General features: G+C 44.4%; 3 protein-coding genes and 2 pseudogenes across 11 annotated transcripts; 3 read left to right on the forward strand and 2 right to left on the reverse strand.

Annotated features, from left to right (window-relative positions):
* Positions 1-36,157: 36,157 nt before the first annotated feature.
* On the reverse strand, positions 36,158-141,760 carry Enthd1 (ENTH domain containing 1). 7 transcript variants are annotated; one of them, XM_090328762.1, is made up of 8 exons: positions 141,653-141,760; positions 136,133-136,621; positions 122,243-122,485; positions 104,505-104,626; positions 96,267-96,390; positions 57,765-58,160; positions 42,970-43,490; positions 36,158-36,318 (listed from the first exon to the last, which is right to left on the reverse strand). In XM_090328762.1, exons 2-8 carry the CDS (start codon positions 136,479-136,481, stop codon positions 36,268-36,270), a joined length of 1,806 nt encoding a protein of 601 aa, XP_090184888.1. In that variant the 5' UTR covers positions 136,482-136,621; positions 141,653-141,760; the 3' UTR covers positions 36,158-36,267. The 7 variants fall into 7 exon arrangements, with proteins under 7 accessions (XP_090184888.1, XP_090184889.1, XP_090184890.1 ...); XM_090328763.1 differs by lacking the exon at positions 36,158-36,318 and adding an exon at positions 41,239-41,291; XM_090328764.1 differs by lacking the exon at positions 36,158-36,318 and adding an exon at positions 42,291-42,549.
* LOC150067581 (small ribosomal subunit protein eS27 pseudogene) lies at positions 50,555-50,901 on the reverse strand (annotated as a pseudogene).
* On the forward strand, positions 141,474-144,689 carry LOC150067582 (nuclear ubiquitous casein and cyclin-dependent kinase substrate 1-like; annotated as a pseudogene).
* Grap2 (GRB2 related adaptor protein 2) lies at positions 141,858-217,036 on the forward strand. Of its 3 annotated transcripts, none has more exons than XM_090328769.1 (8): positions 141,858-142,201; positions 198,842-198,933; positions 205,724-205,815; positions 208,406-208,525; positions 213,042-213,210; positions 214,961-215,173; positions 216,271-216,393; positions 216,742-217,036. In XM_090328769.1, exons 2-8 carry the CDS (start codon positions 198,856-198,858, stop codon positions 216,919-216,921), a joined length of 975 nt encoding a protein of 324 aa, XP_090184895.1. In that variant the 5' UTR covers positions 141,858-142,201; positions 198,842-198,855; the 3' UTR covers positions 216,922-217,036. The 3 variants fall into 3 exon arrangements, with proteins under 3 accessions (XP_090184895.1, XP_090184894.1, XP_090184893.1); XM_090328768.1 differs by lacking the exon at positions 141,858-142,201 and adding an exon at positions 152,059-152,299; XM_090328767.1 differs by lacking the exon at positions 141,858-142,201 and adding an exon at positions 185,019-185,173.
* A 16,812-nt stretch (positions 217,037-233,848) lies between these two features.
* Sack1f (scaffolding CK1 anchoring protein F) lies at positions 233,849-264,630 on the forward strand. The gene is made up of 5 exons (XM_090358067.1): positions 233,849-234,373; positions 255,458-255,625; positions 256,064-256,185; positions 257,171-257,847; positions 264,346-264,630. The coding sequence occupies exons 1-5, from the start codon at positions 233,897-233,899 to the stop codon at positions 264,393-264,395; spliced, it is 1,494 nt and encodes a 497-aa protein (XP_090214193.1). The 5' UTR covers positions 233,849-233,896; the 3' UTR covers positions 264,396-264,630.
* The last annotated feature ends 2,281 nt before the right edge of the window (positions 264,631-266,911 follow it).

Consider the following 266,911-nt stretch of genomic DNA (forward strand, 5'->3'; position numbering starts at 1 on the left):
AACAAAAATAGAATGTATTGAATCCCTGACTTCACAGAATTCTTGCTTAGGTCCCACTAGGTTCTCAAGAGTGAGCAGATGTAGTCATGAATCTTTGCCTTTGTCCGAGCCTTCCCCTGGGCCCTGTGTGCAAACCCTGACTTCACAGCAGTGGGTGCTGCGGCCTGCTGGCACACCATGGGGCTGCGTGGACAGAATCTGAAATTTTCTCAGCTGGCACGGGACCCTTAGAGTTGGGCACTGCAGGGAAAGAAGGAGGAAACGGATGGCAGGAACAACGTGGCTTTGTTGGAAAGGAATAGGGCGCAGGGGGTCAGTATGCTGTTTGCCATTTGAGCTGGTCTGAGCCCTGTGGGCTTCCTGGGGACAGGCTCGGAGACTGTCCAGCTTTAGCCTGAACTGTGACCCCAGAATGAACAGGGCATGGTGCCTAGGTGAAGGGAGAGGCAGAGTGAGGACTGGGGGGGTCGGGGTACAGAACAGGGCCTCCTAGAGGCAGAGTTCTGCCAGGGACAGGTTTCCTGAAGTCCCAAATGCCTGCCCTGGGCATTGGCCTTGTTCTTGTGCCAGGGGACCAGCGAAGCACTGACAGTGGGTAAAGCTTGGGCAAATGGCCTCTCCTTTCTTCCCAATCCAATGGCCTCAGCCCACACGTGTCCATCACCAAAGCACAAACTCACCCCAGTGCATTTGGGCCTGGCAGTGGGGAGGATGAGGGCCCAGGTGCCAATACCCTACGTTGTTTGCGTGCTGGTGGTAGGCGGGGACTGCAGCATCCCAGACAGGGACCTGAAGTCAACTGGGATGGTGGCCTGCTCTGGCCTCTTGCTCACCCCTGCCCTGCCCTCTACTCCAGGCAGCCCCCACCCCACCCCGGAGGAAGACAAAGTGTGCACAGTATCATCCTGCCTCCCCCACTCCCTTTGGGGCCTACTGCTTCCAGGGTTCCCCCCAGCCCCTTGTGCTGCGCTGTGTAAGGGCTTGGGGTCTTAGAATCCGCTCTTTAGCCCAGACACACATATCTTTTTGTCTTTGTGCAATAATTAGTGTTCCTGGCAGAGCTAGGGCCAAGCTGGGCCTAGGGGAGGAAACAGAAGCCACCTCCTCCAGGAAGCCCCCGGCCTGGCTCTGCCGCTGTGACAATAGCATCCCCAGTCACTGTATAGTTTCTATGACGTGAACAAACTCCCTTCCTAGCTGCTGACAGCGCTGGCCCCCAATGGCCTGGCACAGAGAAATCCGGCAGCAGCCACCGCCAGCCAGCGTTGTTTTGAATAAAATCCTTGAAGCTGATTTAGGAATCTCTGTGTATTTCTGCTCTTCTTCCCTTCTAGGGGTGGGAGTCAAGCTGAGGCTTTCCCCAGGGAGAGATGGGCCATGCTGTCCCTCCTTCAGGCTGAGGTTTGTGGGGCCTGGTGTCTGGCAGGGATCTAGACAGGCCCTGGCGGAGGAGGGATGGGCGGAGGAGGAGACAGCGCCTGGCCCCCCGGGCTCTGAGGACGGCTAAGATCTAGGATGAGAGGGTCATGTGGAAAGAAGAATCTACTCACCTCCCATTTCCTGCATTTTATTACTGGTCTCATCCAGGCTCTTGGTTTCAAAGGACAAAACTCAAGTCAAAAAAGAAAAAGATGGAGAGAGAAAGAAGATGGGAAAGAAACGAAAGGAGGAAATAGTTTCGTGGTGCAAATTTTCTTTTTAAAAGTCCAGAAATAGGGGCCGGGAGTTTGGCCTAGTGGTAGAGTGCTTGCCTAGCATGCATGAAGACCCGGGTTCAATTCCTCGGTACCACATACATAGAAAAAAAGCCAGAAGTGGTGCTGAGGCTCAAGTGGTAGAGCTCTAGCCTTGAGAAAGTCCAAGGACAGTGCTCAGGCCCTGAGCTCAAGCCCAGGACTGGCAAAAAAAAAAAAAAGTTCAGAAATAGCTGGGTGCTGGCGGCTCACGCCTGTAATCCTAGCTACTCAGGAGACTGAGACCTGAGGATCGCAAGTCAAAATCAGCCCAGAGGGGAAAGCTCACGAGACTCTTATCTCCAGTACACTCAGAAAAGCAGAACTGGAGCGGCGGTGCAAGTGGTAGAGCACCAGCCTTGAGTACAAAGACTCAGTGATAGCACCCAGGCCCCAGAGGTCAAACTTCAGGACCAGTAACAAAAACTAAAAAAGAAAAAATGAGGCTAGAAATAGTTATCTTTAGGTGGAACTGGCTCAAGGGACCCCGTTGTGGCCTTAGGACACAGAGTCTATACCTCTTGGTTCTGTCACTGCTTCCCTCCCGTGGCAGAGGCCGGCTGCCCCAGGCTCGGGCCTGCCCATCACCTTTGGTGAATAAGGGCTTCTTTCCAGGCCATCTGCCCAGCCTCGCCAGGCTGGCTGGAGCGCATGCGTGGTGCTGGCCAGCGGAGCCACGAGCTCACTCTGGAATCCCCTCCACCACAGAGCAGGAAAGAGAAAAGGCCAGGCAGCCACGAGTGCTGGGAGGAGAGAAGGACCGAAGGGTCCCCCATGAGAGGGGACGGCGCAGCGGGGGTGTCTCATCTCTTCAGCTAGAGGCGGGGATCTGACACAGTCACTTGGACTGGTGGCCTGGGACAGCAGGAGGAGACTAGTCGGTGTCTGGAGGGCCCAGGCAGACACGAGCATTCTCTGGGCACCTCTGGGCCCATTGTGTGGCGTCTTGTTTCCCAGAGACACCAGACACAGGGCCCTCAGGCAGGGGAGACTGAAATGACAGATATTGCTTCCAACATGGCACCTCTCTCAGGCTCTACTCACTATGGAGATGGGGTGATCAGAGGCCACCCTGCTCTACCCCTGACCACACTCCATAGCACCCCCCCACTTCTCTACCCCCCTCTGGGTCTGCTCACCTGCTTTCTGAGTCTGCTCTGCGTTTTTGCCTGTGGCTATTGTAGGTCTTGGAAACAGAACTTGGCAGAGCCATCTGGGGCCTGCCTGGCACCCAGCCTGGGGGGAGGGGCAAGCTGAGACTGGGGCGCATGCGCCCAGCTGACGGCAGCAGTCCCTAAACACGCCACTCTCTCAGTTCATGGCTGGCGTCTGGCTTCTCTGAAGGCCTTTTACACCATAGGTGCAGGGATGGGAGCCGAAATGTGCAGGTGCATGTGGTTGTATGTGTGCAAGCACGTGTGTGCAGTGTGGGTGTGTATGCATGGTATGCATGTGTGCGCTCACAAGTGCCCTCATGCTGCCAGTCTCTGAGTGGACCTGGCCCCAACTCCTACGTCCTTGGTCTCCTAAGAGCCATCTTGCTGGCATGGGCTGGTGACATGCCTCACCCACTCCTGGACATCTGCCTGTGGCCAAACTACATCTCTGGGGAGTGTCCTCTCCTGTCGCCTGTCACCACTGCCTGCTCAGGTCTCATCACCCTGGAGGGCACTGGATTGTCTCACACCTGGTCCACTCCTCTCAGAGCCAGGGCCAGGACTTCCCCAGGCTCTCAGACCAGCTCATGGCCCTAAGATGATAGCCACCCCTCTCCCCTCTCCATTCCAAGCAGCCCTCCTTGAAGCTCCTCTCTCCTCTCTGCTCCTCTTTCCCTAGAATTACCCGTCCCAGCTTCAGGGGCCTTGAAAATGAGCATGCGTCACCTGCTTTGTGGTCTGACCATGCCGAGATGACTGGTGGGAATTTCCTTTCAAGTGCATTTTCCCCCTAAAGCTGAAAGCTCCAAGTGCAGTTTGTTTCTATGCCTTCGAGGCCAATGGTAGGCAAAGTGGGCAGTCTACAGGAAGGGCCAAGATGGGTGGATGGATGGATGAGAAAGTGGACGTATGCGTGGATGCATGTATGGATGATGAATAAATGGGAGGCAGCTGGGCGCAGTGGCTCATGCCTGCAATCCCAGCTGCTCAGGAGGCTGCAATCTGAGGATGGTGGTTTGAAGCCTTCTTGGGCAGAAAAGTCCTGGTGGGACTCTTATCCCCAATAAATGACTCCAAAGAGCCAGAAGGGGCACTGTGGCTCAGGTGGTGGGGCGCCAGTCTCGAGCACAAAGGGACCCAGGGATAGCACACAGGCTCTGAGTTTGAGCCTTAGGTTCGGCAATAAACAAACAAATAAATGGGTGGCTGGATAAGTAGATGGGTGGGTGGAAGGATAAGGGATGGAGAGATGGATGGATGGATGGATGGATGGATGGATGAATGGATGGATGGATGGATGCTTGGTGGATGAGTGAATGGGTGGATGGATGGATGGATGGATGAGTAGCTAGATGGGTGAATTGTTAGAGAAAAGGAGAGGTAACAGAACAGTCAGGGCACGGCCGGGGCTGTCGGGCTGGAGAAGAATCACACTGCAAGGCAGCATCAGTGCTCCTGGCCAGGCAACAGCACCGCTCAGGCTGGAGTAGAGGCCCGCTGGCCAGTGGGAGTGCTGAAATAGGTTACAGGCCAGGTGCCGGGTGGAACCAGACATGGGTGGGGGGTGAAGGGTAGATGCAGACGCTGGCAAACCTGATGGGAGATGGCGGGACCCCTGCATCGCCCCAGGGAGGCCCTTCTTTTGCCCCGTGGTTTCCACTTCTCACTCTTCTTCCCCAACCTCTTGGACGGTTTCTCAACCGGGTCCCCCTCAGACTGTTCCAGCTCGGGGACAGTGGCTGTGGCTCCTCGCTCTTCCTTGCCCAGAGCTGGGGCAACAGCCTCAGCAGATGCCAGCTGGACGGTTGTGACTGGGAACCGGAGTTTGAAACTGTCTCTCTCCTTTCTCTACCTAAGGAAACAGGCCCGGGAAGGGCCTGGCACTGCTGGAGTCACACAGCCGAACAGAAGCTGGGAGGGCATCCCACTTGCTGAGATCTGAGGATTGAGGTTCAAAGCCAGCCAGGCAGGAAGGTCCACGAACGACCAATGAACCACCAAAAGCTGGAAGTAGAGCTGGGGTTCAACCAATAGATACAGGCCTTGCCCGGAGTCCAAGCCCTAGTACACACACACACACACACACACACACACACACACACACACACACACACTCACACACACTCACATACACACATACACACTCACACACATACACACACACTCACACATACACATACACACACATACACACACATACACACTCACACATACACACTAACACACACATACACACTAACACACACATACACACTCACACACACTCACACATACACACACATACACACACTCATTTACTCACACATACACACTCACACACACATACACACACATACACTCACACACATACACTCACACACACACATACACACATACACACTCACACACATACACATACACACACATACACACACATACACACTCACACATACACACACATACACACTCACAGTCACACACATACACATTCATACACACACACTCACACACATACACACACACTCATTTACTCACACATACACACTCATACACACTTACACATACACACATACATATACACACATGCATACACACACTCACACATACACACACACTCACACACACATACACACACTCACACACATACACATACACACACACTCACACACATACACACATACACACTCACACATACTCACACACACATACACACTCACAGTCACACACATACACACTCATACACACACACACTCACACACATACACACACACTCTCACACACACTCACATACACACACACACTCACAAACACACACACTCACAGTCACACACATACACACACACACTCACACACAAGCAAATAGCTGCCAAAAGGACAAACTGGCTACACACAACAACTCAGGAACATTTCAAGAGCGTGAAGAACTTCAGGCATCAGCGCTTTTTATTTCCACTGGAACTCATGAATTTGAACCAAAGAAACATGGCTATGTCAGGCATTAATCTACGCAGCGTTATGCAAACCCACCTTTGTGGCTGGAATGAGAATCAGAGTCAGGCTCGGCGGAGGCGTTCTGGGAGGGAGGCATGCTCAGGGTGTCTGGAGCTGTGACCTCAGGCTGCCGTTGCTATGGTAACAGGCCTACGGTGGGACTGTGTGGAGGGGGGAGGTTCGGCCTGTGGGAGGGGGCAGCTGTGGTCAGCTGTGGCCTTGGAGGAGAGGATGGAGGGAGGGACAGTCGCAGGTGCAGTGTCTGGGGAGGGGAGCAGAAATAAGCTTAGAGGCCCCCCTGCATTTCTGCATCCCCCTCACCCCTGCCTCCTGGAGGGAGGCAGCTCTGTCGCCTTTCAGTGGATACTAGTGGAGTGTCTGCTGGAGGACAGCCTTGGCACGGGGGACAGAGCAGCGACTGGTCTCTGTGCTGGCAGACCAAGGGAGGCATGTGGGAGAGAAGACAGGAGCCAGGTCTCAGGCCCGTGGAGAGGACAGAGCAGAGGAAAGGACAGGAATGTGGGGATGGGGGAGGCTGGAAGGCCTAATTCTGGATTCCTGCAGGACTAGGGGTGGCAGGACCCCTTCCAGGCCAGGGCAGAGCAATTAAAGTTCGCTCTCAGGAGAAGCCCAGGGTGGCCTCACTGGTGAAGTGCTTGCCTAGCTTGTAGGAGGCCCTGGATTCCCTGCCTAGCACTACAAAAACAAATGAACGAAAACAACCGAGCCTTCCAGGAAAACCACAGATGATGCAATTTCATTTGCTGTCCACCACAAGTCAGGATTAGCAGGCCAGCTGCTTCCTCTCACAGCAGCGATGACCCCCAGTGGCGGCAGCGGCCCCACCCTGCCCACTTGCCCTACGCCCCTCCAAGCTGCTTTTGCAACCCCAATCCCTTTTCCTCACCTCCTTCCCACCCCTCTGGGGGAGAAGCCATCTGATCGCTGCCACCCCACAGTTCAGTGGTTCCCAGGCCCCTGGTGAAGCCTGCAGGGCCCTGGGGCACTGGGTCTCCACACCACTGATGACTCTGCGGCCACCCTGACCTTCTCCATTCTCCCCCCGACCTTCTGCATCCTCCCTAACCTTCTCCATCCTTCCTGGCCTTCTCCATCTTCCCTGACCTCCATCTTCCCTGTACTCCTCCCACGTTGCCAGTTCTCTGCTTTTAGCTTTCAACTTCGAGAAACCTCAAGTCTCAAGACCCTTCTCTGCAACCCCAGTTAATGTGCTAATGCTCAGCTCCTCCCCTTGAAAAGATGTAGTCATGTATCTTTTTTTATTGGACTAAAATATATATGACATAGATTTGCCATCATAACCACTTTAAAGTACATTTCTATTGATATAATTATATATATATATTTCTTCCCACCATCTATGTATCTGCTGGTCAGGGCCTGGGCGCCACCCCTGAGCTTTCTTTCTTCTTCTTTTTTTTTTTTCTCTAGGTTAGAGCTCTATCACTTGAGCCACACCTCTGTGTCTAGCATTTGACTGGCTTTGAATGGTGATCCACATATCTCAGCTTCCTTAGTAGCTAGGATTATAGGCATGAGCCATTGTTGCTTGGCTTAAAACCTTTTTGTCTTCTCAAATGGAAACTCTGCACCCTTAAATACGACCTCTCCTTTTCCCTGCTCTGCGCCCTGGCGACCCACACCCCTTCCGATTTCCCTGTGGATTCTGGGGAGGGGGCTCCTGTGGTGGCATTTGTTCCTGGGTGGCAGGTTTACTTCCGCTTGCACTCTGCCTCCCAGGTCCATCCTGGTGAGTCTGTGGATGGCGGCGTGTGCTGTTTGGTGCGGGGAGCTTGGTGGGGTGCACGGAGGGTGGGTGGATGGGCTCAGTCTTTGTTCTCACTTCTTTCCTCTGCGTGCCCGAGTGTCAAGGACAAATCTCTGCCAAGTCTGTGGGGGCTGCAGGCTGTTCCCCACAGTTAGTGCTGACATGGGCTGTATGTAGATCGCATGTTTTCCTCTCTCTTCCCCTGCCCCCCTCCCCTCTAGCTCTCTCTTGTCTCCGGGTCTCAGGGGAGTTTTCTGTCTTTCACTGTGTCAAGACTTTCTTTTATTTCCAAAAGTTCAAAGGAGAACTTGAAGAGAAGCAAGAAGCGGGAGAGGGGCTGCTGGCTGGGGATGAGTGGGGAGAAGCTGCCTGGGGGTCTTCTGTTGTGCGGGGGGTGGGAGGAAGCCAGGCATTCAACTGCCAGAGCCACAGGGCCGAGCGTTGCCTAGAGCTCAGCCACGGCACGGATGGCACCGGCTGGCCCGGGGTCTCTGATTAGGAATATGGTGTGGGCTCGCTCTGAGGGGACAGCCAGGTCACGGAGTGCTCCTGAGGAGCAGGAAGTGGAGGTTAGCAACCTGTTCCCAGCAGGCTGGAGTCCAACCCAGCCCGGCTCGCAGGCCAGCAGCCCCTCCTGCAGCCTGCTCCTGCTCCTGCTCCTCGGGGCCTCCTTAACTTCAGGGCCAGGCTGTAGCGACTGAGGATGAGGTGGCACAGGCCGCTGAGAGGCACAGACATCTGGTTCACTCTACTGTCGTCATGGTGGCTTTGCTGTCTCTCATCCATCCCATCCCAGGAGCTGCTCTGTGTGCCATTCAAGGTCTCTGGGCCTCCCTCTGTCTCTGTCTCCTCCTCTGTCTTCTTTTCTGCCTTTATCTACCATGATCACCAAAGCCCCTTTGGCCACCAGGGCACTGTAAGCAGACATCTCACTCACAGCCTAGGTGTGGGGAGGGCGTCACCTCCACGCACGCGCGCACGCAGGCACGCACGCACGCACGCACACACACACACACACACACACACACACACACACACATACAGGCACGCATGGGAGCGTTCTATGCCCTTCTCATTCAAACTCGCTGTCAGTGCTTCTGCAGAAGCTCAGGCTCTGGAGACCCAGTTCCAGTCCTGCCATTTGCTCCTTGAGTGACTATGGCCTACGAGGGTCCTCACTGGGCAAATTAGGGGCCATTAGCTACGCTGCTGCTGCAAGTGGGAGACTGCTCCCACTGGATGGGCACCCCGTTCCGCACACTGCCAGACGATGCACCTCAGGACAGAGTGACGTGGACCTAGGCTTGTGACTGCGGTCACCTCCACATGGCCGGGTGGGCGTTTGGAAAGGGGGCCCAATGGCTTTGCCCTCAGCGGGGGATGGGTGACGTGTAGACTCAGGTAACTCAGGTTTCTTCAGTGGCTGCTGCCCTGGCTAGAGCCAGTGTGACATGGCCTGTGATAGAATGTCATTTGTAAGCACAGGTGACAAAGCACTCCGCTTCCTTCCTCGTTTTCCTCTTATCCCCACCTGCTCTAGCCATTCTGGGAGCTCTTCCTGTGGAGAAGGCCATGTGGCATGGAGTTGGAAAATGGCTCCTTCCAGAAGCATCCATCTAAGGGCTGAGGCCCCCCATCCAGAGGCGCTCAGGGGAGCTGCTTGTGTCCATAGCCTTGGGAGCAGCTGGGAGCAAGACTTCCTGGGGAGCCTCAAGATGAACCTGCAGCCCGAGGACCTGGCCACTCAGTCCCGACGCCTGCTGCTGACCAGAGGCTGCGCAAGAATTGCTACTCTTCCTACTTCTCCTGAACAGTCACTGGAAGCTGCTAAATGTGAGGTGGTTTGTTACACAGCCACAAACTGATGCAGATACATCTGTTTTGTGCTATGAAATCATGTCCTTTACCATGGGAAATTGCAGAACAGGAAAAATTAATATGCAGTACAACAAAACCCCACAAACCCCAAAGCTTGGAGGAAACTTCTTAAGCTGATAAGGAGACACAGTCTTTGTTTTGTCCTTTATTTCTACTTCCACAGATGTGAGCACCTGTCAGATTTCACCAAGTGACTTTCAAGATGCGTGCATCTCATTGCCTGTAAATTTTGTATCAGAAACAATATCCGCCGAAGCGTTTGGGAAAGTGTATGGATGTCTTCAATTTACTTTGAAATGCATAAAAAGTAAGATGGATTGATAGGTGGGTAGAGAGATGGCTGGATGAATAGACATAATAAAGCAAGTGTAATTTAATGAAAATGGCAGATTTGTAGGCAGTGGGCAGGTGAATGTTTCCTAACGAGTCTTTCAACTTTGCTATGTTTGGAAATTTCGTAATAAAATGTTGGAAACATTTATCTAGCAAATATTCATCCAATGTTTAATGGGGGAAAATATGAATGGCATTATGGTCTGGATAATCCTTTTAATCAAGGTTATTATGTGTCAAGTGTCTGATGAGGATTTCATCCCATGGCTATCCCTCAAAGATGCAGTGATGGTGCCCAATTTTTACATGGGGAAACTGAGGCCCAGGGGATCAGTCAATCTAGGCTATGTAGAAAGCAAGCCGCAGCAGAGCAGAGGCTCCTTCGGGTCTGAGTGCTCAGAGGTGATGAGCTGTGTCAACCTGGGCTGTCAGGTTCTTCTGGGCCTCAGTTTCCTCATCTTTGAAGAACGTAGCCAAACTTGTGGGTGGGCACTGTGAGGTGGTGTCACCTCTGTCCCCAGCCACTTCGGGGTGTGTGACAGAATAAGAGTGAGAGTGAAAAACCTTGAGAAACCTCCCAGCCAGGCAGGGCATGAGAGGCAGCAGCCCCTTTAGAGGCCAGCCTCAAAAGGGAGGGCACAGGCAAAGGGGTGGTGCCTCCCCTGCCTCTGGGCCACAGTTCCCGCTATTTGCCAACATCACAGCTCAGAGCTTGAGCAGGTGAGCCCCCCAAGTGTGGCCCCGGGCACCTGATTTCACCTACCTCCCACTGCCTCCTCCCAGGCAGTGCACAGATATTTCAGGAAGTGCTTGGAGAGGAAGGGGAGCGAAGCCTTCCAGAACGTGTGCGGTGTCACTCTGTTGTACAAGGCTTGTCCTGAGCTGGTGGAAGCAATCTCAGCACCATGGCTTCTTCTCTCCCTGCTTCTTGCAGCGGCTCCTGTCACCCCGCCCCCCAATGCCCGAGCTGGCCTCACCTGTGCTGACCCCTAGCTGCCTGCTTTCCCAGGCCTTGTGTTCCTGCTTGGTTCCAGAGGGAGTTGGCTGTCCCAATCCCGTAGCTTCCCTTTGGGGACTCACCAGAGTTGGCAGGATATCCACAGTCTGAATCCCCCAGCCAGTCTCAGTCAGGTCCAGCTGCTGTAACAACACACATGGGGCTGGGGGAGGGTAATAAACAGCAGGAGTTTTTCCTGTGGCAGCTATGCTGCATGGCAGACTCAATTATTGGTGAGCACACTCTTCCCAGCTCGCAGACAGCGCTGCTTTCCGTGTCCTCACACACCCTCTTCTCTGTGCCCTTGAGGAAAGTCAGAGCTGTGACCTCTCTGATTCTTTTGGTCTGAGACAAGGACTCAAATTCAGCACCTGATGCTTTCCACCACTGGATGGTGCTCTACCAACTGAGCCTCCAAGCACCCTCCTTCCTCTCCTAGGAAGGAGTCAGCCTCAGGACCTCATGTCAACTCCATCAGCTCCCACAAGGCGGGACCGCATCATCACACCACGCATGTGGGCCAGGACAAGGCTGGACTCCAGGACTGACTCTCAGAAGATTGGTTTGGCCAAAGAGGGGCTGGGCACAGCGTGGTCAGCACAGCTGTGTGTCAGTGGGCATTCTCCACAGAAAAAGCACGCATGCCTGCTAGGTGCCACCTGAGCGCCACCATTTCAGCCAACCTGGGACCATATATATGACGGTGCCATCTAGGTTTGTCTAGGTCTATGCCGGGATGATCAAATCGTGGCTCGTCATCAGAGCAGGCCCTTGTCATTAAGCTACTCATGATTTTGAGGGCAAGGGAAGGAATTGGCTCATGGAATTATCCATAGGACAGGCAGAGCAGGGGTCAGACAAGGCTTCCTCATTACAGATTTGGTACAATTCCCATCCTGGCACCTCCTACCATCAAGGGTTTTCTCCTTTGCATTCGGGAAACTCGCCAAAGATGAAAACATTTCCAGAATGCATCTACAGAAACGCTAGCTTAGTGTCTGGTCAAACAACTGGGCCTCGTAGTCCAGCCAGAGTGCCACAGAATTAATTGTCCCAGCTGGGTTCAAGTCCCAGCTCCAGCATTTTCTAGAGCGAGCCCCCTTGAATGCCTGTGGGTTCTCGCCAGCTGGAGGCTGTGACACTTTCCTACTTGGCTGCGGTGAGGGGCAGAGGAGGGCATGGGTGCCAGGTCCTAGCTGGGCATCCTTCCACTTATCTGTCATCACAGCTGGAATGTCAACAGCTGCCGGAAGACCTCCCCAGTGATCGGGGTTTGATGGACTCTTGATGTGTTTGTACAAAGGGCTGTGCCCTGCCGGGCAAGCTGGCATTAAGAGCTGTGGAAACAAGGGTTTCCACAGACTCAGGGCTCTGAGCCCATCCTCAGAGCAAGTCCCGTGCCCGGCCCGGAGCTGCCGAGCTGCCCTTGAATCCCCAGCTCCCCTTCCATGGTGCAGTGGCTCAAGACTGTAATCCTAGCTACCTGGGAAGCAGAAATTGGGGGGAGGGCTGTGTTTATGAGACTCTGCTGACCAGGGATGGGGGAAGCACAGAGACTGGGTCACAGCCCAGACTAATGCAGCCCTAAACAAGGTCCTATCTCGTGTGTGTGTATGTGTGTGTGTGTGTGTGTGTGTGTGTGTGTGTGTGTGTCCAGATTCTGAACTATCAAGAAACATATGGTTCCTATGTTTATCCAAATACATGAGCTTGGGTGCTATCCTTTAGCTTTTGTGCTCAAGGCTAGCACTTTACCACTGGAGCCACAGTTCCATTTTCTCAATATTTTTTTGCTTGGTATATCTGGTGTTGAATCTATACTGAGTCTAAGGGTGTTTCTTCACTGTTCTTGCCTGCTCAGTGTTCTGTAAGCCTCTGCCACATGGATGATTTTTTTTTTTTCTTGAGGTTAGGAGATTTTCCTGCTATTATCTTCTATTTAATAAAACATGATACAGTCTATTTAAGGCTCCCCATGACTTCAGTTTGTATTTTTCTCATTCACCTATGCCTCTGATTCATAAGTTTAATCTTTGGCTGGAACCCAAGATCTCGTATCTTCTAAGGCTTCATATCTTCTGAGTACTTTTTCAATGTCTTTGACTGATCTATTCCCTATGTTTTATCTTAATTTGATGCACCATTTTCAACTTCTTCTATTTTGTTTGCTAGGTTTCTGACTGAGGTTTTAGTTTTTTTTTCTTTTCTTTTTCCTTTTTTGTCTGTGGAGCCTGAACTCTGGGTCTGGGTGCTGTCCCTAGACTCTTCAGCTCAAGGCTATCGCTGTACCTCTTTGAGTCACAGCACTACTTCCTGTTGTCTGGCAGTTATTTGGAAATAAGAGTCTCACAAACTTTCCTGCCTGGGCTGGCTTTGAACCTTGATCCTCAGATCTCAGCTTCCTCAGTGGCTAGAATTACAGGCACGAACCACCAGCACTCAGCTTGACTGAGGTTTGGGTTTTTTGGGTTTTTTTTGCCAGTCCTGAGCTTGAGCTCAGGGCCTGAGCACTGTTCTTGGACCTTCTCAAGGCTAGAGCTCTACCACTTGAGCCTCAGCACCACTCCTGGCTTTTTTCTATGTATGTGGTACTGAGGAATCGAACCCGGGGTCTTCGTGCATGCTAGGCAAGCACTCTACCACTAGGCCAAACTCCCAGCCCTTGACTGAGGTTTTTAATTAGAACTGTTGAGCTATTTCCAGGATTTCAATTATATATATATATATATATATATTTTCCTCTTTCATATCCTGCACTTTTTTCCTTCATTTAGCTGTTTGTGTTCCTCGTTTTGTTTGTATTCTTTTATTGTTTATTTGAATCCTCTTTGAATTTGTTCAGCTGTTTAAACATCACCTTCTTTATTGATCATTCATTCTTGTTATTGTTTTGCTGAAATCATTACATGAGCTTCTTTCTGCTTCATTATTGCTTTAGTCTTTCGTTCTGGAATTGCTGGCTTTTGAGGGAGACATGTTGCCTTGTTCGTAAGTTTTGTGATCTTTTTTTGGCTGACATTTGTATATCCGGGGTTCTCAATCTCTTACTCTTTTTAGTTGGTGACTTCTTTTTTTTTTTTTTTTTTTTTTTGTGGGTCATGGGCCTTGAACTCATCCTGGGCGCTGTCCCTGAGCTCTTCAGCTCAAGGCTACCACCCTACTCTTGAGCCAAGCTCCACTTCCCATTTTCTAGAGGTTAATTGGAGATAAAGAGTCTCAGGTCCTTTTGTGCCCTGGCTGGCTTTGAACCTTGATCCTTAGATCAAGCCTCCAGAGTAGCTAGGATAACAGGCATGAGCCACTGTGCCTGGCAGTTGGTGACTCCTTGTAGGTGACTCAATATTGAGCAGCATCTGGACTGAGGTGGGTTTTCCTGTTACTAGATTGGAATGCTGTCAAATAGTCCATTTTGATGCTTGAGACATTGTGTGAAGAACTAGTCTCGAGTGAAGAGGCTTGGCTGCCTAACAGCACTGCGGATGGTGAACCACAGCCTCCTGAGTGGCAGTCCGTCATGAAGGTTAGCCAAAGGTGTCTTTTTGTGCCCTAGGAAGATCTTAGCTCCCCAGGGTGCTGACAGGGCGCCGAGATTATGGGGATAGATAACCTTAACAAGCAGTGGCGAATCCCCCATGGGCACAGTTACCAACAGAGTTGAGTGAGGAAGTAGAAAAGTCTAGCTGGTGCTGCACTGAGGTAGGGAGGGGGAGATCAAACTAAGAGAACTGAACAAGTATGCATACACAAACAGCCCCCCCCTCCTCCCCGCCAAACCACAGTGCCCAAAAAAAGAAGGAGGAGGGGGAGGAAGAAAGAAAACAACTCAAGCAGAATTCAGAACAATTAAAAGAGCTGGGAAGAATGACGATGTTTGGATAATGTGGCTATCCCATAGGAGTGCAGGTAGCGAGGTTGGGGACTGGGGTAGAAGGAAACAGAGTGAGCAAACAAGGCCACTGGCAGATAGAAGGAGCGTATAATGGGGAAGGTCCATAGAAAGCGAATGAAAATGTAGTCTAAAATTGAGTGCTGAGAGGCAAGTGTTGCAGATTTATGTATTCTGGCTTAAGGGAAAAGGGAGACACAAAATGAAAAAGTAAATGGGAGTGATTAAATGTTAAAGAGTAAAAAATGACCTATCTCAGGTGTACATTATAAAAAAAAGAAAACACACTTAAAATGAGTACAAAAGCAAAGCAGTGCAATTGAATCTGTAACAAAAGCATATAGATTTATACATCATGTAATATGGATGTTTCAGTTATTCTTGGTATATAGGAACATATCGTGCAAGCATCTCCACAGAATGCTGGAAGCTATGGATGTGATGTGATTTAGATCTGGGAAAACTGTTCCCCTGGGCAGTGAGCTTGGAAATCCATATACAGTCTGCGCAAAGGTTTGCTGCTTACTGTCTTCCTTGAGTCTGTTAACTGAAAGGAGGGAGGGTGGCCCCTCAGAGAGGCCACACCCACATTCCCCTCTGCTGCACTTGTGTTGTTTTCTGGTCTTCCAGGCCTCCCCCGTTGTTCATCTGTCCCAAGGATTAGCTGGCTGTAAGCTGTTTTCAGCCAGCCAGTGTAAGCTCTGTGGTCAGGCTGTTGACCAGTGGGGGTTAATACATTTTCTGAGCAGGCCCTGCAGGATGGAGTTGCTGGGGGTGCCGAGGGCCTGTGTTTGTCAACACTCTCTTGTAAATTGTCCTCTCAGTCATCTGGGTGTATTATCTCCAGAGACTAGGCTTTTTGTTTTGTTTTATTATTGTTTTTGTATTCTGAATCAAACAGGAGTTATCCAATGAAGTTGAGAAGGAAGTCACTTCTCTCTCTCTCTATGTCCCCCTCTGATGGCTGTTGGCTACCTGGACTCTGGCTGGGAATGCACAGATGGAGCGTCTCTGTCACCAATCCCCTGCCTTCCTTGTGTGTTTCTAAGAACCTGGCTGGCCCAGGCAGCTATATGTTGAGGAATGACTCCCACATCTTGGAAGCTCTGCCTTAAGTAGGAGGCCCGCTCCTAAGATGGCACCAAGCAGGAGGTCGGCCATAAGATGGCATGTCTTCACTATTGTCTAGCTGGAGAAGTCACTCATCCACCCAATCCTTGTCCAGGGGGGTTTGATGTTTGCAGGAGGTGTGGGTCTGTCTCTCTGCTGGGTCTGGAGTCCTGTCTGGGAGGTCACCTGGCTTCCTGTACAATGGGGGCTCCCGGCGGGGGAGGTGGGGTCAGGCTGGAGCTGTTGACTTCTTCTGCTGATGTCTTTCTGTCCCGTCACACCTTCCAGCTGCCTCCTCATTCCCAGTGGTTCTTGGCACTGAGCCTCAATTTGGTTTTTTTTCTGATATAGATGATTTTTATTTGATGCTCTGACTATCTTGATTCGTGGAGTCTGACGAAGGAAGTCTCAACTCTGCCATGTTTTTCTGCCTCTTCTAGTAAAGAACTTCTGAGAGGAGGGTCTCACCTATACACCCTGCAAACTCATGGCCAGTGAAGGACTGTAAGCACAGTCCCAGAGCTATAGGATATAGGAAGGGAGCAATTCTGTATCAGCAGTATGTCCTCCTCTTCAACTTCAGTGGGCTTTGTGACCCAGCACCCACCTCCCGATAAATACCCTTGCCATTCTGAAACTGCACCAAGATTCTGCGTGTAGCACTAAACTGTAAGATCACAAATGATGTTGATTCTGGCGACATGGCGGACCCAGTGGTAGCAAAGGGATGCTGGAGTAGGCACACGTGGGTTCCAGCAGTTTCTCCTGCTTGCATGGCATCCAACATGATGGACAGCTCTCATTTAACCAGGACTGAAGATCCAGGTATGTCTCTCTTGTGGCCCCACCACAGGCAGACTGCATGGCAGGGCTCGAGGTGGTAGCCCCCACGTTCTCCATGTCTTGCTGAATGAGATGTGGTCAACCATCTACTCAGAAAATGCCTGAAAATGTGGGGTGTCACACATATCTTTCCTTTTTCCATTTTTCTTTTTTTTGTTGGTGGGGAAACACGAACCCTGGACTGGGTTCTGGCCCTGAGCTCTTCAGCTCAAGGCTACCTACCACCCTACTCCTTTAGCCAGAGCGCCACTTCCAGTGTTCTGGTGGTTAATCGGAGATAAGAATCTCATGGTCTTTCCTTCCCGGACTGGCTTTGAATCACAATTCTCAGAGCTCAGCCTCCTGAGTAGCAAGGACGACAGGCATCCGCCACCAGCGACCAGATCGTCTATTTCTTTATTCAATGAAGAGCTAAGTTTACAAGAAAGTAAGGGACTTTTTTGAGGACCAGATCTGAGCAGGAACAAAAACTGCCATCTGGATCTGAAGGCATTAAGCAGTGACCGCAGTCTCCCTTGGGTTTAGTACAGGGAAAAAAGTTAATAGTCTTATCCCAAGCTCTCAAGGATTAGGAGCATGAAGGGGGCCCTTATCTAAAGTCAGACCTTTCCAAGGCTTTCTGTCATGGCAGAGTGGTTGTAAAGAACTAAATCCTTGGCCAAGCAAGTTAACCTGGACACCCATTCACCTCGAACCTCTGCAGTGAATGAGGATGAAAAGCTTCTGTTCTGAGGTTGTGCCAATGCAGGCTGGCTTTATGAGGGACTGGGGCCCAAATTCATAAGCTGAGTGGTGCAGGAAATTAACCCAAAGTGGTGCCGTGTTGGTGGACCTGCTCCAGATCAACACACCCTCATCCCTCCTTTCGGTTCCACAGGACACCATGGCCTGGAGCTGTGAAGCAGGGGAAGAAATGAGCTCCAACAGTCCTGATCAGCAGGCCAAGGCAAATGCCAAGCTCTCAGGTGGCTGAGTGGTTAGGAATACAGCAAAGTTAGACAATGTTAAGCTTGAGAACACGGACAAGGAAACTCAGGCTCTGCAAGAAGTCCCAAAAGGTGATAGCAGAAAGTCAAAATCCAGTGACAGGCTGGGCACTACTCCCCAGGTAGCTAATGGACCAGGAGATGGAGCTGAGGCAATTTCCAGAATGTAGGATTCAGGAGAGGGACACATCACCCAGGAAAATACAAGACAGACGTTAAGAGGAGACGGCTGAAATGAGAAGAAATCACTCACATCTGTTAGGAGATCCTGAAGCCGAAGAGAGTCATTACTCAAAGTGATAATTACTGAGGAGTTTCCAGAATTGTTAAAAGATCGGGATTTCAGGCAGCCCAATAAAGCTGAAGCCAGAGCGGGAAACATACTTAGATTTACCCAAGCCGCAAAGAGAACATTTTTCAAAGAAGCCATCGGAGCCAGGAGCAGGTGATGCACACCTGTAATCCTAGCTTCTCAGGAGGCTAAGATCTGAGGATCATGACTCGAAGCCAGCCTGGGCAGAAAAGATCATGATATTCTGATGTCCAATTAACCATCACAAAGTCAGGAGTGGAGGTATGGCTCCGTAGTAGAGCAAAAAATAATTCAGGGAAAGTGCCCAGGCCCAGAGTTCACGTCCCAGGACCGGCACCTCCTCCCCTACATCAACCTGCTCTCTTCTGCTTTCTTTGGAGTTTGCTCCACAGTTTAGCAGCCTTCTAAGCACCCGCTAATGCCAGCCTGAGCTGGCGTCTGGCTGGACTTAGCACACTCTGTTTTGGACAATCAGGGTTCCCATGAGCGTTTTCTACAGATGGGGTCATAGGTCTTGGGGGGCTTCTTGGAGCTCTCATTCCCTCAGATCCTTCCTCATCCTGCTCTCCCCTTCACCTCACACTGCTCAGGGATTGGCCCAGGGAACTGACCAAGTCCTTCTTTGTGCTGGGGGGAAGGCCTTGCTCATGGGAGAGTTAGGGGCTGCAGTGGGTGGCTAGACCTACAGGAGCAGCTGGGGGCCCTGCCCGGTGGTGGCAGACAGACTGGGGGGGGTGATGCTGGGGTGTTCGGGGAATGGCTGACCCTCTAAGAAGGAGGTGGAATCTGGGGGCTGCTCTGAGGATTCTGGAGTCTGAGGAAGCAGTGGAGGTGGGGCCAGGGCACCTGGGATGGTGATTTATGAGTGCAGATTAAGAAGACTGATGACCTGTCCTGTAGCCAATAAATGAATCCTGTTGTAAACCTTTGAAGGGCACCGAGGAGGAGGAGGAGAAGGAGAAGGAGGAGGAGGAGGAGGAATAAGCTTGGTAAAGAGCAGTTCAGGAGCATAATGAGGAATAATGGGTTGAAGCTGAGCTGAATACGAGGGACAAGATCTTGTTATTGAAGCCTGTTCAGGCTGGAAGATGGTAGGCTGGCAGGATGCGGGCCTGCCGTCTTGAATCATGGACTCTGACAGCCAGGCGTGGGAGGCCCACGGAGGAGGCGGAGTGGATTCAGCCCAAGTCCATTTGTCTGCGGCTACAACTGACTTTGTAATTACCCTCCTCCCTGTGGGCCGCCTAATCCTCAGATGGATGGAGCCCAGCCTAGGGCCCCCATGTCCAGCAGCAGTTAGGAGGTGATGGAGGAAGAGCACCCATGTGGCTTAGGACGGACTCAGCTCTCAGTGACTGTCCTCAGTCTGAGCCTGTAAGATGGGCCAGGAAGGCAGTGTTCACTTGGGGTGTGTGTGTGTGTGCGTGTGTGTGCGTGTGTGGACATCACACCCCAGGTTTGGAGTGGGCTGCGGGGGGGAGTTGAAGACAGGCTATCTCGTTCCTATCAGGTGGAAGCCTGGTGGGGAAAGTTCCAGAAGACTGGGAGAGCTGGCCTGGCTACCTGCTACCTTCACAAAAGCCTCTTGTGAGCCGCCCGAGTTTGGAGCTCCTTCCAGCCACCATGAGTGGGCAGCTTGAACTTTTCCAAATGGATGAGAGCCAGCTCGGGTTCCCCCAGGTACAGATGCCTCCCCACGCAGGCTGCATCCATGCACTGAGTAATTGGGTGACGTGTGCCAAGGTGAGTGGCTGCCTTGAGGAAGCTGTGTGACTCTGCTGTGACTCAGCGCCCAGCCTGGGTGGCTCAGCCTGCTGGATGCCCTCTCTGGGGAGCATGGGCTGCAGAGGCCAGTACAGCTGCCCACCCCCCATCTTGAGCCCCCTGAGAGGCACAAGTGGGCTCCCCTTTGCGGAAGGAAAGGCCACAGCGGGGCAGGTAGGCCTTGCCCACATGGTTGTTTGAACCCCGGTGGATGTGAGCAGGGGCCCACTCAGTTTTTTGTTTTTAGTTTTTTGGTGTCCGTCCTGGGGGTGGAACTTACGGCCTGGGCACTGTCTCTGAGTTTTTGTGCTCAAGGCTAGAGCTCTATCAGTTGAGCCATAGCTCCACTTCAGGCTTACTGGAAGTTAACTGGAGATGAGAGACCCACAGACTTTTCTGCAAAGGCTGGCTTCAACCATGAATCATCCTTAGATCTCAGACTTCTAAGCAGCTGGGATTACAGGTGCAAGCCACCAGTACCCGCAAAAGTACCCATTCTTATATTTACAGCCTCTGCTGTTTCCCAAATCTCATGAGCCTGGGGTTAGCGGACACATTTAGGAAAGAGGATGAGGTGAACACTGAAAAACTCAGGCCTGGGTCAGTATCTGCTTTGCGGTCAGTTAGGCCATCTTGAGTGAATTGCTTCATTGTACCAGCCTCTCCCAGCCGAAGGAAGTAGATGGTTACCTGCATGGGCGGGGGTTGAGTCCTAATAGGATCCACCCAGCCTGGTCCTTAAGAGCGGCCACTTAAGGGCAGTCACTTAAATGCAATCACTGAAGGGCATTTGGGGCATCTGAGGGGTGGAGACCAAGTGCTATCCTTACTAGATACAGTCCCAGACACTTGCTCTGTCTCCTTGGCCAGTTCAGAGTGGCTGTCATGGAGCTGACTGCCCAGAAGCTCTAGGCTCTGCACCCATCCTTCCGCTCCTCACTGACACCCACTGTCACCCCACTTCTCCCCAGCTTCACTGTGCTATTGGCGTCTTTCTTGCTTGCAAGGAGCAGCATCCGTATCATCAACTGTTTATGTTTTTTTAAATCCCCCCTCCCCACACCATGGAATGCACAGGGACAGAAGAAGCACAAGTGCCAACCCAGCCCCTACCAGGTCCCCGGTGAGCAGTCCCGGCACTGCATTCCTGGGGTGACCCTCTGGCTCCCCCAGAGTTCTAAACAGATCTGGGGATAAAGCGCTGGGAAGCAGAGCTGGATACAGATTTCTATTTGGAGAGGTGCTGGGGGAGGTGGAAACAAAACCCCAGGGAGGAAGGCGTGCTCCACGCCCAAATAAGATTTCTCATTAGTTTGAAAGATGGACCAGGTTTGTAATGGAGAAAATGGATCGCGTTCTGATTAAGTAGTTGGAGACGTGGAGGTGTGCTACAGCCAACTTCCAACTCAAAAGACACTCGGCCCAGTGCTGGTGGTATTCGATTTTCTAGCAACATCCATCATCAAAACTCAGCAAACAGCCTGCAGGTAAGGCTGTCCACCCTCCCGGCCTTGCCAAAGGAGAGTGCGAAGAGGATGCTGGTAGAGAGAATGGCTCTGCTGCTGTGTCTGGGCCCTGGGTTAGTTGATCATCTTTACTTTTTTATTTTTACTTTTGTAGGTCAAGAGGCTTGAACTCAAGGCTTGGGCACTATCCCTGAGCTTTCACTCAAGGATAGCACTCTACCACTTAGAGCTGCATCTCCACTTCTGGTTTTCTGGAAGGAAACTAGAGATGAGAGTCTCACAGATGGTCCTGCCTGGGTTGGCTTTGAAGGGTGATACTTAGATCTTAACCTCCTGGGTAGTTAGGATTATAGGTGTGAGCCACAGGCACCTGGCCATATTTATTTATTTACTAACTTACTTCTTTTTGTGCTGCTCCTTGGGCTTGAACTCACGGCCTGGGTACTGAGTTTATTTGTTTAAGTCCAGTGCTCTACCACTTGAACCACAGTTCTACTTCCAGCTTTTTTTTTTTTTGAGTAGTTAATTGGCGATAAGCGTCTGTGGCTTTGAACGGGGATCCTCAGATCGGGGTAGCTGGGATCGCAGCCTGAGCCTCTGGCACCAGCTGGCTGATGATTTTGTGTCTCAAGGCCGCAGTGTCTGGGCTATTGGGTGGGTCTTAGAATTCGGTGTGTAGAGGAGTGTGCAAGATGGACTGGCTCTCCCAGCAGCCCCTTACCTTCTGGTGTTGGCTGCCCAGCTGAGCCATGGAGGCTGCTTCTCACCAGTGTCCTGGCGTGGCACTGGGCTCAGGTGACCCCATGCTCAAACCTCCCCTGCAGGTTTCGTTGGAGCTCAGTCAGACCATGTTAAACAAGATCTGCCAGAGCAATTCAGCTCCGAGGAGGGCAGTCATTTCTCAGCCCAGATGCATTTCTTCCTGGAGAAAGATCTTGAAACACCTAATAAACAAGGTATAAAAGCCACTCAGATCCTTCAAGTGCAGCCTCTGCAGTGACACACCAGCTATATAAAAGTGATCAGGGCCATTTATTCTGTCTTTGGAACATAAAAAACAAGTTCCTAGGGCTGAGGCTGTAATATGTTAATGGCATTTCTGTATCCCGGAGCTGACAAGCCAACACCCTACCTCCCACAACCCGGCCTCTGGGGACAGCTTGTAGCCACCATTAGGCAAGTTCAACAGGCTCTTAAGTTAATGATGGAGGTTTATAGCTCCAGGGGTTTCTTAGTCCCTGGGGCTCTCCTTGTGGACCCCAGTCCCTCCCTAGCTTCTTGCCCTTGACTGCCACCACTAAATCAAGTGCTACCACAGGCTAGCTCCCTCTCCATCCCCCCGCCCCCAGACAGCCCCAAGGCTCTGAACCAAGGCCTCAGGTCCTGAGAACTTTGCCACTTGAATGTCTCTGCAGACCTGTCAAGGATCTAAGTGCAAGTGAACCCAGACCCCCCTGCTCCCAGAGCTTTCAGAAGATGTGGTCCATCTCTACCCTCTGTGCACTTACTTGTCCAGGAATCACTCTGCTTGCCAAGGTCCCTGGGCAGCCTGCTTGGAAGATGCTTTTGTGGGCCCTGTGAATTAAAAGTCCCCCAACTTTGTATCTGAGCACTTTGATCAGAGCTTTTCTCTGCCGCAGTCAATGCTGAATCACCAAGAAAGAGCACATCTAGCGAGGAGCAGCTCGCGTGGAAGGCACTCGGCCCTCCCCACCCCCACTTACAGAAAACAGCCCTGAACTGGGGAGGCCACCTTACCCCTGCTCCGGTGATAATCCAATGGTCACACACACCTCCAGGACTTCTCCAAGGACCAAGACTCAGCTAAGGGGCAACCCAGCCACACCTATGTCCTGGGACTGTGTTCACTACGCTCGCCTTTCTCACCCTGCCCCAAGTCCCCCCTACCCAACCTGAACATGGCGGAAGGTGACCTGGAGCGCTGTCTTCCCACGGCTGCCATGCCATGAAGCTCCTTTCTCTGCCTTTTCCCAGATCACTTTGTTTGGCACGTGGAGCTGAGTGGCCAGACCTGACTTGAGACTCCTGGGGTCCACAAACCTGGTTTTACACTGTTTCTTGCCCTAAGCCTCTAAGCCTGGTTTAGGAGGCTCATCTCAGCATCTCCACCTTCTGAAGTCATCCTCGAGTGGCCAAGTCTCCCTACCTCATGTAAGCTCATTTCCTGTTAGAATCTGTCCCCAGTGGTCTGTCTCCCCAGAATTCTAGCTCTCCCCAAGCTCCAGCCCACAACATTGTCTTCCCTGGTTCCCATCAACAGACCCCTGTGCATGAAGCTGTCACTGGAACATTTTCCCCAAACCCCAGCCAGGGCTCCTGAAGGAATGCGGCCAGTCTGGAGGGCTCTGTGCGGGGAGGGGGGGAGCTGTCTTGTGGTCTGATCCTTCCATGCTCTGAGGGCATGGAAACAGGTTAAGCTCCAGGACAGAGGGCCTCTGCTACAGCTCCTGGAGCATGTCTGCCCCCAAAACACAGGCTGCCATCATCCTTGCTGTCTGGAGGCATGGCGGGGGGTGGGAAAGCAGATGTTAGCGCCCCCCCCAGCTTCCCACAGCTGCCTTTGAGTTCACCTTCTCCATTCCCTGGTGGCTGCCTCTCTGGTGGCAATGACATGGCCCTTGACTCGCTTCCTGGCTCCCCACTGCCTAAAGAGCAAGCCTGAGCTCCCACTTCAGCATCCTCCAGGGGCTGGCAGGCATCTTCCTGCTTTCCAGAATGTTCCTGCCCTCCACAGCGGGGCCTTCGTGGGCTGGCAGGCTATCACCTCCTCCCGGACTGTCTGGCCTGTCCCTGAGGACCAGCCAGCAGTGTCCTCCCGGCAGAATGGGCCCCATCCCAGCTAGGCACTGCTGTCCAGAACAGTCTGTGTGTGACAGCTGTGTGGCCCTGTCTCTAGTCTGTCCCCAGGGATACAGCTGACCCTCCTTGTCTTGTCTTCAGTGCCTGCCCAGGCCTGGCACCCAGCAAAGGCACTTGGGAAATGTCTGTGGTTTATTTATATCTGGTAATCCAGGATGGAGCACGGGGTAGGGAGACATTTTGTCCCGGGCTTTGAGAAGGGGACCCACACCCACTGTAGTGGCAACAGAGAGGCTGTGGATGTCACAAGTCCCTACCTGGGAGAGGCGGGAGTTCCAGGGGGCTGCATTGTCTTCCTCCTTCTGGTAGAGGAACAGAGGACTTCACGGGATCACGTCCCCTTCCCCTGCCTGGAATCAACTTCACAAGAGGGCCAAATGTTCCTCTTCCGTGGGACAGGCGTGGTGTACTTTCGATAGCTTGAGGTCACAAGTTCAGTCCCCAGTACTGACAAAAACAAATGAGAGTTAAGGGGCTGGGAGTGTAGCCTAGTGGTAAAGTGCTTGCTTCCCATGCATGAAGACCAGGGTTTGATTCCTTAGGAAAAAAAAAGCTGGAAGTGGTGCTGAGGCTCAAGTGGTAGAGCTCTAGCCCTGAGAAAGTCTAAGGACAGTGCTTAGGCCCTGAGCTCAAGCCCAGGACTGGCAAAAAAGAAAAAAAAAGAGAGAGAGAGAGAGAGAGCTAAGATGGTCACATTTATGTTATGTGTAGTTTACCACAACTTTAAGAACTAGATGACAGCCACTTTGGGAATGACAAATGAAGGGATAGAAATGTGCACCTCATTCCCAGCAAAAGAGCAATGAATGTGTGTATGTGTGTGCGTGCGCGTGTGTGTGTGTGTGCTTCCTTTATGGTGATGACAGCATCAACAGAGAGGCACAGGGAGGATTTGAACGGACTTGGCCGGCCCTGGAGACTGCTGTTTGTCTGGCCTCTGGGGTCGGAGTCCTTCTCGTAGGAGAAAAGCTGATATTGCTTGTAACATTTGGAAAGGTCAGAACTGCCTGGAAGAGCAGCCTGCTGCCTAAACGCATGATAAAAGCGAATTTAAAAATTAATTATCAGGCCTCTCCTGGTGGCCCCGATGTCAGTGTACGCCGGGGGCCTTTCAACCGACTGCCACGATTCCCAAGGGCCACCTTAGCTGTGCGTTCTGCCATTGTCCAGGACAACAATACACTTGCAATGAAGAGTGTTCAGCCAAACACAAAGGAGAAGACGCCTTTCTGATTCTGAGACCGGAAGGGAATAAAGGGGCTACTTAGCTGAGGGCAGGGAAGAGCAATGCATCACGGGAGCCTGGGGACCCCTCTCGCCAGGCCTCCTGCCACCTCACTGTGGAACTTTCTGAACTATATGAAAACCTCTGCGTGCAGAACCACCTGACTGGGTATAGCATTAACTAGACAGGGAAGATGGGTATGCAGAGCGCCACAGAGCCAACTGTTCTGATGTTCTCTGACCCCCATTCTCCCAGCCACTCTGAGGACAGTGCCCTTGCTTGCCCAGGTTGTCTGAGGTAACAGGCATAGCCCCATGCATCCAGCTATGTCCTTTCCATTCCACAGTGTGCCTGCCTCCTACCGAGGGGCTAAAGACTAGTATTTGATCCTAAGTTTACATCTAGGAGGCTTTGGGGGCAGTGCTAGTTTCATTCATTCATCTTGAGAATGGAAATCATTTCTGTATCTGTCATTATGGCTGGGTGTTGCTGCAGTGATGAGCAGAAGCACGTGACGCCCAGTCTGTGGGACTTCATGCCTCCTCCCCCAGAGTGCAGATAACACCAGGGCAGTGGATGTGTGATCTATTACAGGAAGACTTCATCTGCATGTTTTAAGGGACATGGAACAAAATGGGCTCTCTGTCTTATGCCAGGAAGGAGGAGCAGCAGATATCTTTGGTGATAGCTTCCTGCCTACTTGAGAGAATGGCGCTTGACACTCTTTGACATCTGCAGAAGGCCTGATGTTTTGCAGTTAATGCAAAACACTAATGCAAAATATGAATGCGTTATTATTGCTGTTGCTTCAGATGTTAATAATACATGCAGTTTTTCCCAGCACTCCAAGAATCAGCTGAAGTTGTGGGAGTGTCTCTTCCCCCCCAGGAGCAGAGGAGTGGGGTACAGACCCCACCTTGTGGCCTGAGGAGGGGAGTACAGACCCCACACTGTGGCCAGGCTGGCTGCATGTGACTTCTGGTATATGGACTAGCATTTCATTTTTTTCTCCCTCTGCTGAATTTTCTATCATTATCCAATTCCAAAGGCACAGAAGCATCAGAATGTTAATAGACTTGGGCCCCAGGGCCTGATTGAGAGCATTACGATGCTCAGGCACGGATAGGGACATGAGCACCGAGGGCTGTGAGCCACTACAGGAGGGATTCTGGGAAATCACTCAGTGGTGGGAACCCATTGAAAACAAAGACGAACTATCCCCCAAAGTTCCCAAGCATCTGTCATGCCCATGACACACACATTAACCTCCCTCCCTCCCTCTCCCTCCCTCCCTCCCTTTCTCTCTCCTTCTCTCCTTTTCTCCTCTCTCTTTCCTTCTTTGTGTCTGTAAGACTCCATCTTTCTCAGTTCTAACTCCTTTCTCTTCTTTCATAGAAATTCTGAGAATTCACCTTTGGCTTCAAGCAGACTTTATTTTTTTCTTTTTCTTCCTGGTCCTAGGGCTTGAATTCAGAGCTCTGAGTTCTTTTGCCCAAGGCTAGCACTTTACCACTTTGAGCCACTTCTGGTGGTTAACTGAAGAGCCTCACAGACTTTCCTGCCCAGGTTGGCTTTGAACTGTGATCCTCAGATCTCAGCCTGAGTAGCTAGGATGACAGGCGTGAGCCACCACACCCGGCTCAGGCAGACTTCTTACTGGCTGTGTGGTCTTGGGCTACTCCTTCACCTCTCTGAGCCCAGCTCCTTCACAGTGACTTGCCACAGGCTGAGTGTGTGATTCACACACTCCTCCTTGGTAGGACAAACTTGGGCTTGTGCCCCCCAACCCCAGGGCTTCTGCCTCTTCAGCCTTCTGTGTACCTCCACCTGGGGATCTGAAGTCGGTTGCTGGGCCGGCCCCTTCCTCATCCCCAGCCTGCTTCTAGAAACCTCCTTCCGTTGGAACTAGCAGCAGGGGCCCACGCCGGCCTCACCCCAGGTTCAGGACACTTTCTAGTTCATCTCTTTGGGCCCTGGCCCTGCCTGGCTCTGGCCCTGGCTTGCCTGGCCCTCCTTCTGCCAAGGTCTGTGGATGTGGGAGACTGAGAGAAAGCACTTGTGTCCTGCAAGCTGACCTGGCCCTTCCCAGCTGGACACCATTGGGCAGGCTTAGAGGCAGACCCTCAGCAGGCAGGTTGGGACAGGACTACATCATTCATTCATTCATTCATTCATTCATTCATTCATCCAGTCTCCCAGGAAGAACCCCATGGCCATTTTCTCCTTGGCTCTAAGGACTGGCCTCTACCAGTCGTCAGTTCCCAGAAGGCTGGAACCCTGACCCATAACTGGCTCAACACCTCCCTGTAGAGTCCTTGATATCAGATGAAATCACTCACTCCAAGGCCTTGCTGATGGTGGGAAAGAAAGCCCTGGCCACTGGGCGATGTGGCCAGTGGGGACTAGAGTCTAGATATCAAAGCCCAGCCATGCCCAGTTTTCCCTGCCAGTCAGCAGCTCAGGACCTGCTCAGAAATGTACAAGACAGGACTGAGCCGTGATGACAGCACCCACCAGCCCTGTTTCCACACTCTGAGTCCACCTCACACCGACACGGTCACCCCAGGGTCCCTTGTGCGTTTCCTCTGAGGAGCCAGGGGGTTTCATAGCTCCAGCTACTTAGGCTCTCGGATCTTGTGATACTCGGCCCCAAGGCTTGCAGATGGCTACTGTCCGCAAGCCTCAACTCCTGCCCAGGGTGGCTTTCCTGGTCCTGCTTCATGGAGATCTCTCAGTAGGCAGGTGTGGCAGAAGCATGCACACTGAGGGTGCACTCCACTGTGTGTGGGATGTGGGGCCTAGGTCACCCTAGCATCCAGGCCAGGGTCAGTGGCTGTCCGGGTCTGGAGGCTGAGCTGACGGGCTGACGCATCCTGGGCAGTGTGGGCTGGCTTGTATAGATAAGCTCGCTTATGTGCACGGGTGATGACTCTCTCCAGGTGGTCAGGAGGCAGCCACCAGGAAATGCAAAGAAAACCCAGCCATCATTGTGGAAACCTGTAACATGCCGGGGAGGGATATGGATGAAGAGAAGTGTCTAGAAGACAATGAAAACCAAGGAGATGGGGGTATCAAGGTTCAAGAAGTAATGTACTCACTAGCTGACAAATGTAACTGTAACCCCTCTATACATCACCCTGACAATAAAATAAAATAAAATTTAAAAGAAAGAAGGAAAACCAAGGCAAAGGAAACCAAGCCAGAGCCACGAATGCCATCTCTGGGACAAGGTGGTTCAATTCTGTTGGTTCTTTAGCAGAAGGTCTCTTCACCTCTGCCACGGTCAAGACCTGTGCCAGTTCCTCTGAGCCTCAGCCTGAAAGAAAACTAGAGTAGAAAAGAGACTGGGTGCTTCACTTCTGCATCAGGACACCATGCCTGATTGGCCTTCTGAGTTGTCTCAGGGCCTTTGTACATGCCATCTTTTTCTGCTCAGGATGTTGTTTCCTTGTATATTTCCATGACTAACTTCTCATCATAGAATCTTAGTTCAAAGTCACCTCTTGAGAGGGAGCTTTCTCCTTTAGTCCTACTCGCTCTCTTCTTTCATTTTATTCTCTTCTCAACTACTGCTGTCTGAAATTCTTATTTCACTGTTTATTGTCTGTGTTCCCCCTCCTAGTCTGCAATGGGAGATCCATGGGCACTGAGACCTTGTTTATCTCACTCTGCATTCAATTCCAAAAGCCTGGATAGAATGACCTGGCACTCATGAAGAAAGTTTCACAAGCATCTCTTTCTCTCTTTCTCTTTCCTTCTTTCTTTCTTTCTTTCCTTCTTTCCTTCCTTCCTTCCTTCTTTCCTTCCTTCCTTCTTTTTTTTTCTTGCCAGTCCTGGGCTTAGGCTCAGGGCCTGAGCACTGTCCTTGGGCTTTCTCAAGGCTAGAGCTCTACCACTTGAGCCACAGCATCACTTCTGGCTTTTTTCTATGTATGTGGTACCAAAAATCAAAGCCTGGTCTTCATGCATGCTAGGCAAGCACTCTACCACTAGGCCAAACTCCTGGCTCCTTTTCTTTTATTTTGAGACAGTGTTTCCCTTGCCCTGTGTCCCAGGCCAGCCACAAACATCCCTTGAACACCAGCTCTATGCCAGACATGGTGCTAGACTCTGTAGAGTCATCAGTTTACTATGATGCAGGATGCAGGCTCTGTCATGAAGTCTGTCTCTCTCTCCTCCGCTCTCCCCTCTCCTGTGCCTGCCTGCCTGCCTTGTCTGTCTGTCTCAGTGCTGGGACCGCCAAGGCCTTACACACGCTAAGCATGTGCTTTAGCACTTTATTAGATTTGTCTGCAGAGGAAAACGCAGTGTGTGTCATTATTACACGTGGCTCCGGACATCTGTGTGAGGATTTGGTCTGTTTCTCCCGTGGATGAGGGGGGACTACTGTACCCATCCTAAGAGGTGCCGGGTTCCTAGCCCCCAGTGTCTCACCATGCGGCCTTCTTTGGAAGGAGGGTTTTTAGACTGTAATAAAGCTCAGTTATCCGGGTTTGCACTGTCACTGACATTCTACACAAAGGAGACACTGGGAGCTGAGACTGTCATGCCCCGGAGCGGGAAAGAGGCACGGGGCACACATCCACAGCCTGCACAGCCAGGTTGCTGGCAGCTACTGGGTGTGGGGCCACGGAACATTCTCTCCACAGCCTCAGCCGGATCTGGTCCTGCCCACATCCCCTCCCTTGAGCCTGGGGTTCCGACTTCCGGAACTTCAAGGCCAATACATGTCTGCGATTTCGAGCCACTGCATTCACAGGACTAGTTCTATGGTAGGGGCCTCCGTCTCCTCTCTGCTACTGGGGGGATTGTATCTGCCCTCCGTTTAGAGAGGCCATTTTCTCAGCCAAGTGGAAGTCCTGTAGGAATCAGCTCACACCCCACGTGAAGCATTACCGACACTTCTGGAGACATTCGTTTTCCCATAGGAGGGCCCCTGGCTTCACCCTCAGGGAGACGGGGACGCTTCTGCACTCATCTCCTCACATGCTGCCCAGGGGAGCCGTCCACACTGTGTAGACAGAGACACCTGCACCAGTCCAGCCGTGTCTGCTCCACCCAGCTACGGAAGACAAGAGCGAGAAGCTGCAGGGAAGGACGCAAGCCCATGCCCAGTCCTGCTCCAGGAATTGTTAAAATTTCAAATGTCCAAGAACATTTCACAAGTGAATTGACAGTTAACAGTCACACATCTGTTTCTTTCATCTCGAGGGCTTGGAGAACTCTGCCATGAGCTCTAATGCTAATAGTGGGACCACTCCATGGTATGTCAGACACACAAGGCAGTCACCATTAACACGACTCTCCTTCAGCTGTCTGGAAAACCAGCGCCAGCCCCCCCCACGAACCCCCGCTGCCACTGTCACACCTCCACTCCTCTGAAGCAGTGGTACACAATTGCTTCCAGCAGTGTCTTCCTTTTCAAGGGATGAGTGGGGATTGATGGGCCACACGAAAGCATTCATTTCCCTGTATGAGAGATGGTGTTTCTGTTAGTGTCTTCACTAAAGCTGATCTATAAGATGAAGAATACAGAAGACAGTTTTCAGGGCAGGGACTCGATGTTGAGTCTACGGCAGATGTGGTATCTGGATGCTTCTGTGGAGACGAACCCCCCTACCCCCGCCGCCTCCATCCATCCAAAATTCATTCTCTGAAATCCCAACCCCCACTGTAATAGTACTAAGGAGTTAACTTTCCATCACTGTAACAAAACACCAGAGGCAACTAGCTGTAGGAAGAAAAGTTATTTTGCCTCATGGTCCTGAAAGTTTCTGTCCAAGATCAAGTTTTGGGGCATCAGTCAAGGCAGGAACATGTGGCAGAGAAAACTGTGTCCTTCCTGAGGCAGGAAGAGGGGCAGAAGGCAGAGACGAAGAGCATACAGTCCCACGCAGCACCCATCCCTCGTGACCTAAGTTCCGCCTACCAGGCCCCAGGTCCCAATAGGATCACTGACTTTATTAGTCAAGGTTTTCTGTGCCAGAGGAGCCTCCAGATAGGAAGACCCACTCTACACAGAAAAATGACCTGTTTTTATGCTTGGGTTTGAGTGGACAGCGCTGTAGAAATGTGATCTGACAAAAAATAAGAAGAGACCAGGAGCGGGGAGGGTGCATGAAGGCCTGGCAGTTGGCATTCTTCCTAACTCTCCAGGTACGGGGCAGCTCCCTCACCAACAGAAGGGGGGGCAGGCCAGGGAATCCCCCAAGGCACCTTCATGGCCAGGCAGGGGAAGGGCAGAGCACCGTTTCTAGGTACAGGAATTGTGGTTGCTACAAACTGCTTTGTAGGGACAAGAGAGGTGGGGGCCAAGAGGACAGCTGTGGCTAGAGAGATATTTTGTCTCTGAGGACTTTCAAGTGCCATGCTTTGGGGTACGATTTTCTGATACCCCCTATTTCTCTGCTATGTAAGAATACAATAAGAAGTATTCCGGAACTGTGAGAAACCCCATTTCTCTGCTATCTATGAATATAATAAGTATTCCAGAACGGTGGGAAATCCCTTTCTGAGTAAGTCAGCCAGCCTGAAATACTTTGTTATAGCAGCTCAAATGGACTAAGACACCGGTAGCCTCAGAAATAGTGAGGGAGGCACCAGCCTTGCTCCTCACAGCTGTGAGACCTCAAGCCAGTGGCCTAGCCTGTCTGAGCTGTGAGACTACACTGAGATTTGTCCCAGGGCTCCTGCCAAGGGCAAGAAGTACAGCCCCAGGGAACAACCGCAAAAACACAGTGCAAGGCTTTGGAGGTGAACAACCAAAGCGCAGCTGACTTGTGGGATGCATTTCCCCTTGTAGCTTCCTAAAATACCGCCAAAAGGAGCCCATGGATGAGTGTTAGAGGCTGACATCCACCCTCATGGCAGGGACAAGAGCCCCAGCCACACACCAGGGCTTGCCCCAGCGGGGAGCAGGGCTAGTGAAGGTAGTGAGTGCACCATCCCCTCCTCACAGCATTGACCATGTAAACGCAAACGAGGGTTCAGAGAAGTGTAGCAGGGGTTCCTGCAGAGAGAGTAAGTGGGGTACAGACAGATTGGCTGGCCTGAGATAGAGCCCTACACTGGGGACACACAAGGGTCTGGATGGGCTCAGCCAACGAGGCTCCTGAAAGGCAGGAGCCTTTGGATTTCCTATCTGTGGATTTTGCTGGGGGCCCTGTGCTTCTCTGTGATGTCCCCCAGGCTGGAGGGGGTGCCCCCTGGGGTCCATCCCTGTCTGCCTGCCATCTTGAGCAGCCTCCTGGCCCCGTGTGACCAGCAGCCACTGGGCAGCCACACAGGGATGTCCCTCATGACCTGAGGTCCCCTCCCAGAGGAGGCTGCCTGCCACATCTGTCCTTGACTCACAGCTCTGACCTTGTGAGCTGGACAGAGAGGCTGAGCTGGGCTCCCGGTCAGCTCCTCCTGCTCTCTGGCTCTCTCTCTCCTGAGGACAAAGCTCAGCCTGGCCTCTCGCTGTTCAGGGATCTGGGTTTGTTTTCTTCCCTCACAGTGGTTTTCTTTGTCCATGGAGTTTGTGCTTTTCAAGCTGCGTGTCGATTCTCACACTTGGCTTAGCCTGTGACTGTTTCTAGCTCACTTCTTGCTCTGGGCTTTGGCTCGGAGGTGGGGTGAATGTCTGCTCTTTTGAGGCTGGGGTCCTTACCGGGGACTCCACTTCTCCCTCCCCGTGGCTGTGGAAGGACAGGGAATGTCCTACCAACAGCACTTGAAGGAGGAAATGAACTGTCCCCACTCTATTTTTTTCCCTTTTGAAATGATTTATTTTTTGTGCTGGTCTTGGGATTTGAACTCAGGGCCTGGGCATGGTCCCTGAGCTTGGCTTGTTTGCTCAAGGCTAGCACTCTCATCTCTTAAGCCACAGCTCTACTTCCAGCTTTTTGGTAGTTAACTGGAGATAAGAGTCTCACATGCTTTCCTGCCTGGACTGGGTTTGAACTGTGATCCTCAGATCTCAGTTTCCTGGACAGCTGGGATCACAGTTGTGAACCACCGGCACTTCCCCACTCTATTTTTTTTAAAGCAAGTAGAACACACCCTGCTTTATGTAACTGGATTCCTTCAGTCTGTTGGCTATTTCAAGGCTGTCCTGTGTGTTTTTCAAGAACACATCACACGCTCCAGAGCCCAGCCCAGCAGAGCGGGCTCTGGCTGCCACGAGGAACCAGGGCAGGCAGTCCCCAATTAAAATCAAACCGTGTATGTGTGTGTGTGTAGCCCCATGACATTCCCTGGGCTTAATTAGGTGGGAAAGAGAGAAATTGGGACAGGCTCTTCATTTCCAAACAGTTCTCAAAACACTCTCCCCCTCCTCCCCCCTTTCCCCCCCACCCTCTTGATTTGGGTCTCACATGAAGGGAGGGCGGGCAACTGAGGAAGTAGAAGTGCAGAGCCAGCCATGCTCAGGGCCAGCAAGGAAGGTAAATGCAGCACAGGGACAGCCTGCCTGGAAGGGGAGGTGATAAGAGGGGTGTGTGGAAGGCAGTTCTGGCTACTCCTGGGGCTGCGGGCCTGGCGATGTGGCCCTCGTCTCCTGGAGGCAGGGAGGGTGCCATGCAAGGCCTGTCAGGGTTAAGGGCAAGGGCTGGCTCGGAGCCTCCGGCAGTTTGCAAGACAGTTCTCATCCTGTGTCTTGAGGGTAACTCTGTGGCATCTTCCTGAGAGCTGCTGAGAGGGTCAGAGAGGGCTAGGGACGTGGTTAGTGTTTAAGGATCTCACAACCCTTTTTCACACTACAGAATCCTAGCTTGCTGGGCACATTTCCTGTCAACTTTCCCCTTTGCTCTCTCCACCCCTACTGCTGGCTGCTTACCTGGAGCCATGCTACTGGTGCAGACTCGTGGCCCTGGGCAGGGTGTAGAGCATGGAAGGAGTTAGATGTGAAGCTCAGGGATGACCAGGCGCATGGAAGAGATGGGAGAAGAAGGTGACATGGAGGGGCAGAGCAGGCAGCAGAGCTCCAACCCCTCCCCCCCCCGGCTTCCCCTCTGTGGGAAAGAGCAAAACCCATGGCAGATTCCAGAGCTGCAGTGCCACCGTCAAACCCGCAGGAAGACGACGAGCCCTTGATTTGTTGTGGGACTTAAAACCCCCAAAAAATGTGTGGTGAATGTAAGCCACTGCCCAATAGCAAAACTGGGGTGCAGTTTCTCACCCAGCCCTCCCCTCCAACTGAGCAAGTCTGGGGGGTCTCCCCAGTGCACAGGGTGGGCTCTCACCTGTAACCCTTGCTTTACTACTTAGCGGCTGGATGCCCTCTTGAAGACAGCACGAAGCTCAGAGCAGGGGATCTAGCTGTCCTCTAGCCATCTTCTCTAGTCCCAGAGACAGCCTGCGGGTCCTCCAAGCACCAGCCAGCACCTGCGGCTCTGCTCAATGCCTCCTATGTGCGCCCTCTTTTGGAGTGAGGTACCCACGGACCTGGCTGGCTCCTGAGTGGCTGTCAGCCATGACAGCTGTAATCCCAGGCTGAGTGCTGGCTGTGCTGGTTGCTTCCAGGCAGCCTCACCTCACAGACCCGGATGGTGGCTCCTTCAAGTCTGCCCGTACGTTCCCAAACCGAACCCTGGAGAGTCACCTGGGTGGGGGAGATGCCAGGCCTCACCAGGGCTGGGCTGGCACCGTGTTGATAGAGCCATGTTCTGTCCTTCACGTAAGAACCCAGCCTGGAGACGGGCAGGGATTTTAACACGTCATTCTCCAGTTCATGTTGAATGCCTCGCACAGACAGGCTGTACATGGCGAGGGCACCGTGCTTACGAGTGGCACACGGTCCTTTCTAATGGGAGGGGCTCACTGGTCCTTGAAATCAGAAGCCCCCACAGATCCCATCATGGTGACAACAGCAGACATGACCAGTGCAGCTCTGTCCCTTCACCCGGGAGGCCCTGCCTGTTCCCTCTGTGAACCTACTGTTCTTATTCTAAAGGCGCTGACTGTCCCAGCTGCTTATAGTTGAGCCTTCCGGACTAGAGAAGGCATTCCCCGCGCTAACTACTCTAGAGAAGGCATTCCCCATGCCAGCTAGACTAGAGAAGGCATTCCCCGCGCTAACTACTCTAGAGAAGGCATTCCCCATGCCAGCTGGACTAGAGAAGGCATTCCCCGCGCTAACTACTCTAGAGAAGGCATTCCCCATGCCAGCTGGACTAGAGAAGGCATTCCCCGCGCTAACTAGACTCCAGCTCTGCCATGTGGGGTCCCATCCCGCTGGACTCAAGAGAGAAGCCTTTGTGAACAATAATCGGCATCGCAACTTTAAAATGCAGACTGGGAACCAAGTATGGTGATTCACATCTGTAACCCCAGCTACTGGGGAGGTTACAGGTAGAAGAACTGACACCCAAGGCCAGCCCAGGACAAAACAAAACAAAAATATGATCTGGAAGACAGAGTTGGTGTGTGTGTCTGTACATGTGTGCATGCTGTGTGTGTGCGCGTGTGTGTTTCAAGTAGTAGAGATCCAGTCTAACAAGAACAAGGCCCCTAGTTCTATTGCTTGCTTCTTGCTGGTTAATTGGAGATGAGTCTCACGGACTTTTCTACCAAGCTGGCTTTGAACCAAGATCCTCAGATCTCAGCTTCCTGAGTTGCTAGGATTATAGTTCTAAGCTAGGAGCAGTCCACTTGGCTAATTCTATTTTGATTGATACATTAGAAATAGTACATGTTTAATAATTATTAATCTTGCTAAGTGATAAGTTGAGGTTTCTGATTTGCTAACCATAGCTTTTACCACTTTTGTGATGTGCTGAGAGCTTTCCAGTTAAATAATTGAACTATTCGATATAGGAATGTTAATGATTTATTAGATTTCTCACTGCATAATTTGAAACCTTGAAATGGACTCAGTGGAATCGTTTCCCAAAGTGCGTGGGTGTGGCCTGCCAGCCGGTTTCTGTCACATTGACACAGCAGTCCGGTTACTATCTTTAGCTTTGCAGTTCAAGTTCTGGACTACCTCCTCCTCCATCTAGAGGATTCTAGGAGAGAAATATGTAATATACAGTACAGGAGACGAGTTCTCAACCACAGCATAACTGAATACACAGATTGGGATGTTTTATAATGGAATTTTACTATTTGAATAGCTGCAAATGCCTGAAGTCATATGTCTGCAATAATTACCATATCTTTGAGAACTTTCTGCACCATCAGTGAGAAAACAGAATTCAAAATTACCAAACAAAATCATCTTGAAAACTGAATTTTTTCTGAGCTCATTTACTCTCCTAAGCCTGCCTGCTGATACAAGGTGGCACATCTATTCTGGCATAACAATAATGTGCGTGGCCTCCTCAAATTACTTGGTGTTCTGCAAGAAATAAAAATCTCTCAATTCCCATCTCAGAATCCTTTTTTTTTTTAAAGTCATACCTCAGAAACCACTGTAGGAAGCATAAAGTAAAGCCTGCTAAGAATAGTCTTCAGAATATCGACGGTGCAATGGATTTTGGAGCTGTGTTAGGTGCTGCCCTTCTCTCTAAAATGAGTACACATGAGGGAAGGGGCTCTGGTGGCCTTTGGGGGACACCACTGTCACAACAAGGTCATCTGCGGAGAACATCAGACCTAGTTTTCAAGAATCTTTTTAAATGTCTCTCTCTTAAAACTCAATTTGTGAGTGAATTTTTAAAATGCTTTCATCTCCAAATTCCTATGGCATTTAGTTTTCAACAGGATCCATTTACTTGTCCTTTTCTTTTATGGAGTCTGTAAAGGCCACCTAACTGTCCCTGCAGTGTCTGTGTGACGTAGGAGGCTGGAGCGCTCCGGTTCCTGGTGTACATTCAGACTTCCCTGTTCCCTGGCTCCCACTAGCCCGCTTTCCTCTCTGCTCCGGCTCCTTGCTTCTCCCAAATGTCCTGGCTTGGCTCCCTCCTGATCATCTCTGGGGATTTCATGTGGCCCCTCCCTTGCACCCGCCCCAGGCAGCATTCCATGATTCCACTCAGCTGACTGGAGCGCTTTACCAGGTTTTGCCCCACTAACCTGTGTCCCCCACATCCAGAGGTGCTAGGCATGGCACCACAGTGACCCGCTCCTCACTCTGCCTTGCCAAGGAGTGGCAGTGGAGACAGGACACATTTATCTTGTTCATCCCTGGGCTCCAGATGTCTGGAAAATTGCTTTCTCAAAAAGGGTGTTTCATAAATATTTTAAAAATGAGCACGAGTAATTTGACAGTAAGTAAGCAGTGAAATGTTTTTATAACTGCCTTACAATAGGATCCTTAAGTTCAAACTAAACTACTTATGAGAATAACATCCAAGGAAGTATTTTATACCTGAACTAATTGCGAAGTCAGTCAGAATATACCCATTCTTTTTTTTTTTTTTTTTTTGCCAGTCCTGGGCTTGAGCTCAGGGCCTGAGCGCTGTCCTTGGACTTTCTCAAGACTAGAGCTCTACCACTTGAGCCTCAGCACCACTTCCGGCTTTTTCTATATATGTGGTACCAAGGAATCGAACCCGGGTCTTTGTGCATGCTAGGCAAGCACTTTAACCACTAGGCCAAATTCCAGGCCCAGAATATACCCACTCTTAATTTAAGCCAAGTTTGTTCTACTCATTTAATAGAGTTGGCTAAATAGAAACTCAAATAAGTACTTTTAATTACACTAATTAACAAATGATTGCATTAAAACATATGAGCTATATAAAACCTAGCTAAAATCTAAACTGACTACGTGTGCTTGGTCACCAAAAGAGTGAGGTGCTTCCCCAAAGGGGTAGTTTTTGTCACCCTCATAATGTGTGGGGTCTGTGAATGTCCCAGATTTCAGACACAGCACTTTTGGGGGAGGTGGAGGACTGGGGGGAAGAGATGTGTCGGGGATTAACTTTTCATTCTCTATTCTTAGTGATGTGCGACTAAGAAGTTTAAGGCCAAAAGGAAAAAGAAGACACAGTGTTCTTTGCCACCTCAGAACCTGCTGGGGACTTTTCAGATGAAGCTGGCCAGCAGAGGATGTCTTATCCTCCATTAGCACTGCTTTCATTCAGGAAGGACTCTATTTGCCTAACATGTCATCTGTACATTTATTGCACTAACCTGATGATTCAGAATGCAGGTCAAAGTCAGTTCCTTAAACTTTCCCCAAATTCCTGAGGCCAAATCCTAGTGTCCTCAAAACCAGACTTGTACTTTTTTTTTTTTTTGGCCAGTCTTAGGGTTGAACTCAGGGCCTGAGCACTGGTCCTTGGGCTTTCCTCTAGGCTAGCGCTCTACCACTTGAGCCACAGCACCACTTCCAGCTTTTCTATGTATGTGGTACTGAGGAATCAAACCTGAGTCTTAGTGCATGCAAGGCAAGCACTTTACCACTAGGCTAAACTCCTGGCCCCCAGACTTGTACATTTTTAGAGACAATATGATTATCTGTCCAGTGCCTTAAAACTAGAACCAGGGCTTGGGAATGTAGCTTAGTGGTAGTGTTTGCTTAGTATTCATGAAGCCCTGGGTTTGATTCCTTAGTACCATACACACAGAAAAGCTGGAAGTGGTACTGTGGCTCAAATGGTAGAGTGCTAGCCTTGAGCAAAAAGTGAAGAGCAAGTTCTTAAGTCGTTCTTTCAAGACTCATGACCAACATGTAATCAGACTAAGAAATGTAACATCATGAGCAGAAGAGATAATAGACAGCAAAAAATAGACCAACGAAGACTTGTGTTTGTTTATCAAAGGGTATAGTATGCTTAAAAATTAGGAAATATAGTTCAACTCCTTTTCGTGACAGGAATTAAAGCATGTCTTGAGCTAAAAATGGTGCAGCCACCTTGAAAAGGAATCTGGTAGTTCTCCAAAAAGTTAAATATGAGTTACTTTCTGAATATATTGTAAACAGTGTGCAGAAATGTAACAATGAAATCTTCCCCCATAGCAGTGTAAGCTAATAAAAAAGGCAAAAGATGCTACTTTCTGACCCAGAAATTCCACTCCTAGGAAGAAAGAGGTTGCATGTTCATATAAATGTCTATAACAAGGTTACTACTCCTCACAGGAAAAAGTGTGAAAAACCCAATGCCCATCAGCTGGTAGACAGATAATGGCAGTGTGTATCTATATGATGAATGGTACACAGCCATCAAAGGAAATGAAGTTATACAATATGATGTGTGCTAGCTAGCGTTATTATACGGAATAAAAGACACCAGACTTGGGCCAGGAGTAAGGACTAGTGGTAGAGATCTTGCCTACCTTGCATGAAGCCCTGACTTCAATTCCTCAGTATCACATACATAGAAAAAGCCAGAAGTGATGCTGTGGCTCAAGTGGTAAAGAGCTAGTGTTGAGAAAGCTAAAAGACAGTGCTCAGGCCCTGACTCCAAGCCCCAGCACTGGCAAAAAATAAAACAAAAGAAAAGAAAAAAAAAAGAAAAGGCAGCAGACATAAAAAGTCACTTACATGATACATTGTGGAGACAGTGACTTTGTGGAGGGGGTGGGGATGAATATGATAACAGATATGGGGTGTCTTTTTGTGGTTAAGGATAATGCTCTAGAATTAGTGATGACGCCTGCTCAATCTTGTGAATGAATCTACTACTCACCAAATTGTATCTCTTAAAAGGGATTTCATAGTATGTGATTTGTATCTCAATTTTTTAAAATCCTGGTGGGATGCAGCTATATAAAAGAAAATATGGCTCACACCTGTAATCCTACCTACTCAGGAAGCTGAGATCTGAGGATCTCGGTTCAGAGCCAGGCTGAGCACAAAATGTCCATGAGATTCTTATCTCATTAACCACCAGAAAACCAGAAGTGGCACTATGGCTCAAGTGGTAGAGCACTAGCATTTCACCGAAGAGCTTAGGGACAGCACCCAGGTCCAGAGTTCAAGCCCCACAACTGACAAAAAGAATAGTTTACTACATTCATTCAAAGTTACATATTTTTTTTCCTTTTCCTTCCCTCCTTTCTTTTTTTTTTTTTTTTTTTTTTTTTTTGTTGACTGTGGGGCTTGAACTCTGGGCCTGGGAGCTTGTCCCTGAGCTCTTCAGCTCAAGGCTAGTGCTCTACTACTTGAGCCACAGTGCCACTCCCAATTGTCTGGTGGTTAATTGGAGATGAGAGTCTCATGGACTTTCACGCATTGGCTGGCTTTGAACCTTGATCCTCAGATGTCAGTCTCCTGAGTAGCTAGGATTACAGGTGTGAGCCATTAGAGCCCAGTAGCAAACTATTCTTGATAGAATAATCTCTAGTTTACTTGCTAGTCTTACCAGCAAGAATTCTTTACTGATTTACTATGTTAATTCTCAGTTATCTTAGTACAGATGTTTGAAAGTATCTGCAGAAAATTCACCTACGTAAATCAATATAGATTTTAAAAGTGCCATGTAGAATTTTAGAAAGAAAAACCAGAATAACAAAAACCTTCTAGGATTAAACAGTAAACTAGACACAGTTGAAAGGAGAATTAGGTAACTGGGATGTAGACCATTTGGCATAAATTCATGTGCTATGTTGATGCATTTGGTGGTGAAATATGATGTCTGCAACTTGCTTTCCAATAACTGGGCATATGTATATCCTGCATGTGTACCTCTACTTCAGTTTAGACCACTCAGACTCAGCTTTTATACCAAGACAGTTAAGCTTAACATGTCTTCTTGGTTATTTAACAGACATTTGAGATTTCATAAACCCAAAGTGAACTCAAAATTTTCTCTACAGCCCAGTGAATTGTGTGTGTGTGTTCAGAATGTGTATGGGCATAGGCATGCTTAGCACAGGAGTAGAAATAAAACTAACGCAGACAATTAAAAACTGGTGACATAGGTGAGGGACATTCGGACGTTTAATGCTCGCTGTGTCCTTGGCTTCTCGAAGCCACACACTGCCCTTGGCTCCTGCCTAGCGTCCTGGTCTCTGCAGTTGTAACAGCCAAGGGCGCAGCCTCCAGTTTCAATCATACTCACTTCTTTGGTGATTTTATTTGGCCCTGTAACTTTAAGTAACAACAAAACACATCCAACCTGCACTCCAGTTTAGATCTTTCAAACTCAGTGTTCCAAATCCAGATACTTAAGCTTAACTAACACATCTTCTAGGTTATTTAACAGACATGAGATTTAACAACCCAAAGTGAACTCAACATTTTTTCTACCCGCAGCCTTCCTCAGGCCAGTAAATTTCAGAGATCTGAATGCCAATCACTCAGCCTAGGCCCTTGAATTGATTCATCCTTGACTCAGTTTCATTTCTTTCGCTCATACTTTGTTCTGGCCACCAGTGAGTCCCTGTCCCATCACACCTCTACCATGCCCACCCCATTTGAGCCACTCTCCATGAATATAACCTGAAGCAGCTTTCTAAGTGGGTTACCTGCTTGCCTCCCTCCCTGCCTTGCTCCATTCCCCAGACTCACCATGCGTGGTAGTATGCCATTTCGTGCCCTAAAACCCGCCATATTTTTTGTCTCACAGTGAGGACCCAATGCAGTAGGGTGTTCTTCAAGGCCTACCTTGCCCAGAACCTGGCTCTGGTCCCCGCATCTTATCCCTGTCTTCATATCTACTACTGACACCACTGCTTCACCCTGTACTCCTCAGAGTGCACTGCCTGGGATGCTCTGCCAAGTATCCTGTTGTGGTTTCCTGGTCTTTGCACTTGGTTCCAGATACCTCTCACCTCAGCTGGAAACTCCTGCTTCAGTTGTGCAGCAGAAGGACCCGGGAACTAGTATGTTTTAAAATGTTCCACTGTCCTTCGAAACAATCAGGGATTATCCTAGCTTCCAGTTCCCTACTGTTGATGGGAGCGTGCAGCCTGCCACACCACTGCTCTCTCAAGCAACAGCAATAAAGACCCAGGCTGCAGCTCAGGCGGAGTGCTGGCCTAGACTGCAAGGCCGCTTGCATCACCAGCACTGCACCAATGTAAGGAATCACTGGTCTGTAATCACCAAATTAGAGCATTTTGTCTATAAATAATGGAAGCATTTCTATTTCCAAGCTGTTTTAATGAATTAAAAGATATACAGAAGATGGAAAAATATCAAATTTGTTTTCTGAAAGAAAAAAAAGAAGGCAGCTGACTTGACTTGGCAATGTACAGTAACAATGGAAATGCCTGTCCCATGTCCTACTTGCTTCAACTTAACTCGCAACACTGTGTGCCCTGAAAAGGCTTCTTGCCTTTGGTTTGTAGTCCCGAAACATGCAAGGGAGTATGTGAAACACCTAGGCTCCTGGGTCTTCAGTGGCCTGTGGGGACAAAGCCTTCTGACTGCTGGCTATCAAGAGCTCTCAAATGCTTCTTTGCAGTGTGAAGTCAACAACTTTCATTAAGTGCTTAGACCCCTTTGAGGTCAAGTACAGAACCTGGAAGAATGAACTTCTCTTGTTTCAAATAAACTAATTACCTAATCTGAAATTATCAAAAGTGATTGAAAAACGTAACACTACCCAAATGAATCTGTTGATCTGAAACCTGACGAGGAACAGTGAAACCATGGCCTTTGTTTCTTCCATAGTAAGGAGAAGCTATGAATGTGAACTTGTGGGCCCACACGAGTTCTATGAAAATGGCCACTACTGTGACTAGGTTTGATCTAAGCTCCCCTCGGAAGACTGAGGGTCCTGGGAAGACTTGCTGGCCTGCGGGCTGTAGCCACCCATGCTTACCAGATGGCTGCTGATGACATTGAGCTCTTGTATCACCATTCTCAGATCCTCATGGAGCCTCACCACCGCGCTTTTCACCTCCCCCAGCAGAGCTCCGATGGAGTTGCTTGCACTGGGCCCCGTAGGCAAGCCCTGGCTTGTCTGAAAACTAAAAGAAGACATGGAAGGGATGTGATCTGCAGCAGGGGTGGAAAACGCAACCCAACTGCGGCTGGGAACCTGGCTGGTCTGCACTTTAACAGAGTTGGAATCATCTGGAAGAATTTCCTGCAGATTGAGGCTGTCATCTTCCTTCTCCTCAGAAGACCCTGGGCTCCTGGGAGTGAGATGGTGGTAAGACCCGACTGCTTCATCTCCATGCTTAAAGGAGGCAGAAGATGACCTCGGATGAGACACAGTCCAGAAGGAAGGCCTGGCCAAAACCGGTGGCAAGCAATGGGCAGATTTCCCTGGAGGGGCTGAATCTGGAGACGACGCGGATAAAGTAGAAAAGGAGGATGTCCCCTCAGAGGTAGTTGAAACTAAAATGCATAAATCAGAAAGAAAGATTTATGTAACACAGAAGTGAGAGTAATAGCTAGAATAATTTTATAATCTAAATGCCTATGTGGAGGGAAGGTCTCAATATAAACTACTTAGAATTTTAAATGTTAAATATTCATAATAAGCATTGGAAAAAAAAAACCCGAAGCAGGAAACAGAGAAAATCTACAGATGTATTACGTATCAATAGTACCATGAAAGTAACCTAAAACAGAATTATCAATATTCATCTTGTCTTCCAAGTCCTGCCCAATATATTTTTATATCACTGTAAACTTTATCAGAGAGAGAAAAGTGTAAACCCCTCCTACTGACAGCCAGGGCTTGGAGTTGGTATTAAAAGTAGGAAGTCTGATGAGCTATAACTGAGTCTTTTGCCTCCTCTACCCTCAGGAATAATGGCAAACAGCTAACTGCAAGTACTCAACAGTGAGTGAAATTAAGCTTTTTTCCTTTTGTGGTCCAACACAGTTACTACTGACATCCATGCTACCTGATAATCACATTTTAGCATATAATAGAATGATTTTTCTTACCAAGAAATTATAGTTTGCACTCTACTTTGAAGCTTAGTGATTGTTTAAATAAAGAATTCCAGACTAGAAATCCTTTTCTTTGAAGGCCATATTTAATTGGTCCTCTTGTTTCAAGTTGTTGGAACCATTCTAATCATAATTTATTGTCTTCCATCTGCTTTGTCTTTGAAGCATTAGGTAATTTTGATACTGTGCCCTGAGGACTGTTTTTATTTACTGAAGTCATATGAGAGTAGGACCTTGAATCAGACAAAAACTTTACTTCAGCTTCATAACATTTTCTTGGTTTGTTCTTTCTACATATTTTCTCCTTGGTTTTTTTTTTTTTTGCCAGTCCTGGGGCTTGAACTCAGCGCCTAGCACTCTCCTTGGGCTTTCTTAAGGCTAGAGCTCTACCCCCCTGAGCCACAGCACCATTTCCATCTTTTTCTATGTATGTGGTACCAAGGAGTCGAATCCTGGATCTTCACGCATGCTAGGTAAGCACCCTACCACTAGGCCAAACTCCTGTCCCCTCCAGTTCTTTTTTATTTTTTCCTTAAGGTAGGGTCTTGTTCCTGGCATGGGTACACCAGGTCAGAGATCTGCCTATTTTAGGCTTCTCATCATTTCTAGGTATGACAGTCACATACCACCAAGCCCAGATCTTGGTTGAGAAGGTGTGTCTTGAACTTTTCTGCCTGAGCTGGGCTTGGAAGAATCACAGCCTCCCAAGTAGCTAGGCATATAAGCTGTAATCATCAGTGCTTCCTTTCTTTTTAAGTCTGATTTCTTGTTCACAAGAGGTCCTGAACTAGTCTTTTAATTTTCCTACTTTTGCTCTCACATTTTCCCTACCTTTGTCTCTTTGCTCTCCTTGGAGATTTGGTCAACTTTAGCTTCCAACCCTACCGGTGACTTTTTCATTTTGCCATTATGTTTTTTACTCTCCAAGAGCTTTTTTGTTGTTGTTGTGCTCTGAAATTCTTGTAATATCCTGTTCTTGTTTTATGGATATGCTGTTATCTTCTTATGTCTTTATGGATATTATAGAGAGATTTGGGGCTGAGATGTAGCTCAGCAGAAATATGCTTGACTAGCAAGTATAACACCCTACATTTGATCCCTAGTACTAAAAAAGAAGACAAAAAAATAGTTTGAGATTCTTTTTAAAAAATGCTTTTCTTTCCATGCTTTATTTCCTTGTGTTACTTTGCTTTTGTCTCCCTGTTGCATGTGAGGAGCTTTCCAGGGGTCTGGCACTCTATACTTGCTACGACTGAGGAGCTGTGCAAGTGAGGGTGGGCTGAGTATCTTCCATGAGGCAGGTGTGGGACTAGGGAACATGGTTTTCTTGTCTCCTGCTATGGGGGTTACGGCTGGTTGTGGTGAGCTGTGATGTTTGGTTTGCATCTGATCGCAGTACCCACAACCTCCACTATCTGTCTTTCCCTTCAGAGACCTCCAGTCTCTCCAGAAAGCAAACTCTCTCATCTCACTAGTTTGTGGTTATGAGTAGCTGATCAGGGTAATTTCTCACCTCTTGGCAAGATGTAGTCTAAGGACTTAACTGCTTTTTGAATAGCTGATTTCAAATTCTATCTGCCATGGCCCGATATAGTTTATCCCACAGGTTCACAGCTGGAAGCCTGGTTGCCAGTGTGGCTGTGATGAGATGCTAAAACCTTTCAGAAAGAGGTGCTTAGGTCACTGGAGGTGCTGCCTTTGAAAGGGATTAATGGAGTTCTCATAGGACCCAGTTGTTGAAAAAGAGCAAGGTCCCCGAATCCCTCTCTGGTTTTGTGTCTCATCATGTGGTCTTTTCCCTCTGGCCTTCTTCCTCCCATGATGCCATTCCCTTGTGAGGCTGCAGCCCAGGGGGCTCACTGTATTCAGGCAGCTGCTGGTGCTGTGCTCTTAGGCACTGAAAAACCATGAGCTAAACAAGTCTCCTTAATGACCAAGTATTTGGCTACAAGTATTTTGTTACAGCAATAGACTACATTAATATTGCACCAGATCTGGAATAGTGTTTAGTTGTTGATGTTACTGTTTAGGGAACAGTAATTGGGTTTGAACTCAGGGTTTCATACCAGGTAGATACTCTACCACTTGATCCATGCCTCTAGCCCTTATTGCTCTCATTTTTTTTTGCCAGTCGTGGGGCTTGAACTCAGGGCCTGAGCACTGTCCCTGGGCTTTCTCAAAGCTAGAACTCTACCATTTGAGCCACAGCACCACTTCCAGCTTTTTTCTATGTATATGGTATGGAGGAATTGAACCCCAGGCCTTCGTGCATGCTAGGTAAGCACTCTACCACTAGGCCAAACTCCCTGCCCCTGCTCTGATTATTTTTGAGACAGGATTTTTTTTTGACTGAGTTGGCCTGTACCACATCCTCCTATTTATATTTCTTGCTATAGCTGGGATGATAGGTGTATACTACCATGTACAGCTTTTCTGTTGAGACGGAGTCTCTGGAACATTTCTGCCACAGTGGCTTGTAACTTCAGTCTTCCTGATGACCAGGTGTGAGGCAATGGCATCTTGCCCATAGAGGAGGATTCATAAACATTGTTTTAAGTGTGAGACAGTGAAATCTCAAAGAGACTAGAACTCTTTCCCAAGGCTAAAAAAGAGGCAGTGAAGAGATTTAGATTTCACTACCTGATATCAGTGCACCTGATCTTAACCACTACATTACACTTTCATGTTATTCTTCTATCTTTGAATTCTTTTTACTTTATCACAGAATTATGTTAGATTCTGGGTATAAATTTTAGAAGGTAAGCAAGAAAGGACGGTGCGGGGACTTGACTTCTCCTCCACAGAAGTGGCTCTTGACAGTGGCTCTGGAGATAGTCACAAAACCTTAGTAAGAATGCCTGCATATTCTCTCGCGGTGCACGAGTTAGAACTGTGATCAGCTCACGAAAGTTATAAGATAGGTTGCAGCCCAACTGCCAAGAGGGCCTTAGCAGGCCTGGTGCTCCCTCCACCACGGAGGGTGCCTCCTTGGCGAGTGGGAGTGTCCAGATGTGAGGTGCTCACACTCAGGGGATGATTCTGGCAGGGGTGTTCCAGGTATGAGGCAGCAGAGTTGATGATGAGAGTCTAAGATTTTAGGCCCTCAAACATATTTTCCAAGGTCTATTCTAGAAGTAGAAGAATTTCAGTTGCACTGGTCAGAAAGGAGGACAGAATAGGTCACCTTCAAGTAGGTCAAGGGGAAATAATACTGGAGTCCAATATGAACACAGCACAGTCATCTATACAAAGAGGACACAGCGATACTATTCTCACTCACCAAGGTGACTAATGCCACTGGCATTTAACTTATACTAGTGGTGTGCAAAGTGTGGTGGCAGCATTACTTGGGAACTTGCTGAATGCAGTTCTTGGGCCCCACTGAAGATCTACTGACTCAGAACCTCCGAACTGGACCCAGAGGACAGATTAAACAGGCTTCAGGTGTTTCTGATGTGTGCAGAAGCTGGAGACCACTGGCTTCCTGCCCTGTGTCCACCTTTCTCTGGCTTTGGGACTAGGGCTTCTCAGGCAAGTTCTCCAGCTTTGGTTCACAGAACACGTGATGTTGTAGCTGTGGGAAGCCACTCTTCTCTAATTGCCACACACCAATTTGCTTTTGTTTCCAAACATTCAACAGCTGCACTGTACACTTCACAGGGCTCTTGAGGGAGTGGCTCTGCTGCCCATCCGGTTCTCCTCCTCTGGCTCTCCACAGAATTGATGTGGGTATCTTGTTAGCATTCATCCTCACATGGCCTACTCAACAGAGCTGGCATACATTAGATACTGCCAAGTAAGATGCAGTAAGTGGTTGTATTTTACACTTTTACTCTGTAAAACATTCAGGCCAAGTGTGGAGCCTCTTTGAAACCAGCACTGATAAAACAATTCCAAATGATGTTGGTTATCTTTAACTGATTATACACATAACTAATAGAGGCCCAGCTTATTATGGTATTATAGTTTTCAACTTAAAAAGGCATTTAGAACTGTGTTGTGGAAACAAAACAATGAATACATTTTTGGAATATTAAAAAAAACCTTAGTAGCTACAGATGTTAACTATGTTTTGAAAGAAACATATCCTTTAATGGTTAAGCAGAAAGATTTTTTTCATTCCCTAATTCATTTCCTTCAGCATTTATAGTTGATATACAATAACCGTCAAGAGAAGTCTCCATACAAGTTATTCTAATTTTGTTCTGTGGTTTAAAACCACAGGATATTACATAAATTCTCATAGCAGAATTATTTAGGATTTCAAAAGGTGGGAACAACACTGATATCTATTGATTGGTAAGCGGATAAATAAAAGCTGTAAATCTGTAAAATGAAATAGCATTCAGGCATGAAAATGATAAAGGATTGATACATGTTGTGGTAGAGATGAATGTTGACAGCATTATGGTAAGTGAAAGAAGCCAACCAAAGAGCCACATATACAATTGCATTTAAGTGAAATGTTCAAGACAGGCAAAATACAGAAGCAGAAAACAGACTAGGGCTTGCCAACAATTAGGGGAGGGAGAATGGGGAGAGCTTGTTACTGATGAGTACAAGACTTTCAGGGGTGGTAAATTGTTCCAGAATTACTGGTAATGGCTGTGAAATTCTGAGAATGTACTCGAATCTTCTAAATTATAGACTTTGAAAGAATTATTTGTGGTATGTGAATTAGATTTCAAGTTTTAAAAAGTATAGCATATGACAATTTATTTTCAATGTCATCATAAATAAGCTAGATGAGTTACACAGGATAAGGAAATCTAAATCACTTTGTGTTACATTTTTGCTGGGAATACTGGACTACTGGATTGAAGATAAGCTTTCTCACTTACCTACCAAGTATAAACTTGATTTGCTTTATTTAACCTCAAAGTGGTGTCTCCCTGCAGAGGCATCAGCAAGGAGTGACAGGGTCCCAGTACTAAGACCAGGGGCCTTCCTAACTCCTGGGGGGAGGAGGGGCTGCTGAAGCTCCAGTCACTGTGCTTGCATAGGACCTCTAAATCTGCCCTGCCAGTAGCTAAGAATTAGCCATGATACTTTTTCCAATCAAGTTTCTGCCAGTTTCCTCATTAAAAAAAAGTGAAATGGCTAGTTGTTCTGGCTCTGAGTCTCAAAGACACAAAGAGAATGGGAATGGCTAACAGGTCGTGTGTGTGTGAGGGGTGGGGGGGGATTTGGTCTCTGTCTCTGGTAAAGGTGAAAAAAAGGATAGCTCGTGCCAGAATAATGAGATAAGAGACAAAGGAGGAGGCAGTGGGAGCCCATCAGTAGACTGGAGACCTGGCTTCTCCTCTTCCAGTGCAGTGGGCACACACGTTACAGCTGTGACTCAGGAGAATACAACAAAAACTGCTTGTCATGTGTGTGGTTTCTAGGTGTCTACCCACTCCTTGTTTTCCTTTTTGGTGCGCATTATGAGATAGTCAATGACTTAAAATAGTTTAAGCCACAAATGGATAACTTAGGTGGAGGAGAGTGATGGGCCATTATTCCAGGACATGGGGTATCATGGTCACATGGATACAGAATGCCCCTCCCCAGCCGTACTTGGTAAAGATGTGAAGTCCATGGAGGGATGTCACCTTTCTATCTGAGGTCCACTACACTACACACTTGCCATCATTTAAAAATTTGTCCAGTTCATTTCCTCCCAAGAGATAATGTCAGCTCCAGACCGTTCATCTATAAGCACATGCTTCTTTAAAAATCCAGAAAACAAAAACTTTCTCTATTCTTCATCATCCCAAAGTGACAGTCCAGGGAGAGTAGCCATCATGCTAGTTGGTCACCTCCTGAATTCCCTCAACACAATGGTTTCAGCTGCCTGAATGAGCAGTCATTGGGGCCACTCTGCCCTGCAGCCATGGCTCCCAAGGTCCCTGTTGGTTTTCTCTTCCTAGCTCTCCATACTCTAGACCTGCATACGCCAGCCTACTATGCACAGGCTCTGCCTCCTTTTATATTAAGTTTAGATCAAGATTGGTTTCATGTCAATCATTTTTTCACTATAGGCAGGCTGCCATGCATCTGCCTTACATGTGCTGCAGGGGCCAGGACCAGATAGACAGTAAACATTTGCAGGCTCTGCCACATCCTCTGCCCTCAGTTCTGCTGCTGCTGCACCAAGGCAGCCAGAGACCCTCAGAAACCAATCAGCATGGCTGAATTCCACTCCATATCCTTCACCAACACAGGCCAGATGTGACCCAAAGCTATAGCATGCCACCCTGCCCCGATCCTAAGCAGTTTAAATCTCTACCATTATTGCACCAGTAGCCAAGCTGCTCAGCCTTGAGCAGAACTGAGAGTTCTGAGTCAGGTATGGAACTCCGACTCTCTTGGGTCACAGTCTCATTAGCATCCTCTCCCTTTTTCCACAGTGGCTGTTCCATTCTCTTCCTATCTCCTACCACTCCAAACCCCCTGGCCCAGCATGTTTCTTAAAAGAAAGTTAAGCACTAAGGGCTCACTAAAGGCATTCCATTTTTTTAAATCCAAAATGTGTTTATTGGGATGTTTTCCCACTCATCTTGGTTCACCAGGTGCTTTGAGTGCTGCTTCCTTCTGAAGGAACATCCTTCTGTAAGCTTTGCTTTTTCTCCTGTAGGCTGGCAGAGGACAGTAGAGCAACCAACACACAAAACTGCTGTTTGTGCATGGTGATTTTATAGCATCCTGGGCATTTCACATCCATGAAGCAGGAATTAGGGCTCAGCACCAGATGCTTTTTCTTGTGTTTCCTCTTCTCCTCTTCAGGAGAGGGATGAAGGAGATCCTTTATGAGAGAGGCATGGTCTTGGGAGGAGTCACCCAATTTTAAAACCAATAGTAACATAAGCTCTTACCCAGCTTTGATGTTTGTACTCTGCAAATTGTGTCTTTCCTCCTTTCTGGCTCTCCTCAGCCTTTTGGTTGTGCTCCACCAGGCCACTTGGCTACCTCCCTCTAACTCCTTTCCTGTGGATCTCTGGTCCTCTACACAGCTTTGAAAATTTTCCAGCTTTTGGTTTCACCCACAAAGGAACCAGAGCACCTACAGAGTACCTCAGAGCAAAATGGCAGCCCTTAACAAGACTAGGACGAGAGGGGTGGCTCCTGTGGTAAAAGAGCACAGGACCTTAGCTCAAACTCCAACACTGCCAGGAGAAAAAAAATACAGTCTTCCAGTCTGTGAGTATAATATATCTCCCATTTGGTCTTTAATTGCTTCCACAAATGTTTCATAGTGCAGAGATCTTGAAAGTCTTTTGTTAAGTAGTGTTTCAAATGGTTGTGCTATTTTAACTTCAACTTCTACTTGTTCATTATTGGTAAGAAGTTACACTCTTGTTTCTCTTTCTTTTTGAGGCAATATCTTGCTACTATTTAGGGCCAGGAGGACCCCAAACAATCCTCCTGCCTCTTCCTCTGAGTCTATGGTTGTGCATGTGCACTGCCACAGCTAGCTCTATATTTCCATTTTTAAAGTATGATCAAAGGGACCAGGCACGGTGTCTCAAGCCTATAATCCTTGAAAGACACTTGGGAGACAGTGATAGTAGGAGCATGATTTGAGACCAGCCTGGACAAAAACAGTAGTGAGATGCTATCTCAAAAACAGCCAGGTGTAATTCCAGAAACATAGGAGGATAGAGTCAGAAGCCAGCCCAACTTTTACAAAGAATACCCTGGGACCTTATCTGAAACGTACCTAATGAAGAGCTGAGAATGTGGGTTAGTGGTAGCCTGGCATACATGAAGCCCCCGGTTCGATTCCTTATTACTACATAAACAGAAAAGGCCAGAAGTGGTTCTGTGGCTCAAGTGGCAGAATGCTAGCCTTGTGCAAAAGAAGTTCAGAGACAGTGAAAAATGTCTAATGCAAAAAGTACTAGAGGTATGGCTCAAGAGGTACAATACTTGCCTAATAAGCATAAGACCCTGAATTCAAATTCCAGTACCACCAGCAATCAATAAAATTATGATTAAATATGTACATTTAACTTATGAATTATTGTCAATGCTGTACTACTTCATTTAAAACACAGATATCGTTTAGTGGTTTAATCCATGAACTTTCCTTCTTTGTTATTTTGTCATATTACATCTATATTTGCTTTAAATCCCTAAATATACGATTTGTGCCTTAGTTTTATGTATTATTTAATAAGAGAAAAAATACAGTAATTCAGATTGCCTACATAGTTATCATTTCCAGTTCTCACCATGTTTTCTTAGATTCAAGTTACTATCTGGTATAATTTCCTATTGGTCTGAAAATATTTTTCCACTGCTTTTTACGGTATAGATTTCTTGATCATTCACCTTTATTCATTTAAATATTTCTTGGTTGGCTTCATTTAAAATTTTTCTAAATTCAGAATTCTAGGTCTATAGGTTTTATCTTTTAGCACTTCTAATATGATTTTGTTGTCTTCTATTATACACTGCTCATGGCAAGAAGTCAGGCACATATAGTTTGCTCTTTGTATGTAATACAACCATTCACAAAATCTCTACCTTCAAAATTGTATCTCTGGAATTCAAGGGTTCAACTACAATGTGTGCCCAGATATAAATAATTTTGTTTATTCTGCTTGAGCATTTTGGATCTGAAAGCTTACTTTTTCCCCATAAACTTAGAGACATTTTGACCATCATCTTTTCAAAGGCTTTTTCTGTTCATATGTATTTTTCTAGGCTTCTGAAAGTCCTATTACTTCAGTGTCAGACTATTAGTCTCCCAAAAGACTTCGCAACTATTTGAAAAAAAAATCTCTTCCTTACCATTTTTTATATAATTCCTATCAACATATTTTCAGATTTCCTTATCTCCTTTTTTTCATTTTCAATCTGCTGTAAGAACCCCCAATGAAAATTTCATTTTTTATTTTTCATCTCCAGAAGTTCCATTTAGTTCTTGGGAAAAATATACTTTTGGGGGAGGCGGGGGGGTTGGTCATGGAGCTTGAACTCTGGGCCTGGGCCTTGTCCATGAGTTCTTCAGCTCAAGGTTAGCATTCTACCACTTGTGCCATAGAGCCGCTTCCAGTTTTTTGGTGGTTAACTGGAGATAAGAGTCTCATGGACTTCAGTGCCCAGGCTGGCTTTGAATCACCATCCTCAGATCTCCATCTCCTGAGTAGTATGAGCCACCAGTGACCGGCTAGAAAATAATTTTTACCTGCTGAAATTTTCCTCTTTGTTGTATATGTATGTATATATGCATACATATTTTAATATATGTAACAAACATATGTATGTCTATTTGTTTTTATGACACAGGAGTTCACTATGTAGCCTAGGCTGGCCTTGAATTTGCTATCTTCCTGCCTTACCCTCCCTGGTACTAGAATTATAGACATTTATTCATTCCAAGTCTAGTGAAATCCTTGAATCTATTTCTATTAGTTGGTCTATGAACTTCTATGTTAATTGTAATACCTCAGTCATTTACAAATCTATTTAGCTGACTTATATCTCCATTGTCACCCTCCAGTTCATTTTTTGCTGTATTTAGTATGGTGCTGTATATTAGGTTCAAAAAGGTACAGTGAGTCAACAAAGAGATAGCTCAACATCAGCACAGATTTATTGGGGAGGAAACCTGTGGAGGGGAGACTACAGCCAAAGCTAAAGACTCACTCTAGTTTATGGGCTAGCACTTTTTTTTGGAGGGGGGGAGGTCATGGGGCTTGAACTCTGTGCTTGGGTGTTGTCCATGAGCTCTTCAGCTACCGCTTGAGCCGCAGCCCCACTTTCTGTTTTCTAGTGATTAATTAAAGAGTCTCATGGTCTTTAATTCCCTGGGCTGGCTTTGAACCTGGATCCTCAGATCTCAGCCTCCTGAGTAGCTAGGGTTACAGGTGTGAGCCATCTTGCATCTGCAGGGCTGGGCTAGCACTTTTTATAGTGGATCTGGGAATGCTGGAATTGTTTGGTGAGGATTGGTACAAAAGTAACAATTGGACAAAGACAACATGCAAAAAGGATCACAGCTGGAGGTGGGGAGGATGGGGGAATCTCTCTGCCCTAATAGACTTACAACTGCAGTTAAATTCTGGCTCCTTGTCAGTCAAATGATTTCAGCTAGACAAGGATGCAGAGGATAGGGTGGGGAATGGTTGTGAATGGAAGCCCTGGAAGCACTGGTTTGGGGTCTCAAGGTAAGGGCATGTGGCTATTCAGACTTTACATTGCGTTTATGCCTGGGCCACCATCCTCCTACCTGCAGACTCCTGAATAGCTGGGACTACTGGAACACACCCAGCTTTATTGACTGGGAGTATATCATGAACTTTATGACCAGGTTGGTCTCAATCAATGATCTTTCTAATTTCTACTTCTTGAGTAGTGGGATTATAGATATAAGCCATTGTAGTTTAGTTATGTTTTCCTGTTCCTCAAAAGATCTAGTGATAATTTATCCTGTACTTTGAAGTCTATATTGTAGAGTCTCAATTTTGTGATTCCTCTGAAGAGTGATTACTGTTTTAACAAGAGGACAATTGTGTGGACTTTCCAAATCATTAGCCTTGAAGTGAGCAGAAGCTGAAGTGGTCTCAGTTCTTTTGGCTTCTGGGAGTATTTACTTAGGAGTGGGGAAAGGGGTTAGACTCTCTGGGTTTTCCCACATGTGTCTCCCAATGACTTGGGCAGAGTTTATTTGTCATTATGGGTTTAATTCACCTTTCTGAGTCTTCTTCCCTTTTAGGATTGTCTTCCTAACTCTCCAGCTTCCCTGTGAGCACCAAACCTTTTTCTTTTTGACACTGTAGGGCATTCAGGCTGAAGGTCTTCATTTCAGACTGTCTACAATTTTCACTTGAGTTATTGTAAAAAACCTAAATACTAGTAATATGATAAGATTCTTCTTTCTTTCCTCCTCCTGACCTTCTTATTAGGACTTAAGCTCAGGGCCTGGGCTCTGTCCTGAGCTTTTTTTTTTTACTCAAGGATAATATTTTACCACGCAAGCCATAGCTTCCCCTTTTGCCTATTTGCTGGTTAAAGAGAGATAAGAGTCTCAGGGACTTCACTGCCTGGGCAGGCTTTGAATCATAATCCTTAGATTTCAGTCTCCTGAGTGGTTTGGAATAATAGACATGAGTCAGTGACACCGTTTTACCTGTGTTCTTGATCATATTAACCACAATTATTTCAAAGTATCTATCTTATAACTTTAGAGTCTAGATTATCTGTGGATTCATTATCTGATTCTCTTCCCCACCCTACATTTCTAGCTATTAGTTCATTTCCTGATATATTTTTTGTTGAATGCTAAAATTTCTTATAAAAAGTGATGGATGCTCTCATAAAAAGATTTACTTTTTTTCTAGATAGCATATACTTTGAGGTGAAGCTAGGTTGCAGCATTTGTGAGAGATGCAGTATTTCTGGTTCATTCTTAGTCCCACATTGTAGTTTTGATTTTTGTATGTAGCCTACTAGATGTCCTAATTATAAACATGGACCATTTATTGGGACACTCCAATCTGTCTTTTTGCAAACTCCAAAGCACCACAAGATTATCAGGAATCTGTGCTTAGCTTGGTTTCTTAGAAGCTGTTTCACATTCAATCCTTGGTGTAACAACATCTAGAATATAAGCAGACTCCAAGAGGCTTATACAAAGCTCAGGATTTCTTCTCTGTGATTCCTTGTCCTCTAGAACAGTGACTCAGTCCCTAACACTTCAAAAGTTTCAAACTTCAATCTGTCTCCTACGTACACTGAGACTTTGCATCCCAGTGGCTGGAAAAACTTAGGCCTCCGATTCAAGAGTGGAAATGAAAAGTGGGGCTCATTTCAACATACTTTTTCTTGGTACTTGGCCCATTATTATTGTTTTTTATCTTGCCTATAACAATTTAAACCAGTTTTTTTAAAAAACAACTTACTAGCAGTTATCTTAGAGGGACCTCTTGTTGAAATTTTAAAAACTTGCTGAATTTTATAATTGTACTTTGTACAGTCAGTGACTAGAATGTATTATATATATATAGGTATATAAAGTATTTTTATGCACATATTTACCTACAAAATTTACAGAAAATAAAACAAAGCAGAATTTGTAGAATACCCTCTTAAGACTTCTTAGGAGGAGAGGGTTTTATTGCTGCAGTAGAATTTATTTTTAATTTGAGAAGGAAATGAACAAAAGTGCAGCCTACCAGAGCACAGCCATGAATAGAAGCCTTCTCAGCCACCATGACAGTGCAACTGGTCTCAGTAGAAATTTCATTTGGTAATAAAACTAAGAGGTTCTACTATCTTTAGGCTATTCAGTACCCAAAAGTTCACCAAAGAACAGGGAGAGAATCTGTATTATTCTTTGCCCTTTCTAACTAACCTCAACATAGTGGTTTCCATATGTAATTATAATTTGTGTTTGGGGAAATTTAAGAGATTTATATTGAAAATTTTGATTTTATATGAATTGGTAAGCATTATCATACAGCAGAACTAATAAAACTACTACTTGGACTTTGAAAAAATTCATGAGCAAACAACTTATTCTTTTTTACTAATAAGCTTTAAGGAAGGATACATGATTATAATGTAAGAGTGAATAATTGACAGCTAACCACATGGAATCCCAATACTTTGTCCTTTATCACAATCTAAACAATATTGCATTGTTCTTAATAATTTTTTTGTTTATTGAAACAGGTCTTACTATGTATCCCAGACTGGCCTCAAACTTGTGATCCTCTGCCTCAGTCTCCTGACTACTGAGACTGCATGTGTGCCACCATGCCCAACCTTCTTCATGGTGCAGCGGTTGATGCGGTAGCTTCAAATCCTAGCTAATGGCAGCGTTCAAGGCTAGCTTGGACAAAAAGTTCATGAGAGTCTACTGCAATCAATAAAAATTTAGAGGTGGCTGGGAGTTTGGCCTAGTGGTTAAAGTGCTTGCCTAGCATGCATGAAGACCCGGGTTCGATTCCTCGGTACCACATACATAGAAAAAAGCCAGAAGTGGTGCTGAGGCTCAAGTGGTAGAGCTCTAGCCTTGAGAAAGTCCAAGGACAGTGCTCAGGCCCTGAGCTTAAGCCCAGGACTGGCAATAAATAAATAAATAAATAAAATAAAACATATATTAAAAAAAAATTTAGAGGTATGTCTACATAAGCTCCTGGTAAGTATAAATGCAAGGACTGAGGTCCAAGCTAGCCTGGGCATAACCATAAGACCCTACTGGAGAGATAACTAAAGTAAAAAGGGCTGGAGTGAGGAAGGCATGGCTAACATTGTCTAGTAGGCATAAGGCTCTGAGTTCAAACTCCAGTACTACCTTCCCCGCACCAAAGTCTACTTGCATGAGGATACCAACATACATAATTTTTTTTCTTTCTTTTTTTTTTGTTGGTTATGGGGCTTAAACTCTGGGCCTGGCGCTGTCCTGGAGTTCTTCAGCTCAAGGCTACTGTCCTACCCTTGAGCCACAGCCCCTCACTTCCCGTTTTCTAGTGCTAAATTGGAGAGTCTCACAGACTTTAGTGCATAGGCTGGCTGTGAACCTCAATTTTCAGATCTCAGCCTCCTGAGTAGCTAGGATTATAGGTGTGAGCCACCATGCCTGGCTATGGTATATATACTTTAGTACCACAGATGAGGAGTGAAAAAAAGGATACAGAAATTAGCTAACAGTAAAAGAAGAATGCTTCTAACCGTGTGATTCTACTTGTTAGGATGTCTAGGTTTGGGGAAACTCACCACATGTGGCCACGGTCCCGAGGGGCTCCTCCTCCACCTGCACAGCGCTGACTTGTGCTGGTTTGTGAAGGTCCTTGCTCATCTCCACCTCCTTGACTAGGCTAAATGTTTTGAAAGAGGGAGAGGCATAAAGTGTCTCTACAGAAGACTGGTTATAGAAAGTAGAATTTGACTTTGATGTCCTTAAACTGGGGTTGATGACCTCTTCTTTACTTGATGCCCAGAATGTGGGTAAAGTTGTGAGTGTTTCAAAACTTTGTGTGGCTGTCTGATTTTCCTGAAGTGTCCTCAAGGAATTTACTGTTAGAGTATCTGTAATGACATTGTCTGATCTCTTGTCCAAATTCACATTTGTCTGCAACGACTGGTTTTTTTCAGAGGAAGCAGGCGCAACATCTGTAAATTAACAAGAAATAAGCCTGAAAATAATCTACTTCAAATCCACTGCTGGTTTAATAAATAGGTTTTTAGTCCCATAACAGAATTTCTATTTCGTCCTTTTCCTTCTTACTATGCTCCCACCAGTCTATTTAGAGCACACCCACACGATAATTGAGCCCTTAGTCATTTGGTGGCTGCCTTCTCCTTCTTTCCTCACTAACACAACAAGGCAAGGCAAGCTCCAAATAACTCATCTCTAAATATTCCTCCCTTCACCCACTTATCTGTCTCTGAAACCACCATATTTTTAGTATCTTCAAGCTTTCATCTTTACAAGATAAACTTGAGAAATATGCCACATCATACTGGTCTATCTTTGTAGAACCTTAGCTACAAAACCATCTTTTTCTCCTGGAATGGAAAATGTCTTCCTCCCTTTGGTGTCTAAAGGAGGCACATTAAAAGAGACTCTGTATTTAGATAGCAGTATAGTCTTAATAAATCCTTTGTCCACGTGGAAGAAATGAAACACAGTGATTCTGACAATTACTAAATGTAAGGGACTTGAACTGAGGTCCTCACAATCTTGGTTCAGTTTTTTTTTTTATTTTTTTATGAGCTCAGGGTCTGAGCACTGTCCTTGGGCTTTCTCGAGGCTAGAACTCTACCACTGGAGCCACAGCACCACTTCTGGCTTTTTCTAGTTATGTGGTACTGAGGAATTGAACTCAGGTCTTCGTGCATGTTAGGCAAGTACTCTACCACTCGGCAAAACTCCCAGCCCCTTGTTCAGTTTTTTTACTCACAGCTGTACTCTACCACCTGAGTCATACCTCTAGTTCAGGCGTTTTGCTGGCTAAATGGAGATGAAAATCTCTTGGATTGTTCTTCCTGGTCTATATTTTAACTGTGATCCTCAGATATGAGCCTCTTGAGTAACTAGCTAAAATTTAAGTTCTATCAGACACTAACACCACTGTGTACCTAGAACAGAGCCTGAAACAAACTGGACACATGATATATATATATAAATATATATATATATATATATAATAAACAAAAGGGACTGAAGAAGTGTTAGGTGCAATTTAAGGTGAACCTGAGCTAGGAAGAGCTACTGGATCTATGAATATGGGCCTGGTCTGAATTTTTAGATGCAAATTATTATCAGCAATTGCTAGGGATTGCCCTTGAAGTTTCATTGTGACTTGCATATGAAAAGAAAGAAAATTATTTTTAAGAGATTGAGCTCATAAAACTAGGTGAAAAAGTCAGAGGAAGATTACATTATTTGAAGCTCCCACAAGAGAAGAGGCTGCAAGAGTATAGTTATGTATTTGCTCTAAGTGATAACATATCACAATGTACAGTCCATAATGTATAAATAATGCTCTCATCACCACTTCAGCTCTAGTTAAAGAAAAATGCATTTTCCTTTCTAGTCTCTACTTTTCCCTTCCTACTTTTATCCGCAGCTGAAGACTAGGAAAAAAAAAAAACCTGCTGGCATATACTAACAATTAAACAGCTCAAGAAATTTTCATTGCTATCCCCACCAGGGATTCTATTCTTCTCCACTACTCTTCCCAGAAGGAGCCTAGGCTTCCCTGGAACATGCAATCTCCTGTCTTAGATTTCATGTCCATTTTTTTTCCCATTAGCACCAGGCTTTGAACTTGGCATCTTCATCTTGTTGGTTGAGACAGAAAGGTCTCAGTAAATTTTTGGAGTAGCTGAAATTATAGGCATGAATCACCACAGTTCATCGCTGGCTCTTTTCTTTCCTTGCCCCATCCTACTATTGTCTATCTTACTATGTCCTGTTTAAAGTTTATTGAGAAACTATAACTCCTTAATTCATTAGTCTTACCCTCTACCTAGTAATTGTCACCTTAAGGTGACCTTAGTAGGAGTGTCTTCCTGTCCCAGAACCTAAACGTGCTAATCTTAGAAGAGGTACTCAATCTAAGTTTTTTGAGCAAAAGGAAAAATAGACACAAAAATTAAAGAAAATATAAGTCCTTATATTTGTAATCCGAAAGACTTAAAGATTAAAGGAAACAAAACACTGATATAAGAAAATGGCTTCTTCTAAAATACTCCCAATTTTTATATTTCGTTGTTAAAAGGTTTCATTAATTATGGTAATATTTTCTTAGCTAGACATTGATGGCTCAGTCCTGTAAGCCTCGCTACTCAAGAGGCTATGATCTGAGGAACATAGTTTAATGCCAGCCCATTCAGGAAAGTCTGTGAGATTCTTCAATTAATCACCAAAAATCCAGAAGTAGAGTTGTAGCTCATGTGGTAGAGTGCTAGCCTTGAGCAAAATACTCAAGACAGCACCGAGGCCCCGAATTCAAGCCCCAGGACTGGCATGCACATAAACAAACACACCTAATATATTCCTAATAAGAAACTTTACCCATAATATTCAAAAGTTCATATGTGTATCATTGTATGCGCATAAAAGCATTCCTTAAATGTGAACTTCAAATATTTTACACTTTTTTTAACATGGAAAAAATCTTTTTTTGTTTTATGTGTAACAAAGTCATCTTAAAATTTAGCAATATGTAATAAAATAAAATTCAGAATGACAATGATGTTCTAATAAAAATTCTGTAAGAACGTACAATCTAAGTTATTTTCACTGCTATTTTAAATTGAGCAAAACCTCCCAGATACAATGGTACATAACTGTAATCCCAGATACTTGAGAGATAATGTAGATAGGTCACTGTCTAAGGTTGGTTCCAGCAAAAGCTTGCCATGCTACCTGAAAACAAACTGAAAGAAGACATGTGATAGAGTACTTGGTAAGGCTCTGAGTTCAATCTCTAGTGTCACCAAAACAATGCTGCTCCTACTAGTAAAATGGAATAAAACCTTAAAAGGTAATGATGCAAACTAGATTAAAATCATTCTATTCTATTACCCTTCTTTCCACTTATTTTATTTTTTTGTCAGTTGTGGGGCTGAACTCTGGGCATGAGCGCTGTCCTTAAACTCTTCAGCTCAAGGCTACAGCTTTACCCCTGGAGCCACAGCACCATTTCTGGTTTTCTGGTGATTAACTGGCGATAAGAGTCTCACAGTCTTTAGTGCCTGGGCTGGCTTTGAACCGCAATCCTCAGATCTCAGCCTGAGTAGCTAGGATTACAGGTATGAGCCATCGAGCCTGGGTCTGTTATCCTTCTTTTCAGTATTCTAGGAAGGATAAACTGCAATCAGTTATTTGCTTAGAGGTTTGCTAAAAATGACAACTTCATAAGTGAGTCAAATAGTATGGCCTAAAAGAATTCTGATGATAAATAAAAATGATCTTAACACATTATCTCAAAGAGAAAAATGTTTAAACAGAAATCTTAAGAGTCCTGAAGAATCCAGAAACAAGATGTACTGGATTTCTCTACTGTCAGCCTCATTTCCATCCCAGCTCATTTCTGTGCAACATGCCAAGTAAATTCTTCTCAGTTCAATCATTAGTTATTTATATTTATATTCAAAAGTCCTTCAAAACTCCATGACAGTAACAAAGTCTAAGTTCCTTGGGTTTTAAAAGCTCTCCACTGCTTATCTGTGGCTTAGCAGGAGATAACCCACAGCCAGGCTCTTTCTTCCCATGCATCCCCTTTGCTTCTCTCTGCTAATGCAGGAGCTCTCATCTCCATGATGACTGATGGCTCAGTCTGTATACAACTGCAACAGCCTTCCCTTTTCCATCTATTTAAATCCTACCACTCTCACAAGGCCTATCTCAAGTAATTACTAATTCTAGAAGCTACTCTCCTTAGCCTACCACTCTCCGAAATAAGAAAGTGCTTATTTGTGTAAAGTCATGGTTTATACTTAATCAAACACTAGACAGCGTTGATTGCCTCTCATATTAACTTCCCACATTCTGACTTTATAGCTTCGATGTTTTTGCACATCTTGCATTGGAGGAATGCAAATGCTTCTTAAATTCACTAGTTCTAAAATGTACAAATTCTCTACATATACTTTTGTGTGTGCATATGCCATTCCTGGGGCCTAGGCACTGTCCCCGAGCATTTGCTCAAGGCTAGCACCCTATAACTTGAGCTACAACTCAGTTTCTAGACTTTTAGTGGTTAATTGGAGAGAATCCCACAGACTTTCCTGCCTAGGCTGGCTTCAGTCTCAGCCTCCTAACTATCTAGGATTATAGCATGAGGGTCAGCCTTGAGCCAAAAAGGAAAATGTCAGTATCCAGGCCCTGAGTTCAAGTTCTGGTACTGACCAGAGAAAAAAAAAGGGGAAAGACCTGATAAATAAAGAGCTACAAAGAAAACTATACTGATGACCATCAGGGTCAAATTGCTGATAACCAACCAACTAACCAAGCAAGCAAAGCAATTTTGAAAGTACCTAAAAAAAAGAAGACATTCTACAAACAAGGGAAGAATGATATGAATAATAGGTAACTTCCTTTTTTTTTTTTTTGCCAGTCCTAGGTTTGAGCTCAGGGCCTGAACACTGTCCTTGGGCTTTCTCAAGGCTAGAGCTCTACCACTTGGGCCTCAGCACCACTTACGGCTTTTTTCTGCATATGTGGTACTGAAGAATCAAACCTGGGTCTTCGTGCATGCTAGGCCAGAACTCTACCACTAGGCCAAACTCCCGGCCCCAACAGGTAACTTCTTTAAGCAATGAAGACCAGAAAACGGTAGAATAGCATTTTTAAAAAGAATGTCATTAAAAGGGATTCAAATAGGGAAAAAAGGAGTCAAATTATCCCTATTTCTAGATGGCATGATCTGTTATGTAAAGGACCCGAGAGACTCCATCCTTAAGCTTCTAGAGCTAATCAATAACTTTGGCAAAGCAGAATGACACAAAAACAACTCACAAAAATCAGTAGCCTTTTTGTATACCAATAAGATATAATCAAGAGGAAAATCTTGAAAACAACCCCATTTGTAGTAGCCTCAAAAACTAAACATAGAGCCGGGCGTGGAGGCTCATGACTGTAATCCTAGCTACTCAGGAGGCTGAGATCTGAGGATCACGGCTCAAAGCCATCCTGGGCACAAAAATCTGTGAGAGTCTCATCTTCAATTAACCACCAGAAAACCAGAAGTGGTGCTGTGGCTCAAGGGATATGGTGGAAGCTTTGAGCTGAAGAGCTCAGGGACAGTGCCCAGGCCAAGGGGTAGGGCAGTAGCCTTGAGTTGAAGAGCTCAGGGACAACACCCAGGCCTAGAGTTCAAGCTCCACGACCTCCCCCTATCCCCGCCCCCCTCCAAAAAAGCTCCACTAAAAATAGAAATAAACCTAACCAAGGAGTCAAAAGACTTCTATAGTGAAGAAAGAAATTGAAAACACCACCAGGAAATGGAAAGATCTCCCATGTTCATGGATAGGCAGAAGTAATATTGTGAAAATGGCCATGGTGAAAGATGACATACAAATTCAGTGCAATCCTCATCAAAATCCCAATGACATTCTTTACTGAGATACAGAAACCAATCTAACAAAGACCTCAAATAGCCAAAGTGATTTTAGGCAAAAAAAAGAAAGAAAGAAAGGAAAGCAATGTTGGTGTTATCATAATACTAGACCTCAAGTTCTGCTACAGACCTATAATAAAAAAATAGTTTAGTGATGGCACAAAAACAGGTACCTAAATCAATGGAACAGACAAGAAAACTCAGAAATAAAGACATATGCTAACAGATATCTGACAGCTGACAAGAGAACCAAAAATGTATGGTGGATGGAGAAAAGATAGCCTCTTCAATAAATGGTGTTGGGAAAACTGGACTTCCACATGTAGAAAATGAAAACTGGATCCCTGTTTGTCACTATGTACCAATACCAAAGTAGATTAGGGACCTCAATGTCAAACCTAAAATTTAAAACGACTGAATCATGGAGTAGGTGAAACATTAGAATTTATAGGCATAGGCAGAAAACTTTTTAACAAGCAAACAGAAGAGAGACTTGACGAACAGGATTACATAAAAATAAAATGTTTATGCACAGCAAAAAACAGTTACCAAACTAGAAAGACAACTAATAGACTAATATCCAAAATATAAGGACCTTAAAAAATTATTCCCACCAAACATAATTAAACCAATAAATAAATTGGCAAAGGAGCTAAGGAGAGACCTCTAAGAAAAAGAAGAATGATAAATGAACACATTGGGAAATGTTCAACATCCCTGGCCATAAAGGAAATACGAATCAAAAAAATTTTGGGGGGCAGGAGTGTGGCCTACTGGTAGAGTGCTTGTCTAGCATGCACAAAGACTTGGGTTCAATTCCTCAATTCACATTCATAGGGGAAAAAAAAGCTGGAAGTGATGCCGTGGCTCTAGTGGTAGAACACTTAGCTTTGAGAAAGCCCAAGGACAGTGTTCAGGCCTTGAGTTCAAGCCCCAGGACTGGAAAACAAAAAACAAACAAACAAAAAACTTTGAAGCCAGGAGTTGTAGCTCATGCTTGCTGGGGTCCTTCGTCCTCAGTCCCTCTCGACTAGTAGGAGGGATGGGGAAAAACACACCCCGACCAGGACGAGCTGCGAGAGGAAAGGGCCCACTGTCCTCCCGCACTCAGCCTTCCTTCCCCAGAGCATGAACAGAGACGCCACGCAGCTTCATCAAGGCAGGAAAATCTCTCTCCCCAATAAACCCCCCTCCTGAGGCAGTCCCTCCAGCTAATATACCCTCACTCTAGGTCCCAGCAGAGAGTGATAAACAAGAACACATCGGTAACCAATGGTAATCAAGTCTTGCATCCTGCCTCTTGCGTCTTGCCTTGTCTCAGCAGAAAGTTATTAGACACGGGGTTACTCGGCCCCCAACACATGATTATAATCCTATCTACTTGAGGCTGACATCTGAGGATTGTGGTTCAAAGCCAGTCTGGGCCTGAAAGTCTGTGAGACTCTTACCACTTTGAAATTCCATTTTGCCCTGTTAAATTGGCCAACATTGAGAATTTAAATAAATATTGGCAGGGATGTGGGGAAACAGGAACCGCATTACTGGTAGGAATAGAAACTAGTACAACTACTCTGGAAGGCGATTTGGAGGCTCCTCAAAAAACTAAACAGGCTGGGAGTTTGGCCTAGTGGTTAAAGTGCTTGCCTAGCATGCATGAAGACCTGGGTTCGATTCCTCGGTACCACATACATAGAAAAAAGCCGGAAGAGGTGCTGAGGCTCAAATGGTAGAGCTCTAGCTTTGAGAAAGTCCAAGGACAGTGCTCAAGCCCTGAGCTCAGGCCCAGGCCTGGCCAAACAACAACAACAACAAAAAAAACCAAAAAGAAAAACCAACTAAACATAGAACTACCCTGTGACTGACTCAGCCACACCACTCTACATGGAACATTTAGAGTCAGGACACAGTAAAGATACTTGCACATCCATGTTCACTGCTAACTATTCACAATAGCTTTATGGAAACAGCTCAGATGCCCTACAATAGATGAATAGATAAAAAAATTTGGTACATATATACAATAGGATTTTACTCATCCATTAGAAAAATATTATGTCATCTGCAGGGAAGTGGGATGGACTGAGAACAAACTCATGTTAAGTGAGGTAAGCCAAGCTTAGAGAGACAAATGGTGAATGTTGTCTCTCATATGTGGAAGCTAGGTCTAAAATACAACTGGACATGATAAATTTATACAGGACTTTAGGCATTCACACACAGTCAGACTAAAAGAGAATACACTTAGGAGAAGAACCCAAAGTAGTAACTCCTCTGAACACTTAAAATACTATGAAAATGAATATCAGGAAATGTAAACACAGCTGTTTGTTATTGTTTTCTTTTTGGGTTCTTTTTGTTTTGGGGGGACCAAAGAGGGGTGAAGAAAAGGAAGGGTGAAAGGTGAACAAAGGCAGTCATGGTACTCAATATACGTCATAAGGAAAATGAACTTATTATATAACTTGTGGGCAGGGATTGGAACGGGAAACTGGGGAAAAGTGAAGTAAGGAGTGACATTGTTGAAAACTTACCTGACATAAAACAGTAACCCCTCTGTATAACATCTTAATAATAACAATAGAATTATATTTAAAAAATGCAATGTTAGGGAAAATGAGAGAACAATGGAAGGGATAACATATTGATCAAAATGCATTGTACTTATAACCTGACTTCTAAAAGTGAAACCCCTCTGTACAACTACTGAATAAAAGTAAATGTTTTTTAAATGCAATGTAAAAGAAATAATTGTCAATGAAGAATGCAGAATTCTATATCTAGCAATATCCTTCAACATTGGAGGCAAAATAAAAATAATATAAAGCAAGCAAGTGAAAGAATGAATTGTCAGCAAGCCTTTATAACAAGAACTGTTAAGGGAAGTAATTCAGGTTGAAGAGAATTATAACAGATGGAGAGATGAATCTTTTTAGACTAAAAATGCCATAAATGGAAATATATGCAGATAAATATGTAACTGTTTAAAAAACTATGATGCCATGTGTGGAGTGTTTTAACAAATGTAAATATAATTTATATGTCAACTACAGCAGGAGTGATGGGATGGTAAGTAGGCCTATATGTTCCAACACTTTTGTATTTTAGGTTAAGTGGTGACACAAATTAACTCTAAATAGTCTGTGATGGGCTAGGAGTGTGGCTCGACAGTAGGGTGCTTACTCAACATCCATGAAACCCGGGGTTTAATTCCTCAGTACCACATACACAGAAAAAGCCAGAAGTGGTACTGTGGGTCAAGTGGTGTAGCCTTGAGCACAGACAGGCTCAGGGACAGAGCTCAAGCCCTGAGTTCAAGCCCCAGGACAAGCTTAAAAATACATAGTTTAATCCTAGAGAACTGATTAAAATTCATCCAAAGACACAGAACTAAGAAGGCTGCGAATACACAAAATGAGACTCTACAAAATATTGAATTAGCCCAAAAGAAGGCAGGCAGGCAGAAAGAGAGGAACAAGAGGGACCCCACAGAAAGAAACAATAAAATATTATACCTGAAGCCACCATTTCAGTAATTACAGAAAGTGACATTAAATTGTATGCTGTCAGATTAAATAAAAAAAGAACAAATGATATGTTGCATTCAAGAGATATATTTTAAAAAGAGAATCATCAGGGGCCGGGAGTTTGGCCTAGTGGTTAAAGTGCTTGCCTAGCATTCATGAAGACCCAGGTTCGATTCCTCGATACCACATACATAGAAAAAAGCCAGAAGTGGTGCTGAGGCTCAAGTGGTAGAGCTCTAGCCTTGAGAAAGTCCAAGGACAGTGCTCAGGCCCTGAGCTCAAGCCCAGGACTGGCAAAAAAAAAAAAAAAAAAAAAAAAAAGAATCATCAATAAGTTGAAAGTAAAAAAAAAACTCAAAAATAAAATCAAATAATAAGCATAAAGCAAATGGCTGTACCACTCTCAAATTAAGAATATGAATTTCAAGGGGCCAGGAGTTTGGCCTAGTGGTAGAGTGCCTGCCTAGCCTGTACGAAGACCTGGGCTCAATTCCTTGGTACCACATACATAGAAAATGCCAGAAATGGTGCTGTGGCTAAAGTGGTAGAGTGCTAGCCTTGAGGAAAGCCCAAAGACAGTGCTCAGGCCCTGAGTTCAAGCTCCAGGACTGGCAAAAAAAAAAAAAAAAGAAAGGAAAGGAAAGGAAAAGAAAATGGATTTCAAGGTAAGAGGTATTATCTTAAAAGACAACACAAAAGGGATAAAAGATATAAAGGGTCATTTCATTATGACTAAAAGCCATTCATGTATTGTCTAATTACAAAGCTTCAAAACACAAAGCAAATCTGACAGAATTGAAGAAAGAACTAGAGAAATCTAACTCATAGCTGGAGACTTTAACACCTTTTCTCAACAAATGATGAAATAAATGGACAGTGTTATCAGTAGGGACCTGTAAGAATTAAACAAGTTCATAAACTTGATCTAATGGACACTTGTAATGATCAAACATGGAAAATCTAATATGCTAACTTATACAAGTTATACAATTTATACAACAGGTCTTCAAAGATTTTGGGTTTTTTTTTTTTTTTTGTCAGTCTTGGGGCTTGAACTCTGGGCCTGGGAGTTATACTTGAGCTCTTCAGCTCAAGGCTACCACTCTACCCCTTGAGCCACAGAGCCACTTCCAGTTTTCTAGTGGTTAATTGGAGATAAGAGCCTCACAGTCTTTAGGGTGTTTAGTGCCCAGGCTAAGGTCTCAGCTCCTGAGTATCTAGGATTACAGGCGTGAGCCACCGCATCAGGCTTCACAACATTTTTTTTTGTAGTGATCAAATCTAGAGCTTTGCACATTTGGTAAGCAGTCTATCACTTGATACATTCTCACTCCTCAAAAGCTTCATAAGTTTGAATTTTGTTTGAAATTCTCTTCCCTCCCCTTCTGATTTCCACCTTTCAGGCTGGCATCCCTTATGATGGTATTCATTTTCAAGTATCTGTGGTTTTGCGTGTGCTGTTCCCTAGAACACTCTTCTTTACCCTTCTTTTACATCAAAACCAATTGCCCGATTCAAGCACTGCTATGCTTTTGAAACCTTTTTTTCAAAATTATCATGCTAAAATGTGTCCTTGTTTTCTTCACTATTGCATAATAGATGTAATGTGAATACTCACTTTTTCCCACTGATTTCATTATTTCAAATATTATTCACTCATTTGGCAAACTTTTTAAGTAAGTGGATGTGGTAAATTATTCTGGGCTCTGGGAACACAGTGGTGAATGAATCTGTTGCTAGTAACTTCTTATAATTCTTGTTTACATACCTTGTCATCTTAGTATACTCAAACTGTACAAATCTTGTTCAATTTGTTCAATCCACAGGTGACTAGCAGAGTATTTGATGGTCAATTGATATATGTTTGACAAGTGAATAATTATCTGGATAATCCAGTCATTAAAAAGAACTGCAGAAAAATGACCAATCAGAGGATGTCCTAACTCAGTCCCTTTGTGACACTTCCAGACAATGAATGACTCATTTAGGATCATACACTAATTAAGAAGGCAGAACATGGCCGGGAGTTTGGCCTAGTGGTAGAGGGCTTGCCTAGTGTGCACGAAGACCCGGATTCGATTCCTCGGTACCACATGCATAGAAAAAAGCTGGAAGTGGTGCTGAGGCTCAAGTGGTAGAGCACTAGCCTTGAGAAAGTCCAAGGACAGTGCTCAGGCCCTGAGCTCAAGCCCAGGACTGGCAAAAATAAAAAAAAAAAAGGCAGAACAATGACTAAATTCCCTGTCCACTGAATGATAATAAAGAATGTTCCTTTTATTAGGGAAATAAGAGAAACAACAACAAAAAGTACAGAAGGCCACTTGTGCCAAGTTCTCTTCTAATACCTTGGTGTGTGAATGTGTCTACAACTGTTACTGCATTTGTCCCTTTTGCTTTCAGAAATACAGAACAGCGAGTGGGTATCAAGCTGAGAACATACACAGGTGCCCTATATATCTGATCTGTTTACTACCTGTAGGAAGAGGAGTTGGGGACAGATGTTTTCCTGAACATATAAAGAATGGACAGCATTCATGAAGCATTTGAGGGGATCTTATAGAGAACAGTAGTGACTAGTTCATTTTTCTGTTTGAAAACAAACATGTGAATGTCCACTCTGTAAACGTCAGAAAAACTGTTACAGGAGGGCTTCCCAACCTTTTCAGAAGGAGGATTTTTAATGAATTCCACTGAAAAAGCAGGGAGGACTACACAATGAAGTAATTTGGTTGGCTTGCTTTATCTGGTTTCTCATTTTCTTTCAATTTAAACCTGAATGTCAGAGCTTTGTTCTCAAGTATCTATCCAGCTGACTCCTTGACAAGAAGCTCAGTATTAAATCATGAGACTGTACCAGCTACCTTTTATACCTGCCAATATGCTTGATTAATGCAAAACAGGACCTTGAAACACTGGTGCTATTAAAGCAGGTTTGATTACTCTTGATAGTTATCAGTGGATAACTATCATTTTCTCTGTGTAAAACATCAGGCTGCAGATTTAAATGCTACCATAAAAATGCTTGAAAGGAAGAAAAACCCAGCAAAGTAACCTTATGCCTTGAACTTAAGACAAAAAAGAGTATCTATGCTGTTGTTAATGGTGCTGAGGCTTTTTTTTTTTTTTGCAGAGATGTAGATGATGATGAATGTGTTGAAAGAGGACTTCAGGTTTGGTTTTGAGTGGAGACTGCCTACAGAAAAGAGCATTCCACTGGAACCCCTTTTCTTTTTTCAGTGATTCTACTACTTCGTTCCAGGTATATAATCAGTGTATATATTGTGTATTTGTTACTATGAGTCTAATAATGGTGCTCCACGCCACTGGAGTTATTGCTTTGCTCCATTTTTCCTGTAGGTATGACACATAGGATCCAATTACAGCTATAAAGCAGAGAGCTGGCAAGCATGACAAAAGACAGACGTCAAAATACATCTTTCTGTAGTTTAAAAAAATGTGTGACAGGAGCTTTTAAGCAATTAAGTTAATCACAGGAAATAGGATTTGAAGATAATAATGAGGTCACTTTGCTAAGAGGCCATGTTATAAATTATTAGTGTGGAGGAATGATTTAAATTTAACATGTTGGTTTAAGACAAGATGCCAGGTTAAAATGGATACTGAATGTGAAACTGTATATTTCAAAATAATCTTCTTTTTTTTTCTGGTTGGTCAAGGGGCTTGAACCTGGGCCCTGAGTGCTGTCCTGAGCTCTTTTGCTTAAGGCTAGTATGCTCTACCACTTTGAGCTACAATGCCACTTCTGGGTTTTTTTGGTGGTGTAGTGGAGATAAGAGTCTCACAGACTTTCCTGCCCAGGCTGGCTTCGAGTGGCAATCCTCAGATCCCAGCCTCTTAAGTAGCTAAGGTCGTAGGTATGAGCCACCAAAGTTTGGCTTAATGTATTTTTTTTTTTTTGCCAGTCCTGGGCCTGAGCTCAGGGTCTGAGCGCTGTTTTGGACTTTCTCAAGGCTAGAGCTCTTCCACTTGTACCTCAGCACCACTTCCAGCTTTTTGCTATGTATGTGGTACTGAGGAGTTGAACCCGGGTCTTCGTGCATGCTAGGCAAGCACTCTACCACTAGGCCAAACTCCCGGTCCCTGGCTTAATGTATTTTTTATGGTATATACATGAAAGTTTAAAGAACCCTAAGTTAGAATAGCCATAACATCCCCATGGTCTGTGTCAAAAGAAAGTGTATTTATTCACACAGTTGTAGGTTCTAAGATTTTTCAGTTCCTCCTATACCTACCTGTAGAAGCTGGCCTCTGGCACCATGAGTCTCCCTGCTCTAGGAGAACACTGCCCTCCAAGCCTAGAGAGACATGCAGGTGCATGAAAGCACCTATGATAAGGCTGTAAATCCATTCTCAAAATAACAGTGAAATATTGACTATGGAAGAGTTAAAGCTAAAGTGAGCAGAGACTCAAGTCGGACAATATTTAAATAGATGAAAGGTTTGGAATGGTCCCTGGCCCACAGTACACACTATATTGATACTAAAAATTGTTTTTAGGAAACAGGCTGAAAAGGTCAATTACAGGAGGTCTCACTAGGGCCCTGACTGGAGGCAGATGGGAAACTGAACAAACCAGGTGGTCTCTCCAGGCCCCAGAAGTAAAATGAAGAACTACAATTCTTCAACATTGTACAGACCAATAACAAACTTTTCTACTTTAACCCAGTGAATACTGTAATACCACAACCAACTTTTAAATACCATTTAAGTCAAATGAAGCGGTTTCTCATGAAGCATGACTGTTCTATTATTCAAAATTAGAAGTCACCCACTAAAATATTAAATATTGTTCCACAGATTATATTCCTTTATAAACACCTTACTCAGTGTCAAAGATAACACTTACCATTGTCTTCCTCTGGATAAGGACAGTTGTATGGTCGTCATTCATCAGCTCTTCATTTGTATTTTTCTTATGTCCTCTAGTATCATAATCTACCTGTTGCTGCTTATTCTTTTTATTCCAGTGCATCCCAAATTTAAAACATTCTGAGATGGTCTGTGTACTATGCCATTCTTCCTTTTCCCTGCCTCCTTTGTTCTAGGGTTAGAAGCCACACCTCAAGCTCTCACTCAGTTTTCTTGTTCATGGTTAGCCTTCTACCATTTAAACTATGCCTCCAACCCAGAATTGTATACTATATATTCTTCTCAATAACACCAAAGTCAGAAGAATTAGGTTAGAAAAGCCTGTGGACACTGAAATTATTATACAAAGAGCATTAAAAAAATTACAGGTTGGGGCCGGGAGTTTGGCCTAGTGGTTGAAGTGCTTGCCTAGCATGCATGAAGACCCAGGTTCGATTCCTCGGTACCACATACATAGAAAAAAGCCGGAAGTGGTGCTGAGGCTCAAGTGGTAGAGCTCTAGCCTTGAGAAAGTCCAAGGACAGTGCTCAGGCCCTGAGCTCAAGCCCAGGACTGGCAAAGAAAAAAAATTACAGGTAGACTTCATGTATAAAGAAATAAAATCTTTCCAGGCACTGGTGGCTCATGCATGACATTCTAGCTACTCAGGGGCTGAGATCTGAGGATTGCAGTTTGAAGCCAGCCCAGGCACAAAAGTTTGTGAGAGTCTTATCTCCAATAAACTACTCAGAAAAATTCAGAAATGGTGCTGTGGCTCAAGTGGTAAAGCACTAGCCTTGAGCACAAAGAGGCACTGGGACAGGGCTTCAGGGCAAAAAATCTGAAAGATGAGAGAAGAAAAAAAATATCAAACCAAAGCCAAGCAGATGGCATAAAAATCCAAGTAGAATCTCTAAAAATGAAAAATAAAACAACTAAAATTTTAAACAAAGTTGGTAGACAGCAGAAACTTGGGAACTAGAAGACTGAAGCAGAGAAATTGCTCAGAGACTCAGCACAGAGAAGAAAGAGAGAGAGAGAGAGGAGAGAAAGAGGAGAGAGAGAGGAGAGAGGGAGGAGAGAGGGAGGAGAGAGGGAGGGAGGGAGAGGGAGGGAGAGGGAGGGAGAGCGAGGGAGAGGGAGGGAGAGGGAGGGAGAGGGAGGGAGAGAGAGGGGAGAGAGAGGGGAGAGAGAGGGGAGAGAGAGGGGAGAGAGAGGGAGAGAGGGAGAGGGAGAGAGAGAGAGAGAGAGAGAGAGAGAGAGAGAGAGAGAGAGAGAGAGAGAGAGAGAGAGAGAGAGAGAGAGAGAGAGAAGAAGAGAAGAAGAGAGGAGGGAGAGGAGCGTGAGCGCAGATCACAGCTAATTGGAGTTCCAGCTCTCTTTTAGCCTCATTACATGCTCTAGGACATCATGTGTCGTACCTTTGCTTCTTTCCTTCCCTCACTCTGAGGTCTGCCTTCATTTGCTTAGGAAGCAAGTTTTCCCCCACCTACTCATACAGAGAGCAGCACTCTACTGTGTTAGACAGAGGGAGAATGAAATGAAGGAGTTTATGTGTTTGCCTCTTCCTCACCTGCCCACTGCAGTTGTTAGGTACTTTTGGATGTTCCTGCTTTTTTGGTTACTGTGGCTTTCTGAAGGTAGGAGCCCAAGGCTGGCTTTTGTGGGATGAATGTCAGTCCTTTACTGCTTCCTAAGGACCTGCAAATGTTCTCTCATAGGAGACATCGAGGCTCAGTTCCACGTCAACTCTCCCTACCTCCTGACTTTCCACCTTGGTATCTAGCATTTGGGGACTGGCTAATGGAGGAAGTTCACCACTGTACCCTCTTACTCCAGGAGACATCTAAACCCCACAGGGGCCCACTAGCCCTTTGGATCTTTTTCACTTCTTCATCTCTCAGAGACAATCCCAAGCTTCTACTGTTCTCAAGCACCTTTGTTTACTCACTTATCTCAGCTCTCACTTTCAGTAGGCAACTTTTCCCCAGGTAATGAGAGGTTTACAAGCTGATCAGCTACAACTCCTTCACCTGCTTATGACTATTCTTTACCCTTCCTTTGGTCTCCGGTCTGTCAAGCTTACTGAGGCTCCCACCAGGTTAGTTCTCTTCCCTGCCTTCAATTTCCTTTTTATTGGCTGAGCTTACAGAGGTACTCAGACATCTTTCAAGTCACTCTTCTCCATCTTTATCAAGGTGTGATCAATAGACAAGAATTCTATATATTTATGGTGTACAATATGATATTTTGATATAGGCAATAATTATAATTATATGCATTATTAAATGAAGCTAATTAGCCTATTCATTGCTTCATATACTAATTATTTTAGTCAATTTTCAAGATATAGTGCCCAAATTGCTAGAGACATGGCTCAAGTGGTTAAGCACCTGTCTGGAAAACCTAAGGCCCTGAGTTCAATCTCCCTCCGGTACCACAGGAAAAAAAAACCCCCAGACCTAGTCTCTTAGTATATTATAATACATTATTATTATAGTCACCATACTGGATCTCCAGCACTCATTCATTCTAACCGTAATACTTTTATACTTTGCCCCACGCCCCAAGCCTACCATTTAGAAGCCACCCTTCTATTCTGTCTGTGAATTCAACTTCCTTATAATCTATGTGTTAGTGGATCCTACAGTATTTTTGTGCCTGGCTTATTCTATTTAATATAATGTCTGACCGGTTCATCCATGTTGCATATAACAAGGTTTCTTTTTTATGAAGCTGTATAGTATTCCACTATTTGTATATACTGTGCTTTCTTTATCCGTTCATGTATCAACACACATGTTCCAGTCAATCCTGTGTCTATTATGAATGATGCTATGAAGCACGGGAACTGATGTCTCTTCAACATCTTCATCTCATTTCCTTTGAACAGATACAAGTGAGACTGCTAGATCATATGGGAGTTCCGTTTGTAATTTTTTAGAATAATTCCTTCCACTTTCATCTCTGCCTTCTTGTTGCATTTCCTCTTTTTCTTGCTCTGTCATGCAGATATTGATACAGTATTTTTTCCATCATTTCCTTTTTTGCTTTTCAGTTACTCAAATACTTGTATTTTGGCTTCTGTTCCTACCTCTCACTGAAGCTGCCCTCTGTGAGGCCGCTATTGGCCCCTTAAATGCTAAACCTATTGGAAAATTTTCACTCCTATGCTTTGGGACATCTCTGTGGCAATCTGAGATTGATTAGCCTTTTCCCCTCTGAACCCTCATTCAAATACTCATTTATTAAAAAGATATTTATTAGGAAGTATCCCATACACTAAGTACTAAAAATACCACAGTGAACAAAAAGACAAAAGTCTTTGTCCTCTGAAAGCTTATATAGTGGGGGGAGAAGAAATGAATAATTAAACAAGAATTTATATTTAGCAAGTCAGACAGAGATAAATCGTATGGAGGAAAATAAGATCATTACGGGCAGAAGGGAGTCAGGGAATGAACAAGTTGCTATTTCAAATAGAGTGACCAGAGAGGCTTTTCTGTGTAGGTGATATTTGAGCCCAAAGAAGTGAGAGAGAAAATCACATGGATAGTAGAGGGAAGAGTGTTCCAGGAAGGAAAGACAGGCTGTGGTACCCACAGGGTGCTTGGCTCATTCCAGAAACGTCAAGGGTCTAATACAGTTGTGGCAGGGTGAGAGAGCAGGAGAAAGGGTTAAGGAAAAAAGGGTTCAGATGGTGAAGAGAGAAGCAAAGGCATAAGATAAAGGGCCACTGCAATAATCAACAGAAGGAATAATGGTGACAGTGACGGGAGTGATGTGGCTCTAAACATATTTTCTACTTGGAAGGTGAAAATAAGGAAGTGAGTAAGGATGATTCAGGTTTGTGTGGGATACTTTTCTAGTCCAGTCAGCTATTGGTGATGCTGTCATCTCAGATCTCTGGTGTCTCTCTAGAGGTCTCTCCAAGAAGCCCTACTGGACAAGACCTAACATGACGCACCAGGAGTGAGAACTACAACACCACAGCAGCTCCTTTCCCACATCTCACCACCTGCTTCCTCGCCAGACTCTTCTTCTCCATTGTACTTTCCCTTCCATCATATCAACCTCCTGTAATGGTTATAAAATCTTTCATTTTTCCTCTTTTTGTGTGTGGGTTGAAGATAAATATGTTTTCATCCATTCTCTTAAAAAAATCTCCACATGAGAATAGGATATATCTAAAAAAGCAAAAGGCAAATAGGAAAAGTCCCATTTTTAACATTCTTATGCATATATACAGCCTGATAGAGTGTAAGGTTTAGAATCCTGGAATCTAACTTACCCCTCTCCTCCAGTCACATGCTATTGCCACCTATCATGTAGTTGTTTTTCTAATATTAGAAATTAGATATTAATCTGTTACTTTGGGTTTTAATTACCTTAAGCCTTAAGCTAACGTAAGTCACAAATTGTGCTAAGGATAGATCTCCTCTTCCTTAATTCTCCATCACACACAGCCAGCTGTCTTAACAACCCTACAGCCTGCCCTTTCTGCCTACTGCATACAGGGAAGATTATTTTTTGTTCTAGAGTATTAGTGTTTGGTATACTCCAGCAGTCTTTCTTCTCATATGGTTCCTTTCTCTTCTGCCCAAATGTACCTAGAGATCTGGCTTGCCATTTTCCCATAGTGTGGTACCAAGAACTTTTAAGGACATTTCCCATATTTTATCACTTTCTTTCTTGCACATACTGATGGCCACTGCTTCAAAGCAGTGCATCCTACTTTCTGAGGCATAATTGCTATAATACAGATTCTATCTGTCTCAATTTACCTAGTGCTTGCCAATTTTTGGCTCATCCTTCCTTCCTACATCCCAAATCTTCTTGCTAGAATCCTTTCCTTCTTGAAATACAAATTCCTTTAATAGGGGTCTGTGGTGATTAACTCAGGTTTTTTCATTTGAATTCTTATATTGAAAGGTCTTTATTTTACTCTATTTTTAAATACCTGACATTTTAGGATCTCTGCCTTTGAACTTCTACACAGCTGTGAGAAGTCTAGGCAAGATTCTTTGATCAATACTCGGCCTTTTAGTCTCTGCCTTTTAGTCTTTTACAGGCTTATCATATATGTGAGCTTACAGCTTTTCAACTTGTTTCTCCTACTTGGAGTATACTGTGCCTTCTGTACCTTTGAATTCATATCTTTTGTCAATTCTGGGAGCAAATATTGCCTGTTTTTTTACATATATTCTTGACTTCGGGAATTCTGTTGACTACATTAAATCATTTATCATTTGTATGTCTTAATATTTAATATTTTACTTATTCTAGGCCTCTTTGTTGCATTCTGGAGAATTCTTTCAGATACATACACCATCTCACTAATTCTCACTTCAGTTTTATCTTAACTATTGTTTAACCCACCCATATTCACCAAGGCTTTTTTTAGTTTTATTTTTCTTTCTATAGTTTATTGGTTATATTCCAAATCTGTCTAGTCATATGTCCCCTATTGATTCCTTATTTTTTCCAAACATTTCATACCAAGCTGCTTAATATTCTGTAATCAATAATTTAAAATCTGAAATCTTTAGAGACTAAATCCATAGCTTACTTGTAGAGATTCTCACATTTTCCTTTATCTTTTCTGTAGTCACTGTCACATATGTTGGGCTAAGGGTTAGACTAAGAGATCTGGGTGTAGAGGGTCCTCCAAAGAGGATCTAGGTATATTCTGGGAGAGGGACTGCTGACCTAGAGCTATGTTGGCTCCCTGCAGAGCTCTAACTTAAGCCAGAAGTTTGAGACTAAGGGTCTGCTCATACTACTGGCCAAAAGCTTCGTTCTCAACTGTGATGCTGGCTGCCTTTTGAGAAAACTGTCTTTTGATTCATTTATGTTCCTACCCTGCTCCAGCTAGGTTTTAGTGCTCAGGTTTATTTCCCTCCTGTTTTACCCTGGGAAATTTTCTTTAGCCTCCACAAACACAATGATCAATATTTTGATCCAGATTTTTTTATTCAGAATGATCAATATTTTGACCCAGTATTTTTTATCCAGAATCTACATTTGCTTATTTGTTTGCTTGAATAACAGGAGTTTCTGCTGGGTAACTAGTCTGCTCTGCGGATAGAAATGTGAGAAATCAGGCTGACTGTTCTGAAGCAGAAGTGACATGATGGCCGCCAGGGGCAAGGCTCAAATGGGGAGATCACTAGCCAAGGTACTGTAACAGCCCAGGCAGGACGGAGAGAGAGATCATTTAAATAATCATCATCCGAGATTTGTCACAATTCAATGATTGAAAATTTTCTTAGCAATCAAGCATTTACAAGTTCATATACAGTAAGAGACAAGGGCAAAAAGTCAACCAATCAATTTCTCCCAGAATGTTAGTAAGAGGCTGGATGTGTTTGGTGAGGACTGATACTTATTTCAATTTTATGAGATGTACAGCATCCATATACCATTGTCCAATAATTACAGCTAAAACATTTTAATTTTTGCCAGTCCCAGCTTGAGCTCAGGGCCTGAGCACTGACCTTGAGCTTGCTCCTTTTGGAATTTTAACAACATTCTCTAGTGTATTAAATTTAGATCATAGGGATTCACTGAATAGGATTCTATTTCAACAAAGCATCAGGAATACCGCACATTCTGTCTCTTTATCCTTAGGTCATCCTCAAACTTCTTTTCTCTCTGTTTTCAATTGATTTTCACTTTCCAATTCACTCAAAATCCAATCCAACAAGGATTGAGACTAGAGAGGGATTAGGCATTCCTGTTATTTGCTAGCCATTGTTCTTGGCATGAACACTCAGCAGTAAACAAAACAGTCAACAAAATTCCTCCCTCAAAAGTTGATTTTATTTTGAGTGAAGAGGATTTACAGGTTTCCAGGTGGTGAGCAACATTTCAGCCTTCCCTGATCCTTTCACCTGACTGTAAAGCAGAATGGAAGCGGGAGAGAAGAAATGGCAATGAAAGGATCTAGGGAAGAGTACCTCTAAATCAGCAATCCAGAGATTCTACCATGTGAGATGGGGGAGAAACTAGTAGTTCCATGAGTGGGAAGTAGCTCAGAGGACAAATGCAGACTTACTCGAGGAAAGGAAACCCTAAAGCTGACCTATTGTCCCTATGTCTTGGGTATGCCCAGAAACATTTCCATATTTTAGAATACTAAGTAACACCAGTTTTAGATATCCAGAGTTTTGCCTAAGGGTTGGGGGCTGCTAAAAGACTACATGTACTCCCCAAGCTTAGAAGAAATAAAGGCAGCAGGTGACAGCTGCCATTTTGAATCTTAAACTCCCATTTCCTGCACAAGCAGCAGGAAATGACTTCCTCCCTCATTTAAATTGTTATGCTAAAATAAACACCTTCTAAAACTTTTTATATTTTTTATTGTAATTAATAAAAGGGTTACATGATATTTGCCAGATAGAAGGTGCATTAATTCACATATATTGATACCCTTTCACATGTCTTGGTCCCCATTACCCTCCCCTCCACCCCCACTTTCTAAAACTTTTACCTTGTGAGACTCTCTTTTTTATGAGACATCTTGAAATGCATTTCATGCATCTATCTCAAGAACCTGTGGCTGACTGGGAAGATGAGGCAAGCCTGACCATTCTTTGGTAACACTAAGACAATGATGGATACGGGACAAGACGGATAATTCAAGAACAATAGCATCACTTTTCAATCAGCCAAAGACCATGTAACAAGATGCCAACAATCAACAACTTGGTATTTTTCTCATTCCCAAAGTGGTGATACCAAGCAAATCTCTTAAACTTTAATACCATCATCAAGTTAAGGAAGAAGGGGGAATCCTGGATTGGATAAGTTGATGATGGAAAAGACTAAAAAGTAGAATAACCAAGGTTATATTTTCTGCTAGAAGGAAATTTAACACTGTTTTGAACCAGACAGAAATATAGCTAGACATTTTGGAACACAAGAGATTGATATGGCAGGAAAGCTGGCATGGAATCTTGGCCCATACATCTTACAGATGGCAGGGTAAGCTGATAAACCAAAACCTACCTAACAAGGAAATGGGGGTAAGGAACTACAAAAAATGAGGAAGTACGAAGGATAGCAACCCAAGATAGTGGAGATAGGCTCAACTGCTGCCTTTCCCGAGATATGCCTATACCACATGCTCTATCCTATTTCCCTTCTAATAAATTTTTCTATCATCTATGTTCTCATCTTGCCTGAATTCTCCTCTTGCCAGATGTAAAGATGGAGATTGTTTAGCTGCTCTAAACCTTCTGGGAACATATTTGGTGTGTTGGCTGGGTAGTTAGGGATTAAGTATGTCTGTTTTTAGACTTGGACTCATTGAATGGTTACAAGATCATGGCTTGAAAATACTATGTCTATAGCATAAGCCCAAACAAATACCTTCTCTGCCTTTGAGGTTTCTTCTAATTCCCCACTGTCTCTTGTCTCTCTACCTCTAACTCATTCCTCAGCAGCTCACCAGCAGTCTGCCTCTTGCTTGCAGTCCTCCAAAACCTACTGACTTGAGAGACCCAACAGAAGGAAAAGTGATGTTGAGTGTCTGGGCCCCATGTCACAGATTATTCTGAGAGGATTTACACATGAGCAACATTTCAGCCTTCCCCTGTCCCTACCACCAGACTGCAGAGCAGGATGGATGCAGTACAGTAGAAATGGCAATGAAAGGACCTAGGGAGAGCACCTCTAAGTCAGCAATCTAGAGTTCCTACCATGTGAGATGGGGGAGAAACTAGTAGTTCCTGGGTGTAGGAAAGTAGCTGAGAAAAGGATCACGCATTAAGATGCTTGAAAGAAAAAGCTAAGCAAACAACACTGGACCTACACCAAGGCCAAGGGTCGAAGGAAACTATCCATGTGCTTGGGACACTTTCAAACAGACTTCGCCCTTTAGTTAACATAATGATCAGGTGTCAACAGGAATGGGGAAGTCTTGAAATTTCAAAAGGTGACTCTGTAGTTGGTAGTGAGCTCTAAGTACTCCTACTGCACTGCTAGCTGTTCTTTAAAAATGGTGGCGAGGGCCAGGAATTTGATCTTGTGGTAGAGTGCTTGCCTAGCATGCATGAAGAGCTGGGTTTGATTCCTCGGTACCACATTCATAGACAAAAGCCGGAAGTGGTGCTGTGGCTCAAGTGGTAGAGCTCTAGCCTTGAGAAAGCTTAAGGATAGTGCTTAGGCCCTGAGTTCAAGCCCAGGACTGGCAAAAACAAACAAAAAGCAACAAAACAAAAAAAAAAAAAACTGTGGTCTTTTTGTGGGTCATGGGGCTTGAACTCTGGGCCTGGGCCCTCTCCCTGAGCTCTTCAACTCAAGGCTATTGCCTTACCCCTGAGCCACAGTCCCACTTCCCATTTTCTAGAGATTAATTGGAGATAAGAGTCTCGTGTTCTTTAGTGCCCAGGGTGACTTTGAACCGCTATCCTCAGATCTTGGCCTCCAGAGTAGCTAGGGTTATAGGCGTGAGCCACTGTGCCTGGCTCAAGTGTCTTTTTGAAGACACTTGCAGAACCTGCACCTTTTTTAGGAGGTACTGTACACCCTAAGAGCCCTGTCGTCACCTTGTCAGGGAAGGCTTCCTGGGTGAAGTGACATCTCGGCTGAACCTGAGGATGGGTAGGAATCAGACAAATGAATAGGAATGGAAGGTGGGAATGAGGGAGTGTGAGAGAACACGGATGGTACTTGGGAAAAGCTTAGATCTAGTAGGGAAAACCTCCAGGTGAGCAGAGGCCAATACAAGGTAGAGTGTATTTGACTGCCTTTTTTTTTTTTTGGCCAGTCCTGAGGCTCATACTTAAAGCCTGGGCACTGTTCTAGGACACTTTTTGCTCAAGGCTAGAGCTCTGCCACTTAAGCCACAGTGCCACACTTTTCTGTGTATGTGGTACTGAGGAATCAAGCCCAAGGTTTCGTGCATGTTAGGTGGGCAAGCACTAGGCTATGCTCCTGGCCTTTTTTTTTTTTTTTCCAATTCTGGCTTGAGCTCAGGGCTGGGCAAGTACTCTACCATTAGGCCAAACTCTTGGCTCTTGACTGCTCTTCTTAACTAGCTTATTTCCATCCTTTCTTCGGAATGCCTTCATTATCTTCCTAAAGGAAGGAGCTGTTGCCTGAAGGACTCTCCATTGTTTGGGGGATATAATGGATATTCTTCCACATGGCTTACCAGGGAAACTTCTTGGAAAGCTTTGGGTTTGTCTCTTATCCTGGCCTATACCAAAGCCAGGACAATTCCTCACTGTGCATCCTATCCTGGTTTGATCCAATATATGGCCACTTTTATCACAAGACCTTGCTCACTTCTGGCTTCATGTGGCATCCCCTCCTACCATCTACATAGACCTAAGATGGGATTAAATGTGTTTTTCTGGCTGTGGTTTTCACCCACTGTTTATTTCTGAGGGAGGCTCTTTGCTCATCACTTTGGTTTGTTCACTAAACCAAAATAGTGTCAAGAGCTGTTTTTCAAATTGTGCATTATAAAGTTAATTTTGTGGATCACATACAAGGTTTTAAAATGTTTTAAAAACAAAACTGACTAAAAGTGATCAGAGTACATTGTCAATAGTTTCATGAAACTGATAAACTTACTTCAGGACTGTGTGTATGCATGTGTGCCTCTTTCCAGCTCTGAGACCTTGGGCAAGTTATTTAAACACTGGTTATTTAAACACTGGTTATTCCCTGTCTATCTCATACATGAGTGACCAGCATACATAGTCAGTGCTGGCTACTGTTCTTATCATCACCTCTCACTCCAGTTCCAATCTGGACAGCACCTTCTCCTGAAAGCCTCCCTGATTGCCTATTGTGACACCCCCTTTGTCCCCTCAGACCTAACTGTGCCTGTTCCATCCCATGACACTGGTAGCTATGGGAAAGCAGAGAGCTTGTTAATCGCTGGATATCTAGAAGCTGTTAAAATGCCTGGCATACAGTAGATATTTGGTAAATTGGATGCACAATCTACTCTCCTGGGCCTAAGCATATACAGCTGTTTATTTCATTCAAATAAAAAGTCAACTTAGAACTTATATATCTGAGTAATCACAATCATTTTAATAAAGAACTTGTCCATTTAGTTTTTTTATTCTCTTAACCTGAACTGTCAAAGCGTATGTAAGACATTTTTATAACATATACACTCATTAGTAAAACAGGAAATGTTTAAGTGGGATCATTTCTTGACCTAAAATTGATATATAGTTCAAAAGTCAATTTCTACAGTATTTCTCCCCCTCTTCTTCTTCTGGAGGATTTACTAGGAATTGAATTCATGGACTCACACTTGATAGTCAAACATTCTTCCACAACTCAGCATTTCTTTTAATCACCACAATGATGAAAAAAGTTGATCGTTACATGATAAAAGTTGGCCTGTGTGTGTGTGTGTGTGTGCTTGTGCAAAAGAGAGAGAGGGAGGGAGGGGTACGGAGGGAGGGGGGTACGGAGGGAGGGAGGGTACAGAGGGAGGGAGGGTACAGAGGGAGGGAGGGTACAGAGGGAGGGAGGGTACAGAGGGAGGGAGGGAGGGAAAGTGTGTCCTGGATTTGAATTCAGGGCCTGGGCTCTGTACCTTAGCTCTCACTTGAACCACAGCTCCACTTTTGGCTTTTCTGATGCTTAATTGTAGATAGAATCTCATAAACTTTCCTGTCTGGGCTGGTTTCAAACTGTGATCCTCGGTTCTCAGCCCCCGGGTATCTAGAATTACAGGTGGGAGCCACCAGCACTTGGCTAAACGTAGCCTTTTAATCAAATTCTGTTACAGATGGTTGTGGCTTTGTTCAGCCTATTCATTCGCTTCATAGTATATGGGGCCTGGTGCTAGTGGCTCATACCTGTAATCCTAACTACACAGGAGGCTGAGATATGAGGATTGCCGTTTGAAGCCAGCCTGGACAGGAAAGGCTGTGAGACTCTTATGTCCAATAAACTACTAGGAAAAAGCCTGAAGTGATGCTGTGGCTCAAGTGGTAGAGCAAAAGAAGGCAGCACCTAGGCCTGAGTTCAAGCTCCAGGAGCAGCAAAAAACAAAAAAAAAATCTCTATAGGTAACACATGAAAACCATAGGCAACTGCTTACTGCCATGTACACTATGATAGAGGTGGTCAAGTTCCGTGTCTTCCAATCAACATACAAGCTTTACAATATACCAGATGTTGAAAAGTGCTAGAGAGAAAACAAGCAGAAAGTAGAAGTGTGTGTTGATATTTAATAAAAATGTGCAAAAAGCCTCCTGAGTATAATCTCTCAGCAGACTGAATGAGAAAGTGTATGTGAATAGGATTTGAGGAAAAGGCATCTCTCCTACATTCTAGAAGCTCTGAATGCCATGAGAGGAGACTGCTGCTGCTACTATACACAATAGCCTCCTAACTGCCCCAAGGGACACTCCGGTCACTGGGGTGTCAACGAAGCAGAGTGGAACAGTGGCCCAGCATCACTGAGGTAATGTCACTCTCTATAGTATCTGTCATGGATAGGTTGGAAATGATCACAGGGATGAGACAACGCAATCACCCTGAGCTGGGTAGGAATATTGGGATTTCAGAGTAGCAACTGCTACATTATTGCATTTAATTCTGGGAGAGGCAGTAACTTCTCTTATTTTCAGGAATGTGGGGAGATGTTTAATAACCCATAATCTCTAGGAAGTAGAAGGACAGCTTCCTAAGTGCTTCCTAACATATACAGGTGGGAAATTAACCAGTGTCATCACAGAACATTCAAGGCCTCTTGTCAATTAAGTTCAGCAAGACAGAACCTCATGATTCCCTTTGAGGAAGAGTCTTATAATGCAGCCATATAGTTCATATGGATATTCCTGAGATAGCTAACATCACAACAGACAATAGAGAGAGGGGGGAGGATGGGGGGAGAGAGAGGGGGAGAGAGAGAGGGGGGGGGGAAGAGAGGGAAACTGTGGGCCTCTTGGAGTTTGAGGACACTCTCCTGAGCTTTGGAATTGCTCTCACCAGTTACTGCCCAATTTGAGTGAGGATCAAAGAAAAGGCTGGTCATACTACTGGATAAGGTGTCATGACCCTCAAACCATATGACCTAGCAGAGCCTAAGGAACTGCAAGTACCAAGGCAGACAGCTGTTCATGGAAGCCCATAATGATTCTCGGCAGGAAGATTTACAAAGCTGACCCTGGAACACTGGAGTAAGGTCATGTCTTCTTTATGCTTACTGTCCACTTGAAAAGCAACTCTTGGTTTTCTACTGGGCCCTGATGAAGGCTGAATGCCTGGCCACAGGGCAACAAGTGACCGTGTCCTCTTAAGCAATGGGTATCATCTGGTATGTGAAGTACACAACTAGAGATAACTGGCATCATTCCACTGTCAGATTAAATGAGCATGTAAGAGCCAAGTGAAGCCAGTTCAGGTGGTTCAGACCCAATGGTATCTGCTCCCACTCCTTCACAACTCCTCCTTCAGTGTCTACGTACTGATGCATGGAGAACTTTCTAGTACAGTTATGAGGGATATGGACAAGACTGGTTGATAAGTGAGTCTGAAAGTATGTCCATACTACCTACAAGTGCTAAACTACTGTCCCACTCACAAGTACTAGCTGGCCATTGACAGGCCATCATCATAGCTTGGGTATCTTTCCCTTCACAACATACCATGTGTAGTTCTAACAGAAACATTACAAAAGAGTAACTCTAACTACTGTTTGATGTAAAGATGGTCATATAAATGGCGGATTCATACGCTTATTTACATGATAGAGATTGGAGAATTGTGGTTTAGGCCAGCCTGGGCAAAAAGAATGACTGGGTGCAATGGGGGCACATTTGTCATTCCAGCTATAGGGGAAGCACAGGCAATGGCTGGCATAATGGCATATGGCTTGTCATCCTCAGTGACACAGGGAAGTACAAATGGAAGATTGCTGAATTGGATATAAAAATGTAAAAGTCTACCTTGAAAAGCAGTAAAGCACCTCCCTAGCAAAAAGCACAAAGCTCTGAATTCAAGCCTCAATATGGCCCCCTAATTTATATAAGGCACAAAAATACAAATTATCAAGAATCAGATTCCATCTTATTAAAATTCAGAACTTCTGGTATTTAAAAAGTCCCATGAGTGAAAAGACTAGTTATGAAGTGGAAAAATACATATGAGAAAGAATGCTTAGCCTCTTGCATAAAGATCTCCTGTGGGTAAGATAAACAACCAAACAGAAAAATATCCAAAAGACAGAGAAATTTCACAGGTGAGGAAACATGAAGGAGTCATACCTATTAAATGTTTCAAAACATTAAAATATATCCAATTTCATTGTCAAAAAATACATTTTAGAATAAATGAGATGCTAATTCTAGATTGGCAACAATATGTATGGATTAGTTGGTGAGGTTGTGGAGCAGCCAGAACTTTGGAAAATGATTCAGTATCACCTAGTAAATCTAAAGGTACTTATATCTAACCATACAGCAATTCTGCTTTAAATACATATTCTAGAGAAGTTCTTGTCCACAAGGACCAAGACCTCTGTACAAGCTACACAAGTTTATAAACAGCCTTATTTGCTGCTTATAAAATATAAAAATATGACACTATGTATTCTGCAGCATAGGATGCAAATACAGTACAATATGCAGTGAAACAAATGACAGACCTGAACACAAAGATGACTTGTAAGAATACTAAGTGATAAAATATCATAAAAATAAATTCAGAATAACTATTACACACAGTTTAAGAGTCTGTGAAACTAAAAACAAAACACTGTTTACAACATAAAGATATAAAGAAAAAAGAAAAGCACAAAATTCAAGAGAGTGGCCTCTGTGGGTAAAAGGAAGGGTAGGCTGAGTGAGACAGACACAGAGTGTGGTGCCCAGTGAGGAAGTACAGGCTGCTCTTCATTTTGGAAGAAACCAGCAAATTGCTGTGTGCCTAAGGAGGCAGGGACTCAAATAGCAGAACTGAAGGTGTGGGACAGAATAATTTTCTTACTTTGTTTTTGCTGTAGGCATAAGTTCCCAAAGTCAGAACATGCAACTCAGAACCATCTGTTGACAAGATAAGTTAATGAACCAAATAGAATTTGCAAACAGAAAATTCAGAATAATGTAGTTTGGACTCTGCATCAACTCATTGAAACAAAAGCCATATAACGAATGATTGCTCTCCTTAATGTACTATGTTATCTCTCATCTCCTTTGCTGTCCCTTGGGTATCTCATATTGTTACAGTATCTCACTTTGTTATCTGATATATTGAATTGATTTGTATTTGGTTATTTGAAATTTGATAGGGAAGGGGGGAAAACCAAGACAGGGGGTGGGGTGGGGGGGGAGGGTAATGGGTACCAAGACATGTGAAAGGGTATCAATGTATGTGAATTAATGCACCTCCTATCTGGCAAATATCATGTAACCCTTTTATTAATTACAATAAAAATATAAAAGGGAGAAATGGTGTTATTTCATAGTTGTTTATGTAATATTTAAAATGCAAAAATAATCAAAGTGGCCATGAACTGTTAAGTAAATATATTAATTTGGTGATATACTATTGTAATAGGTGCAAAAAATTAAAAAAAAAGGATCAATGAAACAGAATAGCTATTAAACAGATACTATTAGTACAGTTAAAAGCCATTTCAAATAGAAAAACTGATTAGCCCATAAGCATTCTGTCTCCACCTACAATCATCTTGAAACACTTGAATCCAGATGGACTAAATAACTCAATTAAACTGTAATATGTGTAAATATGTATTATGAATTTCCTACATGGAAAGTCATTTTTTTTTTGTGGGTCATGGGGCTTGAACTTAGCCTGAGTGCTAGCCTTGAGCTGAAGAGCTCAGGGACACCAACCTACCCTTGAGCCAAGCCCCACTTCCCATTTTCTAGATTCTAATTGGAGATAAGAATCCCAGGTCCTTTAGTGCTCAGGCTAGCATTGAACTTTGATCCTTAATTTCAGCCTCCTGAGTAGCTAGGATTACAGGCATGAGCCACCGCACCCAGCAGAAAGTCATCTTTTAAAGTACATATTCATGGCACGAAGGAAAAGAATGATACAGAAAAATCAAACTTCAATGAAGACAACATTAAGAAAACTGGAAAACAATTCACAACCTAAAATATTTTATTTGCAACACAAATTACAGAAAAGGTCAGTAACATATACATGTAGACATTTATGTATAAAATGCTTGGGCTGGGAGTTTGGCCTAGTGGTAGAGTGCTTGCCTAGCATGCACGAAGACCTGGGTTTGATTACTCTGTACCACATACATAGAAAAAAGCTGGAAGTGGTGCTGTGGCTCAAGTAGTAGAACTCTAGCTTGAGAAAAACCCAGGACAATGCTTATTAGGCCCTGAGCTCAAGCCCAGGATTGGGGGGAAAAAAAAAAAAGCTACAAAATTGACTTAAATGAGAAGACAACACAAAAGAAAAACAGGTTAATTATATAAATGAACAATCCACAGAAGAGGGGACAGAAATAAAATGTTGGAATATTCAAGTTCTGCCTACTATATGATGCAACTTCTATATGAGTGATACAAATAAAATGGCCTGCCAGGTATTGGTGGCTTTTGCCTGATCCTAGCTATTTAGGGGGCTGAGATCTGAGGATCACAGTTCAAAGCCAGGCATGAAAGTCAGTGAGACTCATCTCCAGGTAACCTTCAGAAAATTGAAAGTGATACTGTGGCTTAAAGTGGTAGAGTGCGGGCCGAGCATTTGGCCTAGTGGTAGAGTGCTTGCCTAGCATGCATGAAGACCCGGGTTCGATTCCTCGGTACCACATACATAGAAAAAAAGCCGGACTTGGTGCTGAGGCTCAAGTGGTAGAGCTCTAGCCTTGAGAAAGTCCAAGGACAGTGCTCAGGCCCTGAGTCCAAGCCCAGGACTGGCAAAAAAAAAAAAAAAGTGGTAGAGTGCTAGCCTTGAGCTGAAGAGCTCAGGGGCAGCACCCAGAGTTCAAGACCAATGTCTGACAAAATAAAATGGCGTGAGGCAAGACCAGTGGCTCATATATGTAGTCCTAGCTACTCAAAAAGCTGAGTTCTAAGGATCAGGGTTTGAAGCCCCCCTGAACAAGAGAGAGTCCTATCTCCAATTAACTACTAAAAAGTTGAAAATAGAGCTGTGGCTCAAAATGATAAAGCATCAAGCCTTGGGCCAAAAAGCTCAGGCACAGTGCCTAGGCCTGGAGTTAAAGCCCTATGACCAGGCATAGTGGTTGAGTGCTTGCCTACCATACATAAAGACCCTAGTTCAATTCCTCTGTACCACATACATAGAAAAAAAGCCAGAAGTGGTGCTATGGCTCAAGAGGTAGAACTCTAGCCTTGAGAAAGTCCAAGGACAGTGTGACAGTGTTCAGGCCCTGAGCCTAAGCCAAGGACTGCAAAAAAAAAAAAAAAAAAAAGGGGGGGGGGTCTTGAAAACAGCAAGTGCTAGGGTGTGAATGAACAGGTATTATATTTTGAGACACTATTTGGCAGCATTAACTAAAATGAAAATGGGCATATATTATGGTCCAAAGACTTCATTTAAAAAATATTCTAAAGAAATAGTCACATATGTGTACAAGGTTATTCACCAAAATAATATTTATAATGGAAAATACACAACAGCAAAATATCAAGAGGAATAAACTAATATCAGGAATTTTTAAGGAAAAAGATAAATCTCTAAATATTGACATATTCTAAAGGATAGTCAATTGATATTCTAAACTTCAGTTTAAGCTTCAGGAAAATATAGAATTTTTAAAACAAAATTAAGTCAATTCTATATACTTTTAAATACACATTTACATTTGCATGGAAATGCCGAGGAAAGCCTAGAAAACAAGAACCAAAGTACTAATAACCTTGTGGGGACAGAAGTATTTTGGGGTAAAGGACAGTGGGGACAGGTAGCTTTACCCAGACTGAATTTTCAAAATAAGAGTATATTCACTTATGAACTTACATAACTAAAGTAAATATAACTTATAAAATGATTATGACCTAATAATTCTAAAACAGAGGTATGGAACAAATCCTGTGCAACATTGTGAAAACAAACTGGCTTGTGTTATAAGCAGTAGTGACATTTTCTCTGGGCCTTGCTGTTCGGACAGGATTTTATCAGGCAATTTATAATTTGGAGGAAAGCTGTAGCAGATTACATTTTTCCAAAGATGACTAATAACATACTCCCTACCCAATGTGCTTTTCTTTCAATTGACATTGACACTCCTCTGTGGAGAGAGGGGTGTCTGTATGCCCTCTCCCTTGCTCCCTCTCCTTGCTTGGAGCAGCACAGTATGACTTTTGAGATTATTCAGTTTCTAATGGGCCTTTGCTTCCACAGAATGCTCACCCAGGGAACCCAGCCACCAAGCTGTGAGGAAGCTCAAAGAAGTCAGAGTGGAAAGACCACACAAATAGACTCATGTGGAGAGGAACTGAGGCCTCTGAACAGCCAGCAGCAACTGCCAGACACTTAAGGATGCAAGTTCTCAAGGACTCCTGCCCAGACTTTATATTCCCCAGCTGAGGCCCAGACAGACATGTGGAACAGAGACCAACCATCCCCACTGTGCCTTGTCCTGATTCCGAGAGTTCAAGAACATAATAAATGGTTATTTTACACTGCTAAGTTTTAGGGCAATATGTCATATTGCCAGAACCAAGTGACCAGAACAAAGGCATTCCAAAGAGAAGAAACAATAGATGTAATAAATGTCATAAAGCAATAGAACTGCATACAACTGCAGTGTTGAGTGGTACAGATTGAAAGATTGGCTTGAGACCAACTAAAAGTTTTACATTATGATAAAGAAATCAGACTTCTGATTAGCAGTGAAGAACTGTTGATTCATTGGTCTGTCTCTCTTCTCCCCCCCCTCACCCCCACCCCCCAGACTCCCAGCAGAGTGTGAACTCAAGACCTTACACTTGTTTAGATTGCTCCCTTGGCTGGCTAGTTTAAGTCACACCCTGACTTTTGCTGGTTACTTTGAAGCTGTAGTACATGGGCTTTTCTGCCCAGGTTGCCTTTGAATCTGTTTTTTTGAATCTCAGCTTTTTGATTAGCCAGGATTACAGGCTTAAGCCACCAGTGCCTGGCTCTGTTGAATGTTTTGAAACAGGGAAGAGAAATGCTAAAATCTACATTTTAGCAAAGCATTTTTTAAAAAAAGTCGGAGGACTGGAGAAAAAAACAGGAACAAGGTTCCTAATTAAGATGGGCCTAAGCCCAGTAAATAGTGAAATCATACTGCAATGTGTTTTATGATTTTTTTCTCCTCTTTAGGGTTGCCTCCAATGTTCACTTTTAGTTTCATTTGTTTTAAAAAGTTAAAAGGGAAAATATGCTCACACAAAAACCTGCCCCTGATATTTATAAGCAGCTTTATTCAAAATTGCCAACATTTGAAGCACCCAGATGTCCTGCACTAGGTATTGGATGAACCGTAGTCCATCCTAATCAGCACTCAAAAGAAATGAGCTATCAAGCCATGAAGAGACAGAAGAACTTTCAATGCATTCTACCAAGTGGAAGAAGCCAACCTAAAAAGACTACAGATTATGATTCCAACTCTAACATTCTGGAAGAGAAAAAACTGTGGAGACAGTAAGATCAGTAGTTGTCAGGGGCTTGGGGATGCGTGGAATGAACAGGTACTACACAGAGGATTATTGAGAGTGAAACTACTCTGTACAATGGTGCACACAAATATCATGTGTGAAACCCACAGAATGAATACACAACACCAAGAGTAGCCCTAACATAAACTAAGGACTTCAGAATGATGACCGTGTCTACATAGGTCCATCAGTTGTAACAAATGTGCCCTTTTGGTATGGAAAATTGATATGGAGAAGTCTATGCATGTGTGGAGATGGGGAATATGCAAACGCTATACATTCTACCCAATTTAAGTGTGAATCTAAAACTGCTCTCAAAGTCCATTTAATAGGTGTTGGAAGGGAAAAGTGTTAGGCAAAGTTAGAATATAAAAAGACTTTTCCTTGCTGCTCTTCTTCTAAGCTTCTGGATTTGGGATCTGTTGACTTTAAGAATACCAAACAATTTGTCTAAAATTTATAATCATTTATAACTATTCATGTGAATATCATAGTATACAAATATCACTATGACCCCCAGATCTTGTGTCTTATTATGTTCAGGAGCCCGGGAGTTTGGCCTAGTGGTAGAGTGCATGCACAAAGACTCGGGTTCGATTCCTCGATACCACATATATAGAAAAAGCCAGAAATGGTGCGGTGGCTCAAGTGGCAGAGTGCTAGCCTTGAGAAAAAAGTCCAAGGACAGTGCTCAGGCCCTGAGTTCAAGCTCCAGGACTGGCAAATATATATATATATATATATGTTCAGTATTCTTGTATATTGGCTTTATAAGAAATGATACATATGAATGTGAGTTTGTAAAATAAAGTAAATCTATATTAATGTAATACAGCTTTTATATTTTGGATACTGAGGATCTATACAAGGGGAAATTTTGAGATGTGTGATCCAGTAAGAGGCAGAAGACTGAACTCACCATGAGGCCACCCCTGTGATGCACACCAAGGCAAAGAAGACAAACTGCTTATTCCTACCTTGTCAAGAGACCTTCCACCACCCCATGTGCTGAGGAGACTGAGAGGAAGAAAGTATTGCACGAAAAATACCGACTGGATGACTTCAGTCTGCTGACAATCAGATCCTAGAGGACTGGACTAGCTGTATGGTCTAGCTATACTGGAGGCCAGATTTGAATAATTTAATACTTTGTCTTTCTCTAATATCAGTTATTCAAGAGATAACTAATTTGAAGGATAGGTGTTGGGGTCCTTCGTCCCCGGTCCCTCTCGACTAGGAGGAGGGATGGGGAAAAACACACCCCGACCAGGACGAGCTGTGAGAGGAAAGGGCCCACTGTCCTCCCGCACTCAGCCTTCCTTCCCTGGAGCACGAACAGAGACACCACGCAGCTTCATCAAGGCAGGAAAATCTGTCTCTCCAATAAACCCCCCTCCTGAGGAAGTCCCTCCAGAGAGTGAAACAATAACACATTTGTAACCAATGGTAATCAAGTCTTGCGTCCTGCCTCTTGAGCCTTGCCTTGTCTCAGCAGAATGTAATTAGACATGGGGTTACTCAGCCCCCAACATCTCCCCCGTCTTTAGAAAAAAGACAAAACCTAGGATATATGGGGCTACCACCATATCAGATCGACTGTGCCTGTCTTAGGTGTCTCCAAGCTCGCTAGTTTACCCATCATGGGATCACCAAGTCCTTTTTACTTGGCTCCTGTCTTAGGTTCATAGGCTAACAGCTGGGACTTTCCCGTCTGTGACTACCAGCCGTCTAATTTAAGCAAACCAGACTTGATGGGATGCACCTATTTGCATGGGAGCAGATGCCTGCCGTATTAGCATTCACTTTCTGCGTTGACTTTGTAGGCAAGCAATATGGAAGCAATATAGACATATTACAATTATAGCACATAAAAATAAATCCAAACCAATCAATCCTGCTCATCTTTGATCAAGTCCCAAAATAGTCTTAACCAATCACCCGAAGTTAGAATATTAACATGTGTCATTTGTGCACATAATTCCAGTCCTCACATGTTGATTAATGGATTATTCAAAGCATTCTCTGTAGGAACCGCAGTGGCAAAGGCAATATTCCCGGCAGTAACAACAGCTACAGATGTGGCAATGGCCACCACCATGGCCAGGAAAATACCAAAGTCTTTTTTACTGATGAGTGGGAAAGCATTCTCCTCCGCCTGTACAGGCGCTGGTATATACTGAGGGGCTCTGACTACAACAGCCAGAGAAAACAGGGAAACATTCCAACATTAAAAGAACATTATTAATAGAGATTGAAACCAATAGAAAAAACAAGGACTAAAGGACTATCACACAAGCCATAGGGAATAGCAGGGCAATGGAAGAATTAGTCCAACATTAAGAAAACAACATTACTAATAATTAGATTGAAACCAAGAGAAAAAAAGACTATCACAGGAGCCATAGGGAATAGCAGGGCAATGGAAGAATTAGAAGAGTCTTCCAATCCCCCTGCCCCTTTTTGTTTTAAACTACTGTCCTATGTCACCTTCCAAAAATGACTCTGGTCCCTTCATTTTAAGGGGGTTATGGATGAAGATCCATTTTCTGTAACTTCAAGTTGACTCAGGGGCATTGTCTCTATATTTTGCCAGGGACTCTAAAAAGCTTTAGCCTGTTTTCAACTATGAGCAGCTGCTCCCTATTTTGCAATTCTGCACCAGAGCACAGGCTTTCTAAATCACTACCACTTCTCTTTCTCAAGTATTTTTCCAAGCATCTCTGCACTTTTCACCTGTTCTTAAACTGTTTACTCCCGTATAAGTTGCCTCATAGTTTAGACTTAGATTTACCCAATTGCCTTTGTTTTTCAAGTATGAATATCTATTTAGCATGCTACTCGCGCAAAACTAATATCAGTCGTTCTGGTTTGAACCTATTTTGGTTCTATTCTAAAATCCCTTATTCCAGTTCTTTTTCTTATCGCCTCGCCCTTATACCTCTCTTGCCAGAGACTCCCGCGAGATTCCTCAGTGACTCCCTACTGGTTGAAGTGACCTGCGCTTCGGAGGTGGATTGGGAATCATTATTAAAATCTTTTACTGTTAAAACACCTAGCTGCTTCTGTGTTTGCCTCTCTGCTTTGACACAGCTGCACCTTCTTTGCCTTTTTTTCTCCTTAGCTTTGGGAGGAGTTTTTGGTTTTTCTTTTCCTCAATTTTCTATCTTTTTTTATGGGTTTTTCTTATCTTTTGCTTCTTTAGTTTGTATTTTCAGTCTTTGAGTTTTTCTTCTTTGACTTTTGTAGGTAGTTGCTTCCCTTTCTCTTGTTTACCACTTTTTCTCTTTCTCTTTGCCCCTCTTTCTCCTTGTCCTCCTGTTTTCTTTTTCTCTGTGAGCAATTTCAGCCAGCATTTTCCCTTCGGGTTTCCTTGGCCTTTCAGTCCCTCCTTTTTCTTTGTGCCTTTCAGGTTTCTCTGGTTCTTCTTTAACTTTTGTAGGTAGTTGCTTCCCTTTCTCCTATTTACCACCTTTTCTTTTTTCTTTTTCTTTGTCTTCCTCCCTGTCTTTTTCTTTTTCTCTGTGAGCAATTTCAGCCTGCATTTTCCCTTCAGGTTTCCCTGGCCTTTCAGTCTTTCCTTTTTCTTTTTCTTTGTGCCTTTCAGGTTTCTGTTTTTTTCAGTCTTTCCTCCATCTCTCACTTGGCTCAACTCGCTGTCATGTCCCATTTCGTGCCCCACGTTGGGCGCCAGTATGTCGGGGTCTTTCATCCCCGGTCCCTCTCGACTAGGAGGAGGGATGGGGGAAAAACACGCCCCGACCAGGACGAGCTGCGAGACGAAAGGGCCCACTGTCCTCCCGCACTCAGCCTTCCTTCCCCAGAGCATGAACAGAGACGCCACGCATCTTCACCAAGGCAGGAAAATCTCTCTCTCCAATAAACCACCTCCTGAGGCAGTCCCTCCAGCTAATATACCCTCACTCTAGGTCCCAGCAGAGAGTGATAAACAAGAACACATCTGTAACCAATGGTAATCAAGTCTTGCGCCCTGCCTCTTGCGCTTTGCCTTGTCTCAGCAGAAAGTTATTAGACACGGGGTTACTCGGCCCCCGACAATAGGTATTAGGTAACTGCCTTTTTGCATATTTGCTTAAAAAGATAGCATATTGAAACTATGAAAAATAAGTTAATAAAAACAAGGGGCTAAAATTATTATTATATTATTATTATTATTGCCAGTCCTGGGTTTAGACTCAGGGCCTGAGCACTGTCCTTGGGTTTTATTTTTCTTAAGGCTAGAGCTCTACCACTTGAGTCACAGCATCACTTCTGGCTTTTTTTTTTCTATGTATGTGGTACCAAACCTGGGTGCATGCTGGGCAAGCACTCTACCACTAGGCCAAACTCTCAACCCCCCCAAATTAATTTTTTATTTTTAAAATGCACTGCAGAATATTTAAGGCTTGTAGTTAATTTTGAAACAAAATGAAAAAGGAAAGGGTGAGAAAAAATACGGAAACAAATGAAAAAACAATTATAGGGCACTGTGTGGACAGAATTTATCATGCTGGTATTTCATTGTCCACATTAAATAAGAGTTAGCTGTTGCTACAGTGAACAAAATAAAATCTACTATTTGTATATTTCCTTCTTAGTGCTTCTTAATCATGTAAACTTCCCGTCCCTTAGCCAAATTACCTGAATCCCAGAGGTTACCAACTTCTGCCTCTCCTTCAGACAACCTTATAGTTGAAGAGATGATACAAGGAGGTACTTCTGGCAAAACTGGCTTAGGGTCCTCATCATAAAACAGCATCAGATCCTGACACAAAACAGGAAATAACCCAAAAGATGAAAAAAATAGAACTACATCTCTTCTGGGATACTGACATTGACTCAGTCAAGACAGAACACGTCCATCACAGTCACATGACTCCTTCTTGGGTCTCTCTTATAATAACCACACCCATCTCCTACTGCTTCTAGAAGTCTTTTCCTAATAATTGGGTCTTTGTTTCTGTAATTGTGACATTTAAAATATTATAAAAATGGAAGCATACAGTATGCAACCTTTTGGGATTTATGTTTTTTACACTTAGCATAACTCCTAGACTTTCATACATTTTATTGTGTATGTCAATTTGTTTCTCCCTTTTCACAGCTGCAGAAAATCCATGGCATGGATGTTTCAATCATTTAAGGGTAGTTAAGTGGCTTATTACATTTGGCTATTAGAAATAAAACTGCTAAACATTTGTATACAGTTTTTAATAATTTGTATATGGGTTTTAATAGGATATAATGTTTCCTTTCAGTAGGATAATGACTAGGAAGGTAATTTCTGAACCATATGGGAGTTTCAGGTTCTATTTTATAAGAAGCTACTTAACTGTTTTTCAGAGTAGCTGTTCTATTTTGTGTTCTTGCTAGTAATATGAGTGTGCTAATTTTTTCACATCCTCACCAGCACTTGATGCTGCCACTATTTTTACTTCTTTTTTTTTTTGCCAGTCCTGGGCCTTGAACTCAGGGCCTGTACACTGTCCTTGGCTTTCTCAAGGCTAGAGCTCTACCACTTGAGCCACAGCACCACTTCCGGCTTTTTTCTATGTACGTGGTACCGAGGAATGGAACTAGGGTCTTTGTACATGGTAGGCAAGCACTCTATCACTAGGCCAAACTCCCAGCCCCCAGTATTTTTATTTTTTATGTGCTTATTTATATCTGTATTTTCTAAAATGACTGTGCATATCATTTATCCCCTTTTAACTTTCATTTGCTGAGTTTTTAAATCAGTACTGAATTTTGTCACATGCTTCACTGCATCAACAGATCATGTTATGATTTTTCTCCTTTCGTTTGTTGATATCAGGAATTACATGAGTTTATGTTGGTATACTGCCAATTCAACTCAAGTCTGTTGGATTATGATGATATCATCTATCTAACATTTATACCTCCTTTTTCCTTGCTATTAATCTTAGTCATCAAGGATATAAAAAACAGTACTGATAAAGTATCACGGCTGGGAGTGTGGCTTCGTGCTAGCATGCTCGCCTAGCACGCATGAAACTCTGGGTTAGATTCCTCAGAACCACATACACAGAAGAAGCTGGAAGTGGCGCTGTGGCTCAAGTGGCAGAGCATTAGCCTTGAGCAAAAAGTGTCTAAGGACAGTGCCGATGCCCTGAGTTCAAGTCCCAGGACTGGCAAAAAATAAAAAATAATAAAATAATATTATACTCAGAAATCTCCAGAGTCAAAATACCAACATCATGGGACTGGGAGTGAAGCCCAGTGGTAAAGTGCTTACCTAGCACATACAAGGCCCTGGGTTCGATTCCTCAGTACCCCATACACAGAAAAAGCTGGAAGTAGTGCTATGGCTCAAGTGGTAGAGCATTAGCCTTGAGAAAGCTCAAGAACAGTGTCAAGGCATGGAGTTCATTCCCCAGGACTGGGGGGGGAGGCAGACAACTAACCAACATCAGAGAGAAAAAAATAACTAAATAAGTATATGCAGGGTAAACTTATTTAATCTTATTTTGCATTTTCAGGGATTATATTTTTAATTATGTAGGGATGTTTACAACAATGAAGCTATTCTGTATAAAACCACTACAGTGGTACATTGGTGTCATTACACATTTTTTTTCCCTTGGTTGGTTGTGGGGCTTGAACTCTGGGCCTGGGCTTTGTCCCTGAGCTCTTTAGCTCAAGGCTACTACCGTACCTCTTGAGCCATAGCGCCACTTCTGGTTTTCTAGTAGTTAATTGGAGTCTCACAGCCAGCCTGGGCTGGCTTTGAACCGAGATCCTCATATCTCAGCCTCCTGAGTAGCTAGGATTACAAGTATGATCCTAGCCACTGTATCCGTCTGTGTCATTACACATTTACCCAAACCTACAAATGTTATAATACCAAGGGTGACACTTAATGCAAACCACAGACTTGGAGGGTTCACAAAACTAAAGGTTCATTCTGATAGAGGATTCTGATGGTGAAGGAAGCTGCGAATGTGGGGGAAACAGCTTCTGCTCAATTTTGCTCTAAACTTAAAATGTCATTTTTTCCGTAAAAGGCCAAGGTGATTTTTATATAGTATTAGAGTAAGAAAAATCTTTATAAGAATACTTAAATCCAGAAGCAATAAAGGAAACACAAGTAAATTTGACTACATGAAAATTAAAGACTTTTATAAGGCAAAAAAGTCATAAAGCCATAAGTTAAATGGAGCAGGGTGTCAGTGGTTCATGCCTGTAATCCTAGCTACTCAGGAGGTGAGATCTGAGGATCACAGTTTGAAACCAGCCTAGGCAGGAAAGTTCATGAAACTCTTATCTCCACTAAATCAGAAAAAAAATGGAAGTGGCACTTCCAGTAGTAGAGAGCTAGTACTCAGCCCCAGAGTGCAAGCCCCAGGACTGGCAAAAAAAAAAAAAAAACTTAAATGGAAAACCGAAAATGAATAGATTAACAAAAACAGATAATGAGATAATTCTTCACTAGACAACCAGGTCTTATAAACTGACAGGAAAACAGGTTGGGGATGTAGCTTAGCCCAGTGGTAGAATGCTTTTTTTCATAAGTGAGACCTTGGGTTAAATCTCAAGCACCAAAAGAATTTTTTTTTTTTGTGGGTCCTGGGGCTTGAACTCTGAGCCTAGGCGCTGTCCAGGCTCTTCAGCTCAAGGCTACTGCCCTACCCCTGGAGCCACAGCCCCTTCCCACCCCCACCCCCATTTTTAGTGATTAATTGGAGATAAGGGTCTCCTGTTCTTTAGTGGCTTTGAAACACTATCCTCAGACCTTAGCTTCCTGAGTAGCTAGATTACAGGCATGAGCCACCAGGCCTGGCTAAGAATTTTTTTTTATGATAAAAAATGAGAGAAAAGCAAGCACTGGTGGCTGGCTGCAATCCTAGCTACTTGGAAGGCTAAGATTGGTAGAGTCACTATCAAGGCCAGTCCAGGCAGAAAAGTTAATGAGATCCCTTCTCAACTGGGAATTGGTTGTGGTAGCATACATCTGTTATCCTAGCTACTATGGGAAGTATAAAATAGGTTAAGTCATAGCTCAAGCATGTGCCTGACCAACAAGTAAGACCCTATCTAAAAACTAGTGCAAAAAAGGGATAGGGTATATAGTTCAGAGGTAGAATGCCTACCTTGTAAGCACAAGGCTTTAAGTTCAAACCCCAGTACTAAGAATAGAGTTAACAAAAGAAAACATAAATGCTCAATAATAAGCACATCAAAAGTTGTTGACTTTTACACATAATTCTATTAATATGCAATATTTTCAACCCTTTTTTCTGTCAAAATGGGACAAAACACAAATCTGGAAAGCAAGAAGAGGAGACATAGGTTGTAGATATAAATTGGTGCAACTTTCAGGATGGTAATTTGGCAGTATCTTTCACAACTAAAAATAAGTACTGCATAAACTTTCAGTAATTCTATGTCCAGGACAGCATTATGAAAAAAGTACATATAAAGGTTTTAATGGGAACATTGCTTTTCATAAATAAAATCATAGCCAGGTGTAGTGGCTCACGCCTCTAGTCTTAGCTACTCAGGAGGCTGAGATCTGAGGATTAAGATTCAAAGCCAGCCCAGGCACAAAAGGACCTGAGACTCTTATCTCTAATTAACCTTGAGAGAAAATGGGGAGTATGGCTTGGCTGAAGGGTAGGGTGGTAGCCTTGAGCTGAAGAGCTCAGGGACAGCGCGCAGGCCCAGAGTTCAAGCCCTATGACAAAGAAAGAAAAAGAAAGAAAGAAAAAGAAAGAAAGAAAGAAAGAAAGAGAGAGAAAGAGAGATAAAGAGAGAAAGAAAGAATGAAAGAGAGAAAGAGAGAAAGAAAGGAAGGAAGAAAGGAAGAAAGGAAGAAAGAAAAGAGGAAGAAAGAACCTTGAGATGATTATCAATAGGGAATGATTAAATAAAGATTAATTTATACCTCAAAATACAGCATATCTCTATGAACTGGTATAGAAATATGCTAATAATATATAACTTAGTGAAAGAACCCTATTTTGGAACAGCATACAATAAATGATTACATTTAGTATGCTGAAAGATAAATTCATTAATTTTGAGCAGGCTACCACAATATATATTGAATGATTCCCTTTAGGTTAAAAAAAAACAAAAACACATTAACATAAGTTTCCCCAAAATTTATTTTAAAACAATGCTAGCTGGTAGATGCTTGGGAGAGGAAAACCAGGACTAGAGTAACAAGAAAAAATTTTGTTTTTCATTCTTTGACCTTTTACATTGTTTACATTTGTACTAAGAATTTTTTAATTTAAAAAGAAACAGTAAAACTACAAACATGAAAACACAAAGAACTTTTACACATAAAGCAATGATGCAGCAAAAATCCAGAATGATGAATACACATAATTGGAGGAAACTTAATTTCCATTTCTCTAACAACTTTCATGAATTCTAATTTTTGCAAATATAATAAACAGCATGGAAATAAACCAGAGGATAAAAATGTACATTCTTCATGTAGGAAAATATAACAAGTAGAAGTGGTAGAAGATAAACATTTATCACCTATCACTATAATTCAGTAACTCACAACTAGACTGAAGGTTTTAGTCAACCATAATTTTGTGAGAACCACTTCACAGCATCCCTATTGGTTGCTATGGGAACAACTGAGGCCAAAAAAAATTCACAATCTCATTATTCAATCTCCTCTAGCAAGAAAGGGAGGGCTTTTTAGGGTGGTGAAAAGCTAAAAATAACCTTATTAGCAAATTTAATAAATATTCTGGACAATATGAAAGAGAAAACAGACCTATGCATGTCATAAGTATAGAGGCTTTTCTTAGTTTTGAAAGCATCACTTCAGAAGCACAGTTCCACTTTTGAAAGCTCTATTCTGTTTCAAATGTTGTTCACTGCTTTTAAGATGGTTTTTCTTCCATATGTGGAGAGAATAAAGATGTTTCTACTTAAATTTTTAAAGGATATTTTTAAACACTCTCATTCTGCCTAAGCAATCAACAACAAAATTTATTTCTTGTTCTGTAGTAGGAACATGAAAATGTTAATGTAGATGCAATTAATTTGCAACCACAATCAGCTGTTCAACTTGCTAGGTTGTATCTTCTGCTATAGGAGCAGACTAGTAAAGACAGCATATTAGATTACATCCCTTGCTCTTGCAGTAATAGGAGACTATGAGCTATTGCTATGGTACGGTCAGGCATGCTTTAAAAGGAAAAGCTAGCTTCTAAACTTCTTCTGAGAAAAGGGCACCATGTTTTTTTCTGACATAAGATATGAAATGGTATAAATCAGTGGGTGTAAAAACAACAATATGAGTTTTAAAACTGATAAAAAAAAAAAACCCTAGATAGCTTATGTCTGGCTCTCAAGCACACAGGAGATTCCAGTCTATTTTCCACTTAAAAGCTATCATCAGTAATAGACAGATCTCAAATTTAAAAGTCATTTTATGTTAATGCCTTCTAAGATAATCTATTTTCAATCTGTGAGCTATTATGCAATTAAACAACAGTGAAATTTCAATGTTAATGTGCATTTCTGAGCTGATAGAAAAGCAGCAAATCAGATATCCAATTGTGTTGGTATTTAGGGTTGACAACAGAAGGTCAAGAAACAATTCCAACCTCCTTGGGGCTGGGAGTTTAGCCCCGAGGAGTTGTTGCCTAGCATGCACGAAGATCCAGGTTCGAATCCTTGGTACCACATATATAGAAAAAAGCTGGAAGTGGTGCTGTGACTCAAGTGGTAGAGCTCTAGTCTTGAGGAAAGCCCAAGGACAGTGCTCAGGTCCTGAGTTCAAGCCCAGGACTGGCCAAAAAAAAAAAAAAAAGAATTCCAACCTCCTTCACAGTAACTATAGCAGAACCATTACACAAAGTACTCTATGCAGAATACCACAAACAGTGTCACGGGAAAGAAAAGTTAATATGTAGTGCCTGCTAGTAATTTACTTCCTCATTTACAAAAATTTGTCATCTAAAGATTCATAATGAGTAACACTAAAAGTCTCTTCTCTCAAGAAGCTTTCCTTCTTGTGGGAGAAATATACAGTAAACAAAAACAAGAGAACAAGAATTTCATGTTAATTATAAGGGTATAATTTCTGGTCAAAACAATTAAATATCTTTATAACTAAACATGTAAAGAGAAAGGTATGGTCATAACCAAGCCAAGATTAACATCTTTACAGATGACTGCATGAACAGAAACACATTAATGGCTAAAACTATGGAATATTAGAGCTCTGAATCCAGAAAAAAGCAGAGAAAATCAGGAATTTAACTTTGGTGGGATAAATACAGATTGAAAGTATCTGTTGGCAGCTGCAGGGTTGAGTATGGGGCTCAGTGCTTGAAATTATGTTCAATCACTAGAATCCCCTGTTCATAAAGAAAGTGGAACTAACTTGTCAGTCACAGCTTGGGGCAGTGGCTTCTAAAAGCAATATACGGAGGTAGGCAAGAGGACACCAACTTCTCTAGCAGCTAAACCACAGTATCCCTTGTCTGGGGCCAGATGTGCAATATCTCTGAGGTCAAGAAAAAAAGGGAGCCTCAAGATGCCAGTACAAGTCTGTAGAGTGTACAGGCAGTCCTGGTAGTCAGGAGCAAGTAAGTAAACCTGACAGGTAGGCAGGGGTAAAAGCACACTAGAAAGTATACACATCAACAATAAGCCCTGCAAAACAAGCTAACAATCCAATATCTCAAAACAAAGAAAACAGAGTTCACTCTTATGGCATGAAATAACCCCCCAAAAGTACTGAAACTCAGAGTCCTTTAAAAACAATTAATGGATATGAAGCAGAAAATATGCAAAACAATGAAAAAGTAGTATTTGAAGAATGATATTACAGAATTGAAGACAGAACTGGCCATTTGGCAGTACAAACAAGAACAAGTAAGTATATGGAAAAAGAAAAGAAAAAAGTAGGTCTATGTCTGAGAAGGTCAGGGGACATTGAAGAAAGAATAAGGCAGGTCTGGTTTTGGGATCTCCCTCCCTCAGGAGGACTTCAAGTCAGGACATCAAAATGAGGGAAAAAAGAGAACAGCCCAGGAAACAGAACTGATACACTTGTGTAATAGGGAGGGAGGTGCTATTGGCTTTATTCCTGCCCCCCCAAAAAGGTGGTTTGAAGAAAATAAAGAAGTTGTCATTGCTTCTCCAGTTCATCCCCAGAATAAAGGATATCCAGGAATCTATATTATTTTTACAATTGCCTGTGAGTCTACAGTTATTTTATTTAAAAAGTGTAAATAGAGAAAGATGAGTAAGTCAATGAATATAGCCTATCCACGTACAAATACAGTGCAGTTCTAGAGCATGCAAAAACCTGAATACTTAGAAAAATATAATTTTGTTAAATTAGCATAAAAAACAATTTCTTAGAGACTTAAAAAAAAGAAAACATAAATCGGGGCCAGGAGTTTGGCCTAGTGGTAGAGTGCTTGCCTAGCATGCACGAAGACCAGGTTTGATTCCTCTATACCACATACATAGAAAAAAGCCAGAAACAGTGCTGAGGCTCAAGTGGCCTTGAGAAAAAGAACCCAAGGACAGTGCTCAGGCCCTGAGTCCAAGCACAGAACTGGCAAAAAAAAAAAAAAGATAAATCATACAGGAAAACTTCAATAATTTGACCTGTATAACAAAAAATACCAAAAAGCAATGCAGAAAGATAAGCAAAGCTTCTCTTAGAACAAACACATAAAGCTGAGAGAGGCTATCTTCCAATAAGGAAGGCAAGAAGGCAGCCTGGTAGACATAATAATCTTACCCCAGTGAAGGGTCAGATTTCTAAACTACAGAGCTGTAAGGTAACCTACAGAGCTATCCTGCCTAACAGCACAACATTCTTGGTAAGTTGCTACCACAGCTGAAGGAAACCTGGGTAATGCCCACCTCTGTTGACTTCCAAGCCTTCTTCTTGAATGGCTGAGGTTCCTTGGACAGTGGGGCTTCAGCAGCTAACTGGAGGTCCTGGCACTGCTCTGGAGGCATTCCCATCTTGGAAGCATTTTCTGCTAACAACAAAAAGCCAACATTCAACTCTGGCACAATTCATGTTTTACATTAGTTCATAATTTTAGAATTAACCAACTCTCAAGATTCATTTTGTCTACCAATGATTGGTATTATTAATCATTGTCACTGTACAATAAAAGGCTCATGCCTGGAATCCTAGCTACTCAGAAAACTGAGATCTGATGGTTACAGTTCCAAACCAGCCCAAAAAGGAGAGTTCGTGAGCTTCTCATCTCTAATTAACTTGGAAAGTAGAGGAGTGGCTCAAGTGGTAGAATGCTATCTTTGAGTAACAAAGCTCAGGGACAAATCCCAGGCCCTGAGGTCAAGCCCCAGGACTGGTACGTATGCATATACACGAATACGTGCGCGCACACACAAACACACACTACAATCTCATTTCCATAACTCTTTCCCAAATCAACAATCTCTTATAGCCTTATTATTTGAAACATTTATAATAGTAGGTATAATATGTAACATGTAACAGAAAATAGAATTAGGAAATGTGAAGATTATTGAAAGGAAATTTCATCAGTATAAGAATGACAACTATAATTAGAAATTCTAATTTGTATACAAGGAATTTTGTTACTGCTTTGTGAATTTCATGTACTCTACAAGACATCAACCAGAAATGTGTAGATTATTTGATAAACAAGTAACTTTTAACACAACTTAAACATTTTAAACGTAAGGATGGGGATATAGTTCAGCGGTAGAGTGTTTGCCTAGCATGCATGAACCCCTGGGTTCCATTTCTCAGTACCATATAAACAGAAAAAGCTGGAAGTGGTGCTGTAGCTAAAGTGGTAGAGCTCCAGCCTTGAACACAGAGAGGCACAGGGATGGAGCCTAGGGCCTAGGTTCAAGCCCTAGGACTGGCCAAAAAAATTTTTTTAACATAAAGAATACACCATTAAAACTAAATATTTCAGTTTACATAATCTTACTATCAGACTCAATAGCCTTTGCCTCTCTGTGTAATACCTTTACCTCTGTGTTATTTACCACGTATTAGTACTAATTCTGAAGCTGGGTTTGTAGCTAAGTGATAGAGCACTTTCCTAACATTCATAAGGCCCTCAGTTCATCCACATGTTGCAATGAAAAAATAAAGTCTAAATTGTTGGTGCCAGTGCTATCTCAGAATATTATCATTTACAATAAGAAGGAAGTATTAGAAAGCTGTATTTACACTAGTACATACAAACTATTGTAAATATTTTCTAGGGACCATGTGGGCTCACATTCTCATGATTGTGTGTGTGTGTGGGGGGGGGTTCTTTAGGTTTGAACTCAGGCCTGGGCACTGCCCTGAGACTTTACATTCAAGTCTACCACTCTACCATTTTGAGTCACAGAGCCACTTCCAGTTTTCTGGTTGTTAAATGGAGATAAGAGTTTCACAGGACTTTCCTTCCCAGGACTGGCTTTGAACCACCATTTTCAGAGCTTGGCCTCCTGAGAGGCTAGGATTATAGGTCTGAGCCACAGGCACAGGGCCCACTTTCGGCATTTTGGTGGCTAATTGGAGATAAAAGTCTCATGAACCTTCCTGAGTGGGCTGGTTTTGAGCCATGACCCTCAGATCTCAGCTTCCTAACTAGCTAGGATTATAGGTTTACCCCACTGGCACCCAGCTCAGATCCTTTTAGGAGACTGATGCACTACCTACTGTGCTAAGGAGGCATCTCTCAGATCCTGTTAAAGGAATAAATTTCCAGATCTACAATGTCTGCCTGCAATTATTCCTTCCAGAAACTCACCTACCTTTGAGTGTGACTACACAGAGGTACAAGCCAATTCATAACCAATTTTCTCCCACTTCACAAAAAAATACCATATCCATTTTTTTATTATAGTGTATCTTCCCAAACATAAGAACTTCTAAGTCATCAAACAATAGTTTAAAACAATGGTTAAAAAGATTCCTTTAGGCACAAAACTCCCACAATACCCTTTCTCACATATCTGGTGCATACCAGAATATTTGTTTTTCAGCTCTTACGTATTATAGTATGGGGCAGTAGGATAGGTAATAAATTTCACATAATATCCTTGTGCTTGTCATCTTCTATCATTAAAGGATGCATCATTCCTAAAAGAGAATCCTCTGAGAGTAAAGCAATGAAAAGTGGGGTAGGATTCCATGTTATCAGTGAAATTGACTCCTGATCGGGTCCTAGCCTCAGCCAGTCACCTTAAGGAAAGAATTCAGAAATAAGAAAGTTAATCAAAACATTACTTTGTGTAAATAAGTAAGATATTTTCTAGGGAAAATACTTTAAATCTTATGTGGCTAGGTTTTTTATTTTTATTTTTTGCAGGGGTGGAGTGGGAAGTAATACTAGGATTTCAGATCAGGGTCTTATGTTTGCTAGACAGGCACTGCTTTAGAAATAAAAATTGGCTTTGTCAAGTAAGTTATACGGCAAATATTTTTCAAAAATGGAATTAACTAATTTGTAGTTTTGAACAGTAGATGGGAACATATCTAATGTATATGCTATAATAAAATAATTTTCAAAAAAGTTATTGTGTTGACAGATATAAGGAAATCAATATTTTTATTTTCTCCACAGCTGCTGACTATATTAGGTTAAACTATAACAAGTTTAATTGTTATCTGATACAATTTAGTAAAGGTTTTTTGGTATCATTCCCAGACATTGAGAAAGCAAATTACTTCTAATGACTGTTTTAACAAATCTTTTTCAAAGTAATGTGGTTCTAATTCTTTGCTTCAATAATACTGAAGATTTAACAGTCAAAAAGAGATGAAAAGTATTTTGTAATGAATCACTATGTAACTATTGGCATATTACTTGGAAGAAATTAATAGAATTGATTGACAGTCCTATAATAAAGCTCTCTATAGTCCCAACTGTAATTTTATATGAATTAATTTTTATAGCATTTACACCCATGAAAATGTAAAACAGAAACAGAATTGGCTTATATTTAACAATATGCAATATGTACATGTGGGCAAATGAACAGGCCTATGTATTCATAAAAACACGCAGTTCCAATAAAATTACATTCTTGATGTTTGGCAAGTATTTATGAAAATGTATATGAAGCTATGTAGTTTTGATAAGTTATGTATCAACAGTAACTGTGTGAGAAGTCAGTCTTGCTGGGCATGCTGACACACAACTATAACCCCAGATTTGTAAAGTAAAAGCTAGCCTGGAGTACACAGCAAGTTCAATACCAGCTTGGGCTTCATAGACTAAAAGTCAATCTGTAAGGAATAATTTTACCTATAATATATTTGATATGAAAAATTCCTTAAAGTATAAAATACCATATATAAGGATAAAGTTCTGAGAAGGAGATGGAATAAAATACTATTTCATGAAGAAAATGGAATGATGTGGTATTTTCAGCAGCTAAACACCATAATGTGTTTTTTTTCCAAATAGACAGCAGCTGTTTTCCCCATGATATTTACACCCCTTTACATACATGTGAAAGACTGATATGATTTCTTTGGTTTGCTTTGGTGTGCAGGGGATCAAACCTAGAGTTTTCCCCATGCTGGGCAAGTGTTCCAAACTACATCCTCTTTTAAAGGGTCTAAATTGCTATGGCTGGTCTCAAACTTGTGATCCTCTTGCCTCACCCTCCTAACTGCTGAGATTATAGGTGTGAACCACAACACCCCATTTATTTACTTTTCTTCTATCTCTTATGTCAATATTTATAATATTTCAGAATTATTGTCTCTTGAAGCTATTCTTCTAAAATTCTACATGCCAATCTAAAAATGTGTAGGAAGTGCATGATTTTTCAAAATCACTTTGGGGTTATATGAAAAAAGGTACTTTGAAAAGTTATGGAATGAGACATGGTATCTGCCTTCTAATACCATGTACAGTCTGACCAAGGAGATATGTCTAGCATATAGACTTAAAGGAAACAATGAGACAAGAATTATACATTGATCTTTCTTGAATTAGCTAATTGTAAGAAGAACCTCAAAAAGGATAATGAGGAAAGGCTTTGAAGGATGGCTAGAATTCTAATAAATGTAAATGAAGCCAAATAACTCTAAGCAGAAGGAACTATACAAGCAAAAGGAGCAAGTATGGTAGATGCCAGGCATACTGAAGAAAAAATGAGGACTTTTCATTTATATTTGTAGCTTTTCATTTTGTTGCAATCACACATGAAAATGAATAAAAGGGCTTATTTGGACTTGGAAATTTTATAATTAATACTGGCAAGCAGTGGTGATTTGAGAACTCACATCATCTGTCTACTTTACTTGGATTAAATCAGAAACTGCATTATCATTACTTCAGCCTTCACCATCCAAATTATCTTTGAAATAACATAGATTTAGGCTCTAGACATTAGTGAAATAGGTTAATAAAAACTTGAGAAAGCCAATTATGAAGACAATTGTGAGAAACAAGGAGGAATAGCAAGAACTATGGAAGAAAAAATATTTTGCATGCTTGGGGATGCACTTTGGCCTAAAATAACTTATGAGAAAAGTAGTCAGGTAAGTCAGGTAGGAGAAAAGAAGTCAGAATACAAAAAGTGGAAATTCCTTTTCTTTTTTTTTTTAGTATTAGCAGAACACTACAAGTAAGATGTATTTAAATAGATTAGGTGATTATACAATTTTTATTTCTAGATTTTTACAAGGAAAGTAGAAGGAGAGAAAAGATTTAGATCTTCAATGGAATCATTATTATTCATCAACTGAGACTGAAATCACAGACAAATGAGGGTGAGTAGGTGAAAGAGAAGTATCAGAGACATGGTAAAGATGTCTCTAATAAAGGAAATGACACTGTGGAGTCACTCTGAGATGAGGGCTAGGATATCACAGTTGTAAAGTACTTGGCATCTAGAAAAGCTGTAGACTCGGTTCAGTCTGTACTGATATCTCGGAGCAGAACCGGTGAGCCCTGTGATAGTTCTTAGATCAGATATCAAACTGTCAGTCAATCAGACTAACAATATAACAGTATATTTGGAATCCAAATACTCCATAAATAGTACAAATTTTCCAGCTGTTAAATTTTCAGTTCTAATGAGCATTATTCCTATGGATCAACAGTATCATTTCAGGTATAATTTAAGTAAATTATTAATTTTAATGAAAGTTACTTTTTCAGAGTATGATGGTCCATGCTGTAGTCTCAGTTACCTGGGAGGCTAAGCAGGAGAATCCATTAAACCCAAGAACTGGAGGCTACACTGAGAAACACAGTGAGACTGTCTCAATGTGTGTGTGTTATTGTTGTTGTTTTTGCCAGTCCGTGGGCTTGAACTCAGGGGCTGGGCAGTGTCCTTGGGTTTTCTCAAGGCTAGTGCATTACCACTTGAGCCACAGCACCACTTCCACCTTTTTCTATATATGTTGTACTGTGGAATTGAACCTGAGTCTTTGGCTAGGCGAGCACTCTACTACTAGATCACTCTCCCAGACTGTGTTTTTTGTTTTTTGTTTCTTAAATGAAAGGCAATATGTTCTGTCATAGAAAATATTCTGTGGGCTAATGAAGAGCTGATAAAAATAAAAGTAAAGCTTCATGGTAATTCTCTAACTTTTAGAGAATCATGATTTTAGAAACCTGATTACAATTTCATTAATTGAAACATAATTACAGTTAAGCATCTTCAAGCAATTGTTATTTCTCTTGGTATTTTTTTAGGCTTTTTTTAATTTAACAGAAAAGTTGCAATAGCACCAATAAATCCTACATAATCACTAACCAGAATCAACAACTGTTAACATTTTGCTGCAATTGCCTATTTTCTATTTCTTCCCTATTAGTGTTTATATATTATTATTGCCCTATATTTTAGGACTAGAGAAAAGCTATCTCCGCAGGAAACAGACTCGAATTCCTATTTCTATGTGGGGGTTCATGAGGAAGTATTTTGAGATAGCATCTGTGAAACATAAAGGAAATATAGTAGGCTGCCATGAGGCTGCAAGAGAAAGATTCCTTTCTGGGGCTGACACCTGAATCGCTCTTCATGGTTACTACCCTGAAGCAATAGAACCCTACCATGTTCAGAAGTCATTAGGTATATACTCCCCTGAGAAGGGGGCATGACCTTGAGCAAACATCCTTTCTTCAGCTCTAGGGAATTTCCAGCAAGTCTTTGGCTGCCACCCCTATAATCACAGAGGAAGGAGAACTTTGACCTCAGAGCAAAGTTCTAGGAGGGACTCCACAACACCCATTACCCACATACCTCTGTGTCTGCTCTGTTTCTAGACAGTTCTGAGGTGCTTCAGGAGGACAGAAAACAGTGTACAAAAATTACTATATATTTTTGAAAAGTGAAAGTTGAGTTAGTGGAGGAATAAAATGATAAAAAAAAAAGAAGTTAGGAAAAGTTGGGTGCCAATTGTTCATGCCTGTAATTCTAGCTAGTCTGGAAGCTAAGATCTGAGGAACATGGTTCAAAGCCAGCCCAGGCAGGAAAGTCTATGAGACTTTTATCTCCAACTGACCACCAAAAAGAAAAACAAACCCACAAAACTCTTATCTCCAATAAACTAAGGAAAACTCAGAAAAGGCTAGAAGTGGTGCTGTGGCCAAGTGGTAGAGCAGTAGCCGCCTTGAACACAAAAAGGCTCAGGGACAATATGAGTTCAAGCACCAGGACTGGCCAAAAAAAATCTTATCACCCAATACTGAGTGAAATATTTCCTTTCCTCTCTCTCACTTTCCTTCCTCCCCACCCTTCCCCTGCTTCCCTTTCTGTCCACCTCCCTATATTAACTCTTTACTCTCTTCTTTTCTGTACAAAGTATGAAAATAAGAAATAGCCCAGCAACTATAGAAAAAAAATGGTCTCAGATATAAGACTAGGAAAACAAACCCACTAAGGACCACTTACAAGGTATATATATATCCTGTTTCACAGAGATGAAATTGAAGCACCAGGGTTTAAGTAACAGGGCCAAGATCTCTCAAGTCATCAAAATCCAAAGTGAGGCTGTATGGCTCCAGAACCTGAGCTCACAACTGTTGCTCTCCACTGCTTCCAAAATAGGTGCCTACTTAGAGCTGCCTAAACTTTAGCAAGTTGTATAGAAATGGACTGACAACTGAGCAAATATGTTCCAGTGGAATAAAAGGAAGAGAGATGGAAAAGCTTATATGTAAAAACAAACTAGCTCAACAAACAGAAAAACAGTATCTTACAACATAGCACTCAATGATTTTTTATTATTGTAAAATCTGCTCTTAAAATTCACGTTCTCGTTTGCTGCTATCATAGAACAATAGAGGCTGAAGTTTTAGAAAACGTTTCTTGGCCTTACATGCTTCCTCCTCTAATCTGGAAAATGTTTTCCACTTTTCCTTATTTTTCTTTTTTCTTTTTTTTTGCCAGTCCTGGGCTTGAACTCAGGGCCTGAGCCCTGTCCTTGGACTTTCTCAAGGCTAGAGCTCTACCACTTGAGCCTCAGCACCACTTCCGGCTTTTTTCTATGTATGTGGTACTGAGGAATCGAACCTGGGTCTTCGTGCATGCCAGGCAAGCACTCTACCACTAGGCCAAACTCCCAGCCTCCTTATTTTTCTTTTAAGCTCTCCATTTTTCATTGACTTGAGAATTCTTTCTATTGTCTTTGTTTTTGTTCTTTCCTTTTTGGTACTAGTGGTAGAACCTGAGACATTGCACTTGGGAGATAAGCACTTTGCCAGCCCCTCTTATATTCTGGATACTATCTATTGGAAATTTTCCCCTATTCTTGTGAGGGTTTTTTTTTCCCCACTTTCTACATGAGTATTTTGATCTCAAAGTGTACTACAAAAAAATCTACTAAAAAAGACTAATCAAAACAGATGGTACTGGTAATAAAAATCAGACAAATAGACCAGTGCAAAAGGACAGACAAAGGAACCAAGAACACATAGTGGAGAAAGAAGTCTTTTCAATAAATGGTCTTACGGAAATGCTATAAATCTGTAGTCTTATTTACTTGGCATGCAAAATCACCTCAAAATAGACTAAAGGCTAACTACTAAAACTATAGAAGAAAATTTAAAGAGGAAAAATTAGTTGACAGTGATCTAGGAAAAGATTTTTTAAATCCCCAATGCACAGGTAACAAAAGAAAAATTTATGTTTAATATAGTTTTATTACCATAAACTTAGTGGCTTTAAACAACACCCACTTATGAATTCATAGTTCTGTAAAGTAGAAGTTCAGATTGACTTGGTTCTGTTTCTGGGTCACATGAAGACAAGATCAATGGGTTGGCCAAGCTAGACTGTTATCACATTAAAAGTAAAACCTTTTTGTTATGTTCTTACAAAATCTTTTCTTATCCCAATGTAACATAGATAGCCTCTTAAATTTTCTTATAAGCATTTTGTTTTATCTTTAAGTCCTTAATTAATCTAGAAATTTTATTTTTGTGCATGTTATGAGGAAGAGAACTAACTTCATTTTTTTTCAGTATGGATAAATAACTGTCACAGTACTATTTTAAGTCATCATTCTCCCACCAATCTGAAATACCACCTATGTCCTTTAGTGATTTCTCAGTTGCACAGCTGTTTTGGAGACACTAGATTCGTTCCACTGGTCTATGCATCTATCCTGAGTATCACACTGTAATCATCATAATTTTCAATTTATTTCTTAGAAACTCAAGTCCTTCAGCTTATTCTTTTTCAGCAATGCTTTGACTTGTGTATTTATTTGAGACAGGGTATCAAGGCCTAGGCTGGCCTTGAACCTGAACTCTCAAATCTTCTTGCCTCAAAGTGCTGCAATTTCTTTTTAAGTGCTATAATTACAGGTATATATCACCATACCCAGTTGTTCTTGACTAGTCCTGAACTTCCAAATAAATTTTACTAGCAGCCTGTAAAATTCAATTTAAAAAATCCTGTTTGGATTTTAATTGTAATTGCATTGAATCAGTATTTCTCATTGAGGAGCAATTTTTGTTCCCAGGAGACATTTGGCCATGTCTTCAAGACAGTTTTTGATTGACAACAGGCAGAGATGTTTTCTAATAGCATCCAGTGGGGAGAAGCCAAGGATAATTCTAAGCATCCTATAACACATAGCCCTCTCAACAAAGAACTGTCTGGCTCAAACAAAAAGAGTATCAAGACTGGACTGGGAAACCTACTATTAACTATACAATTTGGAGAGAACACGTTCACATTTTAATTTGTTTAACATGGAATATCTTTCCATTTATATAGGTCTTCTTTAATTCATTTTATTAAGGAATTGCAATCTTCAGTGTATGAATAACATAGATTTTTATGACTTATTCCTAAAGTGATTTTTAATAATAAATGGTATATTTTTAAAATAATTGTATTTGCTGCTTATGAATGATATATAGAACATAAATCATATATTTTGATGTTACAGCCAGTCATCTTTAAAAAAAGACACTTATTTTCTAATGTCTGTATACCTTTCCAAGATCCTATCTGCAAATGTTTGTTTTTTTCCATTCAATAATTATGCTTTCACTTTCTGTTACTTGTTTTATGCAAAGGTTACATTTAGGCTTCCAGTACCAAACTAATTTAGCAAGAATGGAAATAATTTTATCCTATTTGATTCTAAAAGAGACACTTCCATATTCAAATGTATAAAAAATTAGCATCTTTGTCATCAAACTTAATTACAGTACATTTTAAAAATGTGATATGCATGATCCAGATTTCTTGAACTGTAAAGACTTTCATTATATCATATTTAATTATAAAATACTTTTAAATTTTTTATTACTAATTAATACTTGACAGGTATGCTTTTTTGCTCTATGCTCTTTGAAGTTATTTTTGGACTTATTTATATTTAGATATGTTCTACCTTCCTGGGGTAATGAACATTTTATTATATTGATATTCTACTTAAGCTTACTATGGCTTTCCTTTCATTACCCTCTTCTATCTTCCTCTGTCAATTTACTTTTAACTTTAATGTGGACTTTACTACAGCATATAGCTGAACTTCTTTTTCCCTAATTGTATCATTTCTGACTTGTAACAGATAAATTTAACCTGTTAAATAATATATTAATATATCTGAATTTAGTCCAATCATCTTACTTTTATCCTTTTTTTTTTTTGTCGGTCATGGAGCTTGAACTTGGCCTGGGCACTGTCCCTGAGCTCTTCAGCTCAAGGCCACCACCCTACCCCTGGGCCTGGGTGTTGTCCCTTAGCTCTTCAGCCCAAGGCTACCACCATATCCTTGAGCCAAGCCTCACTTCCTGTTTTCTAGGGGTTAGTGAGTCTCAGGTCCTTTTGTACCTGGGCTGGCTTTGAACCTTGATCCTCAGATCTCAGTCTCCTGAGTAGTGAGGATTACATGTGTGAGTCACTGTGCTGGCTTTCTTTCTTTCTTTTTCTTTCTTTTTTTTTTTGAGACAAACTCTTGTTCTCAGCTCAGGTTGGCTTGAAGCTTGTACTACTGCCTCCACTTCCTGAGTGCTGAGAGTATGAGCTGCACTCGTACATCTAGGATCATTTTACTATTACGTTTTCATTTACCCAACTACATGCTTCTTACTATGTAATTTTCCCCCCATCTTATCCACTTGTTGGTATTAATGCACTGTTTCTCTTAATTTAGAGTCCTTGAAAGTTTATCAAGTGTGTTTGTCTTTAATAATGTTCTTAATCTCTCAAAAAAGTACAAGGGCTCTGAGAATAAAGAAGCCTGTGACCTGTCCGTCATGACATATACACAGCAGCTACCCACTGAGTAGTTTTTTTTAACTCGAAGATTGAGCACTGTTGTTTTGTAGAAAACTTTTTTATTTTGTATACTGTTACCACTTACTCATCATTTGCTCTTTTCTAATCAAGCTTCTCCATGTTTTCTCCCTCTTCTCCCTCTTCCCTCTCTTGTACCAATCCTGGGGTTTGAACTCAGGGCTTGGGCACTGTCCCTGACTTTTTGTCCTTAGGAACAGTGCTCTACCATGTGAGCCACCAGTTCCACTTCCAGATTTTTGGTGGTTAATTGTAAATGCGAGTCTCACTGGTTTGGCTCTGAACACCAGTCCTCAGATCTCAGCCTCCTGAGTAGCTAGGATTATAGGGTGTGACCTACAAGTGCCTGGCTTTTCCTTTTGAACTTTTATTATTTTTAATTGTATTTGGTCAAAAATCATGTTACACATGGGTTTATAGTATAAACCCATGTATAAGGCAAGTTTGTTGTACATTTAACACAGGTCACAGTATTCTATCTTTAACATAGCTGAGGTTGCACTACACAAATTACTACTAAGGAATTCACTGTGGAAGATCAGATAGATAATGGACACAAGGAAAAGCCTGTCTATGACTCATACAGCTCAGAGGTGCTGAGTTGTGACTGCTTTTTGCCACTTCCCATCTTGTCGTCAAGCAGCAATTATCCTTCTGCTCCTCTCTTCCTTCAAAATCAAAATCATCCAAATGAAAACCACCCAGAATTAAAACTTAGAGAAAACATCCAGGAATAGGGGGGAAAGAAAGAGAAAAAAAGTGGTGATGTGTAAAACCTACATTAAAGCACCTTTTTTCCCTTGCTAATTTACTGCAGAAAAGCTAGGCGCAGCTGTTTCAGCTCTAGATCCTAATGCCTGAGAATCAGATCTCTAGCAGTGCATTCAATTTTACATTTCCTGTAACCAAATAACTTACAGACATCTTTAAATTTCTTCTTGATGGAAATTTACCTGTGTGATACCACCACTTGCCTTTTATTTTCTCTAACTCAAATGTTGGAGTAATTTTCAATTTCTCCCTTTTCTTTTCCAATCCATCATCTACTCACCTCTACTGCCTCTCTATATGTTGTACTATCTTTAAACATGACTACCCTTTGGAGATCTTGTGCTGGCCTGAAACAACTAACTCTCACAAAGCCCTACTTCAACTTACACTTTCATTTCAAGCAGTAAGAATTATCTTCTACCAACAGCTGTCTTCAGTAATAAAAAAGCTAAGTTTTGTGACTATGCTAAACATCCTTCTGTTCTTCAAAGTCTACAATGGTTCCTAGTTGTGAGCTCTATCAAACTGAAGTTTCCAAATACTTTCTATTATCAGTTCTTTGTTAATTGCTTTGAAAACTCTCAATTACTTCCTCATATGTGTGTGTGTATGTGTGTGTGTGTATACACATAATTTTTACTCCTTTTACTCAAACAGATATTATGTTGAACTGGTATTTTGTTTGTTAGAGATTATCCTACTTTTTTTTTTTTTGCCAGTCCTGGAGCTTTTACTCTGGGCCTAGGCATTGTTCTGAGCTTTTGTGCTCAAGGGTAATGCTCTACCACATGAGCCACAACTCTCTTTCCAGTTAATGGACATAGGAGTTTCATAGACTTGGCTGCCTGAGCTAGCTTCAAACTATGATGCTCAGATCTCAGCCTTCTGAGTAGCTAAGATTATAGGTGTGAGACACCTGCACTTTGGCTTTTTTTTTTCTTTTTCTGCTCATGCTAATTCTTTAATTCAGGGCTACTGTCCCTTAAGCTTTTTCAAGTGGTAGGCTACAGCTCTACCACTTGAGCCACAACTCCATTTCTGTATTTTTGGTAGTTAAGTGGAGATAAGAATCTCATGGACGGGGGAGGGAAATGGGTACCAAAACATGTGAAAGGGTATCAAGGTATGTGAATTAATGCACCTTCTATCTGGCAGATATCATGTAACCCTTTTACTAATTACAATTAAAAAAAAGAAAAAAAAAGAATCTCATGGACTTTCCTACCTGGGCTGGCTTCAAATCCTCATTCTCAGGTCTCAGCCTTTTATGTATCTAGAATTACAGGCATGAGCCATTGGCACCCAGCCCCTTCTTTCGTTCTTTTCTTTTCTTTTTTTTTTGGTGTGTCATGGGGCCTGGGTGCTGCCCCGGAGCTCTTCAGATCAAGGCTACCACCCTACCCCTGGGCCTGAACATCATCCCTGAGCTCTTGAGCTCAAGGCCACCTCCCCTCAGCCACAGCCCCATTTCCGGTTTTCTAGTGATTAATTGGGGTAAGAGTCTCAGGTTCTTTATTGCCCAGACTGGCTTTGAACCTGGATCCTCAGATATTAGCCTTCTGAGTAGCTAGGATTACAGGCGTGAGGCAACATGCCTGGCTCCTTCTTTCTTAATAGAAATCTTTACCTTTCATCTGGTCACACAGCCAGCCAAGAGTGTCCATGTAACTAATTACTAAGCAATATATAAATCAAATGTTATATGTAACTTTTACCAAGTGTCTTAAGAAAAGACAATCATATTTTCAGCCTTGACTCATTCCTCTTGGTTAGAATACAGATGGGATGGCTGCATGGGAGCTGTTATAAATCACGGAGTGAATACAAACCATAAAGTGGATGTTAAATGTCGTTTGGTATTGCAAGAAGACAAGAAGAGAAAATATCATTCCTAGAATACCTGTTCTGTGTTGTTTTAGAAGAGAGAGATAAACTAGTATTTTTATGGCTTCTATTATTACATTCTAATTCTAACTGATCTAAGTTTTCATTTGTTACTTCTCTTGCCCCATTAAGCATACCTCTGTACAATTTGTTTTCGATTCCGTTTTCCTCTCAAACTATCAGGGTTTTGTCCTTTAAAATACAGCGTTAGCAATAAAGAATGAAATTACATCATTTGTAAGAAAACATATGGAACTGGAAATCATCATTTTGAATGAGATAAGCCATGCTCTAAAGATAAATATTTCATGTTTTCTCCTGTAAATGGAATCTAAATAAGAAAAACAGGGAGGAAGAGATTATAAGAGGGTGAGGAGGAACCAAGAGGAAAGGAGAGTGGAAAAGGAGAAAGTGAAAGGAATGAATATGGTGGACATACATACTATATCCATAGACACATATACACGTGCACACTCACACACTCACACACACACCAACAGCATAATAAAACTCAATAGAAACTGTTAAAAAGGAGAAGGGAAGAAGAGGATGGGTTAGAAAAGAGTAATAGAGGTAAGATGAATTTGATCAAACTATATTACATGCATGCATGTAAATATGAAATCCTTTGTACAATTAATATATGCTAATTAAACATTTAAATACGGCTTCATATTCACACACACACACATAGTAATGGTAAGCACTGCTAGATTTACTTAATACAATTACTCTTTTTTGAACACAAACCTAGACAACTCTAATTCTAGTATGCATGTGCTAAAACATAGTGGGTAAATGATACAAAAATAATCTAACATATTTTAACACATTTACAACAGCTTTTCCATACAAACATTCACTACTTATTTTAAGTAGCACTTCCTATAAATTCAATAAAATGAAAACTCTCTTGGAACATTTTATTGAAACAGATGCAAAAGCACACAGCGTACTTCAAGATGTCAGTTTAAAAAAAGCATAAATATACCATGTTGTTTATAATGACTAGAGTAATACCTGGAAGACAGTAAGTAGTACTCAATACACGTATGCATTATTAAATAAATTGTAACAATAGTTGTGAGTACTCTTCAAGATAAGGTCTCTCACTGTGTAGCTGGTCTCACAGTTTTCCTGCCTTTGCCGCCTAAGTGCTACAGTCACAGGCATAGGATACCACTCCCAGCTTCATGATTTAAAAAAAAAAAAAAGAAAGAAAGTCATTTTAGAGCTCAGCATAGTCATTAAATGTGTCAAAATTTTGGTGGATATAATTTTGGATTAATAATTTAACAAAATTGGGCTGGGAGTTTGGCCTAGTGGTAGAATGCTTGCCTAGCAAGCACGAAGACCCAGGTTCAATTCCTCAGTATCACATACATAGAAAATGCTGGAAATGGTGCTGTGACTCAAATGGTAGAACTCAGGCCTTAAGAAAGCCCAAGGACAGTGCTCAGGCCCTGACTTCAAGCCCCAGGACTGACAAAAAAAATCATAATGTATGGCTAAAAAGCAACAAAATAGAATTTCTTGCATGACTCATAAAAATGATTCTGAGATGAGTTGCTTTTTCTTTTTCTTTTGGCTGGTTGCGGGGTCTGGGGGCTGATTCTGAGCTCTACAGCACAAGGCTACTGCCCTGCCTCTGGAGCCACAGCACTTCTGGTTTTCTAGTGGTTCTTTGGAAATAAGAGTCTCACAGACTTCAGTGCCCAGGCTGGCTCTGAACCTCAATCCTCAGATCTCAGCCTCCTGAGTAGCCAGGATCACTGGCATGAGCCACCCCATTGGCAAAGAGATGAGTTACTTCTGTAATGATCTGGGGACGCATTCCTGAAGCTGATAATTACTTCTGTTGTGTCTGCTCCAGAGTGAGAGTATTTGTTCATCTCTTCCTCTGCCTGCTGTGCACAGATTTGGCCCTCATTGCATCAGTAAAGAGAGGAGTCCTCCCTTTACTAACTGGCCTAAAATAATGCCATTCTTGTCCTTCCTCCTAATCCTGTTTTCCCTTCCCTTAAAAGATGTGTTCTTAGGTGACATATTTTACATTTATTTTGCTTCTGTGTTTTCAATGCTGAAGATTGAATCTAAGGCCTTGTGCACGCTAAGCTGTTAGCTTCTTGACAAAAGAAACCCTGCTTCACTCACTGAAAAAGCAGGCTCCAAATTCCTAATTCAACAATTATATATCTATAGAGAGTAAGACAAGAAATGCAAAAAGAACAAGAAAGGTAGCAGATAAGGAGTAAAAGAAGCAAAGAAACTGGTGAGTCATAGTTATTTTATTCTACTTTTAAGGTCAGTCTCATCTTTATAGATTTCTATGAGGATATTTCAGAAAGGATCAATGTTTCTTCTGGAGAGTTATTTCCAAAGGAAGGGGTAATCTCTTTTTCCTTCCTTCCTTCCTTCCTTCCTTCCTTCCTTCCTTCCTTCCTTCCTTTCTTTTTAAACAAACCAGGTTATACTACTTTTAGAAGCATTTGGGAGGTATTTACTATTATCATTTCAAGGGCCATTGTATGTCACCTTTCCATCTCCCCAACTGACAAGAACAAATTGAGAGACCATTTACAAACTCTCAACTGAATCTGAGAAGTATGATTTTTAGGTGCATTGGCCTCTGCTAGTATTACTATTAACATTTAAAAATTTTCCACACCTAACTGACATTTGGAATTAGCAATTTGTATTGAACAGCTATAGCTCTTTCATAGTCTTGCTTTATAATTATCTTAGTTTGCTTGGGCTACTAATAACAAGGGTGAATGGGGGCTTTATAAGCAACTAAAATGAATTTCTTATAGTCCTACAAGTTTGAAGTAAGGGTGTTTGTATAACCAGGTTTGGGGAGGACCCTCTCCCTGGTTGCTGACTTCTTTTTTATTTTTATTTTTTGCCAGTCCTGGGCTTGAGCTCAGGGCCTGAGCACTGTCCTTGGACTTTCTCAAGGCTAGAGCTCTACCACTTGAGCCTCAGCACCACTTCCAGCTTTTCTCTATGTATGTGGTACCGAGGAATCGAACCCGGGTCTTCATGCATGCTAGGCAAGCACTTTAACCACTAGGCCAAACTCCCGGCCCCTAAATTTTTTTTTTTTTTTGCCAGTCCTGGGCTTGGACTCAGGGCCTGAGCACTGTCCTTGGGTTCTTCTTCTCAAGTTTAGAGTTCTACCACTTGAGCCTCAGCACCATTTCTGGCTTTTTTCTATGTATGTGGTACCGAGGAATCGAACCCAGGTCTTCGTGCATGCTAGGCAAGCACTCTACCACTAGGCTAAACTCCCAGCCCTGCTGACTTCTTATGTCTTCACACTGACCTACTCTTCTCACAGGGCCTCTACCTCAAAATATCATCACTAGAATTCAACATATGAATTTGGGGGTTATATAAACCTTTAGTCCATAGCCATACATTCACAAATAATTAGGGAGCAAGTCCCTGAAAAGTTCTATTACTATATACTGCTAATTTCTATTACAATATTAAGAATAAATACCTTTCTTAAAAAGTTCAGTAGTCCAGATTTAAAGTTTTACACAAAGTAAAGGATCACAAAGTAGAATCCTATGGAGAATATTTAGAGCACTTTTTAGAATTTTGAGGTACATTTGAGGAAATTCCAACTTTTGCTTTGTAGGATCAAATAGTGCCCGTATACAAATTCCCTTTGTCTTAAGAAATGAGTAAAACAACATTGAATCATGATGCCAAGTGGAGTAATCACTAGTTAATTCGTGTGTGTGCATACATGTGTGCCTGCATGCTGGCCCTAGCATCTCAACTCAAGATCTGGGAACTGTCCCTGAGCTTTTTTTCCCTTCAAGGCTAGCCCTGTCCTACTTGAGCCACAGCTCGACTTGCAGTTTTTTTGTGGTTAAATGGAGATAAGAGTCTCATGGACTTGCCTGCCTGTGCTGGCTTCCAGTCTTCACCCCAGATCACAGCTTCCTGAGTAACTAGAGTTATATATATGAGCCACTGGTGACCAACTAGTTTAATATTTTTAAGTGAAAAGAACATCTTACTTGAATCCAAGGTGGTCATAAAATTTTCTACTGATATTCTTTCTAACCTTTGTCTTAATATGAAACCTAACAATATTGCTAAAATTGTATTGGTAACTTAGCACTAAAGTCTAACACCTTTTATTTTAACTGTTCTTAAGTGATATCTATTATAGTCAGATATTATATGTTTACTGTACGTACTTTTATTGTGTAGCCTGGACACCTTAAGAAGCTCATGCTCTTTCTCTGAAGCTGCGGTTTCTGGTGTAGGGAGGGAAGCACATGCTGTTGGTGAGTTACCTGTACCAAGTAATCTTTTAGGGAATGCCACAGAATAGGAGGTGCGCCGTCTTGTCCGACATGCCACCTCCCTCTCATTGTACAGCAGCTGGTCATCCATCAGCAATGTTATGACTTGCTTACACTTCTGTCGAATATAATGTCCTGAATAAAAAAGTTGAATTTGCTTAGAAAAAGAAACACAAGGCTATAATTTTTTATTCTAAATAAAGAAAAGTGAAACCGCACAAAGTGAAAAAGTTCTAACAAAAAACAGGTGATATATTTCATATACCTAAGAAAATCAATCATACATATATGGCAAATTCATATGATATGTTGGCATTACATTTTTCATATTAAATACATTAGATTTTCCTTTTAAAAGCTAGTCATATGGCACAAATAAATCCAAATACATATGGGCATGCACAGAAGAGAAATGAATTAGAAATAGTGCTGACTTTAGATGTATGAGCTAAGGATTTAAAATAATATGCACAATGCATTCAAATCTGTAAAGCAGGGGAGAAAATAAACCAGTACAGGGGGCCGGGAGTTTGGCCTAGTGGTTAAAGTGCTTGCCTAGCATGCATGAAGACCCGGGTTCGATTCCTTGGTACCACATATATAGAAAAAAGCCGGAAGTGGTGCTGAGGCTCAAGTGGTAGAGCTCTAGCCTTGAGAAAGTCCAAGGACAGTGCTCAGGCCCTGAGCTCAAGCCCAGGACTGGCAAAAAAAAAAAAAAAAAAAAACAGTACATAGTAGGACAAAGTACTATGATTTGAATATGTACCCTCCAACACCGGTAGGTCTAACAGATGATTAGGCCATGATGTGAATAGCATCTAGGCCTTTAGAAAAGAGGTTTCAAGCCAGCAGTCTCTTTCTTGCCCTCTGTCCACCCCACAAGGAGACACAGTGGCCCTCCTCTTCAAGGATACAGCATCAAAGCACCATCTTGGAAGCAGAGAGCAGCCCTCACCAACAACCAAAGCTGATGGGGACTTGAAGCTGAACTATTCAGCCCCCAGAACTATGAGAAAAGCAACAATGTAACAAAAATAGGAAGAAAAACCATCCAGAAATGAGCATCCCACCCACTTCCACCCACTGCCCTAGCTCTGCTCTACTGCCATCAAGAGGCTCACTACATACCTAGCTATTCTAAAGCATCAAAGCCAAAAAGAAGAAAATCCAAGATCCAACAAGACTGCTTTGAGAGTAAGATAAACAATAATAGTAAGATGACATTTATTTACTTCAAATTAATATGCTTTTGAAAAGAAAAGAAGGACATAGTATTAGAACAAAGAGGCACAACTGCTTTGTGTTAAGTGAGGAAAACATGGATTGGGATGATAGAAAACAGGTTCTCTGAAGTAAGCAATGAAACCACACAATACATCAATATCCAAAGATACTATATAAAACACATCAAGATGAAAAGGTAAGTTGAGGTACAGGTAAAAATGAAAATAAAAGCCAGGCACAGTGGCTCACACCTGTAATCCTAGCTACTCGGGAGGCTGAGATCTGAGGATCATAGTTCAAAGCCAGCCCAGGAACTAAAGTCCGTGAGACTCTTATCTCCAATTAACTACCAGAAAAGCAAAAGTGGGGCTGAGGCTCAAAGGGTAAGCCTTCAGCTGAAGAGCTCAGGGACAGTGCCCAGGCCCAGAGTTCAAAGCCCCACGACTGACCCCCCCGAAAAAAAGCTATATGTTATTTTAATTAGGCATTTTTTAGTTATAAGTGACAGAAATTTAATTTGAATTCAGTAAGGCAAAAGTCATGGAAACCCAGTATTATAACTGAGCCTAAAATATAATGAAAACAGGAAACTTTTGAACTCTTATATTTCCTTTTCCCATTTTGTTCCTTTCTGTAAAATGCCTTCCTTGGATGTGGGGTTACATGTGATTGTGAGGATTTGAACTTAAGGTGTCAAGCTTGCTAGGCAGGTGCTCTCCCACATAAACTACGACCCCAGCCCTAACATCTTCATTTGCTCTCCATGCAGTGGCTTTTCCATCTAGATGTGAACGTAGATACATACAGTTCCAGGTTCACACATCACAACTTCAGATTCACACTTCATGTCCAGCAACCCAAGAAGTTTTCTTCTTACTTGCAATATAAAGAATCTGGGAGAATGAATCTGATTGGACAAGCACGTGACAACCATTATGCCAGTCACTATGGCCAAGGGTAGAATGATACAGCATACAACTCACATTAGAAAAATAATCAATTCTCCTCCCCCCAAAAAAGAAAAATAAACAATTCCCAATTCACATTGGCAGGACCAATGTGAGAGAAAAAAGATCAAGTCCTTCTAAACCCAAGAAAAACATCTAGAAGGTACCAAAACTAGAATAGCTTTGTAAAAGATCAATGAATAGGCGAGAAGTTTGGTCTAGTGGTAGAGTGCTTGCCTAGCCTGCACAAAGACCTGGGTTCAATTCCTTGGTACCACATACACAGAAAAAAGCCAGAAGTAGTGCTGTGGCTCAAGTGATAGAACGCTAGCCTTGGGGAAGCCTAAGCACAGTGGTCAGGCTCTGAGTTCAAGCCCCAGGAATGGCAAAATAATAATAATAATAATAATAATTAAAATAAAAAGATCAATGATGCTGGGCACAGTGGCTCACTCCTGTCATTCTAGCTACTCAGGAGGCTAAGGTCTGAGGATCCAGGTTGCAAGGCAGCCCAGGCACTAAAGACTATGAGACTCTTTCTCTAATTAACCACTAGAAAACAGGAAGTAGCACTGTGGCTCCAGGGGTAGGGCAGTAGCCTTGAGCTGAAGAGCTCAGGAACAGCACCCAGGCCCAGAGTTCAAGACCCTTGACCACAAAAACGAAACAAAACAAAACAATGAACAAGGACAATGATTTCTGCAGTCATTAAATCGTTTCTTGAACACCTAAGTTTTAGGAAATATTCTAAGTACTAGCAACATAAAGAAAAAGAGACAAGGCCTCATACTTGTGGTACTTTTAATAGGCAGAATATGCAATTAGACATAAGCAAAGCATTTCTTGTTTTTGTTTTTGTTTCTGTTTTGGTCAGTCATGTGGCTTGAACTCTGGTCATGGGTGTTGTCCCTAAGCTCTTGACAACTCAAGGCTACCCTCTTACCCCTTGAGCCACAATGCCACTTTCAAAGCAAAGCATTTCAAATGAAACTAAATGCTCCAAAGAAAGTAGCTAAAGGTGTGATTGCTAAACATTAATTTGGGGTGTGGCCACACAGTCTTACTGAGGAAGCAATATAGCTGAATGTTGAACAGCCATTTGAAGACAAAAGGACAGAATGCACCAGGCAATGGAACAGCTCCTTTTTTTTTTTTTCTTGCTCAGAAAAGCCTTCCACAGACAGTTAGTAATCCCCTCCCACTGTGTCCTACCCACACACCTGGGCCTCAGATGTGGTTGGGCCCTGCTTTCAGATATGCTCATCAAACCTTACACTTGTCCTTTATAGTACTTTCACAGTTTGCAATTGCCAATTTGATAACTGTCCTTTCCCCATTCGACTAGAACATCTATGGAGGCTAGAGCTATATTTATCAGACACTTAAAAAAAAGTTTGTGAGCCAGGTATGGTTGCTCATAACTGTAACCTTAGCTACTCAGGGGCTGAGATCAAGAGGGTCACAGATGAAGGCAAGCCTGGGCAAAAAGTCCACAAGACGTCATCTTAACAGAAAGGGGTGGGAACAGCAATATTCAACTGTCATCACAATTATGCGAGACGCATAAATACTAAGATTGCATCAGGCCAGGTTAGGCAAAAAAAAAAAGAAAAAAAAACCTTTCATAAAAACAACCAAAAAGAAAAAGGCTGGAGATACATTTGAGCGTTAGAACTCCTAGTAAAGCATAAGGCCCAGAGTTCAAATCTCATACAGAAAAAGTTTGTGAAATGAACATGCATACAGAGGTAATATCTATCAAATGATGAGGAAGAGTCTATGTGAGTTTATAATATCATACAGATATTTGGAAAAAGGCAAATTCAAAAGTCCTGGGCACTGAGATGCCCCATCAGAAAGATATATCCTATAAGATATCCTAGAAAAGCATGTATTAGCCTTCAAATAATATTTATAAAATATCTTAAACTAGGCGCCAGTGGCTCATGCCTATAATCCTAGCTATTCAGGAGATTGAGATCTAAAGATCACAGTTTCAAGCCAGCCTATAACACTCTTATTTCCAACTAACCACCAGAAAACCAGAAGTGGAATTGTGGCTCAAAGTAGTAGAACACTAGCCTTGAGCAAAATAGCTCAGACACAGTGCCCAGGCCTGAAGTTCAAGCCCCATGCCGCCCCCCCCCCCCCCCGCCCCTGCCCCACTAAAAAAATAGAAAGAAAATCTTAATACTTCTGGCATATTCTTTATGGACTTACAATCCTACCAATATCTACTCTTCTTTCTATATTCATTTGATAGTGAATTTATCTCCATTCTAAGTTGAAATTCAGTTGCCTGAGTCTACCAATTCTCCCCACTAAGTATCTTCTAAATATAATCTCTCAGGCTGGGAATGTGGCTTAGTGGTAGAGTGTTTGTCTAATATGCATGAGGCCTTGGGTTCAATTCCTTGGTACCACATAAACAAAAAATAAAAATAAACAAAATTAAATCCAATCTCTCTTCTACATTTTCTTTAGTTCAGACTCTGGATCTAATATTATCACCTATGCCATCCTGAGTTTCTTACTTACCTTACTCTGTCTTCCAAGCTACCCTTCATTCCTCCAGAGAGAAGTATAAAAAAATATCTGATCAAGTTATTTCCAAGTTTAAAAACTTTCAGTGAGGGGTCAGGAGTTTGGCCTAGTAGTAGAGTGCATGCACAAAGACCAAAGTTCAATTCCTCAGTACCACATCCATAGAAAAAGCTGGAAGTGGTGCTGTGGCTCAAGTGGTAGGATTCTGACTTTGAGAAAACCCAAGGAGAGTGCTCAGGCCCTCAGCTCAAGCCAGGACTGTTCCTGCCCCCCCCCCCCAAAAAGCCCTTCAGTCAGAGTTTAGGAGTGTGGCTCAGTAGCAGTGTTTACATAACACAAACAAGGTCCTAAATTCTACCCACTGTGCCAAAGAATAAAACAAAATCTTTTAGACAAATATCCACACAAAACAAATACTACCAGTCTTTAAAACAAGGTTTTTTCAAACCCACAAAAAAGAAGTATAAAATAAATAAGAAAGCTTATCTAAGGATAAAGACACAGGAGTGCTGGGCTCTTGATCTGGCTGTGAGTTCAACCCTTTAGGTGTGAGGGATCCACAGCCGGCCTCACTGTTAGGGGTTTGTGTTTATGAGAGAAGGCTTAGAAGAAAACAATAGGGAGGAAAAAGGGTAGCTAACTACTACACAGGTTATAACATATTTTGAGGTGTGGGTCTAGAGGCAGAAGGACCTTCATATAGCCTTAAGGCAGGGGACTACACACACCAAGCCATTTGCCCAGTCCCTGGATCTATGACACCCTTCAAGGCCTGAGCTCCAAGCCATCTTTGTAAGATTGGTTCTAGACACTTGAAGATAGAGGGAACAAAAGAAACCAAGAGAAAAAGTGAACATGGGTAGCTTCCAAGAAGAATTTCTTATGCAAAACAAACCCGAAATTATGTGGAAAATACACTTTTTTTTTTTGCTGTTCCTGGGGCTTGAACTCTGGGCCCAAGCACTGTCCTTTGGCTTTCTCAAGGCTAGAGCTCTACTATTTGAGCCACAGCACCACTACCAGCTTTTTTCTGTGTATGTGGCACCAAGGAATCAAATGCAGGTCTTTGTGCATGCTAGGTAAGCACTCCACTAGGCCAAACTTGCGGCCTGAAAATACACTTTTAAAAAATGACTTATAAATATAACCAATCAACAATTAAAATTTAATGTTCACTTCAAATTAAATACAGGAACTTTATAGAATCAATATTTATAAAATAGTTTAGATCCTCTAACAAAAGTTTTTAAGGGCCGGGAGGTTGGCCTAGTGATAGAGTGCCTGCCCAGCATGCACGAAGACCCAGGTTCGATTCCTCGGTACCACATACATAGAAAAAGGCTGGAAGTGGTGCTGTGGCTCAAGTGGCAGAGTGCTAGCCTTGAGAAAAGCCCAAGAACAGTGCTCAGGCCCTGAGCTCAAGCCCAGGACTGGCAAAAAAAAAAAAAGTTTTTAAATAAATGATTGACAAATACAGGACTCATCTATAATAAAGGATTATGAAATTATGAAATGATTAAATTAATGATTAAATGACAAATTAAGGAGCAAGATACAACTGGTTCACACTTGTAATCCTAGCTACTCAGGAAGCTGAGACTGATGACTGCAGTTCAATGCCAGCCCACATGAGACTTCATCTCCAAAATGGCAGCAAAAAGCTGCACTGGAGGCATGGCAGTAGTTACAGAGCATCAACTAAGCACGCAAGCAGAGCAAGCAAAACCCAGTACTGGGGTAACAATGTTCAAGAAGTAATGTACTCACTACCTTACGATATAGCTATAACCCCTCTATACATCACTCTGATAATAAAATTTAAAAACCCAGTACTACCAAAAATAAACAAAAAATCTAGAAGTATATGATTTAACCAATTACAAATTTTAGATATAAAACTACAGTCATTAAGAATTTAAAACAATGTGCATATTACAAAATTAAGAAAACTGAGGGAAGGGAGTAGGAGAAAATGATGAAGGGGTGACACTGATCAAGATGAATATTACTCATAAACTTCTCTGTTGAATGGCAATGCTTCTGTACAATTACTTAAAGATAATAAAAATGTATTTTTTGTCAGTCACGGAGCTTGAACTCTGGACCTGGGCACTGTCCCTGAACTCTTTAGCTCAAGGATACAACTCCATCTCTGAGCCACAGGGCCACTTCCAGTTTTCTGGAAGTGGTTAATTGGAGATAAGAGTCTCACAGACTTCAGTGCCAGGGCTGGCTTTGAACCGTGATCCTCAGAACTCAGCCTCCTGAGTAGCTAGGATTACAGGCATGAGCCACCATGCCCAGCTAATAAAAATACATTTTAAAAAAGAATTAAAAGAAAAACAACCAAAATAGCTACAACATACAAGACTCAGACTGAAATAACTGAAGAGAGAATTTGTGGTTATAGAAGACTATAAGGAATTCTCCCAAAATACAGCAGAGAGAGGCAGCAAGATTAAAAATAATTGAAAGCCAGAGGGCAGATTACAAGGCCCAGTAGTCACCTAGAAATTTCAAAAGAAGTTAAAGTAATAGAAAAAATACTTGAGTCAAACACTGAGAATTTTATAGAAAATATGAGTCCTTGCATAAAAATCGTATCTAACCAGTACTGTTGGCATTTGTAATTCTAGGAGGTGGGAGGTTAGGACAGGAGGATTGAGAGTTTAAAACCAGCCTGATCCAAACAAAATCTTACACTTGTCTTACAAAATCAAACACTGAAGATGTAGCTTCTTCTATAACACACCAAAGATACAGAACATATAATACATACTGCTGGTGATTCTGGAGATACAACATGGACAAAGCAGACAAAATGTCCCTGCTTTATGAGATTTAAACATTATACAAAAAAAAGAGATCGACAATAAACAAGACAGTACATGCTGTAATGGAGTCAAATGATGAAGAAAAGTGAAACAAAGAACATGGCTAGGATATGTCAGTGCAGAAGAAGTTGGGGTTACTTCTTTTGATAAATACTGTCAACATATAAGGTCTAACAGGATTTTCTGATTGGGGGAGCTAAAAGATGAAGGAAGCCATGCAAATTTCCAGAGAGTGACACTCAGGCAAAGGGAACAAAGATTGTGAGGACCACTGAAAAATCTGGAAAAGATCTCTTAGGACATCCTGAATCTAGAGTAGGTTCCAGACTCTGATAACTTGGATCACTACAATTTCTCTTCCATTAATTTCTTAGTAGACTTCACATTCTACCTTTTTTCTTTTTGGGTCTTAAAAATAATCTTTTTTGGGGAAGAAGGGGCAGGTCCTGAGTTCTGTCCCTGAGCTTTTATGCTCAAAGCTAGTGCTCTCTCAAGTCCCACAACTGACCAAAAAGAAAAGCTAGTGCTCTATTATGTGACCCAAGGCTCCACTTCCAGGTTGTTTTTTGTTTGCTTGTTTTTGTTTTTTTTTTAATCATTAGTTGGAGATAAGAGTCTCAAAAACTTTTCTGCCCAGAATGGATTTGAACCACAATCCTCAGATGCCTGCTTTTTGAATAGCTAGGATGACAAGCATGAGGCATGAGCCACTGACACCTGGCTTCTCACAAAAGTCTTTTTTGATTATTGTAGTGGGGCTTGAACTCGGCCTAGGAGTTGTCCCTGTGCCTCTTTTATGCTCAAGGCTAGCGTTCTACCACTTGCGCCACAGTGCTGAGATGAGTTTCCTGGGACTTTTCTGCCCAGGTTGGCTTTGAACTGAGATCTTTAAATATCAGCATCTTGAATAGCAAGGATTATAGGTATGAGCCACCAGCACCTGGCTCTCAAGTCATTTTTACCCAGTAACTATTCAGTGACCATATTCCTTTCTTTAGGTCTCTCTTCTATAACTTTTGTTTGATGAAAAGTTATCTTTTTTTCTTTTTTTTTGCCAGTCCTGGGCTTGAGCTCAGGGCCTGAGCACTGTCCTTGGACTTTCTCAAGACTAGATACCACTTGAGCCTCAGCACTTCCGGCTTTTTTCTATGTATGTGGTACCGAGGAATCGAACCCGGGTCTTCATGCATGCTAGGCAAGCACTTTAACCACGAGGCCAAACTCCTGGCCCAAAAGTTATCTTTTTTTTTCTGGTTCTAGGGGCTTGAACTCAGGACCTGGGTGCTGTCCCAAAGCCTCTTTGTGTTCAAGGCTAGTACTCTACCGCTTGAGATACAGATCTGAGATCTCAGCCTCCTGAGCAATTTAAAATTACAGGCTTGAGCCATGGGCACCAGGCAAAAGTTATTTATTATCTACTATGTGCCAAGGTCTGCTGGATAAAAGATTAACATAGTACATCTTTCCTCAGAATCTAGTCAAAGAGATATATCTAATTTATGTAATAAATATTACTATAAAAAGTGCCACACTGATCCTAAAAATAAAATATTGCAATTAGTTCTGTCCAGTGAGAGAAAGAGTTGGAAATGCAGAGGAAAGATCTCTGATAGCATCTGAAGACTAAGTAGGATTTCAACAAATACCAAAGAAAGAACATTCCAAGGAAAAGAAATATTAAAGTATAAGCACATAGCTGTGTAAGCAAACAATACATTCATTAGGATGGTTTCTGGATATAACGTATTACATTGTAGAATGATGAAATAAGAGTAGAAAGGTAAGAGGGAAGCTTGCAAGTGGTTTCCAAACTATTTTGACTATATACCCCATCAGTAACACTTTCTTAGGACATACATCTATCCTCAATACAGGTACATTTAAATATAACTTATGTCAATCAGTGAAATTATATTCATTAATATGTACTAATTTAATGAATTATACCAATGCTGCAACTAGACCTTTTACAATCAACAATGCAATATACCCTTGTTGATTTATCAATTCTAGTTTGCTCTCTTGGTTCTAACAGTCATCAAGAGTACTCATGAAGTATACAGTTGTGTACTTATGTTTTTGGTCCTAAGCTGAATTGTTAGGGAATCTGAAAGTCCTTTATGATAATGAATTTAAACATATCTATATGTATTATGCTTGCATATATAAAGGCATAATAAATGCATAAACAAGTTTGTATATTTATATGCTGTATAGTTACACATTTTCCTATTTTACCTCCCAAAGTAGCTCAGAAGTTATTTACATCAGGGGTTGGTCTCTCTATAAAATCATCAGCATTCTGGGGCTGGGAGTTTGGCCCAGTGGTAGAGTGCTTGCCTAGCAAGCATGAAGCCCTGGATTCGATTCCTCAGTACCACATACAAGAAAAAGCCAGAAGTGGTGCTGTGGCTCAAGTGGTTGAGTGCTAGCCTTGAGAAAGCCCAAGGACAGTGCCCAGGCCCTGAGTTCAAGCCCCAGGACTGGCAAAAAAAAATCATCAGAAATAAATATTCTGTAGATTGCAAGGAAAATATGCCTTTTTAAAAACCCACTCTTCTTCAAACATGCAAATTTTAATTAGTACTTTACTTTTAAAAATTTAATTTAATCTTCATAAAAGCTAATGCCTTTATAATGTCCAGATGAAGCAGTAGAGTATAATCAAAACTCATGAAACATTTTCCAGTTTTATCATTAAGCCTCAAACCTGACCTAAAATAGTTAAAATATAGTATGTACAGTTAACAAATACGATTTATGCTATTATTTTATTTGACCATAAATCATTTTTTTTGCCAGTCCTGGGCTTGAGCTCAGGGCCTGAGCACTGTCCTTGGACTTTCTCAAGGCTAGAGCTCTACCACCTGAGCCTCAGCACCACTTCTGGCTTTTTTCCATGTACATGGTACTGAGGAACTGAACCCGGGTCTTTGTGCATGCTAGGCGAGCACTCTACCACTAGGCCAAACTCCAGGCCCCTTTTTTAAGTTCTGATGCTAGCTACAACATGGAGGACATTATAATAGCGAGTGAAATAATTCACATACAAAAGAACAAAGACTATATGATCCATCAATATAAAGTACCTGGAATGGATAAATTTACAGAAACAAAAAGCAGGTTAGGGGTTTGGTGAATTGGGAATGGGAAGACATTACTTAATGGTCACAGTGTTTCTGTTTAGCCTGGTTTTAAAAAAGATTTAGAATAGTCATGATGTGGCACAACATTATGAATGTAATTAATGCCACTGTGTTGTATACTAAAAAAGACAAATGTCACACACGCACACAAGTGCGCACACATGCACACGCACACGCACACGCACACACACACACACACACACACACACACAGATATGCACTTGTTTTTTTTGTTTTGCCAGTCCTAGGCTTGAACTCCAGGAGTAGGCACTGTCCCTGAGCTTTTTTTTTTTTTTTTTGCTCAAGGCTAGCATTCTACCACTTGCGCCACTTCCGGCTTTTTCTGTTTATGTGATACTGAGGAACTGAACCCAGGTTTTCATGCATGTTAGGCAAGCACTCTACCACTAAGACACATTCTCCTAGCCCAATATATACACATTTTAATACCATACTTAATATACCAAAACACATATAATCATGCGTCTTAAATGGATGATTTGTATGCATGGGAATTATATTTCAGTAAAGCTGTTTTTATGAAAAAGGAAAGAAAACAATGAGCTCTTAAGTTATGAAATGACATGAAGGGATCTTAAGAGAATGTTGCCAAGTGAAAGAACTAAATATGCCTTATGAGCCAACTTTATGATACCTGGAAAAGGCAAAACTGTAAAACCAGGAGTCTCCAGGGATGCGGGGGAGAGATCAACAAATGGACCACACGGTCCATTACCAATAACAGGAGAAACCATGTGTGGGTTGGGAGGAGTTTGTAGAAATTCTGCACCTTCTGCATAATTTTTCTGTAAACCTAAACCTCCCTTATAAAAGATTTTTTTTTTTTGCCTGTCTTGGGCTTGGGCTCAGGGCCTGAGCGCTGTCCTCGGTCTTTCTCAAGGCTAGAGCTCTACCACTTGACCCTCAGCATCACTTCCAGCTTTTTTCTATGTATGTGGTACCGATGAATCGAACCCAGGTCTTCGTGCATGCTAGGCAAGCACTCTACCACTAGGCCAAACTCCTGACCCGAAAAGATCTATTTTTTAAATGCTATCACAGAGATTGTACTAAATTTTAACCTCTTCTAGTGATTCATTTAACTATTGACTTTAAACACAAATTAAACTCTTGTATTAAAGTGCTGATTCTTTCACAACAGCAGACTCTCAAGCACTGAATCATCTCCGTATTCTATATCTTTTCTTTCCACCAGCTCTTCTACCCTTGACAGAATGATTTTATGACCTAAATTTCTATACTCATGTAACCATTCCTAGATAGCTAGTGTTTGATAGTTCTAGAGTCTTTGGGATCATTATTTATGACTAAAATTCCAACTCTAATTATGAACTATAGAGACATTATGCCAATGTGTCATGCTTCTTTATTTACTTTATTCATTTTCTTGAATGGGTCATTTTGCAGGAACCTAAGTGTGTTAAGCACTGTGTGTGTGTGCATGCACACGTGTGTGCATGCTGATACCAGAGCTTCAACTGAGGACCTTGTTTGTGCTCTCATTTAACTTTTTTGCTCACAGTTGGGCACTCTACCATTTGAACCATGCCTCTAGTATATTTTTTGATGGTTGATAAAAGACGTCTCATTGGCTTTCCAACTCAGTCTGGCTTCAAACCAAGATCCTCAGATTTCAACTTCTGAGTTGCTGCAATTACAAATGTGAACCACCAATACTCAAACATCCTTTTGAAAACAAATATATTAGCCAAATATAATGGTACATGCCAGTAATCACAGATCTTTAGGAGGCAGAAGAATTGAGTTAGTCCAGCCCAAACTAACAAAACCTTAAATCAAAAATAAAGGGCTGGGCATGGTGGCACATTCCTGGCAGACCAAATGTTTGGAAAGTGGAGATAAAAGGATTATGGTTTGAGGCCTACCCAGGTAAAACATTAGTAAAACCATCTCAAAAAAAAAAACAATAAACAAGCAATAAAGCCAAGAGCTGGTGGCTCACACTTGTAATCCTAGCTAATCCCCAGAGGCTGAGATCTGAGAACAGTGGTGCAAAGCCAGCCTGACAGGAAAAGTCTGTGAGACTTATCTTCAATTAATTATCAAAAGGCCAAAAGAGCTGTGGCTCAAGTGGTAGCCCTGAGCAACAAAGCTCAAGGACATTGTTCAGGCCCTGAGTTCAAGCCCCAGAACTGGCCTAAGCATACACACACACACACACACACACACACACACACACACACACACACACACACACAGCGCAAGGAATAGTGATTAATTTGGTCCCAGCTTCTCAGGAAACAGAAATAGAAGGATCTGAGGTTGGTCTGGGCATACATGAAAGACCAAGGAAGAAAAATAAGGAAGATGACTAGAAGCAGTAAATTTGATCAAAGTAAATTATAGCATTGTACAAATAGCACTATGAAATCCTTTTGTATAACTAAATGACAAAATTGCCTTTAAAAAAAGCACAAGATGTTCTTAATGTACTATGTTATTTCTCTTCTCTTTTTTTTGCCCTTTGGTTAATCTCATACTGTTACTGTACTTGACTTTGTTACCTGGTATATTGCATATACGTTTATTTGTTTATTTGAAATAGGAAAGGGAAGGGGAAAAACAAGATGACTGGGAAGGGGTGGGGGGAGATAAATGGGGACAAAAACATGAGAAGGGGTATCAATGTATAAGAAGTAATATACTTACCACCTGGCAAATGTAACTGTAACCCCTCTCTCTATACATTACCCTGACAATAAAAAAAAAGCAGAAGACTGTATCTGATATAAAAGGACTGAAGAAGTGGGTTAATGTACAATCCCCCATAAGAAAACAACCAAATAAATCATTTTTTTAAAAAAAGGAATACAAGTCTCTGGGTTCAATCCTCTGTACTACAAAAACAAACAAAAAAGACAATCATATTTTTCTACAATATGACTTAAGAGTAAACACAGAGGATTAAGCTAGAATCTTAACTATGCCAGAGGAAAGGGATCTGTTTCATTTAGGAGCAATCTTTTCCCCAGATCCCCGTTTTAGCTGAACCACCCTAACCTCCTGGTCCTCAATGACACACTGTACAATTTCTTTAACTGTTACCTTGGTCTTTTCCAGCTTCATCTATGTGTTGAAAATCTTTTAACATTTGAAGATTACAGAAGCCCTCTCTGCAATGCTGAATAACTTTCTTTGATCCATTCTTGATGAGATAATCCATTAGGGTAAGAGATTTATACACATGGCGCCAGTTCTTTCCATGGTCACTGAGTCTCTGCCACAGCATATTCATAATCTCTGAGAGTGAAATTGTGTTGAAAGTCAAGTCACTGATAGCTAACATCAGAGAACTAGAGGGCCCCCATGGGTCATTAGAAGTCGCTTCCCTGACTTTTATTTCAGCATCTGAGTAATTTTTCACGAAGTTTTTCACTTGCCTCCTGAATGCCATAGGTAGGCCGGATTTGAAGGTGAGTTTCGGGATAAGAACAAGGAATTTGATTTATAGAACTTTTGACAGGCAATTGGTCCCCAATACTGCTGCTCTCAGATACAAATGATTAATCTCCATGTTGATAAATTAGTTATTTCCTGCAAGGAAAGTAAAAGAAAAAAAGTGAGTTAAATGCTTTAATGTCTATAGAAGACCAAGTCAGTCTGAAAACTCTAGATTTACTTTCACTTACATCAGCCAAAATAGAGAGTATCATATAAATAAGGATTGGTACAGGAAAAGCTCTTGTAAGAGAGTGGCTTATATGATCTAGATAAATAAGTCTTGCTAGTCCTCTAAGCTCCTGCAGAAAATATCATACAACCTCTTGGACCAGAAATACAGGATGGTGGGGCCAGGAGGGTAGCTTAGTGTTAGAGTGCTCCCCTAGTATGCAGGAAGCCCTGGGTTTAATTCCTTGGTACCACATACACAGGAAAAGCTGGATTAGTGCTGTGGCTCAAGTGGCAGAGTGCTAGCCTTGAGCAAAAAGTGTCCAAAGACAGTGCCCAGGCCTGAGTTCAAGTCGTAGGACAGGCAAAAAAGACAAAGAAAGAGAGAAATACATGATGATAACACATTAAATGGATAGTAGAAATGTCAATATTTAAAAAGATAACTTGACTTTAATATATTCCTTTTAAACAACAAGTGATTACAAACAGATCTAAATAAGATAGTTTCTAGAGGGTCAACTACTTAAATACTTCAATCTCATTAGGCTCCACAGCTAACTCATGGTAACCTAAAACCTCAGTAAACTAGGGGAAAGGTATAATTACTTTCTTTACTTACATTTCATAAAATAAATGTGGGTTTAGGATTAAACAGTGATTCAAAAGATTCAAACAGTGTAAAGATTTTTCTGAAATATGGAATGATTAGTATGTGCCTGACATCTCAAAATAAGTACTTATAAGAAGCCTATTTGATAGAAAAATACATTAAAACTTATAAGAAGCATGCAGCCTCAAAATTTTAAATGATGGTTGTAAGTTACCAATTCTTAATTTATATGAAACCATTCCCTTTCCTCTTTTTCATTATTTTACATTAAGGTGAGTCAGCCAGTTTGCAATTTCTCTAGTGATTCAACACTGATGGCTACCAAGGCAGCGTGCCAAATTGATTTCAAGCCCTGATGAGCATCCAGACCCAATGAAGCCAAGATGAACTATAATTAGATTTTTACTAGAGAAACTGCACATATACAAAAGAAAAAATATTATTCATAATAAATGTTTGTTATTTTCAGTTGTTTCCCTTCCTATCCTCTTGTTCAGGGCTGAATAATCTGTGCAGTAAAAGACATGAATTTTCAGAAACATCCTAAATAAACTCTTACTTCTTTTTAAAATAGCAATAATTAACCTTTAGGTTAAAATACAATGTACCTTCAAATGAACAATACAGAATAAGGTATTCATCTAAGATTTTTTCAAAGCTGGGCACCAGTGGCTCACACTGGAAAATCTCAAGACTCTTATCTTCAATTAAGCACCAAAAGGCTAGAAGTGATGCTGGGGCTCAAGTGGGGCTATCCTTGAGCACAAAAGCTTAGGAGCAGTGACTAGGACCCCAGTTCAAGCCATAGGACTGTGCATGCGTGCACACACACACACAATTTCTCAGAGACAGTATCAGCCATAGAAAGCAGAAGTATGTATGTTTCTACAACTACCTGATTTTCTTGTTTGCACTTCCAATATTGACATTTGATTCTGACTTTCTCTTGCAGTAAAATCCTGGTTTATAGTGTTTCAATAAGCTATTAAAATTTTCCATTTCTACTGTCCATTTTTCTCCTCTACTAAAATCACTCAATGTAGAGATGCACCATGACATTGACTTAGAGCAACAAATATTGATGTTCCTTCACAAGTCTATTTTCTTTTTTTAAAAAAAATTGTTAGAATTATAACTTGCTGAAAGTGAACAAAAGTTGTTAAAATATTTTTTTTAACAACTGGGAGTTTGGCCTACTGGTAGAGTGCTTGCCTATGCACAAAGACCCAGGTTAGATTCCTCGGTACCTTATACATAGAAAAAAGCTGGAAGTGGTGCTGTGGCTCAAATGGTAGAGCTGTAGTCTTGAAAGCCCAAGGATAGTGCCAGGCCCTGAGTTCAAGCCCAAGGACTGGCAAAAAAATTGTTGTTGTTTTTTTTTTTTTTACAGATATCTATATTTTGGAGGACCAATCTTAAGTTTTAGGCTTACCCATGTTCTCTAACCTGCATTCTTAGATTTTTTTAAGTCTTTTCTTAAATATATTTTCTTCCCCCAGAAAACTAGTAAAATAGGAAGTGGTACTATGGCTCAAAGTGGCAGACTGTTAGCCGTGAGCCAAAATCTCAGAGATCCTAGGTCCCAAGCTCAAGCCCCATAACTGACAAAAAAATTAAAGTCTTTTAATCCAAAGTAGTTTAAAATGGATGTGCTTGACATCATATCAAAATTAAATATGCTCAACTATTACATACAGAAAAGCCTGGATAGATAAATTAGTATCACTGAAGTTCATGTATAGTAACATGAACTTTATAACATGAGTATAGAATATATAAACCGTCATCATTCTGAAATATAGTCTTTCAGACTAACAAGGGACTCATCTAATTGATGTTATTTGTAAAGTATGTCAGATACTATGTTTTAGACACCTGAAGACAAATTCTCAGTTTATTCATACTAGCAAATAACTTTGAGAAAGTAATTACGGTCATGTACTGCATAATGACACTTCAGTCAATGATAAATAGCGTATGACAGTGGTCCCAAAGGATTATATAACCTGGTAACATCATAGCCACCTTAATTTATGTAAGTATACTGTATCTGAATAACGATGCTACTATATGTACTATGACAAAATCATCTAATGATGTAATTCTCAGAGTATGTCCCTGTCATTAAGCATAACATGACTATATAGTGGTAAAACATCTGAGACAAATTAGTGGCAAGGAGGTGAATTTCCACACTTGAATTTCAATTGTCTGTCTACCCACATTATTATAATATGACAAACAGAGGGAAGAAGTTATTTCAGGTCACAAATCTGTCATCTCTTCTGAGACATCTTCACTGCCTCACTACTCAGGTCACTTCATCACACTCCATCAGCACTAGGTTCAGTTCTCTCACGACAGTTGGAATGATCTCTTAACTTCCTATTTGTTATCTATTCTTTGCCTTTCTTTACCACTAGGCTAGAAGCTCTTTGAGGACAGGAACCTTGACTTACTTAACACTGTAATTCCATGTTTAGTGGGAGGCACTCAAAAAATTGTGATGTGTATGACTAAATCACTGAATTATTCTATTTGGGAATAGACTTGCAATGATCACACAGCTTTAATAATAAACATGATATTAAAAATAAAATCTAGTTCTTGTAATTGTTAAGTAAATTTCTAGAATTTGAGCAAACATTTTCAAATCCATCAACAGATATTTCTTGAGAACCTACTATTTATACAGCTTTGTGGAGAAATGTGAAACAGGGTGTTTACATTCAAAAAAACTTCCTGTTTGGTTAAGGAACTTGCTCCTTGAATAATTCTAAAGCAAACAATTAGGAGGTAGAAGAGGTCTCCTAGTTTTCTTTCCTTTTCAGGTCACTTTCACAATGCTAACTTGAATTCTAAGGAAAAAGCATTTATCGGGTGACAAAGTCTTGGCCCACAATCTCTTATACAACTCCCTTGAAACTAGGTGAGTTGTGGAACTCTTGTTCTTTTTATTTCTGAAAGGTACTACAGTGCTAGTCCATATATTAATCCACCTATAAGTAGAAGTAGAGTTGCTGATGAGTGGATAGGAATGCAACTTAACGTATCTGTAACAAAAACATGTTAGGTAGTTGAAATAAAGACTATAAATGACCTCACCAGTTCCGTTTTTATTGCTGCATTAGAAATACTGGTTTTCAAAGTTTTTCAGATTCTAGGATTGAGAATAAGGGATTTGGTAGCTAGCATCCAAAGACTTAATAGTGATATGGCATCTAAGGAGCCTTCATGCTCACAGGCATCTCAAGGAAGATGCCCTTGAGTACTGCTATGTGGAGCAATCAACTCTTGTTTGTATAGGTTCTGCCATGGATTTGAGTCTGAGATAGAAATAAGCTCTGGCTGAGATTGTTAAGGGAGAACAATTATAGACAATACTAAGGCATTAGGGGGTGTGACTGCTTTCATAAAAATACTGCAAGAGTCAAATTTTTTTGAGTCTCATCCGTGTTCAACTAACACGGTGCACAAGACACAGTCCTCAATCTCATGGAGAAAATGCTCCACATCTGGTCTTTCACATGCTGTGCTATTGTATTTAATTATGTTACTCCTGGGGCTTGAACTCGGGGCCTGCTGCTGTTCCTTAACTTTTATACTCAAAGCTGCTGTTCCACCACGTTTAGCTTTTTGGTGATTAATTGGACATAAAGAGTTTCATGCACCTTCCTAACTGGGCCGGTTTGGAAATGCAGTCCTCAAATCTTGGCCTCCATTATATTATGAGGTACAAGCACCTGGTTTCCTCTCCTTAATTACTGTGAAAGAGAGAGAAAGAGGAGAGAGAAAAGAGAAAGAAAAAATCCTGCCCTGCCTTTTACTAGATAAGGCTTCACAAGTTCTCTGAGTTTTAGAGAGAATTTTGAAAATGGAAGGCAGAGGCAAAAAAAGAACGAACTTTTTGTACACAATCTTCTCTCTCTCCCTCCAACCTTCAGAACGGCCACTGTTTACCAAGTGGGCTGGACCACCCTGAGAACTCCACCCATGACAACTGAGCAAGAGCCATGGTCACGATGAAGCTCCTGGAAAGAGAGAAGGAGTGGTGCCAGGCAAGCGAGGACTACCAGGGGCCATGAGGAAGCTTCTGAGAGGAGGAGGGGAGAGGTGGCGCCACGCAGGTGCGGCCTTCCAACGAATCCTAAGGGGCAGAAGCAGATGGCGACGCAGAGGTGCGGCCTCGCAGGGGGCCGTGAGGAAACTTCTCGAAGGAGGAGGGCAGAGCTGGCGCCTCGCTGGGGCGGCCTCGCTGGGAGCCGTGAGGAAGCTTCTAGAAGGAGGAGGGAGCTGGTGGCCACTCAGGTGGCGGCCATAACACTCCCGCGAGCGGCCATTACCTGAGAAGGAAGTCCCACCACCAGCCAGGGCCTCTTCCCGCTCACACTCAAGCCCTCTGTCACCCCAGGTTCCTCCGCTGCCACCCCGGCCGGGCCCAAGCGCCCACGCCGGCCCCCACTTCCGCTTTGCGGCCCGGCTTCCGGTAGCTCATTTCCGCTGACTCACTTCCGGTCCCCCAGCTCCGGCCTCGCCCATGGGGCTCAAGGCAGTCAAAATGGCCCTGGCCGCAGCGTCTCCAGCGGAGGGAAGGGAAAAGCTGTCGGCTTACTTATTTTATAGTTATTTTACAATTGATGTTACTAATTTATGTGACTAGTGTCATTATTTAACGGATAAAAAAACACACCCCAAATTCCCTCAGCTGGGAGCCGTGGCTCACGCCTGTCATCCTAGCTACTCAGGAGGACCGAGAGCTGAGGATCACAGTTCGAAGCCAGACGGGGCAGAAAAGTCCCCATGAGACTCTTTATCTCCAAAAAAACTACTCAGAAAAGCCCAAGTGGCGCTGTGGCTCCAGTGGAAGAGCACTAGCCATCAAGAGGCTCCAGGTAAGATCCCAGGCCCCGAGTTCAAGCCCCCAAGACCAGCAAAACAGAGCAAAAATCTCCTGTGAGCTCTGGTTGTCACCTCCTAGGATCAAGAATTTAACAGCCGAGAGATGCAGAGGGCTGTATCCAGAATGCCTGGAAAGACAGATGGTGCCAGGTACTACTGAGGGGTCCTCTTTGATACAGTTAATTGATGTTCAGTGAGCGCCTGCGTTGTGCCAAGCAGGAAAGACCCAGAAAAAAACTGGCAGCCCTATGCCGAATGGGTTTATTTATAGGCGAGTGGAGGTGACAGGCAATGTCATGAAAGATTGTGACGAGATATGTGTTGCCTAATAAGATGAGGAGAGAGCATCTAACTGCATTTTAGGACAGGTTTGGCAGAACAGTTTACATCTGAGTTGAATCTTAAAGGAAGACAACGAGTTCACTAGCCTAGACAAAGTAGATAAGGATATTAAAGGCAAAGGCCACGTCACATGTAAGGGCATAAAAGCCACGAGAGCCTATTTTGATAAAACTGCAAGTGCTGTAGTGACTACGGCTGTTGCAAAAGCTATTAATGGAACAGTGGAGGGAGATGAAGTGAAAGAAGAAAAAAGTCAGAGAGAACCTTGCCCGCATTATCAGGTGATTCTTATCTAGCAGGCATTGAAAATATAATCAAGTCCAAGTCTTAAAACATGTTGGCGACAGAGTGGAATATTAATGATAGGGGAAAAGATTTTTGGATAAGAAAACGCTCAGCAGGCAAATGTAATGTCGATTTTAGCTTCTACTTTGGTTATAATTTTGATAAAACCAACATTATTGATACTGACATGGAGATGGGTAAGTACAACATAAAATGATAGGAGGTATGAAAGAAGTCGGAGTGTTTGAACTATTATTCCATTGGCCAATAGAGTAATAGGGTAGTAATAAGAAGAAGCAAATTGAAAGAGTGGCCTGGCAAAATGCTTGGTAGGGCCATGAATGCCATGCGAAGATAATTTGGGATTTATTTAATAAAGTAGTAGGAGAGAGACACATTTTATACATTCAGTATGAAGTATTCTATGCTAAATCTTTATGAAGATTTTTAACATGTCATAGAAAGAGTACTAAAGGGTAGCTATCACATACTATTTCACATATGAAGAAGATGAGTTAGAAAATAAGCATAGATTGGGGCCGGGAGTTTGGCCTAGTGGTTAAAGTGCTTGCCTAGCATGCATGAAGACCCAGGTTCGATTCCTCAGTACCACATACATAGAAAAAAGCCGGAAGTGGTGCTAAGGCTCAAGTGGTAGAGCTCTAGCCTTGAGAAAGTCCAAGGACAGTGCTCAGGCCCTGAGCTCAAGCCCAGGACTGGCAATAAAAATAAAATAAAATAAGCATAGATTCTGCATTTGTTGGATACATGCTATATGCTAAACACTATACTGAGCCATGAGAATACAATGAAGTGATAGTCCTAAGAGTCTAATCATGGAAAATAGAAGAAACCAAGAAGTATAAATAATTTGATGCTAGAAAAGCAGGCATTGAGTGTGCAATAAGAACTGAGGAACTGAGTTTTAACTGAGTTTATAAAATAAGTTGGATACAGGCCAGGAGTTTGGCCTAGTGGTAGAGTGCTTGCCTAGCATGCACGAAGACCCAGGTTCAATTCCTCTGTACCACATATATAGATAAAAGCCGGAAGTGGTGCTGTGGCTAACCTTGAGGAAAGCCCAAGGATAGTAATTAGGCCCTGAATTCAAGCCCCAGGACTGGTAGAAAAAAAAGTTGGTTATAAGAATTAATCTGAGAGAGTTCGAGCCTTAGGACCCACTGGATGAAGATTATGGAAGAGATTCCAGCCCTCCTGCTAAGAAAATTCGATCATCTCCTCCAGAAGCTAAAAATAAGATATGATCTGGAAAGAATTCACAGGAAGATAGTGAGGTCTCAGAAGAAAAAGATGTGAAGACCAAGAAGGATGACTCTCATTCAGCAGAGGACAGTGAAGATGAAAAAGAAGATCATTAAAACATGCACCAACAATGACAGGCAGCATCTAAAGCAGCTTCTAAACAGAGAGAGAGATGCTCATGGAAGATGTTGGCAGTGAGGAGGAGCCAGAGGAAGAAGATGAGGCACCATTCCAGGAGAAAGATTCCGGAAATAATGAAGATTTTCTAATGGAAGATGATGATGACAGTGACTATGGCAGTTCAAAAAAGAAGAACAAAAAGATGGTTAAGAAGTCCAAACCTGAGAGAAAAGAAAAGAAAATGCCCAAACCCAGGCTAAAGGCTACAGTGACACCTACTCCAGTGAAAGGCAGAGGGAAGGTGGGTTGCCTCACAGCCTCCAAGGATAAGATTCCTTCTCCCAAAGAGGATGACAAGGAGCCTGAAAACCCTGAAGAAAAGAAGACTTCTGCGAGCCCTGCTTCCCAGAAATCAGGAGATGAAGGGTCTGAAGATGAAGCCCAATCTGGGGAGGATTAAAAGTGATGAAATGTGGGGAGAGATTTTATTTAAAAAAGGGTAAAAGGGAGAACCTACTTAATATTGAATATCATTCGTGGTTTTGGCTATGGCTTGACTTTAACGGGGCTTTCAGTGCTTTTTCCCATGTGCTGAATAACCTCTTTCACCATTGTATATTGGACTTCTCAGCCACCACCTCCTCTATTTCTCCAATGAAAGCCATGTCAAATTAATCACTGGGTTGACCGCTTCATCTTTCATCTTTTTTTTTTAATGGAAGGTATACTGGAGTTATAAAGCAATAAGATTTTAGATGAACACTATGTAACTTTGCTTTTGGCTAAAAAGATTTAGCAAGTTGGACTATCATCAAAATCGTAGAAGGTTTTAGCTAAAAATGATTGCTTCTGGGGACAGGAGTTTGGCCTAGTGGTAGGGTGCTTGCCTAGCATGCACAAAGACTCGGGTTCGATTCCCTGGAACTACATACATAGAAAAATAGTTGGAAATGATTATGTGGCTCAAATGGTAGACCTCTAGCCTTGAGAAACATACAAAGACAGTGCTCAGGCCCTGTGTTCAAACCCGACAACTGGTTAAAAAAAAAAAAAGATTGCTTCTCTCTCTGCCTGAACTTTTTAAAAAATCAGTTGTCATATAATGAGTTTATAAGTCTATATACATACATGTAAGAATCTTAAAAAAAATCATGATTCTAAACTTCCACTGATGAAGCAGGTAGGAGATAAAAGATGAATTCTGAAAATTCTTCATGTTTTTTTTTGCCTTGGTCATGGGAAGAGAATGGGCTATCTGGCCTTGTTTGGGAGTGTGGGTTTTCTCTTTTTATTTCATCACTTGTTATCTCAAAAAGACTTGGAGTCAATGATCCTTTTAGCCTGCTACAGTAGTCTTTCAGGAACTTAAAAAGAAAGCAGGGGCTGCCAAAAATGAAATCACTTGATTTCATATTTCATTCTTTTTAATGGTTCATATTTTAAAAATATATATGTATCCTGTTTTTTGGATAAAATTTTACCAAGAATCAAAAAGAAAAAACACCTTAGAACTTAAATGGCAAGATGAATCTACATATTGCTGTGGATTTCTTCTCAAACTAACAATGTTTAGGTTTTAAAGAAATAAAGTTTCAGTTAATGTGGGGAAAAAAAAGAATTGATCTGAATAGTCAATGAGCAAAGTATTTAATTGGACCTAACCTCATATCTCTTGCTTCCAACTCCATGCTTTTTCTTCCACTCTGAGGACCAATCTTTGGCCCTTAATTTCAAGATCCATAGGTATTCTTAATCACATGTATACTTGTTATTTTGAGGACAGAAATTTAGTGGTTTTCTTTTAACATATTTCTATCTGCATGTGGACAAAAATACATTGGAAGCAGAAGAGAGAAAAAGGAAGAAGAACAGAATGTTAGAGTAATTCTGGCAATGAGTGATGAAGGCTATAACTGAAAGAGAAATATAGTTTCCATTTATTCACAGTTTCAAATTAATCCATTTCAATTACCTTTAGTCACCTGCAGACAAAAATAGAAAGTGGTAAATTCCAGAAATAAACAATTCATAAATTTCAAATTTTATGCCATTCTAAATAGCATGATGAAATTCTCTTGTCTTGTTCTATTCCTCTTTGAACTTGAAACATCCCTTTGCAAGAAAATACGTGCTGTATAAGTCACTTTAATGTCCTGGATACAAGATCAATCATTGAATTATTGAAATACCCTTCACAGTAGCTTAAATTACATCACAGAGTCTAGGTCATTCACCTCCCTTCATTTCCTCATGGAAGCATTGTACCATCTCACATTATTACAAGAAGGAAAAACTGGGCATAGTACAATGAAGTATTTTGAGAGAGAGACACCACATTTATATTATACTTACTATAGAATATTGCTATAATTACTGTGTTGTTAGTTATTGTTAGTCTCTTATTGTTCCCAATTTATAAGTTAAATTTTACCCTAGGTATGTATGTAGATATAGGGAAAACAGTACATATAGGATTAAGTCTCATACATAATTCCAGGAATCCACTGTGAGACTTGGGATGAATTCTCAAGAGGAACAACTGTAATGGCTTGGCATGGCACATTATTGTGCTAACTCTCCTTGGGTACATATACTTTTACATTTAACATCGAGGTGTAGGAGTTGTTGGATTAGATCCAAATGTATATGGGAATAAAAGAAAACAGAGGGTCCACAATGATGCTCAGTTTTCTTTTTTGGGTGACTCTCACCAGGTCTGAGGAGCAGGTTTGGCAGAAAAGTTGATGAATTCTGCTTTGGGACATTTTGAATATGAGGAACCTGGGGTTGGTCGGTGTTCAGGAGAGTAAAGAGAGCTAGAAGCAAACCAACCATTTGGGCTTAGTTCACAGACTTGAGAACCAGACTTAAGAGAAGTCGGCATATGAAAGATAACTGAAAAGAGAGATGGAAAAGAGATAGGGCAAGATCAAAGATACAGGCCCAGTGAGGATGAAGAGACCAGCAGCACTCAGGAACTTGGTTAAGCTCATCAATAATTGATGTTACTGCCAGGCACTGGTTGGCTCACGCCTGTAATCCTAGCTACTCAGGAGGCTGAGATCTGAGGATCATGGTTCAAAGCCAGCTGGGGCACAAAAGTCCATGAGAATCACCAGAAAACAGGAAGTGGTGCTGTAGCTCAAATGATAGAGGGAAGAACTCAGGGACAACGCCCAGGCCCAGGAGTAGGGTAGTAGCCTTGAGCTGAAGAGCTCAGGGATAGGGCCCCCGCCCCAGGCCCAGAGTTCAAGCCCCATGACCCACAAAAGAAAAAGTTGGTGATACTAACTTAGTGGAATGAACCCTGTTGAAGTAGAATTTGATAAGGGGGGCCTTCTTTATCTGCTTTAGGGGAACAGTGCAGTTTCAATATCATAACAATCCATTAACATCCTTGGTAGGTTTTTTAAAACCTTTTTCTGAACTCATTTGTACAGAAATAAACAAAATTTGCCTCAGTTCATATCCCAGACATCCTTTGGTTTAAGTACCTTAGCTCATTTCTTCTCTCCAGTCTCTCAGCTTTGGAGGTGTCCCCAAATGCCCATCTTCCCTATGTGTACTCATTCCCCAGGTAGTGTTGTGCAGTTCTTATAGCTGTCAATCCCTTTCACAATCAACAGCTCTCTCGGCTTTATCATCAGCCCTAATCTCTCTTGACTTCCAAACTCATACATCATTTTTGACCTCTCCATTGGTCTGTCTCACATTTAAATTCAATACATCAAAAAACCTGATTTTGTCTTCCAGACATGCTCTCTTTCCTGTCTACATAAGTGACACATTCTTTCTTCTAGTTTCTCAGACCTTGAACAACCAGTTGGAATTTTTATTTTTTGCTTTTGGGGTTTTGTTGTGGTGGTGGTGGTGGTGGTAGTGGTGGTATTGGGGTTTGAAGTGATTGAACCATGAACCCCTTGTGCTTGCTAGGCAAATGTTCTACTTGATCCAGTCCTAAACATTGATCAGCCTCCATATTGGTTCTAACCACTTCCCCTCATCTCCATTTCCCAGTTATAAACCACTCTCCTCTCTTTCGTGAAATATTTTGGTAGCCACCTATTATCTTTGCTTCTGTTCTTCTTGCATAATCTAGTTTCAACAGTGAGAGAAATGCTTGTAAGACTAAAATGCTAAGTTACATCTTATCACTCCTGAGTTCAGAATCTTCCATTGGTTCCCATCTCAGGGTAAAACTCTTGCCGCGGCTAGAAAGACACTAATCTTTTTACCACTGTGTAAAAAGTAGTCTTTCCCTCAACTTCTTCAAGCCACATTTCCTGTGGTTCTTCCCTGTTATACTTTTTCTCTAGGGCTGTACAACCATCTTTGGAGATGTAGCAGATGTTATGCTCAGTGGTATATCCCCATCCTGTCCTTAAAGAAGGCCTAACCTAGAGAAGGCATTTCAACTTATTGAATGAACAAAAAGGGAATGTCTGAATTCACAATATTGCATCCACAGCATACATTTTACTAGAAAGTTAAGTGAAACATAATTATGTATAAAAGTTCTGTTGTTTACAATGACCCTTCAAGGAGGAATTGCTGGAAATCTGTTTAGACAAGTATGCTTTAAAAAGAAATGGTCTGGATTGTGGATAAGTGAGATTTCACATATTGCAGAATCCTCACAAAGCTGCTGTTTTTCTGAGTGTCTCCTGGTGATGAGGACTGACATTCTCATAATGGTGTCTTTTACTCTTAGGCCCTGCCTTTGTATCTGCTCAATGACATAACTGTTGTTAAATAAGCCACCAAAGTGGCCTGCTTTCCTTCCTGTGTACTGTGTACTTGTCTGGCTTCTAGCACTCACACAATAAATTTTCTTTTATTCTTCAGTTTGGTCCTCTGCCTTTAGCTGGAAAGAGTTTGTAATCCAATCCTTGGGGGATAGTGGAAAGGTATCTTCTATAGTAGACCATGAGTTCTAAATGTCCTGACCCTTTCTCTATAGCACCCTTTCCCTTCCTTCTCACTCCCTGGCTAGAGATGCTAAAGCATTCACTGTTTAGTTACTTCAAACCACTGAGTTGAATACTGTTTCATAATAAGGAAACTTGGCAGTGGAGCTATTCAATGCAAAGGGATCCAAGAAAGTCCTGAAAGTCCAAGGAAGTCACAAAGGCTGAAGACTCTGATGCCAAATGTTAAGATTTTGTTGGACTCTGTTGCTGTTGTTGGTTTTGATTGTGGTTGTCTGTGTGTGTGTGCCAGTACCAGGGCTTGAACTCTGCCTCGAGCTCTCACTTTGCTTTTTTGTTCAGGGCTAGCACTTTAACATTTGAGCCATGCTTCCTCTCTGGCATTTTACTCATTAATTGGAAATGGAATCTTGGATAGACTTTTTTTCCCAGGATGTCTTCAATCCTTCATGCTCCAGGCTTCAGACTGCTGAGTAGGTAGAACCAAAGGCATGAGCCACTGGTATCCAGACAAGATGTTTTTGCTTTAAAATTAGTAACGTGTTGTTATCTTTGAAATCTGTCTTGATGTGGAAATAGTGGATATGCTATTCAGCTGTAACCTGTTTTTAAGAAAATTAGACAAACTTGTATTAGTAAAAAGAAAACCCATTATTAAGGAATTGGAGCAGCAGATGACTCATTTGATGCATATTTTTTGAGCACTTGTTATAAGAAATTTAGCTGATTCTGGGCCAGGAGTTTGGCCTACTGGTTAAAGTGCTTCCCTAGCATGCATGAAGACCCGGTTTTGATTCCTCGGTACCACATACATAGAAAAAAGCCGGAAGTGGTACTGAGGCTCAAGTGGTAGAGCTCTAGCCTTGAGAAAGTCCAAGAACAGTGCTCAGGCCCTGAGCTCAAGCCCAGGACTGGCAAAGAAAAAAAAAAAAGAAATTTAGCTGATTCTATGACAGATTCTTTCATTTCAATAAAAATGTTGAGCAAGCTGGTCACCAGTAGACCTGTAATCCTAGCTACTCAGGAGTTCTGAGGATTACCATTTGAAGCCAGCCCAGGCAGAAAAGCCTGTGAGACTCTATCTCCAATTAATCTCCAAAAAGTCTGAAGTGGAGCTGTGGCTCAAGTGGTAGAACACTGGCCTTGAGCAAAGCTCAGAGAGAGCTTTCAGGTCCTAAGTTCAAACTCTAGGACACACACACACACACATTGTTGTTCACACAGGGCATATTGGCTCATGCTTATAATCTCAGCACTCCAGAGGCAGGAGGATCATGAGGTCATTGTCATCTTAGGTTACATGAAACCTTTCTCAAAAAACAAAACAAAAACAGCAATTCTAACCAAGAAAATGGTTTTAAAAAATGCTGGGCATGGTGGCTCATACCTGTAACCCTAGCTATTCAGGAGGCTGAGATCTGAGGATCAAGATTCAAAGCCAGTCCGGGTACAAAAGTCTGTGAGACACTTATCTCCAATTAACCACCAGAAAACCAGAAGTAGTGCTGTGGCTCAAGTGGTAGAGCACTAGCCTTGAGCTGAAGAGCTCAGGGACCGTGCCCAGGCCCAGGGTTCAAGCCCTACAACCGACCAAAAAAAAAAAAACAAGTCTTGAGCAAAACCTACAACAAAAAGGGGAAACAAGCCAGGTTTCAAGAGGAAACAAGCTGATGGTTCATGCCTTTAATAATCCTAGCTTCTCAGGAGACTGGGGTCTGAGGATCATAGTTCGAAGATAGCTGGGAAAGAAAGCCTGTAAGACTCTTATCTCCAATTAACCACAAAAAAACTGGAAGAAGAGCTGTGGTTCACATGGTGAAGAGCTAACCTTTAGTAAAAAAGCTAAGGGACAGCATCCAGACCTTCATTTTTAAGTCCCAATATTGTTACAAAAAAGGGTAGTGGGAGAAGAGGTAGAAGGACAATGTTTCACAATGCAGAAATAACAAGTTTAAATTTTAGAACCCCAAATTGAATCTTAAATGAATCATCCTTCCAGGCATTCTAGGAATGAATGCCAGGACCATCCCAAGCTTTTCCTCTTGACCTGAGTTCAGTCTCTAAACTCTGATGGTACCAGTTAGCAAGCAGCCATAGGCCTAATTGCATATGAAAGACATGTTGGTAATCTGTCTTCTAGCAAAAGATAACGGAAGAAGCCTTCACTGGTTGCAGGTGGTATGGGGGCAAGAGTAAGTTAGAAATTTGAAGGTAAAATCTAAGGATGTTGAAGGTGACAAAAAATTCAGTTCATGAATGGGTTCTAAAATGACAGAAATCTTCGATAAAATCTGCTCAAGAGAAGTCTCTGAGGAGTAGTCTTCAGACACGCTATGACAAACCTGGGGTTAGAACTCAGCCCACTCATAGAATTATCTTTCTTTTCACTTCTTTTCTTTTTTCTTTCCTTCTTCTTTCCTTCCTTTTTTCTTTCTTTCTTCCTTTCTCTCTGTTTCTGTCTTTTTCCCTCTCTCTTCCTCTTTTCCTCTGCCTTTTTTTCTTTTTTAACTCGAGTTACCATAAGCTGAGCACTACTGTAGGCTAAGTGTCCTAGAACATTTTCTCTGAGATTTTAGCATTGTAGTTGATCAGAGCAGGTTTAAATAAGTTTCCCCAAGAAGTCTTCCTCTCTGCCTAAATGCAGGGATGAAAACAAAGGATTTCCTTAAGGCTGGTACCAGCTTTTTGATGGACCATGTCCAGGACTCAAATTCTTCATATGTGAACATAAGTGTTCAAGGGGGGATGGTATTAAAACTGAAACCAAACTTAAAGAAGCAAAAGTGTTTCAGTGAGCCTCCAGCATTTTTAGTTCAGCTCTGACAGTCAGAAAACAAAACCACAGCATCTGAGGCTCACACCCAGATCTATGCAAGCCCCATATCTGCTAGTTCCTGTGTGGTTTGCCTACTGACAGCAGGCTAGCTGGAGCCACTTGGAGGGGAGAGCAAGAAGTACAGAGGAAGAAATATTACAGATGGACCCGTAAGTTTGCACTCTTTTTCAATGTGGCACTTGGAAGACAGCAAAGGCCGACCTGAACTCTGAAATGCAGTAATTCCAGTGTTTGACGTCATCTTCCTCCTTGCAAAGAGAAGATCCTAATAACTCAGTGTCAGAGCCAAGACATACACTCAACATCTCTTCTTAAAGGTATGTTGTTACACATCATCAGTACATATTCTCTAAAATCGTAAGCAGTTATATAGTTTACAGAATGATCCTCTGAGTCAAGTCAAATTAAAAAGAATCCTGTGAGCTTGTCTCAATATTGCTTTTTAATATTTCAGTCCATCAGTGAAGGTCTCTTAAGTTGTTCGTCATAATGGTGTTTGTGGTGGTAGGAATGGACTTCCATCAAACAAGATGAAGACTTGGTCCTTACTCAACTCCTAAGAAAAACCTCCTGTAATTGGCTTCAGATCTATCTCAGGAAAAAGCTTTAGATGTTGGGTTCACAGGAGTAAAATTTCACTTTCCTGGCGCTAGAATGTAAGCCAAATTGTGATAGAACTCTCAGCACAGAATGAACCCCCAGACTCCAAGGTCAAGGTATCTATCTTTGCCCAGATTGCTAGTTCTACTAGTGTTTGTGTTTCCTTTACCGGGAACAGCATTCCTTTCATGAAAGACAACTTATAATGAAACCTATTTTGAGACAGTCATGTCTTCCTGTGTCTTCATTAACAGTTTGCCTAGATCCCTATGACTGTACCCAGATGTCCAAATTAGAGATAGCTCTTTGTGGCCCCAATGTACCTGAACATGAGTGAAAATGAAATTACACCAAAGTTTTCCCTAATTGAAAAATTACTATATTCAAATACTTCAAATTAGGCCTGGTTAATAAAGGATATGTAAAATTAATCTGCATAATTTTAAAATATCAAGGAAGAATGTTTAAGATCTAAAAATCTGGTAGGAGGGAAATTTATGTGTTCATGTAATGAAGCATGGAAAGCTTCAGCTGAACCAATTTTCTTTCCTATGCAACTACATTTATTATATGTGTTAATTCTTTAATGGGTCCCTTTTCTCTCCTAGTTTTTGATTCTTGAAAGAACAGTTAAATTAAGGTATTCTTTTTTAGTAACTTGGTATGGTATATCAGTCGTCCCATTTATAGCATAATATTTTAAAGTGGTCCTCTTTGTGAAAGCATCCATTATTAAATAAAGAATACAACGTAAATAGAAAACCATTTAAGTACATTTGCATTTTAGTTCTAAAGAAAGTTCTGATCTCTGCCCTTTTCTGAGAATTTTAAAATAAGAGAAATGACCCTTGTATCATTGAGTAAAATTACAATTTTAGATCCAACTTTAAGCTTTTCCCACATAGTAAACTCTAATCTTATTCTCTCTAAATTGTAATAGCTTTTCTGTTTTCAAAAATGACTTGCATGAAACAAAGGAGAAAATGATTGATCTGTTCAATATGAAGAAATACTCGGTTGCTAATATAATAAGTGCTTTGAATATCCTCCTATCTTAGGCCCTCATGAAAATCCCTTTTCTTTTTCATTTCAATTGTTCTACTCCTACCTCACAGGGACATTGTAAGAATCAATGAGTTAACATAGATATGAAGGACACTCTGAGAAGGCAAGATGATATCATTACTAATTATTTCTTTGAATCTTAATCATTCTCTTTCCCATGTCTTATTCTAAATGCACTTCTCTTGCTGATGAAGCTATAGCCTTCTGAAAGAGCTGACAATGATCCTAATTCCCACATATTTACTGATTCTCAAAGAATAACACCTGCTGGTATTGATGGCATAAAGTGGTCATGCCTGAACTTGAGCAGAACTTGTCTCTCTTCCTGGATCAAGAAGTCACCAACTGTTCACAAATATGTCATTAAGTGCAATTCCATCAGGATTTCTTAAATAAGTAACAGTTGATGGTGGATGAATCCTAGGGAGACCCTTCATGCCTGTGCTCTGTATTCAGAACTTGTGCAGGACTCTTCATGAGCTCAGTTACTTGAATCAAAGGATAGAGTAAGCTGCCTGCCAGTGGCTCACACCTACTATCAGGAGGCTGAGATCTAAGAATCACAGTTTGAAACCATCTGAGGTAGAAAAAACCCTGAGGTCTTTATCTCTAATTAGCTGCAAAAATGCCAGAAGTTGAGTTCAAGAGGTAGAACAAAGAAGCTACAAGACAGAGCCCAGGCCTTGTGTTTAAGCTCCACACTGGCTCCTGTGGATGTGTGTGCATACACACACGCACGTGCATACACACACACACACACATACACGCACACACGATAAAGATCAAGCTTGGTTTTATCCAACTAAAGTATTTGTCTAGTATATCTCCATTGATAAAGAAGCAGATGCCTTGTATCTCTGCCATTTTTTTTCTTTTTCTTTCCTTAGTATTCTTCTTTCCTTAATATTTTGGTGATCCTCATGAAAGCAACCCTATCTTAGAAACAATTTACAAATGTTTGTTGTGTGCTGATGCCATGAGCCACTTCAATGCGAGGCACTGACCTCTCTCCCACAACGCTATCTTAGACTTCAATAAACGTGAGCTACTAGGATTTCAGCAAATTACTTTTAAAAGCAATTTCTCTTTTTCAGAATGTACCCACACACAAACATTTGAGAGAACTATTTGAAACTGTTACAAAGTATAGGATGAAAAAGGTGTTCCTCCAAAAAAAAATGGAGGGCATGTGTCAGGAAGATGCTGAGTCAAATGTCTAAAAAATCTAAAGAAAAATTACGTCAGTACAATGGATGCTTCTGTCCTCGCCTCCTAGGTTCAATAACTGACTTTTGTCATATTTGTTCCCTCTGTAAGAATTTCTCAATTACCTGTAAGTTGTAGATAAAATGGCACTTCACTGTCAAATTGTCCCAGGCTACAATCTGGACATTCTGATATAGAACCACAAAACTATCATCATCCCGGATAAGGAATAGTAATTCCTCAGGATCATCTAGCACCTTCCTCATTTGCCCCTCACAAGTCTGTTATAGCATTAAAAGACATGATCCAGTTTTTAAAAGCATGCACCTGTTTTGCAATTGGCTTTTTGTATCTCTATTGGACTTTTTTTTAGGTCAGGCCCATTATCTTCTAGAAGGCCCCACTTTCTGAATTGGATGTTATCTTCTGGTTCATTTATTCCTTACCCCCTGCATTTCATGTAAACGGTGAGACAGGATTGAAAGCACAGTTGGGTTTCACATGGACATGTTTTCCAGGTGCCACAGGGCATTCTGCACTGGTGTCGTTGGGAGGTGAATCACGCTGGCTGTTTTGTTTTGTTTGCTAAGTTCCGTCATGGTTCAAGACTTGAGGGAGTTCTCTTATTGTAAATGAACTTCTTTCCCTTTTGCAATTAGCAAATGATCAGAAGGCATGACATATTATTTTTCCAACAAGCTTTTACTTGATGGTTTTAGGTGATAATCCTTGCCTGAATCAACAGTTATTTTGTATATGTACTTATGTATATATTATATATAATATATTATACTTTGATTTGGGTGATGCTGAGATTTGAGCTTAGGGATTCATGCTTGCTAGACAGGCATTCTACTGCTTGAGCCACACCGCTCAGCCCTTTTTTGATTTAGGTATTTTTGAGACGGGGCCTTGTGTTTGGCCCTAGCATCAATCTTAGATTAAGATCCTCTTGCCTCCATCTATCTGGCAAATATCATGTAACCCTTCTATTAATTACAATAAAAATATATGAAAATAAATAAAATAAAAAAGAAGCCATAAAAAAAGATCCTCTTGCCTATGCCCCCTGCATAGTTGAGATTATAGGCACATACACCATACTCAGCTTGTTGATTGGGATGTGGACTCACTAACTTTCCTAATATCCCTTGCCGCCCGCACTTCCCCCACCAAGGTCTACCTTGACTCGTGAGTCTCCTGATCTGTGCCTCCCAGATAGCTGGATTCAAAGTGTGCACCACTTTGGCCAGCCCAGTACACATTAAAGAGGGACACAGCATGCAAAATCACCATTATCAGCAGTGGTAGCTATAAATATGGATTCAAGTTCAGGTAATGATGAGTATTTGTTGAGTTTGAGCCCAGCCCTCTACTTTGTGTGAGCAGTGACATGAACAAGAATATAGACATTCTGTGTTTCAGTTTCTTAAGCTAGAAAATGGGAGTGCTAATGGTACCCATCTTGTGGCATGGTTTTGAAAAGTAATCTATACAAGTCCCTAAAGTCGTGTGTTCCTGCCACCATCACCATCATGGTCATCATCATTGACAATGCGCTCATCTGACACTGGGCAAGCGCTGTTCATTCACTCTTCTCCCAGCACCATGAAAGAAGTGCTGGTATTCCTCCTCACAAATGGGAAGCTGAGGTGCAGAGTTCAAGTACCTTGCAGAAGATCACTCAACTAATATACTACAAAGCCACAATTTGAACCCAGGCAGTTGGACTGCAGAACATTCATTCTCTCTGAAAACTGCCCAAGGAAAGAGGAGTGATGCAAAATTGGCAAGAATCACCCCCACCTGACCCCCAACTCCTTCACTCTGAGTTTGGAGTTATTGAAAATCTACTTCAGGTCTCATTCATCTGAATGAGAATAGCATTCTATTCAGCATAGATAACTAATTATACTTATTGCATTTACATAGCTTAAAAGCCCTGTATGAGACACTTCAATATAAAGTTGTTGGAAGTGAAGAATAATACTACAAAGAAAAAAAATCAAAAGGAATAATACGAGAGGAGAGTTATGAGACCTCAGAGCCTTGAGGCAGAAGATGATATTTTGATAGAGTCAAGATAGAAGGGGAAAAAATCGCTCTCATTTTTCATGCTCCTGTACTCTGGAAGATTTTTACCACTAAAACACAAGAGTGCAAACCCTGTCAGATTTATAAAAGACCACACCGGATTTCCTTATGGGACGATGGATGACTGTTGTTAGTAGGTAACCCCTCTGGATTGTAATGTCATATGCCCAGCTATTCCAGAAGTCAGCCCGGTAGCTTCTGAAACAGAACTGTATCCAGAAAAAGGCCTCCCAAATAAGGGATTGGTCCATGCCCCTTCATTAGCATTACAAAAGGGTCCCAGTGTTGTGCCAAGTCTTTCTACTCCATAAATTGCTATAACTGAAAGCCCTCAAGTGTAATTTTCTAAAGAGAACTAAAAATAAGTGAGAAAAAATTCCAGCATTAATAATGTTTTCAGTGCATTCCTAACAGTCATTGCTAAATTGGTTCTGCCTTTTCATGTTTTTTAATGAAAAGCAGCTTAGTTGATCAATTGGTCATGAATAATACTTTTTATTTGCTTTCCTCTATACCTTTCAGCCTTTGTGTTGGTCTGCAAATGGTTTCTGATTTGTGTCTTTTGTCTAGAGTTTTATGGGGAAAATATTAGAAATAAACTGCTGAGAACACCATAGGAACTCAGTAAATAATAAGTAATTCTCTTCTCAAATGTGATTTTAAAGAAAAATCTTTCTACATAAATAGAAAATTTTATTAGGAAAGTATACAATGAACAAAAACGTGGTTGGTTTATAATTTGAAATTTATGTTTATCATTTTATAGGTCATAGATTTTAAGCCTTTTAGGAAACAAAATGTGCAGTCAGCTAAAAACAGCTCTCTCCTCCCCCAGATAGAATGCTCTGAAAATATGGATCACTGCATCAGTAACAGTACCAGGAAAAGCTCAGGGGTACATTGAAAGCCTGTTCAAAATAGAATACCTTCTATCAACTCTTTAAATTGACTGTAAATGCGCCGATACCCACAGCATACGAGTTCCTGTAGTGCTGGTGAGTGTTACAGACACACAGGAGAAGCTAATGAGAAGTTCCCCAAAACTCTCCCAGGAGTGCAGCACCAGTGGCTCACACCTGTAATCCCAGCTACTCAGGAGCCTGAGATCTGAGGTTCAAGGTTTGAAGCTAATCTGAACAAGAAAGTCCATGTTTTAACCACCAAAAACTAGAAGTAGGGCTGTGGCTCAAGTAGTAGAGTGTCAGCCTGGAGGGGGAGGGGGGAAAAAAAGCTAAGTGACAGTGCCCCAGTCCTGAATTCAAGCCTTGGTACTGGCACCAAGAAAAAAAATACCCAGGGAGGAAAAACCCCAAGCTCAGCTCTCAGCCTCCTACAACTTTACGCAAAATTTCCCTGCAGTCCATAAGTGTGCAGTAGGATATTTTTCAGTTGTTTTCACAGAACCTGATAGAGCCTTAAAAGGGGGGGTTCACACATTTATCTCATTTGATCTAGCCTTAGTCTTTGAGGTACATAGACCACATATTTTACTTCTCATTTTGCAGAAAGGGAAAAGAGTGAAGCTCAAAGACTTGAAGTGACTTCCTCAGAGAAATTTTGATGGTGTCTGCCAGGACTCAGCGCTAAGCCTTCATTGTAGCATCCCTCTCTGCCTCCCCCTGCCCAAGGATGGGATTCTGCAACTGGAAATTGTGATCTGTGTGCCCTTGAACGAGTTACATAACATCTTTGGGCCTCAGTTTCCTTCTTGCTCAAATGACAGGTCAAAACAAGTATTTTCTGAAGTACTCTGGATTTCTGCTGAAAACAACCCACAGAGAACACAAGGCATAACTTTTTTCTGCTGTAGACAGAGAGACCCTTCCCGCTCCCCTGTGGGTCGTGAGAGCTGGCATCCAACTCTTGACAGGTCCCTTTGGAGGGTCTGAAGCCCGTTCAGAACTATAAATATCAGTGGTGCCTGTGTGGGCTGCTCTGGGTCAGTCTGCTGGTTGCCTCATTTGCTACAGGGCCAACTATTTCCTAGCAATTATCCTCTGACCCCATGCTCATCATCAAGCAGCCAAACTACAGTATTTTATCATCCCTCCTGGGCAGTGCAGAGTGCAGCATGGAAATAAATCATGCTGATGGACTTGCATAGGGCTGATGGAGCCTTGCCTTCTAAAGAGGTTACCTCTTTTGAAGGACACAAAGCCTTCTACCCTAAGTTTTCATAACTGGGATATCCTTCAACGTCCCTGAAATGAGTTTGGCCGTGAGCATGAGTGGACCCAGAGCTCTAAATGCGGAAGCCCTAAGACTCAGAAAGGAGTTAATATCTCCTCCAAGTTAGTTTGGATAGCTGGCTACCTCCGTAGGCAGGAATGTAGCCCTCTCTACTCCTGGGGAGCACCTGTGAATAGGAAATCGGGGTTCTCAGTCTTTTTGGTTTTGAAGTTTTCTAAGTGAGCTTTAGGCTGATGAGTGGGGTCATGTCTGCTTCTTACATTTGTGAGGATAATTTCTTGTGTCCTTTATCACAGTCCTCGGGCTGCAAGAGGCGATATGGTCCAGTGATGGGAATGGCTGGGTATCAACAGGCTCCTGTATTCTGTTTTCTGTTCTCAGCCTCTCAGTAAACCCCATGTGTCCCAGGCCCTGCCCTGCCCCTGAACATACTGTAGTGGAGACCAGGTGGTCAAGCCTGGCCACCCCCAGACCGTTGTAACTTTTGATGTAATAGCAATATGCAGTATCTCACTTGAAAAAGTCATAATGTGGTGCTTTCTTATTTAAACAGACTCATTCTGTGGAATCTGGATTTTCTAGATTGGGGGTGGTCATTACTCAAGACTCGTGTTTGATAGACAGATATTTAACCACTTGAGATATGCCCCAGCCCTTTTACTTTCTTGTTATTTGTTTTTCTTTGTTTTTTTCCAGATAGGGTCTCATATTTTTGCCCAACCAGCCTCATACCTCAGTCCTCTTACCTCTGCCTTCAAAGTAGCTAGGATCACAGGTGCCTCTACTCCATAGATCAAAATTTTTTAAGTTAGACTATACTTCATGTTATGAACTTTACACTATTGTGATGTGACATTTGGTACTCTATAAATACCCAAATAAAAGAAGAAGTGTGAAGTCACTGGAGAGAAATTTCCAGTTCCTGGAATCAGAGTACCACAGCTTTTAGAGAGTAAATGGACTTACTTTGTTGCCAGCATGGGCATGCCTCTTCCACATTAAAATGCAGATGTAAGGAAGTGAAGATTTGCTATACAGCCAACTTTGTCAGCTCGTATTATTTCAAACAGTGAAGGGTCAATTCAGAGTTATTATCATCAAGAGAGTAGCTGTAACGCTTTGTCGTGTCAATGCTATAAAAATTACCTGTCTGGTTATTTAAATTCATCTTTTGGCTACTGTCTGCAGAAATCCCTTCAATTTCTAGCTGACAGATACCCAGTTGTACTGAGAACATTTAGGCTAATAAAAACAAAAACATCATAAAGTTCTTTTCCCAAAGGCTCCCACACTCTCTCAGGAAACTAGCACAGATGAAAGAAAGTGCCTCTGCAGTGCAGAGCTTCTGACAAATGGGATCCCAAAGTGTGTGAGGATTTTCAGAGGGCTTCCTGGAGGATGCCAACGCTGCAGGCAGAGGTGCTGTCTTAACAAAGAGGCATAAACACAGCCAGAAATGTCTACACCTCACAGAAATCAGGGGAGGACGTGGGTCTTAGCTGACCATGAAAGCCCTTATGATCTCCCCGCCTCCCTCCCCTCCCATTTAAACTTTTGCCCCTGGAAAGTGTACCTCAGGCTCTTTTTCCAAACAGATTGTTCGCTATTTTCAAGCATATCGCTCAAAGCTCTTTGTATTGTGTGTGGTGCGCAAGTGCACGCAATATTAGTAGGGCTTGAATTTGGGGCCTCTTGCTTGCTCAGAGCTGGTACACTACCATTTGAGTCACACCTCCATTTCCAGCATTTTCCTAATTAATCTGAGGTAAGAGTCCCATGGACTTTTCTTCCCAGGCTTGGCTTCAAATCATGACCCTCAGATCTTAGCTCCTAAGTAGTTAGGATTATAGGCTTGAGCCACTGGCACCCAGCAAAGCCTTTTCTGAAGCACAAACATTGTTGGTTTTTTTAGCTACCTTTTATGATGCAGGTTTTCACACCAACATTTTTTTAAGTGCTCACCTCTGAAGAGACTCTAATTCAAGTCCCTTCTTCATTCATGGTGTCCAGAATGGAACAGAGCTCTCTAGGAATATGTGAACAATGTAAACCACCCTGGAGCAACTACAGTGAGTTACATTCTAAAGAGTTACATTCTAAAGATCCCTGCCGTAGGTGAAAATCCACGAAGTTGCAGCATTGAATAGTCATCCCTCACTATATTATATTGCAGCTCACTTATTGCTACTTTATGTATTTTTCAACTATACCAGTGGTCTTCGGAACTTAACTCCTGTGATAGGGGAGGGATCACTACTTACATATTTTTATTAAAGAATTTATTAACATTGATTTTTATATCATATTTCAAATGACGTATTTAACAAACAAGTGTTCAAGAAGGGAATCTCTGTATACAATCACTGACACTTAGATTTTAGAACATAATTAAAATTAGGCTGAGGGCTTGTATGTCATAGATACATATTAATCTAAGTAATAAAACATGTTTATAGAGTCATAGATTTTTATGTCTATGTAATTGTGTTCGTATTTCCAATACCATGTCCATAGCATTGGGTACGCAAATATTGAGTTCTCACTCTTGTACTGTTTGGATCTAATCACCACATATTAAGGATACCATGCGCCTTTTGTTCCTTTGGTCTTGACTTGTCTCACTCAACATGATTCGCTCTAGGTTACATATTTTTTTTTAACCTGCAATACAGTGAAGATAAAAATAAGTGAACAATATAGTGAGGTCTATACCCTCTGCTTTTATTAATATGGCCCACAATTGCATTAGTCTTTTTGGCATTTGTGTCATATTGTTGACTCATACTGAAATTGTGGTCAATTAAAACTCGTGAATTCCCCATGAGCTACTAGTAAGCCAAATAGATCTCACTTTTTCTTTTTTTTTTCTCATAGGATTTTATTTTTTTTTTATTGTAATTAGTAAAAAGGTTACATGATATTTGCCAGATAGAAGGTGCATTAATTCACATACATTGATACCCTTTCACATGTCTTGGTATCCATTACCCTCCCCAGATCTCACTTTTTCTATATTTACACTATTGCTTTAAAAAATTGTCTAGGCACAGAGATTTAATGTAGTGACATTTATCCCAATTACTCTTGATCATATTGATAACAATCTGTCAAAATATTCTAGAACTTGCATATGAGCTCTTCCTGCCAACATGTGAGGGGCCTATCTGTACCATGACAGCATAACTAATCTTATACTAGATCCCTGGCCTCAAAGGAGCACACATTTATTTTCTCTTCACTGTGTACAAGTCATTGCAGCCCTGGACAAATATCTGCATCTCCCAACAAACCAGTGGATGTCAGTCTTCCTCACTGTGAAAGAGGCACAAATGTGAATAGCCATTTCTTCCCCAAAGATACACAACAATAAGTTTGGTGTGTACAAACCCAGAAGTGTTCCTCAGGAGCAATATTACCTGAGAGGAGGAAAAGTGTATTTCAGGCTCTGAGCATCTTGCGAAAGGTACAATTAAAGCCAGGTACCAGAGTCTCACACCTGTAATCCTAGCTACTCAGGAGGCTGAGATCTGAGGATCGTAATGCAAAGCCAGCCCAGGCACGAAAGTCTATGAGACCTTTATCTCCAATTAACCAACAGAAAACCAGAAGTGGTGCTCTGGCTTAAAGTGGTAGAGCCTAGCCTTGAGCACAAAAGCTCCATGACAATGCCCAGGCCTTGAGTTGAAACTTCAGGAGACACACACACACACACATACACACTATTATCCTTATCACTCTACTACATTTAATGGGCAATTATTTGAGTAACTATTTTCAAGATAGAACTAGATTTTCTGATTTGAGGTTTCAGTAACATCATACAGTGTTAGTACAAATTTTAGTTAGTACAAATTTTAGGTAAAACTTTGCAATTTATATACATGCTCCAAGGTGTTATTTTCTTAGCCAGGTCCATTGACTGTGGTTGTCCAATTGTAGTGTGTGTGTGTGTGTGTGTGTGTGTGAATTAGGATGACTTTAGTATATCCAGGGCTGGTACATAATCCTACCCCCATTGTTCATCTAAATTTACATGTTTCTGGAGAGTCCTTAGCATGTCTAAGGATTTTACGCATCCTAGGAATTAGATCAATATAGAAAGTAAAAAACAAACAAACAAAAAAACCCCACTGCATTGTCTGTACCAGGCCTACTGAGTGTGGCCCAGGACTAGTAGCACTTGAACCTCTTGGGAGCCCTTCAGAAATAAGGATCTTACTGAGTACAGTGATTCGTGCCTATAATCCCAGCATGGAAGCTAAAGCAAGAGAATAGTGAGTTTGAGGCCAACCTGAGACCTTGTCTCCAGAAAAATAAATAAATAAATAAATAATAAAGCAAATTTAATCTATTTGATTCTCAGCCAATGCACCAAATAATAATAATTATTATTATCTATTATAAAGCATAATTCAAAAATTTCAGATCATAGTATGAAAAGCAATATTTTTTAATGTCAGGGAGTGAAGAATTGTTTTTTAGCCCTTCTCAAGTGTCTTAAATTTAACATGAAATTAAAAAATTCTTTCCCAGCTGAGAACCAATGGCTCATGCCTGTAACCCTAGCTATTCAGGAGGCTGAGATCTGAAGATCTCAGTTTGATACCAGCTTGGCAAGAAAGTCCATAAGACTTATCTCCAATTAACCACTAGAAAACTGGAAGTGGAGCTGTGTTTCAAAGTAGTAGAGTACTAGTACTGAGTGAAAGAACTCAGGGACAGAGTTTAAGCTCTGATCCCAGACTCCACAACTGAAAAAAACAAAACAAAACACTTTTATCCATGGCTGGAGTGTGGCTCACATAGTAGAGCACTTTTCTGGCAGGCATAAGACCTGAGTTCAAACCACAGTACTCCCAAAGGGAGGGAAGAAAAAACAGACTTTCCTGGTGATTCTTTTTTGTAATCAAACCAAGAAGAACTGAGCTAGGATGATGGGATTTCACCCATTTTTCTTACCTTCTGCCTGTGTGCTAATACAAAATGTATAAAATCACCTGTGATGTTTAAAATGTTACCAGATTGAAAAGTTCACTCTACATCCAGTTCTTTCTCAAAGCAGACAGAAGCAGCTTTCAGGTACCCTTGCCATGCTGGCTCCTCCTGGAGCAGATCTTCCACCCTATGGGAGAGGGAATGGAGAGAGAAACAGAAAAGCAGAGAGACAGACAAACTTTTCTCAATAAGGCCTGAAAAGCCAGGAAGCATTTCAAATATTAGCATGGACGTTTGGGACAGATTTCAGGTAAATGGAGTACACAGTGGTTTAGGAACAAGGCAGAAATCCGAGGGAACAGAGACAGCTGGGAGCCAGCCAGCAGCAGCGGGTGACGTGGGGAAGGGAGAGCTGAGTGTTCAGCTCCAGTGAGCTCCATAAATCCCTCCCTGACCAGAAGAGAATTAGTGCTGAGTCCACAGTTTATTCAGCTCACAAGAAGGGGTCAGGTGCTTCCAGCTGTGGAGAAAGGTGTCCAGAAAGCCAGCTAGGCCCTGACCTTGGCCACCACAAATCCACAGGATAAGCACGGGAATAGAACTGGAGAGGCTCTCTGGGGCATTTCTGTCCTGCAGGGCATCTAAATCATTTCTGAGAGAGTTTCTACTGTTCCATTTGAAATTTTCGAGAGGAAGATTTCCTGAGGACCAATAGTACTTTCTAATCCATCTAAGTCATGGTGCTTTCCCATCCTGACTACATCCTCTCCCCGGGATGCAGCAGCTTTCTTTCATCCTCCAGACATGGTCGGCTTCTTAACACTTCCCATGGCCAGTTCCCACACCCACCCTCTGCCTTGCTGCATGCAAGCCTCCCTTTCCAGGCCAGACAAGCACAGTTCCATTAGCGGGTCACTGCATCCTTTTTGTGCCTTAGTAATCCTGTGGACCTGCCCCAAGTCTCGCCTACTGGTGATCATTACCACTAAGATGTGTTTATTAAATGTATGCTGTATGCAAACTGCCCTTGGGGCCATGGAGAACAGAGAGGGGAAGACATAAAAGAATATTCACAGCTTTGCTGGTTTTTATTATCACTCTCTTCTTTCTCCAAGGAGCTGTCAATCTTGGTCATCGTGGCTGCTTCTAGCTTAATCAAAGCAATACTCCTTAGGCTAAGTTCCATCAAAATGTTTTGAGTGTCCTGCAAGTGTTTACACTGTGACCCTCACCTAAGGACAAAGGACATAAAATAATGATCATATAAAACAGCTCTGATGTGAATTTAACAGTCAAGAAAATGGATAAAGGCATTTATTCATTCCAGAGATGATACTCTGAAAGTGTGGATTTTGTTTCAAATGAACTGCAAAGGGATTTGTTAACTGAATTCATTCTCTTTGCTGCAATGGGATTAATTTCATTTCAAATCATGTCTCTTAAGTAGGAATGCAAACTGATTTACAGCAGGCTAAATGGATGTGTTGATGCCTGCAACATCAGTAGGATTTTTTTTCCAACTAGATTGCAACAAAAATGGGATTGTCCTTGTTCCCCCTTCCTTAAGGGCAGCCAGTCTGCCTTCCACTTAGGACAGGCTTTGGGGGAAACAGCTTATCAGTGTCACACGAAACGGGATAGAAGGAGGCAGATATGTCACAAAAGATACAACTGGTCCCTTCCCAGAGCCTGGGAAGGATCTGGGTCTTTACTCCCCAACATTATTTTTAAAAAAATATTCTTTTGTTTTCCTATACCATTATCTGGAATTTTGGGGGTTCTGTCTCAGAATGCCCCAGTGTTGGCTGGAGTACCCAGTAGGCCCCCATGCCATGCTAAGCAGCGCCCTTCATCTCTCTCCATTGTCCTTCCCACGGCTGCCTTCTCCCTTCTCTCAGTTGGTAAGGCCACAATCTCATCATCCTCCCACAGTCAATCTCTATGTTGGGCCCTCTACTTCTTTCTCTCCCTTGAATTGCTGACTTGATCCCAGCCTGTGCTTCTAACACAATAAGGTCTTCTAGTGGGGAAAAAAAATTCTGATTTCTGTAGCTGGTAGGCTCTGTAACTACTGGTTATTTTTTTTGAAGAAAAAGACTTGTGGAAAGGAGCATGGGGTATCACAGGGCTGTTGTATGGAGAAAATGTAATAATGGGTATAAAAAAGGAATTTGTACACTGCAACATGCCCTCTCAAAGTAAATTATGACTGTATTATATGATTTTAGGGTTTAAAAAGCAGCTGGGTGATATATAAAAATTCAAAAAGGCTCTATAGCCCCATTGAAATTTTAAAAATTAGAGAATTTGGAGCATTGGCCCCTCATCAACAAGATACAAATTTCTCAATGATATTTTTTTTCTTAAATTTTTTATTGTAATGTATAGAGGGGTTACAGTTGCATTCGGCAGATAGTAAATGCATTACTCCTTACACATTGATACCCCTTCTCATGTTTTTGTCCCTATTCCCTCCCCCCACCTCCTCCCAATCATCTTGTTTTCCCCCCTTCCCTTTCCTTTTTCAAATAATCAAACATATATACAGTATACCAGGTAACATAGTCAGATATAGTAACAATATGAGATTAAACAAAGGGAAACAAAAGAGAAGAGAAAAACATAGTGCATTAAGAACAACAATTACACACGATAAAGCTCTTGTTTCCATATCCTAGAGACTAAATGTCTCATGCTATATAACCTTATGAGTCTAGGTTTTGCACTATTGTAATCCTCTGCTAGAAGAGTCAATGCTATTTCTACAGCCAAAATGTGCCCACTGAGTTGAGAACATTCAACTCTGTTCCAAGAACTGTGTCTGTTCACCATTCTGGAACAAAGGCCTTCACTGTTGGTTGAACTCCTCAATCCCTCACAGCACTTCCAAAATCATGGCCAGCCTTCAAGGACTAACCCCAAACCTACAACCTCTTCTCAACTCTTCCCTAAGACGGGGGGAGGGAGAATCTGTTTCTCCTGATACGCATGTTAGCCTCATCATAGAATTGTTCAGGTAGGCATGAATCCCTCTGAATCAACTATAACCAGCTTCTGATTAGTGGTGGCAGTCTTGGCACCTGCCACAGCCCACCCTCTCCTCCCATAGAGATGCCTGCGCCATCCTGAAGGTAAACAGCAGCTCAATTACAGAAAGAAGGGAACTCCGAACCAAAAAGGCCTGGCAAAAGATTGTCCCCAGGGGCTAGTCTCAGACTTGAAAAAATTCTATTCCTAAGCAACTAGAGTACCCTCTGAAATTAGAATGGGTCTATTAAATTGGCTCATTAAAACAAAACAAAAACTAGCCGGGGCACAGTGGCTCACACCTCTAATCCTAACTACTCAGGGGGCTGAGATCTGAGGATCAAGGCTCAAAGCCATCCCGGGTACAAAAGGACCTGAGACTCTTATCTCCAATTAACCTCTAGAAAATGGGAAGTGGGGCTTGGCTCTAGGGTAGAGTGGTAGCCTTGATCTGAAGAGCTCAGGGACAGTGGCCAGACTGAGTTCAAGACCAAGCCCCACAAAAAAAAAAAAAAAAAAAAAAAAAAAAACCACACACACAAAAAAACCCAAACCGTGAGAACCAGGCTCATCCTTGTAATTCTAACTACTTGGGAGTCTTAGATTAGGAGGATCACAGTTTGAGGAGCCCAGGTCCTTCTTAACAAGTAGCTAGGCGTGGTGGCACGTGCCTGTCATCCAAGCTATGTGAGAGGCTAAGATAGGAAAGATCACAGATTTAGGCCAGGCCTGGCCAAAAATTTTTTTTACAACAGTCCACACTGACCACCATCCCCCCCCCCCAAAAAATGTGTTAATTATGTGGCTTGAACTCAGGGTCTGAGTGCTATTGCTGAGATTGTTCACTCACGGCTAGTGCTCTATCACTTGAGCCACAGCTTCACTTCCAGCTTTCTGTGATTATTAGAAATAAGAACCTCATGGGCATTTCTGCCCTGGCAGGCTGGCTTCAGATCCTGGTGATCAGATCTTAGGTAGGATTATAGGTGTGAGCCACTGGTACTCCACAACAAAACATTTTTACAGACTATACTTTTATACAAAAGGTAACGTAAATGTTTTAAGACAGCAAGCAGTGAACATAGTTTCCAGTTGCTTTCCTTTGATGCTTATTAGAAATCATCTTTTTAGTGGAAAATTGGGGGGGCAGATCAGACAGCATTATGAAAACAGCGCTGAGCTCTGTCGAGAGCAGATGGTGTGGGGTGATGCCATCCATACTCCCTTGAATGACTCATTGTTATCATGGATGAAAGCTGTGTTGTTACTGGAATACAGGTTTGGCCTGCAGCCCTTGCCCCACGCCAAGCTCTCGAGCATTGCTTCTGCCCTTTCATCAGCAGCCTAAGGTCCCCTTCTTGAAAATTCCCTGCGATGCAGGTCTGGCACAGACCCCTCATCTCAAACCCCAGCCAGTTTTCCTACTACACGCCTTCTTTTACCTGCCAGCTGCTTTTTAGTCTCAGACTCTGTGCTTCTGAAATCAGGAGCTCCCAGCCAGTTTCAAGGGGAAATATAAAATTACCTGGCTCTGAGTATTTTCGTATTCTTGTAGACTTAAATAAGAGCTCTTGTACAAAGCTACTTGAACTTGTTCTTAAGATATGCTAATTCTTTTTTTTCCTCTTTTCCTTTGCACTGTTGACCTTCTGACTGTCTGACTAGTTATTACCTCTGGTATGTTTGGGAACTATTTTTGCCTTAACCATTCTAAAATGTAATTAGCATGGCTGCATGGGGGACTGTGATCTCATTAGAAGGCACAAATCCAGCAGAATTGTGAATGCTCCATGCTCAAACACATCTCTAAGAAAAACACATAGCATTGAGTGAAAAGGTAAAACTGGTGATTTCATGAGTCCAGTCTTACCTATGGTTTGATTTGTCTAAGGAGTAAAAACAAAAGGTATCATGGTATTTCTGTGTTGAAAATGAAAGCAACCATGTTTTCTCAGGACTCTGCTTATGCAATGTGGCTGCTGTCACAATTCTGGGTCAGCCAACCCCAAACCCTTTTCTGACTCTGTTTTTTCCCTACTCAAGAAATGCATAGCAGGGGGCCAAGAGCGTGGCCCAGTGGTAGAGTGCTTGCCTAGCATGCACGAAGACCCTGGTTTGATTCCTCAGTACCACATACACAGAAAAAGCTAGAAGTTGTGCTGTGGCTCAAATGGTGGAACACTACCCTTGAGGAATGCCCAAGGACAGTACTTAGGCCCTGAGTTCAAGCCCTAGGACTGGCAAAAAAAGAATAAGGAGAAGGAGGAGGAGAAGGAAGAGGAGGAGGAGGAGGAAGAGGAAGAGGAAGAAATGCATAGCAGCCAGGAGCCCATGGCTCATGCCTGTAATCCTAGTTATTTGGGACACTACAAATGGGAGGATTTCACTTCAAGGCCAGCCTAGGCATGAGATACCAGTTCATGAGATACTATCAATGCAGCATAGGGAAAAGAGAAAGATAGACCCAGTAGTGTGTACCTGTCAACACAGCAATGATGTGAAGTCCAGGCACACATGAGAAAGACACCATCTCCAAATTACCCAGTAAAGAGCAGTTCTGGAGGTATGGCTCAGTGGTTGAGCACTTGTCTAACAAATGTTAGGCCCTGTGTTCAAACCCTAGTGCTTCCCCTCACCCCCTCAAAAAAGCTTCGAACAACAGTGCAAAATGAGTATTCCCTAGGAGGTGATTAAGAAATAGAGGGAAACAGAGCAGTGTTAGAGAGGTGCTGCAGCACGTGGACTGTCCCTGCTGCCTCTGTGTTCTTGCACCATAGAAGAAGCTCTTGGTGTTCAAAATTGAAACCCATTTCTTATTGCCTGGGCGGTTATTTCAGTACTTGTTCCTAAGTTTGGGATCAATCCCAAATATTATGAAATCTTTCATGAATAATAATGGAGTGCTTCACTCCTGGGTTCTCAAAAGGTTTATCTTTTTCTAGCTCATTGCAGAGCATTTTGGATGCCTCAGGTGGGCTCTGAGTACTTGAAACTTTCCAGAAAGAGATTGCCTGACTGCTATTCACCTTATTTGTAAGTCTATAGTGTATTTTAATGGGCAGAGTTGTATTATATAAACAATAATTTTTCACTATTATAATAACATATTTCCTTAATTGTGAAAATATTTCTGACCTGAATTTATGCTCCTCATTGCTGCATGAGCAAGCAGAGTCTTGTTTGCCTCTACAATATATTAATAATGTATTAATTAGCTTCCAAGTGCTGTCCAAACAAGGAACAGGAAGATTTTATCTAAATCATGAAATGTGAAAAGAAGCTAACACTTCAATAATTACATTTTAAGAATTAAGCAGGATAGCAAAATGTAGGCCTACTTCCGAGAGAAGTTTACAGAAAACACTCAATTAACAGAACCTTTATTTGGCATCTACTGTATAGAAACTCTGAAAGGCCAGGGAGGCTAAGACATGAAATTGGACAATTTCATTTTATGGCCATAGTTAAAAAGGAAATAAAAGGCAAGATAATCTAAGTGTTTTGATTCACTGTCAATTAACTTCAATATATTATATTGAACTGTATGGAATTGACAAAGCCTGACCATTTTTTAACCTAAAAAGCAGTAAGTTCATATGATTTGACCTAATGAAGTTAGCAGCTCCTGAATCATTATGTGTCTCATTTTCTTTTTTTTTTTTAAACTAAATGGTTCATATCAGGTTAAAGTTATTACAACAACTGGTACTTACTTTGAAAGTAAGTAGAGGTCAGAAGTTAGACTGTTGCTTTTTACATTTATTTTTATTTATGTATTTTTGCCAGTCCTGCAGCTTGAACTCAGGGCCTGAGCACTGTCCTTGGGCTTTCCTCAAGGCTAGAGCTCTACCACTTCAGCCACAGCACCACTTCTGGCTTTTCTATGTATGTGGTACTGAAGAATGGAACCTGGGACTTTGTGCATGCTAGGCAAGCACTCTAATACTAGGTCAAACTCCCAGCCCTTATTTATTTATTTATTTTTGTATTTTTGTGGGTCATGGGCCTTGAACTCTAGGCCTCAGCGTTGTCCCTGAGCTCTTCAGCTCTAGTCTATTGTCCTTCCCCTTGAGCCACAGCACTACTTCCTGTTATCTAGTGGTTAATTGGCGATAAGAGTCTCAGGGACTTAGTGATTTTAGTGCCTGGACTGGTTTTGAACCCTTGATCCTCAGATCTCAGCCTCCTGAGTTACTAGGATTACAGGCGTGAGCCACCATACCAGGCCATTTATTTTTATAGACTGATAAAGAACATATTCTGTAGATTTGTTTATTTGTAGTAATCGGGATTGAAATCAAAGTCTTGTACTTGGTAGGTAAGTGCTCTACCACTCAATCTACGCTTCAACTTTGATAGTTTGAAAGTTTCTGATTGTATCAGATGCTTCTCTCGATTCTGTTTAATCACGGACCCTGTCTCGATGCCACTTTTTGCGAATGGTTGCTCCATGGAGATTAGAAGCACCTGCTTTTGCCAATTAACTCTTGAGGTATGGGCAATTCTACATGTATTCCACTAAATCTTTTCTTCTAGTCCTTTTAATATTGAATATATATTTACCAAGCAATTATTTTGAGCGAGCATCTGGAAATTACTAAGTTATATCAATACAAGTATATACATTAGTATGCATCTAATTCTGTCTCTTTACCAGATACTGTCCAAGCCTTGACATATATTAGGTACCATTGTTATATCCTCTTTAAAGAGGAAAAAACTGAGGCCAGAGAGGTTGAATGAATTTCTAGAAACCAAGGGGCCAATAATTATCTGTTTATTGTGGGGGACTCCACGTTAAAAAAAATAAAATGTGCTTTGCCAAGACCATGAACTCAAAAGTGTGACAAACTTATAGTACCTATGATGCCCTCCCTGCCAGAGTAAATATCAACACAGCTCCAGTGTTCATATCAGGGGACCCTGCCCCTGCCCTGTGCTCCGAGTGCATGCAGGGATACACTGTTGCATGAACTATTCTTGCAGAGTCCCTATCTTACCCCAGATCTTGTCACTGAGGTCCAGGCATTATCAAGAAAATGATTATTCCTCTTCCCGTTATGCCCAACAACCTGAGAGCGCTGATAACACATCTGAATTCGAAGAAAATCTTCAGAAGTCATCTCAGTCAACCTGAGAAGTCCAATGACTCATTCACCCCTTCTCACCAGCTCCTGCCTGGAGCCCCGCTTCTCCAGAACCGGCCCCAGGCCTCCTGCAGCCAGCTGCAGCCCCAGCACAGCTCAGTGCCCCAGCACAGTGAGCAATTGCTGACCTTGGCCCAGGCCTTACAGTTGCCTTGAGTTACATGGCAAGCTGCCCCTCTTCTGTGTTAGCTGTGACCCCACTCCAAATGCCCCCAAGGCAAACTAAACAAGGTTGCCTTGCAGAAAAATAACGAGAAAGAAGATGCTAGCTCTTCAATCCCCCAGGGTAAATGCCATCACTCTGAAGGTAAAAATCGTAATATCTAAATATGATTTGATTTATGTCAGGTCTTATAAATACATGCACACATGTGGATGCCGAAACTGTGGCTTCTCTGGCAGCCCAAAGCAAAACAAAACAAGACAACTTACTGACAAATTAGAAAGATATGACCTGGTAAGACAAGTCACCAGGATAAAGAATAGAAAAATGAATGAGGCACAATGGCACATGCTTATAGTCCTGGCTGCTCAGAAGGCAGAGAGACAAGAGAATCAGTTGAGCCCACAAGTTATGAGTTCCAGACAGACTTGGGCTACACAGGAAGACCTGTCAAAACAAAAAGAAGAATCAAAAAATGAGTGCTCTGTCTTTTACATGAAGATCATCGAAAAGCTGGATGCCCTAGTGATGATAACTACTGGTATAACTTGGGATTTTCTTGTTTGAACTTGAACGTGTGAACTTACTGAACTTTCTTGAGCTTAACTTCAGGCCTCCACAGATGGAAGCCTGGCATATATTTTTTTTTCTGCCTCCTGTTTTAGCATCTAGCAAGGCAGTGAGAAGCATGGGGGAGATGAAGGGCATAAGAACCAGCCTGCTGTGTGTCAGTGCCAACTGTACAATTGGTCAGTTTTGTGATCATAGCTACTCCTGGGGCTCCATTCCCTGACCTGTAAAATGGGAATGACGAAATTAAAATGAACTCACCAGAGTTCATTGTGAAGATTAGAGGTGAAATTTATTAACAGTGCCTGATTTTTTTAAGGAAGCTCTTAACATATGTGAGTTATGTCTAAAAGTACCTTGAAATGGGTCCACACATCCCAATAGGAAACCAGTGAGTTTATTCTTGTTACCTTTAATCTTGGAAACACTTTAATCTCAGCTCTGTCTTTTGTGATTATGAAGAAGATGTTTAGCCATCTTTGGAGTACAATCTTTCCTTTCATTAGAAGCCATTATTAAGACATTCAAAGCTTTACTTCTGCAGTAAATGATGCAGATTACTTAATGGGGCTGCTTTGCATGGTTTGATCATTTATTTGAACTTCCCAACCATCTCTAGATACAGTATACACAAAAACATTGTGGTAGATAGTGTGCTTCTGAAATTCCTTGTCATCTGTGGACCATTAGCTCAGATGTTTAAAACTCTCTGTTTCAAAGGACACAGTTAAATTCTTCACCATATAGGTCAGTGGGTTTCATTCTGCCATGGTGCCTAGGCTACCTAATTCTTTAATGCAAGTTCAGTGCAAGCCAGACAGTGGAGACACAGACCATTCATTCATTCAACATCTGGTACGTGTCAGGCTCTGAGCAATGCTCTAAGGTCACATGTGATATACTCTGCTTAGAGGAGCTTACAGCTTTGGAGGGAAGACAGGAGAAAAAACTTGGTGTAAAATCATTTCCATTAGGCACTCTACGTGTGTGTGTGTGTGTGTGTGTGTGTGTGTGTGTGTGTGTGTGTGTGTGTGTGTGCACCTGCAAACTAAGGGCCTGGGTGCTGTCCCTGAGCTTCTTTTGCTCAAGGCTAATACTCTACCACTTGAGCCACAGTTCCACTTTTGCTTTTTTGGCTTTTTCAGTAGCTTATTAGGGATGAGCATCTCACAGACTCTCCTGCCTGGCTGGCTTTGAACCATGATACTCAGATCTTGGCCTCCTGAGTAGCTAGAATTACAAGTGTGAATAACCAGCTCCTGGCTGCAGTTGTGATGTATACAAAGTAAGTTAATATTCATCTAGGAGACAATATTTTTAAATCTCGGACGTTTAATTTTTCAAATACAGCAAGATGCTAGTATTTCAGTTATCTGTTTATATTTACTTCCCCCCCCAAAAAACCCCATGTATACACACATATGTGCATACATGCACATATGCAAATGGAAGCTCTGTGAGGTCAGAGACTTTGTCTCTCTTGTCCCCATCTGCATCCCCAGCATCTAAAACTATGTCTGACTTCTGAGAGAAACTCAGTAATATCCGTTGAGTAAATGAATGGATTTCCATGCATGTGGAAAGAACCGGTAATTTGCTTCACTGATGAGAGAAGAAATGGGGGAGGGGACCACCACCAACAAACAAAACTAGGCTTAAAACAGTTTTTCACTAAAAGATCCAATTTGCAGAAATGGAGCTGTAGTTTCAAAGCTATTTTTCTCCCAGCAGCTCTACTTCTGGGAAAATCTTAGCTGCCAGCTTAGATGGTGGCTTCAACTGCCCAGTTACAAATTCCACATGGTTGTACATATTGGCAGAGCCCGCTTCCTTAAATGCCATTGGATCAGTAAGGAAATGGCGATTTTTCTCATTGATTTAATGCCAGTTCCTCTTTGGTGAAAAATCACGAGTGCTGCTCATGGCACACGTGCACAAAAACTCAGCAATAGAGGCCAGAGATTAAGTAAGTCGCTCATGTTCCTCTGCAGCCAGGTGACAGGAAACCGTTTCTACTTTCAGGCTAGAATGTTCAATCACTCTCCCTTCAAACCCAGCAGCAAGATGATTCCCCCTGGTGGATTGCACATATGCTGCTTTTGATCTGTGAAATAGCTCATTCCTGAGTGAACTTTAAGCTCCCAAGAAACACATGTAAAATACTGTTTATGACTCACAGGAGAAATGCTTCGTATTTTCATTACTCCATAATGGTGGCATCACATCACTGTCTCCGCGTTCTTTTTTCCCCAAGTAGGGGAAGAAGAATGCCAGGCCGCTGCGCTGTGATACCGATGGCAGAATGATCAGGCTCCATCATGATCATACATACCATCCATGAATTGTGCCCCTTCGTCTCACACTGGAAGAGCCTTTCTTTGGCTAATAGTTACCAGTCAGATTCAGGCATACAGTGTGGCTCCTAGCCTCTGATCAGATTAGCTGGAGAATACAACGTAAAGCTACTAACAGCCACTAACGAACCAAGTGAACACAGGGTTCAGGAGAGGACAGGCAGTCAGACAGCAATCCTAAAGGAGAAGGACTTGAACTTTGAGTTGGACCTTTGAGGGGCACTGGGGTAAAAACGCTTAAGAGTGGTACCAGGTATCATGGACACTGGTGAACTAGGTGTCCTACCTGGCTGAGATGGGCTTGTGGCAGGCAGGATTGGAATAGATAGAGGATGACCTTGAATACCTCTCTCTAAGGACAACAGGAAGGATGAGAGCCGATGTAACAGGGATTTAATCAGGGCTACTTTATTTTTGAGATAGCAAGATCCTGGCCCAGGCTGAGGACGGTAGGGCGCCCCATTCTTCTACTTAAGGATTAACATGACATTATGCTTCAAAGGGCCTATTCGCCAGGCAAGGCAGTGTGCTGTTGCCTTACAACTAGTCTCGTTCCCTTTAGAGCCCCCATAATTTGGACCTGGCTTAGGTCCATGTATTTATTGGCCATGCACAAACCTCAGAGAATCAGGTGACGGATTGTAAAAGCTTGGAGTTGACACACTTGAAATCTACCTTGTCACCTTCCTGACAGAAGCCAGCTCTCATTCACATTGCACCCCACCCCTTCATGACTGATTTGAGGTATGACCTCCCATCTTACTGCACTCCAGCAGGGCTCCTGAGCTGTGGGAACTCTGCAGACCCCAGGAGCATTTGGGCAAGGGAAGAACTTGTTCAGTTCCTTGCCCCAATCGAGGGCAAAGAATCCTCTCGTTTATGCCACCCTGAGGTCCCCACTCCAGGTCTAGTCCACCCAGCCTTTTTATTCCCCTCTTCATCTCTGTCAGTTCCCTTTCCCTCCCTCACAGCTTTTTATTTCTTTGTTTCATGCTTTCATTTCTTGCATCCTGTCCTTGATTATGCTGTCCCCGAGTTCCCTCATGGCCTCAGCCCCTGTCTAAGATAGACTGAGATCTCCCTTTATAGAACTCCATGCTAACACCCCACCCCCATGCCACCCCCACTACTGCAGAGGGCTCTGTCACTGTGTCTTTACAGTGGCTCTTTGGTTTTGTTTTTGCTTTGTTTTGTTGAGACAGGGTCTTGCTACACAGCCCAGGCTGGCCTTAACCTGAGATCATCCTGCTTCAACCTCTAGAGTGGTAGGTTCGAGGTGGGCCATGAGTTTTATAATGCCCTAATGATGCCCAGAGCCAGGCTCACATCTATGAGCCTAGTTACTCAGGGGGCTGGGATGTGCCCAAAAAGACAAAACTTAAGAAACTTTTATCTCCAATTAACCAGCAAAGGAAAAAAAAAAGCTGAGACTGGAGGTGTGGCTCAAATGCTACAGTGCCGCTCCTGAGTACTGAGTTCAAGCCCCACTTCTGGTACTCAAAAATAGAATAATGTACTGATTATTCTGCCTCCCACACTGTAACTGCAAGCTCCTAGAGGGCAGGGACTGTGGGTATGTACAACTGAATACCTAGCATCTGGCAGTGTGTGGTAGCTACTAAGCTTTCAAACATCTGAGGAATGAATGAATCTTATCCACGTGCACCTTCTTGGTGCATTCATTCAAAATTCTATCAATATTTATTGAGCAATTACTTGTGACGGGCACTATGAAGTTACACTTAAATGTCAAAATAAACCTATGCACTCAAGTTCTAAATTATGTATGCATACATTATCTGTGTGAAGTGTTAACGTGCGCGTGCAGTAAAGCGAGCGTGTGTATCTACAAATACCAGTGCTAGCAAACGCAGTAAACTGTGTGCCAGATGTCCCTGAAATCTACAAAGAACTAAGAAGCAAAAATGACAGCTCCATAAGCCCAGTAAAAGAGCGACAGAAAAAAAAAAAGGAGAAAAAGCAAAACACAAAAGAACAAAAGAAACTCTGGCAGAGGGAAGTGGCTGTTTTGGGGTTAGGGGAGTTTTTCTTTCTTTTTTTCTTTCTTTCTTTTTTCTTTCTAAGTGCTGGGACCAAGGGTGGGAAAGATGTATAAAAGCATTCTATGCTGGGCCAGTTCCTGTAAAAAGTCTGAGTTCTTCAAGGGCTGGCGCTTCGGAGCTGTTTAGAAAGTTCATTGCCATGCACAAGCCAGGGGATTGCTTTTTATTCCACTGGAAATTGTTAATGGGGACTGCATTAGTGGCCCCTTATTGCTTTGCCTGATAGAGAGACAGCAGGTTCACCCAAGCAATTCGGGAACCCTGATCACTGCCAATTAGGGGAGCATTGTCTGGCTGACATAATCAAGTGAGTATAAATATATTTATCGTGATTGGAATGGGGAAGGGAGACTGCAGAAAGATTGAGGCAGAAGCTCCCCCCGCCCCCCAGGCTTCCTGTTCAGGATCAAACCCAGCGTGTCACTCAGTGCTCAGCAATGGTAGTCGCTGGCTTTTGGAGGTGGAAGATACCGTTGAGCATTTAGGACTAAAACTGTTTCTCCAAAAAGGGTTCTGCCTCCTCTCCTTATTTTACCACCTTGCTCTCCCCGCCACTCCGCCTTCATCTTCACTTCTGTGAACGAGGAAAGGAAAGGGAGGAGGGAGGAGAAACCAGATGGCACATTGAGCACATTTTCATGCTGTCCTGTCAGCCATGCTGCCCCCACCTAGATGCTCTGCAGCTGAAATTGACGGCAGGGAGCCGTGGCCACCGCGGCCCTACCCACCCAGCCACTGGACAAGCATACAAGCATTGCATTTATTTCATTGCTGACTTGTGGGACTTCTGAGGAAGTTGTGATGTGTCTTGGAAAGCTGGTAAAAAATAGTCTTCCACACGGGCCGGCATCAGGAGGAATTTCTTGAATTTAAACAGCTGAAAGAAGGAGGCCCAGATCAGTCACATCTGCTGGTATTCCCGGCATCCGACTGGAGAGCAAGCTCTGGTGGGCTTCTGTGCAGACTTCAAGGCAGGCTGCAACCGCATGCAGACAAGACTGATAGCATTCTGGGGGATGTCAGGGACCGAAATCCGTGTCGTAGGAGGCTCATCGGCCAAAGGCATGAGGCATGCCCTTTCTCACCCGTAACTATTTGATAATAGCTACTTCTGTAGTTGATATTCCAGGTGTTATGTGTATGTGTGGGGGGGGGGAATGGATTTGAATCCAGGGCCTCACACTGGAATACTCCACTGCGTGAGCTATATCCCTAGCCCCTTTGTATTCATTTTATTTTATTAGCTAGGATCTCAACAACTTTGTGTGGACCAGAGCCAAACTCTGATTCTCTGTCCTTGATCTCCCAAGTGCTAAGATTACAAGCATGAGCCACCATGCTTGTAAGAGCCCTTTCATCTATGTTCTTTGTCCCTGCCTTATGAGTGCTGTTTTGTCTTTATCCCCTGATGAATGCTAAGGACCCTTCCCCTTTTCTGGGCCATGTCCCTTTCAGCCATACTTTCTCCTTACAACTACAAAATGCTCTCATGCCTGTCTTCCTGGATTTGACACGAAGATGTCAGTTTGAAGATAAATAGGGTACTCGGGTAAGAGAAATGTCATTCAAAAGGATCACTGTCTATAGGCAGGCATTTGGCTATCTGAGGTTGGCCTATCCCAGGTATGTTTTCCTCCTTTGTTCAGAAATTGCTAAGGCCAAGTCTGCTCCCACACAACTACCAGAAATGCATTTCTTTTCAAACTTTGATGGATGAAACATCTGTTTTGTTTTTTTCCTGTCATGTGTATGTGTTTGCTCAAAGCCAGTATTCTACCACTTGAACTACAGCTCCACTTACAGACTTTTTTTTTCAAGTTTGGGGGGAGGTAGTTTATTGGAAGTAAGCGTCTTACATACTTTCCTGTCCTGCTGGCTTTGAACTGTGACCCTCAGATCTCAGCCTCCTAAGTAGCTAGGATTACAAGGTGTGCGACACTGACCCCTGGATCTTCTACTTCTTTTATTCCATTGCTTTTATTTCATTGCTGGATATATTGGTTTTTCAGAATTCCAGCTCATTTATCTCCAAGGGAAAAAGAAAGTCATTCTATATTTACCGTTAACAAATTACCACTTAAAGTAAAAATGCAGGGAAATCTCTCACTCTCTTAACTAAGGGGTTATTCACCTTGGCTGAACCTTGTCTGGCTGACAACTACTGTTCCCTTCAAGTTGGCTTCATGCCTGTCAAAGGCATTCTGTGAACAGAGACCTTTGTGGGTTCTGATGTGGTCCAATTCTGCTTTTGAGGAATGGGCCTGACACTGTGGGTCTGATTGATTAGCAATTACATTTGATTAAATTCCTGACATTTGTGGAAAAGCTTATAGTGGGGGCGTTCTGGATTCCCGGCCATTCTCCCCACTTAGATGGGGCAGGGCGCCCACTAGAATGTTCGATCCTCCTGTCTGGTGAATTTCTGCTATGTCCATGGGGCGCGATAACCGTCTACCAATGTGATGGAAGCAACAGAACTGTTCGTCTTTGTCCTCCTCCATAATCACATCAAATCAGGTGGCCGCCAAAGAACTGAATGTAGCTTCAATGACATGTGGCCCTGAGAAGTGATTTTGATGTGTGTGGTTGGGGGTATCTAGTGGTGCCTGTCATTATACGTCCCCCCCACACACACAAACAAAGAAGACGTACTAAGCTCTTGGACGAATTAAATCTTACATCCTATATCACTTTGACTGTTGTTACTCAGGATGTCTCAAGTTAGGAAGAAGTCAATGAGGAATCGGAAGTCTAGTAAAGGTTATGGCACTGGTTTCAGTGTCTTGGTTTTGTTGGTGTACTATTTGGTGCTGTAAGATGTCAGCATTGAGGAAGCTGTGTGAGGAGGACAGGCATCCACTCTCCCCACAATTGAACAGTTTACTGTGGCACTGGAATGGAATTACTTTGGTGTAAGAGGTTTAATGGAGGGAAGAAGGAGAATGAGTCGAAGAGGCATTTAGAAGACAGAAGTGGTCTATGGGGTTTTTTTTTTGTCACTGGCTGGGCAAATATTTATATTTCATTTGTAATGTAAGTTTTTTAAATGGTCAGGGATGAGAGCTAGGGCTTCTAAAAGAAAGAACAAAAATGAGTCAACCTCTCCCCTCCCAATTACCTGCCCACCCACCTACACACTCACGTCCCCCAGCCCCTAGATGCTCCTTCCCCTCTAATCAGGGGGAGGAGCCTCACCTGCTCAGCAGATGAACTCTGACCTCACAGGTATCCCCTCCCTTCCCGCTGCTCCCATTGTCTGCATCCTGAGCTTTCTGGGCTCCCCAAATTTATATCTGTAATATAATTTTTCTGTTTGCATGTCTAACCTCCGTTTGGGAGTCTCTGCCTCAGCGTTTCACTTCTCCTAGACCACCTCTCCTTCTGTTCCTTTCTCTCATCTACCAAAGTGGCCCCAGCAGAAATCTGAGAGTCATTTTAGAGCCTTGTTGTCCCTGGTGCCTCGAGTGTGGCTAGTCCAAATGGAAACATGCTTTCACTGTAAAATACACACCTGATTTCACAGACTTAGGGGGAAAGTAAAGTTTTATATTGATTTCAGTGGCAATGGTAAGAATTTGGTTATACTGAATTAAGTAAAATAAGACATTAAAGACCAGCCTGGCAATATATATATTATATATATATATATGATCATTTTCAAGGTACTACTAGAACACTTAACCGTGTGTGTGTGTGTGTGTGTGTGTGTGTGTGTGTGTGTGTGTGTGTGTGTCAATCCTGAGGCTTGCACTCAGAGCCAGAGCTTGTCCTTGCACTTTTGTGCTCAAGGCTGATGCTCTATTACTTGAGCCATAGTTCCACTTCCAAATTTTCGGTGGTTAATTGAAGATAAGAGACTTATGGACTTTTCTACTCAGGCTGGCTTCCAACCATGATCCTCAGATCTCTGCCTCCTGCATAGCTAGAAGTATAGGTGTGAGACATGGTGCCCAGCAGAATATTTACTTTTCAATGTGCCACATACATAAAATTATACACAGGTCTTTTATTTGTGGCTTTCATCTTATTTTTCTAGGACAGTGCCATTCCAGGCTCTTAGCCTTTTAGCCACTTGCAACTAGTCAATAATTTACAATAATTCTCTTAAATCAAGAAATAAAGGACAAGGGCCAGGCATAGGGCACATACTTGTATTCCTAGATAAAAAGATTATGGTCCCAGGCCAATGGCAACAAAGGCATGAGACTCTATCTGAAATATAAAATGGAAATCAAAAGGGATAGGACTGTGGCTCAAGTGAAATAGCTCTTGCCTGGCTATCAGGGGTCCCTGAGTTCAACCCTTAGTACTATGATGATGATGATGATGATGATGATGATGATGATGGCGGTGGTGGCGGTGGCGGTGGTGGCGGCAAGAGTGGTGCACAGGCTGACTTTGAATCCAGGATCTACCTGTTTTTTAAGCATGCCAACATAGGCTGCGTTTTTTTCCATTTTGAACCTTAGTTGCCTCATCAATCAGCTACATGTAATAGTTCCTAGATTGTTTTTTTCTTTTGCTAGTCTGAGGATCATATTTCTCAGATTCTTGCAAGCATTAAATGAGACAGCATGTCTAAAGCTGTCACTACTGACTGTGGTTTGGTCTAACCCTGTCACAATTTACCCCTCACCATTAATAGCCAGGCCAACTGCAGTATTTTCCCCACCTCTAGTTCACCCTGCCTTCCAAGCACTGCCTCCCCACTCATCCCCAAAGCAAATGCTAGCGAGGTCTTCAGTGAGTCCCAAGCTCTTAGCACACTATACACAGACCTCCACACCCTGACTTAGCCTCAGTCACCAGTCTCATTTCCTGTAGTCCACCATGCCTGTAATGAATTAGTGGGTCCCCACCACCCGTTTGCATATACCATTCAGTGTGCTTGTGTCATTCTCACTGCGTTCTACTCTGCCTAACCACTTGTTTGAAAGACAACATTCAGTTGTCCTTTGATTGCAAGGAAACCTTTTCTGCACCTGTCTCCATTAGCAGCTTTTTCCTTGACCTCCTCTACCACCTGAGGTTGGCTCTTTTAGTGCCGTGTTACCACATACTTGTGGACTTGTCTGCCTTCCACCAATTGTGTAGGCCATCTAAGGTCTGGAATGGGCTCTCTAGTCTACTCCAGGTTTCCAGGTCCAGCACAGTGCTGGAACAGAGTGAGGTCCAGGACATGCTGAGTGGATGCATAGTGCAGAGAGATGAGAGAGAACCCAGTGAAATTAAGCAGCAGAACTTCTGATAATTAACCTGGGGAGAAGTCGCCATTTCCTGGTGATGCAGATGTGGTCAGAAATGAAAAAGGAGAGCTGGAGATGTGATTCTGTGGTGGAATGTTTGCCCTGCACGAGGGAAGGAGGGAGGAAGGGAAAGGAAGAAGTTGAATCTGGACAAGTAAATCAAATAATGGAGGATTTGAAATAAAAGAGTACTTAAAAAAAAAAAGAGAGAGAGAAGATCATGACAACAGAACCACATTTGGTACTGCTGGTGGTTTAGTAACTTCCTCTAAAATAGTTCTAGGAAGAAATACAGTTCTAGGAAGACTTAGATCATATAAAGAAACTGTGGTATCATCAACTGATTCAAGGAATATTTGTCATCAGGACAAGTTACCCCGGTGAAACAATTGAATATCAATCTGGAGATCATGTGGTAGCATTACTAATAATGTATTGAAGCTACTGCTGAGGAATTTTGTGCTGTGGTGAAAAAAATAAACATAAAAATGTGAACACATGGTAAAATTGAGAATAATGATGCAAAATGCCAGAATAATTACAAAAGACATTTCTAAATGCATAGGAGGGCTTTGAGGATTCCTGCTTTACCTCAAATATGGATTGCAAGAAAAGTTACTTGTAAGAACAGAAATTCCAATAAAACTTGCCTATAAAATACAGAATTCAAAATACATAATGGCTAAGGCATACTTTTGACCCACACAGTATTAAAAGCAACAAATCACACAAGAAAGTGAGAAAAAAACAGGAGGTATGCCATGTGAGGTACACAGAATGCTTGTATGAAAATATATACTCTGTGTGCAAACCACAACCTACCTGGAGTCTGGCCCAGGGTTAGCATGCTTGCCTGACAAATGCAAAGCTCTAAGTTCCATCCCCAGAAGTGAAAAAAAAAAAAGGCGGTGGGGAGAGGGGAGAGTGGGAGAGAAGGAAGGAAAGAACAAATGGAAAAGCACTTAATTCTAGGACTGCAGTCTTGATCCCAAAGGCTAATTCACTCTCGAATTTTTGTGGAAGTGGTCTCAGGGGCAGGCATTGTGTAAAGAGTAGAAAGTTGAGTTTGGGAATACCAAGGGACAGATAATTCCTTACCATTTTCTCAACAGTGTTCTGTGTGTCACTGGAGATTTCCATGGAGAGGGATGTTTTGGATATGTTCATACTAAAAAATTACTTATTTGAAATTCAATTGGGTACTCTGTATTTTAGCTGGCAACCATACTTACTGAGATATACATTTTCTTTCTTACTTCCTGTGAGCTAATACACATTTCAACCACTGTTAGCCACTGAGAAATATAAACATTTTATGTCTTGAAAGTAATCACAGCTGGATGCTAGTGGCTCATACGTATAATCCTAGCTACTCAAGTGGCTCAGATCTGAGGATTGTGGTTCAAAGCCAGCCCAGGTTGTGAGACTCTTATCTCCAATTAATCACTAGAATACCAGAAGTAGAAGTATGGCTTAACAAGGTAAAGCACTAGCCTTGAGCCAGAGCTCAAGGACAGTGTCCAGGTACTTAATTCAAGTTCCATAACCGACAGACCAAAAACAGTAATAACAATAACAACTACTGAGCACTTATTATGTGTCGGGAACCATACAAAGTGGGTTAGATGGCTATTTTGCATCTTCCCAAGAACACTATTATCCATGCTGTTAAAGTAAAGAAATTAAGGCTCAGAAAGGTTAGATCACTTGCTCTGGGTCCCCTAGAGAGCTGCTGGCAGAGGCAGGGTTTACACCGTGGTGGCAGGACTCTGAAGCCCAGGTATTCCCTTCTGTACTCAAAAATGGGCAGGAGATAGATGTATTAGGTTCTCCAGACATCAAGAGAGTGTGAGACTACAGAAAGTCATGGAGAAAGACTCCAAGAGAAGGCAGTTGTTATTAGGCAGTGCCTAGACGTAAGAAAAATGAGCCCATAACTCTGGACAAATGCAGCTCCAGGCCAGGACTTGTGTCTTGATTTGAAGTGCAATGGAGGGCTTCACCATCACCCTAACGAAGAACTCGGGTGCGATCGGCCTACACAACCACGGGTGGTGATGGGAGTTGGACAGGAGGACAGGGCAGAGGCCAGGCTGCAGATGGGTGCCCACAGAATAGACAGAAGCCATTTACCAAGGCTGGGTAAAATTCTGAAGTCAGTTCTGAAAGACGAGAATGGAAGAGCTCGCTGAAGGCCTGACATGACAATGAAAGGCTTGTGTGGATGTGGGAGGACACGTGACAAGGTGACATTGACAAACTCTGGATGGAAAAGTGATCCTTGCAAAGCTTCAGCACACAGGTCTTCGTCAAGCGGGGGGGGGGGGGGGGAGGAGAATGGCAATAGCAGCTGGCTCTGACATAACAAAAGGAAAGAGAACAGGAGAGGACGGCAAGAGAACTTTGGCCACCTAGAATCTCCCCAAGGGAGGCCCTCGGAGAAGCTGGCCCCATGATGGCCTTTCCTAGCACTGTCACAGGGGCATGCACAGAAAGTGCCAGCCAGGCCAGGCAAAGGCAGCTTCTGCAAGGTATTTGCTGAAATTCTAGAGGAGGAAATGAAGATAGCCAGACCAAACAATTTAATCTCGATACCTAAAGAATAGCTTAATGTCAACCCAGGGGGGAGATTGTAGATAAAGGAACTGAGTTCAAGGTAGACATGGTGGTTACCTGCCTGTCATCCCAGCTATTGCGGATTGTGGAGGATTGAGGCTGCCTTGGGCAAGACCCTGTCTAAAATATGGAAGGAGCCAGGCAAAGTGGCTCACTCCTGTAATCCTAGCTACTCAGGAGGCTGAGATCTGAGGATCAAGGTTCAAAGCCAGCCTGGGCACAAAAGGACCTGAGACTCTTATCTCCAATTAATCTCTAGAAAACAGGAAATGGGGCTTAGCTCAAGGGTAAGGAGGTAGCCTTGAGCTGAAGAGCTCAGAGACAGCAACCAGGCCTAGTTCAAGCTCCATGACCAACCAAAAAAATGAAAAGGTCTGGGGGCATAGCTCGAGTAAAACACTTAACCTAGAATGCTTGAGCTCTGAGTTCAATCCCTAGTATGGGGAGAAAGGGAGATAAAGAGGAAAAGAAGAAGGGAGGAAGGGAAAGATGGAAAGAGAGGGAGGGATTTCAGAGATGGCTAATTGGCTGGTAATCACACAGATAGTAAATGAAGGAATAGTATTTGAACCCAACTATACCTGGCTCCAAATTCCATGTCCTTTTATTATGAAATAAAGACAGAAAAGTCATAAGCTTACTTAATGAGGAAAGAATTGCAAGATGTAACTGGAGGCAAGGCGCAGAAATTGTGCCCATAGTCAGGGAGTGAGCAGTTAGCTAGCAGGAGGAACAAAACATAAGATCAAGTTCAGAATTAAGGTTCCCAACACTCCATTGCAGAAATAGAAAGGCTGGGCATGGCCATGTTCCTGAGTTCTTATTACAGTTTCTACTTCGAGTGCAACTAAAGATTGAACACAATTACAGGTGCTGGTGGACTGATAAAGTCATTTAATCCTATCCTGTTTAGCCCAGCTCAGGCCCCATCTTAAATACCGACTTCAGTTTAGTTAACAGGAGAGTGGGTGAGTAGGATGAGACTGGCAGAAAATGACCAGTGAATGGAGAAGCATGGTGGTAGAGGAGTCTAGGGATATTCAACTTTAAAGAACAAGAACTTGGGACTTGTCGTGCTTTTTGTTTAATTTTACTTCTGAGGAAAGCATTTGGACTGAAAAGAGTGGTTTTAGTTCCACGTAATCAGTTCACCAAGCCAATAGCCTATTCTTTCCAATTCCACGTCTTCACCATGGGCTCCCAGGCCACCGTCATCTCAGAACCAGGGAAAGACCCATTGCCTTCTGAATGGCTGCCATCTTAGAGAACCTCTCAGTTAGGGTCTTCTTAGCTCAAAGCCAGCAAGTAAACAGAGACATGTCTTAAGGCAAATATGGATGTTCCTCAGATTAACTAAAGTAGGCCAGTAAAATTCACAACATCATCTCTGTTTTGGGAGTAGTCTTGGTCGTTTGTGGGATTTTACTTTGTTTTTATCTTCTGGTGGGATCAAGGGTTGAATGCAGGGCCTGGAACTGGCTTGACATTCACTTGGCCACTTGAGCCTTGGGGAGCCAATCTTCCAATCTACTCTTCCCATGATTTTTAGTTTTGAGAAAGAATCTTACCATGTAACCTAGACTGGCCTGGAACTGAAGAGCCCCCTTCTTCAGCCTCCAAAGTGCAGAGATAGAGCTTTCTACCTCCAGGGCTGGCTTAATATTTGATTGATAACTTTTAGCACTTTTCCCCAGGTGACGCTATATAAAAATGTCATTAGCTGGAGGAAAGTAAAGAAGGGGTGACATCATCCAAAAAGAAATGTACTCATTACCTGACTAATAAAATGGTAACCCTTCTGTACAACACCTTACTACTAACATTAAAATTACATTACCACTTTGAGCTACAGCTCTACTTCTGGTTTTATGGTGGTTAATTGGAGACAAGAGTCTCACAGACTTTCCTGCCTGGGCTGGTGGCGAACTGCAGTCCTCACATTTCAGCCTTCTGAGTCCCTAGGATTACAGGCATGAGTCACCAGCGCCTGGCTAAAATTATATATTTTTTAAAAATATACTATTACCTCTACTTTTCAGCGACAGATTGATTGAATGAAGCCAGTTAAGCCACTGTCTGAGTTAATGTTCCCTTTTGCAAATAACAATAACTTTTTCCAATAACAAATGGGGGTTGACAAAAATGGCAAAAAAAATCACTAAGATTTTTGTAGTCATTCAGTCATTCACTCTGCCCTAAGTGCTTTGCCCACGCAAGACTGAAAGCAGCCCAGGTCCAGGCAACAGGGAAGGGAGAACTGAGGGCTTGGAGCAAATTTGCTACATTTGTGAACAAAGTCACCGCCTGGTGACAACAGAGCAAGAAGATGGAGGTTTTCAATATGTGAAAAATATGATGAGCTTTCAGGACCCAAATCAATAAAAAAAATGAAGTAAACAGAAGGGAAGAGAGAAAAGAGAACAATGAAGGAGCATAAAACTCTGGCAATATATTTGAAGGGAAGTCATGATGTGAATAGAAAATGGGAAGTGAAACCAAATACATAAAAGCCCAGATTTAGCAAAGTGTCTCTCCATCTGTCTGCCTCTTTCTAGCCCTTTCCTCTCATAGACTTGCCACTGGGCCCCCCCCCCACTCCCCTGACAGAGCGTATTATGTGATTTCTGTGTGGAGTGGTATTTTTAATGCTTCCTTTTTGTTTGGGTTAGTGGGGTTCATGGAGTGTCTGCAGACAATTGTCATGGCTTCAGGAAATAAGGATAAACCAATGCTCGAGCAGAATGGGACTGCAGGAAGATTGGGGAGAAGCTCTTGATGACCTGTTCAGATTGTTTGGGATTTATGAGTTTGTCCATCTTGCCATTTGAAGAAGAAAAAGTAGGAGAATTACAAACAAAAATATTGTGAATACATTCTAATTGGATTCATAGCAAGTCACCACTATTTCATGGAGAAAGAACAAATTTGAAAACCCCCCAAATATACTATGGGGAAAAGCATGGGTAGAGTTGGGGGGAGGGAGGAAGAGGGAAAAGAGAGAGAGGAGGAAGAGGAGAAAGAGGAAGAAGCGGCTGTAGCTTTTACATTTATGAAGTGACATTGTCCCATTTCTACATTTGCCTTAAAGCACATGATTGCTTGGTCTGAGGTCAGCTGGGTTTATTGCAGTCTTTGCCTCTTTGACCAGACGTAATGGACTTGAATTTCAAGGGTGTGTGAGAATTATTGCTGTCAATTTCTTGGCTGAAGGACAGCCACCTGGGAAGGTTCAGGAGCCCTGAGCTAGTCAGCAATTATCTTGCACTAGTAGCAGAAGTCCTGTGATTTTGCTAGTATACTACCAACAGAGGCAGAATGACAACACACAGCCTTAGAGGCAGACAGCCATGTACTCTAACTGCTTGCTTCCATTTTCTATCTGTAAAATGTGAAGGCTTCTACTAATCATAAATCTTGCAAAGGATGCCCATTTGTAAAGCTTTTGGCACAAATTAGGCCAGGGCCATAAATGGTAGCTTACTCTGCTGGCTGTAGTTTCTAGGCATTGGCAAAGCTTGGGTGGTAAGTTCCCTAGTTGCTGTTTGGCACTTCCTGTTTAAAGACAACACCACAGGGGCCTTGCTCAGAGAATGACAGTGAGCAGACGCCAGCCAAATCAGCGTCTCCCCTTGGCTGGTCTACCTTCCTTCCCTTCCTCTTGAGCCTTCTCCACCATTGTGGATTGTTCCTTCAGCCAGGGCTCATTGCCCGGACAGAGAAGACAGACATGAGGGCAAATGGGCACTTGAAACTCTACACAGGAGCATATGCTTGGTAGGTTCACACTTTTTAAAAGCAGCTTTGACATTCATTTTTCCCTACAAGAACTATCTGATAGATTACTAAAATGCAAACCCACTTTGGAGAAAGACATTAAGCTGTGGAACCTCTAGGGCCAAGCCAAAAGTCAAGGAATTGCTGTCACCTGATTCCTGGAAGAGAAACTGAGGCATGGAAAACTAAGATTCTTAGCTGGGTGCCAGTGGCTCATACCTGTAATCCTAGCTACTCAGAAGGCTGAGATCTGAGGATCATGGTTCAAAGCCAGCCAGGCATGAAAGTTTGTGTGATGCTATCCCTAATAAACTACTGAAAAAGCCAAAAAGGCTAGAAGTGGAACTGTGACTCAAGTGGTAGAGTGCTCGCCTTGAGTGACAAGGCTCAGAGACAGAGCCCCGGCCCTGGGGTCCAGCTCCAGAAGAAGAAGATATTCTAGCCACCAAATGAGCAACAGGTCTTGACTTCCCTGCCCTGGGAGCCGCCCTTCTGTTGGGCCAGCCTCTCCTGCATGACAAGCTAGAGGGATGTGCTTGAGTTTAAGAGAACCTGTGCTTTGTGTTTAATCACATATGCTTTGTTTTTCTTACAAAGAGTGTGAGGATGAACGTGGTTGTATGTGATAAGCCTTGAGCTAAAAGAGAGTTTGGTTTTCTAAACCAGACTGGAGTGGATTAGTAAGACCAGCGATGAACAGGCAGACTAAGAGTAAATGCTTGTGCCTTTGTCTAGATGTATACCCAAACTCTGCTGGGGAGTCCCCTGCTTTGTCTCTCTCCATTTCTTTCTCCCTCCCCTCCTCCTCAGCCACCTTCTCCCACTCCAAACAAAAATAAAAATGAACTTAAGCAGGGGGAAAAATGAACTAATTAAAACCAAGAAAAGCATTCTGGAGAGCAGTGAAATCTCCATAATCCTCAGTGACAGACAGGGACCAGCAGCATAGCAATTTGATTAAATAAGGATATCAAGGACTCTCCAGTTGTGTCAATTTGTACATATAGAAAATACTGCATTTGTTGGGCTTCCAAGGCCAAAAAATGACGGTGACTTTTAACTAGAGAGATGTCTCCCGTTTGGAGATGAGGAAGAAACCACAGTCCAGATCTTAGGGAAGCCTGGGGGATCCTGGCCAGACCCTGCCTGCAGGAGCAGCCCAGAGAGAGGCATAGGAGGGAAAGGCCAGCAAAGCCGGGGCTCCTACTGCTGCTGACAGGCTGAGTGCAGGTCCCTTCCAGACTTGGGGAAGAAAGCAATACGTCCCCAGCCCACAGTGCTTCATTCAAGAACCAGCTGCTCATTAGTTGCCTGTCATTGGAGACAGCTCTATTGGTGGCTCTCTGTAGAGCAGAAGCAGCTAGGGGCTGAATTGTTATTCAGGGAACACACCTGTGCTTAGGACAGGAATGGATGGGAGATGGCGAGCGCCCTGGTGGCTTCTATTCATAAGCCACTTCCTTGTGCTCTCCAAGACTGGCACCGGCAGATGGGCACTGATAAATTATTGTTCTCGGACAAGCAGGCAGAGAGTCCCCTGTAGTTCCATGTGTTCGACCCTGCCGGTTGTGATGGCGGATTTGTGCCTTCCTGGGGCTTAGCAAGGGAAAAATAATGAGTCACCTGAGGACAAGAAAAAAATAAGAATGTCCTGTATGTGAGAAATCATTTCAGATGGAGCCTTTTAGGGGCACTAACATCTCATCTAACTAGCCTGAAACACTTTGGTGGAATACGTATTTCTTATCTTTGCTTTTGGGGGTTACAATAAAATCAGAAATGTTTATATCCCCAGAGGGGGACCCTTTCTGACTGAGAAAGAAATGACCCCGAGTCTCCGACTAGGGAAAGCTAGCTCAGCAGAAGAACTGGTGGTCTCAGAGGAGCCTGGTGGCCACCCCCAAGTTCACAGCTTCCTTCAGCCTCCATCTAGGGAAGGCCAAGGGCGGGGAGAACACTGCCACAGTTCTAGTTCTAATCGCACTCTCCACACCTGGCCTCAGATCCAAGTCTGTCGAAAAGCAGAAGTCAGAATTTACTGGAAAAGGGTGTGAGGGTCTCTGTTTTTATAGCTGCAGAGGATGAGTTAGAGGTAATCGGAAAGCAGATACACAAAAGAAATATAAACCCCTCTCAGACTCAGCAAGGTTAACATTTTAATACCGTCAGTGAATGAGGAAGAATCTCGTAATCTCCTAACAGGGGTTCTGCTGGCATCCCAAAAGGTTTTCCTTTGAGAGCCCACGATGAGGGAAGGCTAGTCCTCGTCCTTGGTCTCTTGGCCAGGCCCGGCTCTCTCCCTGACCCCTTTGCCCCCAACTCTTCCAGAATAGATTAATTTAGATCTCTAGAAACAATATTTAAGCGGTAGCTGGTGGATGAACTGTGAAGTAATAATATATCCTCCGCTTAAGAATCTTCAAGAAGAGCATCCGAAACCCTGTTCTGTCCTGGTGCTCATTAAGACACAAAGAACTCAAGCAAGGCTAAATAGTTGGAGGAAAAAAATTAGGAATTTTGACACAAGATTATTAATTTACAAAACAAAACTAAGTGAAGGAAGTTGAGAGGAATGGGGCCGCTTCTCGATGCTTTTCATTCTCTCCCATCGAAGCATTTCTGTATATTATAGGTGCTAGACCCCGAAATGTTCATGTGTCTGAAAACTCAACAAGGGACAGTGATGAAGATTATAGGCAAAGAGGCAAGAGGCAAAGAAAAGTTAAAAAAAAAAACCCGCTGGTTTGGGGTATGCCATTGTCATCTGTTGGATCAAGTACACCAGGCTTCTTAGTGAAGGTGTGTGTTACATTCTCTGTTTGGATTTGTTTGAAAAAAAATTGAGGTATCTTTGAATGGGAAATTCATTGATCCTTATAAATGAATACTTCTCAGCCATCTCTTTCCTTAGGAATTCTCAAATTCTAAAGGCAGATCATTTATCACAGATTTTTTTGTTTTGTTTTATGATGTTTTTCATTTGATGGCATTGAGGTTTAAACTCAAGGCCTTTGTTTGTGTCTGCTAGAAAGGTGCTCTACTACTTGAGCCAAGCTTCTAGCTCTTAGCTATCATAGATTTATTTACCAACAAATGTTTACTAAGTGCTGTTAAGCTCTGGTCTAGGGTCTATACTGATATATACTACAGTAAGGGTGCTTCTCTCACTTTATGAATGGGATAACAGAGCATCCATTGGTGACCTAAATGGCATGTGCAGATTCAAATCCATGTCCAAGGACTTCTAATCCACCCTTCTTCCATTCAAACTGGGGCTCTCCCTTCAAGAGGTCTCTAACTACTGTAACTACTAGACAAGTACTGTAACTACTAGACAGGATAGAAGATATATATATATGTAGATTATATATAGATATATAGATATGTTCAACTACAGCTGGTTGGACCAATTCAACCCATCTTGTCTTTTCCACCTTGAACTAAGATGGGTTTAACATATTTAAATGGCTGGAAGCAAGGCATCAAGACTAATAATATTTGGCAGGCTGTAAAAAATATGTAAGTTAAGCTGGACGCAATGACTCACTCCTGTAATCCTAGCTACTCAGGAGCCTGAGATCTGAAGATCATGGTTCAAAGCCAGCCAGGCACTAAAGTCCATGAGACTCTTATCTCCAATTAACCACTAGTAAACCAGAAATGGTGCTGTGGCTCAAGGGGTAGGATCGTAGCCTTGAGCTGAAGAGCTCAGGGATAGGGTCCAGGTCCAGAGTTCAAGCCCCACAACTGACCAAAAGAAAAGTTAGAGTTTCAGTGCCTATAAAACAATTTGGTTTGGGACACAGCTATGCCTATTCATGTATTATCTAAGTCTGCCTTTCTGACCACAACAGCTCAATTGGATATTGGTGACCGAAGCCAAAAAGAGGTGCTCTCCTCCCTTTACAGAAAAGGTTCATCAGTCCTGTTCTCCAAGGTGGAATGTACTGTCAGTAGCAAATTTTTAAAGGGCTTTGAGGAAGTAGTACTGTGGCACAGGTGGTAGAGTGCTAGTTTTGAGCTGAAGAGCTTAGGCCCAGGGCCAGAGTTCAAGCCTCACCACCAACAACAGAAAAGATGATTAAAGGGCTTTGAGAGTTGAGAGGAGGGAGAACTAATATTTATTTTACCTCCAGTGTGGAAAGCCAGAGGTGACTTACAGGTGTGCATGGTTTTAAGCTTCAGCACCTAAAAGCCCAGTCTTTAAAACAGATCTAGTAAAAGGTAGTTATTTGCATAACAAAGTTTTCTCTTTTTATTTTATAAAGGGCTTCGCCACAGGGCTCCTTTGTATATCGAGTCTCCATAATACATGCTAATAGGATTCCATTTACAAATACTCTATTCATAATAACTTTTCAAGAATATTCCTATTGTGTACAGTGGGGCTGAGCTATAACCATTCCCTTCCCCCATCCCCCACCCTGTAGTATATGGATTCCAACTTCTAGAAGGTAATTGAGCTTACCTTGTTGGTTCCCTGAGAGGAAGCACCCTTCCTAATTATCTCCCAGGAGCCTTACCTAACCAGCAGGAAGACCACGGGTCAGTTAGCCATACAGATGTGTCCCTGCACTCTAGAGGCTCAGGTAAGAGGATACCTTGAGCCCACGAGTCTGAGGCAAGCCTAAGCAATATAGCTAGACCCTACCCCAAAAAATGAAGTATAGATTCTAATAGTCTGCGAACCTACCATAACATAACATTAGGTAGCTGATATATAACCTTACATTGTTTGCTAAACTCTTCTTGGTAGCTGCAAAGTCCTAAAAGGTAGTCATCAATATTATTTTAATGTCCTACACAAAATCAAGTAATTACAGCTGTGGTTAATGTCCTGATAAATATGTAACTCATAGTATTTAACGAAGTAATCTCAAGCCCAGTACTGATGGCCCATGCCTATGATCCTAGCTTCTTAGGAGGATGAGATGTGAGGATCACTGTTTGAAGCCAGCCCGGCAGGAAAGTGATACAATTAGCCAGCAGAAAACCAGAAGTCAAAGTGATAGAGAGCTCGCCTTGAGCAAAAGAGCTGAGGGACAGCACCCAGGCCCTGAGTTCAAGCCCCATGACCAACAAAAGAGAGGGGAATAGAGGGAGGGAGAAGGAGATGGGGGAGAGGGAGGGAGAGAGGAAGGGAAGGAAGGAAGGAAGGAAGGAAGGAAGGAAGGAAGGAAGGAAGGAAGGAAGGAAGGAAGGCAGGCAGGCAGGCAGGCAGGCAGGCAGGCGATCTCTCACACTTATGCTCCATTCCTCAGGCTTGAACTCAGGGACTGGGTACGGTCCCTGAGCTTCTTTTGATCTAGGCTAGCATTCTATCACTTAAGCCACAGTTTCACTACTGGATTTTTGGTAGTTTGTTGGAGACAAAGGTTTTATGGACTTTCCTGCCCTGTCTGGCTTCAAATCATGATCTTTAGATCTCAGTCTCCTGAGTAGCTAGGGGAACAAGCATAAGCCACGGGCTCCAGGCTCAGTCTCTGTCTCTGTTTGTCTCTGTCTCTGTTTCTGTCTGTCTCTGTCTCTCTGTCTCTCTCTATCTGTCTCTCTGTCTCTCTATCTCTCTCATTGCAGACATGAAGTTACCAGCATCTCCACATAAACAGGGCAAGTATTCAAAATAGAACTCTTCCCAGCAAAAAAGAAGAGGGTATGGCTGATTCAATTAGGGTCCATCTCCTGCTTTCCATTTAGATTAGGAACCTGAATCTTTGCCCAGTTTTGTGGTGTTATGTAATTGCTCTTTTTAAGGGGTATAGGAAATGGAAACCTTGGCTATTCATAGTCAACTTAGGAGGAGCTGAAATTATTCAAGAAGTTTCTTGCCTGGTGCCATTTTGATGGTAACTAGGTTTCAGAACAACTTCACTTAATCTGGCTTTCAAATGGAGGCTATTTTAAAGAACTGTCTCCTGTCTTTGGTTTCCACCTTCTGTAGTGACTGTATTTTAGAAATAGACAAGCATTCCTCATCTATAGCCTGCATATTCTTCAGGATTGTTGTTTTTGTTTTATTGCTGGTGAGAAACACTTCTGTGGCAATGGCAAGGCAGGGCAAATCCTGTTGGAGTGGTCTTATGTGGTGTTACTCTGGTGAAGCAGCTCTGGGGCACAGGGCTTTAATGGATAACATCTGAGAAGCACGCTGGCATTAGAGCCCCACAAATAACCTATCCCAACAGGGCTGGGGCGGGAGGGGGCTGCTAGAGGTGCATGCCTACGCTGCCCCAAGGCTGCTGCTTCTTGCACCGTGGGGTAGGTAGCATTTCCATGGTTTCTGAAGCTCATAACTGGCAGGAAAAGCACACCGAATCCATCTGTGACCTTCTCTGAAAAGGGGTCTCTCTCTTCCTCAGAAGCACAGAAACTAGCAAACTCATTGGCATTCTTGAATTCAGGTTGCTGTGTGTTCCTTCTCTGTCTCTGTCTGTATCTGTGTGTCTTTCCCCCAGCTCAAATTTGTTGCCACCAAAATATTAATCGTGTGTATCTGTGTGTGTGTGTGTGTGTGTGTGTGTGTGTGTGTGTGTGCGCGCGCGCACGGGTTGGTATATTCCCAGACCCAATATGTATGGTGGCAGGTACAGATTATAAAACAAATCAGTGTATACTGAATCAGCTATATTAGTTCAGCTTACCATCTCCCTGGTGATCATTTTTTATCTTTTCAAAATTAATACTAATGGATAAAGAGGAGTGAGGATATAAATGTCCATGCCTTTTGACATGCAGACCAAACTCAAACCTCTGGGGGTGTAATTTTTAGCATTCTCTGCTATTGGGGGGCAGTATTGAGAAAGGAACTTGAAGGGTCTTGTTATACCACACTCCACCTGGACTGTCAGCCCCTGGTCGCTCCCTGGTAGAGCAGGGGGTGAGGGGAGGTGTTCTGGCAACTGAACAGATTTGACTTCACAAATGAAAATGGAAACAAATACATTTTTTTACAGTGATTTTGTGAAGAGCAGGCTTGTTTAATTCGATTTGGGGAGCCAGGATTACAATTACAAGCTGAGTAGTTGTCATGTGCCTGTCAGTGGCTCACCACACTACCTGCCTCCTGGGGGAAAGTGACACTATCGGAAGCAATTTTACTTCTGCCTGGGCATCACAACCAAGTAATTTCTAGCCAGCCTGTATCAAGTGGCCAGGCCTGAGCAGAGTCATGTGACATACTAGAGACATCAGCCCAAGGTCACAACTCAGCCACTCTCTCTCCCTCCCTCTCTCCCTCCTCCCCCGCTCTCTAATTTGTGTAGTGTCCTGGTATGTTTAGGATTTGCCCTCCCCTGTCTCAGTTCTGCCTCTCAAGGTAAATCTGCATGGAAATGACATGGTTTTCAGGACCAGTCACCTGACACTTGATCTCCAGAGGTGAGAGTGTCTGCTGTGGATACCAAAGGGTGACCCACAGAAGCTGCTGTCACCCCACCCCCATCCAAGTCAGAAGCAACATCTTACTTCGGAGAAGTTTCACATGTTAATGTAAGGAGGTGAATTAAGCCAGCAAAGGCACTTAGCACGGACCAAGGATCACAGCATCCTTATCCCGCTGAGTGGAGACCTGGGCTGTGCGAATGCTCATTTGCCTTAGATGGAAGTGCACAAAACCTGCATGTGCTTTGTTCTGCTTGGAAATAAGTCTGGCTGAAAAGCCAGGCACGGTGGCTCATGCCTGTAGTCCTAGCTACTCAGGAGGCTGAGATCTGCGGTTCAAAGCCAGCCCAGGCCCTAAGGTCCATGAGACTCTTATCTCCAATTAGCCACCAGAAAACCCAAAGTGGCACTCTGGCTCAAGTGGTAGGGCTGTAGCCTTGAGCTGAAGAGCTCAGGGACAATGCCCAGGCCCAGAGTTCAAGCCCCACAACTGACCAAAAAAAAAAAAGTGTGGCTGATGAAAAAGCTCAGAGTCAATTATGACATGTTATTGGGCTCCTGAGCCAACTTTTGTTTAATATCTACCTTTGGGCTGGAAATATTCAGCTCTACAAATGATCTTGAGGAAAGCAAGCAACTGAAGGAAATCAGAGCCACGAGCCCCTTGCTTATCATCCCGTTGCAGTCAGCGTTAATCCTCCAGGCTCCATGTACTGTACCCAGCCACCTGCTGCCATCTTCCTTATTTACCTAAATCTTGTCTACTGGAACAGAAAGCCCCACTGAGAGGGCAATTGTGGCTTCAGTCTGCTGATGATTGAAAGTGCCCTAGGTCTGAAGATTACTTACTAATTTACCCAAAGGGTTTGAGACTTAGGGAAATTTTGAAAAATCATAAATGCCAAACCACAGCCCTCCAGATTCTACCCTGACATTAATCTGTCTTAGCAGAGAATCAAATGATCTGATAGTCTTTTAAGACTGAAGTATCATATTTCAGTGAAGAATTTTTATACTAGACAAAACTTTCCCTGGTCTAGGCTACCTTGGCTGGGGAAAAATTAATTTCGTAAGATTCTCTTAAGAATATAGGCATGGATTAGGTGATGGAGTGCTTGGGAACAGATTCTAAAAGGCTTTATTAGTTGCCCAACATGGTACGGCTAGTTACAACAAAGGAAAAAAAATCCTATTCTACACTCAATTTAGTACCTGGGTCAGCTCATTGATCTTTTTGCAGGGCCTTGCAAGAAAGTGTGGGCCTGTCTTGGGGCATCACGTCTATAACCTTAGTTACACAGGAGGCCAAGATCTAAAGATCTTGGTTCAAAGCCAGCCCAGGCATAAAAGTCCTGGAGACTTCTCTCCACAACTGACTAGCAAAAGGCTGGATTGAGTAGAATGCCAGTGGTAAAATGCCAGTCCTAAAAGTGAGAAAGCCTCAGGACTAGTACAAAAAGGGGCAGGGGGGAGCAAGATGATGTTAATTCAGAAATATCAAAATAGAAATGTCTGAAAGGAACTTGGTTTAGTCGTAGTGATAAAATAACTTCTTTAAGGGGCCAGGAGTTTGGCCTAGTGGTAGAATGCTTGCCTAGAATACATGTAGACCTAGGTTTGATTCCTCAGTGCCACATATGTAGAAAAGTCAGAAATGGTGCTCTGGCTCAAATGGTAAAACCCTAGATGAAAGCCCAAGGACAATGCTCAAGCCCTAAGATCAAGTCCCAGGACTGGCAAAAAATAATAATAATAACTTCTTTAAGTAACTGAATCTCTTACCTCAAAAAATCACCACACTTCCTGCTCTCCAACCATGCAGAAGGACACAGAGTTCCCCACTGGCCAATACTGTATAATTCTCTTAAATGATTCAGATATAAGAGGGAAAATGGCATCTGTCTAATTAACACTGCCTGGTTAAATATAGCTGCCAAGGCACAGCCTGGGGACAGTGTTTACAGAGCAGCTTTCAGCCCCTCCGGCCTCACGTTCCAATTGATAGCAAGCCTTCTGTGCTTATCAGCTAGAAACAGAGAGGACCCAGAGGTGGTGACTGGCCTGGGTGGGTCAAGGAGCTGCATAGAGAGGAAAAAGGCTGAAGCTGGCTGAATTTCTCCCTCCTGGTTTCTGAGCATTCAAAAAAAAAAAAAAAGGTCCTGAGAACCAGATCCCAAAGATTCTAGCAACTGTTACTTAAAAATAATAACAATAAAGAAAAGAATATAAAAGAACCACAGAAATAAGTTCTCACCGCATACTCTGTGCAAACCTCGCTGTTCTCTTAGCCTTATAGTCAGGCCTGCAGACATGGGCTGTCAGCCACTCTCCTGATTACTGCCCACACTGCTAGGTCTCGCCATCTGCTCTATGATCCTACGGCCCTTCCCTGGCAGAAAGACACAATGACCACATCATTTCTCTTCCAGCTCCACCTCACGACATGGAAGCTGTCGCCAAGTTTGATTTCATGGCCTCAGGCGAGGACGAACTGAGTTTTCATACTGGAGACGTCCTAAAGGTAAGTGATGTGGGGGAGCCAGAGGGAGCTGAGGTCTTGGGGGTCCTGCTACTGTCATCTGATCATCCTTACCAAGAACTGAACACAGTTCAGTTCATTTTTCTCTAAAAAATGTCTAGGCATCCATGTGTCAGACACCAGGCTGGGCAATGGAAACAGGGCTTCCTAAGTCATTATCCTTGTCCTGAGAGGGAAAAGCACAAGAAAGGGCTGGGCCTGGCATGGATGGGCCGACACACACCTACTCCAGGCTGGGGTCTCAGGGAGCTCAGGCGAGGTGCCCTATGACTCTACCACGAAAGGTGGGGACTCGGAGGAGAGTATGGCACAAATGTCCAGAAGCACAGAGTCTGAGTCTCAGTGAAGCACCCAGTTATGCGGAATGCAGGGAAGCAGTCAGGGGTGTGGCTGGAGGACCTGGGGAGAGGCAGGAAGACCCCATTTGACTCAACAAAGGCCCTGCACTGGGGCCACTCAGAGCCTCCTTAAAACTTGTCCTCAGCCAGCACTTGAGTTGTAGTGGCCACTTGCAGAACTCAAGTGGCCCTGGACTTCCACATTGCAGGCTCACAGGTTCGGTGAGTTAGCCCTTGCTTTTTGGAAAAGATCGTAAGTTCCTCCAGAGCCCATTGTGGAGTATATAATACGAATGGCCACTGCCCCCGGGTGGGGGGAGCTTCGAGAATCTTCCTGGAGCCTGGTCCTGTCTGCCTGAGCTGTTGGTCAAATCCACTCCCCCCACTGAATCCTGGTGGTCAGGAACTGACCTCCTGAGCTCCTGTTTAGAGCCAGACTTGGCTCCATGGCTCGTCATCTCAGCAAGCCTAGAGATGCTTTCTCCTCTGCTTACATGAGACCAAAGTCACACCGGTAGACCTTGACCAAGCCAAGGTCTGGTGGAGCTCTGCCTGACAGTGAGCTCCCCCTCCCTCCCCCACCCTTTCTCTTTCCAGAGAAAGAGGGAGCACTGGAAAGGAGCAGGAGGAGCCGTAGACAAGGAATACAAGCAAATCCTGGATCCACATAGCTGTGGGTCACACTCCCAGCAGCCTACTAGCTGCCTAGTTGCCTGCCCTCCTGGAGATTCAGGGTCTTCCCCTCTATCCCTCAGGGTCCAGGAGGGGATTAGAGGTGATGGTCCTGGCCAAAAGCAACTTCCTCAATAAATGATCACTGTATTAACAGCGTCCATTTCTGCTGCCCCTACCTGCTCAGATGATTGTCGCTGTCCCTTGACTGAACTCACTGCCTCTGGCCTCTCCCTCCTTCAGTCATTTCCTATACTGGTCCCAGGGGAGATTTTTCTAGAAGGCAAACCATATCATATTGTTTGCTCAAAATCTAAACCATCCAGCTCCACCGCATTGTCTGATTTCATGTTGTACACACACAGGCACACTTGTGCATGCACACGCACACACACACACACACACACACACATCCATCATTATTTTATTTTGTTGGTTGTGGGACTTGAACTCAGGGCCTGGGAACTGTCCCTGAGCTTTTTTGCTCAAGGCTAGCACTCTACCACTTTGAGCCATGGCACCACTTCCCATTTTCTAGTGGTTAATTGGAGATAAGAGTCTCAAGAACTTTCCTATCCAGGCTGGCTTTGAACCACAATCCTCAGATTTCAGCCTCCTGAGAAACTAAGATTACAGGTGTGAGCCACCAGTGCCCGCATACACATGTGTCTTTGTGTACATAATTTCCCCAGGTCCCACTACAATACACATATACACTGTCCTTTCTCAGACTCTGAGCTACGTATCCTTTCCCACCATTTCTGCTAGACATTCCTCCCTTTTCAGCTCTTACCCCACATCCATACACTTCATTGTGGGACATGTATACCTTGCATCACATGACAGCTTCTCATAGACAGGCTGTACCTTTAGGGCCCACCCTTACCACAGCCCTGGTTCCATGGCATCTGTCTGTGTAAATGTGCAGGTGTATATGTGTGGAATTGGAGATTAAAGCCAGTTGAACTACAACTTGTCCCTTTGTGGATTTAGTTATTTGGGGAGGCAGAGTCTTATGTTATTGTCCGTGGCTGGTCTGAAGACTTTTGATCCTCCTACCTATGCCCTCCAGAAACTGGGACCGTCAGCATGAACCACCACGCCCCCCTTATTGGTTGATGTGGGGGGTGGGGGTCTCACTGAGCTTTTCCCTAGGCTAACTGGAATTGCACCCCTCTCGATCTCTGCTGGGATGAATGACAGATGTGAGCCACTGGACCCAGCCCTTGCTGCTTGGGATCTTCAGTACACATTTCCATATTGCTCCCCTACTCGCCAGAGCTCTTTAGGGGTGGCGCCACCTCAGCTTCCATGTTTCCAACAGCACATAGTTGGTCCTCCAGAATGTTTGTTGAGTGAATGAGTGGTACATTCTTTCATAGGAAATGCTGCCATGCCAGGATCATCTTTGTCTTCCTAAACTTCAACACAAGTCACAGCCTTAAGTAGGTGCCTACTATGTACTTTTTTTTTCTCCAGTATCTACTTCTCATTTAGAATTCTAGCAGACAAACTTTCCCTCTCCCTTTCCAAATTCTGCCCATTGTTGCTGAGAGCATGAGAGAGAACTTGCAGGATGTCTGGGTGGTGGCCCTTTGTACCATGTCAGGTGTCACCGTGATGTGGATCCACCATCCTGAAGTGGGAGCCACCCACCATGTTAAAGCCAACACTTGGTTGTCCCAACACTTTGGGACCACTTTGTAGTCCTCTTGGTTCTTTCTTGGCCCTGGATGCTAAAGACTAAACAGAACTTTCCATTAGATTGGAACAAAAAGAGTCTAAGTTACCAACCATCCTCAAACTGTGTTTCCCTAGTGTGAAGTCTCGACTTATCTCTGTACTCCAAGCACCTAATTGCAAACAGCAGGTGCTCACTAGATGTTGACTTGACCCAGATGGTAAACAAGATGGTGGGCAAGAAACCTCGGCCGAATGACTTGGTCTCTGTTCTGGGAGAGAAGCATTCAGAAGGAACATCAGCAATCATGCACACGTCACAAACCTCATACCTGTAGCTGCCCACAGCATCGGAATTAGGTTGGATTTGCCAGGAGCTTTGAAAAATGTCTCTTGACCCAGTCATTTCTGCCTGCATCTGTAATGTGTCCAACTCAACCCCATTTCTTTCTACTAAAAGGGTGACCTGAAAGCATTGAGTTAATCCCACATAATTACCTTCCTCGGTGCTTCAGCTTTTTGCTCTGCCACTAAGAGCTGTAATTCCATCCAATTTTACATTTTTTTTTCTAGCTGTACTTTTGGTCTTTCTCTTCCCACGTTCAACTTATTCTCAGTCCATGTAACCCAGAAAATTATTCTCCTAGGGAACATTTTAGGAAATAAGGTAGAGCAATTTCAGTGTAAAATTCTGTGTGTTTAGGCTGAAACACTTTGCTCAGGTTTATATGATGGGTACCAGAGATAGGGAGAACTGAATTGATGGAGACACCAAAGAGGAAGTTATGGGTTCTGAGCCTGCAACGGCAGGAAGAAGCCACCCCCTTCTCCTGCCAACTACTTTTGTTTTTCTTTTTGCAGAAAATGAGATTTTTTTTTTTAGAAGAGCTTGCCTTCTATATACCATAAAAAGCCTGTGAATTCAGCCTCAGGCCAGCCAGGCACCAGGTGGTGGGACAAATGGCCAGCGTTGGAGAGGTAATGTTTCCTTATCTGCAGGAGGTAGTGGTCAGGTGGCTATGAGACTTTTTTTTTTTTTTTTACTAAGATCATGTCGTGATTCAGGTTAGAGAAGGAAGTAAAAAGCGTTTCTCTAACCTTGACAAAGCAGGTTCCAAATGGCTTTTGCTCTTTGGGTCTTCTCCCTGACCAAACACTATGTCCCTGTGTGGCGGGGAAAAAAGCAATTCCAAAGCTGAAAATCCAGGAGCAGTGAGTGATGCAGAAGGAAATAAGCAGATGACCCTTCAATGGGTAGAAGGCACCATTGCTGAGTTTCTTAGTTCTTCCCTTGACCTAGATTTGGGCTCTCCCCTCAGCGGCCCCCCCCCACCACAACATCCACAGGCACACACCGCCTTAGTGATACCAACAGTCACATTTGATGTTAGAAACTGTATCGTTCTCTCTTCTCAGCAATTCTCAAACCCAAATATGGGACATGCTTTTATTTCTTCAGAACAAATGGTTACACTCCACACACACACGTAGAATGCTTTACAGAACCTAGAAGCCCTTCCACGTCCTTCAGAGCTGGAGTCTTCCCTCTAAGGACATCACATTGGGCAGAATTATATTTGACAACAGTGTACACTCGCAGCTGCCAGGGTTCATTTGATCCTCTCCTCGGCACGGAGCGCAGGGGGTTATTATTATCCCCGGTTTTTAGATGGCTAATTGACTTGCCCAGCATCGCCTAGCTAGTGACAGAGACAGCTAGAAAGCGGGTCTTTTCGTTCCATACGTGTGGCGTTCTCCCCTTTCTCCCATCCCTGGAGTGATGGTAGAAAATAGGTCACCATTGCTTCGCCAGCAGGTTGCTCTCTACAGCTCCTCTTCCCAACCTTTGTTGTTTCTGGGAGAGGGAAAGCCATGATTTCAACCCCACCCGCTGTGGATGACACCCAAACCCCAGTGCCCAGCCCCACCCTCCCCCGAGTCCAGCATGCACATCAACTGCTCACTGAGCTTTTCTTCTCCGTGGAAAAGTTCAACTCAAATTCACCCGTGTTCAATCTGAAGCCCTTTCTATTCCAGTGAAGCTATCTTCACTCACTCAGTCTCCCAGAATCCCCTTTCCCCCAGAGCCCCCAAATGGCCACAGAATTCTGCTTTGTTTCTTCTATTCCTCTAAAATACATCCTTGACTCTTCTTAGTCCAGGTCCTGTCATCCCTTGTCCAGGGGGGGCGGGGGACGTGGAGAGCTACACTCATCTTCCTCCTGCCCCCCTCTGATTTTACCCTGCCCCTTTGTTCATCCTCACACCCTGACACCGAGCCCCTTAATTCCTGTGTTTACTATTATTTCTCTGCTTAAAATCCTTCCGTGTGCTTCTGCCTTTCCTCCAGAATTCGCAGACTGAACCCCGGTCATATTGAAGCCCTTAGCTCCCAGAATGCACCACACTTCTCATACCCTAGACGTGGTTCTGACTCTGCCACCTAACTGCCTTTTCTCATTGACTGGATAGCTGGCCTCTCCAAGGCATCCTTCCTGTCCATTTCCTGCTTTCCCCTCCTCTTCAGATACTGCCATCTATGAAGACATTTTCAGCTGCAACAAATGGAAACTAAAAGTGACTTAAACAATAATGAGGCGTTATTATTTCTCAAAAGCCACAAGTGGGAAGATTGTCACGCGGTTACTTCATCAGGGTCCTTTCCGTCTCTTGCTCTGCCGTCCTCATTTAGAATTTCTCAGAAACATCCTTGATGGGGTGGCAAATATTAACTGCGAATCTCATCTGAAATAACAAGGAGCAGTATAGAACCAAGACAGGTGACAGCACATGAGGTAATGTTCTACGGCCAGGAAACGAGAAGCCACATTTCGAGAGGCTGAATCAGTAGTCTTTATTAAAAGGCCAGGGTCTGCAAATGGACTCATTCTAAAGATCTGCAGTGCTGCAAATTCACTTAACACTGTCAGAAAACTGAGCCATGAGAGCCAGAGAAGGAAGAAAAAGCAAACAACACCAACAAAAGAGCTGAAGTGGGACACCAATAGGAAATCAGCACGGAGCCACATGGCATGGTCTAATGGTGGCTGAGCTGGACGGGGACTAAATAGGGCCAGGTCGGGGGTGGGGTCACAGAGAGCTTGAGAGTTCATGACCCAAGACTGGCAGGTCCAGTAATCTATTGCCCAAATCCCCTCCTCCTGTCTAGAAATCAGACTCGCCCATCAACTGGGAGGTGGGCCTTCCCTACCTCCACCATGAAGATTCAGCATCCCTTCTTCAGTTGGGGATTAAACCTCTCAAGATGTGGCTTCTCCATTTTCTTACTATGCAACAGCCACCACAGGACCTTGTAATAAGACAGAGCTTTTGGTTTTACTTGTGATCTGATTTTATGAGCAAGCCTACAACAGGCATCCTATTTGCAAACAACTCAACATAAATACAAAGAATCTCTGTTTTTCAAAGCAGGTCCCAATTGGACCTGTCAGTTTAAATCCTCTTGTTTTAAAAGAAAAAAAAATCCAGGCCAGGAGTTTGGCCTAGTGATAAGAGTGCTTGCCTACCATGCACGAAGACTCGGGTTTGATTCTTTGGCATCATATACATTAAAAAAAAAAAAAAAAAAGCTGGAAGTGGTGCTCTGGCTCAAGTGGTAGAGCAGACCTTGAAAATGCTCAAGGACAGTGCCCAGGCCCTGAGTTCAAGCCACAGGACTGGGAAAAAAAAGACAAAAAAATATAGTTTTTAAAGTTTTGTGGTTACCTAGAAAAGAAGGAAAAGCCACATGAAGATCTTACCACCTCCCAGAATCTGGGCAGATGAGGCGTGAAGGTGCTGAGAGCTGGGAATACCCACCATAGAAAGAGAAAGAGAATGATAGAAATCCCACAGTGCTGGGTCAAGAGGCCCCAATAGGATGAGGTGATATATATGGGTGGTACCAGCAGACAGAAATGACTAGAAGTCGAGAGAAGTCAAACCCCAAAGATAAAGCAGCTGTGTCACCTCCTTTTCTGCTGGGGTAACTTATGGAGCCACTGGCTAGTTCCTTGGCTTATTTTCCTCTTGTCTTGTGATATTCTCCCTGCTGAATCCCTGTCCTGTTTTCTTCCTTATAGATCTTAAGCAACCAGGAGGAGTGGCTTAAGGCGGAGCTTGGGAGCCAAGAGGGATATGTGCCCAAGAATTTTATAGACATCCAGTTTCCTGAGTAAGTATTTCTAGCCTGCTGAGATGGGCCTACCCACACACGTTCTTACTTTTCTCAGTCTCTCTAAAATTATCCATGCATATCCAAGAAACTGTCAGAAGTGGCTGCCTCTAGAGATCTTCCTTCAGAGCCTCCAGAGCCACACAGTGGAAGGCCAGGGGTGGGAGGAAGATTTGCATTTCATTTCATTCCCTTTTGAAGTTTACACCATGTGCATGGATCACCTGCTTTAAGATTTTTTTTTTATATAAAAGGAATTTTCTAAATTAAAATTGCCTATAAAGATTGCAATAGCAGAGTTTCCAAAAATTCCACAGGGGGCACTGTTCACCTCCCTGCTGCAATAGCAGGGCACTTCTCCATTTACCTCCCAAGCCCACCTTCCACCCTCTCAAGGGAGCCCAAACAGCAAGCTCGCCCTTAATGGGGTGGTTATACAGATGCCCCTGTCTTCCTTTAAAGCATGTTCACCCCAGCAGAGCAGTGAGTAGGGAAAGGGAGAAATTCCCTTCAGAAAGAGGAAATGAAACACTGAGATTACACTAGGTTAGTCTCAAGAATTGACCACAAGGGTTAGATAAAAATCTAATCTTGTCTCAGAGCCAAGGTCTAACCCCACGAGCACAGGTTTGTTAGAAAACCAAAGTGGCGCTGATGACTTGTGAAGTGTGGCTGCACCACTTTCAGTGGCCCACTACTGACCACTGATCTAGAAGAACGACCCCTGGCCACGCCTTCATGACCTGCATCAGCCCAGTCCCAGACACTCTGCTGCCCGGCCACCTCTTGGGGACTGCTTCATCCATTCTCTGCACCTCCACCCTTCAGACCCCTTCACCTCTCAGCCCTGGGCTCCAGACGGGACAAAGAAGCTCCTTATCCCTCCCTCTGTCCCTACTCCCACCATACCCACCCTTCCTGCAACCCCACTCAGACACTGTACCCTTGCTGCAGCTGTCAGGAAGGAACTGGGGGTACTTTTTTTTCTTTTTGTCAGTCATGGACTTGAACTCTGGGCCTGGGCATTGTCCCTGAGCTCTTCAGTTCAAGGCTACCACCCTACCCCTGGAGCCACAATGCCACTTCCCGTTTTCTAGTGGTTAATTGGAGATGAGTCCCACGCAGTGGCTTTGAACTGAGATCCTCAGATCTCAGCCTCCCAAGTAGCTAGGATTGCAGGCGTGAGCCACTGCACCCGGCTACTGAGGGTACTTCTAACAGAAGTCTATATCTATCTATCTATCTATATATATATATATATATATATATATATATATATATATATATATATATACATGTATCACAGTGCTAGGGATTTTGAACCCAGCCCCTCACACATACTATACAAGCCTCTGCCACTGAGCTACATCCCGAGTCACCATACTTAAAGTGACTGTCCTCACCCACTCCCTCTCTCCCCATTTCTTTTTTTCCATGTGCTCATCCCTCTCTGATACATTTGATCTTCTGTTGTTTGTGGTGTCTCCTTGCCAGGAAGATGGTCACTTCCCTGAGGGCAGAGTTGCTTGTTGCTCTGCTCCACACCCTATTCCCAGCGCCCAGAAGAGGACTGTGCACCCAGTACTAGAGTACCACAAAAGCTGTCACAGGAGTAGCTTTGGCATGCTTCAGAATATTGAAATCCTGGCTGCTTAGGTCAAATACAGAAATTTGAGGAAATCTTGAAAGAAGTCACCTTTCCTGTTCTAGTTGACAATGAATAGATTTTCTACGTCCCCTGCTGCCTCTGTTTGAACACTTCCTTGGGCCTATGGCTATTGTAGAGCTCATGGTGTTTCTTCTCCCATTTCTACTGTATTTCCTACATGGCCTGGGCTGAGGGAGGTTCTGGCCTCAGGGCCTGAGGGGAGCCACGGTTGCCTTGCCTTGTGCAAGGGTTTCACTTGGTCACAACACTGTGCCCCAGCACTCCTGAGACGACAGAGCCTCCTCCTCCCTTCTTTTCCACAGCAAAGATAACTTTCCAGCCCGGGGTGGTACTTATTTATTTATTTATTTTAAGTAGAGGACCCAAAGACTAGGAACTACGCATAAAGGAATACAGAGGAGCAGACTGTGGAGGCTTCTTTTGGCTGTTGCCAGCCTCCCTCTTCTTTGAGTATGTGTAGGGCTCCGAGCCCTCGCACTCCACAGCAGCCCAGCTGTAATTCTACCGTGCCCCAGGAAGGAGCTCCACTCAGAGTCCTTGGTGACCAGGCCATGAATGTCCCAGCTCCCCAGTGTCCACAGCAGCCCAGCCCCCATCATCTGCCCCCTCCACTCCTCCATCCTCCCCCAGCCGCAGCAGGCACAGCTCCCCAGTCACTCATGCCCCATTTTGGTGCAGTGGCACAGTTCCATGATGCACACTTTCCACTCTGGAGAGATGCTTCTCCCAAAGGGAAGGAGCAAAGGGACCAGGCCTGAGGAACACTTGCTTGCTTTTCCAGAGACCTGCCCAGGGCAAGCCTAGGCTCCCACTGTGCCCTCCCGCTGTGCTCTGGGCTGTGCAGGGCCCACGGCCTCTCTCCCTTGCATAGACCTTCTCTGCATTCCCCCTTTCCCAAAGACTCTGTCCTCTCGCCTGCAGGTGGTTTCACGAGGGCCTCTCCCGACACCAGGCAGAGAACTTACTCATGGGCAAGGACATTGGTTTCTTCCTCATCCGAGCCAGCCAGAGCTCACCAGGGGACTTCTCCATCTCTGTCAGGTACTGGCCACTCCCAGAACTCCCCTCACCTTCTTAGCCTGGAACTCCCAGACTGCTGAAGCCAGGAGCTAACCCCTCAGACAGGCCCCAGCTAGCAGAAGCCTGGTGACAAGGGGGACTGTGCAGGCTGCCACCTTATTGGTGGGGCTTGCTATCCATTTCCTTTCTAGACCATGTCTCCTCAGCACCTCAGTACATTTGTGTTCATGTTCAAAATGATACGTGCATTCACCTCCCGCCATAGCCCAGGTGTTCCCACAAGAGAGGGCTTGAGAGGGATTGGTCTCCACTCCGTCTTTGTGCTCTCCACGGAGCTGGGCACCCTTCAGACAGATCACAAAGCGTTTGTGGAAGGATGGAGGAGAGGGGGAAGGAAAGAAGAACTCCCACTTGCCTAGACCCATCTGGGGTTTAAATCTTAACCTTTTCTACACCACTCATGTGTGTCTGAAAAAGGGCAGGAGAAAAATAGAACTCAGTCCCTGCTGTGGGTTGCTGTGAGCTGAGGGCTGCTGAGCACAAAGCCAGGCTGCAGGAAAGCTGAGAACAGCAGAGCAGAGCTGAGCAGCCCCAGGGGACAGGGCAGTACCCCAGGAAGACACCTCAGGTGTGAGCACCATGCAAGGGGTCGCCATGTTGATCACCCAGAGTCAGACTTGGCAAGCACATGTGAAATGCAGGAAATGCAGCAGAGAGCAGAGTAGAGAAGGGAAAGAAGAATCCGTGCTGTGAAGCCCTCCTGCCTGGGAACTGACAGGAATAGGACATGACGGGGCCCCATCATTTAATAGACTTTGAAGGCACAGAGCTTTACTGCTTCCATTTTAAAAAATCTAATCTCAGGTGATAAATGGTAGCAACTTTACTACTTAGAAGGAATACATTTTTACTTCAATCCAGTTGAAATTTTTTTTTTTGAGTAGTACTGAGTTCAACTCAGAGTGCTGCTCTCACTAGGCAGGTATTGTACACTTGAGCTACACTGCTTGTCCTCCTGTGCTTTTAGTTCTTTCTCAGATAGCGTTTCCTATGTTTCTCAGTGCCAGCCTCAGATTGTAATCCTCCTATCTATACTCCCCACCTAGCTGGGATTACAGGCATGTACCACCTCGCCCAGCAAAAACAGATATATCCAGTGCCTGTCTAGCATGCACGAAGCCCTGGGTTCAATTCCTTGGTACCACATACTCAGAAGAATCCAGAAGTGGTGCTGGGGTTCAAGTGGTAGAGTGCTAGCCTTGAGAAGGCTAGCCTTGAGAAAGCTAGACAGTACCCAGGCCCTGAGTTCAAGCCCCAGGACTGGCAAAAAAAGATATATTTTAACATAGGGATGGAGGACATATACATAAATAAGGACTTACAACCACTTGTATGTACATGCATCTCTACGATGCTTGAAAATAGCCTTTCCTTTTAGCATTGCTCTTGCAATCTTTTGCTTAAATTCTTAATTCTTCTTAACTAAAACTCTTTGTGGCTGGGTTCCAGTGACTCATGCCTGTAATCCTAACTACTCTGGAGGCTAAGATCTGAGGATCAAGGTTTGAAGCCAGCCTGGGCAGGAAATGAACTACATAGAAAAAGCCAGAAGTGTGAGCCAGGAGTGTGGCCTGGTGGTAGAGTGCTTGCCTAGCATACCTGAAACCCTGTGTTCAAGTCCTTGGTAACACACACACACACACACACACACACACACACACACACACACAATGCCAGAAATGATGCTATGGCTCAAGTGGTAGAGCATTTACCTTGAGAAAGTTCAAGGACAGTGCTCATGCCCTGAGTTCAAGCCCCAGGATGGCAATATATATATATAATTATTATTTTAACATCTGTTTTCTGCTATGAACACAAATAATTTAGAGCTCAATGTAGTCCCATCACTTGGTACTTGCTGAGGATAAAAAAAACTCTAGACTCGCTGGGCGCAGTGGCTCACGCCTGTAATCCTAGCTACTCAGGAGGCTGAGATCTGAGGATCGTGGTTCAAAGCCAGCCTGGGCACTAAAGACCTGAGACTCTTTTTTTTTTTTTGGCCAGTCCTGGGGTTGAGCTCAGGGCCTGAGCACTGTCCTTGGACTTTCTCAAGGCTAGAGCTCTACCACTTGAGCCTCAGCACTATTTTCGGCTTTTTTCAATGTATGTGTTACCGAGGAATCGAACTGGCCCCAGACCTGAGACTCTTATCGCCAATTAATCACCAGTAAATGGGAAGTGGAGCTGTGGTTCAGGGTAGGGCGGTAGCCTTGAGCTGCAGAGCTCAGGGACAGCACCTAGGCCAGAGTTCAAGCCCCATGACCCACAAAAAGAAAGAAAGAAAGAAAGAAAGAAAGAAAGAAAGAAAGAAAGAAAGAAAGAAAGAAAGAAAGAAAGAAGGAAAGAAGGAAAGAAAGAAAGAAAGGAAGGAAGGAAGGAAGGAAGGAAGGAAGGAAGGAAAAGAAGGAAAGAAAGAAAAAGAAAGAAAGAAAGAAAGAAAGAAAGAAAGAAAGAAAGAAAGAAAGAAAGAAAGAAAAAAAGAAAGAGGGCCGGGAGTTTGGCCTAGTGGTAGAGTGCTTGCCTAGCATGCACGAAGACCCAGGTTCAATTTCTCGGTACCACATACATAGAAAAAAGCTGGAAGTGGTGCTGAAGCTCAAGTGGTAGAGCTTCTAGCCTTGAGAAAGTCCAAGGACAGTGCTCAGGCCCTGAGCTCAAGCCCAGGACTGGCAAAAAAAAAAAAAAAAAAAAAAGAAAGAAAGAAAGGAAGAAAAAGAAAAGAAAACTCTAGACTTTAGATCAGAGCTCTGAGCCCCTGAACCACATCTCTTCTATTCCCCTGTGGACACAGACCTGCGTTGACAGCCCCCATGTGTCTCCTCCCCTGTGGTTTTTGAAAGGTGGTATTTGAATAATTACAGTATGCAGGAATATTTCCTCTTGCTGTAGTAATGGCTATGCATCAAGCCATGGATCATGCATTCTTAGCATGAAGAAATCTGTGGGAGTGACCAAAACTCAAGCAAGACACAGTGAGGGTCATATCCCAGTTAACCAAAACATTTGGACAAGAACCAACTGTACAGCCCTCGCCTGCGCCCAGCAGAGCAGATGAGAACGAAGGCCAGAATTTTGTCCTCCAACACAGACCCCTAAACCCATCTCAGAGGAGCCTCCAGTAAACTTCACAGACCTCTCTGATCTCTAGAACCTTTTCAACTCTTGCCCTCTCTGCTAGATCGGCCTATCAGTATCATGTACCAGCGTATCTTTCAACATAACGTAGGACTAAAAAATAAACTCCATTCTAAAATCTAAGCGCCAGGGATTGTATATAGAGATTCCCTTCTTGAACACTTGTTTGTTAAATACGTCATTTGAAATATGATGTAAAAATCAATGTTAATACATTCTTTAAAAAATAAAAAATAAACTCCAGCCAAGCACGGTGGCCCACACCTGTAATCCTAGCTACTCAGGAGGCTGAGATCCAAGGACTGAGGTTCAAAGCCAGTCTAGGCACAAAAGGACTTGAGACTCTTATCTCCAGTTAACCTCCAGAAAATCAGACGTGGTGCCATAGCTTAAGTGGTAAAGCAGTAACCTTGAGCAGAAGGGCTCAGGGACAGCGCCCAGGCCCAGATGTCAAGTCATGGGGCTTGAAATCCCCATGATTGACCAAAAATAAATAAATAAAAAAAATAAACAGTATCCAGGACACAGTGACATGGCAGTGGAATAAGACTGGAGTAGACAGGCAAAGTCTCATAGCCTCTGTCCAAATTAGTTAAATTGAGTTTCTTAAGGCCTGTACAGCAAAAAAAAAAAAAAAAAAAAGTGTTGATCTAAAAGAAAGTAATACCTTTCCATGACTGGAAACAGACCTAGGTTTCTTGCCTCAACTCTGCCTCTGATTCACAGTGCCCATCACCAAGCTCCTGCTCCTCTCTGTGCTTCCAACAAGCTCACCTGAAAAATGAGACTACACCGTCACCAATGTCTTTCTGATGAAACTCTACAGTTCTGTATCCTACTTTCCTCCCTAAAAGTTCAAAATGCTTCTGTAACCCTAGATAGGCAGAATATTAAGATCGAGAAATCCTCAGGATGGACTGGGCAAAATATGACAAATTCTCTTAAGGCCATTAGTAATAGACTTAAAGGAGACGGTTCAAAGTGTTTCACATGACAGAAAGAGAACAGGGGCTTGAAGCGCCCTTTGTGCAGACTCTTTAGCATCATACAGGATTCTGGCGATGCCTTGTTTCAAACAAACGTTCTGAAAAGGTTCTTGGTCAAATAGTCTTTGAGAGTCTTTGAACACCTTTTTCTTGTAAATGGTGATTCCACTGTCCAAGTCAGATTCCAGCTCCTATTCCATGGATGGAGAGTTGCCTCTTCGGCAGCTCCTGGTCCTTGCCCCCTGCCTGCCCAGTGATAGGCAAGTCATCCATGCCCCTCCCAGCATGCATGCAGCCCTATGGGCAGGGACATGGTTTCCACGGAGCATACAGCCTGGATTCGCCTTGTTCTCCAGGCACGAGGATGATGTCCAGCACTTCAAGGTCATGCGAGACAACAAGGGCAGTTACTTCCTGTGGACCGAGAAGTTTCCATCCCTAAATAAGCTGGTGGACTACTACAGGACAACATCCATCTCCAAGCAGAAGCAGATCTTCCTGCGGGATAGAACCCAAGAAGACCAGGTACGATTCAGTTCCCAGCCCAGAGATTTTAGGCACTCCTGGCTCCCACATAAACCACCAGGAAGGTACATCTGCTTGTCAGATCTTCTGAGAGGCGGACTGCAGCCAGATTCCAGTTTCAGTCAGAGCTCTCACTTCCTAACTTTGTGGCTCTGGAAAATTTTCAGATCCTCAGTTTCCTCATCCACAAGATAAGGATTTCAGTACCTTCCACCTCATTGGGGGGGCAGTGTGAAGGTAACAACACAGTGTACCCCATTTCCTTCATCACTCCTAATTGTACTGCAAATGCTCCATAAATATTAGCTTTCTTATTGTGAGTGTTTATTATTCTGTTATCCATGGACATTATAATGTCAGTTTTCAGCTGAGCTCCAAAGCTGCCCATGAGTAGAACTGGGGCTGCAGGCCTAGAGAGCAGCCTAAGGCCAGGACTAAAGCATCAGATGGGGTGTTGTGACATCCTGGGTAGGCTGGGGAGACATTGGGAGAGAAAATCAGACCTGGAATTATCTCTTAGATAATTAACAGAGGACTGTTCATAGAAATACAGTAGATGAAATATTAATTTAGCTGCTAACTGCCCATATTTCCCTAGTCAAGTTGAAAACCTTTCTCAGTGGAGAGTGGAGAGAGCCCAGTACCTCCCTCACAAGGCTCTTGTGAGTACTAAACATAGCAGTCACAGCCCTGCCACTGAATGCAGCAAGCACTGAAGAAATGGTATCCACTCCCATAAGTGAATTCACACCCACATGCACTCACACCCAATATCTGAACAATCTTTCAGTGGAAAAGGTTATACGAGATGGGTATTACAGGGGGCATGGAGATTGATTGGAATGCTTTGTGCCCAGGTGCGGAAATGTCACAATGAAATCCCCGCTTGTATGGCTAATGTATGCTAATTAGACTAACCTTTATCATTTTTAAAAAGAGAGGCAGAAGCAATGACTAGGATAATTGGAATCCTAAGGACAGGTGATTTGTTTAAAGCCATGTGTGCTTTGGGGAAATAGGGAAAAGCCACCCAGTAATGTTTCAGGCAGAGAAGTTACCGTGGAAGGAGAGCTGGGTGTTCCTGCCAGGTCATACACAGTCTAGAAAAGAAAACAGACCTGACTAGGATGTGTGCTCAAAAGAGAAGAGAAGCAATATAAAACTGCTTTCAACTGCATTAAATGAGTTAATATTTGTAAAGTGCCAGCATGGACCAAGCCCAGGGCTCTATGTAATTGTTTGCTAAATAAAAATGACAATAAAACATTTCTGATTCACAGGTTGTCATAGTATGTAGAAAGGCCTCACTCTTTTCTACCATGCCCAGCTCTGGGCCTGGTTTCCATGACACTGCCAGACTGTTGTCTGCACCCTATCACCAAGCTGTGAATGGCAGCTCCAATCCTGTGAGGTTGTCAGTAGCAGAGTTTATCTGGAGGGCAGGATGTCCAGCAGTGTGGCAACCTGTGATAAGAAGGGATGGCATTGTGCCCGTCAGCTAGAACACCTAAGCCTGATTACACAGAGAAAAACAAAACCACCAGCAACGGCCTTCTGAATGGGTGCTGTGCGCAAAGTGCTCTTCTGTTTTTCTGAGGCTGGAACTCTGAGCCCTGGGCAAGTCTGAGACCCCCCAGTGGCCACATTCTCAAGTGGAAAGGTGGGCATCAGGGGTTCTCTTGGAAAGTCAACTCTGAGAAGTCCAGAAGCTGCCAGAAGGCAGGGCCATGGTGCCTGTTCTCTCTTCCAGGGTCGCCGTTCTGGCAGCCTGGATCGGAGGTCCCAGGGTGGCCCACACTCCAGCGGGGCTGCAGGAGAGGAAGTCAGACCTTCAGTGAACAGGAAGCTGTCAGAGCACCCCTCCCCCCTTTCCTCCCAGTACCACCCACACCAGCCCCCACAGGGCCCCCTAGGCCCACAGCACCCTCCGCAGCGGTATCCACCACAGCACCATTTTCATCAGGTATGGGAGTGCCTACATTCAAGGTGCAAGGACCGGATCCTCCTCCCCCACAACCACACCCCGGGCCAGGCCCTGCCTCCTCATCCGGGCCCACAGAGCTCACCAGGCCTCCGAATGGTAGAAGAAATGTCTGTGTACTACATGGCTTCCTGCCTGAACACCCTCTCTCTCTCTCTCCCTCCCTCTCTCTCTCTCATGCACACACCCTGAGGACTCAATGAATCATTGCTTCATTTTCCTATCAGCAGAATTTCAAGTCTATTCGTGCCCCTTAACCCATCTGGCTGTGGAACTGAACAAGAAAAAAGGATTAACTCCTGCAATGGAGCCTTGCGTATTTATTTATCCCCTGCCTGCTCCAGATGGGATTTCAGGCGGCTTACGGAGATGGACAGTACAACCGGATAACATCAAGTCCTAACTTGCTTAGCAGGCCACAGTGCCCTTTGTGAGCCGTTCATATCTACTTCCCCAGCCTGGTCTCCTCTACCACCCTTGCCAACCCCACTAGCAGCGCATGCCTGCAACACCACACCACTCTCCTTATCTGGGCCTACTGCTACTTGTCTCTCATCTGTGGATTTTTAAAGCTGTTCCTCTGCCTGAACAGCCCCTCCTTGGCCAGTGCTGGTATTCAGGCATGCCTCCTCTATGAAGCCTTCCCTGATTTACCCTCTTTTTTTTCTGCTTGTTTAACCCCTTAATATGCATGAGTCCCCTCTAAAAGGAAATTCTTTGGAAGCAGGATCCTTGTCTCTCTAGCAGTGTATCCCTAGTATGTGGTACAATACCAGACACATCACACACACACACACACACACAAACTAGGTGTGATGGTGTGTGCTTGTAATGCCAGCATTGAGAGGCTGAGGCAGGAGCATTTGAGCCCAACCTATGGAGCCAGACCTTCTCACAAAACAAAACAATGGATCAGAGGCTTGAAAGCTGGGAGCTTGCAGCTCCACAAGTAACTGTCTAGGGTCCCTTCATGCCCAGCACATACTCCTAGTCACTGGCTGTTGATGGCATGGTGGGGGGGAGTTTGGATGGGGAGGGATGCCCCACCATGATGGGTGCCTGATTGTATCTGCTCCTAGGACCGCCGTGGAGGCAGCCTGGACATAAATGACCGGCACTGTGGCATAGGCCTAGGCAGTGAAATAAATGCAGCTCTCATGCATCGGAGACACACAGACCCTGTGCAACTCCAAATGGCAGGGGTGAGTGAGCTGGGGCCGGGGGAGCGGGTGCGGTAGGGAGTGGCTCCAGCCAAGTGTCTGGTTCTACCCTGTTCACTCTAGTTCTTGGCTCTAGTGCTAGCTTGGCTCTACTGGGAGGCCAGAGAACCCATCACAGTCAGGACTAGATGGCACTTAGTCCCGATGGCAGAGCACTTACTAGCACATGTGACGTTCTGAGCTCCGTCCCCAGCACCCCAAGAACTGCACACATCTGTCCTGTGTCAGCCTCCTGGGAGGACTGTGAGCCCATTCGGAGGACCCCGTGTGGCCAGAGCAGCCAGTGGCTCTTCTGTGCTCATGTCAGCAGCGCCCTTTGTTTCCCCACAGCGCGTGCGCTGGGCCCGGGCACTGTACGACTTTGAAGCTCTGGAGGATGACGAGCTGGGGTTCCACAGCGGAGAGGTGGTCGAGGTTCTGGACAGCTCCAATCCGTCCTGGTGGACCGGCCGCCTGAACGACAAGCTGGGTCTCTTCCCTGCCAACTACGTGGCCCCCCTGATGCGATGAATCTTTCTGGGGGTGCCAGGGCTCTCTGTCTGAAGCTTCCCGCAAGAGAAGTGGCCGGGGGGAAAAGCTGCACCTAATGACTCTTTTTACATGCAAGTATACATATATTCATGAACATGAATGCCATGAGTACACTTTGTCACAGTAACTTACTGACAATTTGCATTGGCCAATTAGCTGATATGAGAGAACTCAGGTTGGATGACATTTATACTTCTTTCTCGGGAGGGGGAAGGCAGTGAGAGCGTGGGAAGGGGACAGGGAGATGAAAGGGGACTTCCTCCTGCCCTTGATCTTGCCGGCTGCCTACCTGGCTTGGAAGTCTTCCCGGATGGCGAGCAGCCACGCAGAGGCCACACCTGGCGTTGGACGCAGAACACTGGGTAGGGCCTGACGTGGCCAGGCACGTTGTGACTCACCTGCGGGCCTTTCTTCCAGCTCCCCAAGGGTGGGCACTGCCACACTGGGAACACAAGGGCCTTAGGCAGCAGGCAAGTAAGCAGGGAGCAGGCAGGGGCGAGGTCGGGAGTGACAGTATAGAGAACCTTGGAGTGACCTCCAAGGCTGGCCTCCTAGTCATACAGGCTTTCATCTCAGTCCTCTTCCCGGCAGCTGACAGGAGAGTCTCGACCGTGGAGAGAGCCAGGCGGCCCCGAGGCACACGCAGGCACCAAGTGCTGGGGGCAGAGGACCTGGATCTTGCCACCCCCCCCCCAGCTAGCTTTCTGGGTGCAACTAACCTCTGATTCCTTGATTTTTGCAAACAGAATCCCTGCTTTAGAAAAGTGTTTTAAGAAGCTCTGGCTGAGTGTGGACTTTTAAAGGCATTGCTCTGTGACTACAGAGTGACCCTCTAGTGCTCGGCTGGGTTTTGCTCTTCACTTTCTGTGTTTGAAACCATGCTTTGCCCAGTAGTCCAGGGAGAAGCAAGAACATTGACGGGATGCACAAACGGATGGATGGATGGATTGAGCATGGCCCAGGACAGGAGCTGGCTTTGAAATGAGCTTCCGTTCAATCGATTGTTGGACTCCCAGGAATTTCATGAGGGAGAGAGGAACCTTACCACGCCTGTCCCTTCTTGTTACCTCAAACTGGAATTGTATGCCCTGGTGCCCCCTCCACCCAGGCCAAGCTATGGGCTGGGCACCAGGACACAGGATGGCAAGAAGCTTGGTGCCTCTGTGGTATCTGAGAGCAAACACATCTACTTATAGGACACGTGTAAGGGTATATACGTATGTGTGCATGCTGGGTACACATACACATGTACAGGTGTGTGGTCACGTGCTCGTATGCATGCATGCATGTGTGTGTGATGGCTGTGGTAGGAAATGAAGGGCTGGGGTGAGAGCTCCAGTGGGACATGATGGGGGGCCCTCGTTCTCCCTCCTTGGCAGTCCAGCTTTGAGAAAGCATGGGGAGCAGCCATCGCCCAAGATGACGAAGGAGAAGAGTCTGACTCAGAAGCACTTCGTGTCCCATGGGACCTGATTCTGCAATTCTCTGACCCCTAATTCTCTAGGGGTCAGATCCTAATTAGATCCTACTTCTCTAGGTTCCCTTTAGAGAAAGAGGGAAGAAGGGACTGTGTGGTGGCCACAGGAAGGGAAGAGAAAATAGCCTGCAAGTGTGAGAGGAAGCAGAGTGTGACAAGCGGCTGCAGCCTTGGAAACAAAAGCAGGGAGAGAGACAGGATGGAGAGTGCATGGGAGGCCATGGGAGGAGAGGGAGCCGCGGTTAGACTGGACAGAGGACACTGTGGTGGCCAGGGATGGGATGCACAGGGGGGAGGGGCCATGCAGGGGGGAGAAGGAGAATGAGAGCAAGACAAGATGGCAAAGAAGAAAAGGAACAGGAGAAAGGGAGCCAAGATACGGAAGACCCCCTCAGCTATCTGGGTGCTAGGTAATGTTTTTACATTCAGAAAATGAAAGGCAAGAGTGATGCTGAAGTTTACAGTATTTGCCAACCATATGCTTTAAACAGCCCACCACCTCCATCCCCTTGTCTGATTCCGTGGGAGGATTCCACCAGCCCTGGTTAAGACAGACACATGACTCAGTTCTAGTATAGATCCTGCTCCTTAAAACACTTTGCAGGAAGGCAGTATTAAAGCAAGTGACCCTATTTTTGCCAGCTGCTGTCTGGTATCTGGGGGGCCCAGCCCTCAAGTAGGGTACAGGAGAAGCCAGCATGTGATGGAGGTCCTTGCTGGAGAGCTGACCATGGAGAGGAGGTGGGAGCAGAGTATCCAGACCATGGAACCTGGAGCCTGCCCAAGCAAGCAAGGGCCATTGCTGGAGAATGTTGGGGTACTTTCTGTTGGGGGCTAGAACAGACTCGGCTTCTAGAAGGAAGGAAACAGGTGGTTCAGCTGAACTGCCAAGAAAGAACAGAGGCTCTCAGCTCCCTCCTCTGCCTCTGGTGCTGACAGGGGCAGAGGGGACATCTGAGGAGTTGCTGCCCTGTCTCCGTTCTCCACACCCTCATTTCCACCCACCAGCGTCTCATCACCAGCTCATTTCTCTGATTTGAGCTGCCATGTTCTGCATGACTTCTGACTTTAGAGCCAGTGCCTGTTGGACCAGTTAAATTTTCCGAATGGCTTCCTGAGGCTCACTGCGTTCAAAATGCCTGGCACCGGCTACTGTCTATCCAGTTTAAGATGGTCTCTGGGCAAAGTGGTAGAGTGCTTGCCCAGCATACATGAAGCTCTGGGTTAGATTCCTCAGTAAAAGTGAAGGTTCTGATCCAGTCCTGCTTTATTTTGGTGAGTTGTGGGGCTTGAACTCAGGACTCAACTGCTGTCCCTGAGCTCTTTTGCTCAAGGCTAGTACTCTACATCTCAACCACAGCTCCACTTCCAGTTTTCTGGTGATTATTTGGAGATAAGAGTCTCATGGGGACTGGGAATGTGGCTTGGGGGTAGAGTGCTTACCTAGCATGTTCGATTCCTCCGTACCACAGACAGAAAAAGCCAGAAGTGGTGCTGTGGCTCAAGTGGTAGAGTGCTAGCCTTGAGCAAAAGAAGCTCAGGGACAGTGCCCAGGCGTTGAGTTCAAGCCCCAGGACTGGCAAAAAAAAAAAAAAAAAAAAAGCCCCCAAAACAAAAAACGGACTTCCTTTCCTGGGCTGGGGTCCTCAGATCCCTGAGAGCCTCAGATCTCAGCCTCACGAGTGTCTAGAGTACAGGCATGAGACTCCAGTGCCCAACTTCCAGTCCTGCATTTCTAACGAGGTCCCAGGCACTGTTGCTAGGTCTGGGCCTGGAGGAGTAAGGGCCAAGAACTCGGCAGTGGGCTTGTCAGCATTCTTTTTCTGGGGCAGATTCAGCCATTTCTCTTTGCTACTAATGAACAAGTCACTTTGGATTTGGGACAGACATGATTCAGAGCTGTCATTATGGCATTCATATTTGATGGCCCAGTGACTTGTTCTTTTCAAATCTTCATCTCTATCTGGAATCAAAATCACTTTTGAGAGACAAGCATTCTGATGAAACACAAACAAGAATTTCCTAGGAGAAATTCTTTTAAACATGAGCAGAGGTTACAGAAAGAGTTGTGACAGCTTTCTCCAGAAATTCTTAAATATGAAATTGACAACCATCACATTGGCTGTGGGCGAGGCAGGCAGTAGGTCTCAGCTAAGCAGCCTACACTAGATAGATTGGCACGGCCAGAATATTTGCTGGCTGCCTGTCTACCTTTTTGTATCAAGGCAAGCTAGTGAAGAAAAATCCTTTATTGTCTCAATTCTTTAAAAAAATATTCCTCCATTCTTACCACACCATACCCTCTGCCATACTTCCTGCCTCCCTGTACTATCCTCCTTCCCTTCCCTTCCCTTCCCTCCCCTCCCCTCCCCTTCCCGTTCCCTCTCGCCTTTGTTGGCACCTCTGGGGTTTGAAGCCTCATGCTTGCCAGGGAAGTGCCCTACCACTCCAGCCACACTCCAAAACCTTTGTTGCTTTAGTTAGTTTTTTTACCCTAGGGTCTCAATTTTCACATGATGCTAGTCCATAATCCTCCTACTAATACCTCCCTTGTTTGTTGAAACAAGGTCTTGCTAACTTTCTGCCTGCAATGGACTCAAGTTCAATCTCCTAAGTAACTGGGAATGCGGTCATGAGCCACCATGCCTGGCTTTTTCCATATTCTCCATTTTCCCGGGTCCATTTCTCCACATAAACCTCAGAGTAGTCTTTGCAAAAGTAAAAATGACTGCATCACTCTTCTTCCCATTCACAGACCTACCAGATCCCTCCCTGTCCTCGGGCCTGTCCCTTGCCCCTTGTTTGTGTCCCTTGCCCATTGACTTTCAGCCTTCAAATGAGCAAGGATGCATCTCCAAGTCTTAAAGACCTGCAGATCCTCTAGAACATACATCATCTGTTCTTCACCTGACAGCTTTTGTTTAGGTCTGAGTTTAAATGTTACTTCCTCAAACAGTTCCTCACGGACTCCTAATCTAAAATGAAACTTCCTGGTATACAGCTCAGGAACCCCAACTTTTCCTAATGGTACGTACAGACAGTGGTGCCGAGCTGTGCATCTGACCTGCTTTTAAACAGTAAGCCCCAGGTGGCAGGGATCCACCGTGCTCTGTGAGCCACTGTACGCCCTCTCTCTGTCAGATGGGATAGGGTGCTAGCCTACTGCTCCATCTGTCCTTTCTCCCTCAGCTGAAAAGGACTCCATTCCTGTATGCTGTGGATGGAGCCCAGGGCCTCTTCACAGAAGGGCCCCTTGTAGAGAATGGGCTCTGCCATAGTTCACAGTTCCCTAATGAAATTAGCAAGAATTTCCAAAGCAGCTCCCCGGCTCTGCTGTGGTCATGGTCCTTCACATATGCTGCGATTTGCTGGTCCCCCTCGACTACTAGACTGAGAGGCCCAAAGGCAAAGAGTTTCCTCAAGAAAGCTTGACACACGAACACAAACGTGGTATGCCAGTAAAGTTAACAACTGGCTCTCTCAGAGAAGACCCTGATTTGGATCATTTACCACCTCCATGGTGAAAATATTCCTCCTCGGGTCAAAAGAATAAGAAGGCAAACCCCAGACTGGGAGAAAGTATTTGCAAAAAATTAATTGAGGTTAGTACTAGGGCTTGAATTTAGGGCCTCATATTCTCAGCTTTCTCCACTCATAATTGGCACTCTCTATGACTTGAACCATGTCTCCGTCCATCTTTTTTTCTCGTTAATTGGAGATGGAGTCTTAAGATCTTTTCTGATTGGGTTGGCTCCAAACTACCATCCTCAGATGTAACTTCCTGAGAAGGTAGAACTACAGGAGTGAGCCACTGGTGTCTAGATGAAAGACAAATTGGATGTGGGGCTATTACCCCATCGATACAAAGAATTCTTAAAACTCTATCATAAGAAAATGAACAATCTGTTTTTTTAAATGGATAAAAGACTTGAATAGGCATCTCTCTGAAAGAGAAAATAAGCATGTGAAATGTGAAAAGATATTTAACACCACAGGTCTTTAGGGAATTACATATTAAAACAATAATGAGTTAAAGACTACACAGCTAGTAAAATACCCCAAATCCAAAACACTGGGGATGCCAAGCACTCAAAAATGTAGAACCAATCAATCACACCTGTAGTCCTAGATACTCGTGAGGCTGCAATATGAGGATCACAGTTCAAAGCCAGTCCAAGAAGGAAAGTCCATAAGACTTTTATTGCCAATGAACCACCAGAAAACCAGAAGTTGGGCTGTGGCTCAAAATTGTAGAGCACTAGCCTTTAGCAAAAGAGCTCAGGGAAAGCACCCAGGACCTGAGTTCAAGCCCCATGACAAAAAAATGGGATAACAGGCATGTCTGTTCCATGGATGAGAACAACACAGCACAAGTGGTTCAATGGTTTCTTATTAAATGAAATATACCCTTACCATATGATCTGCCACTCACACTCTGTCACTTAATCAAAGAAGTTCAAAATTAAATCTGATGTTTTAGCACTGTCTTCAGATTGCCAGAACTTGGAAGTATCCAAAAGACTTTCAGGAGGTAAATGTGCCTGTGGCACATACAGGCATTGGGATATTACTTGGTATTTTATTTAAAAATTTTTATTATAAAGGTCATATACAGAGTAGTTACAGTTACCTGTTTCATACATCAGGTAATGGGTACACTTTTTACTTGGTACTGTAAGTAATGAGCCACCCAGCCATGAGAAGACCTGGGGGCACCGTAATTATACAGCACGGAGTAAAGGAAACCACTCTGAAAAGGCGACATACTGTATGATTCCAACTGCATCCCATTCTGGAAAAGGCAAAACTGTAAAGACAAAATAAGGACCAGAGGCTGCCAAGGGTAGGAGGAAGCAAGGTAGGAGCCGACCCAGCACAGAAGAAATTTAAAATTCAATACTACCCTGCAAGAGTGGAGATGTGTTTTCAAAGCTCATGGAATATACAACAACAAAGGTGAACTCTAACATTAGCTGTTGTTTGGACCAATGTAAGTCATCAGTTGTAACAAATATACTCTTGGTTATTTTGTTTGTTTGGGGGGATTTTTTTCAAGATATTGACAGTGGCAAAGACTATGCATGAGCCTGGTGGGGTAAAAGGAAACTTCACCTTCTGCTCCAAAGGACTGCTTAAAAAATTAAAATGTAAGAAGGGCACTGGTGGCTCATACTTGTAATTCTACCTATTTAGAAAGCTGAGATGTGAGGATTGCAGTTTAAAGCCAGCCCAGGCAGGCAGGAAAAGTCCCTGAGACTCTAATCTCTAATTAATCAGCCAAAAGCCAGAAGTGGACCAAGTAGTAGAGTATTAGCCTTGAGTGAAAAAGCTAAGGGACAGCATCTAGGCCCTGAGTTCAAGCCTCAGTATGAGCACAATACACACACACACACATGCACACACACACACAATGGCTGACTTCTGCCTACCAACACATCATCAAACGTGGGAGAGATACACATGTTGGCTCTCCAGAGCAGATAGGGCCTGCCAGCACCAGACCCAGGCATGGGAGCCTCCAGCTCTTCGGGAGGTGTTTTCAGATCTTCAAGACGCAGCGGCAGGTGGATTTCAGCACCAGTGCTGGAGACAAAGGATGGGGAGTCATGCTCTGCTTTATTCAGGACATTTGTTCCCTTTGGGTCATTTACCTTAAATACCAAGACTTGTCCAGGCATCTCCTGAGCTGCCCACTGAGACTGGAGGAAAATGAATGAGGCTGAGATGTGATGATAGAGGCTCCACCAAAAATACCTGAAGCTATGAGGGGATTGTGATCTTCCAGAATAAGGAGTTCAGAGGCCAAACAGTTCTTGGCTCGCTAAAGTCAGACCCTTAGGGAAGCCATCATCTGGGCATCAGAAACTGCCATTACAGTTCTCAGTGTCAGTGCAGATGGGACGATGTGTGGTGCCAAGAAGAGGCCCATTCCCTAGCAAGTTTAATTCGTGGGAAAAGTCCTGGAAGTCCTCAGTAGCCATCCCTCAAAGCTGAACCATCTCTGGAAAGAGCCCACCAATGAGCTACTAGCTTAGATCAATGGGTAGGATGCTACAGGAAGGAGATGGGGGGTGAAGTAGGTTGGGGAATACCCAACATACAAGACCCAAAACACAAGAATTAGAGGAGGACTCATGACCTGGTCCATAAACAGTTGTTAACATAATTAAAACAGCCTGAGGGAGCCCAGCTCCTCCCGCCCCCATCCCTGTATAAGAAGATATGCCTACATGGGGACACACACACACACACACACACACACACACACACACACACACAATACACACTTTAGCCTTCCTCTATGGACACCCACACTAAACCAGCAAGCCAGGGGAACAGATTCCAAGGTATTCAAAGGAATGGGCGCCACACAGAGGGAGGCCCTGTATCTGCAGTGTGGACAGAGGCATCAGCCAACCCAAGAATGTGTCACCATCTCAGCAACACACTCGTCATCCTAGCCAAAGACTCCCCTACCTAGGAAGGGTCGTGTGTGGCCACCCCATTTCTCCATGTCTGAATTCCCCAGGGTAAGCTGTGCTAGATGTCTGTCTCCCCTGGCTCTGACCTGGTTATGGGAAGTTGCTAGGTAACTGCCTCCCACGCTAGAGGAGGCTTAGTTACCATGGCAAGTCCAGATGGGTGGGGGTGCCGAGAAAAGGGAGCACCATGGTGAGGGAACAGCAGCCTGCACACTGTCCTCACTCTCTCTCCAGCCAGTTTCCTCATCAGTAAAAGGTCGGGGTAGCTGAGTCTTTTCTTGGTCAATACCCTGATGCATGCAGTCAGCATATGCTAAATAAATGGGGTCTGACCCGCAGACCCCTACTAGATAAGCAACAACTCAGAATGGGTGCAGAAAGGAAATGGATTGAGTCTGTCTATTTTTAAAATGAGAGGAATCAGCAAGCTTGTATCTCCATTAGGACAATAAGAAGCTGTGGCAATTCTCCCTTCTATTGGCAGAAATTCAGAATCTGGAATTGAGAAGTCACCAGCGCTTCCTGAACCTAGAATCTATAAGGAATAAATCATAGCACAGGCTTTAACATTTGAGCCAGCGCCAAGCCTTCTCTAGACCTCTAGGGGGACCCCAACTCCTCCAGTGAGGGACTCTGCACAAGCTTCTTTGGGTCTACTACTTCACCCAGACCCACTTGAGAGCTCTCTCCTGGTGTTCCCACAAGCAGATCTCTGCCCAGGCCCTGGGGCTAGGGTCTCTACAGGGCCTGACTCTTCCCTTCCCTGCTTGTCTCACCAGCCTCCTTCCCAGGATGCAGATGAAGTCTTCCAGAGCTGCCTATGGTTCTGCTTGTCTGCCCACCTGGACCTCCATACTCTGTGGGGCTCCTGCTTCCTTCCCTACTGTGTTCTTCACCCCTCAGCACTCAGCTGCCCAGGTTCGTGTGGCTCTGAAGAAAGGCCAGGCCAATTATACTCCCAGGAGCAGACCTGCCTCCTCCCTCCTCCAGCACCCTACCTCCCGAATAGTATTCTAAGTCTCACCTTCTCTCCTACACATACACATGTGCACATGCACACGTGTGTGCACACATGCACATGCGTGTACACACATGCACACACACACATCTTTTCATTTGGACAGAAACAACCCTGCCCCCACTCATCCTAGTGAGGACTGGGAAAGTTGTTGAAAGGCCTACCTCTCAATAAAACTGGCCTGGCTTGTATTCTGGTTCTCAGGCTAATCTCTGCCCCCATCACACTAAAGCAGATGTATACATCCACCTGAGAGAGTGCCCCACCTTGCCTCACCCACCTCTCCCTTGCTGTGCTCGCATGGCCAGTGATGGGATCAAATACTGAGAGTCACCAGGATTCTGTGCTTGGCCAGACTTGAGTCAGGCATCTGGATCTTTAGCTAGGCCCATCTGTGCAATTCCTTGCAAAATCCAATTTTGGCAAAGAAACTCTGTTAAGTCCATGTAGCAGGAACCACCTACCCCGGATATCTGATTATCCTTCAAGTCAAATCAGATCTCTTACCTCCCCCAGCCCCCCGTGATGTCCGGCCACCCCCGCCTGCCTGCAGCAAGAATCTAATAGATTGATTTGGCAGAGCCCCTCCTCCCTCCCCTTCTTCACTTATGTACACCCCCCATCTCCCCATCTCCCCTCAGCTCCTTGGCTATAAATCCCAGGTGGCCTGTGCTACATTTGAATCTGAGCCCAGTCTCTTGCAGGACCCTGCTGCAGGGATTTCTGTGTTGACTCCATGGTTCAAAATAAAATCTTCCTTACTGTACTTTGACAAGTATCACTGAAGAAGTTTTTTCTTTAACAGATGTCCAAGTAAAGGAACTATACTTGAAAGGAGAGTTCCAGGCTGGGCAGCGCTGCTGCCTCCAGGAGATGGGACTAGGTGAAGCAGGTTATCTGGGTGACCCTCGGCCACTGAGCCTACCCCTACATTTTCCTCTGTAGTGACTGTCTTCATGAATGTCCCTCCCCTCAGGAGGTGGGTCCCCTGCCTTTCCATTCATCTCCATCCACAGCCTTGTCATCCCTTATGGCCAAACTACCTGTAGCACATGGCAGAGGTAGGCAGTGCACTGTGGCAGCGGTGTCCAGATATGTGTCTCCAGTACTGCCTCCCAGGGCATAGTGGTCTGGGGCTCCCTGTTCTCGGGCCTTCCTCCTGGAAGAAGAGAAAGAAGACTTCATTCCTCCCCAAGATTTCTTCCTACATTGGCTCATCTCAGACCCTGCACAGCCTTCTTTCAGATGTGCTCAGCATTGCTGGAGGGCACTGGGAGCAGGGAGGCTCTCCTTCCCTCTGGTCCAGCCAGTGCTCTCAGCTGCATCCAGCCCAAACACCACTTTTATCCTGCCAGTCCCCAGCTCTCACACCTTCCATGGCTTCCAACTGCCAACAGAGTTCAAGTTCAGCCTGCAGCTTGTGCAAGAACTCACAGGAAGCAATGGATGGATGGATGTGCCACATCTGCTTTCCTGTCACTTGTCCATCCCAGTAACACATATATGTACATATTTAGACACAAGAACACATGAATATGGATGTACTTCACACACATATGTGCAGGTATACACACCGTGACTATTAATTGAGTCAGCATTTGCCTTGAACGCTATGTGTGTTTCTTCATCCAGTCATTCATGTATCCATGTTTAGCTTGTGCTGGGGCACAATTTCTCTGCTTTCCCTGGAGCACCCTCTCCTTCCTTCCAAGTCTCCGAAGCCATTAAAGACTAGCTTCAGGCCCACCTCATGAACCTTCCAGGTTATCAGCCTCTAGTAGCTCCTCCTGCTTTTGAGTTTCAAAAAGTGTTGTCTAAAAGAACAATGCTATTCATGCTCTGCACTGGCACTGCCCACCAGATGCCCACTGGCCACCTGTGACCACTGAACATTTTGAATGTGACTAGGGACACTGGGAATTGAAGGGGTTCTTTTTGTTTGTTCTTCATCTGAATCGCCTCACGTGGTGCTATTGGACAAGGCAGTTCAACCAGGTAATGCATGTGACCCTTGGTTCCCTGGGACTTGGTGACAGGGAGGCCCGAATTGGAATCTTTAGCCATGTGACCCTGATTGGGTTGCTCAATCTCTGAGCCTCATCTTTATCAGTTATTGCATGTCTTGGTTGACATTCCAGAGAATAAAACCATCGCCTTTGAGGCATGCAATTGGCCCACATCAAAGAGACACTAATTCTTACCCCTTCTTAGGCAGAGTGACTTAAGACAGGTGCAGTGAGCTAAGAGAATGACTAGAGCGCTGATTTGGGACCTCAGGGGGTCCCAGAGCATCTGCTTTATCGGGAATCTTTTCCTGCTGCTACTCAACCAGTAAACAGAGCCTGAGCAAGTCACAAAAGGCCAGAGCATGGGCTGTAGCTAATGGCCAGTCACCTGTTCAGTGGCCAGTGCTTTCTAGGGTCATGCAGGCCAGGAGCTCTTGTTGGCTGACTCTGACAGCTCTCCCCCATCTAAAGGCCACTGGAAAAGGCAGAAGTATAAAACCTCCCATCCCCTCCTGTCCCTTCTGGCTAGCTGAAGAGGGGATTCCTCCTGTGCCCCACAGGGGAATGGGAACTTTGCAATCCATGTCACCTTCGAAGATGATCAGAAATGTACGCTATCCAGCGGATGTGCCGAGCCACACAGGACCTTCCTCTCCACACACGCACACGCATGCGTGTCTCTCTGTACACATGAATGGTGAAAAAAACTCATACTCAATTGAGTTGCCTTTTTTATTTCAGGTTCTTTTTTTTTTTTTTTTTTTTGTCAATCATGGAGCTCGAGGGCCTAGGCTCTGTTCCTGAGCTCTTTTGAACTACTGCTTTACCAATCAGGGCCACAGCTCCACTTCCAGTTTGGGGGTTATTAATTAGAGATGAGTCTTCTGGATCTGGCTGTGAACCATGATCCTCAGAGCTCAGCCTCCTGAGTAGCTAGGGTGACAAGCATGAGCCACCAGCACCTGGCCTAACCTGTTTATTTATTATGTCTTTGCACCAATCCTGGGGCTTAAACTCAATGCCTGAGCGCTGCCCTTGGGCTTTCTCAAGGCTAGAATTCTACCACTTGAACCACAGCACCACTTCTGGCTTTTTTTATGTATATGGTACCGAGGAATCGAACCCAGGTCTTCGGCATGCTAGGCGAGCCCTCTACCATTAGGCCAAACTCCCGGCACCTAACCTGTTTTAAGAACTTCCTGGTTAGTTTGAAGTTGGTAATAGAGAGGGAAAAGGGAACTGAAAGGCTTGTAGTTAGGGTGTAGCCTCTGGGAGACAACTCAACAGTGCTGCCTTTAAGAGACTGAGACCTACCTGCCGGGAAGGTGACCATTCCCCCCTCTCTCCCCTGACCCCTACCCCACCCCACAGAATATGAAGGAAGGGACCTAATCCAAACTTGGAGGCTCAGGGGATAAAGGAAGATCTTTGACACTGGCCTCGCTTGCTCCATTTGTCCCTCTCAGGCTTGCCCTTTGCCCTTTAACCCTTTGCTCTTGAGTCTCTCATGCCCTCACCCTGGATTCTGAGAAGTATGGGGCTGGTGGATAGACAGTCTTATGATGGAGTCGAGTCACATGCCCCTTCCAGGCAGCAAAGGCTCTAGAGTGACAGGCCCCACCTGGCCAATCCTCACATAAAGGCCACCATTTTTTAAATTTTATAATGAACCAGAGAACATTTGAGAGATTGCTGAAACTATACAAACCTCAGGCCCTTTGCCCCAGCTCTCAATTTAAAGTTCTTCTCAGTACCCTGAAGACAGATGTGGGGCTACAGAACCCTTTTATCTGTCCTTCCCATGGAGCTGTGTTGAAGAAGTCCCCTTTCTCTGCCATGCACTGCACTGGGTCCACTGGGATGCGTGGTGGGGGCTCACCTGCTGGAACTCTCACAGCATGACTCCTGCCCTCAATTCTGGCAAGAGAAAGTCCCATCAGAAGAAGAAGCCATGGCTGAGGACTGAAAGATCAGATGAGCTTCTGGTGGCCAACAGATAAAAGCATTTGCCATGCCATGCCAAGGAATGAGGGCACAAAATGCAAGCAGCATAGCAGATTCAGATCACCAACGACCTCCAGGTGCTTGAGCTTTTGCCCTGGATCCTGGGGAAATATGGAAGAGTTCTGTGTGAGGAAGGGACACCATTACATTTGCTCTTTAGAAGGGATTGGATGGGAAGACTCCACTTTGGGAGAGCCATGCACACCTGCAACAATGCAGGGTGGGGTGGGAAGAGGAGGGAGGGAGGGAGGGAGGGGAACAACACAGACCAAATCGCTTTTGGGTGACGGAGTCTGTCTCCACGGCTATAGATGGAACTGAATCCTGGGGTCTGGAAAGTCTGCAGGGGTGAAAGGTTACCCAGGACCCAGGTAATGCTCAATAAAAAGCCATGAGCTAAAGAGATGGAAAGCTTAGATAAGTCACCTATCGGCAGGTGAGACACCTAGGGTGTTGTTTGTTTCTTGGAGCAGTGCAGTAGCTGAGAAGAGAAGGCAGCTTCCTCCTTTCCATCCTAGGATCTGGCAGTCCTGAAACTGCTTTTTCTCTTGCCTCTCTGGAACTAAACAGCAAGGGAAAAAAAATTAACGGAGGTGTGAGAGAGCCCCCAAAGTTTTATAACAGGCTCTTGTGACACAAATTGCTATAGAAGAAAAAAAAGCCACCCCTGGGAAACTTATCTAAGAATTTATCATGAGTTGGGCTATTTTGAGACTCAAATTACAGAGGAGGGCCTGGGGAAAACAGACACGCATAGGGATGAACACAGCTACAATGAATGTTAACTATAAGGTGTCATATCTTTACTGAACATGCAGCCAGCAGTGTGTGCTGTGGAGGGCTAGAGGAAGGTGAAATAGAGCCAAGTGCCCAGGTGGGAGGGAGGAGGAGGAGGGAAAGAGAGGCAGGAGGGGACTCGCTGAAGAAGGCAGCAGTCACCTTGAGCAAAGCTGGAAATGCAGCCAGTATGGGCCACACCTAGTTCCAGGGAACTTCAGCCTTAAAACGGGAGGGACCAGGAGAAGACCAGGGGCTTTCCTAGGGTGTCACTGCCTCAAGGAGTCTCACTTGGCCCAGATTAAGCTACACCACTTAACTAAATCTATTGAGCCAAAGCAAGAAACAGTTTCCCTAGGGATGGAGGCATGGCTCAGTTGGTAGAGCCCTAGCCAATGAACAAAAGCATCAGGTACTGAGTTTGAGACCTAATCTTAGACAAAACAAAAGGAGAGAGGAGGGGGGAGGGAGGGAGAGAGAGAGATTGATTTCCCTGCTGGTAAGGATTTTTAAAAATCTCATTAGCTGGTGCGGCTCATGCCTTTAACAGTAGATACTCAGGAGGCTGAGATCTGAGGATTCACAGTTCAAAGTCAGGCCAGGGAAGAAAAGTCCCTGTGAGATTCATATTTAAAAGTGGTAGAACGCTAACCTTGAGCAAAAGAGCTCAGAGACAGCATTCAGGCCCTGAGTTCAAGCCCCACAACCACCACCACCACCACCAAATCTCATTAGTAATACCCAGAATGTTTAGTTGTGTAGGAGAGTGGTAGGTAGAGGTGTCAGGCTGTATGACTTTGTGGCCCCCTATTTCTAATTGGCAGCCAATAGCATAACTGTGAAAAGGGACATTTCACTTCCCACGGTCTCTCAATTAGCATCTTCACAGTCTACTTTAGCAGAATTGAGGGGATCAGATGAGAAAATTGTACAACCTTTTGGTTTCTGTGTCACTACTTTACAAAGATTACTGTGAGTCATTTGTTCTGGTTTGTTTTTCAAGGCCAGGGCTCTAGCACTGAGCTACATCTCTAGATGTTTACGAGCGTAATTGATTCCAGCTAAACTGAGCTCTCATAGCCGATTCCTCTTTTCTATTCCCAATGGCCATCGTGATGTCTAGCACATATTAAGCTCCCCCACGATGTGGGCTGAATAAGTAAGTGGTTTGTATGCAAGGAAGAATTATTATAAAAAAGACTCCAGTTGTGTTTCATATTAGTTCATTCTAGGAGAGATCTTCAAATGTGAACTGTTTCTAAAAAATATTCTACTGTGGGCCAGGCGTTTAGCCCAGTGGTGGAGTGTTTGCCTAGCATGCAGAAAGACCTAGATTCAATTCCTTGGTACTACGTACACAGAAAAAAGCTGAAGTGGTGCTGTGGCTCAAGTGGTAGAGTGCCATCTTTGAGAAAGCCCTAGGACAGTGCTCAGGCCCTGAGCTCAAGCCCAGGACTGGCAAAAAATTTAAAAAAAAAGAAAAAAGAAAGAAAGAAAACAAGTTAGATACTCTCCTATCTAAAGATGGAAACTGTCTCTAGTGCATAGTGTATTACCAGGAGAGAAGCCTTCCTGTTCCCATGAGTGGTAAAGGAAAAGTGAGGTGACAGGATCCTTACAACAACCATGGTCAGTCTTTGGGATCATTTATGGTACCAAAACTGGCCACCAAGTTTGCAGATATTTGGAAACCTAATCTTCATTTTTCCTGACCCATGAAGGACTGTCTAGGAAGTGATGAGAAAGCTCAGTGGTGTAGCTGCTTTCCTAGCATGCACAGAACCTTTAGGCTCCATCCCCAGCACTGAGGGGGAAATAATCAAAATAAAAAGGATGCCTGGAACTGGACATTGACTTCTCCATACATACCCTCACCCTGGAAACTAGACTCCCAGGACCCCCGGGATCATTTCCCAAGAAAAGGAGAGAGGGCAAAGGTGACTAGGATGGACAAGGACACTCTTAGACACAGCCTTCTTGTCCCCACTCTCGAGCTTTCCTTTTGCTTTTAGAAAAGAACTCGTTCCTAGGCCTCAATTTCCTCATTTGTAAAATGAGGGGGTTGGACCAGTTTCTAAAGCTCCTTCCAGCTCGAAGACGCTGTGCTATAAAATGAGAGAAATGTGAACCCTTCGGTTGCTATGATCTGAAAATATTTTGAACGTGGAGAATCAAAACTGTACAGCGGCGCAGGGACGAAATAATAATGTTAATGAGTAGAGATTGTGTGCAGTCCAATGGGAAACGGCAGAGCCCGCAGCAGCGCGCGCGCCCACGGGTGTCTGCGCTCCGCTTCTCACCTGGAACTCAAGCATTTATTCTGGATCACCACGATAGCGATAACCAAGGCCCCCGGCAGCCCTGTTGCCAGCCCACAGAAGCTTCCCGTTAAAGGGGTGGGAGGGGAGCGGTCCACCCAGCTTGCTTACGTCCTTTCTGAAGGAGTTTCGTGGTGAAGGCGTTGGCTTGACAGCTCCCCGAGGCCTCCGATCTCAGAACTGGGGGCGCGCGGGCCGGAGCTCAGGATTCCATTCGCATCATCCAGCCTTCCCTCCCCACCGCGCCCGCCGCGGCCCCCACAATCCCGCCTGCCGTGGGGGACCCCGCCCCCCCCCCACACACGCGCGCGCGTGGGAGGGGTTCGATTGGCTGCTCCCCCAGAGGCCGCCCGGCCGGAACCCGCGCCCCGGACCCGCCGCGCCCCTGTCCCACACCTGGGTGAGGGTCTGGGTCCCGGAAGGTTCGGTTTGCTCGCTGACTTTTCCCCCCTTCGAAGGGGCGGGCCGGGGCGGGCGGCAAGGACTGGGCCTAAGCTGTGGCTCCAAGTCACTTTCCACTCAGCCCCGAGGACCCGGAGCCGAGCCGGGCCTCGCCGGCCCTGGGCTCGTCGCGCCCTCGAGGAAGCCCGGAGGTCCCCGGGGAGGGGGGGGGAGGGGGCGGTGCCAGGCGCGGCGGCCCCGCCCCGCCCGACGACCGCGCCCGCGCGGCGGCCCGCGCTGATTGGCCATGTGGAGGGCGCGGGGCGGGGCCGAGGCCGACCTCGCGGCCAGGTGAGGCGCCCGCCCCGCCCCTCCCGTCGGCGGCTCCAGGTGAGGCAGCGGTGGCGGCGGCGGCGGCGGCGGCGGCGGCGGCGGCGGCGGGACCTCCGTAGGGGCGCCGGGGCCCGGACTGAGGCGGCGGCCGCGGCGTCATGGCGGAATCTCAACTGAGCTGCCTGGACGAGGCGCACGTGAACGAGAAAGTGACCGAGGCGCAGGCCGCCTTCTACTACTGCGAGCGGCGGCGGGCCGCGCTGGAGGCGCTGCTGGGCGGCGGCGAGCGGGCGTACCGCGAGCGGGTGCAGCGGGAGCGGCTGCGGGACTTCCTCTCGGGCCCCGAGCGCCAGGCCCTCCGCGCCGCCTGGAGCCCCTACGAGGACGACGCCGTCGTTGCCCCCGCGCGGGCCAAGGCCCAGGCCGCCGCCAAGGGCCCCGCCGAGCCCGGCGAGTCCCTGGCCTACTGGCCGGACCGCTCGGACACCGAGGTGCCGCCGCTGGACCTGGGCTGGACCGACACCAGCGTCTACCGCGGCGTGAGCCGCGTCACCCTCTTCACGCACCCTCCCAAGGAAGAGCAGGCCCCGCACCTGAAGCAGGTGGTCAGGCAGATGATCCAGCAGGCCCAGAAGGTAGGCCCGGCGGCCCCCGCCTCCCCGCACACGCCTCGGCCTCGCCTGGGGCTGCGGGGAGGCCTAGAGAGGAAGGACGCCAATGGCTTTGGACACTTACAAGGCTGGATGCAGGTTGGCCGTCGAGTTGTTGCGGGGGTCCAGAAGCAGCTGGCCTGCTGTGTTTCACTTCTCCTCTTGTCCTGCCCCCCCCCCACACACACTCCTGGACAGAATGGGGACTGTGAGGCCCACCGGTGACATGGGCCTCTCAGAAGCCTTGAGTATACCAAGCTCTGTGCAGCCCGCGATGGGCCTCGGCCATTCTCTCCATTCCTCAGTCCCAGCTTAGTTGCACTTGTCTGGCAAAAGCTTTGTCTAACTCCCAGACCCAGCTGACCTGACCCCTTCCCTTCTCACTCCCTCCTAGGGCTGTGCTGAAGTGAGTGCAGGAAGCTATTGCAAGCCCCACCTGTGGCCTGGGCACCCACAAGATTCAGGCGTTGCCACTGGGGGGAAAGAAAAGCTTCCTCTTCTACAAGGAAGTGATTCCAAGGTGGCTGGTTGGAACAATGGTCAGGCCCGTATATAAGGAGCAAAAGATGACTGAGATTTCTTTTGTGCCCTCCTGCACGTGGGTAGAGTTTCCAGATAAAATGTAGGCTATTCTGTTAAATTTTAACTTCAAAGAACAGCTCTTCTGTGTGCGGCTATCCCAAATACCACATACTGGTACGAAAATGGTTATTGGTTGTTTATCTGGAGTGCAAATGAAATGGAACATTCTGTGTTTTTCTTTGCTAAACCAGTCTCCTCTCCACCAAGGCTTGTAAAGAATCAGGGACAGTCTTTGGTGCTCAGATCTGAACATCCAGCAGGAGACTTGAGTTCACCAGGCTGCTTGCGTGTCTGTGGCCATGCAGCCTGGAACACGTACGATCTTGTCTAATTCAACTCTCTTAAGTATGCTGGGAGCCTCCTTTCCTGTTGGAAGTTGAACATGCCTGAAAAGGGAAAAGAAAGCTAGGAAGGGCAGGGGTGAGTCTCCCTTTTCTGGGAGGGTTGGTCCAGGTCGCCAGAGGAAGGGTTAACTTTTCACTGTCCCTGTTTCTGCCCTCCCTCTCCAAGTCATTCATTGTTCCTTGCCTGACTGAGCTTTCTTTGTATATGTCTTCGTAGAAGAAAAAGACAAGCTGGAACACAGAGGAGAGGGAAAGGGAAGTAGGTGGCAGAGCTGGGCAGCAGGCTGCAGCAGGGGTCAGGGGTCAAGTTTATGGCTAACAAAGGTTCTATTTATTTAGACCTTTATTTTATGCCAGCCTCTAATGATTACATTTTCTCATTTGCTTTTCACAACCACTGAGGTCAGGTAAGTGTTGTCCTTATTTTGGGCAAAGAAGAACCAGGGATCAAGAGAGTTAGGTTGAAGGTTACGTACATAGTTTGTGACTGAGCCAGGATCCCAATACCAAAGCTCTTGCTCTTAACCTCTGTATTACCCTGCCCCTCTTTTCTTCCTCAAGTAATGGGGCAATGGGATTCAGCAAGGAATTTGGATGGAGCTAGCTCTAATCTGAGGTACAGAATGTGTGGTAGTGTTACAAGAAGGGAGACAAGGGACCACTAGGGTTCTAGTCCCAGGTGGAAAGGAGGAGGCTATCCTGGAAGTGGGGTTTTCTCAACTCTTCAAATATTTACCAGTGGAAACTTCAAAAGTTGTGAGCCAGTCCAGATATTAAATGTTAGTTATTTCCTGAGTATCTACTGCAGGCCAGGCACCAACCATAAAGAAGATCCAACCTGTGACCTTTGCCCTTCCAAAATTTACTCAAACCTTTGGGGGAAGGAAACAAGTTTTTAAGGACAGACATGTCTAATTTGCAAAGGCTTTCTAAGGGAATTGTGTTACAGAGTTGGGGAGAGAAAGAAACAGGATAGATAGTTTCTCAGTAAGAGGCCTGGAGAGGGAGTGAGAGGGAGGGATTTTTCGGGTCTGGAAAATGCTTGAAGGGGGCCAGGAGCGTGGCCTAGTGGTAGTGTGCTTACCTATCTTGCACAAAGCCCTGGGTTTGATTCCCCAGAATCCCACACACAGAAAAAGGCGGAAAGTGGCACTGTGGCTCCAGTGGCAGAGTGCTAGCCTTGAGCAAAAAGTATCCAAGGACAGTGCCCAGACCCTGAGTTTAAGCCCAGGACTGGCCAAAAAAAAAAAAAAAAAAAAAAAAGAAAAGAAAATGTTCTGAGGTTTGGCAGCAGAGCTGTCCAGGTGGGAGCTGAGTTCTGTATGGAGACTTGGGGATTGGGACTGGCCCCTGGGAATAACTGCTCTAATCCAGGCCCTTTAGGCTCCTGTTCTTAATAACCACCCCTCCTGTCTGTATAGCACCCTGTTTCACTGGCAAGGAAACTGAGGCACAGAGAAAGAAAGGGGCTTGTCCAAAACTTATATTGCTAGTTAGATAAAGACCTAGACCCCTGGGCCATATTCTCAAGGTGGCAGGCCATAACCCCTGCCTGGCCCCATTCTCCACTCCAGCTTGTCTAACTGGCAAGCAACCTTTCATGCCATGGAATTAGAATCTTCCTCATTCACCCCCAGGGAGGGAATTTTCTTTGTTCCTGGGAGAGTTCAGCTGCCAGGAAGCTGGGTGCCAACCATGAAATGGTTTATGTGTAGAGACAGTGGAGGCAAGTGGAAGTATGTGCCAAAGACATTTGGGTTTTATTTCATTTAATCCTTTGAGTAACCTTCTAAGGTGCTATCCTTTTTGTTTCCAAATGACGTACAGGAAATTAAGGTTCAGAGGAAGCTGTCTTGATTGGCCCACAGTCAGTCTGGGAGGGATTCTGCCTTTCTGTACCTGCTCCTCTGGCACATGGAAGAAGAAGCCTAATTAAGGGGTACTTTGTAAACATGGTTGAGGTTTAGGGGAGGAGTTACAGCTTGTGGTAGCTGGTAGGGAAGCAGCCCAGCAGATACAGAGGTAGGCAGGCCCCTGGAAACAAGAGCTCTAACCCTGTCTATGCCCACCCAACTCCCAGGCCCTCTAGGTTCCTGCTCTTAATAACTACCACTTCCTGTCTGTATAGCACCCTGTTTCATGGGCAAGGAAATTGAGTCACAGAGAAGAAAAGGGGCTTGTTCAAAGCTTATATGGCTGGTTAGATAAAGACCTACATCCATGAGGTATATTCTCAAGGAGGCATGAGGGGAAGGCCTCAGAGTAGATGGGTCTGAACTACTACTTTCTGGAAATGGCTGAAAGCCCTTTCTAAGCTGTGCAGAATTCAGAGTCAGCAGTATTTAATTATGGGGATAGATTCCCTTTCCCCTGAGAAGCCTGTTTATTTTTATTTATTTATTTATTGCCAGTCCTGGGCTTGGGCTCAGGGTCTGAGCACTGTCCCTGGTTTTTCTCAAGGCTAGGGCTCTACCACTTGAGCCACAGCACCACTTCTGGCTTTTTGCTATGTATGTGGTACCGAGGAATCAAACCTGGGTCTTCGTGCATGCTAGGCAAGCACTTTAACCACTAGGTCAAACTCCAGGCCCAAACCTGTTTATTTTTGTATCAGTTAATGATGCCCATTGTCTGCTTAAACTGCCTTCAAAAAAGGAGGCCTTAGGGACCCAGAAATGAGCAAAGCCCTGGCCTGTGTTGGGCGACTTGCTGCTGTAGAGAAGGTAGAGATCATTGTAACTGCCAGGGAGTGAATGTCTGTGGACTGGGGTGTTCTTAGTTCTTGTTTTTGTAAAATCAGAGTAAGAGGAACAAACATCTATCATCCCATCTGGCTGGCAACTTGGCAAGGATTATGTGTGCATTGTGTGTGTCTCTTCAATCACTGGCCAAAGATTTCGGAGGTCTACGATGTGCCAAGGCATACACTAGTTAAAAAAAAAAAATATATATATATATATATATGTATATATATATATCGGCTCTTAAGTAGCTTAATAGTTTACTAACCCATCACTATAATTCAGTATGACAAATGCTTGTGAGAGGGTATCATGAAGCAGGTAGGGCACTAGTCCAGTCTTGAGCCAGATTGGAATGCCTTTAATGCCTACACACAGAAGGAAGGATGCCCTGGCATCATGCCCTCTGCCTTTCCTCTTTCTCAGGTTCCCTTTGATCAGCAGCATCCTTTTTTTTTGTTTGTTTTTCTTGGTCTTGGGGCTTGAACTCTGAGCCTGGATGCGGTCCCTGAGCTCTTCAGCTCAAGGCTACCTCCCTACCCCTTGAGCCACAGCGCCACTTCAGTTTTCTGGTGGTTAATTGGTGGTAAGGGTCTTGAGGATTTTATTGCCCGGGCTGGCTTTGAACTGCGATCCTCAGGTCTCAGCCTCCTGGAGTAGCTAGGGTCACAGACATGAGCTACCTTGCCTGGCCATCCTTTTTTTTTTTTTTCCCAAGGGCAGTTTCATGGATTTGGCAAGTTATTACCCTTCAAGATCATCTCCAAAATGGATGCTTGACTCATACATTTCCAGGACCTACCACCAAACACACCAGTGACCCAGCTCTTCAGACTGATTTCTTTGGTGCCTCAATAGCTGCTAGGCCACATATTGCCTTCATTTATCAGGAGAGATCCAGAAACAGTGACATCTCTAGACACAGGGCAAGGAGATGACACAGCCTCCCTTTTCCTTGTTATTTCATCAGGTAATTCTTCAGTCCAGAATTACCACGTGGCTTGCTGATTCTCCTCGACTGGGAGCTTAGACAAAGCAAAGACTTTCTCCTCTCGGTCACTTTTGCAGGGTTGCAATGGTAGCAGGTCACTGGTGGTTGATGACCTGTTTAGAGACAGGTCTATTTCCCCCAGGAGGCAAATGCCTGGAGCCCTCCCTGATGAATTACCCAAGGGAGATGGGGTGGGGGTTTCCTCTAGTCCTCATCGTAAAGGGGACAGACGTGCTTTAAATACAGGGGCAGGGAGGGGGTCAGAAGGATCTGGAGAATAGCTCCAGAGCAAATGACATGGTCTGGGTAGAGATCTGGACAGCTAATCGTGTCCTATAGCGTGTGGCAAGATCCTGGAGTCACCAGTTCTCCTCACCAAGAGATCTATCTTGAAGATGACAGCCTTTGTCTAGAGGAAGGCTGCTTTCTTTCCAAAAGAACCTCAGTGAACTCTTTCCTTTCTGCTACATCTAAGAGCAGCAAGACCTCCTTCCGCTATGACTGGTCCTATGTTGGGCACTGATATACAAAGATAAAGCTGTCTCTTCCCCCCTACACACACACCAAAATGGCTCACATTTACAATTCTGAAAAATGTCCTGGTTTATGGGATCTGAGAGTCGGATCCTCACCACCTCACACGTCACACCTCACCACCTTGCTGGAGAGATGGCTGCCCAGGTCTTGTTCCTGATGTCTCCCTGCCTCCCCTCGTACCCACCTCTCCCCTGCCATCACCGAGGGACAGTGAGTTTCGGAGCTGGTATGCTGTATCTGAGAAGTGCCTGAAATGCACAGAGCAGGAGGAGGCCTTTCAGGAATCTGCAGCTCCCTCTCTTACCCCACCCCGAAACACCATACCTTCTTTTCTGCCATTCCCCAAATTATTGTTCTACATAGGCCTTGCTTCAGAGGTACCAGACAGTCCTGGAGTCCTTGTCCCACTAAGGCTGGTGGAGAATAAGCACTATATAGCCTTTCCAGGTTCTTACCCCAGCCTGTCCAGGTATCCTTGGCAACCATAGGTGTCTTGGATATGGGAGTTCTGAGAAAGACATTGATCCCAGAAGTAAGGATTTCAGAGCAGTGGAGCTCTGCCTTCCTTGTCAGGACAGAAAATAGGGCTGTGCTGTTGAAAGATACTGGTTTCTGTCCTGATGTAGCTTAGCTGTGTTCTTTTCAGCAAATCTCTTTCCTGACTGGTAAAATTGAGGCACTAGCATCTAGGCAATAATGTCTAGGTTTTAGGAAAGGAGAGATGGTATGAAAGCTAGGACACTGGAAAATATCCTGTAAATGTTGAATGTCCTGGAAAATAACTGCTATTTTCTCTGAGCATGGCTGAATTTCCTCCAGGAAACTGGGGTGCCCTGCCCAAGCAGTTAAAGCTGGCAAGTTAGGACCAGTAGGCCTGTCAGGTGTGCTTCCTGTTTCCTCCTCAGATCCTCACCCACTTCCCTTCTTGGATGCATCCATTGGCCTGGATTTGGTGACAGTTGGTGAAAACAACTATGTACCTGCCTCTGAGCTGCCTGCAGGAATCTGTAGCACCCAAATCCCTGTTCCAGCATTTTCGCTGGGATCTGCCATGGGCACAGAGGTATAAGGCATGAAAGAGGTGTGGAGGCTCCCCAGTTCCTAAATCCAGAATCCTTTGAGGATGATTCCCAGATCTAGGCAGCCTGCAGAGGCTTAGCCAGGCTGATCACAGACTCAGCCAGATCCTTGAGGCACTCTGGAAAAAACTCCCCAGGTCCCTGGACTCACGAGATGGAGGCCTGGCACTTTTGTTGGAAAGGACCTCTCCCATCATCCATTCCTGAGTCTAGGTGTGGTGCTGAGTGTAGATTAGGGCCATTCTCTACTTCGGAGAAGAGGGAAAGTAGGTGCTGGCCCCTGGAAGTCTTTTTTTTTTTTTTTGGCCAGTCCTGGGCTTGAACTCAGGGCCTGAGCCCTGTCCCTGAGCAACTTTTGTTTGAGGTTAGCACTCTACCACTTGAGGCACAGCACCACTTCCAGCCTTTTCTGTTTATGGTACTGAAGAATTGAACCTGGGGCTTCATGCATGCTAAGCAAGCACTCTAACCACTAAGCCACCCTCCCAGCCCACCCCTAGAAGTCTTATACATTGGGTCCCTGAAACTATTTTGTGTGTGGGGGGGGGTCATAAGGCTTGAACTTGGCCTGGGCGCTGTCCCTAAGCTCTTCAGCTCAAGGCTACTGCCCTACCCTTTGAGCCAAGCCCACTTTCTGTTTTCTAGAGGTTAATTGGAGATAAGAGTCTCGGGTCCTTTTGTGCTCAGGCTGGCTTTGAACCTTAACCCTCTGATCTCAGCCTCCTTAGTAGCTAGGATTACAGGCGTGAGCCACCGCGCCTGGCTTGGGTCCCTGAAATGCTTTACAAAGGATGGTCCCCTCAGAGATCAAACAGAGGAGGCAGAGCCTCAGGAAACTTCTTCAGAACCTATTAGTTTCATAGTGGCTTTAGTTCTGTGAGGCAGAGCTCTTAGAAAGCCCAGGCAACTATCAGAGGAAGGAGTCCAGGACTGGGAGCCGGGAGCCAGGGAGTCCTCACTCCTGTACTGCCCAGCTGTTTTCCTTGATTTTGCTGGACCTCTATTTCTGCATCTGTTAAATGGGAATAATTTTTGCTGCCTTGTTTGTATTTACAAGGTTGTGCTGAGAATCCATTTACCAGGCTCTGAGAAAACACCTTAGAAAAGCTGAGTGATACATGCACAGAAAGTGATTCTCCACCATTAAGAAAACAGGTATTGTGAATGTTTGCTTCCTTTTGCTAATGCAGTTCAGCCTCTTATGAGAGACATAGTACTTTTCCTGAGTCTCGGGCAAAGCATGACATTGCAGAGCTTCTGAAGTAGGCTAGCTGAGATCCTACCCAGGTGTCTGCAAAATGCAGGTTAACCTTGAGAACTGGCCTTTGAAACCAACTCTTTCCTCAAAAACTTTCAGAAATACTCAAAATATATTTATCACCAAGTATATTTTTGCCAGCTAGGCCCTGGTTATCGTACAGACTAGGCCTAGAAACATGTACGTACGTGACTGTTCACTGCTCTGACCTGGGCTGAATAAGGGACAGAGGGTTCTTCCTGGCCAGCAGTACTGGGGAGGTTACACAGAGTACTGGGGACACGGAGTGTGGGAAGTGCCAGGAACCTGTCTTGTCCTCTTCAGTGGTCACTTTCTGACACCCCAGGATCTGTGCCCCTGGTAGAAGAGCACAGGAGATCCCCAGCCCCACACCCTTCCCCCTCCATACTCTCAGCCCCTGGGATGCTGGCTGGCTTTGGCTGACTGCCAGCGCACTGCCTGCCCCCTTGGAGTATACAAAGTAGAACCTGTTTTGGGGCCAGCTTCATCAGAGCTGGGAGAGAGAAAGCAGGGCAAAGAACAAACATGTAGGACTAGGCCCTAGCTATTACCTGCCGCCTTCCTAGCACTAAGTTTTCCTCTACCAATCACCAGAGCCACCCCTGCCCCAGCCACAGTCCCCTTCCTCCTCAACAGGCCCCAGACCTGATCCCCCGACACATGCCACCCCCTCCCCACCATGTCCCAGCCCTGGTCCTCCCACCACTCTGCCACCAGAACTGCTTTCTCCAGTTTTCCTTTTCCTTCTCTGAAGGCCATGGAGTCTGTGGACCTGCCAGTGGTTACAGGATTTTAGATCTGGACAAAAGCCAATGGCTTTTCTAATGATGAGTGCCTGGCCAGGTTTTCTGATGATCTGTACATACAGCACAGCTTGTATGCTGGTCATTATTCTGCCCCACTCTTGGAGGTACTGGACGTGTCTGTGTGTGGGAAGCTCTAGATTAGCGTTCTTTTTGCGTTTTTCCCCATCAGTGAATGAGTCAGGAGATGGGGGAGCAGAGACATGGACCAGGACTTTTTCCATCTGGTAGTTTTTCAAGGACAGATTGTGAGTGTCCTTAACTCCTCCTCCCAAGAGGGTTTCCAAACTGCCTAGAGAGTCCCCTGATTCTATAATCAGTCCATATATTTTCCTGAGGACCTACTGTGTGCCAGGTACCAAACTTTACAGATGAGTAAAACAGAAACCCTACCTTAAGACTAATGGATGAGAGAGAAAGAAAATTAATTTCAGTGTAGTGGTGCTAGTTATTATTTACTGGGCATTTAAGTGCTATATCTTTTTGTTTGTTTGTTGGTGAACTTGTTTATTGTGGTAGTGGATCCAACTCAGGCCCTTTTATATGCAAGACAAGTCAGGGTTCCAGAACTACTAGCCTTTTTTTTTTTTTTGGCCAATCCTGAGGCTTGAACTCTGGGCCTGAGCACTGTCTTTGGTCTTTCTTAAGACTAGAGCTCTACCACTTGAGCCACAGCACCATTTCCAGCTTTTTCTATGTATGTGGTACTGAGGAATCAAACCTGGGTCTTTGCACATGCTAGGCAAGCACTCTACCACTAGGCCAAACTCCCAGCCCCTAGCCTATTTTTATTTAAACATAATGATAACCCAGCAACTTTCTGTGTTACAGATGATAAACTAAGGATCGAGAGAGGATAAATAAAGTCATAATGCTGGTAAATAATAGAGCTGAAAGGGAACCAAGATGATTCTGATTCCCAGACTTGTGCACAAGTACGGAGTTCAGGCTAGCAGAGGCTTCCTGTGAATTGACAGTAGAATCAGCAAGTTTTTGTCAAAGCAGGGCAGGCAAGGGGTGGGGCTTATGTGCAAAGCTTGAGGCCTTGGGGCCTATTCTTAAACCCAAATGGCTCCCAACTAGTGGCTTCCCCACTAGGCCCCTCCCTGCCCTCTCACCTTGCCTCTCTGGGGAGGCCTTCCCAGATCCCATCAGTAGGCCATGGCTGCGTTACCCCCAGAGCTGACAGGCTGCTAGCTCCAGTTGCCCTGCCCTTATGGATCAAGTGAGAGACATTTCTTCTACAGGACTTCTTGATCCCTGCCTAGCTCTGCCATGTGCTGCACAGAGCCAAGAGCTCCAGGCCATAACCCCAACTAGCAACTATCCTAACACTCGTTTGTGTATCTTCATTGGATTTTTTTTAGCAGCTGATTTATCTTCCTAATTATGTTTGGCTTTAAGCTAATGTTAAAATGAGCTTGCATTAGATAATTTTCACTAATTAACACCAACTTAGTGCAGGGGAAGTCATCCCAGAAGCACGCTGTGGGGCAGGGGAAAGCTGGCCTCTGATCTTAAAAAGAATTACTATGCTTACTCCCTGGTGGGTCACGTATGCTCCTTTCTGGCTGCGTGAGCCGATCTTATGTGTGTGAGTACATCTGTCCTCTCTCTCTGCAATCAGGCTTGTCTCCTCTGGCTATCCCCCTTCTTTCAACTTCTGTCTCAGGGTGTAGATGACCTCACAGGGTCAGACCAGTAGAATGTGAACCCCAGGGTTCGTTCCCCAGGGGGAGGACATGACCTGCAAGGCCAGAAACTCAACCCTGAACTGAGGCTGAGGAGTCTAAAGAAGAATGTGGTCTTGCTGGGCACAGTTGGGCACCAGCCGCTGCCAATGCAGCCAGGGAGCCTGATTTGTAATGATGTCTCATTAGTGAGTCCAAACAGCAGAATGTGACTACAGACATCTGGGAAGCCTCGCTGACAAAGCACAGATGCCCTACTGGTGAGGTGGGGGCAGCCTGGCAGCCACATAAAAAACAGGACCCTGGCAAAGCCTGACCTCGATCTGCCTTCTTGATTGTCCAGAATTCAGGCCCAAATTGCATCCTCATTATGGAAAGAAGCTGCTGTGTGCAGGTGACTGGCGGAAGCAAGGACCATTCCGTGGGCAGATGGAAAGACAGCCCACCTATGACTTTTACAGACACAAGCCTGAGAAGATTTGCACCTGGAGAGGGTTTATGCCACATGGGAGGCAGAGGAGGTGGCAGTTCGGATAATCCTATGATGCTTTGGAAAAGGTAAAGCAAGGACCTCAGTGGAGAGAAAACATTCTCATCACCCCAGAGACAGAGGAGCGTTAGGTTGGAACACAGGCTGTCAGCCTGCTGGTATGTATCTGGAGAGCAGGCAGCACAAACTTAGGGTTGGGAAGGTGGAAGAACATACATCTTTGGGTCAAAAGCACATAGAAGGTCTCTGAATGCTCTCCCTCAGGGCCTTCTAGTTGTTTTTATCAGTAGTCAGGAGCTGTACTGCCTATGGGCAGAGAAATGGCTTGCTGGAGGTTATGTTATGAGATCTATATGATGGGAGGGAGAACCACCTGAACAGGTAAAGTGAGTAGGAGACACAGTGTGTGCAGTGTGCAGGACAGGCTCTGGAGGAAAGGCCTTGCTTGGCCATCTAGGTCAAAGGTATCATCACATCTCTTTTCATCCTTGAAGAACTGTAAGGTACCTTCACAGATGGACTTCAGAGAGGTTTGCCTTGTTCACAGCCAGTGTGGAAAGTCAGATTCCAAAGTCTGTTCTTTCCCTCACTGAGGTATCTAAGGGTGGAAGGAAGCAAGGAGGGTAGAGATCAGTGGCAGGTAGTGTTCTGTGGGTCCTTCCTGCCATGCCCCCTCCTCCTCTTTTAGTCCAGGTTACATGGAAGAGAAACTTAAGATAAAGCCCATTAGTTATTCAGTAGCTCACACTCTCTTGATCATTTGGATGGGGCCTAGGGCAGCCTAATGACAAAGAATGTTTTTGTTTTGTACCTAGAAAACTTTCCTCACTCATGGCCAGACTTAGTTGTTTTCTTAGAGCGGTGTGTGTGAACTCAGTGAGTGCCAGTAGACACTCAGCATTGATCAACCAATGACCTCGTGCAGGCTCCTCAGCTGCGCTGCCTTTCTCTTGAATTAGCTCACATTTGAACTTTACTGTAGGTGCAGTATTGCCTAGGCCTGTGGACTAAATCTCTACATGGGTGTCTATACCACAGGGCTATTTGTGGCTTCCTCCCAGGAGTTGTGGCCCCACCCTGTGAGTCTCTCCTCATTCCCTCCTCAGAAGTGAATTGATGGCCCTAATGATTGAGAGTTTTATATACAACCCACTGTCCTGTAGTTCTTATTCCACAGCACTTCTTCTTAGGTCTAGCAGGAGTGCTAGCAGGAATTCTTGGGGAATCTCAAAGAGGGGGATTCTGCAGTCAGACCTTGTGCAGACCCAGCTCGACTAGCTGCAGTAGGAAGGGAAGGGGATGACTGACCTCTGGCCCTAGACAAACAAGCCCTCCCCAACCCCGTGGGAAGCTGAACAGGTGACTATTTTCTAGAAGGTAGCTGCTTGCTTGGCCTGTTGTCCTTCCCTAAAGGACTTATTCAGATGGGGGCCTATAGCAGTCTCTATGACAGAGAAAGTCCTTTGGCAGGTACTCAAAGTGGTAGCAATCAAGCTTAATGATCCCCTCAAACCTGGGACTTGCTGGTATGCTCACATCTGAACCTCCAACAGCCCTGGGACATAAGCACAGCCCTGGGAGGCCAGCCAGATAGGTGTGGGAGGAACAAAGTCAAGCCCTAGGCTCACATTCATGTGTATGATCAGTAGTCAACTGCCCCCCAGGTCTTTCCACTTTCTCCCAGGCCAGATGACTGTCACCAGTATACCTCCAGGGTTAGTAGGCCCTCAGATCAGCAGGCTTGGCTTGTGGCCATTAGCTTTTTCTGCTGCATAAGGAAGGGGTGGAGTTTGGGATCTTACTGGTACCTGCTTTGGAGCCTGGAGCTCCAGGCCAGATTTGATCTGTCCCTGTAGTTTTCAATGTTCCTATCACCTGGAGGCTGACAGCTTGTTGATTACAGAAAAGCCCAGGACTGGTGTCAGAAGCCAGGCTTCAGTCCCAGCTCTCCCAAGACCTCGCTGAATAACTTTATTCTTAGGACTAGGTTAATGCCATCTGGGCCTCTTCCTAGTCCGAGGTTCTTGAGTCTGCAATGACTTCAAAGGAAGGGGCCAGGTACAATGGCATGGGGCATGAAGGTAGGCCTAGAGGCTTCCAGGGGGTTGATGTGGCCAAGTTCCCCCTCTAGGCCTCACCCTCCAACCCAGGGAAGCTATGTACAGATATGCTATGTGTACTGCTTGCACTGTCACCTGGCCTGATTTCTTTGGACTTCTCCCCTTGGTTTAGTATGTCCTTAGTCAGGGCTGTCTACTCCTTCAAGGTCTTCAGTGGGCAGAGTGAAGGCTGAGCTACCAGATCTTTGAGCTGTTGCTGTTCCCCCTTTCTCTGCACCCTTGAGGAAGAACTTCAACTCTGCTTTCAACAAAACAGGCTAACCAAGAATCCTGCTTGACATTCTCTCTTGTCTCAATGCCTTGCCATTAATGAAAAGAGAAGGGGAGGAGAAGACTGCAAACGAAACAATAGACATAAAATTTCTCCCTACAAACATGGAGAATAGACATTTGCTCTACGGATGGAGGCATTCCACTGGGGAATGGAAGATAACAAGAACAAAAGGAGTTGAAACTCCCTCATATTCACATGGTTGGGGATGCACCATTTGACCTTCATAGGAGACTTTTAGCCAATCACTTGGGGGTGGTACTGCTGGCACTGGTGGGCACCATCCACAGGAGATGCTAAACGTCCTGCAGCAGACAAAGCAGCCTCCACAGCAACGGCCTAGGAAGCCTGGGAAAGTCACTTGCACTAGTAGACAAGCCCTGCGTTCAACTGACTGGAGGCCATTGTGAGGGGCCCAAAATGAAGCTGGAGAGGAAGAAAGGGACCAGTCATGCAGCCCCTCAGTTGCCAGGTCCTGTAGCTTGGACCTCCTTGGAGGTAGCAGAGCCGATTGCATCAGACTTGTTTTAGGGAACTAGTGCTTCGAGAATGAATCAGAGGGTAGAGGCGGAGCAGGAAGGACAGTCAGAAGATTCTTCCCAAAGTTCAGCCTGAAATGAGGAGATCTTGAGCTAAAATATCAGCACTGCTGGTAACAACAAGGAACTAACCTCAAGAAAGTATCTGCAGGGGTGGGGCCCACAGGACTGACTCAGCAACTGACTGGAATTGGTCAGTGGGAAGAAACGAGTAGACTTGGGTTATGGCCAAGTCTGGGAAGATTTGATTTTGGAAGGGCCTGAGAGACAGGCTGGGGGACATGTCCTAGCAGCAGCCAGCTCTGGGTGTGGACATCTGGCAGCGTCCTGTATAGTCTGGGCATCCAAACTCCCCAGGGCTACAGGACGAGGTGAATCTCTATTTTCTATCTTTATTCTCTTAATGGCAATTAAGAGATCCCAAAAGAGAATCTGCAACGCTGGAAGGGTAATTAAACTTGAATGGCAGATAGAGGGGCTTCTAGCTCCCTAAAATCCTCTTCTTCCCCCACCTGCTCCCCCTCCCCCGCCCTTGCTTCCTGGGCAGGCTATCAAACAAGATGATGAGTTAACGAAACATCCCGAGAGAAGTCCTACAGCATCAGAGCCTCTTTGCCAGCGTGTCTGCAACAGCTTCTAAAAACGACTGCCAGCTCAAATTAACCTCTCTCCCAGCGTCGCACATCAATAGACAACCAGGTGATGCTCGGTGAGGTGCCAGCCAGGAGAGGGGCGGGATTTTTTTTCTCCTGATGTGTCCTTGGATTACTGAGCCTGTAAAGTTCTTTTCTTAAAAACCCAATTTCCTTGCATCTACGATACACTGGGAGCCTTGAAGTTGTGCTGACATGGAGAATCACCCGGACCTGCTCTGTGCCGCAATGGAGCAGAGGGAGGGAGCCTGGTTTCCAGGGCCTGATGCTGAAAAGCTGAATGTCAAGCCAGGCCCTCAGAGACCAAAGTGGAGGGTAATTATCACCTCTCCACAAGTAGATTGCAGGAGTCAGTGAGCAATTGATTTTTTTTCTACTACAGATATTTCATTGTGTAATTGGTAGTGACACAGATGACTGGCTCTCACCAGTGTTCGCAGACCAGGCCTCCTGCAAACCAGTCTAGGAGGCTGCCACCTCTCACACACTTAGGAAGTTTGGGGCAGGGACAGGTCAGCTTCCTCTGCTTTCTCAGTTACAAAATGAACATTAAGAGTGCAAATCCCAGAAGCTCGCCCAGACAGCTCAACTCAAGGCAGTCCTTGAGTTGCACAGTGTAAGAGAGTGGAGAGGTCCACGGGCTTTGGCTTCAGACAGTTCTTGGAAGGTGAGCTGGTACTCTGGGAACCCCATTTCTGATGGAATGAAACTGGAACTCTGCAGTACCCTCTCAAAGGCCCCTGTGAGGCAGCTGGACTGCCCACCCCCCCATACCCACCTATAACTACTCTGGACCAGGAAGACTTGAACATGGGCTTCATTCCATGTGATTGGTTTGGCTTTATTTTTTCCAGTCCTGGGCCTGAGCAGGACCCTTGGGCTTTCTCAAGACTAGAGCTCTACCACTTGAGCCACAGCACCACTTCCAGCTTTTTTCTATGTATGTGGTACCGAGGAATTCGTGAATGCTAGGCAAGCACTCTACCACTAGGCCAAACTCCTGGCTCTGGTTTGGCTTTTGTTGGTGGTGGTGCTGATCATGGGGCTTAAACTTGGGACATAGGTGTTGTTCCTGTTTTGCTTAAGGCTACCACTTTGAGCCACAGCTCCACTTCCAGTTTTTGAGTGGTTGAGTCTCCAGGGGACTCTTCTGCCTGTGCTGGCTTAGATGGCCATCCCTAGATCTCAGCCTCCTCAGTAAGTAAGATTACAGGTGTGAGCTACCAGCATCCCGCTGGTGTGGCTTTTTGAGACCTCAAGTGTGACTGATTGTGTACTGCCATTCATAAAACCCTGTAGCCACCAACCTATGAGGCGCCTCTCTCCCATCCTTTGTCCACATGTAGGCAGTCACAGTTGTGTTCAGTATATATCCTTGGGCATATTCTTATCCTTGAAAAAGACAGTGTTATTGTAGTAAAGAAAGACTATTTTACATAAATAGTATTAAGCTATCTAGATCTCTAACACTTTCAATTGAACTATCCATTTTTAAAAGTACTATCCAAGTCACTGCATGCCAAAGTGGCTCATTGCTGCTCATCCTAGCTCATGACCCACATTTTCCTTACCCAGTCTCCTGGAGAAAGACATCTAAATGGTTGCCAGCTCCTTGCTATCCCAAAGAAAGCTGGAATGCCTCTTTGTTCCCGCCCTCTTCTAGCCTGTGCCAAGATCCAAGCGGCTCCCTGCGGTGCAGGGCTAAAAGTGGTTTTGCTGGCTTCTAGCAATGCATATGTTGAAACCCAGGACAATTCTGCCTGTTGCTCCAGACAACAGTCTCCTCCCAGTGTTATGAGGCATCCCCTTTCCTCACTTACCAATACCATCTTTCTAATTTTTAATTCATCTGTAGTTGTAAAATGGTAGTTGTCTCTCATTTTTCTGATTGTTACCTAAAGTCTGTTCTTTATATGCTCATTAGCCATTCAGATATCTCCTCTTGGGAATTGCCTCTTCAGATCTTTTGCCTACTTTTCTAATTATTTTTCTGCCTATTCATTGCTGATTTACAGAAATCCTTTGTATATTACCAATTCCTTTTGGTGGCATATATTGTACTTCTGTCACTTGTCTGTTACTTTTGTTATAATACCTTTGTTCGAACAGGAAATCCCTCATTTCTTCAAATATATCTTTCCAATTTTATTTGCTTTGTGGCTGGTGATTTTAGAACTTTAAGAAATCCTTTCTCAAGCCCAGTACTGGTGGCTCACCCCTGTAATCCTAGCTGCTTAGGATCCTGAGATCTGAGAATCATGGTTCAAAGCTAGCCTGGGCAGGAAGATGAGACTCCTTTTGTTGTTGTTGATTGTGGGACTTGAACTCGGCTGCCTAGGCGCTGACCCTGAACTCTTTGCTCTATCGCTTTGAGCCGCACTGCCACTTCTGATTTTCTGGTAGTTAATTGGAGATAAGAGTCTCACAGACTTTCTTGCCCAGGTTGGCAGAAAAACAAAAATTTTTTTAAAAAAAGAAAGAAAACAGAAATCTTTTCTTATTTCATGAGGATGTTTTCCTATATTTCATCAGTTTCCATGTTAGTTTTATCTTTTACATTTCAGCCTACCTGAAATTTACCTTTCTATGGTGTGAGTTAGGGATCCACCTTTATTTTTCCCTATATTAACCAAATTTACCAGTAAGCAGCCATAAAACAGCATCTTTTCTCCGCTTAGTTGTGAGTCTAGCCCTGTCATAAAGTTAGAGTATGTGTCTGTGTGTGGACTCATAACTCTGTTCCAGTAGTCCATTTGTCAGTTCCTCCATCGGTACTATAATTGTTAGTACTGTAGCTTGTTACTGTGTCCTAATTTTCTGTAGGAGCTATGTCTCCTTTTGGCTTTTGTTTTTAAAATTGATATAGCTATTTGTACCTCTTCATTCTGCCTCTAAACTTTGAAGTACTTACATAGCTCAAAAACATTTACTTAACTTTTATTGGAATGTTATTGAATTTTACTGATATAGGGAAAATTGGATTAAAAATTATTGAACTGTATTATCCTGTCATGACTTATCTTTTCATTTATTCAACTATTAAAGTATTCTTTAATAAGATTTTCAAAAATTCTCCCTAAATATCATATGCTTAAGATGTGAATGAACCTTTTTTATTGTATTTTACTTGGTTACTATTGAAGAAGAGAGCTGTTGACTCTGAAGTTTTACTTTTATCTGACAGTCTCACACAATTCTAATAGCTTTTCTCCTGATAATACTGGGTTTTATGAAAACATCATCTGTAAATATTGACAATTTTGTCTTCTGTTCTCATATCTCATTTCATTTTCTTATTGTATTGCATTGGTTAGGACCTCTAGATCAATAACATGTTTGAGATGTATTCTTGGTTTGCCTGATATTTAAAGGAAATCATTTTAAGTTTTTCTGTTAATAAAATATTTCATATAGAAAGGAAAGTCCTTTGTGAGAATTTTAATCATAATTAGGGGTCTAGCTTTGTCAGATACTTTTAAAAATATTAAGAAAAAATATGATTTTGATTCCATGATGTAAATGAAACTGATGTATTTACTGATATTGAATCATCCTTACATTCCTAGGATAGTAGCCTAGTTTTTAATTATTTCAACTTAGGGCCTCCCTTTTGCTAGGTAGCTGCTCTACTACTTGAGCCACCCTACTAGCCTTAATATTTTGTTTTATTTTTTAGTGTGTTATCCACATGATTTGAAATTTCAAATTCATTCATTGATTTTAGTATTCTTTTTGCCATTCTTCACTCTATTATACCTATAGTTACTTTGCAGCCAGTATATTTTCATCTCCTTTTGTCATCTCACTAGATATTTGTCCATTTAGTTGTTTTTTTCAAGAATAAATTTTTTATTTCATGTTTCTAAAAACATATAGCAGCAGTCCCATCACTGGGAAACAGTCAAATGGAGACTCCTGTCAGCTAGACCCAAATTTCTTGCTCTGCTGTGCGCTATGTATATGACTTTGTGCCTCTACATTTATGTCCTCAGTTATGAAATGGGAATGACAAAGAGAAAATTGTGAGAATTGGGTTAGAAAATTCACCTAAACCAAATGAATGCTTAGGCACTCATGAATACTAGAATCCACAGAAAGTATCTAGAACATGACAATCCCATCCACAGTGTCTGTATTAGTTAGTGAGGATTCTCCAGAAAAATAGACCTCTGCGTGTGTGTGGGGAGGGTGGGGAGAGGGAGGGAGGGCGAAAGATTGAGAGAGAGAGAGAGATAGACAGACAGACAGCATGTAGGCTAATTTGTTGTTATTTGAGATTTTTTTTTTAAGGATTTGGCCCCTTGGGGTTGTAGAATCCAGGATCCAGAATCCCAGGGTCGGCGGCTGCGGACTGGAGATCCAGGGAAGGGTTGCAGTCCAAAGTCAGGCTGCTAGCAGAATTCCTTCTTGCTCAGAAGTCAGTATTTGTTCTCTGAAGACCTTCCAACTAACTGAACAATGCTAACCCATGTGATAGAGGGTAATCTGCCTTAATTGAAGCCCTGTTGATTTAAATGTTGGCCTTATCCAAGATACCTCCCTATAATCTTCCATAGTAATGTTGGACTAAATGTCTGTACATCAGATTAACATGGGAGATTAACCATCACAGTGCTTTTGCCACCGCTAAGCATTTTGCCTGAAATGCCCACTTCAGAGGCCTCTGCTAGGTCGTGTGGCACCTGCGGATAGAATAGAAAAAGGCATTCCTTCCTTAGGCCAGCATGCTCCCCTGCAGTCTCACTCTCCTCTTTTCAGATAGCCTCCACAACTTCCCTGCTCACTCCCTCTCCCTATTCACTTGTCTTGGCGCCCTAAGGCATCTTGTTCTTTTTTTCCTCCTGTCCTGGGGCTTGAACTCTGTGCCTGGGCACTGTCGCTGATAGTGAGCTCCTTTACTGAAGGATAGTGCTCTACCACTTTGAGCCATAGCTCCTGTTTTTGTTTTTGAGTGGTTAATTAGAGGTATTAATTGGAGGTAACAGCCTCACAGGGACTTTTCTGCCTGAGCTTGGCTTCTAGCCTCAATCCTCAGACGTCAGCCTCCTGAGTAGCTAGGATCACTGCCAGGCATCCCATTCTGTATAGTGAAGTCTTTGCTATTCTGCCCTGGCTTGCCATAATGCCTGCCCCTCTTGAGGCTTGTGGGGCATTTTTCATTCAGTTAGCCACTGCTTATCTGTCTTCAGATCCTCACTTTGCCTGCAGGATGCAGGAATGATCACCTTCCTATTAATGGTTGACTGGAAGAAGCCGTGAAGAAGGAAAGTGATGTGTGAGGGGTGGGCGCGCAGAGACCCCAGGGGCAGAGTGGTGGTGGTACAGCATGTGGGTGAAGATAGTGTTGTACGGTGCTGGCGATGGAGGCTTGTGGTGGTTGCATTGTGCTGGGCACAGCTCTAAGTATATGCGCGTCCCTGAGTCCTCACTCAGGTGAGGTGCTGTTGACATAGGTACTGTTATTAGCTCCATTTTCCTGCCCAGGAGGCTTGGGGCATTGAGGCAGCAGGCATGAAGTTGGTATACCAGGCCTGTTTGCTCTAGGGTTGTCTTGCTTCTGTGTATGAGAGCATGTCAAATCCCTTGACAATGCGGCTGCTGCTCTAGACTTTCTCCCCAATCCTCATGGCAAATGTGCAGAGTATAAACAGAAAGTGATTGGTACGAGGTTGAGACCAGATCTTTCTCACCAGTCCAGGCCTCTCCTTGGCATAACACGCAGTGCCTGCAGCCTTGTGGCTAGAACACAGATCTAGCCACTTGCCAAATGAAGAGGACACAGCAAAGGACCCACGAAGGAGATTTATTACATGACAGCTGTGGGAGGACAACTTTCATTTGCACCTTTAACTGTGAGGTGGGGGAAGACAGGCATTGGCCTTAGCTAAATAGAGAAAACTGGGGTCAGGGGCTGAGAAGGGGGTGCAGGGTCAAGACAGGCCCAAGCCCTTCCTCCCAGCATTTCCCTGGAGGAGTTCCTGAGAAGTTGTCATTACTTTATCTGCTACTTGTAAGTTTGGCCTCATCTCCCAAGCTTTTGGCCTCTTTCTTTGGAGCAGTTTTTTTGTTTGTTTGTTTGGTGGGGGGTCATGGTGCTTGAACTCAGTCTGGTCTGGGTGCTGTCCCTGCTACCGCCTTACCCTTGAGCCAAGCCCCACTTCCTGTTTTCTGGAGGTTAATTGGAGATAAGAGTCTCAGGTCCTTTTGTGCTTGGGCTGGCTTTGAACCGTGAGCCTCAGATCTCAGCCTCCTGAGTAGCTAAGATTACAGGCCTGAGCCACCGTGCCAGCAGTTGTTTTTTTTTTTAAATTGGTAAATCCAATCACCCAAAAGGTGATTGCAAAGAGATTGCAGGAGAGAATGGCTCAGACCACAGGGCACAGATGCAGAGTGGAGATGAGGGAAAGGGTTCCCGCAAAAATAGCTTTTAAGGTTGCCTCTTAACATTTGAGAATGAAGGCAACTGAGTTAGAAAGGTATGTCTGCCCTGCCCTGCCACGGGTCTACACTGCCTGATGCATCAACGGGATTGACTTTTGCCAGGGAAGGGCTCTGAGCAGTGTCCTTGATCTGCAGATGGAGCAGGAGGGAAGGGCTCGACACCTGAGGCCAGAGGCAGCCCGGTCAACTGGAGTACTTCCCACCTGGGGAAGTACTGGAGAAGCACAGGGCTTTGCACTGCTGCAGGAAGGTCAAAGCACCTATCCCCTGTACCTCAGAGAGGGTATCTCCTTGTGCCTGTTCATTTCCCCAGGGTGGGGGTGGGGCAGCAGGAGACTCTCCGCCCTCCCCCCTTCCCTGATGCATCGCGCTTGCATGGGCAGGGCCTAGAGAACTCATAAGTAGTGCTTGCAGGCTGAAGTCACCCCCAGGGTAAGGGAGGCGTGGGCAGGTGTGTCTTGGCAGGTTTGTAGTCACAGCATGCCCACCAGTGCCCTTCCCTGCCCAGGTCATTGCTGTGGTCATGGACCTCTTCACTGATGGTGACATTTTCCAAGACATTGTGGATGCTGCCTTTAAGCGCCGGGTCCCCGTGTACATCATCCTGGATGAGGCTGGAGTGAAGCACTTCCTGGAGATGTGTCAGGGCCTGGAGCTCACTGACTTCCGTATCCGGGTAAGCTACACCGTGGGGGCAGGGCATGGCCAGGAGATGCCATCTGCTCCTTTCCTCTGGCTCCTCCTCCTGCCCACCCCCAAAATATGCAGCTCATTTGCTCAGGTAAAGTTCAGCTCTCTACTCTTTTCCAAGTTCAATTTTACCCCCTGGCTGCTGAGGCTGAAGAGGCAGCATTGGCCCAGTGGTGGGCTAATGAACCTACAGAGCCACTGGGGTCACTGTCAGGGTCAAGTTAGAGCTGTAGAGAACTTTGGGGAACCCCTGGACTTATCCAGATTGTTGCAACCTCCCTTATGGCACTCTTTCTGTACAAATGAAGGAAGCAGAGACTAGTGAGGCAGAGCCTGCAGGCAGGGTCCATGCACAAGAGGCTCTTCCTGTGCTGAAGCAAAGCCTTGTCCCGGCAGCCACGGTGCCTTTCCCCTCTCTCAACAGAACATCCGCGTCCGCTCTGTGACAGGCATTGGCTTCTGTATGCCCATGGGAAAGGTCAAAGGGACTCTGTCATCGAGGTTCCTCATGGTGGACGGGGACAAAGTAGCAACTGGATCTTATAGGTGAGTGGAGCCAGATCAGAGAAGATTCCAAGAGGCCTTGCTTTCTCTATTGATGGTAACTGTTCAGGAAGGGGCTCCAGCGGACACTCCACAGCCAGGAGTTTGAAGAGGCATCCTTTGCCCAATGCTAAACAGCTTTCTACCCGTCCCTTCCCTTAAGCTGTCTGGCTGATGTGTTATTCCAGAAAGTGTCAACTCTTCCTACGCATTAAGCACTGCCTGTGTGCCGTGGGCCGCGGCAGCTGGTTGCGTTTTGGAGTTAGTTCTCTTAGTTGGGACAAGCCGAAAGTAGAATGGACCAGATCTGGGGATGAAACGTGCAGATGTGGCACAACGGGATGTCTCTAGAATTTTAATGTAGAAATATAAATTGCCGGGAACACAAGAGACAGAATGTATGCAAGCTCTCTCTTCCATGTAAATTAAAATCTAAGTAAAAAGAGAGCTGAGCATATGTAATAATTAATGAATGGCCCAAATACTCTTTCCTGGCTAAAGTAATAGGTTTCTGTGGTGCTCTGAAAATTCAGAGAAGAACCAGTAAGAAATGCACACTAGTACCCTGGCAGCAGCTGCTCACTATGTAGCGAGTGTGTTTGTAGCAGGGACTTAGTTAATGTCTGGATGGGAGTTAGTTAAGTCAGCCTCACATACTGTAAGTTCAGTGATCTCGCTGGGATGTTTTATATCCTGGGTCCCATAAACCCTGTGTCGAACGGCACATAAGGACAGAAACCTGGTGTGACGCCAGGCCTGGTTTCTCATACCTTGTATCTGCTGCTGCCTTTCTCTGTTTGAAAAGGAGGATTTGGGTCAGTGTCTGGAGAGCACCCCAGCTTGAAGAAGGGAGGCGCCTTCCTCCGCCAAGCAGTATAACCCAGCTTCAGTGTGATGAGGCAGGTTGAGGCAGGAAGCCGCGTGTTGAAATGACTGCTGGCAGGCCGTGGAGGCACATGTACACGCTTTTATGTCCCCATGTCTCCAGGTTCACCTGGACGTCCTCCTATGTGGACAGGAACCTTCTCCTCCTCCTGACTGGGCAGAATGTGGAGCCCTTTGACGTGGAGTTCCGGGAGCTGTACGCCATCTCCGAGGAGGTGAACTTGTACCTGCAGCTGGGCCTGGCAGGAGGCGCAGGCAGACTTGGCCTCAACTACTCTTCCACCGTGGCCCGCAAACTTATCAACCCCAAGTACGCCCTGGTGGCAGGCAGCCGCCCTCCTCCAGGGGAGATGATGCGCTGGGCAAGCCGGCAGCAACGGGAGGCTGGTGGCAACCCAGAGGGGCAAGAGGAGGGCAGCGGCCGTGGAGAGGCGGCCCGGCGGCTGGAGAGCTTCCTGAATGACCTGGTCACGGTGGAGCAGGTGCTGCCCCCGGTGGAGCCCATTCCTCGGAGGGATGCCAAGATAGGCTCTCACATGCCCTTAGACTGGAGGCCCAAATCCAAAGAGATTACCCAGAACGGCAAGGGGGAAGCTGCCAACGGGGATGCCACCCCAGCCAAGGAGGGCAAGCGCTTCGGTGGTAGGTTCTTCAGCCGACGGGCCAAGAGGCCTGCAGTGCTCCACAGCACGGCCAGCTCCCAGTCCGCCGACACGTTTACAGATGCAGAGCTCCTGATGGGGAAGAGGCTGGCGGAGGATTCCAGGGCCAGTGTCTCAGGTAAGCCTGCTGCCCAGGGGTCCTGGGCCGCCCTGCCCCAGGCACCACCCCTGGCCCTAGGAGCGATCTTCGCCTCACATCTGTGGGCAGCAGCTTGCTGAGCTGGGGTGGGAAGGAAGTCAGAAGAGGCCTACCTCCCAGTCTGGCTCAAGACTACTTGTGCCCAGTGGCCCTGGCATATCTGCACACATCAATACAGTTCTGAGTTTTCATGGTCTTTTCTGTGAGAAGGGAGAGCCACACAGGCCTTGCTGCAGCAGTCACTGGACACCGGAGTCATTCCCCATAGATAGCATTCAGCTCTGCTCACAGGAACTGGAGCAAATGAAGGAAATGTGGCCAGAAAGGGCCTAGCCCATCGAGGAGAGGGCAGAGACCTGAGCCCTGGCTCTGCGGCTCCCATCCTTCCTGGCCAACCTTATTCCTTGTCAGATTTCCATCATCAGGCTCCAACCTAGTCAGACATACCACCTCACCTGGGCCCCGTTGGTGTCTTGGCCCTGCTAACAACTGCGTTCATGCTCTGGGAGGCACACAATGGCAGTGGTAACGATGGCTGTAGTGATGGAGGGGCAGTGGTGGCAATGGCTGTGGTGATGGTAGTGGAGGTGTCTTTCTGGCCATCTTTCTAGGATCCCCTCCAGGCCCTGGCTTTTTTTTTTTGTGGGGGGTAGGGCTTGTCCCAATCTAACACAGGGACTGGGCACTCTCCCTCGGGTTCTTTTTACTCAAGAGTGGAGCTCTACCTCTTGAGCCAGTGCTCTACTTCCAACTTTTGGGGGTAGTTTATTGGTGATCAGAGTCTCATCCCAGGCTGGCTTCAAATCACAATCCTCAGGGCTCAGCAGGATTGTAGGTGTGAGCCACCAGCTTGCAGCTAGGCCTGGCTGTCACCCCTCTCTAAAGCAGCCTCTGGTGTAGCTGTCCAGGGGGCTGGTGGTGCCAACCAGGCTGCAGTGCTTCCTTTCTCGTCTCCACATCCCTGAGCCAGAAGAGTTTCCATGTTGGGATTTCGCCCTCCATAGTTCTGTGTCAGTCTTGTTCCAGGCCCAGGACTCAGGTGTGATCCCATAAGCCCAATTCTGACCTGACGGTGAGTGGTTGCAGAGCAAGGACACAACCCCTTCCATTCCACTGACCCTCAGCCCCTGCCCCAGCTGTGCTCAGGGGTGTATCTGCATCTTGGCACTGGTTGGGGGGGTCTCTGACGTGAGCACAGTAGGAGCACCAGGACTGCCTCACCCCCCGCCCCCGCCAGAAGACTCTGCATAGTTCTCTCTCTCCTTTGCCTCCCACTGCGTCCCTTTGTGCCCTGAGGTGGCAAGTAGAAGCTGGGAGAGGTCCCATGAGTGGTCTCAGGGCAGTCTTGGACCACCTCAAACCCAGGCCTGAGCCCAAGCCCTCATCCTGTCAGAAGTGGGACAGCTGGCCCCTGTTCCTGACCCTCGTGGGCTCCCCACACCAGATGCCATCTTGTTGGAGAAAGGGTTGCCATGGTGAACACCTGGCAGGGAAGGGGGGGGGCAAGCCCACTGCAAAGGTGCTAGTCCCCAAATCTTGACTGGAAGTGTACCGGAAGCTTTCTCTTCCCTCTGCCCCTTACCCTGAGGTGCTGTTGCCATAGAAACGCAAGGCCCATTGTCTCGTCCCTGCCCGCTGACACTGGAGTGAGTCGCACAGCCCCAGTCATATGCTTGGATGACTTGGGTGGCCACTGCCGCCTGTTTCTGAACATTTGGCTAGGGCAACCCCTCCTCCATGCTGGGGAGGGCAGGGCACATCCACCCAGCTAGCTGCTGTGCCCAGAGCTTCCAGTTGTGGAGACCCTGCTCTGAAACTCAAGCTCCCTCCCGAGACCTCCCACTGCTTTCTTTCCCAAAGACAGGGATGAGACCACAGCCCCTACCCAAGGCCTTTGTATGCCTCCCCCTTCCCTTTGTAGGACACAGACTCCATCTTGGTGGCCCCCAATTGCACGTCAAAGGGCTGAGGCCCTGACAGGAGCCTGGGATGAGGCTGGAACCAACCCTCACTCACCTGCATCTGTGGGGAGGAAATCACTTTCACTTCTTGGCAATGGCTCATCTTAAGACACATTGCTAGCTGGGCACAGTGGCTCATACCTGTAATTCTGGCTACTCAGGAGGCTGAGATCTGTGGATTGAGGTTCAAAGCCAGCCCGGGCACAAAAGGACCTGAGACTCTTATTTCCAGTTAATCTCTAGAAAATGGGAAGTGGGGCTTGGCTCAAGGGAAGGGCTGAAGAGCTCAGGGACAGCGCCCAGACCGAGTTCAAGCCCCATAACCCACAAAGAGAGAGAGAGAGAGAGAGAGAGAGAGAGAGAGAGAGAGAGAGAGAGAGAGAGAGAGAGAGAGAGAAACACATTGCTCCCTAGACACATCCCTTCCTCTCCATAGCTGTCTTTTCTTTCTTTCCTTTTTTTTTGCCAGTCCTGGGGCTTGACCTCAGGGTCTGGGCACTGTCCTTGGACGTTTTTGCTCAAGACTAGCCCTCTGCCACTTGAGCCACAGTGCCACTTCTGGCTTATTCTGCATATGTGGTAGCAAGGAATCAAATCTAGAGCTTTGTACCTGCGGGTGAGCACTCTACCATTAAGCCACGTTCCCAGCCTAGCTGTTTTTCTTTTAGAGGAGGAAGGGTGCGCCGAGGAGTGGTTTCCAGATCCCTTTGAGTTGATTCTGACTCTGTCCTGTCTCTGTCTCAAGGAAGTTTGAACAGTGTTGATGACAAGGTAGATGAAAGAGAAAGATAAGAAGAGGGGAGAGACAACAGCCTGCAAAGCTGCTTGATAAGAAGTATATCTAGTTGTCAAACAGCATGCAAATTTTTGCAGACCCAGGCATGGCCCCTGGGAATGCCTCACAAATGCAGTTACTTCCTTTGGGGCTTGGGGTGCAGGAATGACAGGTAGTTTGAAGGCTCAGAGCCCCCTCTAGTGTCAGAAGTCAGGCTTTCCCTCTCTTTCCTGGCTGGACCTGGCCCCTACACTAGGTAACCACCCCCCCACCCCCCCACCCCCGCCCACCTTCCCTCCTTCCCGCTGCCCACACCCACCTATCCAGGCAAGATCCCCAGCCTCATTAAAAATGTCTGAATAGAGTCTGTACTGCTAAGTGGCCTTGGAAAAATGTGCATTTTAAACAAGAGCCCTGATTTTCCCACCTAGTTCTCCACTCGAGATTCCTCAGACCAGCAGATGACGCAGGGACACAGAGGAGACTCGAGACAAGGCTCAAGGAACTTTGAGGCTAGGGAGGAGGCTCCAAAGACTATGCCCAGAACTCCCCCAGCAGGGGTCCCTGTGCAGAGGGATGTGGGATGATGGGATGTAATGTGGTCACCAGGTCTTTGCAAGCCCACAGGGTCTGCCTCCCAGCACTTCTGAAAAGTCATGGTGGCTGTGTCTGAAAGACTTGGTCACATCTCCCTGCTTCTTGAAAGACTTTGAAGAGTGATGCCTGTCCGTGAGCCAGATCTTTCCTGTTAGTTTCCTGCTAGCTGAGAGTAAGATGTGTGTGGGGACTTCTCTTCCCAGCATTCTCTGAGGTGACCGTCAATGGCCATTCCTCAAGAACTCTCCTGGGTCCCCCGGATTCATGTGTGGGTGGACCCCCCAAGACCACTGGGTTTCTGCATTGGGGGTCTTTAGGTTTTTCTGTGGCATCCTGGGGAACTGGTGGGCTCTGATCTCTCATCTGGAAACTGGGGCATGTGCTCCCTGGGCTCGGAGCTTCCTAAGGACAGAAGGCCCCTAGTCCAGGTTCATCTGCAAGTGCTGCGTGTCAAACATCAGTGCTGCCTGAGCCATGAGGGGCAAGTCCTGCTCCCACAGCTGATCCAATAATTCCTGTCACCTGACCAGCAGGGTTCCCACCCCTTGGAGGGGGAGGGGGGGACAAACCACTCAGCTTGAGAGCCTGCTCTTACTGGCAGGTGTCACCATCCCTGCCCTTCCTGTTTCTCCTGGGCCTGGCCAGGGCTCAGGAAGGCACTGGGTGAGAGGGCGTGCACGTCACCAGGGACAGCTGCTGTTGTCCTGTTGTTAGCATTGGTTGAGCCCCAAGGAGCTGGCCATTCCTTGCTCATTCACTGAACCCCCAAAGTCTGTGTCCGTGAAATGTCGGCCCTGTGCTGGGGCCCATTCTAAGGCAGCCAAAGACACAATGAACAGTGCCCGCTCCTGGAGCTTGGCAGAGGCTGGTGGGCAAGGGGAATGACCTTGCTGTGGAGGCGGGTGGTGAAGGAAGGCCTGGGGCCTGGGAGAGTTCAAGCATAGCCTTGAGGTGGGGCACATGTGGATATCTGGATGACCCTTCCAGATAAAAGGAACAGTAAGGAGTTTGGCCTAGTGGTAGAGTGCCTGCCTAGCATGCACGAAGACCCGGGTTCAATTCCTTGGTGCCACACATACATAGCAAAAAGCCGGAAGTGGTGTAGCTCAAGTGGTAGAGTGCTAGCGTTGAGAAAGTCCAAGGACAGTGCTCAAGCCCTGAGCCCAAGCCCAGGACTGGCAAAAAAATAAATAAATAAATAAAATTTTTATATTTATATATAAAAGGAACAGTAAGCTGGGTGCTAATGGCTCACACCTGTAATCCTAGCTACTCAGGAGGCTGAGATCTGAGGATCATGGTTCAAAGTCAGCCCAGACAAGAAAGTCCATAAAACTCATCTCCAGTTAACCACCAGAAGAGTGGAAGTGGCACTGTGGCTCAGTGAGCTAGAACAATAGCCCTGAGCTGAAGAGCTCAGGGACAACACCCAGATCCAGAGTTCAAGCCCCATGACCAACAAAAATAAAAATAAAGGAACAGGAAGCCCTAAAAGCCATATAATGTGGCGCTAATTGTTTTTGTCATAGCCGTCCATTGGGCTCACACAGTCCAGCCAAAGGGCATCGTACCCAGGCCCCTCTATCCATACCCTTGCATTCAGTGACCCTCTCCTTGCACTCTGCACTCTGTTCTCAGACATGTGTCCCCTCCCTGTGCCTCTCGACTTCTGAGCCTTCTTTGGGCCACCCACGCCCCTGTCACACTTCCTTTGTAGAAACAAATGTGCTGCTCATGGGTTCTTCTTCGTGGCCCGGGTGCTGTAGGTCTGCCTGCAGTAAGTTCCTGATAAATGAGCACTGACTGACGGGGCACCATGAATTTCCCTGGTGTCCTGTCTGAGGCATGGAACTGAATCCTGAGACTGGAACAGAAGTGGTAGGTCCTGTGAGGGCAGCCTTCTTCCAGAAGGAGCTAGGGAGCCCTCCTGCCCACCCCGGCCCCCGGATCCCTGGTCCTGCCCAGATTCTGGCTCTAGAAATTGATTTTGTTTACCTGCCTCCAAATTGCTTCGGCCTTTGGAGAGGAACTCAGGATCTGCTTAGCAGCCCACTGATCAAAGCAGCCACTGCAGAGAGGGGTGTCTGTGTCTGTCTGTCTGTCTGTCTGTCTGTCTCTTTGTCTGTCTGTTCCATGGACCTGGGGCCTGTTTTCTCTCCTCTCCCCTGCCTACCTTGGCAGTTGCTGCCCAAACCCAGGGCACTTGGGGAGGGCTTTGCAGTCCTGCAGTGTGACTTCAGGATGGCCCAGATGTGGCAAAGGCTAACATTAGTATACACTGTGAGTGGGACAGTGACCTATGGCCAGTTTGGGGACATAGGAACAGAACCAGGGCCCCAGATCCAGCTCCACTAGGGGAGGCAGAGGCGCCTTTATTAGCTGGCAGCTGCAGTGCTGTGGAAGGTGGTGTGAGCCAGGGGAACCACCCTTGCCCTGTGGAGAGGAGCTGGCAGGAAATAACACAGCCGCCCACTGCGATTGGTGCTGGTCTGGCTCTGCCATGGACTCTGCCTCCAACTGCCCAACACTTCCAGGGCCAACTAGAAGTGTCAGGTCTGCCTTGCAGGTGCTCCACCCCCCCCAACACTGGCCAGCTTTCTTGCAATGGCCAAGGCAGAAAGGGTGGGTGCAGAGGCCCAGGACAGGGGAAATGACTGGGCCACCAGACTGAGATTAGCACAGCCTCTGCCTGGAATCCCTCCTCTGTCCTTCCAGTTTCCTGCATGGCAGCTGGGACTTTGCAAGGCACAATTTTGCCTCCTCCAACGCAGCTACTGGTGAGGCAGAGGGGGCTGAGACTGGTCTGGGAGCAGGCCACCCAAACACCTTGGGGCGGGGGGCGCTGAGCTTCAAGCAGCTTAAGAGGTTAGTTGCCAGTGGCAGGAAAGACTTGTAAGGCCCTGCTGTGGCCTGAGGTGACAGCTTAATGTCTGGGCTCCTGAGGCCTGCCAAGTCTGCAGTTACAGGGAGCATCTTCTGTTTCTTTCCTGGGTGCCCGAGGAACCTGGTCCCAGTATCGACAGACTAGGAGGGAGATAGTAATCCTGAGCCACGGAAGGGCTCAGCGCACAGGACAGCAGTGGGGGCCATTCTGCCGAGCCCCTCGCTTATGTCCCTCCCTGCCTGTGCCCCTTGTCTCCACAGGTAAAGCGAGTCCAGGTTCCACCAAGCCCAGCAACTGTGTGGTTTCCTGAGCCCTGGGCCTGCAGGGGCCTCCCGTCCTGCCCCGTGCTCCGGAGAGTGCACGCCACTCCTGCACCTGTTTGCACATCTGACCCACCCAGCAGCGGGCCATCCCTGCCGCCTCCATCCTGACCTCAGGTGGAATCCCAGACAGAGGGTTCACAGCACCTCAAGACCATTGTCACCTTCACCAGACTATGGTGGCCGGCAAGGTCACTGCCACCTTGTTTACATGAAGTGGAAGCTTGATGCCCACCCCTCTGCAGGCCCTGCCCCGCCCCACAGCGCCCCACATCCTTATGCCTTCATGGAGCAATCGCCAGGGCAGTTCTAGTCATCCAGCTTCTTCCTTAGGCTTCTGGTGCTTTCTGGGCCTCCTGAGAAAGGGGGTGGGGAGTGGATGAGGCTCCAGGGCAGGAAGTTCCAGGTTCAGCCTTGCTCCATTCCCGGAATTCCAGGTGGAAGACAGGGCTGCTTTGTCCTTCCTGCCCAGTCCCTTTGGCTCCTGCACCAGACTGAGTAGAATATGGGGGAAGATACTGGCCTCCCGACCCAGGGGGGATTTGGCACTGGTGAGTCCGTTTCCCTGAACCCCACTGCTGGACTCAGCCCGAGGACCCCAGGACTCCTTAGCAGGTGCCTGCTGCAAACCCTGGGGTTCTCAGACTACCTTTCCCTGGGCCTGCGCCCCCCTCGATATGCCTTCGTGTAAAGCTCAATTCTGGTGAGGTGAGAGCCTGGGCTCTGGACAGCGTTGTCCTCAGCCCTCTCCCAGTCCAGGGCTTCTCCAGTTTCAGTGCAGCCAAACTCTAGCCTTAACTTCCTGCAGAAAGTCAGGTTGTTCTCAGGGGCTTCTGCTCCTCTGAGCAGGCTGGTATGATACCCTACTGGTCCAGGCATGAATGGGCCCAGGAGGCACGGCCAGCCCTGCCTGGGCAGCAGACGATGGAGGGAGGCACAGCCACACAGGAGCCTTCCTGGGCCTCTGACTTCTGAGCCGAACTCCTGTCCCCTTTTCCTTCTGCAGAGTCCTTGGACACAAGCAACATGGGGCTGGTGACACACTGCCATCTCCAAGGCAGCTGGTGGGAGGCAGACCTGGGTGGAGAGGGAGGGTCTCCTCTGTCCGCTGTAAGTTAGCTTCCGATGTGGGAAATGGACCTCACATCCCTCCCTAAGCCCCTGTGAGGATTAAACACTTCTGGGAAGTGCTTCTCTCTGCACCAAGGCCTGGCAGTGTGGCATGGGCTTGTTCTGGGAGCGGGGAGGGAAGAAGGCTGGGTGGGGTGCAGGCAGTTACACCCCAGCTCAGAGTGGCCAGCTTGAAGGTATAGGACACAATGCTTACACTGCAGTGGTGGAAAGAACTGGCCCTCCATGTGTCTTAGGGAAAGGACCAGACCACTCCAGTCTGCTGAGGCCTTCTGTGTGGTCCTTTTCCTTAATCCCTTTCTGCCTCAGTTTTCCCATATGCCAGGAAAGAGTCCTCACTTTCTGCAGAAGGGAAGGGGAAACTAGGCAGAGAGAAAGCCACTCCAGGGCCAGGAGTGTGGCCTAGCAGTAGAGCTCTTGCCTACCATGCATGAAGCCCTGGGTTCAAGTCCCTAGGACACAATTTCCTTAGGAAAAAGAACTGGTTCTGTGGCTCAAGTGGTAGAATGCTTGGGGACAGTGCCCAGGCCTTGAGTTCAAGCCCCAAGACAAAAAGAGGAAGGAAGGAAGTGGGCAGACAGTTTGGCCTAGTGGTAGAGTGCTTGCCTACCAGGTATGAAAATTGGGGTTCGATTCCTTGGTACCACATATATAGAAAACAGCCAGAAGTGGCGCTGTGGCTAACCTACCTCTAGCTTCTAGACCAAGGACAGTGCCCAGGCCCTGAGCTCAAGCCCAGGACTGGCAAAAAAGAAAAAAGAAAAGAGAGCAGGGCAGTCCCTGTGCAGGGCAGAGTACAGGGCTCCTGGCACCCCTTCAGCCGCAGCCTCCACAGTGCGCCCTGCAGCAGCACGCCCCCCCAAAGGATCCAAGGCTGACGCCAAGAGAGCCCCAACTCCTGCCACACCAGGGGGGGACTGCAGGCTGACTTGTGATGCACTCTGAGCAGGCGAAGGAGCCCTGCAGGCGCTGGGGGTGCAGTTTGTTGACTGGCACTGGGCGGCTCTCCGGCCTCCTTCCTGTCCCAGACGACCCAGCAGCTATCACAGACTGCAGCACCCGAGGTTTGCAACAAAACAGCATCCGACTAAGACTGCCAGTGTCCCAGGAGGGTGGCAGGGACACAGCTACATGCATCCGGAGGCAAAAGACTGGCCAGATCTGTCCACAGGCCTCTCACAGGCGCAGACTTCCGCCCCTGTCCCAGTGCTCCTACTCAGGCAGCAGGGCCGCAGGGACGGCCCTGACTCCAGGTGCCATTTATCCTTGGTGTTAACCAGGCTTTGTGACCCAGACCCATGGCTGGCGGGCTCAGTCAGGACCAGTGTTTGATGAATACGTGTTTGTTAAATGATGGAAGATGTGGTAGCTGCTC

This window comes from Megascapheus bottae, chromosome 2 (genome assembly GCF_031878675.1).
Source record: "Megascapheus bottae isolate mThoBot1 chromosome 2, mThoBot2.hap1, whole genome shotgun sequence".
NCBI classification, from domain to species: Eukaryota; Metazoa; Chordata; class Mammalia; order Rodentia; family Geomyidae; genus Megascapheus; species Megascapheus bottae.

Bases quoted from the DNA above. Each gene is read 5' to 3' on its own strand.
- Enthd1 (XM_090328760.1), bottom strand. From the start codon at position 136,481: ATGGCATTCAGGAGGCAAGTGAAAAACTTCGTGAAAAATTACTCAGAT. The intron at 122,486-136,132 runs GTAACAGTTAAA...TTTTTTATTCAG, and splicing joins TGAAGCTGGAAAAGACCAAG to GACATTATATTCGACAGAAG. The intron at 58,161-96,266 runs GTAATTTGGCTA...GTTAATTTACAG, and splicing joins TGGTAACCTCTGGGATTCAG to ATGTTGCGCCTGCTTCCTCT.
- Grap2 (XM_090328767.1), top strand. From the start codon at position 185,095: ATGATGGCCTTTCCTAGCACTGTCACAGGGGCATGCACAGAAAGTGCC. The intron at 198,934-205,723 runs GTAAGTGATGTG...TCTTCCTTATAG, and splicing joins ATACTGGAGACGTCCTAAAG to ATCTTAAGCAACCAGGAGGA. The intron at 208,526-213,041 runs GTACTGGCCACT...CTTGTTCTCCAG, and splicing joins GACTTCTCCATCTCTGTCAG to GCACGAGGATGATGTCCAGC.
- Sack1f (XM_090358067.1), top strand. From the start codon at position 233,897: ATGGCGGAATCTCAACTGAGCTGCCTGGACGAGGCGCACGTGAACGAG. The intron at 234,374-255,457 runs GTAGGCCCGGCG...TTCCCTGCCCAG, and splicing joins TGATCCAGCAGGCCCAGAAG to GTCATTGCTGTGGTCATGGA. The intron at 257,848-264,345 runs GTAAGCCTGCTG...TTGTCTCCACAG, and splicing joins TTCCAGGGCCAGTGTCTCAG to GTAAAGCGAGTCCAGGTTCC.